Consider the following 262,119-nt stretch of genomic DNA (forward strand, 5'->3'; position numbering starts at 1 on the left):
TAACTAGCGTGTCCATCCACTGAATTTCCCCTTTGTAATACAAATCAAGCTCTTTAAATGACAAGCTAACGCTAGTAAACCTCAACACCCTGCAGGCTACACACATAACTGGACACAAAAACTGTTAACATGGAGGACATATAAAACTGAAGCTGCATACATGCATTAACTATTGTTATTACTAACCCTACTGTGCCTGGGCAACTTGTTTGATTACAAAAGCATCGTCATAAACATTACACCATCAGGAGTAAGCACTAAAGTGAAAATGACAGACTTCTAGCACATATCCTCAACTTGTACCGTAGTGTTAAACTTGTGGAGTGAAGACACGTGTACATGGATACTTACACGGTCATAGAAACAGTTATATCGTTGGTTAGCAGGCGACCTCAGGCTAATGTTGAAGGTAGCCATGGAAGCTAACTAACGTTAGCTGGTGGTATGCAGCGCATCGAGCACTCAACAGTTGGATCTTGCTGGCTCGCTGTTTACACGCTGGTCATAAACGTCGGTCAAGTGCACTTAAATGTCTCAGAAAACATCCCTGGTCAAGAGAAGTCAATGCTTTGCAAGTAGTCTTTCCAAAGGCAGAGTGTTCAGTTGGTTTCAAACTTCCGTGTCCACTCTACCCGTCTTGCGGAGTTTCTTCCCCTGTGGTACCCGGACTAAAGGCACTTCAATCAAGGAGGTGAAGAGAAATCGAGGAAACTCAGCCGGCCGGAGACCGACGTCTCTTCCTGCAAACGCTTTCCTCTGTTTACAGTCGCCGAGCTCTTCGTTACCGAGCCCTCGGTTCGCGTACTTACTCATCGCTTTCACGTGAAAATCTGAGCAATAAACTTTGGCCGAGTAGTAGTGGAGTCGCTGGTGCCGCCATACTTCCATACGCAAGGTGGTTTACAGAAATATGTGGGTGGGGCGACGTGTGACGTCACGTGCGTGCGTGGGCTAGTACATGGGGCCTGAGCAAAGGTTTTATTATGCTGGGAGCGCAGGAGGACAGAGCAACTCCACTGTGAGGACATACCCAGAGAAAAGCTTTCCTTTGACACTTTAACTTTACTTTACTGGTTACGTCTACATTCTGGTGTGTTTCATCGAAGCTATGTAACACACGAGCTGGGACAAAAGCACCCTCCAACTCACATGCATGTTGGGGGAAAACATTTTTTTTAAATACATTAAATATACTATTCAAAAATGAGTTAGGGATATTGGGATATGGGTGCACATATACATGTGCATGGATATGCAATGAAAGCCAAATGAAAGTAGTGTACTAGTAGTTTGAGTAGTGTATGATGATGAGACTGTAAAGTACCTTCAGTGCTTTTTCCATCATGTAGACTGATACCAGTAACAAATCAATGTAATTTAAGTATTATAAAAACCTTTGACATATCAGTTATGCTCTGGGAAAAGTTTGCATACCATTTGAAATAAAACCTCTTTTATTTTTCCCCTTTCTGTTTCATTTTTTTCAACAAGACACCACACTGAGAGGTACTGTAAATTATAGAAAATTTATTGCATACAACACACACATTATAAAAAGTTGTGTTCCACGATACCTCTGTAAACCTTAAGAACAGCTGCTCAAGTGATTCCTGCAGAATTTAAAAAGCGACCCACCCTTTTCATTAGCAGGCAAATAAAAGGAAGGGTGCTTTGAAAAAAGACCAGTTAAGTCCTCTGATACAGGTGGCCAGTCACTGGCATAGCTGCTTGATGTGATCACAGTTTTGTAACGAGGTCACAGTCAGGACTAATGCTCTTTAACCTTCCTGTTCCAACAGCTTCTGTTGCGTCAACATTACTATCTCCTCCATTACTTCTGGTTTCAAGATGTCCTTTACCTACGAAGTCAACATAAAGCAGAGAATTATAGATCAGTCACACAGAAAAATATCTGGTTTAAACATCACGAACATTGTATGGATCCTGGTGACCAATATTTACACACCAAAGCTGCTCAGTAACCCATAAAACAACTGGGTTGGGCTTAGTTAGCTAAAACTTTACAAACGAATGCCCATGTCCACACTGAAGTGTGCCACGTAGATGTGTTAACAACAATATGATGACAGCATATGAGCTAACATGCTGATATTACACAAGCACAGTATTTATGAGAAGCATTACTGATTAAGTCATCATTTGCCCACCCAAAAGAGCAATAAAAATCAACCATGTCACACTGTTTTGAGAACTGCAATGAATCATTGATGATTGTAGATTTCCAATATGGCCACCAGATGGCACAATACATCACAGAAAAGTCCACTTTTTTAAAAAATTGCGATATCTTTTCATCGCCATTGTTTTACATTGTGAGGCAGTGGGTGTAATTCAAAAAGAATCACATGCTGTTAAAGACTGAAATAAGTGACTACAGCGCATCAAACATTTTCTGATGGCTTCCTACCTGGTGCTGAACTGACGATTCGTAGCAATAGAGAACACTGGTGTCATACAAAAGGACCTTGTGTGCAGCCAAAGCCAGTAGGCAGTTTCTCAACCGTGAAATCACCTCTCGATCTGCCAGACTGACGGGCTGAAAGGGCAAGAGACAAGAGATGCACAAACAAATAAGTTCAAAACATGAAAAGAAATATAATTTAGATGCAGTAGATTAGACTAATAAAGTGACTCCTATTTGCAAATTACTTAAGGGTATCTGAATAACACCAGGTACATGGATATCAATCCAATCAGTCATCAACCTCACCTAATTGAAATCTGAGTGTGTATTCAGCAATATAATTACTGGTGAAACTACAAAATACTGCTAGTTGTGGTTTTTCTACTTGGTTTTAGTCCCACCTCCAGGCAGGTGTAGAAGCCCCCAGCCTCCTCCTCCAGATGTTCTGGTGTAGGATACAACCACACAAAGCCGTTATTCCCAAGGATGATCGATGCACCACACGGCAGGTTGTGGAAATGTGTTTTCTGCCTCTTGATCAGAGAAGGAGAAAGCTGAACCAGCACTCCCTGACCCAACTGATGGTTCAAAGAAAGTTGAGGCAGGATATTAGGGTCAACTTGGCAAAGACAAGAAAGCATTACCAGCTTATTTTTTTGTAATGAAGAATGTAACAACATTCATCAAGGAACAAAATCACTATGATAGTCTCTCTGCAAGTCTGTGTGTACATTGGAATAACTTACTTTTCCATACTTTAAACTACGAGTGTGAAGTGATAGCGCTCCATCTGAGAAGACAGACTGCACCTCTGCCTGAAAGCACAGGAAAAGATGAACACGAACATTATAAATGAGAGATATACAAAGGAGGAGCCAATGAAAGGTTATAATGTACTGTGAATTACACTGATGAGATCGCCCTCCTGAAGGTATTCTCTCATGGTGAGCTCATCTTCTGCTGATCGTCTCCTCTAATGGGGAAATCAAATGAACATTTGAAGTAATCAATAAAAGTTGGACTTAAACAGATTTCCCTGTCCCAACCCATTTTCCAATAGGATAGAGTTAGTTCAGCTAACAGTGAAGCACACAGAGCAAGCATCTCACCAGCTCTCCTCCAGGCAGATTGACAGAAGACAGCAAGAGGACAGAGTCCAGCCGGGAGTTGGTCTCCACCTTCCACCGTTTCTGTTGCACCTAAACATATCACAAAAACATAGTCAGACAGCTTGTTGGAGGTATATATTTTAGGGATACATTTAATACATCAGATATCACGTTTGAGAGGAGATGTGTCGGCAGTGCCTCACCTCTGTGACTCTGCCAACCACCACGTCTCCAACCTCACCGTTGAACCTGCAAAACAATAACATACAACAAGATTATAACCACGTAACTTCTGCAAAAACAGCATCACTTAAACAAATAAAAATCAGCGCAAACATCAATTAAACACTACTAGGCCCACTTTGAAACTCTGTAAACGCCTCAAGTCAATCACTTACCTGGTCTTAAGTGGTCTGACACAGATCAGCTTGTCTACTCTCTGCACCTCTCCAGCGACTGACGCTGTCAGCTTGTCCTCATCGACATAGGTACCGTGACCCCTGGGGATAAATGGTGTAAAACAATGATAATCAGTTATACATCTAAACAGCAATGTGGGAAGATAAATCTGGGTTAGATAGTGCTCACTGACAACAGAGCCACGATGTTAAAAGATTAAATAATGATTTGATTAGTGTTCAGAGTCCCTATCGCCTTTTCACTTCCATTATTTACCCTGACAGGTGGGTACACTGACACGGGTACTGTAATCACTGATGATGGCAGAGCACACGGGCTTGATATGAGGTCTAAATCTACATAAACTGTTAAAGAACAATACATATTATTGAGTACAAATTAGCAAAACCTTTTTAGGGAGGCGATTTAAAGTTGGTGCAGCCTGCAGAATAATGATGCTGCTTCCCCATCTTACTGCTATCTCCTGATGATGCTCACTTCAAATATTCTCTATAATAGTTTTTTTTAAGAGTAAATATTGTTAACTGGCGGTCAAGCTTGGCCTATCTTTTTCCAAAATCAGCTTTAAAAAGTAAAGTATTAGTAGAAGAACCAGCACCAAAGATCGTCAAACTCCTCTCAGTTGCTTTCTTTCCATGACAACATGGTGCGGCCCCAGGAGCCGATCACACCACCGCTGAACCAACAGACCCAGTGCCTACCTCATGAAACCAGTATCTGACGTGATAACATCGCCGGGGACCACCAGATCCTTTCGGTCGGAGGCAGAATCAAATAGAGAGACTGCTTTTCGAATAGTTGGTAATCTCATGTCAGCCGCCATGCTTCTTCTTTTGCTGCTGCTTCTTCTTCTTCTTCTCTTCCTGGCAGTTGGCAAACAACGATATGTGTTATACCGCCACCTACTGAAGAATGGGTCTAACTGTTTGTTTTTATTTTGTTGTTTTTCTAAATACAGTCACCAGTAACTTAAAAACACCCAAATAAGCTCATTTAACGTGTAAAAATGTTTAATAAAGTATATATGTAGCATTTAGCCAGCTGACTAAGCTTGCTAAGCTAAAAATTCTTTCTTCTTCTTCTTCTTCTTCTTCTTCTTCTTCTTGCCTTCTGGCGACATTACCGCCTCCTGTTGCACTGATATGTGTACTGAAGTTTATAGAATCGTGCCTTTATGTAATATTTTCCTTATAAAGTAAAAACACAAAAACAACAAAAAAAACATTGTGCGACAATTCCTAATACCCTGTACCGCACTGAATCGTTGATGTGACCTTTAATTATCTTTTCATCTTCTCTTACAGTTGAACACCTCCTCCTCATTGAACCTGTTGAATGCTTCATCAATGACCTCACCTTTTCCTTAACCCTAATAACAGTGTGGTTTGGAGTTGAAGGAACATTGGAAGGTTTTTTTTTTTTTTTATCGAATAGGAAACAGAAAAACATGAGAAAATTCATACATATCTGCTCCAAGTGCTCCAAGTCTTTATTGTCCCTGAGGCACAACATGGTTTGGAACAGTATTCAACACAGCCAGTACACATCATCATAAAGTAATACAAAAAACAGAGACTTAATACATGTAACATACAGGGGGTCATCGAAATAATATTGCAGTGAGAAATTAAAATACATTTTGGACAACTTGTTTTAGTCATTTCGGATATTTAACCAGAAAGTTAGGATTTTTGACAAACTTATTTAAACTCTCACTTAATGGTACCAACTGGTGCAAATGTAATGGCATTTAATAAAGAAATTTGCCCATCCATTTCCTTTATGTCCAACTTAATCATAAGGCTCTCCTTATTAAATAGGATCCTAATTTTATGTTTTGAGATTGTTATTTATAGTTTTTATTCCTGCTATTGCCAGGGATGGGTTTGTGTGTAATCAGGATTATATAATCAGATTACAAAAAATAAGTAACTAGGCCAATAATCAGACAAGATTACATTTTGAAAAAATGGGCACATAGATTAAGGTTATATTATAAATGAGTAGCTGACATCACTCCAGTTGTTAGATCTTTACACTGACTCCCTGTCTGTCAAAGAATAGATTTCAAAATCCTGCTGTTGGTTTATAAAGCACTGGTTTAGGGCCAAAATATATATATGCTATGTGAACCATCCAGACCTCTGAGGTTGTCAGGTACAGGTCAACATTAATATCTTGAACTGCACTCTAACTGTTATTGTCATGTCTCTTTTAAACCTATTCTATTTTAGCTTAGTTTATTAGCTTAGCTTACTAGTTTTAATGTTTTGCTTCTTGATGTCTGTCTATTTGTTTTTGATGACTTTTAAATGCAATTTTTGATGTCTTTTAATGTTATGTTATGGCCTTGTTAAGCACTTTGAGTTGCCTTGTGTCTGAATTGTGCTATACAAATAAACTTGCCTTGCCTTTTTTCTTTACATCTTTAAAACATATACTTATTTAAATTAGGTCACTTTTACCATGAAAATGCTTGATATATGTTATAAAAGTGAAGTAATCCTTTCATGTTTGTATGTTGTCTGTTTTGTTGATGTGACTTAACTAATATATATATATATTTTCTTTTTAATGATGATAACTGAGTGGACCTTTGAAAAAACTCTTATATTCTCTTAAATGAGACAGGTTGCAACCTGACTGGTTAAATCACATTTCTTATCAACAAACTGTTTCACAATTTACAGCTCATGAATATATCGAGACATGACAGTGGATGTGTGTTTTCCCCTGCATGGTTTCATTTACACCACCAGATGTCAGCACTGAGCCACGTTGCCCTCAACGCAACTGTATTTAACCACGGTCTCACATAACGGAGCGGTGACGTCAGATGTCAACACCACGCAAACGTCTCCGTCGTCGCCAATCAGCGTTGAGTCGGGCAGACTCTTGTAAAGATGGCGACGGTGGAGCACAGAGGAGTGAAAACTGGACGCTTTACCGCTATTAAACACCGTTGGTCCAGACACCGTAAGAACTGACACGGCAGCAGGAGCGAAAGTTAATCGACCCATTAGTCTGCCGCAGTTCGCCGTTCGGTGCTGTATGCTGTCCCTTCGGCCCTGGTTGTTTTTGTTTTCGGTCAGCCGTTGCCTTGGACCGCTCATTAGCTTCAACTTGGAAAGCCAATGCTAGCCAAGGGTTAGCCGTGTAGCCTCATCGGCTGCTGGGATCTTTCTCTACGGCGTTCGTGAATCGATAGCTCGACCAGAGTAAACGCTGGACTGCATGCACCCACTTAAAGTTTTTACCTTTACGGAGACAGCACCCATGACTCACTCGGATTAAAAAACACTTTCGGGGGAAAAAGGGGGCACCGACGATCCTGGCATTGCGACACTGTTTGTGGAGTGTCGAAGCGGAGTGAGTTTGCCGTCATGTATTTTCTAACCGGCTGGCCCCGGAGGCTGCTTTGTCCGCTGAGGAGTGAAGAGGAGCCCTTTCACATCCAGCCCAGCTCCCAGAGGTTTTACTTCGCCGTGTTGTCAGAGACCCAGCTCAGCATCTGGTTTAGTCGGGTAAGTTTGAGGCAACCGGCTGCAGCAGCCTCGGCTCGGTCATGAACTCTGCTGTCCCGACAAAAACAGTGCGTGCAGCAGCGCCACAGGCATTTAGGCTAATACGAACATGTTACAATCAGTATACCTGATTGCTCCTGCTTTTCCAACACCTACAACAGCTATCATTTATTTTCAGTCAAAATCTACTGCGTGGCAATCTGGCCGCCTGCCCCTCATGTTTATTAAAAGGATAATTAATATACATGGAGGACGGTGATGACGAGCTACCTGGAGGTTATTTGCTTTGATTCACAGTGCCACCTCCACACCTATTACACAGATGACAGCTGACATTGTTACGCATCATAACAGTATGAATATATATCCGCATACGTGTGACGCATTACGAAAGCATGGTTGTATCTCTTTCACGTGTGTAATGTCACTCATTCATGACAAAGGCTTGGTGGATTTCCATCCTGCCAGCCGCAGGAACTGAAGGATCCACCTGATGAATGTCATGCAGAGTAAACAGACTCGGGTTCTCGGGTACATTCAGTACTTTTCGTGACATTTTCTATTTTTATCACCCTGCCTCCAAAGGCTCCTAGAGTTCAAAGTTTCAGTCATTATCAGCTCGGGATTTTATTTATTTTTTTAGTAGTGCTTAAAACACATTGTCACTACTGTCTGACCGCATGTTGTGGTATGTTCTGTCAGGCAGCAGCTCAGCCCTAATGCCACATCTTTTAGGCTGAGGCCACAGCCGAATGATTCACGTAAACAAACGTCAGCCCTTCATTTAATCCCTTTATTTCCCATGTTTCGCTCCATCAGCATAATACAGAAGGAGCATTTAATAGTGGCATGAAAATAAAATGTTCTTTTCATGCTCTGATGAGTTGTTATTTTCTAAATGGCCTTCGCTGTAGGTGGCGTCCAGTGTGGGCTCGATCTCTTTTTGTATTTATTATGACAGTAATCTTGGGACAAGCTCTTTACCAGTAGAATGCAAGTCATGAATTTAACTGGTATGACTTCAGAAAAAAAGGGTCTAATGCTGAAACTGGTTCCCTCTCTACAAATCCTTACTTTGACGTGGGAATGATTTTATTTTGAAGCCAAATCTAGACTTTACTTAAGTTTATGTCCTGCTGTTTATGATATTGCATATGTCTCCAAAGCTGTGATGGATTTTGCATGAGCTTTATGAGCAATATGCAGCGGCGACACACTCCCAAACTGTGTGTTTGACTTTGTGTGTCAACCCACTATTTAGTCCGCCTAATAATATGTATTGCCTGGCTTCGATATCCTCTACCATCTCTAATACCAGCTCGCTTCCAAAATGTTTCATCTTTTGGTCCATGGCTACTCCAGACTAAACCCTCATTTCTGCTAGCATTAAACAAGGGGGAATTGCAACACACGTGCCATCAGTATAAATTGATTTGAGATTTATAGATCAAATGCGTGTAAGTTACAAATGGGATTCTTATAACATGCCTAAGCAAGGTTTTTTCTATGCTCAGCATCTTTTATGAATCGAACATAAGCACACCGTCACAATTGATCTGAAGGCTGAGTTCAAGTATAATTCTAAGGGCTTCTGTGGCAGCTACCACAGATGAGATCCTTCGCCTTTGTCTTTATTCATTAATTTGTTACGCAATATATTTTAACTTTGAGTCAGAGAATGTTGTCATGATGCCATTTCCAGGGAAACCCCTGTGTTTCCAGGCTCAGCATATCAGCAGCTGATAAAATTGAAAAGTCCAATGAAATTCCAAGTAAGGACCTGTTCTGTGATTACTATGAACTGTACTCCCCTGTCCTCCATGTGTTTGAATATCTCAGATTCACCATGCTGATATGCAGAAGAGCTGTTTGATTTGATAACATGCAGTTGAGGACACTGTTTACAGCAGTCTGCGTTCCACACAGCTTGTATATTATTGAGTTGTAGTAACAATGGATCAGGGTCACTGCTGATTTCCTGAGGCCCACACAGGATGGGACCATGTTTTCCTTCCTCTCGTTCTTAAGAAGTTTGCCTGCCTGCGAGTATCAATGAGGCGTCCAGGAAAAGGATTGTGTCCGGAATGTTGATTGGAGCAGCGTCTTCCTCTTGACATGCACCTTTCACATCTGTTATACCCATTATGTCACTTAAGTTCACTGTCAAGCACAACTCTCTCAAGTACTGCACTTTCTAATTATATCTTTAAAGCAAACATGGCAAATTTGGCTATATATCAATATAATATCAGGATTGTGATATTAGATTGGGTATAGTGTGTGTAATCGTTGATTGCATTATCGTTATGCCATCAATTTTGTCCTCTACAGATCCTTGCTGTGTTTATAGTTATGTGACACACATTTCCTTGTTTATTTGGCTCCCATAGCTGAGTCTAAAGGTTAAAAAAAATGCATAAAAGTTAATAACATAACAAAAATAACTGTCCTTATTCATATATAGCGTGACTTAGTGTATCAACATCATTCATTTGTTCTGCTGCATATTTCCCTTTAGAAACACTTTAACATGTTGTTCAGGTTACTTGGTGAATCATGATGATTGGAAATCTGCCTTTCCCCTCCCCTCCCAGATTGGGAGTGCTCTCAGCCATCATTTTGCCAACAGGTCTATTCTCTTTAATCCCATCTATCCTCGACCTCGGCCAGTGCAGCCTGAGCCAGACTAGCTCATTTGAGGCACTGTTTCTTAATCCGTGTAGCACAGTGGCTTAGCCTTGTAGTCGTTCTGTTATGTCGCCCTGCCACGGCTGTATGGTACTGCTCACGGTGTCTAGGAATAGAGGGATGGAGTTTGTCGGTGTGGTAGTGGTGTTATTATGCAATAGTGGCACCATAGTTAGCTCTGGGTGCCTGTGAAAATGAGCAGGATTGTGTGTGTGTGTATGCGCACATATGGTTGCACATAGTGGTGTGTGTGTGAGTGTAATCCTTTATGCTCCCCTGGGATTTCTTCTGTTACACCAACTAACTGCATGTTATTGTGGAAGAGCATGGGAAATGGCAATGCAGGGGAAATGCACAAGTTGGAGTCAGTAATACCTTATAAACTATTTCAGTTTAAGATCAGTTTAAACCATGTACACCGCTTTTTTTGTTCGGGATGTTGTCATACTCGGGGTCCCTCAGGACCACTTTTTTCTCTTGGCCGTCATTGTGTTAGTGGGCAGTATACCTGCCTGCAGGGCTGGTTTTCCAAACTTGAAAAGTCCAATAACCAAAGTTATTGATGGTTGATTTGAGAAAATCCTGACTTTTTCTAGATTTCCTCATTATTCCCTTTGCTCTTTGTTTGAAGGCATTTTTTGCAACTGGTTGTTTAACCCATAAAATGAAGATGAAAGAAATCAGAAAATATTCACGTGTGAGAAGCTAAAATCCGATATTTTTTTACATTTTTTCAGAAAAATGACTCAAAACAAGTGATTGATGATCGAAATAGTTGCCGATTCATTTTATAGTTGACATCTAATCAATTAATGGACAAATTGTTGCAGCTTTTAATTCTTTTTTTAATGAGTGGTTGTAGAAATAACAACATATTAACATTGTGTAGGAACAGACTGACAGAATGGAGGGAATATCAGTGTTTTTCAGGTAGAGGGCAATGACCAAGGAAGCCAAGATAGACTTTGGTACAGTTAACTTTTAGTGCAGCTGCAGAGAAAGAGTTGAATGGTTTTGTAATATGTAATCCATAAATGAACACAGTATATGAATTAATTTCTGTACCAGAAATACCTTTAAGCTTATTTTTTAATGTTATTCAAACAGATGATTTCTCCAAAGTGCGAATAGGTTAATTTCCAAATTGTTTTGTAATACAAGGAGTTCAAGAGATCAGATGTAATGAGAATGGTAAAAATCAGCACTTTAATTAACCTCATTAATTTTAATCCAGTGCACTACAGTACAGATGCAAACAAAACTAGCGATCTACTTTAGAGACTGCACTATATGTGATTCTATTGAGCTGCCACAATGTTGAACTGTTTTCATTCCTAAATGTAATCACGGGGTACCTCTCGTTTTCCCCCCTCTTTAAATTACAGAACACCTAATGAGTTTATTCTGATTGCAGTCTGATAATATTGCAACATGTAACAAGGAGAGAGGTTTCTCTTTCGGTGTCCCACTGAGCAAGCTTCACCAAGTATCATTGGCACCATAAAGATTTCATGCTACGAAAGAGACACAACCTGCTCTCTCATTACCGTGACTGGGTACAAGGTCTAATGTTGCATAGCTGGAATTACACGAGATATTTACGTGACCATCACCATCAAGTGTACAGTGCCCTGCTAATCTTGTGCAAGAGCTGTTTCATGTCTCACTGACCGTCCTCTAATATCATGTATTATCCACAGCCCAAAGATATTCAGTTCACTGTCACTGAGAAGGAAGGAAACCAGAAAATATCCACATTTAAGAAGCTGGAAAGGAAAATGTCACTTTTATTTTCTTAAAAAAAAGAAAAAATAGTTTACTTTAATAGGTGACAACTAATTGATTGAACGTTGCAGCTCTTATCAACTGAATCAAAAGAGGTCACCAGAATGCTACGAGACCTACTGGCAATGCTGAGTGCTTGCTAAAAAATAAATGAGGAGTCATGCAACTCTTTTAGTTACATTTACAGTATGATTCAGTAGGTATTGATTCAGCCTCAGTATTAATCATTGCTATGAAAGTAGAGCTATACAGGTTTACAACATGAATAAACTGTAAGTTATCGGCCATGGATTTCCACTGGTTCTTAAGATTTAGCTTTGTCGGCTGTTTCTGGTGTTCAGAAACAGACTTTATCACCAGTGCTCATCTTCAACAGCTGTTTTAACACCTGCTGGTGTTGCAATTTGTTGGTTGAAGTTACACAGTCATAAATAACTCATCTGGCTGTAGATAAACATACCGATCTTATTGTTTGTTGTGTTTCATTAGTGGATTGGAATGAACTGGTAGTGATGATTGCTCTGTGATCCAGATAAATATCTGCTGTGGTGATTTAAGGGTAGAGGCATATTAAGGGCAACGGCCTCAGGCAAAGTCTGTCTGTGTACACGCCTGTTCATCTGTCTGTGTTGCGCGGCATGAACAGCATTCTGAATGTGATTTTGTTTGCTTGCTGGGCTGAAATTTCAAGTTAAATGCAACAGCCGGATGTCGTAACCATTTTATTACTTCAGGACTAAATTTGCATCTGTATTCAGGGCACAAATTTCGCACCAGCCAACACCCAAATGCAGGTTGATTTGCTTCACCCACCAGCCAGAAACCCACTGCTCATCTTTTGAGTGGATGGTAAAATTTAAACATTCACTACCCATTTAGTGGGTGAACGTTAATTTTGCACCTTGTCTGCATTGCTTTTTTGCTGAAGCATCAATATTGGAGGTAGTGAAATGATTGGTGAAAAAAAACACTGAAAATGTTATTGTGCTTTCTGCATATTAAAAATATAATTCAGCTGAATAGATGTTTGTGTTGCTCCGTCCAGAGTTTATTTAGTTGCTTTTCAATTGCCCTCATTATTGGAGCAATTAAAAAAAACATTCTGAATTGTATTTGTGTCCGTCCAAAACAACTGATTGCCTTTGTGTATTTTGTTTTTTTACTTACAGTTTAAGTGAGAGCCTAAAGAAAACTGAAAAATTTCCTACAATTCAAGCTACGTCAATACGTCATGTCTTGTCGAAGCCAAACATATTCAATTTGCTACAATGTTTAAAATTATTAATCAAAATAGTTGCAGATTAATTGTCTGTTGATTCACTAACTGTTGCAGCTCCGAGAGAAAACAAAAAGTGATCAATGTTCTCTAAAAGAAAAACACTGGGAATGTCTGATTATAAATCTATGTTTTAGCCATGCTGTCTTTCGTCATGTCTGAACTGGATTATTAAACTGTCTTCACGAAACATTCAGACCTCAAACCTATTTAAATGTAACTGTAGGTCTTTTATTTCAATCTTGAGACATTTTTTGGTAGTCGAAGTACATACTCGGTTGTGTTGTTTTCTTCTTGTTTTTGGTTATCATATGTGGAGAAGGCAGAATGTTAAAAGTGCTAATTTTCTTTCCCATATCTCTCCCCACCCACAGCCCAGTGTTTTGATAGTCAGCTATATCGAGTCTGCAAAGGCGGCGGCCCAGTTTGGCTTCTACCAGAAGGCAGAATGGAAACCAGACGACTCCATGATAGCTGTAGCTGTAAGTACACAACTCCATCTTCTCATCTTATATTTGCAGTTTGATTGATGCCCGTGTCTTGTAAGTACAACATGCTTAAATACATTGCTTACTTCAAAAATAGTATACTTATGACTGGGAAACTGACTGCTAATTTCTGTAATATAAAAAGAGTGTGACTTCGTTGTTCACTCCAGATGAAGTACTGACACATGCACCCAGAAATTATATTCTCACCTTTTACACATCAGTAGAAAATCAACACAATATGTCATAAATAAGCCATGAGAAGTCAACAACACTATGATTGTGTTTCATGTCATTTTCATTATAATGTTATGTATGACAATGTTGGTGGAAAAACTTTACATGACCCACATCCATACAGTCTTCAAACCAGCCACTCATAGTGAAGTTATAATGTAAACAGCTGCGTAACTAGCTGTTTCTGTAAGGTCGGTCGTTAGGTGTTGTATGTGTGGTTGACTGTAATCTGCAGTCACCTCCTTTTCTCTTTCGCTTTCTCACTCTCTTGTCTCACCTGTTTGGTTTTTCTTCCTGCTTTTATTGTCAGTAATTCCCTCTCTTCTCACTATGTTACCATGTTGATTTACTGCATGTGGAGTTGCAGTCAGTGGGTAGAAGAAGCTTCAGCAATTGAACACCAACAATAGGATTTTATCAGGATCCTTCTGTTGTGGAAAACCACAGAAGCAGCTGCAGTTGTAACTGTAGCAGTAGAAACAGCATGACAACTGCTCACAGTAGAAAAAGCATGACAAATGCTAGAAAGAGAAAAATGAAAGTGCGGCTGCAATTCTCTAAACGGCAGCGTTTGTCCTATTTTTTGCTGTTATGCTGAGCTCCAGATACAAGAAAGGTATTCCCGTGGCAATGAGAGCAGAACTGAAAAGCACACCCTGAGCTCACTCTCTGCGGCATGTTGCAACTTCGCTTTCGATTACAAACACACACAGTGAGCAACAGTGTTAGTGTGAAGTTGTGAAGTTACATTTTTAGGCGCCACAAATAACTGTAATGGAAAGTAAAAAGAAAAACCCCAAAATTTGGGGATAAGGGAGAATTGTAACTGATTCAGCATCTCTCTGTAGCAGTGGAGCAATGTTTGCAACTACAAGTAAATACTGGCCAAATGATCTGAATATTCACAAACTACTAATAGCTATACTCAGTTTAAAGCAACAATATGTCACTTCTTGGAGATAGTTGACTGTTGAGCCCAGGTTTTTCGCTCAATCAGCCTAATCTATGGGTTCTGCATTTACAAGTATCTATTTTCTTTTTAGGGAACTGTTGGGAACTCTTGGTTTACTGCAGGTTTCAGTTGTTTAAGAAAAGGAATATTTGTATGATTCCTGAGGCTAGACACCCTTGGACTTTCATGGTCATCAACTCAGGTATAAAGTGTCCGAGAGGACCGCAAGTTGCTTGAGGCTAAATCTGCAGGAATGTAGTGTCCACCTCCAAAACAATTTAAGCTCTAAATGCGGTGCTTAAGGCGAATACTGCGGTGTTTGAAAGTATGCCACTCGCTGTTCAAGTTACTACCAGTTAAAGTTCAACAATGTTTTCCTCCAGGCATAAGAAAAGACGAAAAAAACGACCTTGCGCTGAACTGTGACAGACGAGCCAGTCAAGGTGAAGTTAACTTGGGGGAGGCTCAACACGCTGTCGAGGGTAGGGAATGATGAAGAGCTCACTGTCTCCTTATGTCCCACAGGGGACGAGGAAGATTCAAGTAAAGGGTTCAACAGTAACATCCTGAAATTGCTTAAAGGCAGTAGTCTGTCTATAGTAGATAAAAATCACTGAACAAACTGGCCTTTAAAGTTTTGAGATAATATTTGAATGCTTCAGTTACACTTTGCTCCCTATCTGAAGTATTGTCATACTTTGTCCTGTGACTGAGTGAGTCAACTCAAAGTGAAACAGTTGCTCTCTATCAAAGTGGAACAGTAGTTCTGTTCTGTTCTGTGCTTTATTGATCACAAATGTTTACTGTTCAACTTTAATGTCTTAACTTTACTATCTCAGTAGCCAGAGAATTGGTTATAAGGCGGGTATCAATCACCTTTGCCCTTGATCCTTGATCTCAATCTTAGCTGGTCAGGCTCGTGGGTGAGCTCTATGCTGGAAACAGATTACAACTATCTAAAATGATCTGCCTACCTCAGCTCTTTTGGGAGACGAAGAAGGCCTCATTTTTCGTGGGTTTTGTGAATCAATACAAATGCTGAATGAGATGTAGCGAGGACCAGCCTGTGTCAGCTTGTTTTTTATTCCTGTTGAAATAATCATGAAATATCTCCCTCGGGATCTTTCTTCCCGTCATTATAGTCCTACCTTAGGTAAACTCTGGAGAAGAAGAACCCTCAACCAAAAAACGATATGCAAATTATCAGCCCACGAAGCTTAAAAGACGTGATTTTAAAAATTCATGTTCATTTCCATGGAGATGAAATGACGATCTTCTCGCAGCCAGCATGTTTCTGTATGTAAGCCCACACAAGCTCACTGATGTTGGTTAAGCCAGACCTTTCCTCCTCTGTCACGCCTCCAGTCGGATCATCACATGTTTGAAGTTCAGTTCTCTGAGCATATCTATCAGCCATGAAAATTTGAAAGTATTGTTCATTATTAGGTTTACATATGCCTGCTTCAACATGAAATAAAGAAGTGTTGCAATTTTAATCAGCCATCAGTTTTTATGCCTTTTTTGTAACATTGCATAGGCAGATAATCGACACTTACTTCACAGCAATCCAAGGTATACTCTACTAGTATTACATGCACAGGGTTCGTAGTCTAGAAAGTGCTTGATTTTTAGCTATGGTGTTTTCAAGGTTAGGAATTTACTGTAATTCCAATATACTCCTTGAAAAATGCTGGATTTTTCAGCACAGTCTTGTGTTTTGTCTCCAAAATCACTCATGTACACCAAAAGTATATTTTTACTTGAAGAGAAATTATCCCAATCTCATTTGTTTGTTGTCTCCTGGCGTCTCACACAAGATGCAGAGTGAATATTTTCTCATGTAAATATGTAGATCAGTATTCTTCAATCCTCGTCCTCAGGGACCCCTGGCTGCATGTTTTAGTGGATTCTCTGCTCCAACACACCAGATTCAAATGATCGGCATGTCATCGAGCTCTGCTGAAGCCTGATAACGACCCATTCATTTGAATCAGGTGTGTTGGGGAAGGGAAATGGCTAAACATGCAGGGCAGGGGGCCCCAGGGACCAGGATTGAAGAATACTGATGTAAATAGTTTCTGTGGCTACATGAGCTTCTTGCGATTTGGATATTGCACTTTGCCCTAGTGCGATTTTGATTATATTTCAATTAATTGTGCAGCCTTATTATTTTCTAGTCTAGTTATGTAAATAGACTGAATTAATATGTAAATGTACAAATGTACTGAATTTAAGTAATTTACTGTACCACTAAACAGAGAAATGCTAATATAAACCAGTGACATTAATTATATATCCTATATATCCTCTGTCTGCAATGAAAGTTTTGTTCAGTAATCATTTTCCTTTACCAACACCTCTGGGATAATCGACTTAAAAGGCTGTCTGCTCTTTGACACCTGTGTATTGTGTTGCTGAGATACCTGCTGAAGTTAGCATGCTAACCAGCTAGCCCTGACCAACTCCAACATTTCCCCGGTGTTCCGGGCTCCCAGTCCCGGCTGTTAACCGCATGGCTAGCTGAGCTAACGAGCTAATGGCAGCTACAGTTAACAGCAGTTAGCCGTTACTCTGGTGATATGCTGCCCCCTATTTGTGTAGAGTATGAATTTGACAGTTGGGCAATTCGTATATACACATTATGCACCTTTTAAGTTTGATCTCTTACTCTGGAAATTGGCAAGCATTATTATCTCGATCAAAACATACGATAAGTGTTAATATGAAAAGCTAGTTAAATAAGTGACAATACACATTAATTGTTGTGGGTAAAGACATTTCGTAGATTTTTTATTTCACAGTTGCAGTTACAGTAACAGTTTCGATGTAGATAAAGACAGAAAGAGTCTAAAAGGTTTTGGTTTAGTTACCTTGAAAGTGCTTGGAACATGATTACATTTTTAAAAGCTGTAGGAATCCTGTTTAAACATTATACGGCACAAACAGTGGCCTTGTTCAGAGGACAACATGTTTTCATCCTCAGGGAGCAGAGTGGATTTATTAAGTTGTTATTTATTTACAGGATGGCATGTTATTTATTTCAGGATGGAATGTGAGTCCCTCTCATCAAGTGCAATCCCCGGTAATGAGCCTTGTCTGTGTTGAACTAATGTCTCGATACATACTGTGAATCAGAGACGGAGCAGACGGATGCTGCATCTGCTGTGTCAAACATGTTGAAGCAGACAGAGAAGTCAGAGCAGTTGTAGTGGAATCAAACTGTTTATCTGAGGATGCTCATGTAAATAAACAGGAAGCTTATAAGGATGAGTGTGTGTGATAGAGGCATTTGTTTAGCTGGTAGGCATTGCTTGTGGTCTCATGCCTGTGTTTGACAGAAAACGTTTCTCGTAATGATTATCATCTCGTTTCAGGAAAACAAAAGCAGAGCAGAATTCACAATACACTTGAGCCTTACTGCCTTTATTAAGAATATCTTTGAAAGTATTTTGACACAGAGTGGTTCTGATAATGAGAACTAAATGTGTTTTGATGTAATACAATGAAAGAGCAGCACATGCAGCTTGCAAAACTTGGACGACTGAACTTCAAGATGCATCAGCTTCCATGACATTTTCTGCTCTTGTTGCCGTTACTCATGATTCTGAGCTTAGCGCTTTGCAGCTAAGGTGAGGACTGTGTTGAAGGAAGTGTCTTGTTGAGTAATCTCACACAAGGCAAGCGCCCGAGTCAGCAGATGACTCAATCGGCTTCCAAAGGCCATGTGATCAGCAACATACAAGGACGACCGCCAAGACCCAGACGGCATCAAAACAAACCGCACACAGAGAATTGATTCATCAGAATCATTAGTGCCCGCTGGATAAATGCGCTGCTTTGTCTTTGTGTGTGTGTGTGCTTGCATCCATGAGTGTAAAATGGTTTGCGGTAGAACATTTATTAACTTAGTTTTTATTGAGTCGTCATTTTAACCAATCTACAACTATTGGATTCAATGAATAAACAGAGCTTCCTTAGCATTTACATTTCTATGGGCAATGTCTCTCAAAACAGAAGTTTGTCCATTATTAATAACATAAATAATTCAGGAATTTCCTCATCAAATAATCCTGTCAGTCTAGTAGTGGGACAATCTGTCTGTAGTAATGCTGGATATAGTATTGCAGTTGTCCAAACATGAGAGGACTTGGGTATTTCCTGAACAGATGTTTATATTCTGTGGGTTAGATATTTCAACATAACAAGTCATAATATTTGGATTCTTTTTATTTTATTTCTATACTTAGGATGTGCTGGGTCAGAGTTTCTCATACAAACAGTTGGAGTTTAAAAGGACAGTTCACCCCAAAATCAAATACATGTTTTCCCCTCTACCTGTAGTGCTATTTATCCATCTAGATTGTTTTGGTGTGAGATGCTGAGTTTTGGAGATATTGGCTATAACAATGTCTGCCTTCTCTTGAATATATGGGAACAAAATGGCACTTGGCTTGTGGTGCTCAAAGTGCCAAAAAAATACATTTTAAAAAAACATCATCATGTCTCTTTCCAGAAATCATGACCCAGTTATTCAAGATAATCCACAGACGTTGTTGTGAGCAGTTTCATGCACAAACCATTTTCTTTCTAATGAACTACACCTGCCAACCATGACACTGCACTGAATGAGAGAGTAGGCAAAGTAACCCACCACCACTGAGCCAGCTAACGTTACAGTAAAGTAGCACAGAGTAGATGCACACTTCCTATGTATTTTTGATTTTGGGGTAAGCTGTCCCTTTTTAAGCATATTGCTGCTTTATGTGAAACCAACCAATAAATTGATGTAAATGAGTTTTTGCAGCCTTGTATACCAGGAGTTCAGTGTTTCCCTTTTTCATTTTGTGTTTCAACAATATGTTAGTCCAACTAATCCTACATCTTTAAGTAAACACTGGCAGGAAATACTGTCAAGGCCACAAGAGGCTGTTATGAAGTCAGCATGGAAGAGGGAAGGGCATGTTTCTCCCAAAACACTGCCGCTTGTCCTCAAAGCCAGTCTGAAAATACTGGGTCAGGTGGTAAGGGGGCTACAACAACAACAACAACACACACACACGCACAGTAGTTTATCATCAAATAGAATGTTACATGAGTTCATTTAAAGCAGAAGTGAAATCTTTTGAAATGTCTTCAAAATTCCAGACAGTTGCCAGTGAAAATACAGTTCCCGAGGTCTCTAATGGCGTCATGTAAATGCTTTAACTTGCCAGTTCATGTCAACAAAGATGACAAATTGAATTAAAATATTGGAATACATAACATAACTTATTAGCACGATGACCTCTTTCTCAGAATTTCCTTTTATCCCTGCCTCTTTTAGTGAAGCCAAAGTACACATGAATGAATGCCGTGAATGTGTCTGGGAAAGCACTAAGTCAGGCTCGGTCCCAGGCCCGCCCAGCCAAACACAACAGGGAGCAGGTGGAGGAGTTAAAAATACCAGGGCACACTCGCTCACTCACTTCCTGGGCTCCACAAACACAGGATTTATTTCTGAGTCGTGACTGGTGAAAGTGTTAAATGTCTGTTCAAACAGTTCATTTGTGGCAAAAATGTGTATTGACTGGAACAACCACAGAACCACGAAGTGTACGTAATTTGCAACAGAAATCCCTCATTAATGCCAACAGTGGTGCACTCCAAATGTGAGCTGCTGCTACTTGCTTTGTTTTGTGTTTTTACTTTTCTTTCCTCTTTTCGGGTTTATTCTTGTTGCCAATCACACTTCCTGTCTAACAGGAAATGTATAGGTTAAGAGTTTGTTAACTTTGTGAGCGTCTCCTCGGGTGTCAGTGGAAGTCAAGTCATAGCGAGATGTACTGACTAGAAACTCCTTTCAAACTTCCTGAAAATGCAGTTGAGTTCAGCATCTAGACCAAAAGTAATCTGATGTTCAAAATGTAGACCAAGCTCATTTCGTGTTTGCAGTCCATTTCCATTTTTCAATTATCTGTTAAGAAAACTGCAAAAGAGGGCTTCCAGAAAGGCAACTTGACCGACAAAGCTAACACTGTATTCTATTGAAATAGGATCAAAACAACATTTGATGACTTTGCTTGAAATAAGGAATCTGTGTTATCTGTTGCATGTTTGCACACAAAAGGTTATGATGACCCATACATGTCGTATATTTTAAGTCTATGCAAACATTGCACAGGCTGTACAGTGTTTTGACTAGCTTTTATCTTAAGGAGTCATAACTCTTCTCGCCCTTACTGGCTGTGTAGTTTAATAACAGGGCTAACACTTGGGAGAAGTCAGGGACTGTAGAACAATGAGACCAGCAGTGCTCAGGCAGACAGGTCGGGTACGGTTCACATTTGAATGGTATCGGTTCAGGGACTGTATTGATCAGAAAATGTATACCTATACCAGTATCTAAACCAGTATCAAACCAGTACTGTTAAATCTAAGGGTAGTAGAATCAAGCCAATACTAACCGGCACCAGTACTAAACTGATGTCGAACCAGCACCGAACCCATACCAGAACTGAGACTACCGGCACCAAGCCAATACTGGTTAATCAATTCCAATACTGGTACCCATGCAGATATTGTATCGACCAGTTCTGATTTATACCGTTAACAGATCAAATGTGAAATATACGCAACCCTTCCAGGCTGTAGTCTTTAATGCAACTACCAGCTGTTTCCCAGATGTTTGGCTGCTCACACACCCTGCAGACCTCGAGGCTAACGTAATCACCCTCTAAAACCATGGCTAAGACTATCTTTAGCTGTGTGTGTGTGTGTGTGTGTGTGTGTGTGTGTGTGTGTGTGTGTGTGTGTGTGTGTGTGTGTGTGTGTGTGTGTGTGTGTGTGTGTGTGTGTGTGTGTGTGTGTGTGTGTGTGTGTGTGTGTGACTGAGAGAGAGACTGAGAGAGAAGCAGCTAAAGTAATTGACAGAGCGAGAGGGACGGACTTTTTTCTGTGGCAGGAGTCAAGAAAGGATGAAGTTCTTCAAACAGGGGAAATACTTTTTCGCTCTTCTCGTGTGTGTTTTGGGATCTGTCCGAGACCAAAATGTTCCCTCTCTGTTTTTAGACTCTCAGTAGTCAGGAAAGATTTTTCTGGTGCATTTTTCTACGGCACAGTTTTTGTTATACATGCATTAAACTATATATTATTAGCTGATGTCAATATTCTGATTGTAGGTGAAGAAGAAAAATGTTTGAGGTAAAACATATACATATTTTACTATTTCCTCTGCTTGTACAGGAGAATGCTTAGAAATGTGAAGCAGTCTCATGAAATTGCTCGTTCAACATTCTCTGCAGCATTTTATGTTTTGTAAACAGATGTAACCCTCGGGTTCCCATCTTATCTCTATCATACACACACTGGATTGGGTGTTTTTTTCCCTCCTCGATCACACAGCCGGTGAATTCTGTCTTGTTGGAAAGTAAAGTAAGGTTTTATCTGACATGTTGGTCAGGTTTTGGAAGATTTAAAGTTCTATGCTAATGTCTAAAGTACAAATTATTGGTTTTAAATTAGTCTTCATGTCTAAACGCCAATGAAAGTATTCGTACTATCCTTTGTTATTTTTTCTTATGTAGTACTCATAAATTACTACTAACTTAATTTATGCATACACTTTTACTGCTATGCTCCTGATCACATTGATAGCTGATTTACTCCGCTATCAATTACACACAATCCCTTCCCAGTTAGGAAAGATATAGTGGTAGTAGTAATGGCATACTAGTGAGTGATTTAACTTTAATGTAAAATAGAGTGATACACTGCTGCGTAGATGGATCAGATGTCTCAAGTCTTCTCAAGCTTCAGTCAGGACTATCTGGCAGCTGTGTGTTTTCAAGCCACATTTGGTAAGGCTGCAGTTACAGATGAACGCATATGCCTCTCCCATCACATGCTTTTGCACTGTTTATACTTGTTTAAAGTTGCTACTGTCTCATAGCAAAACAAACCGGTTGTTTGACTTCCTGAAAATAATATCATATGTCTATGATGTGCATGAGTGGTCACATTTTTTTTAAAAAGTGCACTTAAGTTAAAGGAATCACTGCAGAGGAGGACCTCTGTGGACCTCAGGAGCTTGTTTAAACATGCAGAAGAGAGGCCTCGGTGTACACTATTACGTGGTGTACAGTTTTCTGCTGACTTGCCACTTTCTCTGCAAAAACCACCAACTATCATTCGATTTGCGAGCCTGAACTGGATTAGTTTCCGAGTCAGCTTGTTCCTCTTCATTTCTATTTGTTTATGTCTTTACAGCAGCATTAAATCAATCCTGTGTTGTTCCCCTTTTTTTAAAATGTGACATTTTCGCTTCGTCTTAGTTGGTTTGAATAGAGTAAAAGTACCAACTGAAGAAGAGGAAGTGTTACATGACAACATGTAAAGCCTTATCTTCTGTCGCACACCAAACATATTTTTTTCAGTATATCTGTGCCCAAGAGATCTCAATATGTTCAGAGAAACCGGATTAAAGCTGGATGTCATAAACCACATATCACCAACTAACGTTATTGTGAAACCTGAGTTTACATGCACTCATATGATCATATTTGCAGTCCTGTCTCTGCAGCTTGAAATAACATCAATCATTTGAAGATGCATTAGTCTATTCTGCAGGCTCACAGGAGACTTTTGGGAGCACCACCGACTGGTTCACTAGCTGCAGCTTTTTTGTTGCTGCTCCCATTTGTCAAAGGACATAAAGAGAAAACTTTTTACACTTCCCCCACACTGAGCCACTAGGTGCATTTTGCCTTTTGAATGTCTGTGCCTGCACATTTATTGGGCCTTTTAGTTGACAATGACCGACGTCCTGCCTCTTCCTGTATCATTATCTACGCATGTGTGAACGTCCCAAGAGCACCACCAAGTCCCTGGAGACACATCACAGTTGTCGCCTCTCTCTCTTAATCTCCCATCCCTTTCATCCACAGTTTTTCACATATCTGACGAGGCAAGTAAAGCTAATCATTGTCCCGTGAAGAGATGAATGGGTGTGCGAATGCTTTCATGTATCTGGTGTGATCAAACTACAGATGAAAGGGATGAGAAGTGTAGAGTGGGAGACGCTGCTGAAGTTCCTCGCAGGTTGCCAAATAGTTTTCCCGCCCCTCCCCCCTCCCATCATACTTCACTGAGATTCCCTGCCTCCTGTAATTGACATGCTTTTGAAGTACAGTAGCAGGCTAGTCACACTCACATTTCCTCTCTGAGCCCAAATGGGACCCCCTGTGGGAAAGAAGCCTTGTCTGAATTTGTTAATACGTGGGTTCAGTAGGGAGCTCCGGGATCGAAAACTTTATATTGTTATTTTATGTAACTTTATACTTTTCATCCACTATGTTTCAGAGTTAAATATTGTACTTTTTAGTGTATAACATTTATATGAAACATACGGTTTTCCAACCCCTCTTGAAAACTAGTGTCTAGTTAGATGTCTGTGTTGTTAGTGGTTCCGCCAACAATTTCCCCTCTAAACTTCTCTGATGGTTTCATTTAAATAGCTGTTTGAGGCCAAGCGAGGTCAAATTATCCAGTATTTTACCAAAAAAGATTGGGGAATTTTCCAAAAAATGAAAACAGATTTGTGTGGCAGAACCTTGTTTTTTCCTTCTTTTCTCTCCTAAAAAAAAACATTTCACAATCCTTAGGAATGGTCTGATCCCTAGGTTTGGAGTAAACAACCTGACTGTATTCAAAGGGGATAAATTGGCTCCACCCCAACCAGCTACACCATTAAAGCAACTCACACATTTGTTTATTAGTATTAACAATCTCAGAATGCCAAAATATCAGTAATGGGATATTTTCGGAAAACCAGTTTTACTTGTAGTACTCTAGATTTTGCTGAGAATGCTTCTGTACATTTGCCTTAGTAGAAAATTGAATGCAGGACTTTAACTTGTAGTGGAGTAGTTTACATTGCTCTGTCTTTGCTTTTATGTAAGTAAATGATCTGAATATTTCCTCCACCATTGCAATTAAACCATGGAGAAAAACATTCCCCAGTGCAACATATTTTTTTTAGATTCAGCCCTTGAGAGAACTGAGAACACAAACATCGTGTCTCCTATTTGTACTCACTTAAGTGTGTGCCTAAAATGTCACAGTTTCTATTTTTCAATGCAGATCTGGAACTAGATACATAAAAACAATTAAAAAATCAAAATCAAAACATTTCCTGTTGTTTGAATAGCAAATATGCAGAAATGTGCAGCCATGGTGACGGTGCCCGCTCTCTGACTGCTCACTCGTATTCATATGTGGACAGCATGAGCATGTTAGTCTATAATAACTAACTAGGTCATTGTAATGAGACTGAGTCTTCATCTTTAGCTATATTTAGTGCTAACTAAGAATATGATGAAATGGCTGTTTTAACATTGTATCTCCTCTAAGTCCTCTAATCTCACTTACACATGAAATTAAACTCTTCAAAGGCCATGATGGTTTATAATCAATGTTTTTTGTCTCATGTTTAAAGACTATGGTGACTGAAGTCAGTAATGTTGTTCTGAAGATGGTGATTTTGTGCATGTGTGTCGTGTATCGCTTCCATCATGTTTAGCATTTAAATAATAACATGGAAATCTTTTTGTTTTTTAACGTATGGCAACTTCATACAGTTAGCTCACTCGTTCAGTTCACCACATCTGTGTCTGAATGGCTGATGGTTGGCTTGCACAGTATATGTTGTTGACCCTGTCATCACTCTCTGCCTTGCAAATATTTGAACAGTAACATAAATGTGCAGTATGTGAATGATCAAAAGGCCTTTTCTTTTTATTCAATGTTTTCTGGTTTCTTTATTCTATGACAGTAAACTAAATGTCTTTGGGTCATTTTAGACAAAACGTCATTTGAGGACGTCGTCTTGGCCTTTTGGAAACATGGAAACATTTTTTTTTTTGCCATTTTCTGACATTTTATAGACCAAACAAATAATCAATTAGACAGGAAAATAATCGACTTTGACAATCGAATTTGTCATTAATAAGAGTCAAACAGTTTCACAGTGTTTGTTTTCACATTAAGATGTTCAGTATTTGAAGGATCAAAAGGCCATTTAGGCTGCTGTATGATGAAAGTTCACACTTTTCTTTAGAATTATTGACATTTCATTGTCTGAAGTTGATTCATATGTTGGAGTGTTGTTTTTTTGCAGTTTTTGCCATCAGCAGCTTTGTGGACCTCTATTGCTGTTAATGGATTTAGCAGGCCTCAGTTTGGCTCCGTCATTTCTCTATTTTCTAGTCGAGCTTCATGTCACTGCTGGCTTCACCCTCTCTTTGGTTTGGGTCGTCTCATTGCTATGGTAATGTGTTGGCCAGGGACTAACAACACTTTCGCCACACTAGAAAAGTCAAGGGTTACTTCAGTGTGCTGCAACCAACCTTTTAGCAAACCATCACCGTACAGTGTAGCACAAATGAGTAAAACAGTGTCGTAGAGTAGTAGAAGTAGAATGGTGGTTTGTGCAGTGAACTCACTTTGGTTCTAGGGGATTCTGTAGCTGTCTTTTTATCAACCTTACTGCTGACAGTGGAGTTCAGATCAGGTATCGTGTCGTGTTTCAGTCTGCAGGCTCAATTTCAGCAGTTTCCCTGACAGCGCTTTGTGTCGGCGTGTGTGTGTGTGTAAGTGTGGTTGTGGAAAAAGGCACTGTTATAATATTCTACTCACACACAATTATATATAATAATGTTTTGAGATCATAGATAGTGTGAGCTTCTCTACAGAATGGAGCCTGGAGCGTGTGTGTTTGAACTGTTTCAAAATGCTGACAATTTTGTTTTTGAGCCCCATTATCAGTAAGAGCAGCAGTTTAGATCTGCGTATATAATAAATGAGCTGATTTCAGTACACAACAATAAGCTAAATAGACTTATATAAATGCAGTTTAAATTGCAACTAAAATAAAATGCTAATGTAAATTCAGTTGTGTTTTTTTTCAGATGATCAACTTGCAGCTTAGTCTGTTTAGGATTCGGCAGTGCAGAGAACTTCAAGCATCATTTTCTCTCTGCATACAAATATCTTTCTATCTATAACAGTAGTTGTGTTGCAAGTATCATCCATATATAGTTCATACCTAGGAGAAGAAGTTATCCTGTTCTTCCAGTGATTGTTTGTCAAAAGATTCAGATGGACTTAGCCAAGACAGACACATCTACATTAAACAATATAGGAGTGGATTTTGTTTTCTTGAGATAACCAGCAGGATTAGAAGATCCTATTTTAACTAGGATGCACTGTGTACTTGATACTGTATGAGTCCATCTGCCAGTATCATCGAATCAAAGTGACCTCAGTTCTGACCTGTGGATCTGGAACTGCGGCTTTATTCAAACTGCATTATTGATGCAGGGGATTGATGATGCAATGGGATGAACAGCAACTAATGTAACAGCGCCAGTAGTTTAGATCTACATCTAAGTATGTATTTGGTCAAGTTGGCCAAAATTTTTGTGAAAGTGCATATTTAAGTGGCATTTTCAGTCTGATGCAACCTTGATTTGCGGCCATAAGCTCACTCCCCGTCTCCTCTGTCATGACAACAGATGATGTTTTATTGTTAAGTGATAAACCCCTTTCTTTCCTCCTGTCCTTTCATTATTGCATTCTCCTGCTTCCTCAAAAATCCATTGAGTGACATTGCAAATTTGTGATGACATTTAAATAATGAAAAGAAATCTGACTTTTAAATTTGCATCCTCATCCATTTTTACAGCCTTCTCCGCTTTTTCATTCGCACACATTTTTTGGTTATTTGTGTTCTCAGTGTCTGACATACCCCTCACAAAAAAGTCGGTGAGCAGCTTTATATATATATTTTTAATGACAGACCTTCCTCTCTTTTGTCAGACTGCCAAAGGCTACATCCTCCTGTTTGATGTGCTGGGTGGAGGGGATGACAAGTACCTCTATGAGCCTGTCTATCCAAGGTGAGTAAAGCACACAAACTCTTACACAACATTGACATAGACACAGGGAACGGAAACAGAAGGGGCCAAGCTGCTGCAGGGATCATTAATCAATTAAAGAGCCATTTAACCACCATTATTTTGCATGTTATATCAATCTTCAGTGAGACCTGTATCTCCTGTGAAAACACAATATTGCATATGCAAAGCGCTATTTATGTGCAGTTTGAATTGATTAGTAGAAATACTTGTTTGTGCTGAAACACTTACGCTGCATTTCAGCCAAATTTGTTTTTTGGAATTTCCCACTTTGATCTCCAAGTGATCGTCCAGGTGCGCGACGGTAAAAAAAAAAACATGGCTGACTGTGACAAACTGATGTTTCTTTGGCAAGTGTACACAATATTGAACACTCAGCAGTGCAGCCTCCTTGCATATACAGTATAAACTAAACTTTTATACTTGGAAACGTATCTATATACAAATACTGTAGTCTACAAACACACCCTAACCCCTCCCCTGTGCTGCCATTACTGTGTTACATCAGTCTAATGAAGTTGAGGTAGATGTTTTTGCCCCGAGATTACAAGTAGAAACTCCAACTTGAGTGGCGTTCCATTGTACTTTTTCTAGCATGAGGCTGGAGATGTTCAAGGTCCGAGTTGTTTCGAACGCATTGTTAGCTTCACATGCTTTTTTCCCTCTTTGGAATTGCATGCTTGCTGCACTTCATCTTTGAAGAAGAGCATCAAGGCCCTCGTTATAGTGTGAAACCGGCTGAGTCTCGTTAGCAAGTAGCCAGCAGCTGTCTGTCAGTGCAGCTGGCAAGCAATACTAGTAGGAATATAAGAGAGGTTTACAACTAAATCCTCTTATGCAATGTTTTCTTAGCTCATGACCAAATATGCAATAAATAATAAGCAGTGGTTGCACGGTTGTTGGATGCAGGTAGGGAAATTTTCTACCACTGAATTTTCACTGTGACAGGTTCACTACACGGTCAAAAGTCTATTGACGCCCCAACATAACAGCCATACGTGATGAGTGAATATCTCATTCCAAAACTATGGGACTGTGAGGCTTTCCAAAGAGCCCTCGTCCAAAAGCACACTAAAGTATGCACACAGGGGTGTCGCATGTTTTTCTCTCTTCTTTCACTAATCCTTCCGTTTCTGTGCTTTGTATACTCCATGTCTTGCATGTGTGTGTGTGGTGCTTGTAAGGCATTGTGTCTAGTGTGTGTGTGTGTGTGTGTGTGTGTGAGTGTGTAGATGTGTGTGTTTCACATTCTTCACAGCATACCAGCAGAGGTCGGGACAAGTCAGGGCCTATTCAGTGCTCTTTTTCAGCTCTGAGTTAAAACATGTTGCCAGACACATTAGTGAAACTAATATCTGTATTTGTGTTAATGTGTTTATGTGTTTGCACAGAGGAAGCACTCGTGTGAAAGTGACGCCGGGTTATAAGGAGGAGCAATGTGCCCCCGCTCTGTCTTTAGAGATGAAGAAGCCTGTGGATCTGGAGGCCCCCATCACCAGGTAGGATGAAGTCTTATTGTACTTTAATCTCTTTCTCTGTGTCTCTTTATGTTTCTCTCTGTTGTGTCTGCCTGTCTGTCTCTTCTTCGTGCAGATAGCAGCTCATTTTTTACACAGGCAGAGGCACACACACGTGCTGGTTATATGCTTTTTTTATGTTGTTTTTCACCACTGTACATTTTCATGCACAGAAAGTTTCTTCTCATTTCAAAAAACTAATGTAAAGTCTTGTAAATTACACACGGGCAATGTGCCTCTCATTAAGCTTGGAACAGGGTTAAAGCAGGTGCTGGAAATCCTAGAAAATGCTTCATTTTTAATGTGGTCTTTTCAAGGTTTAAAAAAGTGCTTGGATTTTGGATAAAGTGCTTGGAACTACTTGAAATTGTAACTACATTAATTTCATAATAAATGGCTTGTTTGAAAAAAGGTTTGGTGGCTCAGCTGGGCTTTGTTGGATGCCAAGTGTACTTACAGACACTTGACACATTTTCAAACATTAAACTTCTTTTTAACTTCTTTGTTTTACTTTCATTTGTCACCCTTCCAAAGTATTATTTGAGTTCTTTATAGAACAATAACATCTAATTTAGTGTGACAAAGTGAAATAATCATTCATTGTGAATGTATGTGTACTATACTGCTTTTAAGTCATTTTGACTGCCTCGCAGTTTGAGCTGTGAAGGACGTGGTGTCCTTAAAAAAATGTCCCTTTTTCCTCTCATGGAAAGTCAGCATTGGCAGCAATAGATGGCTGAGGTGTGACGAGAAGCTGAGCTCCTCCACTGTTGTCAGTTGTAAACAGAGAGGCCTGCTCAGAGAAATACATGAATCTGCAGAGATGGAGGAGGGTGTTGAGAGAGACGAGTGATGGACAGATTAATAGAGGTGGGTGGAAGGGTTTAGTGATGATTGATGAAAGGAAGGGATGACAGAAGGAACATTTTTGATTTCAGTGTTAGCTTCAGTGTTGCCTGGAGCATTCAAATCAGCCTCATACATTTTGGGGTCAGTATTGAGACCGTGTTCAGATGCTTTCGATGCGTTTTGCCTGTTTGGAATTCCTGACCTCACACGGGAGTCTGTTGGATAAAAGCCACGGTTTACTACAGTGCTGCAACAATTATTTGATTAATCAATGTGTTATCGACTCCCAAATTAATCTTCAACTATTTTGTTAACTGATTTGAGTTCAAACTCTCCGATTTTAGCTTTCTTTCCTCCTCTATGACAACAAACTGAATATCTTTGGATTGTGGACAAAACAACATATTTGAGGACGTCATCTTTGGCTTTGGGAACACGGATCAACCTTTTTCACCATTTCTTGCCATTTTATAGATCAAACAACATTTTCACCTTCCCTGTTATCTCCCTCACATCCTCACATCCAACTTGACGTCTTTGTTTGCTGAGTGATGAGAACCGTCACTCCGCCAGCCTTCTGCTCGACTTTCTTTTTGTTCGTATTTTTGTTTATCTGGTGTTTATATTGTCTCCGTCTTTCATGTCCTTGTGTTTATCCGTCACATCTCCTCCGCTGTCTCGGCTCGATGGAGATTATGGGGTAGTCATCTGAATGAGAGCGCTCTGTTGGCATTTTGCAGGCGCAGCTTGATTGTGCAGGAGATGAGTGGGTGTCTCCTGCTGTGCAACTACAGTAGAAGACTTCGCCTCCTCCACAGCCAAAGTCCTCTGCGCTTAACTTCCTGTTATTTCTCTCTTTCTGACTACTGCTTTCTCTTGGTTGTCCCAGCGTGCTATTGCTCATACTCATAGGAGACAATGAAGCGCTTCACACACACACAAACACACTGTTGTTTGTTCCTTTGTGTATTAGAAGACAGTGAGAGTTGGCACGGGCATCTATGTGGCCTCATCACAGCTGGCCAGTAAAAGTTTCACTCAGAGGGCACAGCTGGATGATGACTAGTTCACTGTTTTCTAACACTCTGCCGTTTGTTATCTCGTTCCCACCCTTCCCTAACCTTCCTACCTACCACCCCTGCCTGTTTTCTTTTACTACCTCCTCCACATTTTTATCCTTTTCTTTTGAACCTCAATGCTCATTCCTGAACTTCTGCTTTTTTCCCACCAGTCTTCAGTCCCTCCAGGAGGACTTATTGGTGTGCACTGCAGACGGCTACCTCCACGTGCTGCACTGGGACGGGCTAGGCAGCAATGGACGCAAGGCCATCTGCCTCACTACAATCCCCTTCTCTCTAGACCTGCAGTCTGCTCGAGGTTAGAGAAGACTTGATCCTAGTTGTGTAAAAAGAAGTTTTCAGTCACCTCCTAATGTTGGGAAATAAATTATAAATAAAAAGTTGGACTCTCTTTTTAAAAAAATCATAAAAAATAAATTTTTTCTCCATGTTTGGCTCGACTTCAGCTCCAGATTGAGTCTTTTTGTTGCATTGAATACTTCAGCCTCTGTATGTGTGTGCATAGGTGGTCCCTCCCTGGACCTGGAAGGAGTGTATATCCGTTGTATGGAGTATTGTGTGACCCTGGACGGCTTTGCTGTGGTACTGAGTGACGGACGCCTGGGCTTTATCACACCGCTCAGCAACACCATCACTGCAGATGTAAGGATATACTCACAGACACACTGCTGAGGTTAAAACACGCACACAGTTAACTAAAGAGCTTACACTCAATCCAAACCCAGATTTAGGTTGTCACAATATCAGATTTTCAAAAACAAAAGAAAACAACAGATCAGACAATTTACACAATATTATCATGTTTATTAATACAGCAATAACAAAATTTCATTCTGAAAATGTCATTGTGATTATCAAAAGTGGTACACCACAACACCCCTGCCCAGATTATGAAAAATGTATAATATATATATAGCATTTAAAGCTGATGACAGTCTACCTTACAAGACTTGCAGACAGCCGTTACACCAGTTTATGTCATCAACATGCACATGAGTGATGACATCAGTTCATTTTAGTTTAAAAACATGAGCAACTGCAGTTTTCCTCACACAGAACCATTTAGAGAGAACAATCATCCAAACCTATGATGCAACTTGTTCAGGTCAACAGGTTTTCAGATTTTATAAATAAGGCACCCCAGTGTTATTTTTTTTATAATTGTCTTTTTTTCATGATAATATGATTCAATACATGGCTTGCAGCTATTGCTAAACTTGGCAGGATTTAAACAGAGTTATAATGACTGCATCGGTAAAAGATCTGTTTTCACATCCAAATGGGCGAGATGAGCTCACCAGTAAGGAGTTGTTCTAAAATTTTGGCGAGAAATCCTGTTATTGAAATCGGAAAGTGGGTGTTGAGGTCACCATCAATATATGAATGTGTCTAGATATAAAATGTTCAATCAAAATCGTGACCAAGCAGTCTGCTGATAACGTGTCTTTAAAATGTTGAACATAAGGGCTGTGTTTTAAGGAAATTGCAGTTAAACAACGCTCTCATGATTTCATACACACATTCAGTTATTTGTGATTAATAAAGGTTACTCTTGTGTGTGTCCGTGTGTGTGTGTGTGTGTGTGTGTTCGCAGCAGCTGCAGGGCGTCTGGGCAGCAGACGTGACTGATGGCACCTGCGTGGCTGTCAACAACAAATACAGACTGATGGCCTTTGGCTGTGCCAGGTAGGCGCCCACAACTCTCTCTCTCTCTCTCTCTCTCGCTCTCTCTCTCTCTCTCTCTCTGCCCGTGTCTTTACATTACAGTGATTGGAAGAAAACTTGGGTATGTGTTTGTTTGCATCTGTGTGTTACAGAGATTGATTGTTGTCCATGTGTGGTTTGTGTGTGTCCAGTGTGAGAATCTGTCAGTTTGTGTTTACGGAGAGCTACCTAGTGTGTGCTTGTGCAATCTACCAGGTTGGCAGGAATTTGTCTTCCTTGTTGCGCCACACTCTCCTTCTTCATTTTTTTTGTACAAGCTTTTCTGTGTTTTGTAGCTCACTGAAACGACATGGACACACACACACACACACACAATGTTAGTGTTCTTTAGGTACTTTAGACTGGTTATGAAATGGGCTCAGTTTAATACTGATGCCTTTTTATAACCTATGTAAGTAAACAAGACCATTAGCGAGAAGATTGGCTATTTCCGTACAACTATTATAGCCATTCTTAATCCCTATCACTGGGTCGGATTCTAACTTCAAGGTCATAAAATTAAACCTTTTGTTTTGAGGAATCTTACATTCTGAGGAAAGAAGCTGCTCTGTCGTCTGGTGGTATGTTACAGCACTGAAACAAAGCAGTGAGTTCCTTGTAGTAGATTAGAGTAAGTATTGCTCAAACAGTCCTTTGCAGAAATTAAAAGCAAGTGGAGCCTAAAATTGTCTTACTGTTGGAAGAGGATACGCAGTGTTGCGTGACCTTGTTAAACATCTCCATCGGAGGCTTTTGAACATTTATTTGTAAAGTGATTGTTACTCTGATGTAGATCACAGAGATATTAAAAGGTTAACTGAAATGTCAGTAGGCAGTATCTGAAGGAAAATAGATTTCCTCTGTGATTAATCAATTGCAACCACACACAACACAATATAATAATAATAATATAATAATAACCTTGATTTTGTTGTTGGTTTAGATGTATTTGCATGTGTATGTTCATGTGAATGTGCAGTCACCTACAAAGTCATGCATACAAAGGAGTAGTTCAAAGCACAGAAGTGTAGCTCAGAGCTATTTGTCCAAAGTTACAACCGCAGGTCACTTACACTAAATTATGTGTGCTACTACACTCCTCATACTTGGCTGTTAAAGTGCGTCTGTTTTCATTCCAGCGGCTCAGTGCTGGTCTACATGATCGACACCACGACAGGATCCATGCAGCTCTCACACAAACTGGAACTCACCCCAAAACACTACCCAGGTATCACCCGCATGCTCACCATCTCTCTCTTCATCTCTCTGTGTCATATCCCCGCACAAATTCCTCGTTGAGATAACTTGCATTCCTTCAGCTGTCTCTCTCTTGGGTGCACATAATTGTGTTTCCCGTCAGTTCACATCTGTTTTAGTCGGACTCCTTTAATCTCTCCTGAAGCCACAGCTCCACCTAGTGGGGAACTGCTATCTAGACCCATCACCACTCTAAGAATCCATCAAAAAATTTTCTTAGGACACATTAAAAAGTCCTCAATTAAATTTATAAAAATCTTAAATATTTTCCATTTTACTGCAATAGGAACTAATATTTGTTATAAAATGTTAAGTATCTGATTTAAGCCTCCTTTAAACTAAAAATGGGATTGTTGTAGCAGTTTTTTATGCCCCGAGTGGCCCTTTTTGTGGAGTTTCAATAAGCACCATCAGACCTATAGCAAGTACTGTCAACACTGCAAGCTAAAGTAGCTATAGGGGGTTCATTGTCTCATGGTGTCCTAGTGATGATTTTAGAAGAAACTTTTAATGGTTGAAATTACTCATTTCATCTGCTTGGAATGTAAGAAAAAATGTGATCGCCTGTAAAGGATTACAGGCCACATCGTCCCTGCTGGTTTTCCATTGTACCTTTTATACTTTGGCCAGAATGATTGTGAAACAGGGATGTTATTGCTTCTCTGTGATATTAAAAATACTAAATTAAAAAACCCTGCAGAAACCAATGTTTCTCTGTTGTCTGTGCAATGAAGATGTTACTACTATTATTAGGACACCTGGCATAGTCTCAAATACACTGAGGCAATACACAAGATTATTTTGTCTCATACAAAAACAAGTGCCGTACTCCAACAGGGATGATATTAGTAATTATTCTTTACTTATTTCTCAGTCCAAAAATAAATCCTGTGTGAATCAAGTTGTTTTTCATCAGGAAGTCATGCCCTAGAAAGTCTTGATTCATGTGAAAAAAAGCAGTTATTTTGTTAGTTGCATGCAGGAGGATGAAGGGTAATGACCGCATGTCAAAACTATTTGCTCATTTGGTTCCCTTCAGAGCTTTTGCTCCTTATTAAGTTTGAAATCAAAGACTAAACATTTAAGAGCTCACTGCATCACTGAAGATGGAAACAGTCAAAAACAGAGTATGTCACGATTTATTCTTTACCCTGAAATGGTTGTTTGATTTTAAAAAAGCGTAGAATATAATGTGACTCATTATCAAATATGAGAATATATCTCAATAATTAGAATACCTCGAATGCACCATTCACAAAACCAACTATAACTACACTCTTCTGAATAACTTTCTTTGCCTTGTCAGACATCTATAACAAGACGGGCCCAGTCAAGCTGATCTGCTGGTCACCTGACTACAGCGTTGCCATGGTTACGTGGGAGTGTGGCGGCCTATCGCTGTGGAGTGTCTTTGGAGCTCACCTCATCTGCACTCTGGGAGAGGACTTTGCGTAGGTGTACACGCACACGAACAAAAATGCACTCACACACGCTTCATTTAATGGACAATCATGTTAACCTTTTTCTTTCTTTTTTATCTTTTTTTTTTTTATGTTTGTATTTTGTGTCCTCCCCTCAGGTATCGTTCTGATGGTACCAAGAAGGAGCCTATTAAAATCAGCTCTATGGTGAGTTACTTTATCCAATTTTGTGCTACTGTAAAAATGTATTTTTGGAGCCATTATACTGACCGACTGGCCTTTTCCAGAGCTGGGGAGCAGAGGGCTACCACCTGTGGGTGCTCCCGAACAAACAGGAGAGGAGAAAGCAGGAGGAGCAGCAGCAAGAAGAGGAGGAGATGGTCCCACCACCTCACTCCTCCCTGCAGGCTGGAATATTACAGTTCCACTTCATCAAGAGTGCCCTCACAGTCAACCCCTGCACGGTGAGATGAAACATAGTCACTTTTATGAATACACAAATTCGCACACACACAAACACACTAATCATTTTATGCTCTGTTTGCTCCTCTCTCCGCTGCACAGAGTAACCAGGAGCAGGTGTTGCTCCACGGTGAAGACCGCCTCTACCTGACCTGTGGTGACACCACGCAGGTCAACAGCACCTCTGACACACACCCGCACACACACTTACACCTGCGCGAAGGCAGCCCACTGCACCATCCCCCCAACCCCGACTCCTCTCTCTCTCAGGGACTCAGCACTTTACTGGGACACAAGCACTGGCACGTGGTCCAGGTAAGGATGCACAGTCATCACAGCTGGTTAGGTGTGCTTCATGTAATGATGAAGGGAGTTTTCAAGTAGTTCTTGGTGGTCACATGTTCAAAATGTTGTCGGTGTGGCACAAAGAGGCTTGCAGTGTCAGGACATCCTTGTAGAAACAGCAACAGAGGCTTAAAGGACTGCAGAAAATCATTGTTTTTATTATTAGTTGATCTGCCAATTTTCTTTATAATTTATTATAAATTAATAATTTGGTTTGTGCAACATACAGTAAAAATACCCTATATATTTCCTACAGGCCAAAGTGATGTCTTCAAAACAAATCAAATGTTGTATATGGTCCAGGAAAAGTCTAAAGCTATACAAAAATATTTGAGAAGCATCAAATGGAAACAGCAAATGTTTGATATTTATGCTAAATAATGACTCAATTATCAGAATAGTATATATAGTAATAGTAGTATTCCTTGTCTCTGCAAACTACTCCACAGGCTTAGTAGTCTTTTCTGGATCATAAAACCTTATGTTGATGCTGACAGATTCAAAGAAGTAGTTGATAGTATTAATGGTCACATCACCAGGGAGCTTTATTCAACAAGTCTCTTGATATTTGCCTGTGTGTGTATATAGTTAAATGGATATTAAGTATAAATGATTATCTTGTATTTCTCACTGTATTTTTGTATTCCTCTAGATTCACAGCACATACCTAGAGAGCAACTGGCCTATACGGGTAAGTGTGGGAATGTGTTTGTTTGTCATTTTTTCCACCTAGTCAAGTTTGAATAGCATTTTAGTCACAGAAATTAAATTGACTTTAATATTCCCTCATTAGTGTTAAACTTCTGAACTTTCTGGTTTGAATGTGATGCTATCTGTATGACACAGATGCTTCCGCTCCACCAGCAGGTTATTTTACCCTTATCATCACATGTGTGCTCAGACACTAGAAGCTGCGATGTGCCTGAGTTTACAAAGCAGTAATGTAGCTCCCGTCCCATTTTTATGACGGACGACTTTGCAAACATACTTGACTTGTCTAGTGTGTCAATTATCATGTCAATAAAACTGCCTTTAGCTTTGTGTTTGTGCTTGTATTCTGTGTCAATACATGATATTATATTGTTTGCCTGATGATCACCTGTGTGTGTTGACAGTTTGCAGCCATAGACACAGCAGGCCAGTGCATGGCTGTAGCAGGGAGGCGGGGCTTTGCACATTACTCCTTATTCACAAGGAAATGGAAGCTGTTTGGAAATATCACTCAGGTATGTGATGTTGTTAACTGAAAGATAAATATCAAAATGTAACACTGTAAATGGCTTCAGCACAAGAGCTGGTGACTGGAAAGTGTTTTTCATTTTCCTTCCCCCCAGGAGCAGAACATGACAGTGACGGGAGGTTTGGCTTGGTGGAACGACTTTGTGGTGGTGGCCTGTTACAATTTCATAGACCAGCAAGAGCAGGTGGGACTGAAGCACCAGTAAATTCACTATTGTTTTGTGTTATTGTTTCTCATCAATCCCACTATTTCTGTTTAATTCTGCCTGATTCTATTTGTGTTAGTCTCTAACAACATTTCCCTCTGTTCTCCCTCTGTTCGGTACCAGTTGAGGCTTTATCAACGCTCAACCAACCTGGACAATGCCTTTGCATCTGTCACCAAGCTGCACTCAGACACTCTGCTGCTCAACGTCTTCAGAGACATGGTCATCCTGTTCAGAGCTGACTGCTCCATCTGCCTCTACAGTATAGAGAGGAGGAGTGACAGGTGGGCTCCCGTGTTACACCTCCAGTCTTGAGTTCAGATCTTCATAGCACTATCACATATTTGACATTAATCTCATCCCGAGGTTATCCTCCTGCATTCTGGCAAACAGGCCTTTATCTGTCCAAATATATCCTTTTTTTATGTGGATGAACCAAGTAAACGTGATCAAAAACATTTAATGGAAGTTGATATGAATGGCTGGTAAATTAAACCAAGTGACAAAAAACATTGTTTGCTGTGGGTGCAGAGTTCTATAAACTTTTTGAAATTGCATTTATAATAACAATTTAGATGTGATGACAAAGGCTTCAAGAGTCTGGTAAGTGTTAATTAAGGTACCTTGAAAGTGCTTGAAAAGTGCTTGAATTTTACTATGAAGAAGCTGTTCAAACCCTGCATTTTCATCCTTTCACACACTCCAGCACAAGGGAAGTCCTTGGCACCAGTAGTCATAATAGTGTTAAGTAATAGAGTTACTCAGCCACATTTTCCCTTGGGAAAAGAGGCTTTGAGTAGAAGCTATTGACCTAAAACCCATCACATGACAGAACTGGGCCTCAGCTTTACGCCTGTCGCGAACTACATGTTGGTTTTAATGAAGAGTGTTAGAACAGCCTCGGGACCTTAAATGTAGTTCAGATTACTTCAATATTTTAGTGACCTTTCTTATTTTTCAATGACTTCCCGATTAAATTTACACTGAGTTGATTTAATCAGGGAACTTTGCCAGCATTTCAGAACATTGGAAGTTTTGCCTCTGATACTAAAAGCTTTTTCAGCAAGTCCTCCAAGTTTTGTCTTTGTTTTTAATGCATTTATTTTCTGTGCATTACTTTTAACCTGAAAGTCATGATTCTGACCAACAATACGTTTATCTCTACTTGATCTTCCAGTCCAAACCCGACAGCCAACGTGGAATTGTTGCAGGAGGTGTCAATGTCTCGCTACATCCCTCACCCTGCCCTCGTGGTCTCTGTCACACTCACCTCAGTGCGCACAGAGACTGGCATCACGTTGAAAGCCCCGCAGCAGGTAACAGGAAGACAACAACAACAACAAGACACGCTGAACTGTACAGTCTCTATAGCAGCATGTGCATTTCTGTTTTCTGTTTTGTGTCCATGTCAGGCTTGCATGGCAGAGAGCATCATGTTGAATCTGGCTGGCCAGTTGATCATGTTGCAGAGGGACCGTTCAGGGCCACAGGTACGAGAGAAGGAGACGCCTGCCAACAACAAGAAGCTGGTAAGTCCGAACAGTAACCAAAACTTTAAGGATGTGACTGTTGGAGTTATAATATTTAAAGTGAGTCTTCTACAGGTCTTAAATAACCAAAGCAGCATGTTAAGTGTATGTTGTGTGTTACATTTTTATGAATAAATCCCTGTAACTCTCTCTCCCCTAGCTACCATTTTGTCCTCCGGTAGTGCTGGCCCAGTGTGTGGAGAATGTGTGGACCACCTGTCGCACCAACAGGAAGAAGCGCCACCTCCTGGAGGCCCTGTGGTTGTCCTGTGGTGAGGCAGGCATGAAAGTCTGGCTGCCGCTGTTTCCACGAGACCACCGCAAGCCCCACTCCTTCCTCTCCAGACGCATCATGCTGCCCTTCCACATCAACATCTACCCTCTGGCCGTGCTGTTCGAGGACGCCCTGGTACTGGGGGCGACCAATGAGACTGTGCTCTATGACGGGCTTCAGGGATCCTCTGAGCCACTGGAGGCGCTGTTCCCCTACTGCACCGTGGAGAGAACCTCCCAGATCTACCTCCATCACATCCTGAGGCAGCTGCTGGTTCGAAACTTAGGCGAACAGGTTTGTGGAGAACCCTGTCTCATCATGCCAGCTTAGTAAAAGAATGCTGTTGATAATTAATAATAATAATAATAACAGAAACTTGAATCTGAATTATATTGTGAGGTCTCTGGTTGTTTGCACACTCACAAAATACGTAAACTGAGTCTGTTCTTTCCGCTCTTCCCACAGGCTTTGATGCTGGCTCAGTCATGTGCCTCCCTCCCCTACTTCCCTCACGTCATGGAGCTGATGGTGCATGTTGTGCTTGAAGAAGAGGCAACGTCCCGGGAGCCCATTCCCGACCCTCTGCTGCCCACCGTGGCCAAGTTTATCACAGAGTTCCCCCTCTTCCTGCAGACCATCGTCCACTGTGCCAGGAAGACAGAGTACGCCCTGTGGAACTACCTGTTCGCTGCCGTGGGAAACCCCAAAGATCTGTTTGAGGAGTGTCTCATGGCTCAAGACCTGGACACAGCAGCTTCCTATCTGATTATATTGCAGGTAGTGACAGACTGAGATTATCAACATAAATATAGAAACCTGTGTGTACCTAACTTAATCTGTTTAGGGTGTCATAATATCACAAAATGCTCACTCGGTCTCCTTCCATCTCTTCTTCTGTTCAATACCTCCTGTAAAGAATATGGAGGTTCCAGCAGTGAGCAGACAACACGCCACTCTGCTCTTCAACACAGCGCTCGAGCAGGGCAAGTGGGACCTCTGTCGGCACATGATCCGATTCCTCAAAGCCATCGGCTCCGGGGAGATGGAGACTCCGCCCCCAACACCCACCACTCAGGTAAAGAGTTTTAGATGATTTCAACACACTTTTTTATTTCCTTTGTTGGCCATTTTTCTTAAGCGCTGTCTATAGATATCAGGAAAAGGGACTTTTTTACATGTTGAATACTAAACCCATTTCTTTAAGGTTTTCATCCATCCACACTGGACAAAAATGTGATTTTCAAATCTGTCACCATTGGAGAGTTTTCTCAGAAAATCTGCTTTGGTTGGCTCAGTGTGAACGAAAAAAAAATCTGTGTGCGCCAATAATATGGTATAAAATTATAAATTAATTTGTTATCCATCTGACGTGAAAATTCCTGCTGGAAGACCAAGAAATGTGTGTAAATTACAAATCTTAAACCCCATCATGCTTTGCACCCACAAACATTAAATTGTCAATATGCAAGAATGAACTGTGTGTCTCTGTCTTTAGGAACCCAGCTCAACAGGGGGTTTTGAGTTCTTCAGAAATCGTAGCATCAGTTTGTCGCAGTCTGCAGACTCCATCACTACGGGCAAGTTCAACCTGCAGAAGACCTTCAGTATGCCCTCTGGACCCTCCGTTAAAGGGTATGCACACACACACACGTATTGTATATACAGTAACTTTGATTGTGAGTTCTTGTGTTATGTTTTGTTCAAATGTTTCCACTTTCTCGGTCTCTCCCTCCTCCTCTCAGTCGGGATGTGGAGTGTGCAGAGAACATGTATATCGACATGATGCTCTGGCGTCACGCCCGCCACCTCCTGGAGCAGGTACGCCTCCGTGACCTGGGATGCTTCTCCGCGCAGCTGGGCTTCGAACTCATCGGCTGGTTGTGTCGCGAACGGAACCGCGTGGCCCGCGTCGAGGATTTTGTTTTGGCGTTGAAGAGACTCCATAAGGATTTTCTCTGGCCCTTCCCTGTAATCCCCGTGGGAAGCCTCAGCTCGCCCCTGAAGAACGGACGGTGTCGCACAGGTGAGTGGCTCTGTTATCTCGAGGTGATGGGGTAACGAAGCAGAACTCATGACCTCGAAATAACGGTATTAAAATATAAAATAATTGCAGCCATTGGCCATTCTCGGCTACCGTGCTATCCCAGTATGTCATGCTCATTTTATTTTTTCTGTTGTTATGCAAAGTGCTGAGTACACGGCTCTTGAAATCGCAGTCAGCTGACAGTCTGTTGAACAGCGACATGGACACAGTGCCCCCTCAGGCAGCTCCCAACAGCCACGCCTGGCTGGACAGGCTTGGGCAGGGCGCCAAAGACATGGACACGGCCTCGTCTGCTCACTCCAACCAACACTCACCGCAGACACATGATGCATTCCTCTCCCTGCTCACCAACAAAGGTAATAAGGCTCAGACAGTTAATCCCGGTCACACTTTTAACATATGTTACCATGGTCTTCTCTTTCTGCTTTCACATTCTGTCATTTCTCACCCCTCTAGTGGAAGAGTACAGTGTCGGCTCGGCCACAGACTTGACAGAGACCAGCTCAGTGGTGGATGGTGATTGGACGATGGTCGACGAGAACTCCTCCACCCTGAGCCTGAGCCAGGCCGAGTTGGAGCACATCTCCATGGAGCTGGCCAACAAAGGCCCGCACAAGTCACAGGTGCAGCTCAGGTGAGATACAGCCTCACTTCCACGATTCCACTGCAGTCGATGTAAAACCAAGGCCGGTATTTAACAGCTGTGGTCTCTGTGCCTTTCAGGTATCTCCTTCATGTGTTCATGGAGGCGGGCTGTCTCGAGTGGTGCGTAGTGATCGGTTTGATCCTGCGGGATGCCAACGTCATAAAGCAGGTGATCAGCTTCCTGGACAGTCCAGAGGTGCCTCAAGAAACTGTGCAGAGTGTACGAAGCGGCTTATTGGCTGTCGACGGATGGGCCTCCACTGACTGGTGGGTGTAGCACATGACCTGAACAGATGTTTTACTGCTCCTGCTTGTCTCTTTCAGTTCTGTTAATTAGCTTTTGATCATTTAAGAAGGATTTATATTACATATTGTGCAAGATGCATGCACATTGTGTCCTCATGCTGAAATCCAAAACTTTTAGCCAAAATCAGGGACCTCAGATACCTCTGTACCTGATAAGAAATGTAGCTGATGAAGAGCCAATTTAGGTTGTAATTAAAAAGAAGTACCAAAGAGGGTGATCAACAGTGTTACCAGTCCATAGTCTACATATATAACTTGTTAAAAACTGCAGTTTTTTTTTAATCAGAATATACTTGATTTTAATTTTATGTGATGGAACATACTCAGCTTTGACTGTAAACTCTTCAAATACTTTAATTTAAAAAATGTAATTATATGTCACGCTAACCTCTTTCTCTCCTCCGCCTCTCATCTTTTTTCCAGCCTGGGATACAAACCATTTCTCAACCTGATCCAGCCGCAGCTGCAGCTGCTGATGGATTCAGCTGCAGGCGAGCAAGTGCAGCCTGAGGCCTTCCAGCCCTCCAGCCAGAGCTCCAAGCTCGGTGCCTCCGAAGGGCTGGGAGGTGCTGCATTGCCTCGGGCAGAGGACAGTAGAGGTGTAGCGGCTCCGCTGGGCCTCGCCCTGCCCTCCCTTGAACCTGCAGGAGGATTTTCCCGTCCCCCCTCTGAGGACTGTCCACCTGAACAGACAGAGGAGCAGTTAGAGGAGGAGGGAGCCTACGACTGCACCTTGTCCTGAAGCCAGGAGCCTCCTCTGAGCTCTAACCTGGATGGAGAGAGAGGAGGAAGCAGCAGCAGCAGTGGCTTGAAATAGACTTTTTTTGTGTGTGTGCGCCTCTGTGTGCGTGTGTGTGCCTGCGTATGTGTGTGTGCACAGAAAGTACCTCTCCTGCAAGTTCTTACTTCAGTCAGTATTATCCACTCTTCAGATTAGCCCGTTGTGTTGACTAGAAGCCCTGTGGATACTGAGTGACAGACGAGCCCGACTGGCACAAAGGCATCGCAGCACAACCAGAGACAGGGTTCGGTCTGATTGGTTCTTAACAGCCTCATTTTACCAAAATGTGCTGTTGGATAAAAGTTGATCTCTATAAACAGATATCTGCACATGAACGCAGAATCTGTAGGTGAGGGACGAGATTTTGTTAGCGGAAGCGTTCTGGTTTCCATTTGTGGTCTAAGTAGTACGGACCGATCACATTTGAGCGAGATGTGGTTGCAGGCAGGTGAACAGTCCGTGTGGAGAGCAAAAGAGGAGGAACGCATTGGCTGAAATGCAATCTCTGAACCCATCAGCTATCGTCTGACAAAGATTTATTAGCCTTTATTGGCCTTTTTACATCCATCTCTATTCTGCTGGCTAAACTGGAAGCCCCGAACATTTGACGTTGTCCCAAGAAGCCAAATCGTCAATAGCAGATGGATTCTTAGATTGTACAAAAGGCCGCATATGTCAGTTTGTGCATTAATCCATCAGGTTGTGGTGTTTGGAAGCTGTAGATCAGCACAGGAAAGCACCAGGCTTTTTTTCCTTTTCTTTTTTCCTATTCCAAGACATTTTATGTGTGTTTAGCTTTTCTTTGGCACTCAATCAAGTGCAACTGGAGACTTTGAATTGTGTGTTCTTTTTTTCACTGTCCAGACAAAAAAAAGCTCCATTGTTTCCTTTGGTTTGATGCAAGCAGCGTAAGAATCAGTTGAAAGACAGAAGACCTGGGTGCGTTTGATCACAGCGTCATGCTACGTCGCTAAGCAAAATGTAGAACAAAGCTCCTGTCATGAACCATTTCAAAGATGCACTGAAGTGTGTCAGTAAGTGTGCAGGTCTGTTTGTGTGCACGAGAGGTGTTTCACACTTTCATACCTCATATGATTTTAAAATATTTTGTGATACCTTTTTCGATAATGTAACAGTGTACAAGATAACATTATTTTTCTATCAATTACACTTTGTCCCTCCCTGTAAAAAAAAAAACAACACTCACGGTATGAATTCTATGTAATTCTTGAGAAGTGACGACCTTAAGATTTCTAAGAAAACGATCTCTGAGAAGAATCCACTGTTGCGAGTGCAGACTAGTTTCTAACCACTGATCAGTACCTCTGTTCATGTATCTTTTATGCACCGTTGCCCCGTGACTACCCAAACGTCGAAGGAGAGCGTGGTCCTCATTTAAGACGTCGAGTCAGATCAGTGAGCAGATTTAAGGCGGTAGTGCAGCGAAGGGTTTGGGCGAAACTATAAATACCAAATCATGTGATGCTTTATCCAGCTTTTAAACACACATTTGTGTTTTACTCTTCTTTATAAAGGGACAGTTCACCCCAAAACCAAATACATGTATTTTTTACTCTTACTTGAAGTGCTATTTATCCATCTAGATTGTTTTGTTGTGAGTTGCAGAGTTGCTCGATGTAATCCGCAGACCTTGTTGTGAGCGGTTTCATGTAGAAACTGTTTTCTTTCTACCGAACTACACTTGGAAAACGTTATCACCATGCAGAAGGAAGTGTGCATCTGCTCATGGATGAGTGCTCGTGACAGCACAGGATGTAAACATTAAAGGCGTCCTTCGTAGCTGAACTATAACCAAAACCCTCAGGAAAAGCGCCAGGCTTTGAAGCCAACTTACATAGTGGCCAAATGTTATTACACCGTCAGCTTACATTGTGAAAGAAGCGGCTGTAAAACGGTGGATATATATATTTATTTTGTTTATCGTAACAACTCCTGCAAAATTAGTTATTTCACTACCCAAATTTGATTGATTCAGTCTAGAAGAGCCGCATGATTATATCACTTTATCCCTATTCAAGTTGACCGGTCGCTAAACTGGAAGTTAGATTCTCCTTCTGCAAGGAGATGCGGATGGCAGGTGTAGTTCAGCAAAAAGAAAGTCGATGAGGTCTTCAAATATATTTTTGTTCGCGTTTTGAACTTTTATTCAAGAGAAGGCAGACATCTCTACAGCTGGTACCTCCAAATCCCAGCAGCTCACACCAAACCTGTCTAGATGGATAAATAGCACTACAGCTAAGAGGAAAAAATATATATAAATGATTTTGGGGTGAACTGTCCCTTTTTTAATAGATTCAAAATGTGTTTCCTATCATCAGCAAAGCCATCCTGCTCTGAAGACTTTGTACCTATCCCTTGTTCAAAGAGCGTCGTTTGACTCCTCCCTCAGTAGTGTTAACGGTGACGCATCAGTATCATTTTAAAAGCGAGGATGAGACGTGTCCTCGGCTGTGGTTGTGTGACGTGTGACGTGACCCTCGTCATCCGATAAGGACTGATATATTTCGTCCAGTTCAATGTTCATATCGCATCCCTGAACCGCTTAACGTGTGCTCCTGTGTGGATTTCTGAGTGCGTGTACCACATTGTATTGACATGTTTGGTGACTTTCATCACGTGCGATTTGTTTTAATTGTATTATTCATCATTATTACAATTATTTATTGGCATTATATATGAGTGGTAATTAGTGAATCGATGCTCGGTTTGTTTTTATGACTGACGACAAACTTTTCTCCCCTTTTAAGTTGATCAAAGAAGCGTATTGGCTCTCTACCACAAGCACTAAAAGGTTCATCGCGGATATGTCAGTATTATATTGTGCAATGTATTGAAATGTTACTCAGCTTTATTTTTAATGTACTTCTTTTGTGTCCCCCCCTCCAGCTGTTTGCTTTGACTTTTCATGATAGACCAAATCATATTTTATAGTTTCTCGCTCCCTCGTCGGTGTGTACAAGATGAGTCGGGTGTGGTTGAAAATTATTCTTCAAGGTTTCTGTTTTACGAATTGCCTGTATGGTCAGAACACTCACTCTTCATAAAAAGGGCAAAATGACTACGCGGCACAGTGTTGCTGTCGCTGATGTACTGTCGTCAACACAAATCCTGTTGCACCATCCACTCTGAACAAGCCTACAGCTACACTACGCTGCTGCGCTGTACGCTTTACTTGACTTGAAAACGGTAACACGATGAACCAAAGACTTTACGTCCAGAGGCCTTCTGTTTTAACTGGTTGCTTCATTTGACTCATTATGCAGAGGGGGAAAAAAGCCTCACACACACAAACAAACACACATCCCTGTACCCCCCCACCCCTCTCATCGGAAACATCGATGCTTCAAAATAATGCTGACGGCATACGAGACAATTTCCTACGGAAATGAATATTGCAGATGTTTTCTGGTTTTCTTCTCTGTTGGCGAGGAGCGGTTGGTTGGTCGGTCGGTCGGTCAGGTGTGTCGGCGCTCCCTCCCTCCCTCCTGTGTACAGTTGTAAAAGTATTGCCTGTTTCCTGACTCAGAGTTACGTTTTATTTCTAAGCCAGGAGCAGCAAACATCCTCAATGCAGTGTAAAGATACTCTCTTGTACATTTGCCTTTTCTACTCATGTTTGGTTTTCTACTTCATTTTTTTCCTTGTACATAAAGACCAATAAATTATTTTTAAAAATGGTTCGTTTGCTTCATTGAGTTCAGCTGCTCTGTCAAGGAGGTTATGTTTTCACCTGTGTCCGTATGTTGGTTGGTTGGTTTGTCAGCAGGATTACACAAAAACTACTGAATGGATTTCCACAAAACCTGGACAGTAGATTGGTCTCAGCCGAGAATAGACCCCACTAACTTTTGATGCAGATCCGAAATTTTTAACGATAACGATATACAGCCCTACTGATAACGATTTGTGTGCTACCGTACCATGAGACAGTTATCGTACTGTGACATCTCGCACCGTTGCAACCATAATCTGCTGACACGGGAAGTAAACAGAGGATAACACACCATACGTTAACGTAATAAGTATTTTAATTGCTGTACAAGTGCTAATTTAATTCAAGCTTTTTGCATAATGTAAAATCATCCCGTCCATTCAATAGATGGATACCCTGTAACCAGATCAATCCCAATAGCAACATGATCAACGTATCAATCACTTAATTCCAACTAACAAACAAATATGCAGTTAAAAAAAAAAAGCAAAACAGCAGTTCAAAAGGAGAAACTGTTACAGTTAATTTAAAAGTGTCAAATCAATCACAGAAAATAAGAAAATGATCAGTCTTGTTTAAAATAAAAAAAAAACAAAACAACTTAATTTAAATTTAAGAACAAAAACTGAACCGTTAGAGAAGAAGGCAAGATGTTTGAGAAAGAGAAAACACAGTTCAGGTAACGATAACAAAACCGTTACAACATTTATAAAAAATAAAAGAACATCCGTCAACAACAGGCATTAAGACATTTCAACGTGTATCCCAGAAGAGGTTAAAATGATATGGACATCTGTGTGAACAATGGTTAGATTTTCATTGACTGACTGTTAGATGTGATGTAAAGCTACATCCAAGTGTGAGTTTACACTGAACGACGACAACAACAACACACACTGTGCAGCGCTTGGTCAGCCTCTCAGTCCAAGCTGAGCCACATTAATACGTTAGATTCTCTCACAAAGTGACTTTAAATTCACTTTGTCCCAACAGGAGGTTTGTTTTCTCTACGTTAAGCTCTCTAGCAGCACTGTGCTTTACTCTGACAGTGGGCGCAGGACGAACCATTGCACAGCGTTTACGCCAAACATCTCCCGGCTCCGTCCCACATTTACAGCAGTTCCTCCCGTGTTTCCTTGCCGTGTATAAAACAAAACACACCTCTTGTTATTCATCATCCCATTTTATGTTAGAGCTATTCACAAAACGTTCAGATTTCTTCCACAACCTGAATCTCTGACGCTGTTGGTGGTCAGAAATATGAGCCAGTTGAATAAACTCACTCACTTCTGTGTCCACGCTTTCCTTTAGCCTTGAACAAAAACATCAAACACCTTTACAACAGAATTTTAGAAAAATATTCTTATAAATTGTTAATAAAGCTTTTTTTTTCTCCCATAGACACAACTTTCATTAAAACAGATTTAAGATCTTCTTCAGCACTGACAGACATCTACACACTGATGAACAAAATGTGTGTTCGCTAGAGGTCTTCTTGGCAAACACATGGCTTATATCAGCTGTAGTATCGGCTTGTTATTTGCAGGTTCTCATCGTTAGACGTTAAGTCAAAAGGACAACATGACAGGATACATTTCAGCAGCCTGGCTCACTTCTCGCTGTCCACAGTAAAAGTAAAAACTCATTTGTGAGAAGAAAAAAAAAAAAAAGCACATTCATGGTTCTGATGTCTGAGCACTGCTGTGCTGATCAGACTGGGTTAACAGTGTGACGTGTCTGAGTCAGCCAGAAAGAAAACCACATCAGTTCCTGCTCCAGTGGTGTGGATTAACCAACAGACGCTACTGAACTTAAAGTAACAGTTCACCCAAAAATAAAACAATTCAGTCATTATCTACTTACCCTTGTGCGAACGAGAAGTCAAGTGAAGCTTTGGTAATCCACAGAACGTCTCTGGAGCTTCACAGCAAAACAGCGTTGCAGCATTCTCCTGAACTGAGGCAGATGGGGACTTGTTTCAAAATGTAAAAAAAAACAACCGAAAAATAAATAAAATGGCTCCATACAGCTTGTCCAGTGTAATCCAAATCTCCAGAAGCCTCGAGATCCCAAATTGATTTTAAAAAAGACATTATTTAACCCTTTTAAGCCAAAATCTTAATTGTAGCTGCTAGGCTAAATACATTAGCACGCTTTTCTGAAGTGGGTGCACGAGCTCCACTGGCCTAGATCAATGAGAAAGTGCGATCTCTGCGTCACACACAACCGAGAGAGCTCCGTCAAATCTAACTTTGCATCTTCAAGCTTCTTTCAACTGTGCTAATATATAAAGTAATGGTTTTAGTGTTTCCTTTTCCTGGATGCTGCAACAGAGAGAAATGTGCGAGTCGTTGTGTGCGTTCATCAACGCAGGATGTATCAGTGACTTTCCACAGACTATCCACTACAAGAAAGACTATAGCTGTGGCGAACTGCTCTTCATCTGCATCGTGAAGTGAACGCTTTTCACCAGGCGATCAGCGTCCAAAGATTCATGGTGCAAATTTATGAGCGTTCAAGCTCACGTGCCAACTTCAGACAGGCTTCTAATCAATTTGGCTTCCAGAGGCTTGGAGAACACAGAGCAAGCTGTATGGAGCCTCTTTCTTCAGTTGTTTTCTTTTTTACGTTTTAAAACAAGTCCCCATCTGAAGCTCCGGAAATGTTTTGTGAACTACGAAACTTCACCCGACTTCCTCTCGGCATGGGGGTGAGTAAATAATGACTGAATTTCCAAGTGTTCCTTGAAACACAATGCAAGTTCAAACCTCAGCGAGGTGATCGTGCTGATCGATCACAGTGCAGGACACACCTGGCCAACTGTGCAGAGTGAAGGACTCCATTACTAAAATGTGCAGAGTTAATGCAGCAGCATCTGTTAAGGACGAAGAAATTATCAAATTTATTAAAGGACCATACTGGTGTTTTCCCCCTCTCGTCTTTTAGCACATTTACAACCAACTACTTTCCATTTATTTTTCCAGCAGCAGGCAGCTGTTGTTCCTCTTTTCGTCTCCTTACGAACAGTGTGGCTGCTTTCACTGTTTGAATAAAGGTTACAGCAGGTGAGCTATGTATGATCTATTGTAAATGGCTATAATTTACAAAAAAAACAAGATTGGTCCTTTAAGATGAACTATAAGTATAAAATCTCTACATTATTTACCAACAACCTCAGCAGCCAAATAAATTCAATGTCTTATTTATAGTCAAAGTCAAATTCATAACAGCAGATGTCTGATTGATTTGCTCCGGAGCTTTCAACTGTATCGCATGGTCTCATGTACCTCATGTTCATGTCTGCTTACACAGATGTCACTCTTGATCTCATAAAAAGGGCTAAAAGAATGAATTTTTAACTTTTAAGCCGACGAGAAGTCAGAACAAACTACTATCTGCTGAGGAAGATCATTTGGTACAATCAAAAGCTCCAGAACAGCTACTGAGACGGCCTTTTGGTGAGATCGTGCATAAACAAAAAGGAGCATAGTGGGACAATCTGTTTTCAACTCGCCAAGTGCTGTTAAAGGCTGCGATGGATTTAAAGTTTCAAACTTTCCAACAGACGACACTTCAGGAACATAAAAACTCTGTACAGTGCAGCACCTGATAGCTTTTTAAGACCACTGAGACGTTTGTGTCCACTACAGTAAACATTTTGTGCGTCTTTGGAAGCAAAATGTTAAGGCCTCCTTCATGTCAGCATTTCTTCATTTTTCGTGTGACTGAAGCTGAACGAGACAACGCGGATCGCGACGACGGCACGTCACCGGGCGCGACGCAAAGTGGACGAGAGACGAGTTTTGCTCAGCCGATCTCCCGAGTGCAAATAAAACGATCTCCTTTAATTCTTAACGCATCGGAAGAGTCAAACCGCCTCTTTCAACAGATTTCATCAGAGAGTGGGACTGAAGGCAGGGAGGGGACGCTCGCTCTGATTCTTTGATAACAAACCTTTTCAGATACATTTCTAAATCTCCACTTTGTTCACAGAAAACAGAGGTAGCCCACAGACAAACACAATAACGCATTATGACCCATCACAACAACGTCTCTCTCTTTAATATTAATTATCTTAACAGTTTAAATCTTTCCAACAACATTCAAGAACGTTAGTAACTGTTATCTTGGCGTTGAACACCAAAGTGTGGTCATTGTGGAGGTAGTGGTGACACTGAAGGGGCCGGTATACTCGGACGGAGGTCCGACATCACATTTCTATGACTTTTAAACCAACAACCCGACATTCACACCCTGACTCACCAGCTGTGTGGAGGTGAGAAAGGAGCAAGGGATCAAACTTCTCTCACTCTTTTTTCAATTTTTGCGCAACCATTTTGATGCAGCTCTATGAATTTCCTGCAGGACAGACTGAAAGTCTGTCTGAAAATGTGAGCTTTTGTCCCCGTATTTAACAACACAGCGACTCCCCAGTTCTAGTATAACCCGGCCACGACTGATGATGGCGCCTGGAGTCTTAGACATGAAAGACCGGTCATATTAACTGGGTCGTGGTTGTGATACTTGGGCTCTAGACAATAAAAGATGCAGTAAAATATTAGCAACACACGCCACAAAAACGAGTGGACAGCAGCTGACACTATGAGCTGTCCGCAGCAGCACCAAAGTTGAGCACGATGCATCCGGTTATCCAGTTGAAAATCAGCTGATGTTTTCATTTACATCTTTTTTTTTGTACTAATTAAAAGGGAAATTTGTCTTTACTTTTAAAAAAAAGTAAAATATTTATTTATTTGTTATTGGAAACCTTTTTCTCCATGTGTTTTGGATTGGATGCCTGCCTGTAGACTAATTTAACATGTGTGCATCAGCAGCTAGAAACTTACTGTTATAGCAACTGAACACGGCCTCTATGTTACATATGATTATTACTAGACTGCAGTTTTTATTTACAGGAAATAACGGACCCATAAAGTAAAGCATTAGGTATTTTGTTTTGTTGTTATATTGATTAGTTTTTTTAAATACATTTGCACAAATGTAGACTCACAAGTCTCGTAAAAGATATTTCCTTTGCTATCACACATAACAAAGAAAAGTGGAAAATCCTCACGTTTGAGGAACTGGAACCAGCGGTTGCTTGAAAAATAATTAAAACAATTAATCCAATATTAAGCAGGCACTACAGCTCTACTTCCTTTTCATTACTAAAAGATTCACTGGTGCTGCTGGAGACAGCTCAGGGCAGAAGTCAAGTCTGAAACCGAGTACAAATGCTATTATAGTAACAGCAAATGTCCATAATCAACACTTCCACGTGAGACATGAAACAAGCTAACTGACACTGATGCTGTTAATCAGTGTGGAGTTGCATTGCTGGTTGTCCACCCAGTCACCCTCAAGGCTCAGGGAGTAATAGGACATTTAGACTGACACAAGTTTCCTGTGAATCTCATCAAGCCCAAAACCTAAAGTACGCCACTGCTTGAACACATCAGGTCGAAAACTAAAAAAACCTCCTCAAAGACGTCAAAGACGAAATCTTCAGGGAAGCTACGTCTGCTAAAGGACACCTTGACATTTTGATTTGAGCCAGCTGTTTTCATTTCACAGGTACAGTTTTCTGCATCTGCATGCCAGATTCTCTGACAACTAAACCAGAGTGTTGGCATTCCTCATTGAAATGCGGAGGTACAATCTGCTGCAAAACAGTGGTGTTTGTGAGCGATAATAATGAGCAATCTCGCCGTTAACTGATTAGCTAAAACAAAAAACTATTTGCTCATATCGAAACCAAGTGCGCGTTAATGAAAAGCGACTTTCAAAGTGTCAAAGTTTCCAGTTCTAGTCAAACAAAAACAGGTCTTTGTTTCCCTTCCCAAACAGACCCGTCCTTATGTTACTACACCTACAGACAGTACAGACAGTGGTTGTGTTGTTTTTGCAGGGGAAGCCAGAGACGCATCTACTCGAGTGGTTTGCCGGTGGAGAGAGAGCAGGGGAGGCAGCCATGCGACGTTATTCATTCAGGAAGAGCATGAGAGACAAAGAACGGGAGGAAGTGAGCAAGAGGGAACATGAGGAGGGGGGTGAGATGGACTGAGTAAAAGCAAAGGCACGACAGATCGAGTAAAAAAAAAAAAAAAAAGATCTTAACCCCTTCGTTTCACTAACCCAGGAGTGAGCACGAGGCTTGCGGTGGCTGGTGCGCCGGAGGGTGAGTTAGTCAGTCTGTAAGCTGACCCATCAGCTTACCTCCGCTACATCTCAGCGTGCCTCTTCCTGCTCGGTTAGCTACTAAACCTACTGACACAGTGATGGGGGTCTCTCAGGCAGGCTGGGAGGGAGCGTGAGCATGTGTTAGAGAGTGTTTGTGTCAGAGTGAAAAGGCGGCAGGGCTGGTCCTCAGTATTGTTCCTTGAAGTCTGTCTCGTCTGTCTCGTGGGCCCCCTGCAGCCCTCGGCTCTAGTCGGCGTCAGCCTCTGTTGATGTTCGGCGTCCTCAGTATCGGTACATGTCGTAGGTGCTGACCCAAGACGAAGGAAAAGCCCACGTGGGGAACCTGCGGAGGATTTCCTCCAGTTGAGCAGTCCTCTGGTCTTGTCCAAAGAAATAGTGGCCGGAGATTGCGACGGAGATCATCCCCTCGGGGCCTGATGGGTCCGGGTCCCTGGGAGGCTGGTAGAGGGAGAGAAAGAAAGAAAACCATGAGCAGAAGAGAACCAGAGCAGCAGTTTTTATCCAAGAAAAACCACCTCATATTTACTACGCCGCATGTGTTTTAGCTTATGCTTACGATTCTTGAGGTCATAGAGTTGGTTTCAACCCATGCAATCGTTAAAGCAATTCAAAAAATGCTGATCTCTAAAATTGGAGTTTAATGGTTTTCACATGACATAGTGCAACTGTGGCCTGTTAAGGAGCTTATCTCCTGCAAACAATCACTGACTGAGGCCCTGAGGTGATGGTTGGCAGAAATCTGGATATGTGAGGAATGAAAAGAATGACATAAAAAAAAACATCAGCAGCATCTGTCTGGATACCAAGATGGACTCCAGGCTGTCAAAGGTGCAGCAGTATCTAAAGATTTATGTTAGATTATGGGCAAGGACAGCACCCTTAAAGGAACAGTTACACATGTTTGGAGATATTTTCTTGCCGACGGTTAGATGTAAAGCTTGATACCACTCTCATATTTATATGCTGAATATGAAGTTGGAGCTAGCTTAGCTTAGCATTAAGACTGGAGACAGGTAAACAGCTAGCCTGGCTCTGTCCAAAGCTCCTCCAAAGCTGACTGATTTACATGTTGGGGAAGTGTTTACCAAAATGAGGAACTATTCCATTAAATTCACACGTTATAACAAATCTACATTACTGGGTGAAACTTAAAGGTATGTAAAGTAATATTTAAAAAAAAAATTCCATCACAATTTCTCGTCAAAACCAAAACTGAATGATACAACTGACAAGCATTGATGATCACAGACCACCTCCCTCGCCGAAAAACATAAAGCAGTTTGAATAATTTATATGAAAAAATATACAACACAGCCAAGATATGAAATGTTAATAAGCATAAAAAGTACTGACTGCCCCTTTAGCTACATGCCGTACCTGTATTTCAAACCAGAAGGTCCATGTTGGGGCGTCGAGGCCGTGGGAGTAGAAGACGAAATATTCCCCGCTCAGGTCAAACTGAGGCGTCCCGTCCCCGAAGGACCAGGTGGAGAGGCTGGCTCCTCGGTGAGGCATCAGGTACAGAGACATGTGGCTGGGACCTGCACGAGAGTTTGTCCAAGTTGTCATGGCATTGCAGATATTCAAATTGCCTTTTTTTTTTTGCCAACACAGCAGCGTCAATGTCCTTACAGTGCTCAGAAACTTGAATATCTACATTCTTGTGACAAAAGGGCAAAGTCCTGCCGAGGAAGATCGTCTGATATGATTGAAAACTTGAGAATGGCTATTAAATGGACATGTGTTGTGAGGTCATCTAATGTTTAGAAGATCAAGAATTAACTCTGAGGGAATCATTTAAAGTTGTTTCAAAATGGCAGCCAGGTCAAAAGTCTCTAAAGTAATAATCTCAGTGCAGTTTACCCAGTCAGCCCAGATGCCTCAAGTCCAACTGAGGTAACGTAGTTAAGATGCATGTCTTTATTTGATTGTGTCTCTTATCTCTGCATGCAACTCAACAATCTATCTAGATTTATCTTCATCTGGCCACATGACGCACTCCTGACCTTTTACACTGAAGGTCATCTTGATCGTCCCCCAGCTGGTCTCCTCTTTGGACAGCAGGCTGAACTCCACTGGAGAGCTGGGAGACACTTCTGGAGCAGGAAGGTACCAGTTCTTCCTGCGAATACACCAAAAAAATTGAGATGAGGAGGACATGAAAAGAATAATATTAATACAGTAAAAATAAAGCTTCAAGGCTGTGGTGCTGACTTGCTGAGGAACTTCACAGGGAGGAACCAGGGGTAACCGCAGAAGGGCCGATCCTCTCGGCAGTCGGTGCGAACGCTGTCATTGATCTCGGGGATGTGAGGAGTGACGTGCTGTATGCCTGTGTAGTCAAAACTGTTGATCCACAGACCCGAGTCCCGGCTCTCCACCTGGCCCTGAAGATTGTGGAAGGTCCGCGTTGTGTGCTGTGGGGAGGGCGGATGAATAAAACGTTTTTTCAAAAATGAAGTCATTTAGTTCTTTAAAGCACATTATGTTCAACTGGTTTAATGCATTATTTTCTACTCTTGATGGAGCTCTTTGTGAGTTACAAGAGCAGGTGGTCCCTTTTTTCCCCAATCACAAAAACGTTGGGGGTGTGTGTGAATGTCATGGTGTGAAGTGCCCCAGTTACAAAAACACATGTACCTGCTCCCGACAAAAGATCGTAATCATGCATGTAAGAGCTGCACTGCAGGCTGGTCAGTCAAGATCGGACACAATTGAACCAATAAATGCAAGAGACTGTAATTCTGCTATTTCTTGTCATCATCATTTTCTTTGTGAGAATTACAATAAATGCTTGTGTTTGTGTACATGGGTCAATGACGTGACGCCATTTTTTTTGTGTTCTTATGGTTCAGTTGAATTTAAAAAGGTTAAAATTTGAAAATAAACGTACAAATTACTTGCATACATTCTCTTTTTGAAGACCTCATCTAAAATTTCTGGATTTAATCAATTTTCAGAGAATATTCAGGGGATAATGGCAAAAATGTCAATGTGGTGTAACCATAAAAACTTTGTACCAAATAGTTTAACTTGTTCAAAAAAGGTGAAATTCTCAATAAAACACCCAATCAACTAGTTTGGCATAATCTTACATTTCTGTTGTTTAATAATGAATAGGAGCCATTTTGTTAATTTGTGCAAGAAGACCATGTGACAGGAAATTATATCACAGAGAAGGACCCCTGATTAGCCTAACTGCTGCATGGCGAGGTTAGTAACTCTCTTTGAAATCTTGATTATTTGACATTTTTAGGGTATGGTCAGGTGTGCTTAGGGTTACATGTCAAATGGTATGACCCCAGGAAAACATTTATCATTCATAATTGTAAAAATAAGTATTTATTTTAAAAGATGTGTTTGAAATCTTCACACCAAGGCCACGTGCTTACATAGGTGTCCATCATAATGCCTGTTAAATTTGAATTTAAATTGAAATGTCAAATGGTGTAACCGGTTACACCATCTGACTTTTATTACATTCCTTTTGGTTAGAGGCAGATTTTGTCAAATATCAGTAGTTTATGATGCTGATTAAAGATGTAATATGAACTAACTTACTATGTGGAACTATTTTCAAGTGTTAAGTGTTATTAAGTGTTATTTCTTATGAAGAAGTGGTGATTTATCCACAACTATATTATTAAAGCTCTGGGAGGTTAGGATAAAATCATTATTTTGCATGGCTTTGATATTTTTTAAATGTTTAGCTTTAATATATATTTGTATTCCATTCACTTACAAGCAAGCAATATATAGTGCAATATATGTAATTTCATAATGTAGCAGAATGAAGTGGGTGAACAGTGACAATGTTGAACATGAACAGCAGCTTTAAAAAGACTTTAAACTCTAATAATATAAGAACTGTCCAACTACGTTGCCTTAAAACAGAAAAATACAACATCTGCCCTGAGACCAGGAGGGATTCACCTGCCCTCAGACAACTTCTGCCCTGAGACCAGGAGAGATTCACCTGCCCTCAGACAACTTCTCCCCTCAGACAACTTCTGCCCTGAGACCAGGAGAGATTCACCTGCCCTCAGACAACTTCTGCCCTGAGACCAGGAGAGATTCACCTGCCCTCAGACAACTTCTCCCCTCAGACAACTTCTGCCCTGAGACCAGGAGGGATTCACCTGCCCTCAGACAACTTCTGCCCTGAGACCAGGAGGGATTCACCTGCCCTCAGACAACTTCTGCCCTGAGACCAGGAGAGATTCACCTGCCCTCAGACACCTTCTGCCCTGAGACCAGGAGAGATTCACCTGCCCTCAGACAACTTCTGCCCTGAGACCAGGAGTGAGTCACCTGCCCTGAGACAACTTCTGCCCTGAGACCAGGAGGGATTCACCTGCCCTCAGACAACTTCTCCCCTCAGACAACTTCTGCCCTGAGACCAGGAGAGATTCACCTGCCCTCAGACAACTTCTGCCCTGAGACCAGGAGGGATTCACCTGCCCTCAGACAACTTCTCCCCTCAGACAACTTCTGCCCTGAGACCAGGAGGGATTCACCTGCCCTCAGACAACTTCTGCCCTCAGACAACTTCTGCCCCTCAGACAACTTCTGCCCTGAGACCAGGAGAGATTCACCTGCCCTCAGACAACTTCTCCCCTCAGACAACTTCTGCCCCTCAGACAACTTCTGCCCTGAGACCAGGAGGGATTCTGCCCCTCAGACAACTTCTGCCCTGAGACCAGGAGAGATTCTGCCCTGAGACCAGGAGAGATTCACCTGCCCTCAGACAACTTCTGCCCTGAGACCAGGAGGGATTCACCTGCCCTCAGACAACTTCTCCCCTCAGACAACTTCTGCCCTGAGACCAGGAGAGATTCACCTGCCCTCAGACAACTTCTGCCCTGAGACCAGGAGGGATTCACCTGCCCTCAGACAACTTCTCCCCTCAGACAACTTCTGCCCTGAGACCAGGAGGGATTCACCTGCCCTCAGACAACTTCTGCCCTGAGACCAGGAGGGATTCACCTGCCCTCAGACAACTTCTCCCCTCAGACAACTTCTGCCCTGAGACCAGGAGGGATTCACCTGCCCTCAGACAACTTCTGCCCTGAGACCAGGAGAGATTCACCTGCCCTCAGACAACTTCTGCCCTGAGACCAGGAGAGATTCACCTGCCCTCAGACAACTTCTGCCCTGAGACCAGGAGGGATTCACCTGCCCTCAGACAACTTCTGCCCTGAGACCAGGAGGGATTCACCTGCCCTCAGACAACTTCTCCCCTCAGACAACTTCTGCCCTGAGACCAGGAGAGATTCACCTGCCCTCAGACAACTTCTGCCCTCAGACAACTTCTGCCCTGAGACCAGGAGAGATTCACCTGCCCTCAGACAACTTCTGCCCTGAGACCAGGAGAGATTCACCTGCCCTCAGACAACTTCTCCCCTCAGACAACTTCTGCCCTGAGACCAGGAGAGATTCACCTGCCCTCAGACAACTTCTGCCCTCAGACAACTTCTGCCCTGAGACCAGGAGAGATTCACCTGCCCTCAGACAACTTCTGCCCTGAGACCAGGAGAGATTCACTTGCCCTCAGACAACTTCTGCCCTGAGACCAGGAGGGATTCACCTGCCCTCAGACAACTTCTGCCCTGAGACCAGGAGAGATTCACCTGCCCTCAGACAACTTCTGCCCTGAGACCAGGAGAGATTCACCTGCCCTCAGACAACTTCTGCCCTGAGACCAGGAGAGATTCACCTGCCCTCAGACAACTTCTGCCCTGAGACCAGGAGGGATTCACCTGCCCTCAGACAACTTCTGCCCTGAGACCAGGAGGGATTCACCTGCCCTCAGACAACTTCTCCCCTCAGACAACTTCTGCCCTGAGACCAGGAGGGATTCACCTGCCCTCAGACAACTTCTGCCCTCAGACAACTTCTGCCCTGAGACCAGGAGAGATTCACCTGCCCTCAGACAACTTCTGCCCTCAGACAACTTCTGCCCTGAGACCAGGAGAGATTCACCTGCCCTCAGACAACTTCTGCCCTGAGACCAGGAGAGATTCACCTGCCCTCAGACAACTTCTGCCCTGAGACCAGGAGGGATTCACCTGCCCTCAGACAACTTCTCCCCTCAGACAACTTCTGCCCTGAGACCAGGAGAGATTCACCTGCCCTCAGACAACTTCTGCCCTCAGACCACTTCTGCCCTGAGACCAGGAGAGATTCACCTGCCCTCAGACAACTTCTGCCCTGAGACCAGGAGAGATTCACCTGCCCTCAAACAACTTCTCCCCTCAGACAACTTCTGCCCTGAGACCAGGAGAGATTCACCTGCCCTCAGACAACTTCTGCCCTCAGACAACTTCTGCCCTGAGACCAGGAGAGATTCACCTGCCCTCAGACAACTTCTGCCCTGAGACCAGGAGAGATTCACCTGCCCTCAGACAACTTCTGCCCTGAGACCAGGAGGGATTCACCTGCCCTCAGACAACTTCTGCCCTGAGACCAGGAGAGATTCACCTGCCCTCAGACAACTTCTGCCCTGAGACCAGGAGGGATTCACCTGCCCTCAGACAACTTCTGCCCTGAGACCAGGAGGGATTCACCTGCCCTCAGACAACTTCTCCCCTCAGACAACTTCTGCCCTGAGACCAGGAGGGATTCACCTGCCCTCAGACAACTTCTGCCCTCAGACAACTTCTGCCCTGAGACCAGGAGAGATTCACCTGCCCTCAGACAACTTCTGCCCTCAGACAACTTCTGCCCTGAGACCAGGAGAGATTCACCTGCCCTCAGACAACTTCTGCCCTGAGACCAGGAGAGATTCACCTGCCCTCAGACAACTTCTGCCCTGAGACCAGGAGGGATTCACCTGCCCTCAGACAACTTCTCCCCTCAGACAACTTCTGCCCTGAGACCAGGAGAGATTCACCTGCCCTCAGACAACTTCTGCCCTCAGACAACTTCTGCCCTGAGACCAGGAGAGATTCACCTGCCCTCAGACAACTTCTGCCCTGAGACCAGGAGAGATTCACCTGCCCTCAGACAACTTCTGCCCTGAGACCAGGAGTGAGTCACCTGCCCTGAGACAACTTCTGCCCTGAGACCAGGAGGGATTCACCTGCCCTCAGACAACTTCTCCCCTCAGACAACTTCTGCCCTGAGACCAGGAGAGATTCACCTGCCCTCAGACAACTTCTGCCCTGAGACCAGGAGGGATTCACCTGCCCTCAGACAACTTCTCCCCTCAGACAACTTCTGCCCTGAGACCAGGAGGGATTCACCTGCCCTCAGACAACTTCTGCCCTCAGACAACTTCTGCCCCTCAGACAACTTCTGCCCTGAGACCAGGAGAGATTCACCTGCCCTCAGACAACTTCTCCCCTCAGACAACTTCTGCCCCTCAGACAACTTCTGCCCTGAGACCAGGAGGGATTCTGCCCCTCAGACAACTTCTGCCCTGAGACCAGGAGAGATTCTGCCCTGAGACCAGGAGAGATTCACCTGCCCTCAGACAACTTCTGCCCTGAGACCAGGAGGGATTCACCTGCCCTCAGACAACTTCTCCCCTCAGACAACTTCTGCCCTGAGACCAGGAGAGATTCACCTGCCCTCAGACAACTTCTGCCCTGAGACCAGGAGGGATTCACCTGCCCTCAGACAACTTCTCCCCTCAGACAACTTCTGCCCTGAGACCAGGAGGGATTCACCTGCCCTCAGACAACTTCTGCCCTGAGACCAGGAGGGATTCACCTGCCCTCAGACAACTTCTCCCCTCAGACAACTTCTGCCCTGAGACCAGGAGGGATTCACCTGCCCTCAGACAACTTCTGCCCTGAGACCAGGAGAGATTCACCTGCCCTCAGACAACTTCTGCCCTGAGACCAGGAGAGATTCACCTGCCCTCAGACAACTTCTGCCCTGAGACCAGGAGGGATTCACCTGCCCTCAGACAACTTCTGCCCTGAGACCAGGAGGGATTCACCTGCCCTCAGACAACTTCTCCCCTCAGACAACTTCTGCCCTGAGACCAGGAGAGATTCACCTGCCCTCAGACAACTTCTGCCCTCAGACAACTTCTGCCCTGAGACCAGGAGAGATTCACCTGCCCTCAGACAACTTCTGCCCTGAGACCAGGAGAGATTCACCTGCCCTCAGACAACTTCTCCCCTCAGACAACTTCTGCCCTGAGACCAGGAGAGATTCACCTGCCCTCAGACAACTTCTGCCCTCAGACAACTTCTGCCCTGAGACCAGGAGAGATTCACCTGCCCTCAGACAACTTCTGCCCTGAGACCAGGAGAGATTCACTTGCCCTCAGACAACTTCTGCCCTGAGACCAGGAGGGATTCACCTGCCCTCAGACAACTTCTGCCCTGAGACCAGGAGAGATTCACCTGCCCTCAGACAACTTCTGCCCTGAGACCAGGAGAGATTCACCTGCCCTCAGACAACTTCTGCCCTGAGACCAGGAGAGATTCACCTGCCCTCAGACAACTTCTGCCCTGAGACCAGGAGGGATTCACCTGCCCTCAGACAACTTCTGCCCTGAGACCAGGAGGGATTCACCTGCCCTCAGACAACTTCTCCCCTCAGACAACTTCTGCCCTGAGACCAGGAGGGATTCACCTGCCCTCAGACAACTTCTGCCCTCAGACAACTTCTGCCCTGAGACCAGGAGAGATTCACCTGCCCTCAGACAACTTCTGCCCTCAGACAACTTCTGCCCTGAGACCAGGAGAGATTCACCTGCCCTCAGACAACTTCTGCCCTGAGACCAGGAGAGATTCACCTGCCCTCAGACAACTTCTGCCCTGAGACCAGGAGGGATTCACCTGCCCTCAGACAACTTCTCCCCTCAGACAACTTCTGCCCTGAGACCAGGAGAGATTCACCTGCCCTCAGACAACTTCTGCCCTCAGACCACTTCTGCCCTGAGACCAGGAGAGATTCACCTGCCCTCAGACAACTTCTGCCCTGAGACCAGGAGAGATTCACCTGCCCTCAAACAACTTCTCCCCTCAGACAACTTCTGCCCTGAGACCAGGAGAGATTCACCTGCCCTCAGACAACTTCTGCCCTCAGACAACTTCTGCCCTGAGACCAGGAGAGATTCACCTGCCCTCAGACAACTTCTGCCCTGAGACCAGGAGAGATTCACCTGCCCTCAGACAACTTCTGCCCTGAGACCAGGAGGGATTCACCTGCCCTCAGACAACTTCTGCCCTGAGACCAGGAGAGATTCACCTGCCCTCAGACAACTTCTGCCCTGAGACCAGGAGGGATTCACCTGCCCTCAGACAACTTCTGCCCTGAGACCAGGAGGGATTCACCTGCCCTCAGACAACTTCTCCCCTCAGACAACTTCTGCCCTGAGACCAGGAGGGATTCACCTGCCCTCAGACAACTTCTGCCCTCAGACAACTTCTGCCCTGAGACCAGGAGAGATTCACCTGCCCTCAGACAACTTCTGCCCTCAGACAACTTCTGCCCTGAGACCAGGAGAGATTCACCTGCCCTCAGACAACTTCTGCCCTGAGACCAGGAGAGATTCACCTGCCCTCAGACAACTTCTGCCCTGAGACCAGGAGGGATTCACCTGCCCTCAGACAACTTCTCCCCTCAGACAACTTCTGCCCTGAGACCAGGAGAGATTCACCTGCCCTCAGACAACTTCTGCCCTCAGACAACTTCTGCCCTGAGACCAGGAGAGATTCACCTGCCCTCAGACAACTTCTGCCCTGAGACCAGGAGAGATTCACCTGCCCTCAAACAACTTCTCCCCTCAGACAACTTCTGCCCTGAGACCAGGAGAGATTCACCTGCCCTCAGACAACTTCTGCCCTCAGACAACTTCTGCCCTGAGACCAGGAGAGATTCACCTGCCCTCAGACAACTTCTGCCCTGAGACCAGGAGAGATTCACCTGCCCTCAGACAACTTCTGCCCTGAGACCAGGAGGGATTCACCTGCCCTCAGACAACTTCTCCCCTCAGACAACTTCTGCCCTGAGACCAGGAGAGATTCACCTGCCCTCAGACAACTTCTGCCCTCAGACAACTTCTGCCCTGAGACCAGGAGAGATTCACCTGCCCTCAGACAACTTCTGCCCTGAGACCAGGAGAGATTCACCTGCCCTCAGACAACTTCTCCCCTCAGACAACTTCTGCCCTGAGACCAGGAGAGATTCACCTGCCCTCAGACAACTTCTGCCCTCAGACAACTTCTGCCCTGAGACCAGGAGAGATTCACCTGCCCTCAGACAACTTCTGCCCTGAGACCAGGAGAGATTCACCTGCCCTCAGACAACTTCTGCCCTGAGACCAGGAGGGATTCACCTGCCCTCAGACAACTTCTGCCCTGAGACCAGGAGAGATTCACCTGCACTCAGACAACTTCTGCCCTGAGACCAGGAGAGATTCACCTGCCCTCAGACAACTTCTGCCCTGAGACCAGGAGGGATTCACCTGCCCTCAGACAACTTCTGCCCTGAGACCAGGAGGGATTCACCTGCCCTCAGACAACTTCTGCCCTGAGACCAGGAGAGATTCACCTGCCCTCAGACAACTTCTCCCCTCAGACAACTTCTGCCCTGAGACCAGGAGGGATTCACCTGCCCTCAGACAACTTCTGCCCTGAGACCAGGAGAGATTCACCTGCCCTCAGACAACTTCTGCCCTGAGACCAGGAGAGATTCACCTGCCCTCAGACAACTTCTGCCCTGAGACCAGGAGGGATTCACCTGCCCTCAGACAACTTCTGCCCTGAGACCAGGAGAGATTCACCTGCCCTCAGACAACTTCTCCCCTCAGACAACTTCTGCCCTGAGACCAGGAGGGATTCACCTGCCCTCAGACAACTTCTCCCCTCAGACAACTTCTGCCCTGAGACCAGGAGGGATTCACCTCATGAGGAAAATCCTACAAAACAACTTCTGCCCTAAGACCAGAGGAGACAGTTGACTCCCTTTTGTCCAACTACGTTGCCTTAAAACATAAAAACATGAATTCTGCCCTGAGACCAGTTTTTTCTTCATTGAAAATAATTTTAAAAAGTTAACTTGACCTTGTTCACCGTCATGCTTGATTTTTAGTGCCAGTTTCTTCAACAAACAATGGCCTTTGACTGCAGAAGCAACATAGTCAGGTGGTGTAACTGGTTTGTGTCAATTGGTGTAACCAGTATTATTCATAAAAATATTATAATGTACAGGAAAATTCATGTGGAATAAGATGTAATCCTCTATTGCAATGTACTAACATGTTTTTCAACAGTTTATACATAATTTGTCAAATATTATTTAGAAAATGGTGTTTTCAGCATTTGTCCTGCTCTATATTACAAAAACGCATACAATTTTAATTTAAAATAATCCTAATAAAATCTATTTTCATGTGATATTTTAAAAATTAAGTAACTGTTTTCATAAGTACACTTGCATACACTCTAGGTGGAAAGAAATATTTAATATTTCTCCTTCTTGTTGTGGTTACACCACTTGACATTTTCAGTCTTACCTTTCGTAAAAAATAGTTCAAATTCTATTTCAAATTACATGAAACCAACATAAATACAAAATATACATTTTAGCAAACCTGATGCAAGCTTTTAAAACATTTTTTTAAAACATTTTTGAATTGCTCATAATGCAAACCCTTATTTGTCACTGATGCACATATTTTTGCTTGTGTGTGTGTTGTGTGTCTTTGAACCTGCAGGAAGACTCGTTTCGGCCGCGGGCTGTCTGGATTGCCTGAATAAGGAAAGAGAAGGCCGCAGGACATCAACAGGAACACGACGACGAAGACTGAGCCCAGACCGGCCAGGATCCACTTGGTGCTCCGTACCAAGTAGATGAAATGCAGCTGAAACAGACAGAGAAATGTGTTGCTTTAGCGGCGGAACAAAAGCACAAAATCTATTTGTGATTTGTGATTTGATGATGTGGGAATACTCACAAAAAAGGAAGAGAGGAAGATGGTTGCCAGGGTGACAAGGGAGGCCAGCACCACCTCGGGGGGTATTTCTGTGCCGCTGCGACCCATGATAGGTGTGAAAATCTCAAACACCACCCAGATGAGGAACATGAAGTGAACATACGGCAACGCCAGGCCGAACAGATAGAGCACGCTGTACTTCACCGATGCTCCTGCAGAAAGATGGAGGGGTTTACAGATTGTTGGATGAAGCTGAGCCCACCCCACAGCAAATAACCAGATCAAACCATTCATCATTTATGGTTTTGAACTTAGTTGTTCACATTAAAATTTACAGAAGCAGCTGCTGTGATTCATTAGAAAAAGAACTTGAACGGGGTTTTCAGAAGCCATTAGAAGAGACAAGCATTTTTTTTAAAGCATGCTGAGGCCTTCAGTCAAGTGAACAGTAGGAGCTAACAAAAGCCAACGGCTGGAGGTTAACTTTAGTTTACACACAGCGATTACTGTAGCTTAAGGACTTCCAAACTACCCCTCTTATACTACAAAGCACCAGTTTACAAAACCAAGAGAGCCATCAGTGAGATCATATTTACTGCTGAAAGGCTTTTCAGAAGGAGCCAACCAAACCAAAGTGTCCACCTACACCAAAGCTGTTACTTTCAAGCGACTTCTGCTTCTCATCAAGTTGGGAGTATCACTGCAAATAAAGTTGAGTTGAGGCTGAGTGTTTACCTCGATTTTTAAACTCCTTGGCCAGCAGTAGTTTAGTGGCCAGGGGGAAGGCCACCATTAGCATGGGCACGTAGGCTGAACACAGGCCCTGCTGGGTCAGCCACACCAGGCTGCAGCACCACAGCAGCAAGCTGACGTCGAAGTAGAGATCACCAAGCTCCACCAGGCGTACACCCTGCAGGGAAAACACACACAATGAGCTCAATATACAAGAAAAACATATGATCACATTAAAGACATTCGTGGAATAACAATTTCTGTGCAGTTGAGGAAAAATCTAATTGTTGCGAGACCATCTGCTAAGTTTACCATGTGAAATGAATACTGAGGACAAACAGACCTCTTCTTGTTTTCCTCCTTTCTACTCAAGTCATCATCCCGAGTATCTGCATACATCGAATCAGACTATTGGGGATTAAAGTCTACTGACATACAGGAATGCTGGAAGTGTGTGCTTTGGCTCCCCACTCATCAGATACGCAGCCTCTGAAATCCTTCATTTTAATTAATAAGTAACAAATAGAGCCGTTGAGGTCGTCTCATTGTCGGCATATGAGGAGATCTGTCGGTCAGTTCATTCTGGTAACTGCAAGACTGTAACCTTGGTTCCTACACACGAAACATTCATCACCAATAATAATACATTTTTATTTAACATCACTGCAAATAAGACAGTCACTAACTGACCAAAATGAATGAAAATGGTTTGGAGAGAAGCTCCACTACTGCAGGGCAAACTCACTGACCTATTTTACACACATTACTGCGGGATTACTGAGAGGCTTGCTGCAATATTTTGTTAGAGAGCACATTTAAACGCACAAGTACACAAGGAAGCATTGTTAGATTAAAACTAACGTCAAGGTCGAGGCTTCACTTAGAGGCGCTCAACCAGCTCTTTTCTCACATTGACCTTTGGTTGAATGAATTGACATTTAGCTGTTACTGTATACTGTACAATGTGTGTACTCTCTTCATGAACTTGTACCCAAGGGAGCGTGTCAGCAACTGCCAGATGTAAATATTAAGGAGTAGTTAATGTGATTAACTAAAATTCCTTATTTAAACAAAAGGAAATATCCACATATTGAGTCAGCTATAACATTTGCTATAACATTTGAAGAGTGTAGTGTTGCACAGAGTGAAAAAACTAGTTAGCAAATGACCAGAGAAGTTGAAACAGTTAGCTAAAAGTAATGGATATAATATATAGTAGTGAATAAATTGATCAAATAGTTTAAAGTGAAGGATAAACTGTTGAAATAGCTTCAGGTAATGGATAACCACTTGAAATAGTTAATACATTGTCAAAACATATAGCTTAAAGTAGTGGATAACGATTGTTAACAAAAACATGGACTACATGGTGAAAATTGTTTGCAAAAAGTACTGAATAAATGGTTGAAATATTAACTAAAAGTAGTGGATAATAGTTGTTAGCCAAAAATGATGGATAAATGCTTGTAATTTAATGCTTGCAATTGCTAAAAGTAGTGGATAAATGGTTAAAACTTTTAGCTTAAAGTAATGGATATATGATTGAAATTGTTATCTTAATGTGGTGGATAATGATAGTTAGCTCAAATGAGGGAATAAATGGTGGAAATGGAAAGCCAAGGTAGTGGATAAATGTTGAAATATTAGCTAAAACTTGTGGATACTGATTATTAGCAAAACACAGGAAATAAATGGAGGAAATGGTTAGCTAAATGTAGTGAAAACATGGTTTAAATATTAGCTTAAAGTAGTAGATAATGATTGTAAGCTAAATGTAGTGGGAAAATGGTTAATTGTTAACTAACAGTTGTGGCTAATGGTTCTTAGCCAACATCACAAGTCAAACATTAGCAGTGCTTGAGTTCATGTTTATCATTTTATCTACTTTGATGATTTCTATCTGCTCTAAACCTGCCAGTCGTGTGTAGCTTCGTGTAAAAGAAAGTACCATTAAAACTGATATATTCTGCTCTTTCAGTGGATGTTTTGTTACACTGGTGATGAAGCTTTATGCGGTCTGGGAGAAAGGCTCATCTGTGTCCTTTCTGAAAGTGGCCTTGAAAAGATGTGGCTCATAATGCGGTTAGCTCCAGATAGAAATCAACTTTCCTTAATGGGTTCGGTCTCAAATGAACACTTGTATTCTCTAAATGTCAGATGTACAATATGTCAATTGAACCTCAAGTTACACTTCCTCAGGAAATGCAAGAATAGGCTTTACTATTAGCAGGCGGATATGTTAATATTTGAAGATGCTCAGTCTTCAAAAAGCGCAGTAGACAGGTAATCTGGCACTATGCAGCAGACAATATCTTGGTGAATGTGCGACACAGATGGCCGACACCTCTAAAATTTCATAATTACACACACAGACACACACAATCATTCACAAATAACTGCTGTGCTGTAATCATCACGGTGGAAGAGGAACTGTCTCGCCTTCTCTCTGCACTTCAGTCCCCATTAAATGTGAGCTCATCACAAGATATTAAGCGTGAGGGATATAATGTGACTTCCTATTTACATAAAACAATATGCACAAATGCATTGAGGAAGAAGAATTGGACCTCACTCTAAAAACGTGTTTTATGTGATAAGGCATTACTGTAAAGATATTAATCTAAGTCAAGCTGGTCAGCATTTTTTCGGCTTCAGCAGACACAACATTTTAACAATCACCTCTGGCCTAGACTGGTGATACACATCAGTTTGTCATTCAACTCTGCAGTACAACTGTATTTTAGAAAGAAGTGGAATCTTACTTAAATTCTTTTACCTATACATGCTGTTTGCCCTTAAAGTTAGTGTTCAAAAATAAAGGAATAGCTTAACATTTTGGGAAATACAATTATTTGCTGAGTTAAATGAAAAGATCGATACCATTCTCAAATCTGTCCTGGAGGCGGAGCAAAAACATAGTTAGCTTAGCTTAGCATAAAGACTGGAAGCAACAGTACCGTCACAGGCAATGAAACAGGCTAGTTAACAAGAAGCAAAGAAACTCTTTTTCCCAAAATGTCCAGCTGCCTGCTTTTAAAAGGAAGCATTAAAACACACAACTTACTCCGAAGTATAAGTTCTTGGCCAGCGTGTGAATGAGGATCATCTTGCCCGTGGCAGCAGTCCCATACAGGCAGATGGAGGCGTAGAAGTGAGTGTACCAGAACATGGAGCGTCCCAGCAGAGTGACGATCAGAGCCACGATCAGCACTGACAGCAGGGTGACAAACCAGCTCAGGACTGCTACACCTGTAGCACAGGCCAGATCTCTGACATAGCGACCACCTGAGAGAGATGCAGATGATTTATTATGAATAGATGAAGCTACATTTAGCGCGATCTGTTGCACTAAATCTTTTATGCAGCACCAAATAACTAAGAAATGATAGAACAATATTGATACCGCACCAAATCAAAATTTGGCTGCAACAGAGTGAAAACTAGTGGAGATATTTTTTTTTTTTTTAAATGAAAGATTGTTTGCGTGGAAAAATGATTGATTGTTTCACATTTGATTACTGTAAACATTCAGCAACAACTATTTACATACTACAATACATGTTGCCAAGTATCCTTTTCGTAGTTTCTTGGATGTTCAGGACATATTTCAACCCAAACCAGTGAAAAATAAGCGATCGTGGGGTGTGTTTGGAGCACAGCTATAGAATTCTGCAAGGACGTTTTTATATGGGAAGGCCTCAGTGAGTTGGTATGTAATGGCCCAATTGTCTTGTGTAAATCCTCTGGCTGCCAATAAAAAGCAACATTTAAAAAAACAATAAGAATGGGCCGCAAAGAGGAAAACAAGCAACACACCCCAAGCACAGGAAATGACATGACATGATATGACACGCATCCACCAAAGGAAACGGCGACCTACCTCCGTTGCCCGGCAGTGAGGCTTTCTTGGCCAGATAGAGGAAGGTGGCTGTGGCTACCATGTAGTTGAGGATGGTGCCAACGCGGGCTGGGTAAGCCACCACGACTACCCCCAACAGGTCAAAAAACACCATGTTGCCATGACGATACTCGGAGGAATCTGCCAACTTCTCTGACATAACGAGGTACCTCAGCACGGCCAGGATGTTGTCGCCTGAAAACAGGAAGTGAGGTGAAGAGGCTCAAACACAAACACGATAAAGCTCGGTGAATTGATTTCTGCAGTAAGAGTACGTCAGGTGGACAGCTGGAGGGCAGGAGCAGGACACGGTCTTAACTTAAAACCACATCAGGGTAGGAGACCGTGTGAATTAACGGACAAACTGCGAAGTGAACGAAGAAGTTTGCTCCATTGTGGTTTTTGGTTTCGACCGTTTGAACATCTGCTCCCATAATCAGAGGAAGTACATCACAGATAAAATGACTGATTATGAAAGTGATAACCTCACTGTCACACGAGGAAATGGATCGTCCTTTACAGAGCTGTCACATCATACGCAGATTTACTGATGACTCGGTATAACCTTCTGACCAGCAGGGACAGACTGTGGCACTGAGCCTGACAGTATTTCCTGCAGCAATAAAAGCGTGTGCACATGACCACCACGTTAATGAGTGAACAAACGGGAGTCTGTCTGTTACTGGAATTATGGAAGAATATTCAGGCTGTAAACATACTAAAAAAGTGGCATCATGATCTCGCACATACACTATACTCTCCCACACGTACAATAATAATAGCACCATTCTCTCAAACACGCAACTATACTCACAATACAGCTTTTCCCATGTCAGGATATGTGAAAAATGTGAAAAAATCTCACCCACACACACTTTTGTTTTATTTTAAACATCTCCATTCTGTCATAGAAACACTACTATGAGTGCGTGATATGGTTTGTGAAAGACGACGGTTGTGTATGTGTGTGATTTATGACCAAACTGCCTCTCGTAGTTATACAACACTCGAGTAGCTGAATATAGGCCACGTAGAGGACTTCCCATGAAACTGGCTCCGATCGTGACCCTGAATGTAGATGAGAAATCTTGCTACGTGAAGGATCAGTAAGAGGTCGCCGTGTTGGTTACGGCTGCCTGAGGCTAAGTTCCTTTTATCTGTGCCTTTCTATGTGCTGCTGCCTGCATGTCTGCACACACACTCGCACACACACACACACACACACACACACACACACACACACACACTCCCTCAGAGGAGACAAAGCTCCATTGTTCTTCCGCCTGGTGGGCTCTCTGTGGCCTGAGAGTGTAAACAAGAGTGTACAACATCTACTTGTTCGCTGCTAAGCGGAACGATTCTGCTTTTTGAGTTGACCACAACGCCCCTCAGTTTCACTATGACAAAACAAAATGATGACGAGATTAATTTGAAGTCATTTTTAATCATTGCCATGCTCTTGTTTATACGTCTACATAACATCCTTACAAACAGATACAAGCAACATTTGATTTTTAACAAAACATTAGAGCGACGCTAACCTTGCAACTTTCCCCACTTTGCCTACAGGCAGATGTGTGAAGTGGGTGCTGAACCTGCTGTTCATCACGGGCATCGACAGAGCGGAGCTGCTGGTGTAGCTTCCTCCGTGCTGTACCTACACTCCACCTAACAAAACTGTTCTCCTCTACGGGACTAAAAATACCTTCTACCTCCCTCTGAAATCTCACTTTCGCTCTCTAATAATTCATGCCTTTCATGGCGAGTTAATGTATACAGAAGAGGAGGAGAGGGATGTCCAGTAGCTGCTGAGAGAGAGAGGCGAGATGCCAACTGTCTCAGGTTTTTAGTGCTGACTGACTGGATTCTCTGCGAAGCACAGCAAAATCATTCGGCAACACGGTTGCACAAGCTAAACGAGGGCAAGTGCAACAGTAAATGTCTGTAGCCGTTTTGTACGTATGCATTTCTTAGTTCTCGGTGAAATAATGAGATCAGCAGAGTGCTGACCGGTCTGCAGCCAGGGGGAAAGAGCACAAATGGACAGCGTGCTTTTGTGTCTGTGACAAAAACAGTGTTGGCAGCAGTTTTTAACCCACACCAGTCGACTGCTGCAGTGACCGCTTTCTCCTTGAGAGAAAGTCAGACACGCCCACCAGCTAACATGCGCTGAATCTATTTGCGATAAGTGTTAAATAAAAGATAGAGGCGTTTAGATTTCAGTACACGTAGGTATAAGTGGAAGCACGCGTGCTTATTTACATACCGGCTCTCTGTATCGAGTCTGTCAGGATCCGGTCAGCAGTGTCGTACTTGGTGTGGTAGATGAAACCGTTTTCAATGAAAGCTAGATCAATGCCTGTAAGAAAAAAAATAGATACACATACACAGAATACGGTAAAACTTTTGAAAAAGTAGGTATCCATTAGCCACCACCTCGACACAGAAAGATTCCATACTTTCACGATTTATTTCTATGCTGTAGTCTGAGGATTGTTCAGCATTACCTGGGATGTTGCCAAAGTCCCTGTAGATGCGGAAGTCAGTGTCTGACGGGATGATGCCACTCTGAAAGACTTCCTGGCCCACCACAGAGGCAAAGGGGTGTTTGGCTGCGTGAACGTAGGCCTGGACCAGCCATGGGTTTTCTGGACCTTTTGTGGAACAACAGGAAGAACAAGATTTAAGGTTATTTGATATATCTTTGGCACAAAGAATAATCATTCTATGGAAAAGGTTTATTACCATGGTTTTATAACCCTGTCCCTTGCTGTCTTTACTATGCTAGCTGTTAGTGTTTGGGGGGTGATTCTTAGATGCATCATGGTTCTCTGAAATCTCTTGAAAGATTACGTGTTGATGCAGAAAAAACAAAAATTTAAAACGTTGTCAACATTATAATTGCCTGTTACAATTTTGTAAGACTGGGCTGTATGTTCTTTACGGCTGAAGCAATTGGATGGTGAAAGGTCTCAGACGTAAGACATGTGTATCATGTTTACTTTCTGAGCTAGGCTACTTTATTAGCCTTGTTGTAAGCCTGTTTTTTAAAAGGTTAGTCCAGTCAAACTAGGTGTGTCACACAGTGAGACGATTTAAATCATGTATAGAGATCAAAAGCCCTTAGACTGAGGGATGTGATGTAGACGATTAAGCTTGTTTAATGTGCAGAGCATGTCAGTTGCACCGAGTAAGTACATCAGATAATGTCTTACATATAAATGCATTGTAACAGGCACCTCAGGAACCATAATCAGGTTAGAAATCCATATAGATACTGAATAGTGGCAGCCTGCCACAAGGTAAATGGCTGCCAACAAGAATACAGCAGTGCTTTCATTTGCAAGCTTTCCTGATGACAAGAGACAGAAATGTTGATGGAGGGCTGCACACGGAAACGTGTGCAAAATAAAACGCAGAGAAAACGCGCAACCGGGCCAATTTGTCGAAAACAAACTGTACAGTACCTGTCTGGAAAACAACCTCCTTGCCCCCGACACCTGCAGCCTCCAAGTTAATAAAGGCTCGCACCTGCTTGGCCCAGGGATGCTGAGTAATGAAACCATGACTGGCCTGAAGTAGCAAAAAAAAAGAGAGACAAAAGAGTTGGTGAAAGAGAAAGTAAGACAAACAAAAGGGAGAGGAGACTTCTTTATATCAAATGACAATCCAAAGTGAAGACTGTCCAAACTGTAAAATATGTGTTGGTGTCACTTCATTTTACCTGCAGGATATTTTCCTCCGCCCCATTAAAGAGGAAGATAACTCCATGATGAAGAGGAGTCGACTGGTTGGCCAGAGAATGGAGGACTTCCAACATCACTGCACAGCTCACTGCATCATCACTGGCACCTAAGACAAGGAAACCAGTGTGTGTGTGTGTGTGTATCAGGCAACAGAAGCTTGGCCTGGCATTTATACACAGACTCATGCAATTGTTCACCCAGATCACCCGGTTTTCCTGACACGGTGGCTCAGTTTGACATGAGGAAACATGCAGATTATTTAAACTCTGAAGAGCATACGATTGAGACAAACTCGCAAACGCATAAGAATAGAAGAGGGCCGGCTCCGTCTGCAAAGTGCAAGCATGAGAAAAATGCGGCAAGCTGGTAAAAATCCAGCTCCCACTGCTCGTCTCCACTACCGTCGAGAGCACAAAGGAATAGGGTTAATAGCGAGAAGAAAAGAAAAGACCATGTGAACAGAGCATGTGACGCGGACAGATTAGAAATGTTAGTGGCGAGGAACACAATTTACTGAGAATAAATGCGAAGAAATGGGGGGAAAAACTGTCCAAAGATCAGAGAGACAAGAGTGAGACATCATGTGCTTCGGATTTCTGGATTTAATTTGCTCATGAGGAAGGGGTGAGAGCCCGTTCACTGTTCGTCTGGGTCCCATTCCTGCTGCTGTCGCTGCCACTTGTGTCACCTACATATTAATCCCCGTGCCCAAAAGGCTCTGTGTGAGCTTAGAAGATGGCAAGTGCAAAGCAAAGCCTGACTAGTTCACCTGTGCAGATAATAGCTTCCAAGGGGAAAAATGTAACACTATATATCAAGTGAGTTTGCTGTCCTGACTGCTTGCGCGAAGATTGAATAATGTGGACACGACTATGTGCACTACGCTCTTTGTCCTTCCCTTTTTTCCTTTATTATTTTTTGCAGGAACAAGAAGTGTTTAGAATTCCAGCGTATCAAAGGCTTGGCAGGCGAGCGGTGGCCGTGAAAACATATGCGTATCTTCCTGCTCCACACCTCTTGGATCAATTTCCTTTTGCCAGTGAAGCTGTGCGTGCATATGTGTGTGTATGTGTGAAGTGGGAAAACGTGTCTCTCCAACAGGCTGAAGGGTGTGGAGTGAAAAACAGTGAAAATTCCTGAGTTCAAACGAGAGAAAGGACGGCTACACTGTGCTGCCGATGAGCAACGAACACTGTTATTACTGTACGGTAGATATGATCCCCTGATTGCTCTGAGCAGCTTCCTGTTAGAAGCACAATATAGCTGTTTATCAGATATACAGGAAGTACTTTGGATCCAAATTTTCTGGTATGGCTTGCTCTGGCTGACGAACTAACACTGTGAAGTCCACATGACCACTGTGCTCAACACTGACACAAATGAGGCTATTATCAATACAAAACACCTCGGGACTTGTGTGCTGGACACCTATGGCTTGAGGAAAACAGCTGCTGGATTTTTCCACAGCCATGCTAGCAGCTCTGTGAGGTTGTACTGTACCAGCTTAATGCCCACAAAGAACAGCTGAGGATTCTGGGACAGTTTGTCTCCTGTCTGTGTTTAGACAAACTGAAATATTGACCCAATGATTAGGGCCGCAACTAAAGATTATGTTCATTATTGATTAATCTGACAAAAATGCGTTCATCACAATCTCGCAGAGCTCAAAGTGACATCTTCGAATTGCTTCTTCTGTCCAACCAACAGTCCAAAATCCAACAAATGTTTGACAAAAATGACAGAAACAATTCATTAATTATCCAAATAGTTGCAGATTCATTTTCTTTGGATTGATTAATCATCTTACGCCTGCAGCTCAATTGATGATGCCACTAGATTAAAAGTGAGGGGATCAAAGTTTACAATTCATCTTCTGGGGACCGTGAATGTCTGAACCAAATTTAACGTCAAACCGCTGACCGGTAGTTATGATATTTCACTGTGAACCACAAATGAGAACCTCGTAGTGGTGCTACAAGAAATATCAGGGGATCACCAAATTCAGTAGGATTAATCCTCTGGTGAACATGACTGTCTTCACAAAACTTCATGGTAATCCTTTAGATAGTAAACACTGTCACCCTTAGAGCCATGCTGCTGAAAATGAAAATACAAACAAAGGAATTTGCTGTAAAGTACTGGTCAGACCCCAGCTCTTCCTTTACAGCCTTGTGAAATGACAGGACACAATGATTAAACCCAAAATGAAACCCTGCAGATTCACCATTCAGTTGGAAAAGCTTGCACATGAGGGCTTGTGCCAGATTTGAGTCCTTTTCTTTCTAGTTTGTTTCTAGTATTTCTAGTTTGCCGCACACTAATGTGCCAATGTTTTCTGCATGTACCTACATGCAAACTGTGTGCTACAACTGCTCATCTTAAGCTCAGTAATGCCTTCAGTGAGAACTCACATTTACCATTTTACTTGAAAATTGGTGAATATACGCAGGTTTTTCAAGCACAGGTAAGTCCACTAAAGATAGGAAATTGTCTCCTTTCCTGTTGCCAGTCGATGTTTGCTTTTCTGTGTTTGTTTTTTTCTGGTGAGTCATGTTCGATGTCACAAACGTACCTGAAAACGGGGAAAAGTAGAAAGCAGCTAGGCTAGCGACAATGTTATGGTGGTACATCTTTATATATTTAACTTTTAAGCTCAAGACCGACTGAACAAGTCTGAGCGCTGCGTGAACGGAAACTGATGAACTTTTTGTCCAATGTGAAAGGGGTACAACAATAGGCAGAAGTCTTCAAGTACCTGGACTGTTGGCCACTGTGTCAAAGTGGCAGTTGGCGAGCATGAGATGCTGCGTCCCGCTCTTAGGCTCCAGCCTGACAGCGATGTTGGTGACACGGTCATAGAAGCTGGTGAAGCCTCCAAGAAAGTCAATGGAGAAAGTGCCAGTGGGACGCTGCACGTCTACCGTGAGCTGATGGGGGCCCGCTGCCGTTTCAACCCGGATCTTCTCGATCTGCTCCAGCAGGTAGCCCACTGTCAGGACTTCATTCTCCGGGCTGCCCACCGGCCGAGGGCCGACGCTGGTGATCTGCTCCAAGTGTCGTCTACATGGTGAGGTGAGGGTTAGAGTGAAGAGAGACAAAGAGAAGTGTGTGAAGGGGCAGTAAACCAGGCCTTTTTTCTTCCTTAACAGCATATCATATTTATTTCCTGCTGTTCACGTTCACTCTTCTCACATTTCACGTCTTTGTACGTGTGTTTGAATGTGAGCCTGTTTCAACAGTGTCTCATTTCAGTCACTTGAAGCTGGTTCATACCAAAATTAAGTTCAGGTTCAAAATAATATACCTCTTATTTTCATTTATGTCACACACACATACTGTTGGTTGAAATTAGGTTATATACAGGTTAGCAGTGCTACAAGATACAATATCAATTATTGAAAGGGGGAAGGGGTATTTCATAGCATAACAACAAACTTGACTTTCTAAAAATCACCCCAAGCATATTTTTCTGCATTATAATCTCTTTTAAAAACATTTAAAATGGAAGATCTTTCCAAAGTGACGACAGACAGGACTAGAACTAAAATCAATTGATTTTTTAAAAAACAAACTGGGTGTAACCCATCTTTGTTACGTTAGCCGAGTCCTGACTTCGGACCACTGTGCTGACTCAGTCAGGTTACTGTATGGCATGCTTCTGAATTACTTTGACCTGATCTTCCTTGTCACTGCACAGACTCCCTTAGGAGATGGAAACAGGAAATTAAGCCAAGCAACCCATACGGCGTAAAAGAAGAAAAGCAGATGTGTTTCCTGATATTTTCTTTTAAGAAGCTGCTGCTGGTGTTTGCTGCAGCTGTTGAAGAAAGGCCGATGTTAGCTTCACTGGCCACACCAGACAAAGTGCTGCTGTGGTAGCTGATGCTCACGGCCACCAAAAACCATTGTCGCTCATCTAACCATGGTGTGTGAGGCCATGTGTTGTTATCCAGCTGTTACAAGCATGGATCAAATACAACAGATGTTTGCTTCTCCTCTGTTTTCTAGTGGCGACAAACTGCTGCTCTCAATCTTTTTAAAGCAGCCTCTCAGGTGCCGCTTCATGCTCGGGCTCATAATTCAAATCTGGATTGGCACGGAATGGACTGTTGAAAGCCATGATTGTGAACAAAGAAGCTCAGAGCCCTAATCAGTTGAAATGCTGCACGCCTGACTCATTCATAGAGCAACCAGCCAGATGACGGCAAATCCCGACGTCCAGCACTTTCAAGGGCTCAACATCAGCCCTGCGGAGCGAACCTCAGGTTCAGAGCCATAATCCCCGTCGCTCCTTCTCACAGGGACTGAAAATCTGATAAAAGCTTTTGCACTGTGATACTCAGGAGCTTGGTTTATCTAACAGGATGTATCATATTTCCATAGTCACGTAGACAGGCTGCATGTTATTATTAATTAATCTGTCTGATTGTTTTGTTCATGATCATGTTGTTTAAAATGTGCCAAAAATGATGCTTAAGATCGCACATCCCAGTGACATTAATATGATGATATTAAACATAAATAAGCCGTATTTCCTCACAAATATTGGGATATTTTTTTTGCTTGATATTAACTTAAAAAACGACTTTATGTATAGGCAACATCAGTTTTATTGTCCACTTTTGTGTCAGTTTACTCCTGTTTTTCTCTCACTTACTGTCCTTTCACTTTGTGTCTCAATCTTTCAGAGCTGCAACTAGCGATCACCTTCACTGTCGATTTCTTTTCACGATCAGGCGATTAGTTGTTTGGTTCGTCTAACATCGACGAACGACGAAAGGTGTCAGCGTTTCTGTTTTCGTGTTTCCGAGGCGACATCTTCAAGTGTCTTGTTTTGTCAACAACCCAAAGATAATCTGTTTACTGTCACAGAGGAGAAACTGGAAGCTGGATTGACCTCATTTCTTTACAAATTACTCAAACAGTAATTGATTAATTTAATAGTAATCGATTAACCGGTCTAAAAGGCCCCTTATTGTCAATAAACTTGTCCTGTGTTACCTGCCATCTACTTCCTGAGCTTCCTACACGTTTGGATTTGTGGTTCCTGGAATGACATCCTTGTTTTCATGTCAACAGGAGGTGTTGACTTTTCTGCTGGCTGCATTTCTCAAAAGATAACACCAAGAGGCTGCTGTACCTCTACTCACCTGAGCCTACCTGCTCTAACCGTTACACACCGTTAAAACACCTGTCTACCTTGGGAAGTGGAGGTGGAGGTGAAGGGGAGGAGACACCCGGTAGTGGTTTCTAGGCGGGTCTGTTGCCAAACTAGAGGAAAGGTTAGCCAAGGCTCTGCTTCTCGAGACAGTTAGCTAACACTTAAAGACAAAACAGGGGAGAAATGTGTCGAGCGAGGGATAAAAACTCACCTAGCTCTCACTGCGTTGAAGTCACCGGTCGGCTTTCCAATGACGAGCTGCTGTAACGACAAATGAACGAGTCCCCACAGCACAAAAATAAACACAGACACCAGGGAAGCTGCCAGCCCTTCCCGCAGCAAGTACAGGCTCACTTCGGGCTTCCTCTTCGGGTCATCGCTGTAGCCGTTATTCCCGCACCGGTCCCGGGAACCGTCGTTATCTTGCGCTACATAATTCTGCGTCCCGAAGGCTTTTATTCTCCTGACAGTGGTGTCGCTCTCCATTTTTGAGCCAGCGGTACATCAGCTGCAAGCGTCGCTCTCAGGCGTCGCTTTTTTTCTGGTCGGCTGACGGATCGCGCTGAGGGACAAACTTGAATGAGAGGGCGGGCGGCGGAGGCGCTTGAAAAATGACAAGCAGGGGAGGATTCATGAGCGTCCTCGTAAAAAGCACGAGACGAAATGAACCGGCTGAGTACTCAGTAGTAGTGTAAGTATCCGCTTTGACGAGAGATCCGTAAATCATCGTTTAACTCTTAGCAAGACAGCAAAAAAATAAAATGCAATCCGGGAAAATGTCGAACTATTCCTTTAACATGAACTGAATGAACTCGCTGTTTAACTAAGCAGGCCTAATCCGATCCAACTGAATGAAGGCAATAATTCTTACACGTGTAAGATTTACAACCAGTGTTCAGATTATCTACTGAGTCAAAAGTAGCAATAGCATGATGAAAAATGTCATTGGCAGATCATTTTAGCATTTGCAGAAAAATGTACTAAAAATGTACAAAATAAAATGTAAATTTTAACAATAGAGAGGCATGTAGACAAAATGTATAGTGCCTTTTATCAAGAAGACTCTTTCATGCAGACAGAATGCCCAACTTGAGAGTGGACTATATATATTACCCTATATTATGGCATTATTATCACTGAAGTATTACCATAGGCTATAAAAAGCATTATTATGTCATTAATGTTAAAGCTGGTCAGGCTGGAGCTAATCTTAATTCGTTTAAAGGTGCAATATGTAAGAATTTGTAAGAAGAAACATTGACCTGTTAAGCCAGAGTGGAGCCCAGTTGGGCTATTTTTTGTGAAAGTGAAATATATAGTTTGGTACCTGAGAAATTTTAAATGGCACAGACGGTGCCAAAAAGGTGCCAAGATTCTGCCCGAGTGCTCTGTACTAAAAGCTCTTCAATTTTGTTCTGATTCACTGTATTAGCATAAAAGTTGGCAGAGGTAATGTTCAGATGTTTTGCTTTGGTTTGCTAGAGATTTGGAGCTGCAGCTGCATCATCCCTCAGTGATATTCATTCTAAAATTGTGATTTTTGAAAAAGATCTTTCATTTATGCTGTGTGCCAACTTAATTTACTTGGACCCAGTGACATAAAAATGTATACTTATGCATCTGAGCAAATATTTCAAGTGCTCCCTTTATTATGATACCTTGACTATTCAAATAGACCTTGTTGTTGCAGAGATACACTCTGTTAATTATCGAGCAGGGACACAAAATACAGGCTACTTTTTAACAGGTTAAAATAATCCACTGAATATGAAGGAATAACAGTTTTGACATTATGACGTCTATGTATTATATTGAAGAGATATTTACTGAAGTAAGCATGCCAACTAGCCAGACTAGACTGCTAGTTGGACGGCTAACTAAGCTAACTAGCTAACGGTAGCGACAGCTGGCAGCAATAGCAGTAGTAGTCACTAGCTGTAAAATAAAATGATTGCCTCTGAAATGTAGTTGAGTGAAAGTGAAGTATCAGAAAATGGAGATATGAAAGAAAAGTCTCTACAAGCAAATGCACGGTATAAATATTTGTTTTTCTAAAAAAGGGACATCCTTAAAGTCTTCCTCCACCTCCATGATGCATTTTTCTTCCTGCTCCTACAGTTGAATGTCTGAGCTCAACTGTGCAGAATGATGTATGTGCAGAGTTGGACACTAGAAGGCTGTTTTCACATTAGTGGAAAGTTTGTCTGAGCTCCATGAACAACACATTTTAAGAGGCGGGCCTACAGCATGATTTGTGACATCACAAATAGTTTGGAAACCGTTCTGATCCAACATTCAACTTAGGAAAATGTGATGTGAAATGCGTAAGTGCATACACTGAATTGACTTTTCAGTAAAGAAGACGACGTCTTGTGTCCAAAGTTTGCATACATATGGGGATGTTAGCTTTACATTCAATAACTCCCTTACTTATATCAGCTACTTAATCGATTGTTATATAAACATACATCCACGTTACTTATTATATAATTGGCTCAGTGGTATTATTGCCAGTTGAACTGAGATTATGATGTGATTTGACACTGGGGGTTTATGCTGCTGCTTTGTCGCCATCGTGTGGACGAGATGGGAATTGCAGCCGAGACACCCAAGGCCATTGAACACTGAATACTCTGTTATCATCATCCTTTTTAAAGTCTAACTCAATTTTTTTTTTTAAATTTTCCCCCCACGTTTGAATCAGTATTACACAAAGAGCTCATTTCAAAAGTTTCGCATTTAAAATATGACTCAAATAAAAGTAAATAAGTCCTTAAATACAACAGGGTATTAATATTAAATGTCATTATTGTTGTTGACTCATACAGAATCAGTGTAAGGTCATTTGTTATGACTTTTATTGATGCAATGACACTGACTTTAATGTTGGAGTGGGTCGAGGGGATGATCGGTTGGATTGCTTCATATACTGATATACAGTAGTTTATTAATTAACCTTCAAAATTAATCTGCAAGGTCACTTTTAACTACAGCTGTCAAATACATGTAGTGGAGGAGTAAACACAGTTGTTTCATTTGAGAAATGTAATGAAGTGAAAGAGGTATTAATACAAATAAGCTACCTGTAAATGTACTTAATGTACTTACTTTCCTCCACTGCATGTACACACAAACCCTTATTAACTCATTAGCTTAACTACCTTTTTATATTTTGTTTTTTTGTGGGGGGTTTTATGAGCAAAGTGTCAAAATGAAGTTGAATCTGAAGACAGTAGTTGTTAAATAACCATAAGGTGATTATACGTCTTTGTTTTTCTCCGTCCTTGGTACTTTTCCATTGGACGGTCTCATGTAAATACACAGCTGCTAGGCTAACGGCTGCTAGCTCAACGTACGTATTTGTTTTCTCGGCTTCATCGACTTGCTAAGTGGATTCATTGTGGAAGGACAGCTTTGACATTAAAATGCATTTAATATATACATGATTGACACATTTTAGTGACCACACTTGAGGTGTTATCTGCTGTTTTAAATTGCTATATTGACTGTGGTCCCGGGTCAAGGCCAGTCGATTCCCCGAGGGGAAGTTACAGTTGTGTTCTTTAGCATCTTTAGCGTTTCTGGTTAGCATTAGCTTGTTAGCATGAGTGTGAAGCTACATCACTGTAGGCGCAGCTATAGTAATGTATTCCGCTTACAAAATAAAAGTCACTGGTTTATTGAAACAAGATTTTGAACAGCCACCCAATCCTTTTCTTTTGGAAGTAAGAAAACACCATGTATTTATTTATGTATGTATTTTACTTTATTGATAGGACAGCTTGAGGGATGACAGGGATTGGGATGAGAGAGAGGAGGGGTGACATGCAGAAAAGGGCCGCAGGTTGGCGTCTAGTGAGGACGGAGCCTCTCTACATAGGTCATATGCCCTATCAACTGAGACACTGGGACACCCCATGTTAATTTTCTGATCTTTCAACATCACCTAGACGTCTTTATAGCAATTTCAAGCCACTGTTGAAGACCATGAAGGAAAGTTTAAAACTGGGAAAAAATTGGATGGGATATATGAGCTAAAATATGAATAACGGATGTGTAATTGGTCATTTACAATCCGACATGTTTTTGACAATATTCCTAATTTGATCAATCTCATATCTGTTGTATTGGAAACACACGAACTTAACCCTGTATGACTAATTAAAAACATTTTCCATTCATTCGACCTTTATTTTGAAATCGAAGAAAAACCTGTAACGGAAGTAACTGATTTTCACTGCGCTGGCTTGACCCCTGTCTTCTTTAGCTGCTCCGACTCTCCCATCGACCACTACCCAGCTGAGCATAGCAGAGAGCAGTCAGCCCGTCGTGTCTCTACCCGAGGCCGGATGGTAAAATCCAACCTCCAGCGGATCCTAAACAGTCATTGCTTTGCTCGCGAGAAAGAAGGAAAACCACAGTCTTTTACTACCATGGCGGACTTGAGTAGTAATATTTGTGACATGATTGGGAAGTAAGTAAACGATGAAAAATACCTCACCTAGCTAGCTAACCGCTAGCCGGGCTGTGGGGGAGGGGTGGCTATGCTAGCAGGCACAGAAAGCGGAAGTGAAACGCGTTTAACTTTAAATGGACACTTATCATGTAAGACCGAGACAACAGCCTTACATCTTGTGACTGAAATGGTTATAATGTCATTTTTAAAGTTTTCATGTGAAAAATATTCGACGTTATAGATATACATAGGCTGGTCGATGGAGACAAGTTGAGCAGCGTTAGCTAGCTAACGTTAGCTGGGAACATCGTCGAACTTATGGTACGTCACTGTAGATGACTGCGCCAGCTAGCTACCTAGTTAGCATAAACATTTCAAACGATAGATATTTTGTTCAGGAGAATGCTAATTATTTTTTTCAGCTGTTTAAATGACAGAAGAGGGTACGCTGTCAACAGATGGAGATTTAAATGGGATTGTATAAGATCTTCTCACGTTTGACTATTTAAAGATCAAACCGACGGCGATGTGTAGGAAAAACACTGTTAGCTTACAGTGAAGAGCTAGAAATGAATGTAGCGTCAAATATTTGACATTGTCAGCAACGATTGCCTATTAAACAATGTACGTATTCACCACTTAATAGGCAGTCCATAAAGAGACAACTCAGTCTCGGCCCATTGTAAACACTTAACGTTAACTTGTACCATTTTAAGCAGATGATTAATGACTCTAGGTTACGTTTTTGCCAGTAAAGTGATCAGGTGATCGCACGTTTGTGGCACGTTGTTCTCGTGAGCTGACAACGGAGTCAGGTTGATCATTACGCAACTGACAGTTTGCTGCAGCAGCCCCGAGAAGGCAGGAAGTGAGTGTACACGGCGGTGCAGTGGTACACACATGAGAAAAACGTTATCAAGATTGGACACAGTATTGTCATGAATGTGGCTCTTTAAGTGGAACATCTTTATTGCCTAGTGGCCCAGTGCCAGACAGCCTTTGCACAACAAAGTGGATGGACTCGCTTTATTGCTTTAAACGTTAACCAGACCATGTTTTATAGATCAAGAGTCATTAAAAATGGATTTGAACTCCTGCTATTGCAAGAACATAACCTGACCCTGACAGCTGTGGAAGTATAGTGATGTGGTTATTGTATATGAGCTAGAGCAAAGGTGATGAGGCCATTATTTGCAAATTAATAATTTTTTTGGTTCTGTAATAATCACTCTTTCATCTCAAACGTGAGGATTTGATGACTTTCCTTTGTTTGAGACGATGGTAGTAGGCTGTTTTATGTTACGAGTGTCAGCTGAAGTAAAAGTACTTGAATTAAAAACAAAATCAGTGACTGCCAGAAAATTATTATGGTCATTTTCACCATTTCCAGACACACAATCATATAATTCAATGATGAAAGTATTTGTTAGCTGCAGTCCCAATTTTGATTATCAGTTAATTTAGTCATTGTTTAATTTAAAAAGAAAATGCCCCTGAAAATTTCTAATTCAAGATTAGTTGTGCAGATTAGCTGCCTTATTTATTTTAAAAATGTATGACATCCCCTTGAATTTCAGGAAAATTAATTATTTTTCACGATGTCATAACAGTTTTTATTAGAGCAGCAACAATTAATCCTTTAGTTGTTAATATTAAATTATTTTTCAAGCATTTTAAATAAGTCAGTTTAAGTATTTGTTATTCTCTGATTTTAGCTTCTTAAATGTAAATATTATTGGTTTCTTTACTCCACAAAACAAGACATTTCAAGGTGTCGTCCTGGGATTTTGGAAATGGGTCGACATTTTTCAACATTTTCTGAGATTTTATGGGGCATCGACTTATTGATTTATTAAGAAAATGATTGACAGATACATCAACAATGAAAACAATCTTCAGTTGCAACCCTCCATTTTTTTTATAACCAACAAATAATCTATTCGTTGAGAAAATAACCGTTAAATGTATCAACAAAAATAAACAGTTGCAGCCCTCATTTATTGTTTAGTTGGAATGAAAATCTGCCCAACTAAACAATACTGCTTTATTCAGTACCTTGTGCGTTCTAGGTCACAAGATGCAGTGTGTTTACCTGGCAGCTTGGTAAACCCTTCGGTGTGGGCTCTGAGTTTAACTAACACTGGCTGTTTCAATTAACCACAATGAGTAAAAGTAGAAGAATGGGTTTGTGCTTTTAGCAGCAAATATTTTTGGTTGGTTGCCTCCCACCGCATCCTGCTGTGTTGGTGCACCGCTCTTAAAAAAGTTATGTTAACAACTCTGTAACACACAGTGCTATTGTTTTGGGCAACACAGACTGTAGGTGGCTTAAAAGAACACCAAGACCTGCTTGTGTAACACATGTTGTGGATTAAGCACTTAAGTGCAGGTATTTGCTTAAATTTACTACTTGAGAAAACTTCGTTTATCAGTATTGGATGTTGCTAAATTTTATTGCTACAAAACCAAAGAGAACACACTTTCAAAAAGCACAGTCAATTTTACATTACACTGGTAAGCACCTCTGTCTGAATGACCACAAGAAGTGTATTCAAACCTGAAAAAGTAAAAACTAGGCCATAATGTGGGAGTGCATCCTACTCAGATAAATGATTTAAAAATGTGTTCAGTGCTGCAGGACAAAGAGCTTGGATTTTTGCTGGGTTAGAGACGAGATGGAAGTGTAGCATGGGTGGCAGACTCGGTTGACAGCTGTTTAAAGGTTGGGGGGGGGGGGAAAGGGAGCATGACTTCAGTCTAGAAAACAGTATTATAATGCTAACATGTTTTGCCCTTTCAGTCTTTTTGCTTGTGATCACTGTGCAGTGCAAAAATCCTCAATAATTTAATTGTAGGAATAAAGGCCTGTAGTGACTTAAGAAGTTGTTGTTATGATTAAATCGCTGCACGGTTGGCAGTCCGTTTTATTTGTCTGTGTTGAGTCCCATGACATGGCAATGAGGTTGTAGTTGCACTAAAGACACTTCAAAAACCATAACCTCACCATAAAACCCTCTCTTTCTTTCCCTCCAGTCTGTCCCTGCACTGTAGTAGTACCCGCGGCCCGGGGCCTCTGTGGTGCTCCTGATGCCCCTCTCCCACCCCTGAAGATCCCAGGTGGGCGAGGGAATGGCACACGGGATCACACTCCTTCAGCTCGGCCACTCTACTCAGTAAGTCTAGAAACACGCGCACAGTCACACAGTTACGGCTAAAATATAGTCGTGGGGTAAGCGTTTGTTGTCACAGGAAGAAGTGTCAAGAATGGGAGCTCCTTCTCAGTGAAACCATTTCCTGTCACATGATGCAGAGTCAGTTTGTTTACACGGCAGAGGAGAACACACCAGGTTTTTAATCCATTCAGTCATCCACGCTCAGCGGTGACAAATCAGATTCTTTTCCCCCCGAGTTCAGTTTATTTACAGGCTCAGTTTCTCTGTTTGACCAGAGTTGCAGGCGGGATAACGAGGCCCATGTGTGCACCAGTTAACTTGTAATTGCTTAAACAGCACCCACCGCTGCATTCAAATGTGTTCCTTACTAGCGTTTGTGCTTCCAGGACCGAAAGCTGACTGTAACGGAGGAGCCAGCCGGGAACGGTCGCCCTAGGATACTCCACTTCCAAAGTCGTCCCACCGTTTCCAAGACAATACAGTGGGATGCTGTCCTGAGCAGCAGCGCACTCTACGTGGAGATACCTCTTGACCCTCTTCCTGAAGGCAGCAAGGAGAGGTGAGGCCAAGTGGAAAATAGTGTCGGTTCTGTACAATCACACACTTGAGCCATGTGACAGGAGAGTAAAGTTAAAGTTGGAATAAAACAAATGATATTATATGAAAGTTGACAAATTCTTTGTAAAGATGAGGTGATTGGACCCTTACTTATTAATCTCGTCGTCAGCCATTTTCTCATCCAGACTCATGTCCTCTGCGTTTGTTTTGTTTTTTTACTGCAAAGTGTTAACGTTACTACAGGAAGTCAGTCTCCATTTTGTTTACATCTGCTTTCCCATGAGATCACTTAAGACCACGTGAGGTGGTGCATCACTTCTCGATATTCTCAATAATGTCCAGTAGTGTGTGACGCTCATTGTTTTCAAATCTTGTAGTGTGTGCATGTTTGAGATTAGACAAAATAACATTGTGTGGTGCAACCTGGTTTTTAAAACTCCTGTAGTCTGAGCCAGTCCTTACTTTGAAACATGAGAGGGGAAAGTATTTTCAAGTGGAGCCTTTTTAAAATAATCAGAAAGCACACCTCGTTTTATAGGATAAACACAAGACTCTTGTGTTTTTGTTCCTGATTGTTACAAAGCAGTTTTCTCTTTTCTAACCCAAGCTGCCATCTTTTCTCTCCCCCAGTTTTGCGTCTCTCCTGGAGTATGCCGAAGAACATCTGAAAGTCGTTAGCGTGTTTGTCTGCTTTTACAAGAACAGAGATGATCGTGGTATGTGCTAACAACCCTGTTTTCCCAGCACACCTTTTTTATTCCAAACAATTTCAATTACTTAATTATTTTGCCTTCTGTGTTCTGACTCATACCGCATCGTAACATCTGTTGACCCTACCTTGTTATTCTTGCAGCTAAACTGGTGCGTACATTCAGTTTCCTGGGCTTTGAGATTGTGAAACCGGGCCATGCCCTCGTCCCGCCGCGACCCGACGTTTTCTTCATGGCCTACAATTTTGACAGGGACTCCTCGGACGAGGAGTAGCCCCCCGGACAGCCCCTCCGCCCTCTGCTTACTTCCCATTGTACGTTTGTCCATCCCGTCCCAGCTGATTCATACACACCACCATCTGTGTTAAACCCTCAGCGGTAGCTCTCTGTATGCAAGTATTCATTTCCCCATGTGTTTTGTGTTCAAGGGAATATGTAAGATGTGCATCTCCTTTTTCCACCATCTATCTTTGTGTGTTTTATTAAACTGTTTTCATTGACGTTTAATTGGTGTCGTCACCTTAAAAGGAGGGAACCTTTTTGTTTTTTGGACTTTAAATCATATTACAGGTGTCGAAGCTATAAGTTAAATTCTGGTATAATTTCCATTTCTTGTCAAGTCTTTGTTTTTATTGATTTTTCCTTTTATGATACATTAAGGTGGAGGATTCTTCATTTCTTGAATGTACAAAAAAAGGTCATCAGGTTTACACTCGGGTACTCCAGCTTTCTTTTGATTGGCTAAATAATGACTTTAAATTTGTCCCATAGTTTCTCTATGACAAATACATTTCAGCGGGACCAGTTTTATTTGTAGCATTAATATCCTCTCAAGAGTATTAGGATTTTGAAACGTAACTTTTGAGCGACAGCCCCAATAATTGGTACTTCGTAGCTGGATAGTGAATCCATTTTAGACTCGAGCCAGAGTGAAAAGATGAATGCACGTCTGATGTGGGCGGTTCAAGTAAAAGATCCTACAGTGAGTGAATTGGTACAAAGTGAAAGGAAAGTGAATAATCCAAAGTGCTTTTGCTTCTTTATGCCATGTATATCTGACAATATTGTAGTATTTTGTTTTGAAGGTTAAAAAAATGCTGTGATATGATTGGATTCGTTTTTCTGGATTAGCATTCCTTTTAACTTTTTTTTCATATGATAGTATTGAGTTTGTTGTTCACCTGCATAGTGGTACCTGTTGTGCTTCTGTGATAATAAAACAAACAAAAACAACCCTTTGTTTACTGCACCTTTTCTCCAACACATTTAAACTAAACTAAGGAGCCCCGTCAGGCCATTAACTTTAAAATTGAACATCCAGACAGTGAATTTATTCAGTATTGGTGTGTAAAGCCTGGGGCGGATCATTTTTCTGCCTGATATAACAGCTGGAGGTTCACTAATACGCTACTGAATGGTGGATTTAAAAGGACATACATTTATTATTAAATCTCATACATAATCAGGGATTGTTGTAATTAACCATTTTTATTTATAGGCATCTTTATTACGTATCACTGTATGCCGAAATGCACATTTAATGGCCCCAGGTCACGCTTCAACTAGTATCCAACATGTAATCTGTGGAAAAAAATCAGGTCAGTTATAAAAGAGCAGCAGGGCAGACATCCAGACCCTGTCCTGTGTCTTCATGCCACCAGGAGGCTCCACAGGATGCTGAACTACACATGACCGTCCAACATCTGATATTAAGGTTACATCTGCAGGGTACATAACTGTTAGATGTGTAGTTACACAAACAAATGTCACGGCCCCAGGAAGCCCGTGAGGTATGAATAATCTCACCGGTCCTCCAATTAGCTGCACATAATGATAATGTGTTGTGCTGGACTGCAGTCATCCGGAACAGTTTACTAACATGATCTTAGGGTCGTAGCACGAACACACAAACACACACACACAGGTGATTTCACATAATTCGAGTAATTAGATCTTTCTGTATGTGTACAGACTGCATGATAGATGTGTACCTACTGTACTCTATTAACTTATGTTTTAATGTTAAGTACAGTAGTCTGGTGATCACATATTAAGTACAAGTACATTTACTCAAGTACTTTACCTGAATACACTTTCATGGTACTTAAGGTACGTAAGTTGAGTAGTTTGAGTATTTCCATTTTCTGTTACTTCATACTTCAACTCTACATTGTGGAGGCAATTATTGTACTTTTACTCCAATTATTTGACAACTTTAGTTACTACAATAGGTACTCTGTAGATTGCACACTGCACCAGAGGATATATGTATAATTTACTTAATTACTTTTGATACTAATACACATTTAATATCAGATACTCTAAGACTTTTACTCAAGTACTATTCATATGGGCGACTTTCACTTCACTAGTACAACTTCTAGTTTTTAGGTTCGGTAGTTAGGTAGATTAGAGGTCTGATCAGGAAGTATAACTCACCAGAATGACAGCTGTGTGGCTGCGCAGATGCAACACCTGGCTCATTCATTTTGTTCATGTCTCTGGTTTTTTCCACACTGCAGCCATTCTGACGGGCCACAACAGGGAAAGCACAGGTGTTACTAATAACGTTAACGATGGTTTTGTTCTATACAAGTGTCCCAGTAAGCCAGCAGCACGCACAACAACCAGGCACCTGAAAATGAAGCAGCTAAATGGAGTTCAGCAATCATTGTTTTGTTTTGTTAATTTTCACAGTGCAATGTGTTAAAATGTCTTCCATTATAAAAAGGGCCACTGCAGTTTAATTGGAACAGATTGAAATGATTTCAATGGCAAAATAAATTGCCAACTATTTTAATAATCGACGATTAAAAAGTTTCAGTCATTTTTCGAACAAAAATGTCAAACATTTCTTGATTCCAGCTACTTAAATTTAAGGATTTGCTGATTGTCTTTGTCATTAATGGTAGTAAACAAAGAACCTTTGGGTTTTGTACTGTTGGTTGGACACAAGAAGCAATGTGAACACGTCACTTGTCAGATTGTAATGGCTATTTTTACCCCTGCCAAGGAGGTTATGTTTTCAGCCGTGTCCATTTGTTGGTTGGTTGGTTTGTGAGCAGGATTACACAAAAACTACTGATTTCCACCGAATTTGGATGAAGGATGTGTCTCGGCCCTGAATAAACCCCATTAACTGTTGGTGCGGATGTGATCTCACTTTCGTTCTTTAACGACATTTTCTCAGGGAATAATGCATGGATCCTGGTGGGAAGAATCGTGTATTTAGGTGGCTGGTGAGTGATGAGTGAGTACAATTTAATGTAAATCCAAATAAAATTCTGGCTCTAGCAGATATAAATGTTTTATTTGATATTGGGTTTGGCTTGACTGAATTAAAGGGGACTTTTTGGCCTTGGCGGACGTATGCCCTCGACTGAGTGCCTTTTTAAAAAAAAATACATTTCATAGATTTAATCGATTGTTGTTTGACAGCACAGCTCAAGCTGCAGTCTAAGTTCTTATGATGCCTGTTCAGCGTTGTGCTTCTTGTATCCTGTTAAAACAGTATTCTGCTGTACCCGATTCATTTGACATGTTATTACCACTACTAACCGACTGAGGATAATAGTGATCAAGTGCTAATTTTAAAGTCTAAAAAGCTTTAAAATTCATCTTTTATTTTAATATGGCAATATGTTTCACTAATCTATGGAAGAAAAATGAAGGAAAAACCCTGCAAAATGAGCAATTACCATTCAGATCAAGAAAAAGAAATAATTCTGAAGTATGATCCCATTCATCAGAGCACAGTATCAACCACCAGCAGTTTGGTGAAAAGAATTCATGAGGTGAGAACACCTGCAAAATCTAAAATAAATCTTATAATGTACGTCTTTAATGGGTTCAGGGGAATTTTATTACACATCTTCTATTTAAAAAGCTATAATTAGTTGGCCTAATGTCAGAGAGCTGTGATTAACATCACTGTAAATTAATTTGAGAGTGGGAGTGGAATGCTCTGCTTGACCACTTTAGATATTCATTTCATGGTGCAGACATTAGCATCACTCAGTATAATTAGTCTTTATAGCGTCATAAATTCTGTCAAATACAGGACAAAAAAAAAAAAAGAGAAAGGAAGCATTTTTTTTCTGGAATCCAAATATTTAATAGGTACATATCAAGTATTATTATGACATGTATAAAATTTCAGATCACAATATGAAGCAATGAAACTCCTCAGACTGGCGTATGCTGCGAATGTTTGAGGTTGCCACATAAAAATGACTAATGATTAAAATAGAAGAGAAGCAACTAAAATGGTAGAAAGATGGCGTACTGACATAGATCATAGTAAGCATTCTAGGAAAAATTAAAAGCGACTTTTCAAACTTTTTTCTTCAATAGAGTGCAATAAAAAAAACAAAAAAAACAAAAAAACAAAACACATCACTGAAGCCAAGCGTCCACAAGACGTCTAAAAACTGTTAGTACTGTAGGTGCACGGAGGGCAGGAGACAGCGGAGAGAGAGGAGAGGGCGCCAAGGTCACAGCAGAGAAAGAAATGAGAGCTATAATTAGCTTGCCAGTCAATGCAGGAAGAAAATAATCTTTGAACAAGATTGAGCAACAGTGGAAGTAATGCACATCACAGTTAGCTTTAAAGACCATAGTAGCATTTGTACTTGCATGTTGTTGAGAAAAAAAATCCTGAATGATTGAACAGAAACAAGGACATCACCACAAACAAACAAACAGCCGGCCAATGAGAGGGGAGGGAGTGACGGTAAGAACCGCGGTGACGGGTCAGACAGACGGTTTTCACTTCTGACCTGAACAGAGCAGTAAGAAACTGGTGTGTGGAGCAGCTCAGCTCTACACCTAACATGGCTGTGCCCAGAAGGCTGTTACAGGTGAACGTGATGCTGTCAGTGAAGGAGGGGGCTACATTTTTCCGACAAAACCAACTCGGATACGTGATCTGAAATTCAGCGCACTCCAGGTCCAGATTACAGATCAGTGCAGAGACTGTGCTGCTGCTCTCCATGACATGTTTTTGTTTTGTAGTTCCTATCAGACCTGCCAACCCTGGACATTTTTAAGTACCATATCAGCACCGGATAAGATGTAATTGTATGGAAGCCTATTTCCGCCAGTTAAAGATGAAGAGTAAGCTTGATGAAAAAAAAAAGATTACCATGGTAAGTCATAATAACGAGATAAAAAAAAAATCTAAATTGTGAGTTAAGGCATAATAAGATATAAAGTTAACATTTATCTCATAAATTTGACTTTTTATCTCATTATTTCGACTTTTTAAATCTCATAATTATGACTTACCATGGGAGTTTTTTTTGTTTTGTTTTTTAAATCAAGGCAAAGTTTTCCTAATTTTATTTTTAACTGGCAGAAATGGGCTTCCATACAATTGCATATCTGCTGCACAGAATAGATTTTTTTTTTTTTAAACTTTCAGAAAATACACTTGCCTGGACGTTAATGTATCTGTGGCGGTGTTTCAGGAACACGTATGGGTGCGGCATATGTCTTTACATTGTAACAATACTAAAAATAATGTCAGGAAAGATTAAAGATTGTCAAACTATTTGGGGGATTATGTACAAAAAAAGATCTTGTAAAAAAATGTAAAGAATAAATGACGTGTAGTCTTTTTCTGTAAGATTATAACAGTTATTGGTCTTCGTTCTTGTGGAGGTATTCTAACAAGGTACTAATTTATGTGAGGCTGAACCAACTGGATTGTAAAATATTAGAAAAGGTTAGCATACAAAAGTAAAAGTTACCTGTTGTAAGAGAATAAAGAAGTTGCTGCATCTAAGGAGAGCACACATCTGTGTATTTTTGCATTGTGTTTATATCTGCCGTTCAATGCTGATTCATATTTTGGACCATGGTGTGTTAGATCTGATGATCTTATGAAGAGTTCCTCATGATTCTGTTTTGTTTTTAGGTTACACACTGAACCCACACAGACCTGCTGTCTCAAACTGACCGGTAATCGGTACGTGAAAACATTCACGTAACTGAATGCAACTAATGTAGCCAGAAAACTTGTGAAAACCATGAACAAAACGTCACCATACCAGACCTACGCTCGCTGCATTACAAGATATTACCCTTGAAAGTCACACATGCTCCTGATCCATATAATCGTGTACTACGTTATCTAACACACCCAAAACAAATGAACCAGTTTCCTCTCACGTCTTTTAAAACCAACAGTCTGTGTCAAGAAATCTGTTTCTGTATTTACCTATTTAAGTTCTGCGTTTTCAGCTCAGTCAGACATCAGACCTGATCAGTAACTGTTTAAACATTTCTGCTTGCTGTCTTTACCGTTCTCGTAATTTTTTTATGACTCTCTTTGCTTTTCGTCTCCTGTGGTGTCACCTCAGACTTCTCTCTCTCAAATACAAACATAAACTGTACGTAAGGATGAAATCCTGGCGGGTCCTTTGCCTCATGTGTCCTAACTGCTGCTGTTAAATGATTAACCTACATCTATCCGTTTCACTCCTCTACTTTTGGGACTCAAACTTCACCATGTACATACACACATTTTATCGAATATTCAATGTATTGTTGTATGCAAAGTGTACTGAAACATGACCTATTGAAACATTCAATAGTCTATTCAAATTACTCAACTCACATATGCACTCTCGAAAACCTACCAACACTGAACTAAACAATTTTGAGGAATATCAACTTATTTCTACAAAACATGTGTGTTAAATGTCTTAACACAAGCAGCCATATGAGAACTTTGCCTCAATAAAACAGTCTAAAAGTAAAATTTTAAATCAGTAAATTTAAAGTTAAATTTCTGATTAAAGAGAACACGATAACAATATTAGGAAGCTGACCGGGGCATCAAATGCCAACTTTCAGTACTTAACAGTTTTTTGTCCTACAAGGCACTCTTATCCATCTCCTGCTGGTCTGAACTAGTGAATAAAAATACATGACAATATCATACTAGTGACTCAGTGCATTTCTATCTAGCTTATATACTGTATATTGAGAAACAATGCACATTTTGATGGTTACGTGGATTTACACCACCAGAGGCTGAGGGACACCATAATGTTGATTAGAAAGCTCTTTGTCAGGGTTGAGTAGAAAACTGACGACTTTTTTCCAGCTCACTGAGACAGATGCATCTCCATTTTCTGGATTTAATGTGACAACAAATAACTCTGCGCATCACACATTAAACTGCTTTTCTACAATGAAGGAGAACCAAATTGTGCTGGATACGCAGAGCGCTGCAGTGAAAATTATACTCAAGTCTAACAAAAACCGACAATAGCGGATGAATATCTGCTGAGCACAATAAATGTTAACCATCTTTGTGTGGTCCTGCTTGATTGTGGTTGCTTAGTAACACCAGGGACAACCACAGCGTGCCCTTCTATGCCGGCAGCGCACCTCACGCTTTTTAAGCATATAAGGGCGCTGCATGAAAATCTTTAATTTTCCACTGCATTGTTACAGTATTTCTCTTGGAGACAAATTAAATGGGAAATACCAGAACATACTCATCTAGAGTACAGTTTAGTTCATCTGATTGAAGAAACATGAATGAGCGAGTGAACTTCAACTTATAGGAGAGATTTATAACTGGCAGTACACGTTTGTTTATCTTGTAATTTATTTTTAGGTGCTTGGAAACTGAAACAAAAAGTGCCTTGCTAAAAAAAAGATGATCAATTGGTACAGTCCAGTTTCATACTTTACAAGTATATATTGCATCTTATTTTTAGGCGTGATTCCTCACTAGAAATTGCGTTTTTTTAAAGCAGATTTCTGAAGATTATTTGTCCCTAACCTGCTCTACAGCCTCTTGTCTTTGGTATGTTTATAAAGTAAATGCCTTTTTTCTTTTGACTCCACATAAAATCTAAGGAGAGAGTTGTGTTCACCATAAGGCTGCTGCTCAGACGTCTCCTGACACTCCAGAAACAAAAAAAACAGCAGACACAGCTGCCAAAAGTTAACTCTCTTAGCTATTCGTATTAGCTCAAGGCTAACAGGCATTATTCCAAGTGAGGTGAGCAGCTAGCAGGATGCTAGCACGTGGTCCTGATTAACCTACAAAATAAGTCTGCTGCACATGTCATTGATAAAGTGCTTCAAGGGCATAAAGCGTTTTGTGTGTGCTTCATTTCCATTTATAAATACATGTTAATTCTTGACTTTTCTAATTTTACCTCGCTGCAACAAGCCAACTCTCCGGGTGCCTTAATGTTATGCAGGAGGTGTTATCTCATCTGTGTGTCTTCAGTAACCTTGTGAAAATGCCGGTCCCGCTGTGCCTACACCGTATTAAACTAGCACCTTTATTTGCCAGCTGAGTAAAATACTAACTGCACATATATGAAGCAGCTCAGCTCAGTGTTTTGGTGTAAAACTGAGAACATGGTACACAAAATGCTACAGGTTGGCAGGAGTCTAACGGATGATTTTGTGATATTGCCGGGAAGAAATTGGCACTCAAACAATGTGCCGTGTGTCAATTTGTGGAACCAGTGGACAACACAGTGGAGGGGGCAAACAAAAAAATGAGCTTATATCTTGAGGTGGCTCGTGGGTGTGAATTGGGGCTCCTTTTGTGCGTTTATCTTTGTGTGGCAGGAGTAGGGAGGTTAAAAAATGTCCTTGGTTTGAATTTCAGGCTGGTGATGTTAATGGAGACAGTCCAAGTTCAGCAGATGAGGTCAGTCCCTACTGAGGTTGTTTGTGTATGAATGATTGTATACATAAATGGCTGTATATGCAATATACATTTGCCCGTGGGTAAGTACAGTATGTGTGCGCAATGCGTTTTTAAAGTGGAGCTCTAGGTACTTGACGGTATACGTGGGTGCACAGAATGGATGCTTATGTGCGTGTATGTACGTATTCTACTTATAAACGTGATTTCGACCTCCTCATCGGCCCTTGCTGTAGCCGGGAAAGAACTGGTCGAGCAGCATCTGAAGCGTCACGTTCTGGGTCATCATGTAGTCTTTGCCCAGGTCGTGGCGGCAGGCGGGGCAGGTGTACACCTTCGCTCGGAACGACCGCTGGAGACACGTCTGGGGAGAGAGGACGGTAGGAGAGATTCACACACGGATGCAAGGACAGGGGTTTTGAGTAGTGGCGATTACAAATGAATGTACCAAGTACGCACCTTGCAAACATTGTGTGTGCAGACTGTGGTGATGGGTTGGAAGGCCAGCTCCTGGCAGCACACACACATGAAGATCTGCTCCATCTTGCGCAGAAAATTCTTTGTATGGATGTAGATAGACACAAGGAAAATTTGTATGTTAACTGTAGAAACAGCTGAAAAATTATCATTACAGTCTTCTGCTTTCGGAAGTAGGTTGCTGATACTGCCATTGTCATAAGATAACATTGAGCTCAGCTTCACAAAAAAAATGACTTCACTGATTCAGGAAGTTAAAGTTCAACTGAAATGTAAAAATGGCACAGTCAATGTTTACAGCCTTGATCAACCAACCGTTATGTTACTAACTGAGTTTGAGTTTACTCTTCAAAATCCCTGCTAACAACAAGCTGTCTGCCCGTTTTGACGACTTTGTCTCTTGTCTTTGCCAGTACTGTGACAGCTGCTGTCAATAAAGCAGACAGACACGCACATCCCTCTAGCCGGCAAAGCGGATTAATTCTGATCTATCTTTTTTCTCCTTTTTAATAATATATATAAAACTATTAACAATACATTTAAAAAAACAAAATTATTCTAGGCTGCAAAAAGGGATGACTAAATGTGATTTCAGTTGGACTCTAAGAGGCGGCTGTGTGAGGTACTTTGTCGACACAGCATGTCAGAGTATATTTGGATTCATACCGGTCCCTCTTTAAGGTTTCCCATGGCTTCATCCCAGAGTTTCTTGTTGGCTGTGTCCTCTCGGATCAGCTGCTGCTGCTGCTCTGACAGCTGGAAGGTCTCCTCTATCTTCACCCGTTTGGAGGGAGGCTCTGGCACTGGTGACGACTCTGGTAGAGACACACATATATAAAAAAGCAGCAGCTACTCTTGGATAATAAAAGACAGTGACAGCAGTGCATGCTTAGGAAAATGTGACGCTGGTGGATATTAAACATTTACAAGCTATCTTGAAAAGACTGGTGACACTGTTCTCACCTGTCCTCTTCTCACAACACCTTGTCTGACCTGCTTTGAGCTTCATCTGTAAAAGCACCCACCACTACCTCTGGTTGTCTTCTGCTCTCCATTACTCTGTGGCTCCTCTTCATCCACGCTGGCCATCAGATGCTCCTCCTCCTCGTCTTCCTCCCCATTCTCCTCCTTCACCTTGATCTTGCGTCTCCGTGGCCTCCCCCTCCCGGGATAGTGCTTACTCCGGCCGCCACGACCAGGTCTGGCACAGGCCTCCTTCTTTGTTTTGTTAGCCATCGCTGCCAAGTAGCCTGGCGGGTACTGCAGACACAGGGGGGAGAGAGACGTGAGTGTCAAATGGACTGCTTTATTAAGAACAATCTGAGCTACATCTATTTTCCTGGAGACAGTGTGCAACATGCAGAAAGTCTAACCTGAACAGCAAGGCCCAGTTTTTTGATCCGCTCCAGTCCTTCAGGTGTCCACGGTGCTGGTTCCATATCGTCCCGTCTCAGCAGGTACCGCCACACAAGGTAACCACACTTTCCGATCTCTGGCCAGTACTTTACCACCTTAAATCACACACAACCAGAATCACATTAAAAGGCATCAAATTCAGAGCCATACTTAGATGTTATGGGTCAAGTCAGCGTCAAGTCAACTAAATGGCGTCTGTACCTTGTAAATACCATCGTAGCGATTTCCTTCCTCGGGAGCATATTTGCTGATGCGTCTGCCTTTGGAGCTGCGAACCACTCTAACCGGCTTTCCTGCCCGCCAGTTCCTCGACTCCGCTCCGTCTTTGTCATTCAGAGGCGCATCGCAGTTTAAGGCCAACGCCCTACAGTAGTCAGGATCATAGAATTAAAGACAGGAAAGAGGGTTGATTATCAAGTCTGAGTGAGGATTATGGATGTTAATAAATAATCAGTTATTGATCACTGCTAAGAAATCTATTGCTCTTGAGAATATATTTAAAGAAATATGTGAGCTTTCCAAATGGATAATTTCTCTTTTTAAAAAGAACCATAATTACTTCTGCCCCTGGTTGAATTACTGCCCTGGGACATAATCGTTCAACTAAAACTTCTTTCATATAAAAACACATCGTATTTTTGAAACGTACAAGTAAACTAACAGAAGAAAAGTCGGCCTGAACTGGGTCCAGAAAGCCATCTACCCTAACTTCAAACTTCTTATACTATGGTAGCACAGATGTCGTACCTGTTCATGTGTGTCAGGGTCTGGTCAAAAGAGTGCTCTCCGATCCGTTTGTTTCCTGAGAGGTCACGACCCCCGCTGCCTGTGTAGGTGAACTCATCGCCCCGGTCCTACAGCAGGTCATAGCAACCATGACAAAGTGAGGGAAAAAGCCCCGCTTTATGCGATGCTTTTATACCTATTTTATCTGCTCGAGTAAAATAACATAAATAAAGATTAATAAACATGTAGTAAAAAATACAAATAACCCACCACTTCATCCTCAAAGCCACCAGCCAACACCAGCGAATAGGAGCCATCATTACTGCGCCCATGGATCCCACCGACATGCGGCCTGTGAACACCTGCCTCACTCACCTGAAGTACGAGTGATTTTTAATTCATAAGAACAGACATACAAAAGAGTAAGGAGGGAAGTTTAGAAATGTACAGTATAAAACAGCTAACCTGAACTCTGAATTTCCAGGTGGTTCCAACAGGGACACCAGGTATGGGTCCATAGTGGTTTGATGGAACAATTGTGCACTCCTTAGTACGCCCCACACAGGCCATACCCTGCAATCACATCAAGAGACAACAAAATGACTAACTCTGAAGAAGCCTCATTAGACAAACAACGTTTAAGGAGAACAGATATTAACGAAAATATTGATACAGCGATGGGAAATGTGTTAAAGCACTTAATGCTTATATTTATAGTTTGTTTAAGTTATCGGCTAATGAGAACATACATAACCCCTGTTGAGCTCAGTAAGATGTCCCCTAACATCCCAGAGTCTTGAGTGAAATGTTCAGATGAAAAGGGAACGCTGTCACATTGTGTTTGGGAATGCTTACAGATTCAATCATTTTTGGGAGGAATAATCTTTCACAGATTGTCAATAAGAATGTCCTGCGCAGTGCCAAACTTTGTAAACTTAGAATTTACCCAGAAGACTTTTCAATAACAGGGAAGGAAACACTTTAATCGACTTTGGGACAGAAAACTAACTGCACCATGCTGCCAGAATCCAACTCCTCCATCATTAAACAGATGGATAAGAAAAAGTTGTCTTGATCTGGAGAAACAGACATATATTACTCAAAAGGAAACAGAAAGACTTTACACATATCTGGACCCCTTTCATGGATTTGTTGGAAAGAAAGAAAGTGAAAGTGGAGGATGGTAATGAAGGACTGGATGTTATTTAAATTGTTGTTAAGTATAACGCTGCCCTTTCTTCTTATTTTCTTTTATCTTAGTAATTCATTTTTCCATCCACTTTCATTTTCTCTTTCTCTATTTACTGTAAAGCTTTTGACAATGAGTGCATGTTCATTTTAAACATTGAAAATAATAAATGGAGATTTATGGAGGAAAAAACAAAAAAATCTAAGCTGCATGCACTGAAAGACCATTAAATGTCTTCATCAGCTCAAATTACTTTAGATCACATTTTTCTCATTACAAATATCGAAGGACAAGGATTGAGAACACTACACAGGTTTTCAAAAGTGAGAAGACAAAGAAAAGTATTTTATTTTAATGGTTATAAAATCACAATTATGTGAAATCCAAGCATAAATGCTGTGTGACTCACAGCACTTAAATCTGCCCAAACACACAGGGCCAGGCTGTTTTCAATTAGTCCTCAGAGAAAGGGAGCATTCTGGTAAAGAAATGAGTTATTTTCCGTTGGCAGTTCCAGGAAAGTGGCTAAGTCATGCTTAATGGCATTGTTCACATTACACCATGGAGCAGAGCGTCAGGGAGACAGCCGGGCCAGGATGGAAACGAGCCACACAATATCTCAAAGTGTTGCCATGAGAAGACTCCGAGGAGATTTTGAGGAAAATATTCAACAGTATGCTTAAAACAGATGCTCCTTTAAAAACTATTTTAAATACATGTCAGCTGTGTTCCTCTATCTCATTTTCTGCCTCGGCAGCTACCGTGAGATAATTTTAGTTCAGTTACAAAGTCTTAATGTAATTTTGCCATGGCGTGAAAAAGCAGGTAATGCAGTGTTAATTATTCGTGTTATGATTGATAATCAATAACGTTAATATTTTTACAAATGTTGGCATTTGCAAATAATTATTAAACCAACATTATGCATGGACTCAGGGAGCCTGATCTACTATTAGATCTTAAGTATTACTGACTGAATCAAAAAATGATATCTGATTTGAGAGACAAAGCTGTGGTGTTCTCAGGAAATGTTTGACAGAGCTTCAAAGAGGTACACACAGAACCTCTCCACTCAAAACAACCTCTTTTTAGATCTGATCAAGCACAACACAACGCAGAGCAGACAATTACATACACAAAAATATCAAACACAAAAGATAAACTGAAGAGTAAACCAGTTTGCAGGGACTAAATGGCTGTCATTTTGTGTGTTTTATTTACATCAGGGCCGTTATTCATCGACAAAATTCGACCTTTTTTTGTCAAATTTGTTACGTGACACGAAAAATGAGACCTTCCCTGTCTCTCTCAGTTGCCTTTACAAGCCTGTAGATGATTTGTTTGGGTAGTTTAAAGCTGCTGGACTGTGGATTTCTTTGTGAAGGACTCAGGTCGGAAATTTCGGCGACATTCCGCGCATTTTCCTTAGGTGATGAATCACATGGCAGATACGTGAATATAAATTAGATGCAACAGTTAAGGCGTTATTAACATTAATAACAAAGCAACATTTGACTAGGAAGACCTGACATTTCAACGCAAATTATGTCAATATTTAATTTAAATGTTACATTAATGAACTAGCTTATCACAGACATCACTGGTCTGGAGGATTTCTTTTTTTTAAAGTAACTTTTGTCTGTAAATATAGTAATTAAACTATAAAACGCAATGAATTTAAACATCAAGTTTGACATAAACTGCTTTTTTTATATCAACTACAGCCTGGCTCCTTCTAGAAACCAAAGAACTCCCCTCTGGCTTATTGTTAAAATTCACTTCAAACACACACACACACACAGCAGCTGTCAGTCCACCTGGTGTGTGTGTGTGTGTGTAACTTGGTGCACTTGAGTCTCACCTTTCCCCAGTCCCTTTGACTCTCTGTTGTTGCCGAAGGCATCTTGGCTTTCTTCTTGCTGGCTTTGAGCTTCTCTCCTGCCTTAACAACCTCGCTGGTGTCATTCTTGCAGGTGGGACAGTACCTGGTAGAATGAGAGGAAATTGTTTCTGTGGATGGAGGCAAGTGTGTGTGTGTTTGTGTTTAATAACATAAGCTCTATATAAAGAGATGAACGGGCCATGTTCCAGCAAACACAAATCACTAAAATGAAGAGAAATGCTTTCCCAAATTAGCCAGAAGGCAAAGACACTGACATTTACTCAAAGTACTCTAAATTGAGATGTTGCACCAACTTAAACATTTAAATTTACACCAGAAAGTTGCAACAAAAGTTGGTTAAGTGATGTTGTCAGCCAATTTCATGTTTAGCTTTTTGTTGTTTCAGCACCATCAAGGGATACGTGCAAAACACAGAAACTAATCACACCCTCATTACTGTTTGTCAGAGACATTTGAAGCCACAGCGTTGGATAAACTCACACCTGTGACTGCATTATGTCCTCATTTTATATTGATTTTAACCTCAATCACAGCCCTAATTACCACTTAAATGCACTTCAGCTCATACCAAACACCAGTAATCAACTATCTCAAACTGACTGTGAAGCGCAGGATGTTGTGGCTAATTGCTGAGCTACCCTCTCTCTCACCAGTCTTCGTCATCCGGGATGGTGGCCAGTGGCGGGTTGAGGCAGTAGATGTGGAACGCCATGTTACACTCGTCGCACAGCAGCTGCATGTGAGCGTCCTGCTTCCCGCCACACACGCAGCAAGAGCAGAAGCGACACTCGGCGTCGGGGTCAGCCTTGCAGTGCTTACACTCCGGCCCGCTCTTCCCTGGATCCAAGAACGAGAAGGACACATATGACCACTTGATCTATACAGGCAAGTTTTGCCACGATTTTCGCTGTGTGTCGATGAGCTTTGACATACGTTTAAATTGTCCATCTGCGGCTGAGAGTGCCCGAGCTCCTGGATTCTCCACCTGGTAGATTTCATCGAGAAACTGAACTTTACAATCTCCGATTATATCTCCAGGACCCCTGGAGGGAGGGCGAGAAACAAGAGAGAGAAAGGGAGGGAGAGAGATTAAAGAACAGAAACAGAAAACCAGAGAGGATGATGAAAAGATGTGTTATTGAAAGAGATATTGAAGGAAGTCACACAGAGAACTGTTACATCCTTGTAAGCAACAAAAACAAAAACAAGACAATAAAACAGTAAATTTCCCCTATGCCCAAAACATCACCCTCCAATCCTTGGAAAGAAGATCCCTACCCCAGGAGGATCTTCACTCGGAGCTCCTTGTTGGTGCGGGTGGTTTGGTTGATGTTCTGAACCTCAGCATCAAACCAGAAGCCCCTCTCGTCTGGCGTCTCCATGTTGTAGTTGACCAACACCTGCATGCCCACCTGAAGCTGGTCAAACCGCAGCAGGGTCCTGGCACGTGGCCGCACGTCCACCGGTCGCATCTCAACCACACCATTCTCTGGGTAACTGGGGGCAGAAATAAGAAGAGGGAGAAGGAAGGGGGTTAAAGGTGCACAATGTAGTTTTCCGTAAGAAATTTTAGTCAGAGGAGAAAGCTCTTTTTTGATGCCTAAACAAACTAAATAAACAAACTCTCTTCATTTTCATGACTGAATAAACTGAATAAACAAACTGACCTTGAAGGACAACACAATTTCATACTATTTTACTTTGTTTATATCTGCCATCTTTCTAGCTTCAGTATTCTGGGGACCTTAATTTCCTCTGAGACCAGCTTGTTTCTTCAGTTATGGAAAAGATTAATATTACTGAGCTTGTTTTATAACCTCATTTATATTGTAAACATAAAAATTCTGCGTTTGAACCTCGTCACCAAAACTACAAAGTGCCCCTTCAAGGTGTATGAAGTCTTTATGCCCGATTATCACACTGCTGTCTTATCTACTAAAATAATGATTGAGCTTAAACTAAGCACTTGACATAAATTGTATCCAAATGGTTGGAAGAGTAAAATCGTATAAAAATCCTCGGCAAAAAGCAGCTACCCAGAGCAGCGTCTTCTCTAAAAACTGATGGATGTGAGCCATTTCCCTGCACCATTGATAAGCGGTATAAGCCTCTCTGTGCGGGAACATGCAAGTCCGTGCAAGTCTGCAGAAGCCCACACAAGCACAGAGGGGCAAAAACTGTAACACAAGTGGATTTTGCACAGAAAGCCAAACGCCGTTTATGAGAAACTGGCAGTTTGACACAGAATAACTGAAACAACTTGAAATTCTGTTGAGATGGTATAACCTGCAGCTCTCCGAATCCAGTCCAAAGGAAATATGGCTAACATGACAGAATATTATTTTCGTTTATCAATTGAATTTGCAACAAGGTTCAAGCACAGGCCCACTTAAAGAAAAGGCCGTAAGAAAAAGAAGCAAGTTAAGCTTTTACCAGCAGCTCCTGCACAGTCTACAGGAGTTTCTGACACAGAAAACTAAAAAAACCCAGAAATGACTTAACTCCACTTTCTTCCATTAAGCAAAATCCATTCTCAGTGACTTGCCTCTACATACCATGAGATATTTGCACTCAGCAACTTTCTGACTGGCTTTAGGGAGTTAAGGATTATGGTGGATTTTCACTACTTTGGCCTCCCTCCACCTCCCCATTACACTACACAGGAAACACATGTCATACAGCAACATTACTGCTATTAGCAAAACACTATTCGTACAAGTTAAAAGTGCACTATGTAGTTTTTGCAAAGAAATTTTAAGCAGAAGAGAAAAATCTAAATATATAATATAAACAAACTGACCAGAAAGGACAACACAATTTAATACTGTTTTACTTTGTTTATATTTGACCCTGCCACCTTTCTAGCTTCTGGGGACCTTATTTTCCTCTGAGAAACGCTGACTCACACAGTTATGGAAATAATAAATATTTCTGAGTTTATATTATATTATTACCCTACCAGTATTGTGGATATTACCTCTCTGAGTTTCAGAATTTCTTTCCCAAAACTACAAAGTGACCCTTTAGGTAAAACTTGGACCCGTCTTTTCCAAGTTATCACGTATGTATAGACAGGAACCAGTCCACATATTTTTCCAAAATAACAGATTATCCTATGCTAATAGGACGGAGCGCAGAACAAAACATGATCATCATTCTCAGTAGCAGCATCTTTACATTCACTGTATAGTGTTTGCACTCAATTAACAAAGTCAAACGCTCCAGAATTTCACAGAACTGCTGCTCCCTCTGCTCCACTCAGAGTGAGGAAAGATGAGGTGACTACAGATTAACAGCCAAGATAAACAAATATGTAGTGATGGCGGGCTTAGGTTCAATAAAATATCCACATAGCTTTACTGGTGCAGTTGCTCCACTGCCACAAAAATCAAAGCAGGTGACCTGAACCCGTTACCTCAAACAAATTGATTGACGGGAATAGCTTAAACTTTCTGGCAGACCTGCTTGTTTGCCTTCTAACAACAATGCTAGTTTTGTCATCTTGCCAGACAGTTACTGCTGGCCAGGAAATAGTCTGGCAGTTAACACCCAGGTAAAACCACAACATGTTGTTTTACACTTCAGTTTTTGGACAGATCAAACAAATAAATGAACTTTAACGATGTTAGCAGGCAGATTTTGTCATATTTGGACAGAGCCAAGCTAGCTGTTTTCCCTCCATCTCCAGTCTGTCATGCTAAGCTAAGCTACACAACTGTAGCTTCTTATTCACTGTCCAGACGTGAGGGTGGCAGCAATCTTCTCATCCAACTCTTGGCATGAAAGTGAAAAAGAATATTTCTCAATATATACGTCTTTAATGTTTTCTGACGATGCAAAAGGTTTGTTTTTTTTAAATAATGTTGAATGTCCAAAACCAGTGCCACATTCCGCAGAACGTGAAATGTTCCTCCTGTGTGAAAAGAAGATCCGAATCGAGTGTAAATTCGTGTCTGGCAAACTTGGATTGGAGGTATTGAGGTTAACTGTGCAGGTTTCCTGCCTGCCAATCATCATTAACTGTAAGGATCAGGCCAGACTCAGAGATGAATTGACAGCCTGCTCGCTTGCCAATAGTTGGAATTATGCTTACAGGCGAACAATGTGTTAGCACTGAAGTTAAACTGCACTACAGCCTGCACGCCCAGGTCCGCTCACACAGTGGGAGGTGAAGGGGGAAGTGGAGAATTGTGTGCATGAGCGAGCAGTGTGTTTCTGAGGGAAAGCGGAGCCTAAACTGGGTACTTTCTCAGACAATCTGCACTGAAACAGAACCAATGAAGGCCTTTAGAGCTGAGGCTAAAAATGACTATAATACCCCTCATTTTAAGATTTTATCCTGTCAGAATATGCACTACTTATGCTTTACCTTCTTACTAAGAAGACAATGGTGCATATTTTAAGCCAGTGTAAATTGACTGTAGAGCATTTACAGAGGCAGACTGTAAGAGTTGTAGCACACAGCTAGTGCATACTCCCAGGAAGAGGAGGCCGGGGCACAGTGGAGGGATTTCCTTTTTTAGGCCCAAGGGATTACTGAGGTTTTGGGTAGGCTGGAGTGGGGGGTGAATACAAGTAACACAAACACACGCAGACACACACCAACATGCACATGCGTACACACACAGGAGAGGAATATCAAACTTGGAGCACAAAAGGGACTCAGCATGAACAGAAGGGGAACACGAAGCGACACAAGGGGAGCAGAAGCACCGGAGTTTAAGACCACACAAGCTCACACTCTGAGCTCTTGCACACCCTACAGAGGCACCAGATTTTAAATAATATAAAATAATAATATCGCAATCTAAACAAAATATCTTACAAAGCCTGATGTGATGTACAATAGACAATTAGATTTTGTTGTGCCAGTGTGGACTTTTAGGGACAGACTCTGACCTATAGGATTTAATACCTCTCATACACATTAAAAAGGCAACAGAATCAAATAATGGATGCACTACAATCATCTTAATGGAGAAACGTGACTGTCTCGGATCAATTTAACAGAGGTAACAGGCTCTGCAATGTGATACACGCATTAGCCCTTGCTGGTTTTATCTCTGTTATTTTCTCCAGCATTTGAAAAAACATGTATGCATTTTATAATCAATATACAATAAATATGATATTATTAGTGGGATACCTGAGATTTTATTTTTACTCATCTAAAGACAGACGTACAAACTGAATCCAATTCAGAAGTCTTTTCAGAACAGATATATACGATGATGAGAAGAACTGAAAACACTGGTCTGTACTGTGTTGGATCATTCTGGTCCTGACAACAGCTGCCAAATATATTTGGCAGGGATTCAACAAGAGACAACAGAAGTTCATGCAACTGCCCATGGTTGTTGGGTAGATGGAGGCTACACTCTTGACGGATTCTGCCTTCAAGTTCATCCCAAATATGTGCTGTGTGGTGACTACTCCATTAATCTCATTTGACCTGGATGTCGCTTAGACCATTTCTGGACAGCTCTAAGATGCTACGTTGTAACCTTTGAATAAAGAAATACCAGATAACTCCTCTTGGAAATTAAAAGTTGTATTACTAAAAAAATAAAATGAACCCTGGCACAATTAATTACCCTCAGAGGTTTGATGCTAAAACCCTCCTTGTTCTGGTGTGACCAGTAGCTGATGTTTGATACATGTTGCCGGATAATGGAATTCACTAAATCAGTTTATCGACTATCTGCCTCCTCTGTACTTGTGCTACAGCTGCACTGCATCAAATGACTTGTAGCAAAATGTCAAACCTGGACTACACTATTTACGAGTAAAATTCATATCATCTGCTCCTTCTTCAGGCCTACAGCTAAACACAAATGCTTTCTTTAGAAAAACAATACAGAGCTTTCCTGAAACACTGCTTGAGTTATTCCACCTGCAGATATCACACTCCCTAAAAAGAACCTGAGCTGTAAGTCTGAAGGCATGAAATACAAGATTTGCAGCATCAGTATTAAATCTCCACACAGAGTTAACTTGACTACGCCTACGCTGTCACAGTGGCTAGACCCAAAGCCTGGTATTAAGTGTAAAATGTATCTTTCCCTTGAGTTGTGGGAGGGAGGAAGAAAGACTTTCAGGCACGAAGGAGGTAAACAAGAAACCAAATTCGCGTCAACACTCTTATCAATGCATAGTGTACCAAAACAAAACAAAGACACATATTTAATCAGTTGTGAAATTGAGACAACATGACTTATCGACAGAAAGGCTCTTACAGTCTGCTCTGTTGTGAAACCGTCATTAGCTCTTTGTGTGCTTAGCTGAAGTCCCTGTAAAGAGGGAGAAAGGCAACAGAGAAAATGAGAAATCCTCAATTTGCTGATAAGCAGCCGAGTCAGAACTTACTCTGACACTAAACAAGCTACATATAATTGCTTCACAGTAGTGAGGGAAAGGGACTGCAGTCTCTTTTAACCTTCGCTTTGTTAGTAATTGAGGCCAAAATGTGAGGCTGCAACTTTTTTAAACAGATGTATCTAAATTACTTTAATGTTGAAATGAGGAATTTTAAAGTTCAGTCATGTGACAGACAGATTAGAAGGCAACTTCAGGTATTAAAGGGCCAATCAGCAGATTTTCAACGTGAAATCCTATGCAGTTCAATTGTGTTCCAATCTCAGTGTCTCCAAAATGTAAGCTGCTGAGCTATGGTTGGGGACATGCTACCTCTGCCTAATTAGTGTGCAAAGGATTGCAACGTGATCATGGTTTGGCCTTAAATGACTTGGTTTCATATCGGAACTGCACCCAAGTCTCCCGTTCCAAAGTCCTGGGTTTGGCCTTTTCATCCACCCCATCCTCATCCCTGAGCAGCCTTTGTTGCTCTTTATACTATGTTGATCATCAGCTTACAAACCATGATATTTTCCTAACCCTCGCCAAGTAGTTTTTCTGTATAAACCTAACCAAATAGTTCTTTTCCTAAACCTAAGCAAGTATTTTGGTGCCTAAACCTAATCAAACAACAACTGTTTGACAACGTTAACGAGACATGAAACAAAGCAAAACTCACTAACGGTGGACAAATCAACAAATCCATTCGTAACATATTCTCAGGTACTGTGCTCTTTTGTATCTGACATACCTCAAGCTAACATAACTCGTAGGCATCACCTAATCGTAGTTTATACTAACATCTAATATGGCATAGCACTAGAGCCTGAACAAATTGGATTTTTGAAGCTTATACAGTAGTCTTGGGCCAATATTTGTTGCAATATGTGCTATATTTCACAATATCAAATATCACAAAGCTGTTTTGTCATCTCTTCTGGCTTTCCTTTTGAAAAGAAAATGCATGTGGAACTGTCGTGGTGGCAGTGTAGATCCTTATTTGGGTGGTTACTAAAGGTTAACAGACCTGTGCTTTAACATACAGACATAGAGGACATAGCTTTGTAAGGACACCAGCTCACCAATCTGGCAATATTCAGGTTTAAAGCAGGAAAAAATGGCGAGCCAAGGGATTTAAAGTAGGCTACGTGTCGTCTTTGCTATAAGCAGGTGTTAACTAATCAGGACAACACCACAAGCAATGATAATATCGTCTATAGCAATATTTGGGTGGGACAATATTGTGAAATCATATTTCATCGCCCAAGCCTATCATACAGATATAAATATTTGACAGCAAAAACAATATGATAACACTAAAGATTAATTTTTTTATGAAAGAATTTCATATAAACTATTTTATTACTATTTATGAAACTCATTTTTTTTAATGCAATCATTCCTCAAATTTGGCTATTAAAGCCATTTTGTGTGAAAACATCCAACTTCGTTGCCCCCCTAGTGGTAGATTCAAAACAACACAGTGCTCTCGAGACACTGACGCGCATCAACACAAAAGCAACACATAGACGGCATCAATTTTCAACTAAATCCTACACAGGATATGCAGGTACAAAAAAAGGAGTGCTGTATTATTTTTCTACGAACAAAAACTCATACCATCAGCATTATTTAAAAGATGTTATAATTGCTTAATGATCACACAGCTGTGGCAGATATGTATGCACTTATCCAAGTGACAAACAGGCCTGTTTCACAGCATTGTGACTTGTGAAAGGAGGAAAAGCACAGGTGTTACTAATAACATGACGATTGCTGAGCCAGCCGCATGCACAGTACCAGGAGCTGCTAAATGGAATGCAGCCATCGTTAATGTTATTAATTACACCTGTGTTTTTGAAACTATGACAGGTCAGAATGTCCTCAGAGGAAAAAGGCCTTTCAAGTACCATGTCAAAAGATTACTGACTCAGTAAACATGTCCCTAAATTCAGGATACTAAACTTAATATCACCAACTTATATAGTCATACCAATATAATTGTAAAAAGCTAGAGTCACCCATCTTTTTTTTTGTACAACAATCAAACAATGACTGCTCTGTGAAGAAAAGGAGATAAGCGAGTGGGCGAGTGAGAGAGAGAAACTAAACTGCAACTGAAATTAAACTTTATCTCATCCTCATTTCATTGTCACTTACTAAATTAGAAACTGCAGCAAATAAAACTCTCGGCGGCTCTCAGGTAGCAGCCGCGCTCAGATAATGGCAGGCCAACCACCACAGCTTTAGATACTGGTAAGATCTCTTCCATTGCATATGTTGATCCTCGCTAATTAGCAGACAGAGCCCATTTAAGAAGTGCTTAAGCCTCTCTTTTAAGCAAAACGTTCCCAAAACACCAATTTAAGTTTAAATAGCTTCATATCAAGAATGATTAAAAAAGAAAACTGGATTTCTCAGGGCTTTTTTTCCACCACAGACATTCTGAATTGTAAGAAAAGCACAGGTGTAACTAATAACATTAACAATGGCTCCATTATATTCAAGTGTCCCAGTAAGCCCTGACAGGGAGACAGTCAGCCAGGATGCACAATACCAGGACCTTGAAACTGAAGCAGCTGAATGAAATTAATTCAGCCTTTATCAATGTTTCTTTTTTTTTTACCTATGCTTTTCTACAGTGAAATGTAAACATTAATGGTCCTAGGAACCCCACTAACATGTAGAGTCTGAAAACTTGTCTGAGTTTTCTCTGGGACCCTTTCTATCGTCTAGTGGTTGCACAAAGGGTCGAGTGATAGGCCAGGTTGTTGACCTGTGGGCCAGGCGTTTAATTATTTGCATATTTAAAGCGTTGAATGTTAATGAGATACATTTATGATGATATATATATATATAATGGCAAAGACACAAAAGTACTTTTTGTTGATTTAAATCAGCCCTAAATTCAGTCCGACATAAATTCGACTTATTGCCGAATCCTACACAAAAAGAATTTTGCCTTAGCATGAATAAATTATTTCATTTTGAGCACATTATGTCACTGGAAATACTTAAATCAGCATGTGCAAATGAATTTGCTTTGAGGTGCTTAAAATGACAACATTATGAGACGCCATCACAAACACGAGATGCCAAACCATTTGCATATTGCAACTATAGCAGTCTATTTGAAAGCTACATAAACATAAAGTATATTTGCCCATTTTATGTCTATATTTGTCGCTCTCTCCACAGAGAATCTTAAACATATGCGAGGCTCAGCCAAGATTTAACCATGAAACCATATCTGAGAGTCACACATTACACACACACACACGCACACGCACTACATCAGTTCCTGGGAGCAGCAGAGAGGAGATTCTCCCAACATATCCCTTTGATTTTGTGGCTCATTACATTCTGTACAGAACAGATTCGTGTAAAACCGTGGCAGTTAATTTTGTAGTGGTTCTTTCTCAGACTATGCAGGCAGGTGTTTAAGGGGGAGTATGTGTCTGTGTGTGTCTGTGTGTGTGTGTGTGTGTGTGTGTGTGTGTGTGCGCATGGGAAGGCAGAGCAATCTTACCCACCCTCCACAAATGATTGAAGAAACCTGGAATGGCGCTCAGGACAGAGACTACGCATTTGGTATCAGGAAAAACCTCACAATTTATATCGTTTGAATTTGTAGCTGTGGATTCTCAGCCGCACACAAAACCGGGGTTGTATTCGTGACTCAATTGGTGAAGACGCAAATCACATATTACTGTGACGTCCTGGATTTAAATCGGGGACGTTTGCTGTCATTTGCTCCGTCTCCCTTCCGCCCTCTTCCCTGCCTTTCTTGACTGTAGGCTATCAAATAAAGCAAATGAGGAGCATGAGGCGAACACAAACAGATAAACAAATAAAAGCAGAATGCTGGGGATTCGGAAGATTGCGAAATGTGAAATGGGAATGATGTCTGCCTAAAAGAAAAATACACATTTACTGCTCAACAATCCTTGATGGAGTTTCTCTGGCATAACATCCCATGACAGAAACAAACACACACACACACACACACACACACACGGGCAGGCACACACTACGAAAGACGCAGCGAGGAGGCTATGTCTCACCGGTGTTATGTTCACAGCAATTACAGACAAAGCTGAAGGAGGCAAGCAAAGAAGTAATGCTCCTGAGAACTCGCGAGTTGCCATGGAAACGTGGGCTTCTGAATGAATTTGCTGGAAAAGGAGAGCGCGAGAGATAGAGTCCAAATTGTAGCATCAACTACACAAACCCCCCACCCCACCCCTCTCTCTCTCTCCATCCCCAGGACTGCCAGGAGGAAGCAGAGGCTGCAATTCCCAACACGTCGAACCAATGCTACCGATGCTTGCAGCCACTGGTACCACAAACATACAGACCATGTATTTATGTGTGGTGGACATTTTTAAGTTAGCGTGCCACACATCAGTAGCATGAGAAAAGACATTTTTAACATTGGCATAATTAGCAAGAACGATTCCCTATTTTCTGCTGTGCTGTAACGCAGAGTATTCTAATCCATAACAGCATTTTACCATCACTGACGCTGTGCAGACGTCTGCTAAAATGCAAAATTCAGATCTCCCCTGTGCACTTCTATCAAAACCCCACGATGATGTGTTTGTTATCACTGCAACCAAAATCAATTTGGATGCAGCAGGAACATTTCCCCAGCAAAACGAGCCATCACTTACTCCTCATATTTAATGTGGTAAATTACGTCCTCTTCTCTCTCCTTGGTCTCTGTAGCTGCTGTAGAGTCTGTCTGAGAGGTGGAGGCTCCATTACTCTCGGAGTTTAACACAACGTTATTCCTGTTACTGTCTGTGGTTTGGCCCTGGCCGTAGGCCTGTCCCTGCTCGGCCTCCAGCTTTCCATTAGTCCTTTTTGGGGGCCGTCCCACCTTGCCCTTGGTGGGCGTAATCTGTCCTTTGGGAGCGCGTGTCACATTTTCAATGCAGGCCTCGAACCAGGCACCGATGCTGACGTCTCTGCAGTCTACCAGCTCGTTGATCTGAGGAGACACAAAGGCAAAAATAACACCTGGTCGCTTTTAAACCCATCCATCTGTTGTTCAAAGACATACTCCATTTTTTTGCCCATTTGCTTCGCATCACATACTTTAAAGTATGTGTAAGATTTAAAAAAATGTTTTTCCTGCCCTGGGTAGAATAATTGTCAGGAAAATCAACTTTCAGGCTCTAAATCCATAAAAGTCAGGACCACATTACCACACAAGTTGCAAGTCACCGCAAATTGATTTGTTTGGCGACTCACATCTATTTGCAAGACTACCAACAGCATCCTGGAACTTAAGAGAAACTCATTAAAACAGAAAAGTAATGCGAGTAATAAAAGTAATAGGCAATTTGTAGTAAATGGTTGAGACATACAAAAAAAACATTAATTTAAACTTTCATTAGTTCTCTGCATGATGATTATTTAAAGGTCACAAAGATTCTCATGTCTTTTTTATTACAAAAAGCAGGCGGGCTTTTAGGAAGGGGGGCCTTGGACAGGAGTGACAGGAGGTAAAACGAGGCTTTAGACAGAGGGTGAATAGAAGTGCTGCAATATGTTTTCTGTGCATTAAAGCATATTATCTAGGACACACTCAAAATAAAATTATGAACCTAAAAATGAGCATTTTACTTTTACAGTCAGTGTCCCAGTGAGTCTCACTCACACTCACACTGACTGTAAAAGGTTAATCTTCAAACTTTTGTACATACAAATGTTCGAGATGCATCGCTGAAACAAATTTCATCCGTGTTACTGTTTGGCCATGTGCTCCTTTATAAAAAACCACATCAAATGAGAGACTTATGCTGCAGTCAAATCTTTCAGCCTGTAAAAGGCATGTGACCTTGAGGTTGCACAATTCATAACTCCTCTACTTAGTTACAGTATTGATCGTCCTGCATGGTGAATTGAACTTTTGGCATCAAAAAGAGTCTAGTAGTCCCACACATATAACTCTCAGACAGGAGGTTCAGCCAGCACGCAAAGCTCAGTAGAACACAGTAGAGGAGACTCACCAACATCATTTTGACTGTAGCCTATTCACAATCTGTAAAATGGTTAGTGACAGCCAGGATTATAAAGGCCTGTTTCTTATGTGTGCCTCCCTGGCAAGGTCAACCACATGCTTGTGTACATCTCATTAGTCCTGATAAATTTAAGGCATTCAGGGTATAAGCCCTAAAGACAGAGCTCTTAAATAGCGCAAATGGACAGCACTAACACATGCGTTCTCACACAAGGACACATAAATACAAGCAGACTCAGGTCATTTTGGCTGGAACACTGTATCTTTGCAGCCTGAGGTGCTACAACACAAGACAGTTGGGAAAGGAAGTGAAGGAAGGATCTGCTATGTGCAAAAAAGCGCAATGTATATACAAATCTAGGGATGGCATATTAAGGTAGAAAACCTAGTGTGCAAAAGCATGCACACTCCTCATTTCATGTAAGCTAACTCATGCCAAATTGTGTCAACATTTAAGGTAGAATTGCCATAGAATTCATATTTACAAGGTCGTTTGGATTTTTACATATAAAGATATAGTAGATACATATAGTTCATAATATAATTTGACATCCAAACAAATAAGAGTACCCTGTGCAAGAATCTCTGGCAGTAACTTGCCGTGTAGTTCTGAACACTCTGTAACGAAGATCTGAGTCAGACCAGCCAGTTTCATGCAAAATCTTGCAAACAGTTCCCAAATATTTAAGCTCCCGTCCTCACCTTGTACACACCAATTCCTGGGTCGGCTAGTGCGTTTCTGCTGGATGTTGGGGGCTGGCTGTCCCGTGCTGGACTGGAGGACTTGAACCCATTTTTGGTGCTGGCTGAGTTACTGGTAGCGCTGGTGTCCGGCTTGGTTTCGTTAACAGTGCTGGTAGTGACACCGCTGCTGTCATTGTCCATATTGGTGGAAGTTTCCATAGCAGCGGGGGAGGCAGGAGCTGGGGAGTTGTGGCCATCCGACCTGGGGTCAGGGGGAGGAGCTGAACTACAGGCAACACCGGAGGAGTCCTTGGTGGCGGGGCTGTCTGGAGCATCGGTCTGAGAGCGAATAAGCAGCTGGACGATGTCATTGAGACCCACATTGTAGTCAAACAGTGTCTGGCCATCTTCCATCTAAAAAAATACAAATTTAACTATTAGAAAGCCACTGTCATGTTTGAATATGCATAAATATACAGATGCAAAAAGTCCTCCTTACATACACAATTATTTATGTCTTCATTAATACAATTTTTAACCAGTCATTAGTCCACATAATTAATAAACATTAAAGGTATTATATTAACACTGATATAAAAAAGTCAATTAATACTTTTGAAAATCGAAAACAAAAACATGTTTCTTTTGTTTGTTTCAGGTTTAAATTTTAGGTTCTCACTAAAATAGCTTATTATCATATTTGCTCAAAGATGGTCTGTTTGAACAATTGCACAAATGCCAATAAACCCACCCTTTATTCAAATTTGCCCCAAATTTCTTCCCTAATAGACAACCATGTCATATGAAATGAACACCGCTGCGCCACGGAGTGCTCTCAGACAAATACACTCGGCCGCTTGTCAAGGACAAACAAAGAACACACAAGACAGAAGACAACATTGAGCAGAGCGAGAGATAACAAGTATGTATTGTTGCTGCTCTCAACAGCACACAGGTGACATTTAAATACACACACAGCACTTCAATAAATCTACATGTCTTTAAATACACCAGCGGTGTTTATGGTTGTTGCTCAGGAGTCCGCAGCAACGACATCTGTTCACAAATGAGTCTATGTTTAGCGAGTGATAAAACACTATTTCAGAAGTATACATCAATGTGAACTGCTGATTCTTAAAAATGTCATTCTTAAAAAGGGGGAAAATACATCTGGAACAATTAGAATGTATGATGGCATTTCTAATTTGGCATATTTGTATTTGTTAACATTTCTAGTCCAATAGAAATGATGCAGAATTGCAGCTCCACTCGTGTCTATCCCGTATATTTCTACAAGAAATAAAAAAATAAAAATAAACAAAAGAAATCAACGCATGAATTAAAGTGATAGGAGATGGAGCTGGGGGAAAGAAATGACTGGGTTGCTATGACAACCAAAAGAGAGAATCCCCCCCACCCACCCCCATGAACCTGAATCATGTATACAATCTCTGTCGACACCAACCCACCACCATCACCACCATGAGCACCAGCACCAGCTACAGCACAACCCTTAAAGGCAGCGCGGCTGATGGGCATCAGAAAATGGTTCTCTCGAAAAATAAAACGATGAGGGCCCATTACAAACACATATTTACTCTTCTACCACAACGGATCTACTGTTATGTATACAGTACAGCTACTGCCCCAGGAATGGAGCTTATAGCAGACACGCAAACTCATTTCAGACATCAGCTATTCATTTCAGCCCTCAACCCCACAAGCCCCATTGTACTGGAGAGACGAGCATGGCCGCCACTCTCACTCGCGCTCCCCTTCTCTTCTTCGTTATTTGACAGCGAGAAGGAGAGCGGTCGGAGGCGTAGCAGGAGAGCGGTGGAGGGAGCGAACGCAATTTCCCCATCCCTCCCTGTTCTTAATAGTCTCATGAAATTTAGATCAGAGGAGCAGTGGCGCAAACACAGCCATACAGTGGTTGCAATACTCACCTCACCTGTCTGTCTATCTAGTATTTCTTTGTATGTGTCCCTGCCTAAACTTGATCTCCGATTTTGGTCTCAGTAATTGTCTAACCCTCCTCTGTCTTGTGCTACCTGAGACTGCATTAAGAAAAGAAAGGCAAACAATCACACTAACAGAAGACATTGTATAGCGGTGGTACTGATGAGAAATACCAGATAGATGGACGGAGAATTACGCAGACAGACCCGAGTATCACAACAACATACAGTAGAATTTCATGCGCCGCACCAAACCTCATAAATAATATCTAAGCTGTACCCGTTTTCCACTGCGACTTCATTGTGTGATCAGCCTCTCACTGTGAGGTGCTACAGCCCTGACATCAGTGACAACCAGCTGAAGAAACCTTAAAACAAAGAACCACCATCTATACAGACAACGTTAGGGAAAAATGCTTCATACATTCATGGAGGTCAAGAGCTCTTTGACAGGAATATTGGCATCTTGATTATCTCGAGCCTGTAGGTCGAATAACATCATCAAAGATGTGACATTTTCTCCTTGCAGAATAATAATAATCGGAAAAAAAATTTAAAAAACGACATTGCTTCTGGTACGCTCATTATGTGACTCAGTGAAATGTTGTTCAGGGTTGCAGAGGGAGAGCTTGGTGCGGAGCACACGTCACAATAAAGCTTTAGATGAACCGGAGACACTTGACTTGAAGATTTCTCAAAAGGCTCGAACGAATCAAAAATCCTTGGCATGGCAACGGTGTGTCTGTGTGTGTGTGTGTGTGTGTGTGTGTGTGTGTGTGTGTGTGTGTGAGGGCTTGCATGTGTATCACATTGCTGAGTAGAATAAAATTAACACCTCTCCACAAGGCCAATTTCTTTGCTGCATTTCGACAGGCAGTCTTTCAAAGACTAATTATTTCTTATTGTAACTGGCACTAAAGTACAACGTCAGAAAGAACCTCAGACAAAGACGAGAGAAAGACCTGTGGCTGCTGAAATACTGTTGAAACATACTGAACGTGTAGACTGAGGTAAAGGTTTATACCTCAATCTGCCTTTTCTATATCAGCAACCATCAGTGATGGAACATACCTGGTAATATTTTGATAAAGCTACAGCTAATTATTACCCATTATAGAGCAGAAACTGCAGGTGGGGAGAGATTTGGCTGTAATATCGTGTTGCGTTTAATTATTGTGCCAACATGCCGTCACAAACTGTAAGGCTTAAAAAGCTCTTAATGCAGAAATCAGTCTGAAACTAAAGTGACTAAGCAACACCTACTTAGTATCTATGCCTGCATAACAATGACAGAATTCATTAAGCTATTAAATAAGGGTGGAACCAAATTGAAAGACTAAGCATGGGCTGTTTAATATCGGTGCCTAGCTCCAAGAAGAGGTTTAAAGGTGTGAAACCCAAGCCGGACTCCCACTGCTGGTGAAAAGGAGATTCATAGCAGAGTGTAAATTAGCCTCTTTTACTCAGGCAGGCCGACCAAACCCCTTCCTCCGACACGGTTTCTTCTTCGCCCTTGTCTCCGCCCGCAGGCCGTCTTAGCAAAGAGCTGAGGAAAAATAGGTCATATTTCCAAAAACAATGACACGGGGTGTGTCTGTGAGCCTGCCATGTGCAGCTTTCATCCTTGATCTTTTATCCCTCGTTTTGCCCACAGCCATACAATCTTTCACCAAAAAAAATCCCCTATTAATTAGCGAAAATTACCTGGAAGGGTGGCAAAGGTCGTCTTTTACTTCCACTTGGAACTCCTTTTTATTACTTTACGTTAGTTCCTAGAGGTAGGGGGTACCGGGGTTAAGAGATGGCTAAATAACATTTCTGCTAGTTTGGGCAAAGTTCCTTAAAATACATCTAGTCTACGCATATTCAGTTCACAGCATTTCCACCTGTTTTTATGTAAGAATGACTCGTGTAATGATTTTTCATTAATAAGGAAGACGTAGAACATACCACTAAATACCATTTACTGTAAGCATGGGTTTGCATTTTTAAGGTATAAGTGACCATGATTCAATTAGTAAATCATTTTGACTTATAAGACGAGTCTTTTTAATCATATAATTTTGACTGAAATTTACAAACAAGACTCAAATCTTTTAATTTTCATAACTGATCATAACTGAATATAGTTTGTATGATATTATGTAAACAACAACCCTGATTATATTAATAACATACTGTACTCTGTACAAACTGTCTGTTATATTGACAGTCTAACCTACGATAACAGGTTGCAATCCTGTGTTTTTCGGGTTATGAGACAACTATTGTATTTATATTTAAGCTTTATTTAAATTTGTATCTATTTAGCAGCTGCACACATGATACCAAAACCTAAGAAACACAAGACAATTAGCAGTTTAACAACCTGGACAGTCCTCTGATAATCTGAGCAAATAAAGAGTTGGGGAAACCCCTGTAAGTATAAGAGCAGGCAGTTAACAGGTAGTACATCTGATCTGACCAATAAGCAAGCTAAAGCTACTAAACGCAGCATTTGAGAAGGAGTGGCACAACTATGAAAACATGTGGGAGTGTAAGAAAGCCTGGAGTTGTAGTCGGGGTTGAGTGCCCCTCTTTGTCTTTGCTCTTTGTCCAGCCTATCTGTCAAAGAAGGGTGTGACTGTTTACATGCATGGCTGCAGTCAACTCTGCTTCCCCTGAAAGTCGCTATGAAATTCTACAGCTTAGCAATACGAGAAGAAAACCCATCAATTGAGGAGCCACAACATTAGTGTATGATATCTAGGTCACAGCAACTGTCTGTGTGAAAGAGGGCAAGCCAATAAAGCTTTCCTACAGCCCAACAATAGGCAACAGCTAACAGTGGACGACAGCCCAACTATTTAAACATGTTGCTGCCTCGGTAGAATAAAAACACACCAGTGAACGACAGCCTGATACGGGGAAGCACACAGACGCAATACAAGCTGAGCTTTAAACCACTTAACAGGCCAAATATTTTTTTAATTAGTCAATGAGAAGTCTGCTGCAAAAGTGAGCGTGGGCGTTGAGCAGAAAGCCTGCATGGACAGTGAAAGGTGTGTGTGTGCGTGTGTGTGTGTGTGTGTGTGTGTGTGTGTGTGACGTTGTTGTTGTTCAAAGTGAAACAGAGACACAATGAGGAGTGCACAGGCAAATTGAAAAACCCATAATACAAAAAAACCCCAACAACACAGAGGCAAAGTTGTCTGGCTGCTGGCTGGCTTGAGACCCTTCCGACTGAAGGGCAAGCATGACTTTGAACTGGCGAGGCAGCGTGCGCAGTGAGCTGGAGGGAAAAACAAGACGCCATTTTGAAAAGGAATTAGACTGAGTTATTCTGCTACAAGTCCAAATCCTAACAGAGCGCAGGCACCACTCCAAGCATGTAAGGGCACTAGCTAGTGTACGCTGCGTGTCACTGGCTCATTCCTTGCATTACTTAACACATGGAAATCCCCTAATCAACCCTCCCCACTTATTTTCCAGTGAAATGGAGGAAGCACAGGGTTTACTACAAGAGCCTCGGCCTAGTGTTTGCAAACCCCTGCTCCAACAGTTCAGGAAAACTCCAGCATAACAGCTAATTAATTGTTAATAAAGCTAATGTATTTCAACTAGATTGTAGCTACTACTGTTGATGAAATCCTTGAACTGAAAGAAGAACGGTCTCTGCTTTGTTATTAAGTTGCATAAAGGTCTTGTTGATTTTAGGGAAAATGAAATTAGCTCACAAAAGTACAGAAAATGCATCTAAAGGCATTGGTGTAACACAGTATCTTCCATCTATTTTTGTAATAATGGTTTGCCACTATTAGGTTGGCCAATTACACCATTGTTTCTGACAAAAAAAGCACATGTGCTGTAGACAACAGGGGTATATATAATTATTCGAGGCATTAAATTCCCTCCTTCACCATTACAAACATTTCTTCAAGTATTTTCTCTCCCTCCGTCCTGCAGTGTACACAGCTTGCAAACGGAGAAGAAAATAACCCATTGTAGCCCCTATGACTCAGAATTAAATGTTCGAGACTTCATTATCATTCAATTACACAACAGGAAGTAGGCTGGACAACTTGGAAATGCAGAGGCCCATGTATAAAGGAATTTCTTGGCTTGTGATGCAGCCTGACACATACACAAGTGTGACTAAATGTAAACAATGTGAGATCAGCACATCATGTAGGCCGACTGCTTCCGCGGGCTTTTCTGGAACTGACTGAGTCATACTGTGTTAATATCAGCTTTGTAATGTTATGCTAAAACACTAAATAAATCATGGCACAAGAGTCCTGCGAGCAATAAGCACCTCCTGCTTTCACTAACCTTTCACACATTATACATCTTAAGATACGGTGGGTCAGTCTGCTACAGTCTGTTATATGCTTATTCTCTTGTATACTGAACAAACAGAGCATAAAAAGCAAAAGATAAAGTTTTCTGTCCAGACTGAACATATTACAGCACTTCATCTAGGGTTATAAATGTTCCCTAATATTGTCTGCATCTCCTATTTTAACAGTCTCAGTTACAAGCTGAGTGTCTGTGTGTGGTGGATCATAAAATATGCCTGTGTGTGTTCAAAAAGTAAACCACAGACTTTGAGGCTGCACGCTGCCTGCACCCATCCGCCATGACACACACAAACTTATGGGCCCATGTCAGGACGGCAGCTTACAGCCTTCATACCATTGTCTTCCCTAACGGCTGCCACTTAGTTACATCAAATTAGCTTCAATCACTACATGGGAGTGTGAAAAGGTACACAAACTTCTTCTGTTCACAGTAATATGTGAATCATCATGTTTCTAACACAAAAAGGGTTAACAGTGTGTTGAACTGCCATCCCACCAGGACAGCAACTAAATATTCCAGCCTGGTTGTAGCCTTAAAACCAAAGACATATATTTTTAGTCTCCATTTGGGCTTGCATAATTATTGTGGTTTTTGCACTAGTTTCCTCCCAAAGAAACTGACATCGTAGTACTGGTCAGAAGAATTTGTCCCATAGCCCTGTTGGTTTTCTTGCAATATGAATAAAGCCTCAATGATTAGCTGATCACAAGAAAATTACTATCCAGCTATTTTCATAATCAAAAGGTCGGAGTAAATGTGTAGATTAGCTGCTTTTCTTAGTCATACATGAGAGTAAATGAAGAGTCTTTGGGTTTTGGGACTGCTGGCTGGACAAAGAAGCAATTTGAAGACGTCACTTTGGACTCCTCTGCCCCCCCTGCCCTGCATGTTTTAGATGTTTGCCGGCCCCCGACGCACCTGATTCAAATAAATGGGTCGTTATCAGGCTTCAGCAGAGCTTGGTGACGAGCTGATTATTTTAATCAGGTATGCTGGAGCAGGGAAGCATCTAAACCCCCCAGGAACAGGACTGACAAACACTGGACTAAACGATTGATAGTGGAAATAATCGGCTTTGATTGATGATGACAATAATAGTCAGTTGGAGTACTAATTACAAATTACCTTGGTAATATTGTAGGCTATAGAATGACATAAATGTTGAAATTAAGTCTACAAATAATGATAATTTGACTGAAAACCACTATTTTACATAATATTATACGCTATTGACAACAATATCCCAAATCATACGCTAAAATTCAGGCTGATTTATTTATATATTTATTTTAAAGAAAATCTTAACTTATCACAAGTAAATCACAAATCAAGCTTTATATGAGACATTTTTCATGATGAGATTAAATGGATAGAAGTGCTTTGGCGCTCAAGTATAAACTCATGAGCTAAATTACTGAGTGTAGTCAGGAGAGCCTGATCGATATGTCAGATAGCTGATATTATCGACTGATATTGGCCTATCACAGATATATTGATATCGGCGTGTTGTCTGCTATGAAATTTTGTGGTTTTACAGAACATAATGGAGAAAAGACGCTGGGGTAGTTATTACTAAATTCCCAGGGGAGTTTACTGTTTCAGTGCACTGCTGTCATTTTAGACAATAAAAGTTTATTGTTTATCTGCCAAACATCCTGCTTCCATTACATATCTTTGTCACAAGTGTTTGATAACCACATTTGAGGGAAAAGTTTGTATAGTATATTACTTACTCCCTAATATTGGTATTGGCATCGCCTCCCCCCCAAAAATTGGGTCTTCGGGTCTTGAATCTCGTTTTCTGGATTTTTCAGGAATGCTACAAATTGAAATCATGTGGGACAGAAGTAAGGCTTCATGTTTGATTAAAACACACTGATCCATCTGAATTTGTGTGTCTGAATCTGTTGCACTACTCAACTGTCAGACAATGAGAAGGACAGGCTTCCATCTTTACAGTAGACAGCCCTGTCAGTCCTCTCTGCACAGTGTGCATACTGTAGTGAAGCCAGGGTGTAAACACAACTACACTTGCTTGCTTTTTTAGATGTCAGGGCACGTGGAGCCACGAGTCCCCTCCTCCTTCAAATTATTATTAACATCATCATAATAACACACGCCTGATGGCTCTCTAGTGGGCTTTCTGAAGCTACTGGTGTCACATGTCTGCAAACACAAAACAGATGATTTTGTGGCGTGCAGATCGAGCTGCTGTTGGTTCAGTTAAACAGGTGTTGATCGGTGGGAGATGCGGGCTGTTGTGTTTCGCGCTGCACTACTTCGGTCTACATGTGGAACAAGAGGGCGATGTTCTCTTTTCTCTCTCGCGGCAATGTAAACAAACATGTCTACGGCGGTGAGACATTTGTTGCATGCGAGTCTCCCCCCCCAGCGCCGACCCAAACAATGTGACACGGCCCCATACATTGACTTTACAATTATGTAATATCGCCGTTTTCTTCTCGGGGGGCTGGCACACCACGTACCCCGGGCTCTTGCGCAAGAACTATTGGCGAATTCCTATCAAAACAGGAAGCTCGCATGGGTCAGAAACGGCTACAACACCAGAGGACCACTCACTCTCCACCAGCACCTACCCCCTTTGCCAAAGCTTTCCAAAAACCGACTGTTGCGAGACGAGGGTGACACAAAAACGAGGCTTACCTGCTTCCCTCTGTAGAACAGACGCTGCTGCTGTGGGCTTACATTGAAGATGTCCTGTATTTTCAACCGTAAAGACTCAATTTTGGTCAATCGAGAAAGATCCTCAACGGTTCGCGTCTCCTTCCCGTCTATAGTACGAACCTGGATCCACATCGTTGCACCGCCCTGTTACGCTTCAAATAAATAGCAGATACAGCCAAATTCGGACGTGAGTGCTGTTTTCCAGGGGTTAAAGGAGATAGAAATGGGGTAAAAAATGTTCAGGGCTCCATTGCGTTTTCCTCTGCAGAGGTAACGTCGGACTGGCTCGCGCAGGAGGTGTCTCACATGAGGTCGCGGCGCCAAGCAAATCTCGCGAAATAACGTTTAAGCGAGCACAGTTTGCAGTTAAAGGCACAGCTCCCTCCTTAATGTAAAAACAGAGCCATGTCTGAAGGCCTCTACAGTACAGTGCTACAGTGCTATTGTTGTAGTGTCACTTGACATAATTTCTTTGTGTCAATTAAGTAAATATATTTTTTGTACCCGAAAGTCAGCAGCGGAAATTACATTCTGTGGTACACTACTTAAAATGAGTTGGGGATATGGGTGCATGTATGCATGTGCATGGATATGCAGTAAAAGTCCAATTAAATGTAGTACCAAAAGTATTCACGATACAAAAATTCAGATATCTCCCAGAATAACCAATAAAGTGACACACTATATTATCCCAATATACCTAACTAAAGTAGTGTACTTATTAATATCAATTTTAAGCTTCTTCATACCTGTACTACACTACATTTCTGAGTGAAGTACTGTTTTATTTTACACCACTACATTTGTCTGACAGTTTGCACATTCACATAGAAAATATGAGCACATGCATATCATTGCCGAAGCTAAAATCAAGTAGAGCCATTTTGCAATGATGTAATTCTGATAGGGCCCTTTCTTTACCTTTTACATCTTAATGTACATTTTGCTGATAATTCTGTAGTTTTACTTAGTTAAATTATCAAATATATGCATTGCATGTACTTTTACTTATAAAGTAGGGGTAGACCAATTATTGGCCCTGGCCGATTATTGGGCCGATATTCGGCATTTTTCCAATTATCGCTATCGGTTATTTTTCTGTCAGATTGGCGATAAAATAAACAAATTTAAAGGGTGCTACTTTGGCTCTGATGCAGCATCCTCTCACACAATGACCCGCCCACAACACTATCTGATTGGTCACAATTAATAGCCTATAAACCCTGAATAATCTAGATCTGCAAAGTAACTAGTAGCCCAACTAAAGTTATCAAATAAATGCAGTGGAGAGGAAGTATGAAGTAGTAGAAAATTGAAACACTCAAGTAAAGTACCTGAAAATTATTCTTAAGAATAGTACTTGAGCTACTTAGGGTTATTCCATCAGTGATTGTTTGTCATTTTGACACAGATAGTTGAATATCTGTCCCAAATCTTGGTTTTCAGTCTCCTTGATTTCTAATAAGTGGTATCAGCCCTGAAAAAGCCTTATCAGTCAACCCCTAATTGAAAGATCTCAATACTTCCATAAATGGTTCAGATTAACCTGTTTGGAGCCAAAGGGCCAAAGATTGTCAACCAGGCCTCTATTAACCTCTTGTTTCTCCACCTGCATTGTGTACAGTATCCCTATAGTGGAATATTACATAGTTTTACACAGGTTTACCGTGTGGCAACTCAGTACTGAAACTGAATAAAAAAAGTGACCTTAAAGGACAACCCAATTTCATGCTGTTTAACTTTGTTTATATTTGGCAGACCCTGCCATCTTTCTAGCTTCAAACAGTGTTCTGGGGACCTTATTTTCCTCTGAGAACAGCTTGTTTATTGGGAGTCTGTGTGCCTGGCCTGTCGGCTGGTGATTCACTTTTGGTTAAATGTAGTGGTATGTTATAATATTAATCTACTAGAGATTAATCTTTTGTCTTCCCCCAAAATACAATTATACAAGTGCAGCACATTCAAAATGTTGCTGCCTTGGTGTGAACAAGAAACAGTCAAACTGAGCCCATTGGCTTACAGTTAGTTATACAACTGATTTTTAAACTGCGGCTGCCCGTTCACAAATCACTTATTGCCCCTGGGCAAAAATACAAGTTGGAAATGCCAGAAACATAAACTTAATAGGCCCTTAAGATCGTTATAGGATGCAGTCAGCTAGTAGTGCCTCGAGTCAGAACCAAACTGGGTGAAGCTGCTTTTAGCTGCTGTTCTGCCCACAGATTGAACCATATTCTTGACTGTCTTCAATGTTCTCAAACTTGAATCACTTTAAAAATTGAAATTAAAATCTCTCCTGTTCTCCAGTGCCTTTGATTATTTATTTACCGCACTAACTGCTGCACTGAAACTCTATTTCTTGTCAGTTATTGTTTGTCGGTTTGTACCTAATTTAATTTCCTCCTGTTTTGATTCATTTTATTCTTCCTCCTAATTGTTTTATTGTATTCCGTTGCCTTATGAAAAGCCTTTTGAAGTCCTGCTGTCTTAATTCTGGGCAGAGCATACAAAAATCTTTCATTTTACGTAGGAATATTGGTCTTTATTACTGAAATATACTGTCTAAGTTAAGCATTTTCGGCGCGAGAAAATCCATATCATATTGTTGCCATGGTGATATAATGATGAATCATGACACGCTAACACACTTTAAACTCTCCCCTAGGGCCGATTATCATTGGCTTTGCCTCTGTCCCTCAAAGTAAAGTGCACACCACTGCAATGCACATCAGGGAATTATTCACCGTTGTGTACCAAATCTATACTGGACTGAAAACCCCTTGCCTGACAATACCTCCTAGCTGAGCTGAAATCACTGTAAAGCACATGCCTCTAGTGGCATAATTGTTTAATTAACAATTGTCCCAGCTGGAGACCTCCTCAATGTGCCACTGGCAAGTCTATAACTGTCAGTGTAAAAGAATAACAGGCCTACATCTGCTTTCCTGATGCTGCATGCTCGTGAGATTTTTTTTTTTTTAAACTTGGCAGTTGTATTAAAACAATGACAGGTGCCAAACACAGTCAGTAACACTGTTTCAACATATCAGTCTGGTGATAAACAACTCTCCCCCTACAGAAACATGTGGCCCTACATGCATCAACCTCAACAACGTAGTGGGCTATCCTGCCCTGAGATTTGTCTGTCAGGTTAATAGTGTACAAATTCCGTCTCCTAGGATTTACACGCTTGTCCCAAACATGAACCCAGCTATAATCACAACAACCATAAGATGCAGGCTTGCATGTGGTAAACAACGTAATGTCAGGAGCTGCCTGAGAGGCTAAACAGAGGGCATAAAAGCCAGAGGTCACCACTCGCGCGTCCGCTGCCTGTTGTACGTGAGTGACCGGCGACATCTAGCGGCCACAAGTGAGCAATGTACACTGCTCAAGTTTACACTGTACACGGAACAGAGCCTACTGTGTCTTCTGTAAATTATTAAATGACACTTCAGGGCTCAAGTTATGAATGAAAGTGTACAATCTGGTGCTGTTGACTCGCGTTGTGCGCACAAACCTGGTCGACAATGTGCTTTTTTGTTTCCCCGAATGACAGCCGTCTCAAGACGCTCCTGTTTCTGTGACAAATAGCTGACACAGTAAGGTTAATAATACAGTGTAAATAGAGAGCGTGTCAGCATTAGCTCCAAAACCAAAATAACAATTTCGGTGTGACACGCGACCTGCCAGCTACGTCAGGGCAGGATGCGCACATTTGCATCGGGCGCACGCAGGGTGGAAGTGAACGGCACAGTAGTCTTCAAGCTAGACAGCAGTCGGTTACTAGCTTTTTGTAAACCCAGCAGGGTCCCGAAGAAATCTGACACATGGCGGATATTTGTCTCTAAAGTCAACCTAGCAATTCCATGTGTCATAAAGTGGCTGTCAACTTGCAGACCTAGCGGGTTAGCTGGCTGGCTAGTGATAATGAACTGTTGTGCATTGTCGGACAATCAGCTAGTGTTACTCCGGCTAACGCTCCTTTAGCCATCTTGCTGTCACTGGCATGACTCCGTGCGCTGACGACACGAGATGTCTGCATAACTTTTTATCTGCCGGACATTTAATTGCTACAACGTTTTCAGCATGGACAGCGAACGCAGCAATTGCAGGCCCCAGATTGGAGACAATAGCAAGCTAACCCAGCTAGCAAGCTGTCGTGGCTGCTAAGCTTGCTAAAAGCGGTCTCGCCTGGTGCGTGTCTGGACGTCGAGGTATGTTGTTTAGCCAACCGAGCTGTGCGTCTGGTCAGTTTGTTTTGGTCTTATTCTGCACGTGATGGGGAGACGGGATGGGTTAAGGGAATGCACTATGGGACTCCCCATGAGCACGCAGAGCAAACTTTGTTTACTTATTGTTGTTTTAACTACTGTTAGCTCGCTCGCTAACAGCTAACTTCAAGCTAGTTAGCCAAAGATCCAGGGAAAAGGAAAAGTTTGCAAAGATCAGGCACTTAGATAAAGTAAGTTTAACTGCTTATAGTTCAGACACAATCACACGAGTTAACATTTCTGTGTATCATTTGGCTGTAATAATGTGAACACCTGCCATGACAAGGAATTATAATGTCAGCAAACTTAGCTTGGCGATCTTAGGTATGTCAGTTATGAACACAATATCTCCCTGCTGTGATTTATTTTGGACCTCGCAATAAAAATGCTCAGTAAGCACTGTTTATTTGTCTCGATCTAGTGTTTAATTGCATAAAAACTAAGTTTGAGTGTTGTTGCAACATAAAAGTTCAACACAGTGACACCTGTTACCCACTTCAGGTGCCTGGACCATGGATCAGGAGGATATAACAGACCAAACCGCAGCAGCTTGTAGCCAACCCTTGTTCCACAACCAAGACTCGGCACCCCATCAGCCCAGCTCAGGCACCATGTCCTCACAATCCAAATGGGGGAACAGCAGCACTGAAGATACTGGCCTGGTCATGAATGAGGATGGGCTCAGCAATGGCGCCTGTGAAGTTGAGACTATGGTAGCATTACACTGTCCTGGCGACAGTGAAGATGTTACTGCTGCACTTAGCAATGATGGCATGTCAGAGTTTTCTAACAGCGACCTCTCTCTACCTGAGGTCTGCATTTCCACTAACAGCAATAGCTTCGAGGAGGACATGAACTATGAGGTCCAGCAAGCTTATAGAATATTCACTGGCTTTCTCTTAGACAAGCACAAAAGCATCACCAGCCCCTTCCTCTATCCCATCGGCCACCAGGAGGCCCTGCACGGTATTGGAGGTGTCCGGGGCTGGGGTCAGGCACAGCTGAGGCAGTCCATGTGCATGCAGAGGATGGAGGAGAAGTTTATCAATCAGGAGTATGAGACCATAACAGAGTTTGTTGCAGACTTCAGGCTGATGTTGGAGAACTGTTACCGCTATCACGGGGTGGACCACTGGATCTCCAAACAGGCTCAAAAGCTGGAAATCATGCTGGAGCAGAAGCTTACGCTGCTATCCAGGTAAACATAAAGTAATTACACTGTTGAACAAATTGCTTTGCTGGCAAATACACTGGCTATCATAGAAGGCCCAAAGGATGTTTTCTACGTCTTGTGATCATGAGTTTATGTTGCTGGGCAGCAAATGTTTTTCTCCCTAACACTAGTATATTTATTATTAGTAGTAGTAGTAATAAGAGAATGAGAGTCAGCAGCATGCTATGCTATCACAATTATTCTGTTATTGATCAAAAATGTACTTACTGTTTTAAATTCTATTTTTGTGCAATCTGAACAATTGTTTGGCCTTTGGATGACATCAGTGGTGTAGATGCACTGTTTGTTTACTTTCCAGGCAGCTGTCATCAAGCAAATTGAATGATATTTACACATCAGTTTTTCCTCTCCCTCTGTCAAACTAGGACGCTGCGAGAGAAGACAACCTTGGCAGTGACTTCTAAAGGGCGTTTTGGTGCAGACGAGGAACGGAGTTCAGGGGGAACCTCAACGAGGAGGAGACTGGCGCCTCGCAGCCTGGCCACCATCACTGTTGGTGGGCATGAGTCAATTATGGTCCAGACTTTACGGCTGGAAGAGCAACAGAGGGCCAAGGATGAGAAGAGGTGAGTGAATATTTGAGAGAAAAGATTAAAATTATGTCACGATGTGAGTTTTTAGGGTTTTTTAATAGTATTACAAGAAAAGTATTAAAACTTGGTCTGACTTTTTAGGCAACGAGAGCTTGAGAAGAAAGAGGCAGAGGAAATGTCAGCCAAAGAGGTCGAAGAGTGGGAGCAGACTTTGCTGTCACAAGCTTCCCCCCACACTGTGGACACACTTTGGGAACTCCCTGCCATAGGACACTTCCTCTGCCTGGCTCAGACTGCCCTTAACCTCCCAGAGATTGTATTTTTTGAGCTGGAGCGTTGTTTGCTGATGCCCCGCTGCAGCAGCCTCCTGTCCAAAATCATGTCTTCCCTACTGTCCCCACCCCAACGGCGGGCCACTCTGCACCGCCGGCCTGCCCTGCCTTACCGCCGCTGGGAGTCAGAGCTCAGGCAGCGGGTCATGGGCTGGTATCGAGCTGTTGGTTCCTCCCATGATCAGCCAGGTCGGGCAGAGCAGCTTGGACTCTGCCAGCAGTTTTTCAGCACCCTTGGGGAGGTGAGTCCTTTGGAGGAGAAGCCCTTTCACTTGCTGCACTTCTACCAGCGAGTATGGCTTCTGAAGGGGCTGTGTGATCATGTGTATGAGACACAGAAAGACGTGCAGGATGCTCTGCTGTCCCAGCCCATCCATGAATGTAGGGAGTCTATCCTGGGCTATGACAGCAAGGAGAATGCCTATATACATTTCCCACATTTCTGTGGGGCAGACCTGAGGATCTACTGCCAGAGCCCCAGCACACCCCCAGCTTTTCCTTTCCCTTCTGTTTGGGTCAAAAGGGTTGAAATGGAGCCAGGGACGGAAGGTGAAGAGTCGGATGGAATGAAGGATGAGGCGGTTAGAAGTGACGGGGGCTGTTATGGAGGCTCCATGGACACAGGAGAGTCTGATGATTTTGGAAATGGGAGAGCAGAGACACTTAGGTTTTTTAAAGGGGAAAACTGGGACGGAGAGGAAGTCAAAAAAAGATTTAAATCGTGGTCACTGAAGAAGGAGGAGGGGTCTGAATCAGGGTCCTCTGATGGAGAGTCCTGCGATGACTCTAAATTGGACTTGAAAACACACACTAACTCCTTATCCCCTTCACACACTAGTCCTATTGGAGGAAGAGTAGTGGAAATGAACTTGAAGGAAGAGACTGTAAAGTTGGAGCATGAATCCAAGCGGCTCATGATAAAACAGGAGCCGGGCTTCTCATTGGGTTCAATGCGCACCATTAAAGCAGAGACACAGGAGCCCTGTCTGAGCGTAGGGGAGCACAGCTACACAGGCCGGTCACCTGCTCGCTCAGTGAGTCAGGCCTCGCCAAGCAAATCGGTGGGGCTCAAAATGGAGGTAGGAGGTCCCTGTCAGGAAAACCAAAGATCCTCCTGTTTGGATTGTTGTAAAAGCAAAACTAGTAATATTAAATCAGAGGAGCACGAGTGCTGCTGTGGCACTTCTGGGTTAACAACACAGTTGTCTTCTGAGAGTGCTCAAAACTCAAGTGAAGAGAGGGTGAATGACAAAATCTGGACTAAAAAGAAAAAGCGGAAGAAAAAGCGAGGGAGGGAACAGCTGCCGAGGGTGAAAGGAGAGCACAAGCAGCTGCAGCACGTGGACAGGATGAGGCTGTCCCCAGCTGAGGCTGCCAAGTCTGCAGTGCAGAGAGTTGCTCCAACAATTAAAAGAAAAGACAAGAAGAAAAAACATAAAACAGGTGAGAAAAAGTCAGTGTTGATGTTAAATATTAAGCGCGCGCTCATAGCTGCAAAACGATATGGAATATGATCTGAATTTGACACAATATTCAGTTCATTTTTTCCAATAATAACTTGTTGGTTCAGTGACTTTATTTGTTATCTCGTTGACAGGAAAAAAACTTGAAACATCAAAGAAAATTAAAGATGAACCTCCAGCTGAGCCATCATTTAAGGTAGTCACACTCATGTTAAAACGCATATTCCCATTTCCTAATCAGTGTATTATTATTGCCGTTTTGATTGAGTAATCTTCATCATTTTTATACAATTGTGTAATTTCCAAATATTTTGTAAGCCTCGCCATTCTCCTTCCCCTCTTTCTGTCATAAATACATTTTATTTATATAGCCCAAAAATCACAATCACATTGCCTTAATGTTATTTATGTGATTTACTAGAATGTTTTTCACCAACTTTTGAAGCCCAGGGCATGGGCTAATAGTATTATTATAATTATTGAGATTTTCTTACTCAGTATGTTATTTGTTCTCTCTAGTTGGTATGCACCAGTCTTGAGCAGTTGCGTGAGCTGATCAGTAAGACAGAAGATGAGCTCGATGACCTGGAGAGCACCAAAAAGAGATTGGTAGGTTATAATCATAGTTCATGCTCCAGAGCCTTCTGAATTTGGTGGTGAAGTCAGTGTGCGCACACATTTTCTTACATTTAAATGTTGATGAATTGACCAAGGTTTCTTTTGCTTGTTTGAATGACAGGGTCGGTGGTATTATAGGAGAGAAGCAGTGAAAGACCTCCACAGCACTCTAATCAGACTACTGAATGAGCTCTCTCCCTGGGAACCTAAACTTGTCAAGGCCTTTCAAAGGAACAGGTAAAACTCATAACTAAGTCTTCATGTATACTTTATTTTTTTTGTCAAAGCTTTGTTCTGATAATGATTTTTGGTTTTGTGCAATTTGACATTAGTTGGCCAGCACAAGCATAATGACCACAATTAAATAGTTATTTATTTTCTTCTACATCAGGCTTCGTTTGAAGAAGGAATCTGACGATTTCAAAAAGCATCCAGAGTACAATAACTTTGTGCGTGAGGAGTGTATTTCTTCATCATCATCGTCATCAGACGATGAAGATGAAGAGAGGGATTTTGGAAAGGAGGCTTGTTCGCTCTCGGATCATTTTAGAAGATTGGAAGAGGAAGATATGGTTCCCAGAGGTCTTTGGAGTGGAGGTAAAGTAATAAAACTAGAATCTAGGCTAATATTGGATTTTTTATTATGCTAATGTAATGATAGAGATTTAATTTATTATTGTATTTTTAATTTCTGGTCCTAATGGCTGCAGCGCCGTTCAAACACACAGTTCTGAGCTTATTTAACTGTCCTAGAGGAAATTAAATGAATGTTACAACCTGTCTATTGTTAGATGTCTAATCAATCGGCGCATCCCTAATAGACATCTCCATTATGTTCTCAGCAAGCTCCAAGGAATTTGCTGCAGAGTCTGCTGGAGGTAGAACGGTGACCTACGTACCTTCCAACCACCTAAAACACCCTCTGGCCAGCCCAGAGAAAGGCTTCAGTCTGAGTTCAAGAGTTCAAACTGGCAGCAGTACCATTACATCTACTGCTGACTCTGGGACACAGTCTAGATCTGAACTGATCCCATCAAATCAATCCAGGGATTCAAACTCGGCATGGGCAGCAAGGGTGCCAGCTCAGACTTCACTCTCACCAAGACCACCCATTCTCCATCCCACCACTGGACTACCTAAGGGCTACACGCCCATCCCCACCCTGCTGGCTAAGAGTGTGGGAAACAAAGTGACCTTAATGAAACGGCCTGCTGATTACCCAGGGGTCAACAACGTAGATAGACAGAGCAAAAGGTCTTTGGTCTCCCTGCCTACCTCTGCAGTGACTACCACAAAACTCTCAAAAGCACAAAGTTCTCCATCCAGTTCCCAGCAAAAAGTACAACAAATGCAGGCACAAGGACGACAACAGACTGAAGTTGTTAGACAGCCACGAATGGCCACAGTGACGGCAGCTCTTCCTAAATCACCACAGACCAAACCAACCCAGAGTGAACCAAAAAATCCTGTCCAAGTGGTGTACAAGGTACCTGAGAGTCTTGGTCACCTTGTAAGGAAAGACAGCAGCAGCCCAGTCAAGATCTCTGTTCATCCTGTTGTGGACCAGAACACTGGGGAGAAGATCCTGCAGCAAGTGGTGATCCTGCCTTCTAACCTTCTCATTCACAAAACTGAAGAAAAAGCCCCTTCTTTACATCAACACCAATCTAAGGGCATTCAGGTCCCAATTTCTAAAGTGGCCAGTCCCTTATGTATGTCCACCAATGTGCCTGGGTTCACCATTCCTGAGAACAGAATCCCTGTTCAGCAAGTGGCTCCCCTAAAAGATGCCAGGACAGTGAGGACCCCATCTCCATCTGTTTCCCCTCTTTTGCAGCAGGGGGGCATGAGCACAGCAGGGTTCAAGGGGGCACAAGTCTGCAGTACCCAAGCAAGCAAAACACAAGGTGTCGTGCCAGTCTCCTCATCCATCACAACTCCTTCTAGTGCTGTTTCTACTGAGCCTATAAAATCCATAGACCCTAAACAGGAGCTCAAGACTGTGTGTATCCGTGACTCTCAGTCCATCCTGGTAACAACTAGAGGAGGCAACACAGGCATTGTCAAAGTTCAGACATCCTCTGATCAGAATGCGCTTGGTTCTTTGGGCGCCAGTCCAGTCATCACCATCTCACCTCAGTTTAAAGCCTTCCTTGTATCCAAGACGTCACCAACTATTTCTCCTTCTGTTCCCCCTCAGACTTCCCCTTGCACGATACCAGCAGTAACGAGTATCTCAGTGGCTCAACCTCAGAAGCAGGTTTCTTCAGTATTAAAGTCCCCCTCTGCTGTCACGACTCCCATGCTCACTGCAGTCACTAGTAGCATTCCCGTTACAGGCCCTGGAAACCAGGCTGCAAGCACTACTGTTGCTTTAAGTCAAGGCCCCAACACCTCGGCTAGTTCTGCATTTGCAACAAAGATTGGCCAGCTATCACAGACGGCTGCACCTGGTTCTCATATACAACCTTCATTAGTAAGAAACACTGTTGTTGTCCCATCACTGAGTAGTTCTGGGGTTCCCCAAGTTCTTACGAAAGCAGAGCTCATCAGCAAGCCTGCCGTCAAACGGGCCAGTACAGATGAGAGATCCCAAGTTACTAAATTCATCCTGGTTACTCCCTCTTCTTCCTCCGCCTCAAATGTAGCCTTATCGAAAGGTACACCCTCTTCCATGAAATCACTTCCTAGTTCAAGAGTCATGTTCATCAGCCAGCCCACAGCGACATCATCCACCACCTCCGTGGGAAGCATTCCAAAGCAGGCGATGGCAACTGGGGCTAGTGGACAGCTGCTTACCCCTTCATTATCAGGTCAGACTCCAAAAATGGGATTAAGCCCAGGCCAATCTGTTGGTGGTGTCAACACAGAAATGTTGTCCAAGGTCAAGAACATCACTCTGCCCTCAGGTGGGTTTGTTTAATGTGATGTTAAATGGGATTCTCATAATGTCTGCTGTATTTTGTGCTTGATTTGGTCTCTAAATGTTGTTATGATTGGAAATTTGTATATGAAGAATTGGAAGCTTTTTTAATATGTAGTAGGTTAAATATTGCATTAAAAAGGTAATCAATAATATTGTTCTCTCTGTGTCTCCAGGCATTCAAATCCATTTGTCAGGGAAGACAACAACCATTGGACAGACCATTGGAGCTCTGTCACGTTCTCCTTCCAAGAGCACACCAGTGTCTGTCTTGGATACAGGCCGTCCAACAGCCAGCACACCTATAATGGTCCCGGTTACCAGTTCAAATACCATCACAAGCCCTTCTCCCCAGCTTGCATCACACGCTTCCCTGACCACCAGCTCTCGGCTCCAGGGTATCCCTTCCTTAACTATGATCTCCCACCCGGGCTCTTCAACATCATCTACTGCTGCCACTCTGACTGCAGGAAACATGGTCAAGAGGGACCTTGGTATGCCTCCAAATATATTGTCCAGCAACTCTCCTGCTCAGGTAACCACTACCACGCAGAGTAGCCCTGCCCAGTCCTCCACACCTGCTCATGTCTGTCAGCCTTCAAATATCCAAAGTAGCATTGGTGAAGAAACCACCTCCTACCTATCTTCCTCTCAGCTTGCGCTCAATAAACCTCAAACACCCATTTCCTCTGCAAAAACCACCAATTCCCAATTCACCACCTCTGCGACTGGCACAATCCAGCAGAGGATAGTCATCAACACTTCTACACCTCTTGCTGCTGGCACACAGATCCTGCTTAATAATGCACGTTTTGTAGTTCCTCCCCAGGGTTTGAGTCCAGGCAGCCACGTCCTCATCATCTCTAGCCCTGCACCACAACAAGTGCCTACAGCCAGTGCCAGCACTGGAGCATCAGTACCTCCCCAAGGGGCAAGCCATGTCACTGTTGCCCCTCGAGCACCAGTTTTGCCCCAGTCCCCAGTGAGGTTGCCTGGTGTGCCAGCCGTAAGTTGTCCTTTTGTAGCATGCACACCTGCTGTTGGTCCATCAATGCTAGCAACCACTCCCAATGTTACGCCAGTCCAACTAACAGGAACACCTGGCCTGGGCTCAACGTGGTTACACAGTAAAACGAGTGTAGTTTCTGCTCTGCCTAGGTTGCCAGCTGCACAGGTTGGTAATTTTGCATCACCTCCTGTAGGTACACCCACTCTTGTCTCAATCCCACCAAGATTAGGCAGTGTACCAGCTGCCCCAGTGGCAACCAGTGCCCCTGCTCTCGGCTCAGCACTGGCCACAATCAGGTTGTCTGCTGGTACACCTGCACGAGCTGAATGTCCATCCACCATTTCGCCTGCAGTTGCACTCCCCTTATCCAGATTGTCAGCACCTCTATCATCCTTGCCTGTTTTACACAGCCAGTCAGTTCCTGCACCCCTCTCCTCAGCTGCTGCTCCTGTGGTAGCAGGCACACGAGCTTTGCACTCTTCTCTTCCTGCCCAACAGGTGGTTTCAGTGACAACCCCGGGCCCAGTCATACAGCCCCAGCAAACAGCAATTGGAATTGCAACACCCTCAACGGCTCAATCGCAGGCATTAGCACATACAGGACTAGACAACACATCAATCAAAAAAACGGGGCCTGGAATCACGCAACCAGTGCTTGCTGGCACACGAACACAAGTAATACCCACAGTGGCTGTCCCACCAATTGTTAGTGCGGTGTCTAGGATGCAGACGCTGCCCGTTGCTACGGTTACACCAATCGGAAACACTGTCAACACCTTTGAAACGGTGCCTGTGGTGAACGCACCTTCATCCAGCAGCACGGTAATAATCACTCAAGCTCAACCAATCGCATCACTGAAGACAAACAACACCATCCACCCACCTGTGGTTCTGACCAATCAAGCACTTGGGAAGCACTCTCTGCAGACCTCATCCTTAGGTATGCATACCAATGTAGCATCCAAGCTACTCATTAGTCCTGATGGCGCTGTTTTGAATACAGTTCAGTGCCAGATCAATCCAGCAGAGCTGACTGCCTGCCCCAGACCACTGGATGCGCTGGTGGCTTCCCCTAACAGTTCCACTGGAGCACTACACACACATGATTCCTCTTTTCAGCCTTCACAGGCAGACAGAAAGTGCACCAATTAACTGAGACTGTGCCAGCTCTGTGAGGACTCAGACACCACTTTTCAGCTGCTTTGTTTTCGCAGGTCTCATTTCCATTGCTTGTAGTAATCTTTGGGTTAGTTAAAGAACTGCTTTCCAGCTGTAGTTTGACTCGTAACTTACTTTTAGGATATAGTAGGTTACACCCTTTGGTTAAATTATCTTAGAGATTAACTGTATGCTCAATCAGACATACAGGAAATGTATACTGTGATGGGTTTCTTAAGTGAAAAGCTGTAGAGGCCGCTCTCAGATGAATGTTCTAGACTCTTAACTGTCCTTTTTTTTTTTTTTTTTTTTACTTCATGGCCAGTAATGACAACTGTTATAACAATTCAGTAGAATGGGAAAGTCGATAAAATGAATTACAACTCCAGCTTTTGTAATACTTTTCAGTGCCATTAGATACTGCTTCAAGAAGTAATATTTGGGATACTGTTCGGAGGCACAACTTGCTCTACTTTATCCATCAATTTGAACAATAATAACTGTCTGTATTCGGATTCTGTCACGCTGTCCTATTCAACTAGTAACTGATGACTACATTTTACTTTTTAGAAATATAAATATACTAATAGATGAATTTGTACTACATGTTTGAGCCCATATAAAAAGTTTTGAAGTCACATTTATTTATTTTTACCATATAGATTTTTCAAAAATATTTACTAGGTACATTTTCATTGAACAAATGTGGGCGTTACTGCATGGAAATAAACAATGCGACTGTCCCCAACAAGTGTGATTGACCTTCCTTATAAACAGACTCTTGTGAAATCATTTTTTATTGTTTATTGAAACAACCGACTGTATATACATTGTGTTCATTCATGTGAATAATTTTACAAAGTGAGGGATACATCATTTCCACCTATTGGTATATTTGGCTACAAAGAACCATATTGACATTGACATCAGATTATATATCATCAGACAACAGATGAATTTTGGAGTTTATCCTCCAGTTATTTCCTTTCTTCTTCAGACATCTGTCCATCTTGTCCGAAAGTCCTTTTAGGGGGAATAGGGAGGAGGCAGCGGCCCTGAGGAAATCTTTTCATAGGCTGGAGGAGCATTAGGAATCTGGAGAAGAGTGGAACAAATACAAAATTAAACAACTGAAACTTAAGATAAAAGTAACCGCACTCTGACAGGGTCATACATTTTAACTGAACCTTGATTATGTTTGACTTTTTTATGGCTATAATCGTTACATCAAAAGCTTCAGTTTACACACATTTGAGGCACTCTCTTGGGTTTTAAACAATTCCAGTCGTTGTATTAATGGACTCCACTGAGGGTCCTGCATAGTTAAAATGCTATTTGCTTTTTCAATAGAAAATGGTAAGAATTGCTAAAGGACACTGTGCTCTTTGTAACTCCAGCTCATATGAGAGGCTGCTGATCTGATACTTTTCCCCACACACATGTACACACACATACCTCCCTTGGGAATGAAACATTTTTAATACCTACCCCTAGTCTGGTGACAGAATAATCTCTCCTTCAGGCATCCATTACATCACGTTCACGTGTTCTACACTGTTCAGAGCCTGAGGCTTTGTACTAAACAACCACCCTCTGTTGCGGACTTCAGGTGGTGTCGAGTTAAATTAAGTCTGCCCACTAGTTAACGGTTGATTGGTGATGTATTCAAAATAATAGATATACTTTAAACAGGCCAAAAACAACAATAATTTGACTTTTCATGTCCAGCTCTTGTTTTTGTTAAAAATAATTTGTAGACAGTAAAAATGTTGGACTTGGGGACAGGGAGACGTAGTGATACAACCAGTAAAGTCAGTCATGCGGTAACCGCCTATCCCTCACCGCAGGTCGGAAGCTGCCAAAGTCAGTTAGAGCCATCTTGTTCTCTGCTGAAGGTCCTGCCTCTGAGTACTGGCCCCCTGTGAAACCTGGTGACCCTGACCTGGGGGTCTGCAGAGCAGAGAAAGAGATGAGGACAGAGTGATAAATTGGGGGGGAAAGACATACAAGAAGGAACAGACCATTGAAAGAGATTATAAATAGGATTAGATTTATGTGAATATGCTTTATTATATCAATTGATTGACCCATTAAAGGTACCAAAAATTAGTATGAAATTTCTCAGAAACATTACAAACCTGATTTTATTGGTTAGAACTCACTTTTACTATAAGTGAAAGCAGATTCTTCATTGAGGGGAAGTATGATTGTCTCACCCTGATTAATTTATAGCCATTCCTCTTCTTGAAAAACCAGCAGCCCAGGATGAGGAGAGCTGCCAGGATGACCACCAGCAGAACTATGCCAACTGCCCTGCGGTGCACAACAAAATCAATACAGAACATTTAGTTCATGGCTTTATCTATTACTTAAGCATATCATATATCATATTTTATAATATTCACCAAAACATAGCTGTCTACAATAGATGCATATAAGAAAGACCTGTTTCAGAGCCCTAGAGTACAACCCAGGCCTTCCCTGATTTCAAAATAAAATAGATACACATACTCCTCAGCTCTGACGTATCCTCGTCTGCTGCTGGCAAAATAAATGTTGAAGTCTCCACGAGGCATCCCGTCTGTACAATTACGCGGCATTCAACTGAAAGTCAACAGAAAATCAGTTTATAAATTGAGCAAGCACAATGTAGTAAACAGCTTCAGATCATACTCCTTAAAGGCCAAATCAAGGTTATAAATGGCCTATAGATTAATTAAAAGTAGACAATCAACACTCATTCCCATACCAGGATGCAAATGCAGAAAGCCTACATGGTTATCAGTAACCAAATGCAGCACATAGTCAGTCATGACACACTTAACCACCATCAAGCTGTGAACTGTTAAATTGATTTGTCGTCCTTTATTATCTAATCAATTTTCTTTGGTTTATAATAGGCCCATCTCATTAAAATAGAGATGAGATAGAGAGAGATATTATGAAAATGTATCATAATCACTATTGAATCCTAGTCACTACTATTTATATATTTTTTTAAATGTAAAGCCACAGCTATTCTGTTTGAAATACATCTGGCTTATCTCTGACTGCTTTCTCCATCCAGTGCTCGGACTACAACATCTTCCAAAAGAAGAAAAAGTAATTATTTTTTTGGGAAACACTTTGTTCAGCTAGTCAAACGTTGATGCTGAACTGTCCACTGACGTTGGTCATGATGTTGCAATGGCTTTTTGGTGACACATGCAACAATTATGGGTAAATTGCACACTGACATTGGCTACTTCATGGATCCCAGAGCCCTATCCTGTTGCGCTTCATCCTCTCTCTCTTTATCTCTCTCGCATCTGTTATAATGCTCTCTCTACCACTTCTGAGGCATTAGAGTAGGCTGAGAAAAATAATGAAAAACGAAAATGTAAAGCCGTACATCATGTTTGTCACAACTATAGGATTTATACAATATGTAACATCTGGGCAGTTAAGGTATAAAGTCGATCGATTATATAAAAGGAGCTGCTCTACTTGATAACACGCTCATCGTCATACAGTACTTGACAGCATCACCTGTTGTAGGCTGGTGGATGTTAAAGTATTGCAGCATCTATTTGTCCTGTTTGATCAGGTAATAACAGGCTAATAGGAAATTAAAAATGAAAAGTACTCTTTGCACAATCCAAAATATTCTACAGTAAACCAACAATAGAGCTCCCTCTGCTATGAATAATACATGAAACAAGCAAACCACCATCTTACCAAATTGGATAATTAGATTGCAGAGAACAGTTCCTCTGGTCAGGGTGCCTTCTGAGAGAGACTGGGTCCTCGGAGCTCTGTGTTGTTTCACTGCTCAAAAATCTCGCCTGACTCGGTGTGTGCCGTAGAGCAGAGAGGGGCAGAAAACCCTCATGACCGTCACGGGTTAGAGGCTCATGGTTAAACCTATTGAAGCAGAGTAATTACCGTGAAACCCCGCGGTCCTGAACGCAACACTATTATCCACTCGTGAAACTACAGGCGTCAGCTGCTGGCTTTTCGTATAGGTGTGTGTGTGTGTGTGTGTGTGTGTGTGTGTGTGTGTGTGTGTGTGTGTGTGTGTGTAATCTATTGTTATACACAAATATCATAATCCAAAAGCTACAGTAGGCCTGGTAACGAGTTCAACACAGTTAATAGCTAAAGATAGGGAGAACAAATAAAGTTTCCCCAAACACCCAATTCAATACCATAACAAGCTACAAGTGCCTTGGAAATATTTTTATTTTATCATATGATAATATATATATAAATACCAAAAGAAATTCTATCTAAATATTGTTTTTTTTTCATTAAGTATTGCAAAGTTAAAGAACACGTACCAATATTTAAGTTATTCTCTTCTGAAAGACTAACAGAAAACATGTTAGATTATGATTTATGGGACTTTACAAAAGATTGCCATGATATCTGAGTGATAATCTCATTTTGTGTCTGCACACAAAAAGCAAAACAGGAGTCAAATAATAATCATCATAAAAACTTTATTTAAATCGCACCTTTAACAGTTTACAGTTTACAGTGCTTGCACAGGCAAAGCTAAATGTTGGAAACTCAGGAGGTCAATATAACTGAATGAACACCAAACATGCAAGCCAGACAGACACAAGCCCAGACTAAGAAGTTAAAAGAGGGCAAAACACAAACTAACAATATGAATACTTACAAATAAAAGAATAAAAGCAATGAAATGACAATAAAACGACATCTCATAAGATGAATTAGATGCAGATAAATTGAATAATGAAAGGATAGAAAGACTAAAGGGAATCAAAAAAGGATGACCTCACATTTAAAAGCCAGTCTATAAAAGTGTGACTTAAAAAGAAGTTAATAAATATCCAAAAATGAATGCGTATCATAATCCTTGTCACTGCCGAGCCATCAGTCTACTGGCATATTAGAGAGAGAGAGAGAACAGTGCTATTTTTGTTATTATGTGTAATAACCACAAGTTAATGATTCAACAATAAAACTTGCTTCACTTCACTAAACTTGCTGTTACATAAAAAAAGCCCTGAAGCCATCATTTTTAGTCACATATGACTCACATGCCCCTATGCTGCCTCTGGTCCTGTGTGATCCTCTGAGTCATGTCGAGCATGTGTTTTCTTTTATATAAATCCCCCAGTTGATCTCTGATGATAGTCCTTATCCAGAGTTAATGTTTAGTAGTGTATTATATCATTGTTTAAGAGTGCATTTTCTTACAGCTGCTCATTCCCAGTACTTTAAAATGGCGCTTATTGATTTTGTTTGTTTTCCCAGGCCTGAACTATTCTCCTCAGATGGAATAATCATGGAAATGTCCCAGTGTGAGGAGGGTAAGCTTGGGAGTCAGGAAAGCAGGCAAGGGACAGCAAAAAAGTTTGCTTTAGTCTGCAAAAAAAGAAAAAGAAAAACACATTTAATTTTCCTCCACAAGAGGGAGACCAAAACCTGATTATGAAGTCGAGTCAGTCTTGATTTGTCTCAGGCTGAGACTCACTTCTTGATCTCAGTGGGTCTACATGTTGGCCCATTTAATGCTATTAATTAGTGATCTTCTTTTCCGACTGGCCCGAGGGGTTTCTACACTCCTACATTCCTGAATAGTTTGGAGCATGTGAGAAAACTTTGAAGAGGAGGCAGACTTTTTTTTTTCTTTTTTCTTTTGCAGCTTTGGGGTTAAGTTTGTTTAGGGAAGCAGCCAGCTGATTGGCTGGCTGTGTGATGTGTTTGCGTTGTAGTGATGAGAAGCCTGCATACATAATCCTCAGGTAAATACAAGGGAGATTTTTTTTAATTTTTAATTTTTTTAAAAAATCTGATCAGAAAATAACTGAACTTTTTGTGATGGGATTGCAGCATAATGTGGGGAAGATTTTACTCAGCTGGTCAGAAAATGTAAACATTACAAATCAATACCATGCACAAAGAAGACTCGAAGATTTAACTAGCCTATTTCAAAATAAAATCACAATAAAAAACAAAAAAAACAAAACACAACTGTGATAGCAATAGAGTCTCCCAGGATGTTTCCTTATCAATAGACGGTGATATGTGACTCCAGTCTGTTACAAGGTAATTAACGTTAGTTTGCCTGGCTTCCCACCGGTTGAGGGAGTTATTCCTTTTATCGGTTCTTCCGGTCGGCATTTTGAAAGAGAGAGAGCGAGCGAGCGAGAGGGGTAGGGGGGTAGACAGTGCTGCTAGATCCCCCCCTTTTCTCTGTTGTCCGATTGTTTTTATATCCGGAAATTAACCGGTACGCGCACAGCTAACCCCCAGCGCCTGATCCAAAACGTCGTCCGTTAAGGCCGGTGCCTTCGAGGAGGATGCTCTCCCACTCCCAGCAGCTATGCTCGCCGTGAGAAAGAAGAAAATCCCCCAGTCCTCCCGACGGGAATCACTGCCGCTGTGTTAGCTGTTACTCGGAAGAGCTGTTTGAACGGTGGGACGGAGAGGGAGCTAGAGACTCTTCTCCAGCTCCAGCTGCCATCCTACTCCTGCTCCTCCCCCTCCTCCTCCTCCTCCTCCTCCACCACCACCACCACCACCTCCTCCTCCACCAGAACCACTTCTCTTTCTCATCACATCCAGAGGTAAATAAGCCGGATTCCACAATAACAACCTCTTTGCCGACAAATTGTTTACCTTCCCGAGTGTTTCCGCGTTGCCGGACCCGCCGGGCGGCCGTTGGGAGCCGTTAACGGGATCAACCAAGGGGATAATTGTGATCTGTGATGGGGTCTTTGCTTTGTACCCCTGCCTCCCTGGCGTCGGGTCGGGGTTACGCTTCCTCAGGCAAGTCCGTGGTCTACTAGGGAGCTAGGGATGCGTCGATGAAGGCCATTGCGAGTGCGAGGTGGAAATCTAAAGCCGTACTCGGTCTGTGTGGGGAAAAGAGCGTCACGGAGTCGGCAACCCACGGCTAACTGGGTCCGATGCACTCCCGGTGATGCTAGCTAAGGCAACTTACAGATCTACCTTGCCAGTTAGCTAGCATACGTTAGCTACATCTCCAGTTGTTGCTAGCCGGCTAGCCCCGAGTTGATTTTAAGTCACTTTCACAGGCGTCGTATCGCTTCTCGTCCTCTTACCAAGTGTCTACATCGTCAAAATAGTCACAAGCGAGTAATAATACAGTCATATCTGGTGTGAGGATGAGCTAATTCGGCTGTTATGTGTTTGGGTAGCCCCGGAAACCTTTTCTGACACTGTAACAAAAGAAAGAATTCAAGATGTGTACTAATTACAAGCTTCTTTGTATCAGCGTCGGGATTTATTTGGTAGGTTTCAGCTGCGAAAATGTATATAACGGATAAACTCAGACATGCTGACGTTTGAGGTTAGTTATGGATATAACGCTAGCTAGAGAAACACACACACACACACACACACACACACTGAGAGAATGGTTGTAACTTTTGTATCATTAGCTAGCTTGAGATAGATTTGTCACCACCAGAATCTGTGTCCATTGCACGACCTCCTGCATTCACATGAGAGCTACAATGATTGATTGTGTGTGTCTGCAGCCATCTGCATACATGTTAGACTTGACACAGTTGAGGAAAAAAAAAAAAAGCACACAGAGGAGGTGTGTGTTTATTAAGGGGAAACGAACCAGGAAACAAGATGTCCCGGACACCAGAAGCTTATATAAATCAATAACTTATAAAGACATGCCCAGGCTTGCTAAAGGGTATTAACTATCTACGTCAGAGGTGCAGCTATATTGGCAGTGTAATAATGCACACTCATGAGCTGACACTCTTTTCAATCCTCACCCCAGAGGACGTGCACTGTAGTTATAAGGAAAACACCTAACTGTTTCTTAATACTCGTAATCCTAATAAAAACACTGCTGCATGTAATGGCATCCATCCTTGTTGACAGTACATCCTGTGAGACTGTCTGTTATTATTATTTTTTTTGTTTTGTTTTTTTGTTGTCTCTGCAGCGTTTTGGAGATGTGAGGATTAGGAAGAGATTGGTGATATCGAGCAGCCTGTGCATTGACACGACCTCTTGACCTCATCTTCAGCATGAATGGTGATATGCCTCATGTTCCCATCACTACTCTTGCTGGAATTGCTAGCCTGACAGACTGTAAGTGAAACACCGTCTCCCTAATGCTGTTCGCACCGACCTAACACTAACATTCAAACCAAGATGTGGAAGGGCTCAGGAATACTGCTTGACAACTGGTGACTTCAGGGCAGACGGAAGTGAAGGGGTTCATATTGCTCAAGATGGGAAGTTAAAAGCTCAGATACCCCAAACTAGTTCTGATTATTGACTAATGAATAACTGTTAAAATAAGGGAACATTATACTACTACACTATTGGATTTTAAGGGCTTTTTATGCATGATATGTTTAATATATTGTTACAGCATATTTTATATTTCATCACGAATGAGTATGGCAGTATGTGTATTCTGATTAGAAATGTTGTAAACACGAGAGTGAAAACTAATGAATGTATTCTGATTTTGGATCCATTCATTTCCTCAAAAGTAAAGGAAGATATTTCAAGCTCAGGTTAACATATTAACAGTGTGGAATGGGTAATTTGTATTTTTCAGACTTTAAAGGAGACCTATTATGCTTTTTTCTTTTGTCTATCTCTTAAGTGTTTTAAATAGGTTCCTGTGCAGGTCTTGAAAATTAAAAAGGTCAAAGTCTGCACCAACAGAAACTCCTCTCTCCCACAGAAAACACTGCACTTGCAGTGTCTGAAATGCCTCCTCAGTAATTCCGTGACTTTGTGACATCACACTATGTCACCATGTCACACATTTGCATGATTTAATGCTTAGCAGCTCGTTTGGAACCCATTTAGTTCATTTAGCACAGCTGCTCTGTTGTTGTTAGCAGTGCTGACTCAGGCATGTGCAAGCTGACCAATCAGAGCAGACTGGCTATCGAGGAGAGGGGGGGCCTTAAAGAGACAGGAGCTAAAATGCAGGCTGCAGCACTGGACAGTGTGAGAACACTGATGTGTTTTTTGAGCACTAAAGCATGTAAACATATACTAGTAGTAACCCAAAATAAAATGATAAACCTGAAAATGAGCATATGTCTCCTTTAAATGCCTACACACTGACATTATCACACACTAATCTCTTTCCAAAACAGTTTTATTTTGTATTTTTTTTTAAAGCTTTCTTCATTTTCCACCCAACCATACTTGTCCATCATCCTCTTAGTGTTGAACCAGCTGCCCCTGCCTTCTCCTCTCCCTGCCACCACTGCTAAGAGTCTGCTCTACAATGGAAGGATCTCCGAAGAGGTCGGCAGCCTACTGGTGTGTCGGGATGAGAATCTGGTGACTCAGCTGGCACAAAGCCTTAACCAGGTCTCCACTGAACACATGTAAGTACCACTCACCCATCCTTCACACATTAGCATTTAAGCCAGTGGGCAACTATTGCCTGCAATATGAGTGTGACTGACTATACCTTTGCTCGCTTTCCAGAGAGTTGAAGGACAACTTGGGGAACGATGAACCCGAGGGTGACATGCCAATGCTTCTCCAAACTCTGCTGTCCAGGAACCCCAAAATCTTCAGGGACAAAAGTAGGCCAACCCAGTACAAGGTTTTGGGTGGTAAGGAGGAGGCATTGAGTCATTGCTGTTGACTTTGCAGTCGAGCTTAGTGCATGCGCTGTCACCGGCTGTACTCTTGGTTTTCCACTAAGTATTCACCTGAGCATTTCCTTGGTCAGATGCACTACCTGCGACTAGTTAAGCAGCAATAGTTGTTTCCAAACTGAGGACAGAGCCATTGCTGGACGAAAAACATGAAAGAAACTTAAGTTAATAAGGCTATTTCATAACAAGTCAAAGGGGTTACTTTAGTGACAAAAAAGATAAAAAGTCAATATTTAATCACAAATTAAAGTATGAAGTGGAGACAATCTGACAATAACATAGACAAGTGTAGGTAAGCAGAACTATAAATAGCGCCCTAAAAATGTAAAAGCTCAGAGGTTTGATTGGCTGTAATGTTAGGTGAATTTATTTGTGAATGTAGTCTAAATTGGCCAGCATTGGCAGTTATTTTGTTTCATCACAAGATGTAAGGAGTAGGTAGTCTGCCTGTATTTAGCGTAGCTTAGCTCAAAGACTGTAAACAGGCAAAAAACAATAAGTATAGCTCTGTAAACATTGAAAAAAATATCTCCTCCATTGTCAAGAAAGCTATTTCTTAACAACAACTAGACTCTCAAAGTCCTGTCTTTATTGATGTTTGGGTGACTAGCATGCTAGCTTACAACATATAACATCTATGTAAGACAGCTGTAGAATTGTGGCAAGGCGCATTTTTCAGAGAGACTCACTGTTTTTCCTGTTCTTCCAGTTTTTGACTTATGATAGGTAAAAGAATAATTTTTTTTGCAACAAGTTTGTGGACCATTCAGAGTAACTGGGACACTGTTTCTGTAAGACATATTGCTGCTTGTTTTTTTTCTTCTTTTTCTGAATGATCTTTTGGCTATTTTATCTCTTTATTAGAGAACACCAGTAGAGAGATAACAGGAAATGACGGGAGAGAGATTCCACAAAGGTCCCCAGCCGGACACAAACTGGGATATTGTGGGTCATGGTTGGCATCTGAATGAAATTCCATTCAACTCCGTCACATTGAGGAGGCAAAATAAATTTGACAGACAGAATTCTGGCCAGTTCCATGGCTAGATAGCATTAGAAATCTGCATAAAAAAACTAAAAAAAACAACTTTTTATTAGTTATTTTGGGTGAATCAATCCTTGTGTCTTCACTTGACAGACAAAGATGAAATCTTCTCTTAATCTCTTTGTCTCTTTGTCTCCATGGGTGGGAATAAAGCCGCTTGTACGGTTCCACCTCGTAAAGTGAGATAACTTTTCATTGGAATTTTAAAGTAATACATTACAGTGTGTTGACAAGTACTCTTGTAATTGAACTCCTGTTCATAGCACATGTGATATTTAGCAACAGTAAAATATTTAAAAAGATATTTTGAATCCCACACACATTTCTTAAAGGCATCGCTGTGTTTGTTTTAGGTGTCGTCAGTGATATCGCTAATTGCCATAAACAGCTCAAAATTTGTGTTTTAACCTTTGTTCAGGAAAGCCTTCTAGTTTTATGAGCAGCTTCACTACCCTGCAATTACTGGTAATTATAAGTGTATGGCTTGCATACACACTTTCATAGAATCATTATTTGTGCCAAAGAGGGAAAAATAAGAGAAAAGCTCTGCACACTGCGTGTACTGCAGAGCTGGAGGTGCTGCTAACTGCAAGATGAACATTAGTGAGAAAAAACAAACCACAAGCATCTGTGGTTGTGAACACACACTCGGACCTCAAAAATATATATTTCATTAACACTGATGCATCGGTCTGTTGAGGCACTGGGTGAAACGTGTTGTGGTTCACTGATTGTGCCATTTTAGCCAGTAGTGGGAACTTAGTGCTTCTGACCCCGTGAAATGATAAGCGTGTACTTATCACCTGACAGGATGCACATAACCTTGCACCTTGCTAAAACATCACGTTTTTCCTGCAACTATAACCTCCTCCTTCATACTCTGAACTCTAAATGATGTTTTGTGGTGATGCATTTTTTTTTTCAGAATGTTTAACAAGTCTATACAGTCAAGTTTTCAATACAGAAAAAGTAGTTTAGCCATTGTGATGGATCTGAATAATATGATATGATTGTCATTTAATTGGTTCTATTGTCATACATTATACTATTATATGTGCATTACATTACATTACTGACTATATACATATATGACTGAAATTTTGAGTAGTTTTTACAAATACACAGAGTTATCAGACAATGAATGTCGGCCAAAGGCGTAATATGGTGCTGAGGCATTCACCTACATCTGGCCTCCTTGCCCAGAGCATGCCCATCTTCAAACTCGGCCTTCATCTAATCTACACACCTGTAAAAAAAATCCATGACTGGCATGTTTCATGGTTGTGATACTATTGCGTTGCTAAAGTCTGTCCACAGACAGAACTAGGAACGATTTTGCGATGGGATCACGCCAGCCTTGATGCCCGTCAACATGTTCCCGTTCTGACCCATGACTACTCAGTAGTCATTACTACATTATTACATGAGAACCCAGTACTAAAGGGTCAGCCAACACCCCTCTTTGAACTGGTTGCTTATTTTTGATCCCAATGATAAAGTCACATGACTGTGTCTTGCACGGTTGCCTGACCACAGACAGGCAGACATCTAAAATCCTGGCAAAGTACTCAAAACTGCTTCTATGTTAGTTCCTTGTATAAAAGGTGTCTCTAGCACCACATTTTACCATGATGATTACCAGCCAATTCAGTCACGGCTGATAATAATGCAATCCAGTACAGTAGAATTGAAGCAACACCTCTCTGACACACTGTTAATGAAAAAAAGGAAGGTAGGATTTATAAGATTGTAACTTTGTAGTAGTTTTCAGTATTGCTATTGAGAATATGTTGTTTGGTTTAGGTGGATAGTCTTGTTACACTGCGGATGCTATTACATTTCACTTTCACTTATGAATATTGTGTTTAACCTGAGATATCGTATTTGTAAACCCGAATACCTGTATTACCAAGTTTCTATTCCATAGGTACATAAGAGAGTTTTGGTGCAGCAGAATTTAGTATGTTCAGCTCCTTGTTTGTATGCTCTTAATTGTAGATTTATTTTTTCTTTATCTTTTAGGTGTAATGCAGCAGCCATTGATGCAACAGTATAAGATTTCTCAGAATCAGGTGCATGGGAGTCCAGGATCAAACTATCAGCAAACCACAGTTCCTCAAAGCCCCTCTGGGTAAGGCAGTACCAGCATACTGATGATGATGAAAAAGCAGAAGTATCCACTTCTACTAACACTACTTATTCCTCCCTCACAGATGCTTTACATCCCAGCAGACTGGATCAGGTACTCGGTTCGCACCCCAGCAGAACAGCCCTATACCTAGTCCCTATACCCCTCAGAGTCCTGCAGACTACATGCAGTATAATCCACCCAGTTATTCTCAACACCAACAGACTCAGCAAGGTGAGTATACACTAAAACCAGGGAAAAATGAGGTAGCTGTCTTTTTTACACACTCATTGGGTGAGGAGTACATTGATGAGCAGACACTATCTTAATGTAATGTAGTAAAACTGCAGCTGTAGCTCTGTAATAAGTTATCTGTCTCTCTGTTAGATAGACATTGCAAATACTTCATTGGGTAATTCATTTCGCTCTCTGTTTTAGTTGCTGGTGGTGTGAGAAATATCCATGACAACAAGGTCTCTGGACAGCTATCAAGCAATTCATCGAACCATAATGTGAGACTAGGCTCCAACGTAGACTACATAAACCTGGCTCACAGACTAGGAAATGAGGTAATGCAGAGAATCAAGATATCTTGAACTGGACCTCAGCAGATGCTGACCGTTGAAAATGCTGACAAATGTCTTGTGTTCAAACAGGAGAATGACCCCTCCATGAGGGCTGCCGCTTTTCCAGTTAAATCACCAGAGTCTGTGTGTTCCCCTGCAGGGAGTGAAGAGACTGCAAAAAGTATGGCGCCTTTGCAACAAGTCAATGGATTGTACAATTAATTTTTTGCCAAATCTTCTTCTCTGGTGCTCACCTTTCCTTGAATTTATTTGTGTTTTAGGAGAGTCCAGGCCTCCTCTTATCATGCAGTCACATCCACCAGATGTGCCACCAGGTGCAGCACCTGACCTTCTCCTCACCTCTGCTGACCGCAAAAAGAAGCAGAAAGAAAGGAGTAGAGAAGAAAATGAAGAGATGGACAAAAGCGCCTTGTATGGCATTGTTAGTTCTCCATCAAAAGACTCTGCCAGGCTGACTTTAAAACTGTCACGCGTGAGAAGTTCAGACATGGATCAACCTGGAGAACTTCCTCCTAAGGCGCACGGCGACTTAAATCATGAAACTGATTTGGTGAATAACAAAAATCAGTTGTCAAGGACTGCACAGGATGTGTTGCACAAGTTTGGTGCTGAGGAGCAAGCAAACTGTCAGCAGGCTCCTGCTCGGCCAAATACCAAGGACTCTGGAGTCATCAGCGGGGTTGTGTTCGATGATGCTGAGATGGATACAATTGCAGAGATCGAGAGAATAGAACGGGAGTCGGCCAGTGAGAGAGAACGGTGGTCTAAAGAAGTCCAGGATAAAGGTATAGTTTTAGGCCTTCTTGCATTTATTTCATGACCTAGGTTGGTTTGAATTATTAGAAGATCTAAGCTACATTTGTCTTTATTGCAGATAAGCCACTGAAGAAACGGAAGCAAGACTCATATCCTCAGGAATCCGGAGCTGATTCAAGTGACGGGCCTATCTTACAAGGGGGCAACACTGAAAGCAGGTTGACACCCAAGAAGACAAATGCTGCAAGTAACGGTGCCAGTCGGCCTGCTTTGATGGTCAGTATTGATCTGCAGCAAGCCGGCCGAGTGATTGGACAGCCTGTAGTGGTCTTGGAAGCACAGAAGTTGTGTGAGGAACACCTACAGCGCATAAAGTCAAAGACTGACGTAAAGGTAGATAAAGTTGTTGAAAACCGACCTGGGATCATCAAACAGCACGCAGATATTCCCAGGAAGTCTGGCTCAGATGGGCAACCAGAGACCACTAAAGAGAAGCAGGAAAGGCGGCGCGAAAAACACAGACATGACGGCAAATCTGAGAGCGTCAAGGGACACTCGGATGACAAACGGCTAGACACTACCCGGCAGAAACATGACAGGAATTCAGACTCAAGCCACAAAGAGGAAAAGAACCATAACAGTCACCAGCCGGATGTCAGCCAACCTAAGACTCCAAAAACCATGAGCAAGGCAGACCGCATCTCCAAACATGGAGAGGAAAAGGTTAGGGATCGAAATAAAGTTAAGGACAGAGACAAAGACAGAGTCAGAGACAGAGATAGAGACGTGGACAGAAATAAAGATAAAGACAAAGACATAGATAGGGGCAGAGACAAGGACGGAGATAAAGATACAGACAAAGATAGAGATAAAGACGGGGACAGAGATAAAGACAAGGACGGAGAAGGAGACAAAGACAGAGACAAAGATAAGGAAAGAGACAAGGTCAGAGATAGAGACAAAATTAGAGATAAAAACAAAATTAGAGATAGAGTGAGGGACAGAGATAAAGACAAGAATGGAGACAGAGATAAAGACAGGGAGAGAGATAAAGACAAGGACGGAGTCAGAGATAAAGACAAGGACGGAGTCAGAGATAAAGATAAAGACAAGGACGGAGTCAGAGATAAAGATAAAGACATGGACGGAGTCAGAGATAAAGATAAGGACAAGGACGGGGTCAGAGATAAAGATAAAGACAGGGACGGAGTCAGAGATAGAGATAAAGACAAGGACGGAGTCAGAGATAAAGATAAAGACAGGGACGGAGTCAGAGATAGAGATAAAGACAAGGACGGAGTCAGAGATAAAGATAAAGACAGGGATGGAGTCAGAGATAGAGATAAAAATAGAGATAAAGACAGGGACAGAAAAAGAGATAGAGATAAAGACAGAGAAAGGAAACACAAGACTTTGCGGGAAAACTGCAACAGACACTCACCTGACGGGAACACTAGACCTGACAGCCCAAAGGTAAAGCGAGATGGAAGCAGAAAATCTACTGACGTCAACGGTCGACAGAGGACAGAGAATTCCAACCATCAAAACGCCCAAAATAAGGAAGAGAGGAGGAGTGGGGACGGCAGCCTTAACTGCCAAGCTAGAAACAAACAGCAGTCTTTCGAGACAAAACCCAGCGAGTTCCCCTCGTACCTGCTGGGTGGAACGTCAGGAAGTCTGAAGAACTTTGTGATTCCTAAATTGAAAGGGGACGGGAAAGAGAAAGATCCTCAACCTCTGAACAAACTCAAAGACGCCCTGAACGAACCCATTGTCAGGCTGAAGCGAGTGTCATTGATAGAGAACTTAAACAAACGAGCTAAACCTGTTGTTGTGCTTCGGAGACTGAGTATTGACGAGGTCAAGAGGATCATTCGGGAAAGCAGAGATGCACAAATCTCCAGATCCAGGAAGTGGTCCTCCTGTGACAAATCAGAGAGAGGTATGATTTAATTTGTTTAGTAAACATTTGCACAAAGCTGTTTCTGGATTAATTATTTACTTTGAACCACAGTCTCAAGAATAATGTTGAGTCATTAATCGGAGTAGATTGCTGTGGATTAAGTTCCTGAATTGATCTAAGTGTAAATTATTCTGTCCTGAAAACTCACTTACCTCTTGTGCTTACAGGGATGTCGATTAAGAGAAAGCACAGTATGATCAGTAAGAAATCCAAGTACGCCGAGGTGGACTCAGATGAAGACCAAAGCAATCAAGATGACTCAGACAATGAGTGTCAGTATTAAACCTAAAATATTTCACAGTTACCGTCAGAATACTGTTTTTACATTTCGTAATGCAGCAATCCTTAAGATGTAAAAAGATACTTGCAAATGCTTTATATTACAATTATTATCCATTTAATAGATCCATAAATTATGCTTTATGTTCTGTTACTGACTTATCCTTTTTATGTTATTGTTATAGCTGCAAGGAAAAAGTCCAAGAAAGGTCAAGACAAGACATGGAAGACCAATGCTCGTCGTGGGTCCGGTGGCCGTCATCGCGATCGGAGCCCTAATGGTTCAGATGGCGGCTCTCCACCACCAAGCATGAAAGATGGTAAGGCTTTTTTGCATGGGATTACCAGTGGGCGTAGCCAACAGCTTTAAGCCAATCAGATCACACCTGGCAAATGGATACGTTTTTTTACACAAAGATAGAAATATCTTCATGTGTAACATTTGCCAAATTAACAAAAAGGCCCAAATAGTTAATGTGTTGTAGAGAGCGTTTCACAAAGTTTATAAAGTTTCTTTTTATGCAACAACTCTCAAAATTGAGCGATTTTCAAAGGGAGCCTGGGGACTTTCTCCATGGGTGTCTGAGACGTTGCCTTCATTGGTTAATATATTCGTAAAATTTGCCATGTTTACCATTAATAAAATGTCAAACAAATTTACAAGAAGGCACCAATGATTTAGAATTTGCCGTAGCCATTTTGCAGTTTGCTAAGAAGGACGTCATTTTAGTAGGGTCCTTCAGTGTGGCCAAACACACATGTGCATGCACACAGCTAAAGAGTGTGGTCACATGCAGCCCAGACCACCTCTGAAGGTCTAAGTAATCAGATCTCACATGTCCTCAATGAGGGGTGTTCAAACCTGTACTCAGAGCTGTCCACTTGTGATCGGATCCCTCAGGGTGGACGTTGATACCAAGCGTAAACAAGGCCTTTATTTTGTTAATTATTTCAAAGATGGCAAAATGATTGTATCTCAATTATAACTTTAGACAACAGACAAAATTATGCTTTCTGATGGCTGTCACTCAAATTATTGCAGTTTGAAACCAGTGATCAGCCAGGCCAATTCCCTGGATAGCTGTATTAGTACACACAAGTCTTTCTCTATTAAACATTCAGTACTTGGGGGTTAGTTGCTGCTGTCAAAGATTTTACTAATGTTGTTATTGTTTTCTTTTTGCTGTTCAGTTGCCAGAAAATTAAAGAAAAAGGAGCAACAGAAAAAGAGGAAGGCGTACGAGTCCAGCCTGACACTAGAGGGTATTGTTAAACCACTCTGTTTAAAACATTTTTTTCATAATAATGATCGATTGCAATTGTTTCAAACTGCATATTTGTATTAATCAATTTGTTTACATTTGTTTAACAGAAAAGATGGACACATCCTCAGTGAAGAGATTCACAGCCAGTGTTGACAACATTCTTGAGAGCCTTGAGGACGTGGACCTTGCTGCTGCAGGTAAACATCAAGTGCTGCACAGTTTCCAAAGTTCTTGGCTTGCTGAAGTGTTGAACTGAAAAACTTGACAGTATTATAACTTTGTGCCCACAAACAGATGATGATGAGATACCCGAAGAGCTCTTGCTTGGAAAACACCAGTTGAGCGAGCTAGGCAATGATTCCGCTAAGATTAAAGATATGGGCGTCTTTAACAAGGTAAGAGTACTCACATACTAACAGTCAGGTTCACAGTTGATTTATAGCTGTTGAAGACCATCAGTTCTCAGCTGTGTTGTGGTGAAACTAACCAATCTTTTGTTCTTTCCACAGTTTTCATCTAGTAAACTGGTGAAGATTTTGAATATCCTGGAGAAGAACATTCAGGACAGCGTCAAACTTTCCACATTAATGAACCATGTAAGTTGATATTACTTTGAAGCCATAGGAGTTTTAATGTTTTTTTTTTACCCAATTTTCAGCGAGTTTTGTCCTTTGTTTTATTTATTTATTGTATTTATTGTTTTTGACATCTGTAGGATGATGATTCCATGGAGGAGGAGCGGCTGTGGCGTGACCTTATCATGGAGAGGGTGACCAAGTCCGCTGATGCCTGTCTGACTGCACTCAACATCATGACATCTCCACACATGCCCAAGGCTGTTTATATAGAGGATGTGATCGAGAGGGTGTTGCAGTACACCAAGTTCCATCTGCAAAACTCTTTGTACCCTCAGTATGACTCCGCCTTCAGAGTGGATTCCCATGGAGGTCAGCACAGTTTTCTTCTGTTCTTCTAAGTTGTTCTACAAAAAGATTGCAAAAATCTTGATTTCCAGGAGCTACCTTTGTGTATGCGAAGTTGATATATTACTACCCCAATTAAAAAACGATGCTGTGTATCACATTGATAAAAACAGATTACGGGGATTTGCAAATCTTGTTCAGCCTATATTAAGTTACATACAAAGAAAAGATATTTCATCTCAAAATATTCAACTTAATTTAACGATGTATTTATTATTTATGATGCCTGCAACTCACAACATGAGAAGAACCACAGCGTCCCAACTTTTTTTCATGATCCATGTTGGGGTTTTTGGGTTTTTGGAACGGGTTGTGGCTTAAATTGTCTTTGTGCCTTTTATTTAAAAAAAAAAAATCTAGTTTCAAAACTGGAAGCAGTTACATTATTATAAGGGATTTACTATTTAACAAAATGCAAATACCTAACCTCTAGACAACTTTTCAACACCCGACACCCCTTTGTATTTCCCTGTGGTGTTACTGCAGCTGTCGCAAAGACGTTTTCAACCTGGCTACTGCCCAAAACAAGAAAACAACCGAAACCCCGATGTCAGGGCTATGAAAAGTTAAAGTTAAACACCTGGTTCTTTGAAAAAGTAGGCCGGTTTTGTGTTTAATGATCTCATCAGAAGAATGCCAGTTTTGAACCGTCTCCAGTGCTGGTGGTAAGGGTAAACACATATCTACGGAGGAACAAGACTTTGACCCAACTACGGAGCTCTCCATCGAGCGACTGCCTGCCCATTCACTCTTCTCAGTTTCTATCACTTTCCCTCTTTGCCTTCTTTGCGCAGACACACATCCTTTGTGCTGCATTTCAATCTTAATTTTTCGGTGGAAAATCCAGCCCAGTGGCAGACAGAAATACCGTAGTGAAAGTGAGGGTTATAGGGAATCAATCTATACGCAGATGGTGCCATTTTTTCCTCAGCCATTATACTGTGCAATCAGTATTTACTTCAAAATGATAAGTTAAAGCAAAAAAGTGGTCTATTGCAAGTTTAAATTCATGAAGTAATTGCTTATCAGCTGAAGTTAAGGACTATTTAACTTTTTAAAAAAAATAAAAGTCGATGAATAGAAAGATAAAATAATATTCTTGTAGTTATATTTCCTGATGTGAAACCCTGTAGTTGAATCGAAAAATTTCTACCATGTCTGACACATTATAACACTTTTTTTTTTTATCAAAAAGAATACTTCAATATCCTGCAGCCTTGGTACTTTTCTGCTGCTGTTTGAAGTAGCTTACTTATCTTTTATTCAACTCTTTTTTTTTCTCTTTATCTTCCTCACCTAAGGTGGAATGCATACTTCAAAGTCCAAGAGAGCAAAGAGTTCTGGCCACAAACAGAAGGTGGTGGTCGTGCTCTACAGCAAAGTGTGTGATATCATCAGCAACATCTCAGAGCTCCTGGAGATCCAACTGCTAACTGACACCACTATTCTCCAGGTGAGACTCTTGATCTGGTTTCCACATAATTCAAATTCATGACCCCATTTAACTTTTGATTCTCAGGCTTTAACACCTGATTGCTTTTGTGCCTTTATCATTTTTTAGGTGTCCACCCTGGGTATTACACCGTTTTTTGTGGAGAATGTCAATGATCTGCAGTTGTGTGCCATCACACTGGTGACAGCAGTAAGTCTGCCATGGCGTGCAATTTTCATGTTATTCTAGCAGTACATCACGCTTCAGATTGTTTTTTCATGACATCTCTATTGTTATGTTTTGATTTTGTGTTTTGCATTTCACTCTTCCCTCAGGTGTTCTCTCGTTACGAGAAGCACAGGCAGCTCATCCTCGAAGAGATCTTCACCTCCCTGGCAAGACTGCCTACCAATAAACGCAGCCTCAGGAACTTTAGGTGACAACATCTTGTCCAGTGAATATTTGCTCAACAAATTAAATGAATGAAGAAATTGTTCACTGACCTTCTCTGTATTGCTCTGTATCCCTATACTTCATGTCATGCTTCCCCAGGCTAAACAGCTGTGACACAAATGGAGAGCCCGTGTATATCCAGATGGTCACAGCGCTGGTTTTTCAGCTCATCCAGTGTGTGGTACACTTTCCCTCAGAGAGGGACCCAGAGGATGATCACAATAAGAAGGTAACTAGCAACGATTTAACTGAAACTTATCCGTACTATATTTTGTTTCATAAATTGTTTTTACATATTAAAGTAATTATTTTTGTAGGTGGATAAGGATGTCTTCATCACAAACTCTTATGAAACCGCCATGAGGACAGCTCAGAACTTCCTGTCAGTGTTTCTAAAGAAGTAAGTCATTGGTCCAACACTTGCTGCACAGCACAATGCGTGTTCTTGATCTCACCCACACCCACCGCAAGCCAAAATCTATAGCACTGTCAGCTTTGTCTATGGATTTTTAAAGGGGGACTTTTACACTGCATACCGCAGTGTACCTGCTTCTGCCATGGAACAAGCTGCAATATTGACTAGCTTAATGTTTAAAAATCTAACTATGAAGCCTACGAATTTGGTGCAATTTGGACAAACAGCACTTTCAATATTAAGACAGTTTATATAAACCAGGAATTCCAACTCAAGACTGACTCACTGACTTATCCGAGATCAATCAAATCAATCAAACAGGGGCATTTTGAATGGGCATTGCACTCGTATACTAAAATAAAAGATTGTATTTTGTATGTTTCAGGTGTGGCAGTAAGCAGGGAGAAGAGGACTACAGGCCTCTGTTCGAGAACTTTGTTCATGATCTGCTGTCTTCAGTCAACAAGCCTGAATGGCCGGCAGCTGAACTGCTGCTCAGTTTACTGGGCCGGCTGTTGGTGAGTAGCATCGTTCACTTCAAAGTTGACATCAATCAACACCTGTCCGGTGTTGTTGATTTTTGTTTGTTATTGTGACACTTCTCCTCCACTTCTCGCATTCCAGGTGCACCAGTTCAGTAACAAGCAGACAGAAATGGCACTCAGGGTGGCGTCGCTGGACTACCTCGGCACCGTGGCTTCTCGCCTGCGCAAAGATGCTGTCAACACCAAGATGGACCAAAAGGCTATTGACCGCATCCTCAGAGAGGTAGACTGCATAGTTACAGAATCATTTTATCAGATGTAAATGAACAGTGTCATTGATGCTCCTTTTGCTTATTGATCTCCTTACAGACTCCAGGCAGCGATGAAGTTCAGCAGCTCCAGAAGGCCTTGCTACACTACCTAGATGGGAACATTGAGACGGATCCATCTCTGGTGGTGAGTGTTTAATCTTCATACACTCAGCTGTGTACTTACAGAAATCATTATGGTCACATTTATGATACCCTGAGGACTGGAGTAATACCCTCTTGAAGCCTGTACTCATGTTACTTGAAGCTCTCAAATGACTTGACATAAGGATATTGAGAGTTTCTACATTTAACGTGAAAGAGGCATGGGTTAAACAGGGTTGCTTGGTGTCAAAGTGATAAACTCTTTAGCATTTTTCATCACATATGTATGCATTTGTTTTCCTCTAGTTTTCCAGGAAGTTTTATGTTGCCCAGTGGTACAGGGACACTGCAAGTGAGGCAGAGAAAGCGATGAAGTCCCAAAATGAGAGCGATGAAGACTTGAAAGGTGGACGTCATTCCAAAGAATTTGACTCAACTGACGAGATTATGCAGAGGGCCGAGGCACGAAAGAAATTCCTCCGCAAGGTCATCAGGGCATCACATTCTAGTTCTTTGAGGTAAATATTACTTTACTTTGGATGATTGCACTAATTGGCTGTTTGACTTGTCCACCTATCCCAGTGTTAAATGGTCTTCTGGATTTTTCTTTCAGGGAAATCTCTGACACAATAGATTATGAGGACTCCTGTCTGATTGTCAGATATCTGGCCTCTATGAGGCCGTTTGCACAGAGCTTTGATATTTATTTATCACAGGTAAGATGATTTATTTTAAATGAATGTGAGTGAGAGATTGTTTTGTGTTGGCTGTCACTAACCCTTTCCTCCTCTTACTGTTCCCCTTGTATAGATTCTGAGAGTGCTGGGTGAGAGTGCCATCGCAGTCAGAACTAAAGCCATGAAGTGTCTGTCTGAAGTAGTAGCTGTGGATCCAAGTATTCTGGCACGGGTGAGTGCAAGGTTCTTGGTTTTTACCTGTGGTGTCCTGTAACATTACATGAAGAAATGCAAATTGCAGTCCCCTTATGCTACATAAGAAAAAACATTTTTATGGTGTAGTATGTAGGATGAGCTGAGGAATTTCAAAGCCTGAGAAAAGAAGCTGCTCTTTAGTCTGCTGGTCCAGTAGCGGACACTTCTGTATTCCTTGCCAGACAGCAGATGGGTGTACAGGCTGTCGCTGGGATGGCTCTTGTCTTTTAGTATCCTGTGGGCTCCATGCAGGCGCCCACTTCACTAACACCACTGATGCTCAGTAGATGTGTACCAGTGATGTTCTGAACTGTTTTAATCACCCACTGTAAAGCTTTCCAGTCCTGGGCCGTGCACGAACCATGCCAATTTGTACTGTTTCTGGTCAGGATGCTTTCTATCGCTTGTCATTTATAGTTAACAAGAACTTGCAGAATTCTCCTAAACAACTGAAGTAGTTTCCTTAAACATATAGCCATTTCTGAGCTTAGAATACTGGATTGATGGCCCTAAATGTTTTTTGAAATCTTTTTTTTATTTTCCCAGATAAAAGCCGTCTTTTACATTTGATTCATCTTTTCAGAAACAGGGGGATTCTGTTTTGAGCTTGGGGGTTTTGTTTTGGCACTAACAGGCAAATTATGCCAGTTTAACACAGTCAATCTAGCAGCTGTAACATTCATTAATGTCTATTTATGCTTGACTAATCTCCCCTATTTGTTTCCAGTTGGATATGCAGCGTGGGGTTCATTGTCGCCTCATGGACAACTCCACCAGTGTGCGAGAGGCAGCTGTGGAGCTCCTCGGCCGTTTTGTGCTCAGTCGACCAGAGCTCATTGAGCAGTACTATGACATGCTCATTGAAAGGATACTGGTAATTTCTTAAGCTTCCCTTTTTATTTAACAGCTCAGTGTGAGGTTCTGTATAGCACACGAGTTCTAGTGGTAAAGTTTAAATTGATTTGGTCACATCATATGCACCTTCAAGGAATGGACCAAGTCAATCATGAGACAGGTTCAAGTGGAACTTTGCCCTTGAATATAGAAAACTCTAACAAGAAGTTCATTTAAAGTGCAAAAGTTCAGCTAAGGTGAAATCATCTTTTTTCCCACACTGCCCCCTACAGATCAAAAAAAAGAACTGCAACCATTTGACAGTGCAACAATTTGAGAAATATTGATTTTTTTCACAGGCTCCTGTTTGTCCATCATGTATCTGTTTATTTTACATATTTAATTTTCACATTTGAACAGGATACTTGATATTTTCCTAATCAGTTTCAAATTGAATTTTCAAATCAATCAATGACAAAAAGGCACTGTACATTAAATCCAAATTGAGCTGTCTTGCACCCATTTTGTCTTTATACAGGACACAGGCATCAGTGTGCGGAAGAGGGTCATTAAGATCTTGAGGGATATTTGCCTGGAGCAGCCTGACTTCCACAAGATCACTGAGATGTGTGTCAGGATGATCCGAAGGGTCAACGATGAAGAGGGGATCAAGGTTTGTGTTTCTTTTTATGCAAATTTCACTTTCAAGTGGTGAAAGGTTTTATATTTTAGTATACAGTTTGTATACATATGACATCTTTTCTTGCAGAAACTGGTGAATGAGACATTCCAGAAACTGTGGTTCACTCCCACACCCAGCCATGACAAAGATGCACTGACCCGGAAGATCTTGAACATCACAGATGTGGTACGTACGATCTGGGCTTGTGACAAAAATGTTGGTGCAATCATTTAAATAAGAAACATTTTTGTTTTCGTTTCTGACTCATGCTTTGTTGCGATTGTTTCATCCCAGGTATTGGCATGTAAAGATTCTGGCTACGACTGGTTTGAGCAGCTTCTCCAAAATGTGAGTTGTTTAACTCCTGCAGCTGCTTTGATTTCTCAACAGCAGCTTGGGTGTCTATATAAATAGCTGCTGTTTGCATATTTTGTCTAGCATCTTATCTAATATCTGTATGCCAACTGTTTAGCTACTGAAGTCAGAGGAGCAAGCTTCGTACAAACCTGCCAAGAAGGCCTGTGTACAGCTGGTGGACAATCTGGTCGAACACATACTGAAATATGAGGAGTCTCTTGCAGGTAAAAATTGAAACGTAATAGTACGTTTGACTATACAATTCTTTATTGTGTTAAAACAACAGGCTTCGATGTGCCAAGTTTCAATGTTTTCTGTGTTTGTGTTTCAGACTGTGAAGACAAAGGGGTCAACTCAGGTCGTCTGGTATCATGCGTCACAACTCTCTACCTGTTCAGCAAGATCAGGGCACAGTTAATGGTCAAACATGCAATGACTATGCAGCCCTACCTGACCACCAAGTGCAATGTAAGTATATTCATTTTGTTCAGTATTGCTTGAAAGTATGAGAGATCATTTGTTGACACTGGTGGCCACTGTACGCAAATGAGCACATTTTTATGTTGTACTACAGCGCCATCTAGTGGCAGCCAAATGAAAGCACAAGTGTTCAACACAGAGTCCATCCCAGTGCCCACATTTGTGGTACCTACTTGTGTGCAATATTTCCAGTAATTGCCCATTAAGACCACAAACATGTGGCGGTTTATCAGAGCTGACTGAAACCCACTTGTTTAAGAAGGACATCCCGTCAGTCATGCAAATGCGTACTCTAAGTGGTACAAATGAGCTCATATGTTTTGCTGGAACAAATAAGTAGGGTCAACTGTACAGTATTACAAGTAAGTCATACGTCAGGTGCTGAGAAAGAATCCACTTAATAAAGCAATTAAATTGAGCTTTCTAGAAGCACTTAGGTGTACTATACATTTAAGAAACATAACATGATATTGTATTTAATGGTTTCTGCTGATAACATTCTTAAGGACAGAACAATTTTGAAAATTAAATCGTTTTATATTTCATATTTGGCTCGACAGTATCGGATAAGCGATAGTATTCTTATCAGTCCTACCAAGAAGAACATGAACTGTTGAAATGTCTTAATTGAATTCAGTTTATCCGTCTCTTAATATCTTTTTGTAAAAATTAGTCCAATTCTTCTGTGTGACAGTCCAAATTTCTGATGTTACCTTAAAACCTACCTCTGCATGCAACCACATATATACTACATACCTTTATATTTACCTGCAATGGTTAAATAAGAAAAAGATGATTTTTCCAACAATCTGTCGTAAATTTAATTCAAAATCACCCTGAAACGGTCCCAAAAAGCTTTCAATTGAACTACCTGATACCTGTAGACACCCTGTAATATTCCATGATAACCGACTGTGGAGGTTCTGCAATAACTAATTGAATATTATGATAAATGATATGAAAGCCTATTCATGTCTGCTGATTATAGTCAATCCAAAAACCAGCCTAAAGGTGCATTACTGCCAACAACAAAAAGTTATTTTCCAGCTCAGCTTTGAACTGTGCAGCTCTCCTTTTATTGACATTTCAGACTCAGAACGACTTCATGGTGATATGTAACGTGGCAAAGATCCTGGAGCTGGTCATCCCTCTGATGGACAGCCCGAGTGAGACCTTCCTCACTACCATAGAAGAAGACCTGATGAAGCTCATCATCAAATATGGCATGACGGTCAGTGTGGTTTATAGCGTACAGCTTTCACAGTTAGCTCTCGAAGAGGGTGGTGTTGAAACTACTGCTCCGAGATGTAAGCATGACGTCATTTGTTGTGTCTGCTTCCCAGGTTGTCCAACACTGTGTAAGCTGTCTTGGTGCTGTTGTCAACAAGGTCACACACAACTACAAGTTTGTTTGGGCTTGTTTCAACCGCTACTATGGTAAGACTTACATACTGTGACATAAAAAAGGCCAGAAAAAGAATAAAAAATATACAAATATTCTTAAAACATGTACACAGAGCTTGTAATTGTTAAACTGTTCATTAATCTTCAAATTTAAGGTTTCATTTAAGCCCATACTCAGTCTTACCTCAATTATACAGGAGCCCTGGCCAAACTGAAGACACAGCACCAGGAGGACCCCAACAGCTCCACTCTGGCTGCTAACAAACCCACTCTCCTGCGGTCACTGTTCACTGTGGGAGCTCTCTGTCGACACTTTGATTTTGACCAGGAGGAGTTCAAGGGTGCTAACAAGGTAAACACCAGCAATCTGCTTCAAAATATGTGTTAAAGCAGAATCTGTTTCGATGACTGACTTGCTGTCCCCCCCCCTTTGTCCCTTAGATTGTCATTAAGGACAAAGTGTTGGACCTTCTGTTGTACTTCACCACTCACGAAGATGAGGAGGTCCAAATCAAGGCCATCATAGGTCTAGGTATGTTGCACCTCATCTCAGATTGTATTAATACCTCTTTCAATCTTTTAAATTGCCTGTTTAATTGTTTTTGACTACTGTTCCCTCAATAATTGTGTCTGTGTATGAATTATTCTTTTTGTCTCAAGGCTTCCAGTTCATCATGCACCCAGAGCTGATGTTTGTTCAGGATGTGAAGGTTCTGTATAACAGTATCCTGTCAGATGAAAGCAGTTTGGTCAGTCTGAAGATACAGGTGCTTAAAAACCTGCAGACGTACCTACAGGAGGAGGACAATCGGATGCAGGAGGCTGATCGCGAATGTGAGTTTAACAACTGGTGTGCTCTGTTATGCCATGGGTTATCAATGTCATGTAGAACATCCTTTGATTAATCAAGTTGATGTTTTCTTTGTTTATTCAGGGAAGAAGCAAGCAAAGCAAGAGGATCTGAAGGAAATGGGAGACATCTCATCGGGCATGAGCAGCTCAATAATGCAGATTTACCTGAAGCAGGTGCTGGAGTCTTTCTTCCACTCCCAGTCCACCGTTCGACACTTTGCCCTGAGTGTCATCACACTGACTCTCAGCCAGGGCCTCGTCCATCCTGTACAGGTACGCTCACAGTCTCACTAACCCTAACCCAAACTCGAGACAAGACAGATATTCACACTACCTCTTACAAGCAAGATCTGTGTGAGATTGCCTTTTCTGCTGCTTTGAATGCATCGTGAGCTGTTCACAGACTAGGAAAAATGTGTGTGTTTTTTTTAGTGTGTGCCCTACTTGATCGCCATGGGAACAGACCCAGAGCCAACCATGAAGAACAAGGCCGATCAACAGCTGGCGGAGATCGACAAGAAATATATAGGCTTCATCCACGTGAGCGACCTTCTGGTTTATGATCAGTCTGTGTAAATCGAAGTGTGAATAAGATCGTTTGATTTAACTGTATCTGTGGGGAATCGTGTGTATGTTTCGTCATGGCTGGAGAATTTCAAACAGCTGAGGCTACAGTGAACGCTCAGTGCTGCGAGGAAGGAAAACATGGCTTTACGCTCCAGATTTAATGTTGGGATTCTCAGAACCCACTTAAGCAAAGTTTTTTATGCTGAGTATCTGTTATAGACTTTGTCTTTTGTAAAATCATCATTTTATCTATGCACTTTCTGAGTTGTATCTCTCTGTGAATTCACAGATGAAGGCTGTCGCAGGGCTGAAGATGTCTTACCAGGTACAACAGGCCATAAAGGGATCCAAAGGTGCTGTGATTCGAGGCTTTCGTCACGATGACTCAGACTCCGCTCTCTGCGCTCATCTCTACACTTTGGTCCGTGGGAACCGACAGCACAGACGAGCTTTCCTCATTTCCCTGCTCAACCTGTTCGATGACAGCTCCGTAAGTTTTCCTCTCTCCTTCAGACTGATTCTCTTCTCGGCTTACGGTTTTTCAGGTTTGCCCATCCAGTTAGTTCCTGTAGTGATGTTTTGACACTCTGTCCTCTACAGAAAACGGAGGTGACCATGTTGTTGTTCGTAGCAGACAGCTTGGCGTGCTTCCCCTACCAGACCCAGGATGAGCCTCTTTTCATTATGCACCATATAGATATCACTCTGTCTGTCTCTGGCAGCAACCTGCTCCAGTCTTTCAAGGAGGTGAGAGGCTTCGTCTCATTTTGCTTTTGCCTTATTGATCTTAGTTGTTTTATTTAGCATGAGCTTATATATTTGGTCTTTTATTGAGTAACTTTCTTTTCTGCGCAGTCTTTGCGGAAAGAGCCTGTACAGCGGGAAAAGAAGACAAAGAAGCCAAAAAAGAAAAAGAAGAAGAAGAAGAAGAAGAAGCAGCCTCGGAGGAAGAAATACAGCTCTGATGAGGACGAGGAGGACGAGGAGAATGATGATGACGAAGACAGCAGTAGCACATCCAGTAGCAGTGATGAGGAGGAGGAGGTGGTCCACAGGCGAAAGAAATCAGCCGGTTCCGACTCTGACTCTGAAGACGAGGATGCACTGATAGATCGTCTGCCTGAAAACCCTGACCCTCTGCTGGACTTTGCCAGCGCCTCACAGGGTATTCTGCTGCTGCTGGTGCTAAAACAACACCTGAAGAATCTGTATGGCTTCTCAGACAGGTAGGCCGCATCAAAAATGCCAATCGACAATTCTTTTATTAACTCTGCCTCAGCAGTGCAGCTGTTTACATGACTGAACGGAACTTTTTGTTTGCAGCAAAATCCAGAAATACTCACCCACGGAGGCAGCCAAAGTGTACGACAAGGCTGTGAACAGGAAGTCGAAGGTGCACTTCAACCCTCGTCAGACACTGACTTACCTGAAGAATGACACGGCCAACATGGATCTGAGCTACGAAACCAAGAAGAATATTGTGAAACAGTTTTTGGACGTAAGCATTCAGTGCTATGTTTTAAGTTTATTTCAGTCTCAGGAACATGTAGAAGACAAAAGGTATGTCTGTGAGAAGGAGAGTGCAGAGTATTGTTTGTCTCTGATTATCAGGTAGATCAAATTCATTCATTCAAGTCATGTTCAACAACTGAAGGAAACCTTTGTGCGTTAATTAATAAACTATGTCCAAGGTTATTGTTCTGTATTTATCCACATTAATTGTAAGAAATAATCATATCAACTGAAGTGTCACCTGCTTTTATCTCTCAGTTCAAGGTACTGATGGAGCACTTGGATCGTGACGAAGAGGACCAGGAGGGTGAAGCGAGTGCCAATGCCAGAAACAAAGCAATTACGTCGCTGCTCAAGGGCTCAAAGCCCTCAAACCACAACCACAATAATCACACTGCTCCAGTGGAGACCGATGAGGAGGATAGTGAGGATGAAGATCCTCCCGCGGTAATAATTTTAAAACTCCTGAGAGCAGAGATTACTCAGAGGATTTACATGTTAACTTTCCTGTGATATAACTATTTCTGCATAGACTCTGGGCATTAGTGAGGTCGTGTGGATTTGACACAACAGAAGTCATGGATTTTTAAGTTTTTACTCCTTGTTCTGCAGCTACCGTTGACACATTACGAAAATGTGGAGAATCTGTGTGATGCTCCCGCTATAAAAAAATGAAGACTAATAAACAACTGCATGTTCTTTCCACAGCGGAAACCAAGGAAAGGTGATTCCGCAGAGGATTCAGGTCACAAGAACGAGACGGTGGAGGCCATGGACGTCGTCGCCATCCTCCGTCCCAAATACAAAGACAGACCACAGATTGCCAGGGTCGTTCAGAAGATCAAAAATGGCTACAGCATACACTGGATGACTGGATCTTACTCCGGGCCCTGGGTTGTGGCAAAGAAACGGGACGGTCGCAAAAAGGTGCCTTGGGTCGACACTATCAAGGAGTCAGACATTATTTACAAGAAGATCTCCTTGACAAGTGGACAAAAGCTGTCGAACAAAGTGGCACAGACGTTACGGGCGCTATACGCTGCCAAGGAGGGGGGTAAGACTTAATCAACTGACAGACACCCCTCGCAGCCCAAATCTACGTGGATCCAATATGTTACAGAGAGAAGACGGACCTGGTGGAGGAACAAGCATTGAGAACACTGGTCTGTTTGAAAACAGAGAAAAACATAAGAAGGAAATGTTTGGGAAAACATTGTGTGGGAGTTCCTTCGCTGTTGTGCAGCAGCTTCGTTGTATGATTTTTACTCCCACTGTACCATAGTTTAACTCAACACATGTTTATATCTGAACATAATTCTGTAAAAAAAAAAGAAACTGAATGTTGGAAATTAGTGTATTGATGATGTTCTTAATAAAGTGTTTTTGGAGTTTAAACTAGCACCAGATGGATTTATTCACTTGACCAGAGCTCCAACAACTTTTAACTTTCTTCTTCTTTTCCTGTTTGTTTACCCACACTGTGTAACGGAGTATCTTTGATATAATTTATTTTACGTTAAAAGCAGTGCAGTATCTGTGCCTATATGCAGGGGAAGTTATATTGTTTTTAATATAGATTTTGATGTTAGAGAACACAGAGCAAGAAAAAAGTGATCCCCTGCTCTTCTGGTGGAACAAATACTGCAATAAATTTTTCTTACGTCTTTGTTACTTGTTTGTGTTTTTTTCCCCACATCAGAGTATGCATTGCATCATTTTCAAAGTCATGAGGCTCATCTTTTTTGCCTGAACGGTGCCTCTGAAGAAATAATACCACATCTCACTCACTGCTACCTTTCAAAGATCATCTTGTCATGGTGATTTTGACTGAGGATCAGCAGCTGGCAGGTAACTTGATGACATCTCTCAGACTTTGGCCCACATAGTTGTTTATGTACTTTGCACAATTTCTCTATTGTTAAGATTTTGTGCATTTTGGTAGAAGATGTTAAACATAAAATACTCCTGTTCTAACTGCTGCTGTATGGTATCAAGCAGATCAGAACTAGTTTTTAACAGCAGTGCAGCTATAAACCTGTGCATCTTTTCTGTCTCAACTATATGAAGGCTATAAAATCTAAAATAAGTGTGTTTTCTAGAGTCTGACTGATATATCAGTGGGCCAATATTGGCCTATCACAGACAAAGCAGTATCGGCGTAAATGTTCCCAATATGCACTGATACAAAAACTTTAGAGATTATAATGCAGGAAAAGATGTTTAGAGTAATTTCTTCTTAATAAATTCCCAGTAGGTGTGCTGGGTCATTTGAGACAGTAAAGTTGATTATTAAATTGTAACATCCTGCCTCCATTACATATTGGCCAATATATCGATGCCTGAATTTTTTTTCTTCCTAATATTTATACCAGTATCTGCCCCATACATATCAGTCAGCTCCAGCATTCACAGTTGAGAAGCTGCAACTGGTGATAACATGATCTGATAATATGTCACATGATTTGTCAAATTAAATAATGTTTTTTAATATTTACAAAAAGATTAAAAGGGATGTAAGGTGTAACAAAATACCATAGGTCTTATATACATATATACAATTTGGCTCATCTGTCAGTCTGTATGTTTGTGGTGAGTACTCACACTGACCGGTGGGCGGCAGCATAGTTTTCCACCTCGCCCAGTCTGCGGGAAATTAAGGAGACGAAGAAGAAGATGAATCACCGGAAAAAAACCTTTCACCTCAGCCGCTGTGCATGAGGTTGGCGGGCTGATACTTGTATGTGTGTAGGGTGTATTTGTTTAAATTTTGCTGAAGAACTGATGAACAAAACCTTTTAGACAAATAACTCAGCACTACGCGGAATCTTTTCAGTCAGGTAAACCAACGAGTTCACTTTGAAACACTTTGCTAGATAACTAAGCTAGCTTTTAGCTTACATGCTACATAATAAGGGTTTGATGCTAGCAGTCAGCTAACTAACCGGCGTTCTTACTTACTGGAGCTTGCTAACATCAGCTGCACTGGAAACATTCAACTTGTTGTAAGTGTTAGCAGTTGCACTCATTGTTGTGTATGGCTAACTTTGCTAACCGTCTCATGTGTAGATAAGTTGCCGGTGGTAGCCCAGCCATGCCGTCCAGCGCTGGACCCAGTAGCCCCGCCGCTGCACTCGCTGAAGCGCTGGAAAACTCAGCCCGGCTGATTGACAGACATCTGCAGGATGATCGCTGCTTTCCCGACCTGTCGGAGCTGCTCGGCGTCCCCTCTCACAGTAAGTCATGTGTGGCTACACCAGACAGTGGCGATCAAACTCAAATGCTTCTGTTTACATTCAGTCTGCCGTGATGAAAGTAAATGTAAATAGGTGTTGACTGCTGTTTTTGGCTTTAAAGGTTGTTTACACTCAGAAATAAGCACAATCCAAGAAATATTAGAGATATGAGACACTGACAGTGACAAAGCTTGTGCATTCCCTTGTCATTATACAAAACAGTAGCTTCAGAGTTATATGCCCCATGTCAGCTCATAACAAGACACTGATATTATATCAATCCTACAATCTGTAACTGTGCAAGTAGGACAGCCAAAGTCTAGCCAGATTTATTTACAGAAAGGAGATATCTATTCTTTACACATGTCATGCAGCATCTCTTATGTCTGTGAGAATCTGTTTTCCTCTTGAACATAAATTGCAGCAAACTCTCGCACATGTCCAACTTGCAAAAACAAATACTTGATGATTCTCGACTTTCATGAGGTAAATCGTTAATGTGTGTTTTTGCAAGTTGGGCAGTGCGCAGGAGTTAATTTGCATTTTTTGTCAACCCATCCCTCTCCTTTGTTTGTGTACAAGAGAAATGTATTATGATCAGGATTTGAAATTTGTTCAGGGAATGTTGCATAATCAGGCTTGTTGTTGATTGTGTTGATAGATATGCCATGTCTCTCTGGAGTGTCGGACATGGACTACCCCCTCCAGGGACCGGGTTTACTTAGTGTGCCAAACCTCCCGGAGCTCAGTGCAGTCCGTCGAGTCCCTCTGCCGCCTGAGCTGGTGGAGCAGTTCAGCCGTATCCTTTCAGTCATACAGAAAAAGAAGGACACTGAGGTTTCTGTCTGACATATAGCAAAAATGTTTAGCTGATTGCTTTTGGGATAAATGTCAGTTTCAACTTAACCGTTTTACAGATATGCAATGTAACTGCATGATGGGAGTTTTTCCTGAGATCTCTCGGGCGTGGCTCACTATTGACAATGACATCTTCATGTGGAATTATGAAGATGGGTAAGTTCATTTAGCTTATCTTTATTACTATGATTGTTTTTTGTGAACTTCCATTGATGATAAACCTGGAGTGATATGAAGAAAGTTATTTGTTTGTTTCTGCTGTATTCTTTGCAGAGGAGATGTGGCCTATTTTGATGGACTTATTGAAACCATTCTGGCAGTTGGCCTTGTAAAACCAAAACAAGGTATGTGAACTTAAACTTGTATTAATCGTGATTATTTTATTTGATCAATCTTAATGAGTTTTGTGTTTTCTTCGCAGGGATTTTGCAGCCACACATTCACTACCTCTTAGTTTTGGCCACTTCTGTGGATGTAGTGATTCTCGGGCTGAGCTTCCCCAAGAGCCAGGCTGGTGAGTCCTTCCTACAACTCTACCACGTTGACATGGCATTAGTGGTTTCCCTGTAGCCTGTGATTTAGAGCTGTAACTAGTGATTATTACTACTGTCAATTAATACAGATATCTTGTTTTGTAAAGAAATGAGAAAATATTCATATTTAAGAAGCCGAAATCAGACAATTATCATTATTTCTTTTAATTGATTATCAAAATAGTTGATATCAAATCGATTAATCGCTGCAGCTCTTATATGATTATTTAGATGCCAGAGAGGAAAATCTCTGTTTCGAAATTAAGATATTAGTGTTAAGAGTTTAACTTCTTATCCTGAATCCTCTGTAGAGTCCTGTAGTAAGATAATCACATTTTTCTGCAGTACCGTAAAAGATGCCAATCTGCTTTAAAGCTGCAAGGGGGCATGCAAGACATGGCTGCTCTCAGGCATAATCTAAATATGTTGCCACTTATGTAGTCAAATATGTACAAACAAGAGCCAGATATTCATAAGATAGGCAAATGTGGAGAGTAAGTATGGCTGATTTTTCCAAACAGTGGCATATTGAAACTGTGTTTCACTTTAGACCTGATCTGTTACTTGCATAGAAAAGTGAGATATTGAGGTGTCATATCCCACATTCTTGCTATGGCTTGTTTTTTACAGTGCTATTATCAGTGCCCTCATGTGTTTTAGTTTATCTGGGTCATCTTTGTGTTTCTCTCGCTTTGTCATAGGGTTGAACGACAGCATGTCTGGTGGGATGCAGCTGCTACCAGACCCCCTCTTCTCAATCCCCACGGACAACACCTACATCCTCTCCATCACCTCCACAGACCTGGGACGCATCTTTATGGCAGGAAAGGACGGCTGCCTCTATGAGATAGCTTACCAGGCTGAGGCCGGGTGGCTGAGCCAGCGCTGCAGAAAAATCAACCACTCCAAAAGCTCTCTGTCCTTCCTCGTCCCCTCTGTGCTGCAGTTCTCGTTCTCTGAAGACGGTAAGGAGAAGGATACATTTCTACATGCGAAAGACGTTTATGAACTATTTAAACGCCACTTTAACCTTTGGTTGCCCATGTCTCCACAGACCCCATCGTGCAGATTGCTATCGACAACTCCCGCAACACATTGTTCACACGCTCTGAGAAAGGTGTCCTGCAGGTAAGACGTTTAGTGAATTTCATGTTCCTGATCAGCTGACAACTATCAAATCTGTTGGCTAAAATAACTTACAATTTGTCTGTTTTTTAGGTGTATGACCTGGGTGCTGATGGGCAGGGAATGAGTCGTGTGGGAACTATGTCACAGAGCTCTATTGTTGCAGCTGCTGGAAACATAGCCAGGTATATCCGGGTTTGTTGAACCTCAAACTGTTTCACATCCTCTGTCAGTAATTTTCCTCATAGCAAGTAAGAACTCTCCTCTCTTTTCAGGACAATTGATCGTTCTGTCTTCAAACCGATTGTCCAGATCTCTGTGATTGACAGAGCAGAGTCCTCAGACTGTCACCTACTCGCTGTTACTCATGCAGGTAAAGATTTAAGGACAGTAGATAAGCAGAAAAAATAGGATATGTGTATAATGTAATGCAAAATGTTTATACTGATATCTTCTCTTTTCACAGGTGTTCGTCTCTACTTCAGCACCGCACCTTTTGCCCCTCTGCACCAGAAGCAGGTAGCAGTTCGACCTAGCCTGCTAGCTTTGGTCCATGTCCGTTTGCCACCAGGGTTTTCTGCATCTTCGACCCTGCAGAAGCCTGCAAAGGTCCATAAGGCACTACACAGCAAAGGTAAAACTATTTTTTCATGTTATTCTTTTCACATTTTAGTGCTCAATGTTCAGCTCACTGGTGTATAGGCCCAGATCTGCCTGTAATGCCACTTTATCTTTGTTTAAATCTCGCAGGCGTTCTGTTAATGGCTGCTTCTGAGACGGAGGACAGCGATATTCTGTGGTGCATCAACCATGACTCCTTCCCCTTCAAGAAACCCTTGATGGAGACTCAGGTTCGTACATAAACAAATAATGAATTCATAGAAAACCTTAGTTGTATCATCATTACTTGCTCCTCTGTACTACTGCTTGTTTATATAGGAAACACTGGTTTTATAGAAACCCTACAATGTGCCTGTCTTTTCTCTGTACTTTATTGCAGATGATGTCTAATGTAGATGGACACTCTTGGGCTCTATGTGCTCTTAATGAAGAGAGGCCAATCAAGATTTGTAGTCCTCTGAACAGGGAGCAGATCCCCATCACTGACTCACCTGTGGTGGTCCAGCAGCACAATATCCCTCCTCAGAAGTTTGTCCTTCTCTCTGCAAAGGTAAAAACTTCTGTTATGACTCGTTATGTCACATACTTAGTGCTCAGTCATTTTTTATTGTGACAAAATTTTAATTTGATTTTGCGCACTAAGTAGACTCCTTTCTGTCCTGTAGGGGAGTCATATCTTCCAAAAATTGCGTCCAGTAGACCAGCTCCGTCACCTGTTGGTGAGCTGCGCTGGAGGAGAAAGCGAAGACGTTGAACGCTTCTTCAAGCTGCACAGGGTACACAGCACGATATTCACTGTCTTCATATTTTATAATACCCTTAAACCTGTTAATGCCACAATAAAGCATATGTACACATATACAGTATATATTTGAGTTGTTAATCTGTTCTGTACAGGAGGAGCAGGCTTGTGCCACAGCACTCATCCTGGCTTGTTCTGGTGCTGCTTGTGACAGAGAGGTTTCACAGTGGGCCACCAGAGCCTTCTTCAGGTAACAGATTAAATTGTTTATACACACACACACACACACACACACACACACACACACACAGATACTTACACTTACTCACATTGTACACAAACTGAAAGCAGTTGCTCTTTGTTATGGGGCAGCTCTGGCCCAGGTGGTAGCACCACTAACTCTAAGGTTGTTGTTTGATTGCTCCTGATGAGCGGGTCGGCCCCTTTCATGTAGGCCTCTGCCATCAGTGAATGAATGTGTGTGTTGTAAAGTGCTCTGTGGAGTCGGTAATTTACCAATTACCATTCCTTGTCATAATCAGATATGGAGGAGAGGCACAGATGAGATTTCCCGCAGCCATGAACTCTCCCAGCACTGTTGGACCTGTGATGAGCTCTCCAGCACCAGGTAAATAATTAAATACTGAACGTGAAAACACTTTGCAGCTTAAGCTCCGGGGACATTGTGCATAGCCTCATGCACACGTTACATCTAAATGTTTGCAAATATTTGACTGATCGACTGAATAGGATATACAGACAAAAAACAATTCAAACATCACATTTGATAATAATATCCTAAAATTTACCTGTACATCTTTTTTAAATTTTTGTTTCTCTCCTCTCAGGCATCATGCCCCCAGCTTTGGCCACACCTTTTGCATCAATGCAAACTGGAACTGTCCCCATCACACCCATGTCAGCTGGCCCAGAAGTGATTTTCTCAGGGAAACACAACGGCATCTGTGTCTACTTTGCTCGCATTCTTGGGTAAATAAATTCACTTGTTGCATTGACACATATTGAATCAATTTTCTTGGTGCGAGCCTCAACATGTGTCTTTGGTCAGAGGTGTGGAAGCTAATGTGTCCGTCCTGAACATGTCATTCTCTCGTGCTCCTTGCTGACCTCGCTCTAACAGAAACATTTGGGATGGCAGTCTTGCTGTTGAGAAAACCATGAGCAAAGGAAATCAAACTGTTAGTATTGTAAGTATCACAATTCTAACAGGCATTTATTTGACTGTAAAATAGTGATTTTAAGTTTTTAGAATGATGCTAGCAGTGCCTAGTTAACTCTCAAGTGTTATCTGTTGTCTCCACAGTTGGAAAGCAGTGTTGGTTTGTTTGATCTGGAGTCAATAATTCTGGAGCTCAGCGGTTTGCGGGAGTTTCTTGACAAAAACTCTCAGTTCAGTCCATCCTCTCTAGGTGCTGCAAGGTAGGTTCTCCTTCTCAGCTTGCTTATTTCTTCTATTGAACTCATCAGGCTCTCACTGGCTACAAATGAAAAAATATGAATAAATGTATTTTCTCATTTTATGTCAGTATTGCTTGCATGAAAGTGCAAAAACAGGATCCAGATCTGCAAAAACTCTTGTTCCACATTCTTCCTGAACAACATCTGTTCTGCTCCCCCGTTAGTTTTACCTCCCCTGCCAACTTGCAGCAAAGGCTGCTGGGATTTATGCGTCCTGACGGTGCCAACTCTCAGCAGGTCCAGCAGGAGCTCCAGAGGAAATATCACAGTGAGTTATGAGTGCAGGTGTCCACGTTTTCCTGAATATTGTCATGAGAATCAATATTTTAAATATCAATGATGTTGTAAATCTTATTCAACATGAACAGAGTAGATGTGAAAAAAGAGATTAACTGTATGTTTCACTGAAGTCTTTAATCCTTCAAATTCCTGAAACCCTTGTCTCTTTGTGTATCCAGCAAAGGCTCAGGTCTATGAGAAGGTGTCCCTGCAGGGCATCCAGCAGTTAGTGCATCGCTCCTATCAGACTCTGGCCCTTTGGAAGCTTCTCTGTGATCATCAGTTCAGCCTCATTATGTCTGAGCTGCCAAAGGTACATGTGTGCACAAACGCTTCTGCTGTAGGACAGCTGCAGACGCCCATACGTCATCACTGCAGCATTCACCCACACGCCTTCCTGAATGTAGAACCTTTTTGTTTTCAACTAAACACCCGGTGTACAATCTGAGCCCTCCGTTCTCGGTGCATTCGTTGCTCACTCTGCCGCTTTTTCCTGTGTTTGTAGGAGTTTCAAGAGCAGATGAAAGGAGCAAGTTTTAAGGATGTAGTGATCCGGGGCAAGGAGCTGTCTGGAGCGCTCATCACAGCACTCATTAATGTCTACATCAAAGATAATGCCTCCGTGGATGCCGTCAGCAATCACCTGCGGGACATCTGTCCCCTGCTGTACAGCAGTGATGACAGCGTTTGCTCCAAGGTACACAAACATGATGGTGTGTCTGGGTTACTTTAAGGTGCTAGATTTAGTTAAATGTGTCAGCCTTTATTGCGATGACATAATTCTGCAGTTTTTGTGTTATTGGTGTCTTAGATGCCTCCATTTCTTGCAATCATCAGGATAATTTTCAGGCTCATCAGACCCATAAAAGGTATCGATTCACCCACATTGATTCATGTGTCCTAATAATGAATTTGTTGCTTTTGTGTCCCACTTAGGCTAATGAGTTGCTGCAGAGCTCCAAGCAGATTCAGAATAAAGTAGATAAAGAGAGAACACTGAGAGAGTCTCTACGGCTCTATCAGCAGATCAGCCAACACACCGACTTGCCGTTGGTCTGCTCCCAGTACAGGCAAGGTAGGAACACACAAGATTTTCCTCCTTTTTCTGTATTTGTGTACTTGTATTAGGTTAAATCACGTTGTTATTTGTTTTTTGGCACTAATACCAATGCTGTTGACTTAGTGCGTTTCTACGAGGGAGTCCTTGAGTTGTGCCTCACAGCGGCAGACAAGAAGGATCCACAGAGACTGGGGCCGCACTTCTACAAGAATGGAGAGCCTGAGGACGACAGAGTGGGACAGCAGGCCTTCCAGGAGAGGTAACACAACGGACCAGTAGCACATGAATCTGCGCAATTTTTGGCTTTGTTTGTCACCAACATTTTTCCCCCTCCTCTCTCTTCTCCAGACTTTCATCTTACAAGTGCATCACAGACACCATGCAGGAGCTTGTGAACCAAAGCAAAGCAGCCCCTCAGTCCCCCAGCGTCCCCAAGCAGCCTGGGCCTCCTGTCATGACCTCCGACCCTAACATGCTCAGTAACGAAGAAGCTACAGCTCACGTGAGTAAGAAGGGCACAGTTAAGTCTCTTTTCTTGTCACAGCAGAGAACATGGTCTGCATTATTAATGAAATGATACTGTTCTCTTGCAGTTTGAGCAGATACTCGGCCTGGCCCAGAGGTCTCAGGACGAGCTGTTTCACATCGCTCTGTACAACTGGCTGATTCAGGCCGATCTGACTGACAAGCTGCTAGAGGTAGTGAGTTTGTTTATCTGTGTTTTTTTCCCCCTGTTTGTACTTGAAACTTGCAACTTAATGCAGTTTTTGTTTGTGAATAATGTATATCCAGGATTTATGTTTCCTTTTTTATTCCTATTTAAATGAAAAATACCCAGATTAGAGTACATCAGACTGATTTCCATCCAGATATGAATGATACAACCGAACTTTGTTGTGTTTTCTGATGAATTAAGACACTTCACAGGTGTTTGGAGTAAGTGTTGGCAAAAGAAGGAAAACGTGCAAATGAAAAAAGTTGAAACAAAGTGCACGTTTTTTATCTGGAAACTTGTAGTATTGATTTTGTCATCCCTAATAGCCCTTTGTTGATCCAAAATAAGCATGTGTGATTATATTCCATCAGTCTGATGGATATTCCTTTTTATTTGTCCTCTGTTGTCCAGGTGAATTCTCCCTACCTGGAAGAACATCTGATGCATATGATCAAGCAGGACCAGAGTAAAGTGCACAATATGGACCTGTTGTGGCGCTACTACGAGAAGAACCGTAACTTTGGCAAGGCAGCTCATGTACTGGCGCGTCTTGCTGACATGCACAGGTTTGGACACACAAAAACTGGATAAAAGGGTTCATTCTGGTAGACTATCATCACTTAACATGAAGAAAAACTCTTCAGAGAAAACACATTTACTGTGTATACACTATAGGGACTCTTTGTAATTGTTAGCTTTTCTTATTGTTCAAAATTCCGTGTTGTCGTCCTCTGATCATGCAGCACTGAAATCTCATTGAAGCAGCGTTTGGAGTATATCGCTCGTGCCATCCTGTCTGCTAAGAGTTCCTCCTGCATCTCAGCTCAGGCCTCTGATGGAGAGTTCCTTCATGAGCTGGAAGAGAAGATGGAGGTATGCATGCGGTGTCGATGACAGTAAAAGAAATCAATCAACCAATGAAATTTAGCGTTGTAACCACTCTGTTTTTGTGTTTTGGTTCTCATCCTAGCTGGTGCGCATCCAAGTACAGATTCAGGAGACCCTGATCAGACAGTACTCCCATCATCCCTCAGTGAAAAATGTCATCTCTCAGTTGGACTCGGAGCTCATGGACATCACCAAGGTAACACGAGCAGAATACTGATGATCAGAGTTGGGGTGTATGGAGAATTTCCATTCCGAATAATGTTCTCTCTTGTAGCTCTACGGGGAGTTTGCTGACCATTTCAAATTGTCTGAGTGCAAGCTGGCCATCATTCACTGCGCGGGACACTCCGACCCGATCCTGGTGCACTCACTGTGGCAGGAGATCATGGAGAAAGGCAAGTGACATGTCAGCACCTCGCAAAAATATAGCCTTGAACCTTTTTTTAAAAAAAGCCCTTCAAATGTTGTATGTGATGTGTCAGTGATTGTTTTTGTCTTGTGCAGAACTGGGAGACAGTGTGGCCATGAGTCCAGTGGACAGGATGAGGTCCCTCAGTTTGAAACTGGTGTCACTGGGGAAGATTTATGCTGCAACTCCAAGATATTTCCCTCTGGGTAAGCAATCCTATCCCTGTGTCATTATGTTCACGTTTCCTCTTTTAGAATTTTCCAGCTTGCTGTTGACTGTTTTGTGAACAGTAATGTAATTAGTCTTCCCCTTTGCATCATTTATGTCAGCATGTCTCAGTGGTACAGGTCTGCAGGGTCACCCTGGTGCTCTAGGTGGTAGTTTAATTATCCTCTGATTACAGCCAGCCTGTTCAAACGTGTCCTCTCTGTGGAGACAATGATTTATTTTCTGTAAATCGCATGCATGCACAGAATCAATTTTGTCTGACACCCATTTGAATTGACAAATTGATGAGTTTGCCGTGCTAACAAGTGCCAATGTATCCTGTGCTTGTAGAGTTCCTTGTGAAGTTTCTAGAGCAGGAAGTGTGTCGGCTGAACTGGGACGTTGGCTTCGTCACCTCCACCATGCAGGAGATCGGAGTACAGTTGCCGCGTCTTCTGGAGGTCTATGACCAACTCTTCAAAACACGGGTACAGATAAAAGATCATGTTCAATTCATCACTTTAGTTTTGTTAAAATGAATATACATGATTATATATATCAGCTGTAGCTTTTGCGTATTGAGGATTAAATTTTCTCTTGCCTGTAGGATCCCTGTTGGCAGCGGCTGAGGAAACCTCTCCATTTGGTGGAGTGTATCCACGTGCTGCTGTCAGGATACGTGGATGATCCCAGCAGAGTGCCAACCTATGACAGGTAAGCACCGTCTGAGGAGCTGTTCAGCTGCTGGCCTGTGGTGGGCGCTGTAGTGTCGATTGTGCTTTAGAGGCAGCATGCACTATCATAGACGACGAGACAAGAACCCCTCCTACTTGCTCACTTTATTGTCATCTGCTCTAAACCGTGGTTGTAACCTTCCTCTGTCTGAACAGGAGGAGAAATGCTTTAAAACATTTTTATTTTGATAACACAGAAGAATTGAAATAACTGTGTCTCCAGTGAGAGCAGCAAAATTCAACAAGAGGCATTTTTGCTGTTTCTAGGCAACACATCATTTCTGTCAATCACTTTTGTGCTGCCAGCAGCAGATACACTCAGGCAGTCAAAGACACTGTAGACAGACTGATATAAAACACCAAAAGCCCGCTGGTGTTTGCCCAAGCTTGATGCTTATTGTTTGTGACATTGTAATTTCTCTGATTTCTCTCTAAGGTCAGATAGCTTTGCACCAAAAATACTTATTGCAGGGGTTTTGGTTTAAGGGATATAACTTCACATTTATTGAAGTTTGTCTTAAAACAGTTGAAAGGTTTATTGGTCTCTGACTGTAATTGTTCCTCCTGTCCATGCTGGTCATACTGACATCCACATTCTGTGTAAAAAAAAAATACACATCTGAAAATGAGGCTTCAGCATTCTGAGCCAAATCTAGTGGGATATCCACTATTTAACATGTACAATATATATTGAATTATTGGTTGGATAGTGGGAAATTTATATTTTTTGGCAAATTACTTTCGCTGACTTAACAAGACCAGAGTCTTACACTTTGATACAGTAGTGTACATTTAAAGAAAGACATCACGTTTGCATTCTGCATTACATGTGCTGCAAGGGTTCAGAGAGGAGGGGGAAAAGTCTACGAGTTTCAACAGCGTAAATCTTACTGGAGCTTTGCTCGGTACATCCACACGTACACGGGTATTTCTCAAAACAAATGCTTTTTCTATGCGCTTTGGCCTGTCATACACACATAAATAGCTTTTTAGGTCACTGAAAACTGAGCTTTTGGAAAGCTCCAGTCAGGCTGAAGATATTCAGAAACTCCATTTTCAATTTTTGTGTGTGGACAGCCAGAAACTGAGACTTTTGGAAAGGATGACACAGGCAGCAACATTTAGGCCATCAGTGTTTGTGGCATGATCTCGGAGAGTGTTATGAGTGTCTGAGTTTGTATAGTGACAGAATGGAAGTTATGTTGTTGAACGTTATATTTAGAAATACACAAACTTAGATCGATAACACAATACTGGAAAAAAGAGACAAAAGTTAGCACTTACAATTTATATGTTCCCCTGCCTCGTTCGTACAGTATATTTTCTGTAGCTAAGCAACCAGAGTACACAATCTGCTTCCTTTTTACAACGGCACGTGCATGCCCAGTGGAGGATATGAGTTATGCATTTTCAGTTGTGTTGTGTGAATGGAGATTATATCTGAAACGATGCTAAAATGCTCATCTGGGCAGATATTTGTTTTATTTATTCATTTATTTTTAAATACCTGTGTTCGTGTGGACTAGGCCTTAGTTTGTCTTACCCTCTGGTGTGAATAAACTACCAGTTATTGACTCTTAAATACAAAAAAGTGAACTGCTCGGTTATCTTATCTGTATTGGCTGTGAAAAACAGGCAATTATTTGGTTATTGCATCTCCTGGAAAAGATCAAACATTTATGCATCCCTGGATATCTTTGAAATACAAATTTCCCCCTTTTGTGTTACCCTCCCTCCATCACAGCACAGCCAGTAAACACTATCTGGGAAATACAAAGAGGGATTTTTGCACTAAAAAGACCAACTTTAGTTCATTCCCTCTTGATTTGATCGAACTGCTGAAGCCTCATTAGCTTCATTAAGGTTCCTAGTGTGTTACTGAAACTGTCACAACCTGAAATAAACCTGCAGTAAACTCAGATTAACAGCTTGTTTTCCCTCCATTTCAGGCGCCGTTTCACTAACGTGTGTCTTGACAACATCTGCGGATACCTGGTGGAGCTGCAGTCTCTGAGCCCAAACTCGGCCCTTCAGCAAACCATCGGCAACTTCAAGTCGCTGCAGGCGAAGCTTGAGAAGCTCCACTGACGTTACTAAGAACGTTCCTCGCAGGACAAAGGACAGGCGACCTCTGGATCGTACACTGCTGGCCTTAATGAAACAGCTGATTAAAAGTGAGATGAGATGATCAGCACACCTCTTTCTCTTCAGTCTGATGTGTTTCAGCTTCTTGCTGTTCTGATAAAGATGAGACCGAAGAGACAAGTTTTATAACTTATTTAATACATTTTGTTATACGTCTAAACATTATGCTGAACGCAACTTTAGAAAGCAAGACATTGTTGGTTATTTGCATTGTGAGCAAATAACAGTGTGTTTAGAAAAACATTAAATCAGTCTGAATTTGCAGGTCGGTTTTCATATATTGAAATTGCACTTATTGACGATTGATTTTGGATATTTTTTTATGAATCCACTTAGTGAACATACCTGACTAAAGCCTTTTGATCACATGGGAATCATTTTGATTGTCATAAATTTGCCTCCAAACATACAGTTCAGTGTTGGATGTTGTAATTATGTACATAACTTGGCCATAAAGTTTTCCTTTTGCCAAAGGTCATACACACCTAAACATTTTTTTTTTTTCTGCTTGTGTATTATTTACAGTGAGCATTTGGTCTACGTGTCTCATAAGTTTAACAGAGCTTGTTGTGTATGAGTTGAGTGCTTTTGTGTTTGTTTGGAATGTAGAACAAGTTTTTTAACATGCTGCAGTTCACAGCGCTGCGCTGAAAACTTCAGCCTGCTCTGAAGGAGAAAAAAATCATAAAACATTTTTATAAAGAAATAAAACTTGTCATCGCTTTTGTGTTTGAGCATGTTTTGAAAACACTATACAGACACTAGTTTTTACCTCTGAACCAACAAACGGGTTCTCTGGCACACATTGTGTTAAAATTAACAAAGCAGAAAGATGGATTAAATCGCTGACACCGCAGAGGGCATTCAATAATGGACTTAACCTCGTCACTGTTTGTTTTCGTAATTATCTTTAATTGAAATTGGCACTCAGGGTTTCTTAGAGTCACCACCAACAGGACAGTAATTGCTGAAGGTCTTTTTCACCAATTAGCTGTGCACTCTACTACACAATTATGTTTATTTGTAGCCGGATGGAAAATAAAATAATTTTTCCTTAATGCTGTGCTTATTTCACTCAACGATCCACAGGGTCAGTACATTTACACATGCTTATATAGAGTATACCATACACAACGTTAACCTGGTGAGATGTCAACTGAGATGTCCATTAAATCAATCTAACGTATGTATCGTCATAATTTTAAGTTTTCAGACTTCTGAATTATTCCATCACACATTTTGTTCTTGCTAAACGCACTGTCAAGAAGAAATACATTAAAATTCACAAAATGTGTTTCTTAAAATGTTTATTGTGGCACATGTAGCTAGAGTAAAGTTAGATTTCGAATCTCCAGTGTGAGCAGCAACATTATTGTGGTGCCTATTCTACAAACTTTTTACATCTGTTTGCTTTAGAGTATATAATAACCTTTGTTTCACGTAGCTTTTCAAAATAAAGTTATAAGGTGCTTCATTTTGATGTAAAAGACTTATATATCATATATGATGTACTCAGGTTCATTGTTATCCTGGACTATATTAACCAATTTTACACATTGGTGGGTGTACAGGTCATACTGCATATGTGGAAAAAGTAGTACAAAGCTTTTTGTGGCTCCATAGGAAGCGGAGTGTAATCTGATTAACTACCTGCAGTGAATTGGATACGGCTAAATTGGATTATGGGTAATGTAGACCCATGTAGATTAACAAACATAAAAAAAGTTAAATAGACAATGTGTTGCACGATTCATTTAAAAAAAAGAGGAAAAAAAAGCAGTACAATGAGGATCGTTCTAAGCCACGTTTACATAACTGCATTTTGAGTCCAAACAAACACTGGATGTGCTTGTCACGTCTCTACCTTTTGCAAGAGCAAGAAAGCTTCTTCACTCCGTGCAGGAATATGTAGGGGATGATGCAGGTGTAGGAGGCTGCGATATAGCTGGCCACCTCCACCACTATCGACGAGGTGTGGATGCTGTTAGTGATGCGCAGGAGCAGATGAGTCAGCCAGCAGACCAGGAACACGCTGGCTACAGCAACCACACTCTTGGCTGCCCTCACCTGAGAGCTCGAGCTTGGGTTGGGCTTAGCTGGCCTCTGGCTGGGCTTTGAAAGATTTGGTGGAGGTCCAGCTCTGCTGTCTGTGTTTGTCTGGCTGTTGAGGGGAGAGCAATTGGAGTTCGGACAGGAAGAAGCAGGCACGCCTGTATAAATGTCGGTTGGGGATGCAGAATCCTTGAGATCTTTTGAGGGGCCTGTACTGGAACCAGCACCATCTTGTCTGTTTTCAGTACTCTTCTTTTCATCCTCACCCATTTCCTTGGTAGTGTCAGAATTGTGACTCTGTATGCGTCGCTGGTTCTGGAGCAGAGTGATAACAATCTGGACACTGAAAAACACCATCCCCGCAACAGGGAGGGCGTTAGCCAAGGTTAAATAAAAGATCTCATAGGTTTGCTGGGCAATCGCATTAGGAAAGACGTCTATACAGTCTTCTTTGCTGTCGTTTCCTCCCTCCACTGTGATAAAGAAGAAGTGTGGGATGCTGAAGACCAAAGCCACCGTCCAGCTCCCAGCCAGCAGGCACCCCACCAAACACAGGCTGTCCAGCTGCACCGGTGCACCTCCCCGTTTCAGGGAGCCAACCAGCTTCTGGTACCAGAAGGCGCTGATGAAGAAGGTGGTGAAGATGCTGCTGGTCTCAGAGAGGTCGGCAGAAAAGCGAAACACGCCGCAGAAGGTTTCTCCCAGGAACCAGCGCCCAGCGAAGTCTGCCATGGTGTCTGGCAGGTCCACCAGGCAGTTGGTGATGAGGTTGGACGCGGCCAGGTTGATGAAGAGGACCTCATTGGTGCGGAGGCCAGATTTCTGCGCGGGCAGGGAGCGTATAGCCAGCCAGTTGTTCCCCAGGATCCCCGCCAGAAACATGAACGCTCTGATGATGGATTCAATCAGCTCTTCTGCATCCATCATTTTACAAGATCAGGTGGCAGCTTGTCTTTATCTTCACTGTGCAGCCGACTGGTCTCACAGTTTCAAAGCTCGTCATGTGGGATGCTTTATAGAGGAGGCTAAGAAGCCCGACCCCATCACACCGTAGAGTTCAAACACCTTGCAGTTTTGTTTTCCATTGAGGAGCTTCATCATGTAATCCCACTGAGAGGTGTACTTTTCGCATGATAGGCCCTCCCAAGGAGCTGAGAACAAACAGCAGAATCTGAATATTAACTGAACAACTGTGGCAATCCCCGATGAGCCACCAGTTGAAGCTCTGAGTCTGTGATAAATTGCCGACAAAATTAGTCTCCCTCGTTGTTTCTGTGCTGTGGCGCAGCTCAGTTTATGCTTCTTTGCTAAATCTGAGGAAACCGACTGAGCGGGGCACAGAGTGTTTGTCGGATTCTTGTTTATATTCCTGCGTGCAAATGGGATCAACTCTCCCAAAAAGCAACTCGTCTTCGCCCCATTATTTCTCCATGCAGCAGCACTTGACTTACACCACGGTGGCAAGACAAATTGTAATGTGCTCACTGATTCTTTACTGTTGAGAAAGAAGCAAATACTAAATGAACTGGAGCACACTGTCTGTATGCAATTTCTGAACATTGTGCCGGCATAACCTTTGGTACCGGCTTCTTCTTCCTTTATAAAAGATTATACAGTTAGAAACTGAAGGTTAATAAGGTGACTGGTTAATAAGTAATTTAACAATGCTTTATACATTTTGGTAATAAATGTAAGTATAATCAGGAAAATGTACCTCAACTATTACTCAGTGCACAAAATGGCCCCTGTGACTGTCAGGTATTATTTTATGAGATTATCGTGTATTAATGTGAGTTTGTTGAGGTGGATCTGGTTTGTATAGGACTGCAACTAATGATTATTAACTCCACCAAGGAGGTTAACTTTTGTCCATTTGTTGGTTGGTTGGTTGGTTGGTTTGTCAGCCGGTTTACACAAAAACTACGCAACGGATTTCCACAAAACTTAGATGGAGGATGTGTCTCATACCAACAATAGACCCCTTTTGGCGTGGATCTGTATGAAGGGACAGATCCATGATTTTTTTTCTCACTTCCTTTAAAATTACGAGATAGGACGATTTTCGACATTCTCATTATTTTTCAGGGAATAATTCATGGATTGTGACGATACAAAGGCTTCGCAAACCTCTTCCAGAAGTGAAGTGGTCCATTGATCTTCCTGATGAATTAAAAACGGTTTAAAATGTCAAAGCAAAAGTCATGCTGGAGGAGCGAGTTTCCACAACCTGGCAACCAAAATATGGCCTTATTAATGATTCATAACATTAATATGAATCATTTATTAAAAGCCACTAACTTATACAGGAAGTACTTGGCTTTCTTTTAACCCAGATTTGGAAGACGACATTTAATAAAACAGGTCGTCTGACTTTCTGATGATCAAGTTTAGCGCGATATTAAAGGTGCAATCTGAAGACATCACAAGAGAAAGATTTTCACTGACTCATTTTTTTTATGGCTAAACAAACTCTTCATTTTCATGACTGAGTGAACTGAATAAACAAACTGACCCTAAAAGGACAACACAATGTCATACTTTGTTTATATGTGGCGGACCCTGCCGCCCTCAAACAGCGCTCTGGGGACCTTATTTTCCTCTGAGAACAGCTTGATTATTAAATTATGGAAACAATAAATATTCCTCAGTTTGTATTATTACCTCGTTAGTATTGAAAATCAAAAAAAAATCTCAGTTTGGATTTCTTCTCCAAAACTACATAGTGCCCCTTTAATAACTTCCTACCAACAAGGACGATAGTGGATACGACTGACACTTTTAACGTGGTGGCAGGATATAACAGTACATTTCATTCCACCCTATAAGAGAAATAAGCTGTTCACCAGCTCACAGCGTGGGGTCTGTAGTGATTCACGTGATTCGTGAGTAAAAAGCTCCACCTTTGGGATAAACCGGAGGCGGCATCTGTGCGCTGCTGCCTGGCTGCCGGGACACACAGGACGGGATGCAGGAGTGAGCAGAGCCGCTGCCGCTGCCGGCTTTGTCTTCTTCTCTCCTTTTTTATTTTTGTGACTATGATTTTCATCCTCCATCGCTCAGAGGTTAATGAGGGGCTTTGTCCGGACAGATACACCAACAAACAGGCACTTTGCACGGCGCGTTCGCCGTCGCTTTCGTCGGTAATGAGACTCGGATGAGCGTGGAGAGGACAGGATGCCCGCCAGCGGCGCCGACTCCCTGAAGCCCAGCGCCTTCATCCCGGTGTGCACGGCCGCCTGCCTCCTGGTCGGCTCGACCTCCCTCTTCTTCGTCTTTACGTAAGTGCGACCCTGCAAATGGAAAAAAAAGTTGGTGACATGCACTGTTGCTCCACAGAAAATTCATCCATCCATCCAGACATCCATCATCCACCATGCATCAGGTATTGTTTTCATCAATATGTCTTTTTTATTTATGAGGAAGTGAATTTTGAGACTGTAAAATGGGAAAATGTTGGCTTTTATTTTCATCTGTTCAGTGTCATTAAGATTAATATGCCCATTTTTTATTTTTATTTCATCTTGAATATCTTAAAAGTTGCTGAAATCTATTTAAATGCACGCCATGTCTTCTTCTTCTTCTTCTTCTTCTTCTTCTACTTCTTCTTCTTCTTCACTTTGGCTCACATCTGACCTGGTTGGCTCACAGTGTGGGCTAGTCTGGGTGCCTGCCCAGTGCACCCTGAGGACTCGGAGTAAGCACACTTTAGGAGATAAGCCACCCACTATCAAACATGTATCAGCGTGTCATTATGACCCACATGTGTCATAAATTTAGGTGCAGGAAGTCGAACGCACGCCCCGCAGAAGGTTTTCAAACCTCACGCTGCAGTTTGTATCAAGATCAGACAACCTGATTGAAGGTTTTAAAGCAAAATTTGACGAAAGTGTTAAAAAAATAGTTAATTTTAGCCTCCTGGTTTTGACCTACTTGTGAGGGAAGGCAGAAGTAGTGGGAGGAAAGACTCAACTCAAGCCAACGCTGGCACGCAGGAAAAAATGAAATATTATATCACATAAAACCCTGGAATCCAATTTAAACAATGGCTATAAGTTGAGCAGGTTTATCTATATGTACCAAAGCCTCTTCTTTTTTGCTTTAAGAACCAGAAAGGAAACAAAACAAGCAGACCAGTGTCAGTGTCAGAAAGTGAAGGCTCCCACCTCATCAGCTCTGTGCCAGTCGACTGACCCTTGACCTCCGTAGCCATATCTGTCCTAGATTCTCCTGTGTTCCACCGTTTCCACTGGAATCTGACACCAGATTGGGAGTATGGGATTAGGATCCTGCCATGTGATCCCCCATCTGGGAAAAATGTGGGGATCTTTGAGTTTCCTATCAGCAGATATTTACTGCAAGCTCTTTGGATGGGGTGACTTTTACTAGAACACACATTTATTTAGTAGATTTGCGTGGCGGTGAATCTTTCTTTCACACACCACTCCATTATGTTTTCTTTATTTCCTTTACCTCTTTTTTGTTGGAAATCCCTAAATAAGACATATTATGCTCATTTTCAGGCTGATCATTTTATTTTGGGTTACTACTAGAATAGGTTTACATGCTTTAGTACTCAAAAAACATACTGTTTTCTCATACTGTCCAGAGCTGCAGCTCTGTATTCCCCCTCTGACTGAAACGCTCTGTTTTAGCTCCTGTCTCTTAAAGGCCTCATGAATACCTGACTGCTCTGATTGGTCAGCTCACACATGCCTGAGCCAGCACGGCTGAAAACAACAGAGCAGCTGTGCTACATCAATTCTTGTTTGCCAGACTAGCTGCTAGGCACATTTTTGACTCTGTGATGTCACAAAGTCACGGAATTAAAGGCGGGACTTCTGCCGAGTCGTTTCAGGAGCAGTGTTTTCTGTGGGAGAGAGGAGTTTCTCCTAGTGCGGACTTTGGTCTTGTTAATTTTCAAGACTTTTTACGTGAACATGTTACAAGAACCTGTATGACACACTGTAGGAAAGGAAAAGAAAAAAAAACAAAAGAGCAGAATATGTCTCCTATAAATGAAATTGCCTTGTATTCATGATTATACGTGACTCGCAAGATGTATATCCAACACTTTTAAAGACTTCAGATGGGGCATTTTCCAGTGGCACTTCTGGTTGTGCTGAGTCAAACTGAGCCGCGGCGATTTGCATTTCCATTACCAGTTTCAACGCACCGAGACATGGCGAGCAGCGCCCGGGATGGACCCTCTCTGAAGTTGGGTCAAAGTGCGCCCGCCCCACCTTCGAGCAGGCTTTTTACGATTTAATACAAAAATGTGTGGCACTCAAACTCACACATTAACTTGACAGCTGTCTAATCGCTGAAGTCAAGAGACATTTGGACGTAGAGACAGACTTCGAAACCCTGATGAACTCCATCTATACTCTGTGAGAGCAAAAGAAGAAAAAAATCAATGTCCTGCTGACGTGATAGATTGAAAAGAGACTGCTTAATTGGGGCTGCATTGCTAAACCAGCAAAAACCAGGACACTGCAAATGACTGAACGAAGAAGTGATGAATCTGCTTCTTATGGGACGAGGGTTGCGTTTGAGCTGAAGTGACCTTAAAACCTAAAAATGTTTTTTGATTAACAGAGCCAGGCGGAAGAGAGCTTAAAAATGTTCTGACCTCGTGACTGCTGTGTGTCAGCCTTTAAAGACAGCAGTTGAAATACTCACTGTGTGGCCAAAAAGCAGCGTTTCGTGTCTTCAATACCCTTCTCAGCTTTTTGTTTGCCCTTATAGTCTTAAAGACCGTCCTTTTCAGCGTTCGGAAAGAAGATGGAAACAATCTCTTTCTGGAGACAATCAGTGTCTTGTTCACTGCCAATTAAAATCTCAGTTTTCTGATATGAGCAATAACTTCCTGTGAATCTGCCAAGACAGACACTGCAGCTGGAGTGACTCCCTTCCTCCGAAAGCAGAGATAGACAGGTGCTACGCTCTGTTCAGCCCTGCCGTGGTAACACTGAGTCAAAGGGACATCACTTGTCATCTGCCATAACATCACCCTGGCCTTTACCCCGGCTGCTGTGAATCATGGGAACATACGTGGATGCCTTTCGTCACTTATTATACCGCCGAACACTTTTAACCCCAATTTTAATTCTGGACCCTGCAGTCATGTTATATATAAAGTCTCAGCCCTTTCATGTGCTAATGCTCATGCAATTATCAGTGTGTGTGCATTAGCACTGTGAGCACGCTCCCATTTCTGTTTCCACTGCAGGTTTGGTGGAGCTAGAAAAAAACGACCTTTAAGATTGCGGAGGCTCTTTTGTCTTCCTTCGGCAGAAAAACTTAATCAGTCGCCGGCTTCCTGCTTTTGTTCGTCTGACCGTGAACTTTTGTTTGGGTTAGCGCTTATGGTTTTGTGCATTGTTACACTCGGGCAGGTCGCCTACGCCCAACAAAGGCCACAGACATCAGAAAGAGCAAGAAGAATGTCCCCTGCTAATTAAGTTATGTTTCACTCAGTCTGGACTCAGGATACCTTATTTATCTTCTGAGCGTGTTTAGAATACTGAAATATATTGAAACTAGAGAGAAAAGGTGAAGACTGCTGGTGCAAAACTGTAGATAGTTTGAAATGTCATAAAATGTAAATTCTTTGCACGTGAAATTTTGACAGGGAGTAGCAGTTTAAGTTACAGTCCAGTGTGTAGGATTAATCAGGGGGTACTGGCAGAATGGGATAAAGATATTAATAAATATATTATTATTACTGTATAATCACCTGAAACTAAGAATTGTTCATCACAGGGAGCAAGTAGCGTTTTTTTTTCGTTTTTTTTTAGACATGTCCGTCTAGTTCCTCCCATATATTTAATTTATATTTCATACTTTTTGCATTTTTAGCTGCCACTGTTGGCGATGATGAAGCGAGGGCTATTTAGTCAGCGGCGATCTTCAACCTAACAGCCAGATGCCACTAAATCCTTCTAGCTAGACCTTTAAAGCAAGACCATGTAGGCTTTGCTGAAAGGCAGCCAATGAATGGTAATTACAATATGCTAAATTCTAATATGTACGCAGTGTATACACAGGTTAACGGTAGCACAGAGGGAGAAGAGTCATTAAGTCAGCAAACTGACTCAGTAATGCTAGTGACACTGTGTTATCTGTCCAAAGTAACATTAGCTTACATTAACCTCCATTAACTACTGGTCATACCAGGCTAAGTAAGGCTAGTTACACTGCCTTACTGTATCTCCTAAAGTTAGCTTTTTATGTTTAATTCAACTTTTCATTTGTAAGAAAAGGAATGTCTAATATTTTTTTAATATACACATACTGTATATTCCTGCTTGCTCTGTACTGGTTTAAAACTTTACATGTTTACACATATGTACACCGCCACGATCACAAAGAGTGATGAAATGTGGATGACACGAGTCACAGATAACATCGAAGCCATGACAGTGTGAGCCCAGGCTGTATGGAGATTTATTGTCCAGTCTGCAGGAATCGCTCCCAGGTGTTTCCTATACTGATGTCGGTGTCCAGCGCAGTCTGACAGATTACATGACGGTGAAGTCATTCATGTAACCGTGACAGTATATCACAAAAGGAGCCCTGGCTGCCAGCACTAGTGAACTCGCCGCTTGACCAACTGTGCGTCGTCTGCTGGGCCACTGACCCACTGCGGGGATGAGGGCAGCGTGCAGATTGGAGAGCAGCTTACTGTTCTGTGTGATTTAATACAGCTCTGCCCGGGCTGTTTCATTAGGTGGGGCTTGTCTTTGCCACGCTGCGGTGTAATGAACTGTCTCTCCCTGCGGTCCAGATGGTCTCAGAGCGATGATGGAGGCTTGGCCGTCCATGCAGTGGCGTCCACACTGTAATCTCGTCCACGAGAAATCAGCCAGATGAACCGGGCTCACCTTCGTCTGCAGCGCCGCGATTGATGTGGAACAGGCTGTAATCGTCATATTAAGCCAATTTGATGAACGTAATCAAATAACGTTTCTATCTATCTATCTATCTATCTATCTATCTGTCTATCTGTCTATGACCTATAATGAAAATCATATCAAAGCCGTCATATTGTTGTAACTAACCAGCTCGAGTTACACAGCTTAATGTAACTGATCAGCTATGACGGTTTAAGCACATGTCAAACATGACTGTATTTAGTGAGAAGAACTTGGACGCACATCCTGAACAGCAGCTTTGGGGGTGGTGGGGTCACATTATGCTCCTTAATCTTTCTGTCACATATTCACTGCTTCTTCTCATAATTTCATTCTGCTAAATGTGTTGAAATCCACAAAGAAATTTTTGTCCCGTTTCCATTTTTTTCCTCATCTTCTGTTGTAAGAGGGAGTCTCCTGCAGGTATCGACCACCAGTTTTGGAGTTATTGCATGGTAGATCCGGTGAATAGTGTGAGATATGGTGAGCCGTGACGGCACGCTCCGTTTTTTATCTAATGTTAGGAATACACAATGCACTGGACTGGCAGGAATGGTCTGTAATCCAGAGTTCATAATCCAGGGATTACTGTGTTTGCAGCTGGCATGGCATCAGCAGGCGCTCCTCTCGGGGGTTGGGGAGACCCCTCCCCCACAGCCTTAAACCAGCCGGGGGGGTTTGGGGATTGGAGATGCAGTGGGATGAAACGCATAATTGAGCTGGATGACTCTTAATTTTTTTTGTCAGTGTTTTCACTTTCACAAGCGTGTTTGTGTTAACCGCTCATGCGTGTTACTTGTAACCAGCTTGACACGTTTTTTTCTGGTCCAGACACTGGTTACACTGGTAAAACACTTTCCATTAGACAGTCCTAACTGGTACATGATTATTATTTTTCTCTACATGAAGCGATACCATAGAAAACTGTAACGTTCAACTAGAAAATTCCCATGCAGCATACTGTATATGTAGGTTAAACACGTGACGTTCAATCAAACACTGTTAATATAATCCAGTGAATCTTTTCCTCTCTGTCTACCACTGTAACCTGATTACACTGCCCCTCCCTCTAATCTCACACAGTAGAGATATAATCATACTCCCATTCTGTATAATTCTACACACACACACACACACACACACACACACACACACACGCACACGATGGTTCTCTAAGATTTTAGTACACATATACACAGAGGGATGTTACACTGGTTAAAGTGTATAGGACAGGACAGTCAGCTCGATACTGAGATCATTTATCAGTGTAGATGCACCTATAGTTCAGTTTATTGAGGCAATTTTTTAAATCAATTTTATATGATTCAAAACACTAAAAATTAATTTTAACAACAATTTGAATTCATCTTCTTTCATCTTTCGTCTTCTTGCTCATTCACTCGACCCCTTCTGTAGCTGGCCAGCTTTAATAATGACTGTTTGATCGCTTATCATGGTCAGTGCGATTACAATGCTTGCTTTGTGCAGTAATGTTTGTGCAACGTGAACACGAGGCTGCAGCTGAAAGTTATTTTCATTATTGATTTATCAGCTGATTACTTGTCAGAAAATAACAAAAGATGCCCATCAAGAGACCACGGTGACATCTTACAATATCTTTTGTCCGGCCTACAGATATTTTTTTTCTTTTCAGGACGCAGTAATGTGACAGACCAACATGTTGAGGTGGGGTCACTAGGCTGTAATCCTAAACCACCAGGTTTCAGCAGACTCTTTTTGCATTTTTGCCAAATTGAGAATTTCATGAAGGATTTTCTTAAAGATATATGAAGTTGAAGATCAGTCATGTTTTATTCATTTATTAAGTAAATTCTGGATATTTGCTGCTTCTGAAAGGATTTGCGTGTTTTGTATGTTTCATATTAATTGCAGCTTTTTAAAAAGAGCAATTTGACATCACGTTGGGATCAGTACACTTGTGAACAGCGTCTTCCTCTCTTTCAAAGACTGAGCGACTAATTGAAAAAATATGAATCTGTAATGAAAATAATTATTAGTTGCAGCCCTTGCCTGCTTCGCCGTGTAACACAGATACAGTGAGTGTCTTGCCTTCTCTGCAGGGTACCCCGTCATTTAATCCCTTGTTGTGAGCACTGGTGAACAAACACTAATACATGCTTATCTTTCACTGTAAACAATTACTTTTGGGATCCACTGCTCCCATCAGAATAAATGGGATGAAGATTATCCTTTAAAATCTTTGTTGTAGCCTCTGATTTGTGTTAACCTTAACCTGTGAGGGATGGATACTTGCTGGGGCTCAAAAACACTGTCAGACCCTCGATTGACAAGATGAATTCAAGTACAAGTACAGTAAGCAGTGTTTTTTTTCTTCTCCCGTGTTTGTATATTCAGATGCCCGTGGCTGGCTGTGACCATCTGCCCTGCTGTGCCACCATGTTGTGCCGTCCTCTTCCTTTTTGTGCTGGCCAACTTCACCATGGCAACCTTTATGGATGCTGGAGTGCTGCCAATGGGTTGGTAATCAAAGTGATGTTGTAATGCTTACAGTAGGGAATAAAAAAAAAAAAAAACCTCAACAGTTTTGCATATTTTTTTCCCAGCAAACGAGGACGAGGACAAGGATGACGAGTTCCGCGCTCCGCTGTACAAGAACGTGGACGTGAAGGGCGTCCAAGTGCGGATGAAGTGGTGCGCCTCGTGTCACTTCTACAGGCCTCCACGCTGCTCGCACTGCAGCGTCTGTGATCACTGCGTGGAGGTTAGTGCACGGGCACATTTAAAGACGGGATAAGGGACGGTATCGGCATCGATACCGTGGGGTAGGGTCAGAACTAATGTGGGGGAGCATTTAAATCCGGAAATTAAGTGATAAGGGTTAGAACATAGAAGGCACGGATGGACAGATCGGGGGGGAGAAGTGAGTAGCGCTTATGAGCGAGTGTAGCAGTGTGTGTGGGGGGAAAAGTCAATAAAGGGGATTCTGCAGAGTGAATGATGGACGGGGTGTGATGGAGGGAGGGAGAGATCTCATTAATCAGGTTAATCCTTTTCTCAGATCCCTTGTAGTCTCAGTAGAAATGCAATTTGAAAAAGGGTTCAGACCTCCTGTATTAAACAAAGTGTATTCAGAAACAACAGTGGATATTCCACAGGTTTTCTATGAATGCTTGATTTTTCAGTGCTGCAGATTATTCAATATAAACGGTTCATTTGATTTTTTTCCCCCCACACTCTCCTCTCAGGACTTTGACCACCACTGTCCCTGGGTGAACAACTGCATCGGGCGGCGGAACTACCGCTACTTCTTTCTATTCCTGCTGTCGCTGACGTTTCACATGATCAACGTCTTCACCTTTGGCCTCATATACGTCCTGCACCACATGGACGAACTGTGGAAGCTGCACTGCACTGTCACGTATCCTTATACAACCTCAACATGTTTATCTGTTTAGTTGTTCGTGTAGATGTACAACCCCGATTCCATTGTGACGCTGTGTTAAACTGAATGTGGTAATTTGCTAATTTTTTTGACATATGCTCAATTGAAAACAGCACAAAGGCAATATATTTCATGTTTTCATCAACTTCACCTATTCTATCCTATACTTCGAAAGTTTTCGGTCATCAACAAGCAAAGATGATGGATTGTTCACCGCTTTGTGAAACACAAGATCGAATAAAGGATATGACTACAGGGGCATCCCAGCTTTTTGGGAGTTTAAAAATGTGTAATTGAGACAACTATGAAACAATATTCCTTTACAAATACGTACAGTTTGGTAGTGATCAGTATATCAGGGCTGTTTCTCATCCCGGTCCTGGGTCTCACAGGATTCCACCTGTACCTGGTGTCCAGAGGACGCACCACCAATGAACAAGTCAGTTTATCTATTAGGAAAATATCTCTACAACATGATTTATTTACATCTGACAAAATGATACAAATGTACTTCTCTCTCTTTGTGATCCTACAGGTAACTGGGAAGTTTCAAGGAGGAGTAAATCCTTTCACACGTGGTTGCTGTAACAACCTGGAGTATCTGGTTTGCAGTCCCATCTCTCCACAGTAAGAGACATTTTTCAACTTAATCTTTAGTTTTTCACAGACAGTATAAATTGTGGACGGAGCTCCTGGGTCTAAAAATTGAACGTAATGTGGATGCACATCGGATGCATTCTTTCTAATGGCCAGCAAGGGTCTACTCCACTAAAAGAAGTCCGGTTGTGTGTGCGCTTATGAGAAAATTACCCTACTTCTCACTTTATTTATTACCTCAGTAAACAGTTTCCTGATGAGTTTATCGTCCAAATTGGTCATTTCAAGTCTTTTTCAATACAGCATGATGTTATTTTGTAAATTATGGTCCCATTTAGTGTAAATTAGACGATAAAGCAGGGAATGCTGGAGGGCATTGCTACCTGGTGATGGACAAGTCGCTATGAAGACTAGTCCACAGGTTCTCACTCAGATCCAATCAGGATATCCTCCCCAGCTCCACCCTCTTAAATCGGGTCACTTCTGGGCCCAAAAACCAAGACAGCGACAGCCCAAACACCACATTCAAAACTTCAAACCAATGGTTGACATCATGGTGGCTCCATTCTCTATTTATTTCACGTTGTATGCTGATAATTCACTGGCTGACACCTTTTTTGTCATGTGACACCAGGTACACAGCGAGGCCCTGCAAGAAATCAGTCATCCATATTCAGCCTCCGTTCCTGAGACCAGAGATTGACAGGCAGATACCAGCAAAAGTCAGGGACAACGGGATACAGAGTCAGGATCTCCAAAATAAAGTATGTATGAACAAATTACACACCAAAGCCAAACCACGCACAGTCAAATATTTTCCCGCATACCATCTAAGCATTGTAACCTCATCTGTCAAGGGATCAGATCTCTCATGTTTCTGTTTTTTTCTCCTGCCAGCGAACCTCAGCCGGAGCTGTCGAGCTGTCAGACATCAAACAGGGGAAAACTCCGCCACCGCTGCCACCGAAACCAGACCACGGCCTGCTGAAAAGTCACGTCTCTGCCATGGACGGTACTGTAGAATGACACTTGTATACTTTCATTACCAGATACAGCAACAAACTCATAAAGTCATAAAGTATTGAGAGGCAAATTAACTCAATGTTGGTTTTATGATATCCCCAGCCTTATCTTTTAAACGGTCCTGTAACAATTAGCAGTAATTCACATGTATTAATTGTTTTTTATTTGCCATACGTGACCAGATTGTAATGTGAGCCCTGTCTGTGGGTTTTTCAGAAGGGTTTCTGTACACTATAATTAATCACAAAGTGTTTTATTATTCCAGAGATGGGACACCACACCAAATCCATCATTCCTGTATCCATTCCCACTGTGCCGCAGCTACGGCCCGTCCTGGAAGCCATATCCAGAGGATCGTCACCCATTCCTCCAGAGCAGGTGCTTCTCAGTCTGATACTAATTTGCTATCGTAGGTAGGAGCGTAATCCTCATCGTCCAAGTCCTCGTCTGACACACTGCTTTTTCCCCTGTTGTTTAGTTGCTGAAGACATCGGAGCAGCAAGGGTACAACAGAAGTCCTGACCGCCGCTCTGAGCCGAAAGCAAGCCCTGTGAGAGGCAGCCAACAGGCCGGCCTGCCCGTCCAGACCAACAGCACGTCCAGCTCGCTGCAGCTCAACTCTCTGACGCTCAACTCCCGCTCTCTCACTCTCAAACACAGCAGTCGCCACGGCAGCAAATCCCACCTGCCTGCCATGCATGGTGACAGTTTGGGATCCAATCCTCCACCGGGCATCATCAACTCTTCCAGCCTGCTGGCCAACCACAGCAGCAGCAGCCTCTCCTACGATAACCTCATTAACCCTGCAGATCCTCAGTACCTGGCTCAGAGAGGGGCTCCTCCAGTCGGCTACCACACTCACTATATGACTCTGGGAACAGATGGTACTGTGCTGCAGCGGCCCCCTCCTCACGGCTACAGTCCCGTGTTTATGGGCGTTGCCAGACAGTCTCCTCAGCCTCGAGACTCCTCACCTTTGCAGGGCCTCGCCTCAAGGGATCCCTCACCTTCCTTCCAAGGTTTCATCCAAAGAGACCCTTCTCCTGCTTTTCAAGGGCTGATGGCAAGAGACCTCGCATCCCAAAGCGTGACATCACGAGACCTCACCCCTCCAGGTCTGGTGATGCGAGATATGACGTCTCAAAGTCTCCGAGACAGCCTTCGGGATCTGGGTCCACAGGGCTTGACACCTCCGAAGTCTGCCGCCGCGCGCTATGATAACTTCTCAAAAACCATCATGGCGTCCATCCACGAGAGACGGGAAATGGAGGAGAGGGAGAGGATGCTGCGCCTCCAAGCCAGATCCCAGGCGCTCTACGGCCCAGATGTGGGGATCTACGACATCCCCTGCAGAAGGAGCCTACCACCAGATAACATCCGGCCACCAGGCTCCCGTGGACCGACTCCTCCGGCCTACGGCTCCAGGGAGTTTCTCATGAGCACAGGCATCCTCGGTTATGGCATGAGGACCTCGCCTCTCTCCAGCTCCTCCACGTCGTCTCTGACTCGAGGCCCGAAAACGTCCAGCTCCCCTCTGCAGAGCAGCAGCAGCAGCAGCCTCCAAAGCAAGGGCAGGTCTTCCTCTCCAGCTTACTGCACTACTGACAGACAGACTCAACCCCTCCCTTCCTCTACATCCACTCTGCCCCGTTTAACGTCCTCCTCCACCTCCTCTGCCCCCTCGTACGCCTCCTATGCCACCGCAAAACGATCCTCACTCACATACTCCTCTGAGGGGAAGGACTCAGTCACCCTGGGAGCCCTGAAATAAAAAAAAAAAAATTACTCTATGTTTCTGATGGTGTGAATGAATCATCTATGCAGTGTTAGTCTCAGTCTTCACAGCTCTGAAAATACTTTGTAAATAAGAGGCCATTTGGGACTCTCCTGTGTGGGAGGGTGTGTGAGAAACAAACACACACTGAAAGATAAACTTAGAAATATTCTTGCAATGTCATGTCAAGTTTGACCAAAATGAAAAAAAAACGGTGAATCTCAGGACAGCTGTGCCTCCTCTGCGAAACAGAGCGAGCTCCTTACACTCAGTCAAAGCAGAAGGGCTTTGTGAAGAACACAGATTAACTTATTATCTGTTTGTATGTGTTTTGATATTGCTTTTGTGAAACAATGTAATACCACCTCATCTAATTTGTCTCCCGCTGCAAGACACCCGATTTAATAGAATTTTGTAGTTGTTTATATAAATAAAGTTATTTTGTAATTTTCATTTCCTGTTTTGTTCTCTCGTGGGAATAGCTGTCTGTAGACCATATTCACACGGCGGCCATATTCCTCTGACATCATGCTCAGGGTGGGAAGCTCAGATTTTGTGTTGCAGTGTTCCCGGTGTCTGGGCCATATTTCAAGGTAAAACAACATATTTGTCATCAAAAATGTTGTTTTACCTTGAATCACAGCCTGATGTCCCTCCAGATTTTCACTACCCATCATCTTTTTAGTTTTCTGATCAATTGGCAAGTGCTAAATTGGTAACAATTTGTCAGAATTCCCCCACCTGTGTGTGACATGACACCTGGAACACAGCAGCTGTTGGTTATCTATCTTGCTTCAAAGATATTGTGCTACATCCTTTTTTTACCAAATCACAAGATAATTCCAGCTCATATCTCACAACAGATAACATTTTATGGAGATGGATGCAGTTTTTCCCATTAAAACTGCTCAATTCATAAATTTGTACTGCAATCATGATAGGACTGCTGGGAAAAATGAAATTATGGCATGTAATGGGGAGTATAATGAAATATAACACTGGTGGGGATATTTACTGCCAGTTTCTCCACTAAGTTTGTGTATTGCACCCTCTAGTGAACAGTTTCAGAAGGGGATGTCAGTAGTCAGTCAGATCCAGCAGATGATGCTATTGTGTGTAAAAGAAACGCCAGAAAGCAGCATGCTGTCGATGCAGAGCGCTACAAGTAATGGGAAGGACCCGAGGAGGCTCTGTACTGTGCACTTTATTCGAAAAGGTCAATTTTACACAGCAGTTTATTATCACCACCGATTGTTCACATCAAAATAATAAGAAAAATCTGAAATAATACAAAAACTTCACAAGGCCGAAATCTTGTTTTGGCTTTTTTCATTTAATCTGCAGAGATAAAGAGCGTCTGTGTGAGGTTGTTTTCAAGTTTCAGAGGTCAGATGAGGAATTCACCGACAAGTGTTGCATTTTCTGACAGCTTTCAAAGTCTTTAAGGACACAAAAAGTTCTTCTTGCTGTCCTTCAGTCTCAAGACAGGCTCATAAGTCTTTCAGTCTTTGTGACAAGAATGTTCCTAACGACACTTTTATCACCTTGAGCCGCGATCGACAATCGACAATCACGCTTTTGTTGTTTGGGCAATAAATGACGAGACGTGACACTTTGAGGTCGGCGCTTTTCATGTGAGCTATTGTTGCGCTTGACCTCGTAGCAGGTGGAAGTGCAGATATGACGGCAAAGAAGCTTGAAAGCCCCGACTGATTTAAACTGCTGGCACGGATTTACAACGCAGCCAAATAACTGACAGATCTCTCACGAGACAGCAACAACAAAACAACTCACTCTCACAGGCAAAGTTAAAGACCTGACTACAAAAAAAAGAAGCGGGGTATAAAACAAAGAAACCTGTCAGTTAGTGTGCCAGAGAGCAATAAGTTAAGTGTAAACAACGGTGTTCGGTAGTCATATTTCTTGCCAAAATTTTGAACAAGGTTGCACATTGTATTTCAGTCTTTTATGTGTTGTGGAAACAACAGGAAGGAACTCAAAGTGGAAAGTTGTGGACAAAGTCAGGGCCTTCAAAGCTTCTCGAGAACCAGAGAGGGATGTGAACGAGCTGCAATTTGGCTGAGTCATTGCTATCCTCTCATCGAGTGTCAGCAAAACAGAGCTAAACAAACTCTTTTTGATGTTATTTTATTTTTAACCTGTCATTTTTCAGATCTCCATCCGCACTAAAACCACGTCTTTCTTCTCCCTTTTCTCACCGTCTTCAAAGTGGATAAATCTTCAAACACTGTCTTGGTGTACGAGACTGTCCGTATCAAGCTACATGAATTTAAATTCGAGTTTCTCTCTGTTTCAGCCCTCTGTCCAAACTAAAACAGTGCTTTTCTCGACCAAAAATGTAGCTTTTCCAAAATGGTTTCCAAAGTGGATAAATCTTAGTGTTTTAGCTGTGCTTTTTCCAAAATGATGACCTAAGCCAGCCCACTGATTTGTGGCTGTAAAGCTTCTGTAAAGAGCTTTCTGTCACCTCAAACCTTTTCTGTAATCGATCATTTTAAAAGTCACTTTAGCCACAGTCCCACTGCTGTTGTATTTATGATAATTCGGGCTGTGTCTGTCCCACTTCTTACCAGGGATTTAGCTGTTTATTTTTTTTTTTTCCGTGCTTGTGATCAGGAAGTTTTTTATGGGCAGATGCATTTTAAGAAGTAGATAGTTTACTGTAGATGTCAGGGGTTTATACGACTTCAGCCATAGGTGGTGAAAGACATACAAATATGAGTAAGAAAGACAATTTTGAATGTCCGTGCCAATGAATTAAAAACTAAACACAAATAGAAAGGCACATATAGAGTGCATACCTCATTCTCATACCTCGCCACAGTTTTTCATCCATGCATCATTCATGGAGAAATGCCGGAGAAGGTGTAAATCTAAATCTATCCAAATCTGCACCAAAAGTTAATGGGGTCTATTCTGGGCCGGGACCCATCTCCCATCCAGTTTTATGGAAATCCGTTTTGCAGATTTTGCATAATCCTGCTCACAAACCAACCAAACAACCAGCGGACAAAGGTGAAAACGTAACCTCTCTGGCAGAGGTAACAAAAATCAATTACACAAAAAGGCATCACTGTACTGCTATGGCCCTCGTTCCTGTCAAGAAGAATACATCATGTTTCCCCTTCACATTTAAATGTTTTGTTACATGTATTTTTCCAGGTCCTGAAATCTTTATTATTCTCCCGCAATGGTAAAGTAAGTTATTGTTTGAAATTTTGAAATTACTCTCCCATTTGATGTACAACACAATCAAACCTGTCACGATTCAGCGTTCACGTCCATATTTTTGACTACTGCTTGACTAATATTGTAGAAAAATTACTGTATGTCAAGAAATACATTTGTCTTTTCTGCTGTTTTTCTCCATCGCTCTCTTCTCTGTTGTTTTCCTGCTGTTTTGTTCCCCCCCCTCCTCCCTCCCACCCATCCCACTTTCTGTAGCCGGGGGTAAAATGGTAATGACGGTAATGACAAGGCTGCTGTGCAAAAGAGGGATTGCAAGTCGTTGACTTAGAGGAGCGGATCAAAAGTGTTTTATGCAGACTGTGGTGTCTGAGAAGCCCTCTGTCTTACATCATGCTATTTTTACAATGTGAACCCATAACAAATATGTCTTAGAAGAAACTCATACTCTGCATTTGCTTCAAATAAGTCTCAAGCAAGGAAGTATGATACTATAGCAGCCCAATGAAATCACAACTCATTTCTTTTTGCAGTGAAATTTTTTATTAAATGTATGGTTTGAAAAGTCTGTGGGGAAAATAGCAGAAATGCTCCTTTTCGTCTCAGCCGGCTGGAGGGCGATGTTGGTATCTGTGCTTGATTGACAGCAGCTGGCAGGCTGAGCCCCTGTAAGGAACAAGAGACGAGGGAAACCAATTGGCTCCAGCTTAAAAGTCATGGGCAGACTGTTCAGTGAGTAGTAGAACTAAAGATTAGACCACGCTAGCATGCAAATATAGAGGTAAGCTGCAAACTGACATTAACAGTGCGCTTTTTCTCGGTGTTTGTCAGGTGGTTCTTTCAACAGGCTAAGGTGTGTGTTCTTGTGTGTAAAAAACTGACGACCTGAGACTTGTGCAGGGAAGCTGATGTGGTTGTTCAGAGTGTGCAGATCTTGTGAAGCAGGTGCCATGTTATTGCTTTACTCAGGCGAAAATCTAATATCCACTTTGGAGGGACAACTATATGAAATTTTCTCGGAGCAATTCCTATAGGGGACACCAAAAGTAGTGCGTTATCTCTGCTCACGAACACTCTGTTACCCTGTCAGCTGAGGAAAACTACACTGCCACTGGTTAATGTTACTGTGGCTCGCAAGCTGAGTTCAGCTAACAGGAAGAGTGAGCTGTAATTCAGTGAAGACAAAATGAAGCTGGTGACGATTATAAAATGTGTTTTATTGTATTCAAAGTTACAAGGTAACAAGGTTCATTTAGTTATCATTTAACAGCACCAGGGTTGCAAAAAGAAATTGAGTTTGAGTCCTTTTTGGCTTCATCACAGAAAAAGAAACAAAAAAACCCAAACTATTGTATTAGGTGGAGTGTTGAGGATGAGTTGAGGAGTCTCACAGCCTGGAAGAAGCTGCTCCGTCGTCTGGTGGTACAGCAGCAGACACTTCTGTATCTTTTGCCAGATGACGGGGTGAACAGACTGTGGCTGGGGTGGGTGTTGTCTTTTAGTATCCTTTGGCCTCCGTCCCCCTGGGATTTAATTACTGCTTTATGCAAGATTTAATTAAGAGCATTGAAATAAGTTCTCGTCTACAACCAAAAAATGTAATATAAAATAGATATTTATAAAGGAATCCAGAGCAGAGCAGCATGCTGTATCAGACAAACAAAAGAATGAAAATTCCTTTCAGTCAGACTTTAAAGTGTGTTAACCTTAACTACAAAAAAAGTCATTCGGTGAAAAAATGCATTCTAGCCAAAGCTTTTACAAGATTTAATCAATCTGAGTTTGACTAACTTTTAAGTGCAAAATTCCTCTCTTTGTATTTCCAAGAACAGTGTTTCCTTGCACACATACTCTTTAAGATATTTCCAAGACAGATGCCCCAGAACATTGGCGAATAAATCTATCTGCATGTTTATGTACCACTGCGGTAAAGTAAGTTTAATTTCTTTAACCCTTTAAATCCACCTATGACATCACAAAAAAAGTAAAAAAACTTAACCTTTTTCCTTTATTGCTACCTTAAAATAATTTGTATGTATTCATTCATAAGTACTTAATGATTACAACGTTCTGATCACAGGAGCCCGCAGTCAAGACCATTAAAAGGCCTCAAAGGGTAGTAAAAACAAACCAATTAATAATAATAATAATAATAATAATAATAATAATAATAATAACAACAACAGTGTGGTAACCAGTGATTACTGTTCAGGAGTTTAATCACATTCAGCTTTCTCTGCCTCTGGATCACATACTGCTCTGCGTTGCCATGGTTCTTTGTGCCTCTAGATGCATGAAATTGTGACAAACAGCAATAAAAAAACAGAGCAAATAATCGCGAGGCTTCATTTGAGGAATATGGACTTATGATAACCTCTTGACACGAGTTCATTTCATTCTCATCAATCCCCGAGTCACCTAAATCTTTTATGATACTTCTAGAGATGCTGCGGACTGACCTACATTTGTGCGGCTGACTCTCTCTCTCTGTAGCAGCGGGTGTTTCTCTCTCTCTCTCTCAGTCTCTTTCTCTCAGCTCATTGATATGCCTGATCATCAGAGGCATCGCTGAACTGGCTGATTGTCATTTTCAGCTGCAGTGGCACTGATGCATTTCATTTCCTCTCCGGGCTCTCTCTTGGTGTGATTAAGCACTTGCTGCAGTGACACTTGACAAAGAGGAGTTGGATTGATAGCACCCTGGCTTGTTTTCTCCCTCGGAGGGGGGCATATTTTATAATATTTACATTATTTATCAAATCACAGGGAAGGGAGGCATTGTAGTGCTGCCACAGGGGACGTTGTTTTCTATATGGGTGATCCTGACTGGCAGCTATTGCTGTTCCCACAGCTCACCAAGGGGTTGCAGCAGTAAGTCGATGTGAGAGTCAGGACGTCAGGTGTTGCTTTGGCATTCATAGTCTGACGGCAAACTCTCAGTCTGACTGGATTATTTCCAGAAGCAGCAGAATTTGCACAGATTTCATGTCCGCCCTCTGCAAATAGAGCAGTTTGTCTGTGCTTAACTTAAATGTTTAGATCCTCTGTGGATATTTGAATATGAAAATCAAAGGTGACCTTTCTCCCCTGAAGCCAAATTGTTGACCTTTTCTGGTATTTCCAGTGTTATTATGCACTCTGTGTGTGACAGCGCCATCCCAAGCAGCATTAGCAATAGCTGCTGGCACGTATTTGCTATTTTTTTTTGTAAAGTCCTCATAGACGTTTTGTCTCCGCGTTAAATTGAATTAGCCTCAGCTGCACATGCCAGCCTGAACAGAGCAGAGGTGGGCAGTGCGGGGGTTTAATTAGGACAAAAATCTGCACTGACTGTGCCTCTGTGTGGCAGAGTCCACAGGAAAAGGATGTGAAATGCCCTGCTGAGCAACAAAGACTGTGTGGGCATTTCATTGCAATTAATACACGACCACACACACCATAATGTCATATGTATTTTTCATACGTGGCTTCTTGTTGTCAGATCCTGTGTTTTACACTGCGTTGTTCCTCCGCTGTTTATCCCAGTGTGTATAGATAATAGGCAGCAATAATTACATTCATCTCTGTCCCGCGGTAGAGGCAATTTACCATCCAGTTACTGTGGCGATGACAAAGAGCTTCATCATCTGTACGACAAAACAGCATTTATACATAAAACTGTGGCGCGTGGTTGCAGAAGTGTGTGCCTGTTTTAACACTTTCAAATTTGCAGATACACACAGCAGAACAGGATATATTGTTGCTATTTACAGATAGAAAAAATGTTTCCTGTGTGTGTGTGTATGTGTGAATAGTATCAGGTCAGACAACAGAAGCTGAGAATAAATCACAGAATGTGGAAAAATGACTAAATGAAAGCCTTTTCTGGTATAACAGAGGTCCTCGAATTGAAAAAAGCACTTTTGGGGGTGAAACATTTTAATCCGCACGCAGAAAGTCCTTGGCGGCATCCACAGAGCATGAAGGTATCTGCTGCTGTGGATTCCTTTAATGCATTTTTGGGAGGTGATAACATTCAAAGTAGTTGCAACCATATGAATACATAATGCACAATATGCGCCTTAGACTACAGAGCTGGAGATTTTACAAAGAAAGCTTGCAATTTATCTGTTTGTGCAGAATTAAGTAGACAAATATCTCTTCTTCTTTTTAGTGAATACACAGCACTGGTTTGTCTTCATGCCCGATTGGAAAAAGACAAATCTTTTATCTTTGAAATCTTTCAGGCATTTGCTTCTCACAATAAGGAGTTATTGTTAGTTGTTTGATTATAAAGCAGCTAGGTGCTATATAAATGCTGTGTAAGTATCAAAATGCTGAATCCACAGAGAAATGCACACAGCCTGTGTTCAGAAACTGTGCCTTCAAACGAGCCGGCAGGACTTCTATAAGGTTGTGATGTCATAACGTCACAACTACAGTCACCACCCTCAGCCACGCCCCCAGCACAAGTCATGGCCCCCATTCATACCAATGAGGATTGCTTGCCTAGCGCTAACGGCAAAAAGTTTTTCTGGCTTCCACGTTTACTTCCTGGTTATGTGGCCCATTGAATATGTGCTGTAGCGTTTCCCATCCTGGCCACGGCTGTGAGTTCCCGCTTGGCCCATAGGCTTTACATTGTAATGACGTCACATTGCTTTTCTCAGCTTATTAAAAGTAAAAGAAAATCTGGATCTGGATCACAAATGCATAATAGAAAGAGTCATAATCGACTTGTTTGTAGTTCTTGGTGTCCTGTCAACAATTTTACAGACATCTTTTTTATAAAGGCGGTCTATAACCCTAACCCTACCCTGAAAATTAACACAAAATGGGCGAATACTTGGCTTTCCTGTCTTTATACCTTGAACTCTTTCAGATATTTACTTCTTATTACAACAATGTCCCTTGTTGGTTGCTTAGATTTCAGCCTTAATGTCTTTTTAAAGCCACCACATGTCCATTTACTGGACTTGAGTACACAGAATAATCAACAGAAAATAACACAGACTGCACAGAAGTATCATTTTTCCATCACCAAAAACAATAATCACATGACATTTCTACACACAGTTGCTTTAAAGGGACTGTTCACCCTAAAATCAAATATAGATATTTATCCTCTTGCCTTGTTGTAGTGTGAGTTGCTGAGTCCTCGTGTCGTCAGCAAGTAAACAAAAGTACATTTCACTTGTGACAAATGTTAAGCTTGATTCAAATCTTCCATTTCCTGCCTGTGTTGTATTTTTCTTAGGGACATTTCTTTGTATGCTATTATGCACATGGAGACAAACAAAGCAATAACCTGACAGTACCACTTCTTTGAGAATCTCTGTGTAGCTGTGTTTGAACAGCACCTCGCAACGGTTAAGGAGAAGGAGAGATACATGGGAAAAGGAGGAAGAGAGAGCAAGGACGGGGAACAATACATGTCCTCCAACTACAACTTTTGATTAAGTTCACATGAACTATGAAGACTGTGTGCAGATCCACTCTGTTCAGCATCTCCTACATGTGTCAAATACACATACGGCATGCACACAATAATGTCTGCGAATGCTGGGATAATGTTATGCTGCTATGTTCCAGGTTGCAAGCCGTATAAACAAAGGAAACTTCACCACTTACTTATTGATCAGCAATGGAAAAGATGATGGATAGTGAAATCTGGAGGGACATCGGGCAATCCTTCAAGGTAAAACAACGTGTTTGATAGTCCATTAGCTAACATTAGCGTTCAACCACTTCCTAGCTAATGTTACTGTTCGACTACATCCAGTGTGTTTCACTTCCAGGCCTACAGTAAATAAATGCGTTCAAGATTTGTGTTATCATTTCATTGCTTCCTGATTGAGACGACTCCAACAACAGCTAACGTTAGCATTCAGCCCCTAACTTGTTAATGTTACCGTTTGATACTACATGTTACACAATACCATAAGGTCTAAATTGACTCTAAAATAACATGTTTGTAAGCAAACAGTAATGTTAGCTAGGAAGTGGTTGAATGCTAACTGTAGCTAAGTTATCAAATACATTGTTTCACCTGGAAATATAGCCTGATGTCCCTCTAACATTTCGCTTTCCATCATCTTTTCAGTTGCTGATTGATCGGGACGTTTGTAGGTACGTTCATAGGACTTGCAATCTGGACCACAGCAGTACCACAGTTGAGCACCCTGAGTGTGATGTCAGAGAAAAATGGCCACCGTGTGACTATGGTGAGTGTAAAGGGATCTCAGTGAATATAAAGCCTATGATGAGTCCTTTCCTGCTCTGGTACATGCTTTCCACCTCCAGGGGATACTAGACAGCTGATGAGAATGGGATTCTTGTGGCTGCTGCGCCATTCAGCAGATGTATATGTAGCTGAACAAATATGTACGATTCTGGTGTGACAGGTGGTAAAATTTGTTACTGAATGCTGAACTAATTGAATTCAAGCCCCGAAGTTACCACAGGATCTATGTAAACAAACATATATTAGTCTGAATCTTTTCCCGTGGGCTCACGCAAATACCTACAAGTTACAAGCGGATTCAGTGAAAACGACTAAACCTGCAGGCAACTCGCCGCTGACACACAGGAAGATGTGTTTGTATCAGGTGAATACAGACTCTTTGTGTCACAGCAGCTCCCGCTCTTGTTCCAACAATGAATCCATTCCTCTATTGAGCCGGCGGAGATGATGCAGAAGGAAGTCCTTGAAGCAAAAGTAGTGGTTTGGTCTTGTGTAACGTGTCTGTGTGCGTAATCTGTTGCAATAGAGGAGCATGCGAGTGGGGTGGTATCAGGTGAAGTCGAGCAGATCAAGGGAGGAAAGAGGCTCGTAATGAATTAAATATTAATTTTGGCTCACAGATCTGTAGAGATGATATTTTCCAACATTAAGTGTAATAAAGTCAAAGCAATTTCCGAAGATTTACACCCCGAGGAAATGTCAATAATTCCGGTTTAATTTATTTTTAGTATAGAAAGGTCTCATCCATCATGAGTGGCATTTTCAGCTCCTGCGCTAAGGTGTCATTCACCGCTCTCTCACGCTGACTCCCAATCACCTGCGTGGGTTTGTGTTTAATTTTTACCTTCACTTTTTGTTTGTTTTGATGGAACCACACAAAGCTGTGAGGGAGCTGGTAATATACACGACTGTTCATAGGTTTGGATTCACCGAAATTCTGCAGTCTACACAGTGGTTAGACCAAATAGCCTACGTTTAAAGGTGCAATGTGTAAGAATTTTAGTTGAAAACAATCAAAAATGAACTAAAATTATCAACAGAATGTGAAGAAATAACAGTTTGGACGTTATGGCATCTGTGTTGTAAGTTTTAACACCAACACTGCCCCTGTGCTTCAAGCTCCCGGTCTGAGTTGCTAACTGCACTGCTAACTATGCTAACAGCAGCTACAAATAGCAGCAGTTAGGGGTTACTGCAGTGATATGCTGCCCCCTTCTGGTTTTGAGTATGAATTTTGGTGAGTGGCCAGTTCTTAAAATTGCACCTTTGGATTGTGACCTGTCTGTCTAAGTATGTTCAGCTGATATTCCAGTAGTGCTAACCCAAGGCTAACCTTCTAATATTTCTATTTTATTTTTAATAAATAAATGTATAAATAATAAATTTAATTATTAATATCAACTTATCTATATTGTGAAGTTATAAGAATAGCTTTGCAACATGCCTGTAAATTCTAGCTGTTATAGGCAAGCTTCCAATTTCTTTCCCCAATGGCCGGGGAACCATTCAACCATTGCACAGAGTTTTGTTCCTAATGCAAAAACCCCTAATTCAAAATCACATCTATTTGTTAAGACTTTTTACAACCTTATCCATTCAAATATAAAAAATTGTCCTCTTAGCCATCTGACTGTGTTGAATCAAACTTTTGTTGCCGGTGATTCCAAACTTCTGAATGGAAGAAACGTATGAGGTTAATTTGTATGAATAGCTTATAACAGCCAACACCAAATGCCAAAAGGTGAATGTTTTCATATGCTTAATGAAAAATCCACATTTTAATCCTTGAAGTTAAAAAGTAATCTTGGAGTTCTCGTCCCGTCTGTGAACGGCTCCAAATCAGAGCAGAGCTCTGAGTGTTTGTTCCTCCAGAAGGTCTGGCTTTGCACCCCACCCTTAGCACCCTTATGCCACCGTACCCGCTCCAACGCAACGTTCTGCAAACATCTTTTGTTTTGTTTTGTTAAAGAGTACCCTAGCAGCAGTGTGTAGGATTAAGTGGCATGTAGTTGTCGTGAGGTTTCAGAATGCAACCGGCTGAAGACCCCTTGTCTCACTCTCCCCTATGGTGGCGGCTAAAAATGTGAAAAACCAGAGCCAGTGTTTGGTTTGTCCGTTCTTGGTTACTATAGAAACATGGAGATGCAACACAGTGAATTTCATGTTAGAGGACCCAGATATAGAGGGCTCATTCAAAGGTAATGGAAACACATCGATTCTTCGTTTCTGGAGATTATATACTAATATAAACCGTATTATGAATATTATATTCCATTTCTGCCAACAGATCCTCCTTAGTCCTACACACTGGACCCTTAATAGCAGGAGTGCTGACGAGAGGCTTGTGTGCTTTTTAAAAATGAATTCTTGTCCAATTCAAAATGGTCCATGTCGTCTGCTACCTGGCTCATAATAATGCTTTTATTTGTGATAGACATGCTCGTGATAGTGCAGTTTTGAATGTGTTTTTAAAGAGCCGTGTTGCAGATAAAAGCACGAGTGGAGAGACTTCTTGTCGAAAGCCTCGTCTCTTTAAGATAAAAAATACTTGTATTGCTTTATGTCTGCATCGGAGGGATTCATGAATGTTTCTTCTGTATCTCTGCTGGATATTCTGTTTTCTAAATTGATTTCAATGATAATAAAAAAAAAAATCCTCCATCAGAACATCAAGCAGTTAAAAAAAAAAAAAATACCAATTGTGATGGAGCCACTCTGGTGTCTGTCAGTGACCCCAAACCATTAAGACACTTAATGCTGGTATTTTCGTTTTGATGGAACTTGTCGAGTGTGGAGATGGAACAGTGGGAGAGCAGTGAACAGCAGCAATCATTTCTGGAACAAATGGATCCGTTTTCGCATGTCAGTAAATCTTTTTTAATGGGAAAACATGCTGTTACATGAATGTTGCTTTGATTTCGCGAAGGAGTGATCAAAGAAATCTTTTTTTTTATTAGAGGAAGATGTCTCAAATGTTAACTCTTCACTTTGGGGGAGCTTTTAAGTGATTCACTGGTGAAATGTATCTTGTTTATCTTTTGATGCTGAAACAAAGAATTCAAAGCTCTTTTTTAAATTGATTTTTTTAGGTTTTTCGTCATCGATTTCTGCTACTGCTGTGCTGATGGATGATATTATCAAGGAGGTACAGATATGCCTAATGAAAATGAGAAAATGAGAAATGGCTGAATGAGCCGAGGGGTTAAATGAAACAAACCTTAAAGGGGCACTATGTAGTTTTACAGAAGAAATTTAAACTAATATTTACAATATTAATGAGGTAGTAATACAAGCTTTTTTCCATAACTGAATAAACAAGCTGTTCTCAGAGGAAAACAAGGTCTCCAGAACACTGTTTGAAGCAAGAAAGGTGGCAGGGTCCGCCAAATATAAACAAAGTAAGACAGTATGAAATTGTGTTGTCCTTTAAGGTCAGTTTGTTTATTCAATTCATGCATTCATGAAATGAAGAGAGTTCGTTTAAAAAAAATCAATCAAATCAAAACTTCTTCCCCAAAACTACATAGTGCACCTTTAAAAATGCAAAGGCTTTAGCTTCAAATGCCAAAAACTGCCTTCTATTAGCAAAGTTCAGACAAACCGAGATGAAATAAATACCGCAGAGGCAGATGAGGATTTTTCTAAATGCTCTAAGATCAATGATATTGAGGGGTGCTCTTAAATCAATAAGAAAGACAGCTGATAGAGAGCACTGCTCAGTGGATGATAGCAGATCATTTTTTACTTGGATTATTGCTGTCTCAGGGAAAGTGGATTGGAAGATGTCCTGGACTGAGCAAGTAAGTGAGACATGGGCTTCTATTAGTCATGTGGAGCAGCAGATTTTGTGATCATTTCAGACCACTTCAGCAGATCTCAGCCTCACTTAGAAATGATGTAATACCTGCTCAAAACATCTCCTTTGTTTCAGTGTTATTTCTGTGCCTCTTCTAACGAAAAAAAGACTCGAGCAGGTGTTGCATAAAGATTCCTGGCCAGACAGTGATAGGTGGTGAAAAGGAGGTTTGATTTGTTTGATACAGTTTGCAGGACAAAGCTGCTGGTTTCACAACGGTGTGTGTCTCTCTGCCCGGTGCTGCATGCAGGGTTTATGCACCTTCCCCATCCTTCGCCCTTTATTATGCTGCACATGGGTGACATAGGACTGAACTAGTGCGGGCTGCTCTATGCTCCAGCTGCATCTGCTTGCGAGCCCACAGGGAATGGATGATGTGTGTGTGTGTGTGTGTGTGTGTGTGTGTGTGTGCATGCATGTATGTGTGTTCTCTGCCTGTGCGCCAAGGCTGCCAGAAAATATGGGTAGAGCACAGGGATTGCGGGGCTCTGCACTTACCTAAGCCATTCACAGGCTCAGCATCACACAGTTGATTCAGCACCTTGCTAATAGCGCACACATTAACTGCAGCACAGAACAGAGGAGGAGTGCAGTAATGAGAGAGAGAGAGAGAGAGAGCCTGGCGTTTATTGCCTCTCAGTGCCTGCCCGCGTGTGTGTGTGTGTGTTTGTGTGAGAGGACGTCTGTGTTGAGCAAATGTGTGCACGGTGCGTCTAGTGTGTGTTTGTGGGAGAAAGAGAAATAGAGTGAGAGAGGGAGAGAGGGAGGGAGAGAGGGAGAGAGCGGACGTGTGTTAGTGAGAGCTGGGAGGAAGGATGGCTGCTCACGTTTGAACTGCCTCAAATGCTCAAAGGAAGAGTCAAGGCAAAAAATTCAGCAGAGGCAGAGAGAGACAGGCGTCTCACTGGGGGACACATCTTGTTCATCATTTGTGGGGAAGCAGAAAAGATTTGGCAATGCCTGCTGAAGTGAAAGAGGTAAGTGTGTGGTGGAATGGCTCTATTTGCTCTGTACCCTCCCTCTTTTTTTGCAGTTTTTTTTTTTTCCTCCCTTCCTTCCTGCAGAGAACTGTAGCCCTCCACAGCTTTGCATTCTGCCTCTGTCATGATGAATGAAGGAGGCATCAGTCGCTTCACCTCCTTGCCTCCTCGCTGCTTGTTTCGGTGCAGTCTCCTTGTGTGCACGGGGACATGATGCTAACATCTTCATCAAGTGTGTGTGCGTGTGTGTGTGTGTGTGTGTGTGTGCACGCGCACTTGGCTGTGCGTGTGTGCAGATGCATAGGCAAGCTCATAAGGGGGATAATCGTTGATTGCATTATGAGGAGAGGTTGTCCCTCCAGGGGGAAAATGCTGCACACACTCTGGTAAGTGTATTGCCATGATGTATCAGAGAGACATTAAATCTGACCATGCAGCATTTAACTCTTTGAGGATCAGAGCACAACCAGATTCCCAGATACAAACTTTGGAAATGACAATCTGTCCCTCCTTCCTTCATTTTTCACAGAGCAGCTTGGTGGAGTTATGGCTAAACAAGATGTGTTGCATAAATAATGATGGTGTTTGTGCAGAGTCTGTCATTTCAGTGCCATTTTTTGATTCACAATCTGTAAAATTTACAGTGACCAACATGAGCAGCACTGATTCAACAGATAGTGGAGGGCAGATGAGTTGTGACAAAGTTGTGACTAATGTCTTCTGACATCAGTGGGCTGATGTCATGTTTTATTATCCAGTGGAGGCATTACTCTTTCAATCCAGCAGTTTGATAAAGACAAACTGCCAGCTGAGCCCGATCTGTTCTCAAGTTTGATCACTGAAAAATGACTTTTCCCGCGCTGATTTAATTGCGGCCGAGAGTGCCCATTTTTCAAAATTGTCTTTTTTCCCCCCTCAGCTGGATTTGTGACAAGTTTGAATCATGGCTTGTGGTTGTTGTGCCCTTGAGCTGGTCACCAAAATCTGAACTCACTCAGCATTAGATCAGACTCTGTGTCTCCCAAAATAATACCCTGGCTGCAGCTGGCCTCAATACTGAGAGTTGACGGGAACAAGATGCTAATCATGTCATTCTGTCTCCTGCATCGCTGCACCTAACATCTATATACCATACCTCGTTTTTATTTTTTCAGAGCTAAGTCGGATTCAGAACCGTCATCTCGACCTATTTGGCTCTGTGAGCACACTTAGTTAGTGATGGTGCAGTGAGTTATTTAAATGAGCTTTGACTCACAGAGGCCTGGCCTTCCCTAGAGCTTGAATCAGACGGGGACAGCACACAGGCCCCTGTCCAGCCTATTATCGTCCTCCAAATCCTTAATCAAGCTGTCTGTAGAGGACAGTAGTACCCCTTCTATCTTTTGGCCAGGCATTCTTTTAAAGCTGCCTAACAATGTCCAAACCAACGTCCCCCAGGGGTGTTCGTGTCCCCGCTGCCAATTTCTCCTGTGTGCCCCTTTCATCTCCTCGTCCCTTTTGACACATTTTGCACATGCATATGAGGGGGCTCTTGTGTTTGGTGAGGTGTTTGAAAAGCGAATCAAGCCTCTCTCTCCCTCCACATTCAGTCAGCTGCTCACTGCAGCCTGATTTAATGCAGTGGAGTTGAGTTCTCAGCACTTGTTCGGTTTAATGCCGCAGCCTCAGAAAAGAAGAGAGTTTGGGGAGATTTCACAGCTTATTTGGTGTTTATATATCTCGGCACGTCCTTCAGCGCTTTGTGTCCGTGCTATCAGGTGAGATTATATGCATTTGCGTCACATTTCTTGAGATGAAAATGGATTCAGAAAGTGAATAAGAAATAGTGGAAAAGGAGCCATAAATGATGCAGGGATTGATTTTTACCAACACAACCTTTTAATTATACTCTTTAATGTTTTGATGGGTTGTTTTGTGCGATTGCTTGTCCTAGATTTTGAGAGAACTGCTGCAATCAGAGGGCCTTTGAGACTGAAAGAGGTGTATCAGATAACCAGATATTGATTGAGATCGTTGGAGCGGCGAAGCAAATATTTTGTAGACACACCGAATGTGAAGTTTGCGAGAAAATGGGCATAAAATGTGTTTACAGTCAAATACTGCCTCCAGTCCTTTCTCAGACCAAGATGCTGAATAATTAATCCACTGTGGTTAATGAAACCCATTTTGTTGAAAAGAACAGAGAGTTTAAGTTGTGCTTGAAATAAACAAACGTAAATTGCAGAACTATTCAGAGGTTGTAGGGGAGGAACAGCTGGGTTACCGATTCAGGACTCAAATAACTTAAAGGGGCTCTGTGTTGTGCTGGAAACCTGTTGTTTGTTTATGTTAGTGGACTCACATTTCTAAACCAACGCTAGCCACTGTTGCATTCTGTTAGCAGAACAGACACTGAGGCACTGAGACGAGCATAAAGTCACATCCTTTGGACTGTCTGGACAAGTCATCTACAGGCCTGTATAGGCAACCGAGAGAGACTGGGAAGGTCTCATTTGCTCACATATGACCAGTAAAAAGTTCACCAACAGTCCCATTGCAATGTTGTAAAGGAGCCCTTCTTATATACACTATACAGAATGTCAACATCTGTACAGAGGCATAACAAGGTCTGTTCTTGGTAACATTGAAAAAAGCAGATATAACGAATACTTTCAAAGGTAATTTTGGCCGATACACAGATAATGAAACAGATATTCATAAAGAATCTTTATAATCAGCAAAAGAAGTACAGTCGTTTCAGTCTTCATCTTGTTTTTTTTTTGTTTTTTTTCCTCTTTGCTTTAAAGCTACTTTAAAACAAATATTGTAGGAAGGCTACAAATATGAGCAGCACCAGATGAAACACACATTTATACTGTTATTGTTTACATTTGGAGGAGCTGCCACCTTTCTATCTTTAACAGTTTTCTGGGGACCGTATTCTCCTTTAAGGATGGCTTGTTTATTCAGTTATGGAAATACGTATTCATGAGTTTATATTATTATCTTATTAATACTATAAATATAAAAATGTGGAGTTTGAACTTCTTTAAAAAACTACATAGTGCACCTTTAAAGTAAATGTGTACCATCTTGCATCATTACAAGGACAAATAAAAAAAGGAAACAGCCATTGTTTCATCTCATGTATGATGTTCCCACCTGTGGACTTGACCTACTAAATTGTAACCGAGACGCCTGGTGTGGATGCAAGTATTCCTCTGACAAACACTGCTTCACCTCCTCCTGACTTAGTACCAAACACTCCACCGCTTGTGTTTACCTTTTGTCACTTCTTCCTCTTCTTTATCTCCTGATCCGTAAAAGAGCGAGCCTCCCCGCAGTATGCTGCCTGTCAGTTTTTCTACATATCAAACCAAAGTAAATCAGCTCACGGAAATCATTAAAGAAGTTGGACTAAGAGTGCCCTGAAAGTTGGTCGATAACTTTATCCGTTTAAAATTGGCCTGTAGTGAATTTAAAAGGGAATTGAGCCTGAATTGCCAATTACAGCTAGAATAAATGAAACACCACTCCAGTGAGTGAGTAATTAATGAGCCAATCATGCATGCATATATCAAATGATTCTGATATATCAGGAATAAGTTCTGCTGGTTTTACCAATAACACACTTTAAAGTAATTATAAGCTCACTGATATATTATGAATCCGGCAATCCTGGTAGCTAATTAAATAAGTGGTCTCACATCCATTTATTATATATATCTCTGTATTTTTGCCATCTGCAACTGATCACTGGCAGAGCTGCGTTGAGCCAGCATGAGTAGATAGCCCAATTAGATTACAGAGAAAAAAACCAAGACAGATATCAGTCTAATTTAAAAATAAGCGTGTCTACTTGCATTTTTCAGCATGAATTCAACCGTTCATGTTTCAAATTATGCAAATGATACAATAATGGAGTGGAAACGAGTTGAGCTCTCATCACCGACCGAAGTGTTGCTCCTTCTATCTTTCGATGACAGCCTTAATGACATGGTGCGCTATCATGGTGTTGTGTAATGTAAACATTATGTGCATAACACACACAAATGATGCCGGAGTGGTGCTTAGCAGTGACAGCGCCTTACTCATTTCTGTCTGTGGGGTTTAGGAGCAGAGTTCAGAGGGGCCTCCTCCTCCGCTATCTCTGTCCCAGGAGGCCAAAGAGGCGACTCTGGATAACCCATGCACCACCGATGAACTGGACACGCCAACCTCCATCGCCTCCGTGATGACCTCGACCAATGAGAGCTCCACGGAGACCGACACCCCGCAGCAGACAGACACAGAGGTTCATGACTTTATGTTTGGTCACATTTTGTCACCACCTATTGAACTCCCACAGTGTGTTATAACAGAGTTTTTGATTGATTTGCAAAAGAGCACAAAAAATTCTGAAGGCCCCTCAAGACAATTTTTGTGGCCATTTTTCTCAAAAAATTCTCAACGATCATAACTTTTTAAACTTTGGAAGATATAGCCAAATTTGGTATTCTGATTTTTGTATTGTAAAGAGAACTCAAAAATCATATTTGAGTAAAAGTAAAGACACCGTGTGAAAATGTAAAAGTGAAAGTCACTGTAAAATCTGACAGAGTGACTTTACTTAAACAAATTGGGGTAACTGATTACCTCAAAATTATCAAGTAAGGTAGCTCGTACAACTTCAATTTGATAGTCTACTTTACTTGGTAAGTCAAGTAGGCTGTTAAATTCAAGTTGTAAGAGCTAAAACGTTTGAACAGCCTAAAATTATTAGTCAACTTGGTAATTTTGAGGTAATAGTTCTGGTTATTGGAATCAGTGTTTTTGTTTTGATCTCATTGCTGATAAAATTAAGTAATTCAAGCATGCAATCAGTAATTAACAACTAAAATGATCAGATAAATGTAGTGGAGTAAAAAGTAATGCATCTAAAATGTTGTGGAGTTGAAGTATAAAGTAGAGGAAATATTTAAGTAAAGTACAAGTACCTCAAAATTGTACTTAAGTACAATACTTGAGTAAATGCAATAGGCCCTGAGACAGTGTATGAAACTATGTGAAAATAAAGGCAGGGTGTTGCGGTAAGCAGTGTTATTTACTAACAAATTGAAGGCCGACATTTCATTCAGTGCCTAAATGTTACTACATGTTGATTCATGATGACATCAGATATCATACAGAGGAAAATTACAAGAATTACACGTATAGTAAATATGTTTTATTGACTAACTGAAGGATTTAGAAATGTAAACAAATCCTCAAGCAAAGACTGTAACTGCATAGTGCAGCTCTAGTGCTCCTCTTGAAAACCCCTCTTTTCTAAATCCATTATGACTTTTAAGTAATATAAAAATATGTGCCTCTAACAAGCTCTTACACCTCTTAGATATAAGGTACTTGGGTACCTGAAATTTCTGTGTGAATCATCCATTAAAGACACTGTGAAGTTCTCTTCTACAGAGACGACTACAACACTGAGTTTCAGTTACGCTGACTGGCAGAGGAGGAAATTACCCTCTGGGGCAGTGATACCATGAAATTTAATGCAATTAGGTTCTGTTTCATCGAGTCACTACATATTTACATGTTTTTGTGATTAAAATAGCGGGTTTTGCTGAGCCTCTGCTAGGAAGGAGGGGTTAAAATCAACACCAATTTACTAAATTAAATTTCCCACATTTTACTTAATTTGCTTCTAAACAGTGGCTGGACCTCGAGTTGTTTCATCAGACTCCAATCTAAACTCATTTTCAACAAGGGGAATTCATTATTCTTTGGCAGGAAAGAAGAATTCATTATTTACTGGTGGCTCGGAAAGCCAGGGAAGTGCTGAAACGATGATGATTGATCATCTCTATGAGAAATGAGCCGGGGTGGACTGTACAGTTTAGATGAGCAATAAACACGCACTGTAGCTTACAGAAACATGTTCGGTCTATTCCAAGTAAATTAAGACCAAATAGTTCCTGCTCTGACTCTTAATTCACCACTTTGGTGGCATTTAATTGGATAGAGGGAAGCTGGGACCTTTCAGACAAATGGTATTTTTAAGACCAACAGAGATTCAGATTAGACTTTTGTAGAGATAATAGCTGTGGTGCATCCTTGTAGGAGTCCAAAGCTGTGGAACAAGAGAGCGAACAGGCCCCGAGTGACATCCAAGAATCCTCGGAGACACAGCAGGAGAACGTCCAGGCATCAGACACAACTGATCTCGCGTTGACCCCTGAGGATCAAGATAACACTCCCACTGAGCAACCTATTCTTGAAGCGAACACCGAACCCTCTGAGTCCGTCACACCGACAGCAACAACCACAGCACCACCCCAACCTGAAGTGCTCCCGCAGCCTGGCGAGCCTCAACCAGTGAACCCAGACAGGCAGAGCAGAGTGTACACCCTCCCCGACAGCTACAGAGGCATCGGGGGTGACATATGTGCAGGGTATGGAAGTCTGTCCCGCGCCACCCTCCACAGCTACTGGCCCGCCAAGAATTTCCAGCCGGGGGCTCACTACACCTTACCATTCCTCAGAGACAGCTACGCTCCCGCTGGACTCAGCAGTCAGACAGAGGAGGATGGATTGAGCGAGCGGGGAGAAAACCCTTTGGACATGAAGTCTGACCACCCAGCTGCCAGTTACCCGACCCTGGGGGGAATCCACCAGTTCAGGCCAATTACCACCATGGAGCTCCTCAGGGAGCCCTCCAGAACCAGGTAAGAGGACGGTACATTAGATCAAACTTTATTGATCCCACAGGGGAGACTTGTGGAACTGTTGTTTCCATGGTGCTTAAATGCAGGGTCAAATACAGAACAGTCCCCACACGTACTCAGACACTTGGGAAAGTGAATCAGGTGAAGATTTCTGCATTAAAATGTCTTAAAATGACGAGAACTTTGTTTTATTTTGGTTGACATGCGTACTTACATTATATCAAATGTTTCCAACAGTGTTCAAAACCAGAGAAATCCTCAAGTTTACTCGAAGCAACAGTGTGTTTCATTTGGCCGCCTGTTGCTGTAACTTTCGGGAGAGAGTGAGGAAGGAAGTCAGTGAACGGGACTCGACATATCGTGAACATTTGTGCCTGAGTCATGAGTTTGACTAACCCTAACCCGCATAATTTTTTTGGTTTGTTTTTTTTTGGTTAAGGTCAACTCTCACCTAACTCAGCACTCACCAAAGTCTCTGGTTATCGCCCTTATTTCCCCCCCTCTCCTCTCTGTGACTTCACGTTCATGTAGTAGAAGTACATTTCCCCTCCAGCCCCAGTCAGCGGTCGACATTACAGTACATAAACACCCGACATTAGAGGTCAGCTGCATGGATTGCTGCTGCGGTCAGGCTGATAAACAAGAATGAAGATAAATCCCCTTTTTAATCTAAGAAAATAATCTCTAAACTCTTCTCCAGTCAGTAAATGGCTCCGTATCAGAGCATAATCAGATGGCTCCGGGTGTTTATTCCTCCAAAAGGTCTGACTCTGCATCCAAATGTATGGGTTACTTTGTCACTGAAGTACACTAAAAAAAATATTATTTTTAAAATGTATCTTCATGCAACATTAATGCTTGTACTAATCTTGTGGCAGGTTTGGGATGGAGGCGTTTTTTTTATTTTTTAAGGTTTTTATCCAATTAAACTTTTTTGGCAGGAAATCAGACGAGGAAGGTAAAGGATACTCAGTCTGTGTCACTAAAATATCAATATGCTCCGTGATAATGAGCTTACCTTTAACAAAGGCTGCTAGACAGTCACTAGAAATCAATTCACCTTTGACATTTATAGCAAGAATGAACAACAATTTGGTGTACATGATGAGCAGAAACACATTGTGCCCCTAGTGGTCAAAAACACTACAGGGCACCTTTAAAGCTTTGAAAGCTGCATAATGTAATGCAAAAACATCCAAACATCAATGATTCTTTCTAAGTAATTTAGCAGATAGTCCAACTGAATTGCCTTTTTATCTGAGCTTCAGAGGTCTGGCATCAGTCTAATCACAATTAAACAAGAAAAGTGTAGATAAAGCCAGAGAATGTGCGTGTACTGCCACAGGAACAAACACATCCAAACATTCAAATCAACACTTTGGCTAATTTTATCCCAGGAGGACCTGCTGTGATAATAATATGTATTACACTCTGTAGCTGCACACCTAGAAGTCACCTCATCCTGTTCCTGTAAGTCAGCCTGGACAAAAGAAAGACAGATGGACAGCAGTTAAGCAGCAGCTGGTATCAATCAGGAATGGCAGCCTGCCGCAAAAAGTCGATAAATAAGGAGGTTTCACCTGTTATTGCCTGCCAGAAGCTTTTCCTCGGCCCATATAGGTGACAGAGCTGTTTACAAAAAGATAAAAGCAACTCACTTATGCTGTTAAACTCACCGGAGCCCAGTTTATTAGATTCACAAATGACACTCAACGTGTTGAATACAAAAGGAATAGTTCGGCTTATTCGCTCTCTCGCTGATAGTTGGATGAGAAAATCAATACCGCACTCACATCTGTCTGTTAAATATAAGATACAGCCATGAGGCAGTTAGCATAGCTTAGCATGAAGCCTGGACATATAGGGAAACAGCTAGCCTGCCTCAGTCTTTTTTTTGTTAGTGTGAGATTTAGAGGTGCTGGTAGGTATATTCTGGGATTTAAGTGGAGCCAGGCTCACATTTTCCTCTTGTTTACAGTCTTTATGTAAACTAGCTAATCAGCTAATGGCTGTAGCTTCATAGTTTGCAGATAGTATCGTTTCTATGGAGGACTGAACCTGCCCAAATCAGAAATAAATATATCAATAGCCCCAGTTACAAAGTATAATTTAAAATATATTGTTTAAGTACAATTTAAAATAAATACATTTATGAAATGTGACTTAAATACAGATTTCTGCTATAGTTTGCATTTATATTTATTTCCATTTGTACTAATTCAACTACTCCCATTAAAATTTTCCATTTGATTTATTAGTTCATTCTATTTTAAATGTGTTTTATTTTTTCCCCCTATTTATTTTTAAATACATTTAGAAATAAACAAATTATTACATAACATAAAAAATAAGAATAATATAATATAATATAATACAAAGGTAAATAAATACTAGGCAAATTAAAGCAGAAATATCTATTTATGTCACATTTAATAGATAAATGAATGCCAACATTTATTGTCAAATTTATTTTTAATCCATTTTGGCCATTTATAAATGTCTTTACTTATTTCAGATTTTGGCAAGTTCAGTCCTCTGTATTCAATCTTTTTTTTCTAACCCTCTAAAGCAAATGAGTTCGTTTCCCAAAAATCCTAAAATTTAAGATTGATGGATGTGTATGTTTCTTCCTGACCCCGGCATGCATGACTTTCTGTGTCTCTTTAGAGGCGGCTACGACGACGCCTTCATGGCCCAGCTCGAGGGGAACCTGAACCCTTTCTTCCAGGCCATGTGCCGAGCTCAGACCCTGCAGTTCCCCCACAAACGCAGCAGCATGGTCAGCCTGGACAGCGTCCGCAGAGACCCGCGCTGGAGAGACCCCAACCTGCACGAGGTGATCTCAATGCTCAGCCACCCAATGGACCCAGTCAAGTCCAATGCTGCCGCCTATTTGCAGCACCTGTGTTATGAGAACGACCGCATCAAGCAGGAGGTGCGCCAGCTGAACGGGGTGCCGATGCTGGTGGAATTACTGGACCACCCCAAACCTGAGGTCCACCGCAAGGCCTGTGGTGCTTTGCGCAACATATCCTACGGAAAAGACCACAATAACAAAATGGCCATCAAGAACTGTGATGGCATCCAAGCTTTAGTCAGGCTACTGAGGAAGTGTAGCAGCATGGAGGTCAAAGAGTTGGTCACAGGTACTCCTCAATTCCTGACTCTTCCTGGAGCCATTACCTGCAGTCCTTCATTTTATTTTGACAGCTTTTATATTATTTCCCCTGCAGGCACTCTGTGGAACCTCTCCTCACATGAGCCACTGAAGATGATGGTCATCAACAACGGGCTGCAAACACTGACTGATGAGATTATCATCCCACACTCGGGCTGGAGGAAAGACTCTGTCGACCCCTCCAAACTGCTGAGTGCTGAGTGGACCACAGTCTTCAAGAACACCAGTGGATGTCTGAGGTAACTCTGGCTGCTGTCATGGAACAAATGAACAAACAGCTACTAAAAGCTCACTTTGTGGTGGACTGAGTTTTCGCAACTTTTCTAACAAAGTTGTGTCCGCAGGAACGTGAGCTCAGATGGGGCGGAGGCTCGACAGAGGCTGAGGGAGTGTGAGGGGCTGGTGGACGCGCTCCTTCATGCCCTTCAATCAGCTGTTATCAACAAAGACACCGACAATAAGGTCACTGAAGTCATCGCATTCACTTGAATTTATGGACATGTTGAAATCCTATTCATAGTGGCTTTAAGTCAGCAAATATTACTTTTGTTTGCATAAGTAAACAAAGAATTTCATGAGGAAAAGTCACCAATACATTTTATTCTGAAAAAAGGAAGTTAGTGCAGACACTTGTATAACATCTCTGATTGAATCCTCATGTCATTCTCCTCCATTTAGCCAGTGGAGAACTGCGTCTGCATCCTGCGAAACCTGTCCTACCATGTTCACAAAGAAATACCAGGAGCGGAGCGATTTCAGGAACCCCATGCCAATCACCTGATGAGGTCAGTGGGGCACCAGAAGAAGAAGAACGAGCCCGACTGTTTTGGAGGGAAGAAACCCAAAGGTTGGTCGGCCATCTTACGTCATGACATCAGAGTAATAATAGCTGGTTGAGCTATTTCAGTTATACAGTATACTGTATAATATAGGTCAACTGATTGTTGGCCTAGCTGATTATCAAATATGATACTCAGCAATTTTCAGATTATAGGAATTGTTTATTAAAAAAATACGATCGCTGATAAGATAATTTTTTTTCAAAATATGCTACTTTGGCTCTGATTCAGCACGCAGTCTGCAAACTAACAAATAAATCTAGTGGAGTTAAAAGCACATTTTTTTTAACCTCCAAAATGTTGTGGAGTGAAGGAATGAAGTAGCAGAAAACCTCCAAAATGTTGTGGAGTGAAGGAATGAAGTAGCAGAAAATACCAAGAAAAACTAATAAGTTAAGAACAAGTACCTCAAAAATGTACTTAAGTACAGTACTTGATGTATTACAAAGTGAGAAGTTACAAAATGAAAAGAGCCGGAAAAAACCCCACATGGGAATGTATCTGAGATATATTTTTCAGTTTGATTTAGATTAAAAGAATGATTTATAACTTTTTTGATATTATATTAATACATTTATTTTACCCTTATTTTACTTATCACTTCAGTTAAACTTAATAATTGTCCACTGAGAAGACCCATCTGTCACTTCTGTGACTTCATAGATCGTCCTGATACTCTCTTCAAGAGGTGTTTTTACTTTTTAAAAATCCATTTTAACCCAAAGTTGTTATTGTTTGTTTGTTATTTATTTAAGGTAATGCAAAAATATATGCATCTTACAGGAAATTCTCAACACACTCACAAAAAAATGGAAATACTCAAGTAAAGTAGAAGTACCTCAATATTATATGAACTGCAGTACCTGAGTAGCTATGCATCCCCACACTGCTGTCTTCTCTGATAGTAAGGAGTCATTTTTTTAAAGATTGACGGTTTTTGAATGAAAACTATTTTATTAGTTGTTTTTCTTCATTGATCCTCATTTTTGTTGTTTAATAGGATACATTTTCTTGGTTTACATTTGCTTACAGTATATAATCCACAAGTCTCTCTTTAAATCTACCATTTTCTCTCAGTTGGACATTTTTTAATTTAATTCCAGCGTGTCTTGGCTTCGAGCGTGGGTTTCACATTTCTTGCCCCCTTTTCATTACAATGAGAACCTGAATATTTCATAACATGCAGGAGCTGATATATTTCACTGTGTGGGATGACTGCCAGGTTCCAAAATTGAAAGAGCTTGTTTGTACTTTGTTACATCGGTTTGGGGATTTTTACGCCATGAAACTGATGTAACAGGCATGACGGTTTTCAAACAGTGAAAAAACTTTTGGCTGATGTACAGTAATTAATAGACTGCGGCAGTTTGCGCTGCAGAAAACAACTTAATGGAGGAACTGTAGGGTTAGTTAATTGTGATTTCAGGTTTTTATAGCTTTTCACTGATGCTAACCTTTCAGCTAGTTGCACAAAATTGACATATGCCTCTCTGAGCCAAACATTATATAATATGAAGGAGCTGTGTGTCTTCTGATGCCCTGTCATTTTCCAGCATGATCTAATCCTTGACGTTGTCATTTCTTCTTTTCCCCTCGGCCGTATCCATCAGAGGAGTGGTTTAATCAAGGTCAGTCTGCTCGTTACAGCTAAATATTTTCCCGGCAGCAATACTGGGATTCGATACCACATTTAATTTGCTGACATTATCTGTTGGTGAACTGATATAATGAGAAGTGGTGTTTGTGTTTGTGTGCATGTACATGTCTGTGATGTACAGGTTGGAAAAATGGATTTTTGGACAGAAAATACGGTACATTGGATTTACCGAAACGTTCAGAACATATGAAAGGTATATATATTTGAAAAATGTGATATCAGCTTCACATAAAACACAAACACTGACTGCAGTATGTGACATCTGGAAACAATATACATTAGGCTCATTACTAATAGCTCAAAGATGCATTATGAAGAGCTTCTATTTTATATCATCATCACACAGCACCATAATCAAGCATCGGTGTCACTGTTCTTTGTTATTTGCTTTGTATGCATGACATTGGCATGGCCTGAGAGCTAATTAATTTAAATGCAAAGCCACACATCAGCACCTGCACCACTTGACGAGAAATTCATTACTAAAACAAAATGACCCGCCAGCTGAGAAACTGATTCTTATCAGGCAAAATCTAAAGGAGGAAAAATTTCCTGGAAAGTCCTCAAGATTCTTCATGATGAGATATCTTGATTTTATACCTTTTGAGTAGCATTATGGGTGTTTTTGCTCGTGGATTCTGTCTAAAGAAACGGTGGGGAATAAGATGTCACAATACTACTGTAGGGCTGAATACAGTATATGCTGCTGTTTGAGCAGAGATCAGAGCTAAGCTGATGCCTCCCACACACCAGCCAGTGAATGCAAATCAGAATGACAAGCATGTTATGGTCCCAGGTCAGCTTTATACTACTTGTCAGCCATCCAGCAGCCTCCACTGGCTCGGCACAGAAAAACCTCTGCAGGAGTCTGACAGCGCTGTAATTTTCCTGCGTAGACAGTTTAATTAAATTCATCTATATATTTTTTCCACTGACCCAGTGACCTAAACTAACATAGATAGAAAAAATATGTGGAACAGTGACAACATATTTGCATTTATACAAGCTGGTGACTTAAAGCTAATTACAAAGTCTTAAGACAGCGACGTTAATGCAGTTGTTTTCCCCGCTGCTCACCCTGTCTTTGTTTTCTTTCGTGTTCAAGGGTTGGAGCTGCTGTATCAGCCAGAGGTGGTGAGGCTCTACCTCTCTCTTCTCACCTGCAGTCACAACCACAACACGCTGGAGGCGGCAGCAGGAGCGCTGCAGAACCTCGCTGCAGGACACTGGGCTGTGAGTGGATGGAAGAGCTGCTTGTTGTTTCTCACATTCATGACTTTACACAGGGGCTGTGATTGCGGAGTGTTTTCCAAACCTAACGGGAATCACTGCCTCGTTTGTATCGGTTGTGTGCCTCTGCGCACCAGGTAATAAAAAGGTAGTAAGTGTAGATGCTCCACAAAAATCTTCAACAAGGCGGCACAGAAAATCTCTACAGTCACCACAGTTTTCCAAGATTAGTGTCAGCATATGTTCACATATGTTCACAATATATTGTGTGTACTAATTTGAGGTAATTTCTTCAAGGCAATCCTGAGATATCACATTCACACGACATAGGGACGGACAACTCGTAAACACGGTGCTTCAAGTCGGCGCAGAGGCATAAAAATGTTCTCTATAAGGCAGGAAATCAGAGCATAACACTTTAAATCGATGTAGTTCAAATGACACTTTGTTGGCCCATTCATAGAGTACTCATGTGTATTCATACTACACCTTCATGGCTGCTGTCGTAGTGTCCGAGTACCCCTATGGATCAGATCCAGGCTTTATCAGTAAATGACATCATCCCCGTCTCTCTCTGCTGTTCAGCTTTAGGACAGACTTAGAAAAGCTGAAAATGGCTGCATTTATCAGTGCAGTCGCCTGAATAAAAAAGGTTGGCAAATAACATTCCTGCAAACCAGAGAAATGTTCACATTTGTACATGTCATAGGCTATGTACCATATTGGTATTTCTTCAATACGTGTCATATCATATTCACATTGCATGTTTATGACCTGACCTGGTGGAGTTACAGGCAAGAAGGTTGCCAAGCGAGTGACCGCAGTTCAAGACTGTGTTCGAACATTTAAGTGTGAAACTGCTGGAAATTTTTTCCATAGTGTCCAGACTAATGTGGCAACAAAAACCAGATATTTTTGACAGGACATTGGGTCATTTCCTGCCATGTTTGTGCAAACAACGCTGGTATTTAAGCCAAAATAAGAACAGACTGTCACAACATACCAAACCTAAAGAACCGTAAAGTTGCAACATACGTGGATTTGCAGAAATGTACACTGCTAACAACAATTTTTTGTGATGGGTTAGTGTTTATATAGCACTTCTAATCTTTTATAACTTTTTTGCCTCCCATTCACCTATCCACACTAATACTCACACACCGATGGCAACAAGCTACCGTGCAAGGTGCTGGCCTGACCAAGAACACTTCGCACCATCAACCCTGTGATCAGTGGATAACCCGCTCTACCTCCTGAGCCACAGCCGTTACAAGTATATGTTCAATCTGAGGGTGGATCTGCCTTCTTATAATCAGTCTGCAGTCTTAAATGAGGGCCTCTACGTTCCTGAGGTGCTGCATCAGTGTTCCCGTGTGCTGAAGGAGGGAGGTTTGGGGTTGATCATCTTAATCCAACTCGACTTTCCTGATTAACTTTGTCAGCAGCCTGCATGATCAAAAATCACTTTTACTGCTATGTGTCCCAAGTGGATCCACAGGCCTGTCAAATAATGTGCTTTGCTAAGATATACTGTGCAATGAATGTCACTTTAATTTAAGATCAAGGCTGAGGCAGCGATCAGATTAAAGGACTTTTAAAATCCTTACGTTTTAGTTGCATCACACACAAGAGAGCGTTTGAGCAGGTATAACTTTCTTAATATATATCTGCATTAGCAATTTATTCTCATGGTGCACTTGTGGTGTTGTGAATAGTTTGGTGAAGGTGGAGATGTGAAGCAAAATCTCACGTATGCTTTCAAAAACATCACTCAGCTGTCCCCTGCTTGCTGTTGTAGTGGTCCAGCTACATCCGCGCCACGGTGAGGAAAGAAAAAGGGCTGCCCATCCTGGTGGAGCTGCTGCGCTCAGATGTGGACAAAGTGGTGCGAGCTGTCGCTATTGCTCTTCGCAACCTGGCAATGGACCGAAGGAATAAAGACCTAATAGGTACAGGCTTTTAACTCATCTCACATGGCTCTACACCTGCACACTCAAACTAATTTGCTTTATTGTTCCAGGGAGCTATGCTTTGAGGGACCTTGTTGGTAACCTGCCATGTGGGCAGCAGCACCCGGCGAAGAATCTTGAGGGAGATACGGTGGTGTCTATTCTGAACACCATCCATGAGATCATCACAGACAGCCCCGAGAACGCCCGAGCGCTCATACAGGGTCACGCTGTGCAGAAGCTGGTGGCCATCAACAAGTCAAGGTGCTTAAAAGCAAAAAAATTGATCAAATCATAATAGGACAGCCAGAGTCTCAAAAAAGTGTCCTTTTGTCAAAATAAGATGACAAAAAGATAAGAGGAAACTGCACTGCTTTTATCGGATTTCATGCTGCGACTGCTTGATATCTGTTTATACTGATACCGCCTCCATGCAATCGCACATGATATTATAAGCATCACATCCCAGGGCAATCAGAGATGGATTTTAATCATCGGGACAGTACTGTCTCAGAGCTATCCTCTGTTGTTTACCACAATGCCTGATGATTTGTTGTCAGCCAATCAGCCCGGGAGACCAAGGCGGCTTCCCATGTGCTCCAGACAATATGGGCCTACAAGGACCTGAGAAACACTCTGAGCAAGGCAGGCTGGACCAAAAGTCACTTTAAGGTGTGTTTTACTATTTACTGGCCAAGAAAATAGACTCACCATGCATGACAAAATGAAGAGTTTTAAGAGTAACAGATCTTTGTTGTATGTACATCGAGAAGTAACAGTTGTCAAAGGTAGATAAAGAAAAAAAAACTACATAGGTTCAACTGTGAAATCCGTGTTTTGTCAGATAACAAGAAAAGTAAGGACAGAGAATTTGGACTTGATTTGAATCCAGGAGATTGTGGCCACTGAGCTCCTTAAGGGGATCAATAAATTTAAGCTCATAGTCCCCAGTTGCATCCAAGCTTAAGGAAAAATAAAAGGTGTGTTACTGTCCAAGACTGAGAATAAATCAGTCCAATCAAAACAAATATAACACCCTTTTTATAAAATTAGAACAGCAGGACAGCATCAAAATTCTGGTTGTCATCCAGTAACATAATCCCTTTTGTCTTTCAAAGCCAACAACTACGGGAGTGACTAAAAAATCCAAGAGTGGGAAGCAAGGCGGCGATGACATCACCTTGCCTCTCATGGACAAAAACCAAGGTCAGCAAATCGTTGCACGCGTTCCGTCAGCAAAATGTTATTAAACCCTCATCTAAATGAGAAAAGTGTCCTCTAGCTCAGGGAACAAAAACTACAAAAATGCTCTTTAAATATGCCGTGGTTCTTGTCATGTCAGGGACAAAGAAAGGGGCATTTTCAGTCCCAGTCTACATTCTTCTGAATCATAGCCTTAAACCAATGATGTGCTGCCAAGGTTATCAGTGCACAGACTTGGCTTATTAGCCTGAACAGTCTCTCCCACAGGCAGGGCAGGCTCACGCATCACCAGTCACATTTCATTTAAACGTTATTCCAAAAGGGCACCGACTTTCCCACGTCATGAGCGACCCCTAGCTTCAGCACTAAGACAGGGATCTTCTCTAAAGGCTTCCTTATGAATTATGAACACAAGTAAAACTCCCTTTGAAATATGAATTCAGGGGAATTGGGTATAAACTACTTTCGATGAATTGCTCCACTGTTTTTGCCAATTTCTATATCGGGTTTTGCAGTCTAAATATATATATTTGCCCCTTTGGAAATGTTTTTTACTTTAAAGGGTTATAGGTGCTCATCCTATGTGTGCATGAGTTAGAGCTGCAGTGTACACTCTAAAAATACATTGGTTTACTGCAAATAAATTGACATTAAATGAAATATGTTCAGTGATTCAGTGAGGTGGTCTATTTAAGGGGAATCATTATATAGACCACCTCATTTGAACAGCACAGGAACTCCACCTGTAGCTATAGAGGGGCTGCATTCCTCTGGTAATCTAATAAAGGACACAGAGGACAAAGAAAAGACATTTAGGCTAAACATTGTTACACATTTATTGATTGAAAAGATACAGTTTATTTTTCTGCAATGAAAAAATCTCCTACGTAAAGTTAAAGAAGGCATAATCCTGTACTTACCTTATGCTTGTTATTACAGGGAACTTTTAGAAAGCTCGAGTTGATGGTTACATGGTTAACGAGTTGACTGGCTAACACCTTGCCTTACACTAAAATTTTTAATAAACATTAAAATGTACTGAAAGTGCCAAAAGTGAAAGTTCTCATAATGTAGAATATCCCATTTGCTAATATGTTTTATTATATTTTATTACTGCATCAATAATTATTAATTATTGATGTGATGATCAATCAGTCAATTTGATTATAATGTTTTAATGTTGCAGTCTGTAGGCCTAAAGCTGGAGCTAATTTAAGAGGCTACTGCTCGGTAGTGAATTTCCCCCCTCAGGTTGTATCTTATCTGAACATACATGTATGGGCCAAATAATATTATAGTTTATTCGTTGGTTTTATTTTGTGTCCTAATCTGATTTAAGTAACCAGTAACTAAGGGGCATTTTTGTAGTGGAGTTAGGAGTAAATATTAATATAATTATGTACTAGCAGAAAATGGAAATAGCCCACTCAAGTAAAGTACATGTACCTTAAAATAGAAGTACAGTACTTGAGTAAATGTACCTAGTTATTTTTAGCCTCTTTATTTAACTGACATTTTGCTAGCTGATGCTCTAACAATGACTTTTTTTTGTGGCTAAAGGACAGAACCATGGAGTTCATTATTGAACCGCTTAACAAGAAAAGTAGTTTCGTCCTAAAATGATTGAACTCATAATTTCCAGAGGCAGCCTTCTTAGAGGTGACTGGTTAACAAAGGTTTCCCCACAAACCGATTTACAACCGTTGCTTTGCTCTCTTCATGTATGCTACGTCTTTGTCATATTCTCTTCTGCTAATACCAATGTCATTCTCCCTTTGCAGACGTATATTCCACTTTAGAGCCAAATGATAGGGTTGGAGATGGAAAAGGGCCTGTTGTGGAACGAGACGCTCTCCAGGTAATCTGACATTTGAATGTACTGATTACATCTAAACAACTTCTTGACAGAATTTGTTTTGCATACGGCCTTATTTACCTAAAAATGAATTCATTACCAATCACATGGATGAGGCGGGAAGGTAAGGTTTGTTTGTCAGGACTGCTTTTTTTGTGACTTGTAACTGTCGTGTGTTTTTCATGCAAATGAACCAACACCAGTGGTGTGCATATTTCTTGACCTAGGCGATAAGTGAGAGGAAACACTTCATCCGAGCTGGCAGGCCTGCAGTGGGCCTCATGGATAACAAACCTCCACCGCTGGACTCCTGGGTGTAAACATGACAACACGGCCAGTCGAGCCAGTTTAATCCTGTAGAGACACTTTCCATTGGTGAAATACGGATCCGTGCCATTTAATCATTCTTGTACAGACAGAGAAAACACGTTCAACTAAAAATAATTTCCTTTGTTTACAGGAAATGATGTGCCAAACATTTACATGTATTTATTATGGCGGTTATTTGGAAATAGATTTGATGGGTTTTGTCATTTAGGATGATATACTGTCTGTCTGACTCTCATGATGGATTATGTATGACATCTGAAATAGCCTAAATATGCAAGAATCGTGACTCCAAAGAATATATGACATATAGAGTTTGAATTTTACTGCTACACAAGTATGAGATCATTTATAATACTTCTAGTTTGTCGAGCTATCGAGGCCTAAAGTGACATGTGGATCTGTTGTTGTCCATCCCCATGGTTTCTCGGCTGAAGAGGATTCTGATATAAAATCATTTTAAAGATATTTTTGGTCAGTGTTTGAGATAATTAGGATTAGGGCTATCGTCGGCCTCGTCATCAGAACATCTGAATTATTTAGAATTCCGTTTAATGTTGACGAACCTGCCATCAGACTAGACTGTGCGGTCTTTAGCAAACCCTCTCTATTCCATTTGTTTTCACGATAGGCAAAATGGGATTGTAAATGTGTAACAAAGGACTGTTAATATTCTAAATGAAGGTATTTATATTGTAATATTTATTGTAATACCCATGTTATTAATTAAAGGTTATTGATGTGTATTAGCTAATACCAGTAAGTGATCCTACATTCAATAAAACTCTGCTTTGCAGTGGTCCTTTTTGCAATGCGATGTTGAATGAAAAATGAAAATAAATGATGTGCATTATTTCTCATTTTTATTTGTATTCTGTTTTTGTGTTACAGACTGATTTTTATTCCTCCTTCCATTTTTTATCAGCAGGTACCTGCTACATTAAACAACAACAACAACCTCACTTTTATTTGTTCTGAACTGGCTTAAATTAAAGGAACAGTCCATCCAAAAATGAAAATTCTGTCATTCACTCTACTTTGTAATCTACAAAACATTTTTGGAGATTCATAGTAAAACAGCATTGCACTCTTATAGACAGTGACTTGAGGATATTCATCTTTTTTCTCAATTTCTCTATGTCACGGTCAAACTAAAACTATTAAGCATTCGTGTTGTAGTCTGATGTAAAGGTGTTTGCAGACAGGGCTAATTTGTGTTGACTAGTCACCATACACAGGCTAAAAAATGATAAACCTCTAATTTATAAGGACCTGAACTCTAAAGTGGCTTAATCACAGCTACAAACACAGCTAGACAGGTGGGTCATGTTAGGCTGAATGCCAGTTCGCAGCATTTGTCAGCTTGAGAAGAGGTCTGGCACTCAGTACAATGATATGCAAGCTTTCAAACCACAAGCCTAACAGAGGCCACGTCTGTGCCAAGTTGCAGGTGCATTGGCCAAAAACCACTGAGAAATGTCATCAGTTATTCAGGGGGAACAGTCTGGAAAACATGCTCAACTTCCAGCAGTCACAAGTTGAGATTAACAAACAGTTAACAATATGTTGGACATCCGGGACAGATTGAACAGATAAGTAGTTATTCGGCATGCAAAACAATGCAATATGACATCATACAGCAGTAGTCCTAAAATATTACTTTGTCTATCCCCAGTATATGCCCATTTTTTTTTTTTTTTTACAAAAATTATATTATATTATTATAAACGCACATAAAACTGTAGAAAAAAACCCTTAAACGTAATTAAATGTACCTTTTATTTAATGACTGAATTTCTCATTAATCACAGAGTTGGTAAAAAGTGATTAAAACAATATTTTTGGTCTACACATACATAATTAATGTATGTTATACCTGTAATATAATTCATCTAGTGACTCAGCAATGGATTATCATGAATTAAAGGGGCACTATGTAGTTTTAGAGAAGAAATTCAAACAATATTTACAATATTAATAAAGAAATAATATATACTGAGAAAAGTCCCCAGAACACTGTTTGAAGCTAGAAAGGTGGCAGGGTCCGCCAAATATAAACAAAGTAAAAGAGTCTGAAGTTGTGTTGTCCTTTAAGGTCAGTAAAAAAAAGAAAGCATTTTTTATTTAGTTTGTTTAGGCATAAAAAAGTCAGCCAATGAAGATCTTTCTCATCTGATTAAAATGTATTCCCCAAAACTACATAGTGCACCTTTAACTTCCACATAATAGAGATAAATACAAAAGACTAAAGGCATCAAATGGAGTCATTTCTTTCTCTGAACATCTTACGTTGTATATATTCACATTTTCTCCCCAAAAGACAAAATTAATATGTTTAATGCATTTTCTACATCATGTATGCCCAAAAAAACTGTCAAGACAATCACACAACCTCATATCTGCACTACCCAGAAGAAGAAGAAGAAGAAGAAGAAGAAGAAGAAGAATGATTATGAACTTATGAACTTGCATGCTGCACACTGAGAGAGACTGAGAGGGCTAATGTGTTGGCATTAGTCACGCTTCCTCCTGCGGGCTACTGCGCTCGCTTGCATAAGTGGTGGCATTTTAAAACCATGTGTGCACTGTGGGTTCATACAGTATATCTACATCTTAACATAGATTCATTGACATTTACTGCATATTTCTCACATACATTGACGGTGTATTCTGACTGAAATGTCACAAAGTCACAATAAGCTATAATTACGGATCTTTGAAATCACTTTTGATTACTTTTAATTTGTTGTCATGCATTTGTTGAAGTGGGTGTACATTGAAGTGATGGCAGCCGTTGCATATGCGAGCACTCAGACAGCTGCTATTCAAAAAAACAAAGCCAGTAATTACTTAAAAGTAAATGCAAATGAGATCAAATCAGCCTCCTCACAACCTAATAATGAGGTTTAATTAGATTAAAGATGAGGAGGCAGATGTACAGACTCTGAGTCTACACTGGCCTCTTGTGGAGATTGCGCAACATAAACGAACAATATTGTTAATTGGTAATGGATTTCCTGCATTAGAGAGGAAAACACAACACACGACATCATTACCATGTTTAATTTGTCCCACACTTTTGGTGAACTTAATTGCAAAAAACTTCTAAATTCTCTAAATTTGTCATAAAGCAGCTAAATCATGTCATGTTAATCTAAGGTGAGTTTTGTCTGTGGTTGGTCAACAGAAAATCGACGTCAAAATGAGATAGATTATCAGAGGAAATTATGGATAGTCATGAAGTCCTGGCAGGGGGAGAGAGAGGAGGGCCGAGCAGGGCCTTGGTGACATCTCCAAACATGTCAGCACAGCACATTGGACAGCACAGCCCTGCCCTCAGATCCAGACCACAAGATCAACAAGGGCAAATCCCTCAACAGCAACCTGTTGTCCTTTAACGAAGGAGAGTCCTTCTCGAAAAGGTTGAACGGTTTGCAGGTGTCCACTCCAAAGGATCCACCACATCTTCATCATTTGATACTCTTTGGATTTAAACCTTTGCTCCACTCAATCATGACCGTTTCAGTCTTCTCCAACCTTGGGCTTATCCTCTCTCCGAATGTCCTACTTCTGACGTTGACTGGTTTGAGCTTGAGCAGTCCCATCAGGTCTCCTGAGGACCATCACAGGGGTGATAACCCGCTACTTGATGCACAGGACTTTCTGAGCCACTTTCTGTCCACAATGAACCTGACAGAGCTGAGGCCCCAGCCCAGGCCTCTCGCTGCCCGTAAGGAGCCACCAGAGTACATGCTGGAGCTGTACAACCGCTTCGCCCACGACCACACTGCTGTGCCCTCAGCCGGCATTGTGCGCAGTTTCAAGAACGAAGGTACAAACTTGGTTTTGTTTAACACCACATTGCAAAATGTATATATTGCGTATGATTTTTTATTTTTTTTTTACCATGTGTTACATTTAAAAAAGTAAAACGGATTTGTAATAAATAAAATCAAATCTGGAGGTGCTGATTGCTTTAACTGAAACAATTAACGAGATTAATGATTCAAACAAACCAAAACTGTATTTGATAACACAAGTGTGTATTTACAAATGCTTACATTTTAATATCTAACATAGTTTAACTTGAGTTTTGAACACAGAGGCATACAAAATGCACTGAGGCACACTTGTTGATATTTTGATTTCAGATCCGTCCCCGAGCAGTCTAACAGCCAGGGGTGTGAAGATACATCCGCTGCTGTTCAACATCTCAATGCGCCACCATGAGCACGTGACAATAGCCGAGCTTCGTCTTTTCACCCTGGTCTGGAAGGCCCGGAGACCATATGCTGGCACTGACTGCAAGGTGACCATCTACAAAATACACGAGGGCGTTGTTTGGACCAAAGAGGTGGGGAAAGCGGGGAGAAGGAGGGATAAAGGGGAGGTGGTGGAGATGAAGGATCTGGAGGAACTGGTGACAAAGCATATCCATGCCAAAGATAACAGCTGGGTGTCATTTGACCTGACTCATGTGGTTGCACTCTGGCTGAAGTCAGGGTGTGCAACTCACAAACTGGAGGTACACATTGCAAGCGTGGGGTCAGAGGAGGAAGGGGCCACAGAGGAGGAGGAGGAGGAGGACGGGAGGGTGGCTGAGATTGATATCGACAGGAGCTTGGAGGGGAAACACAACGCAGCGATGATTGTGTTCTCAAATGATCAGAGCAGAGACAACAAACTGGATAAACAAGAGCTCAACCAGATGATTGAACATGAGAATGACCTTCCTGACAACGTGGGCCGGAGCCAACAGGCTTTGTGGGAGCACGTTAATCACAACCAGGACGAGCTGGACAAGCAGTCCGTCACGCAGCTGCGGTCCAACCTTATCTATGACACGCCTCCCCGAATCCGTCGCAATGTTAAGAGCGAGCCATGCAAGAGGACCCCACTCTTTGTGGATTTTAAAGACATTGGCTGGGATTCGTGGATCATCCAGCCACTGGGCTACGAGGCGTACGAGTGCAACGGTGTGTGCAACCCACCCATGACCTCCGAGGTCTCGCCTACCAAACACGCCATAGTGCAGACACTGCTGAGTGTTAAGAGTCCAGAGAGGGCATCGCGTGCCTGCTGTGTACCCACTAAGTTGGAGCCCATCTCACTCCTTTATCACGATAACGGGGTGATCACGTTCAACCACAAGTATGAGGGAATGGTGGTGGCAGAGTGCGGCTGCAGATAGTCCTTACACAGAGATAGAGACTGTGCACTGAAGGAGCGAAATAAATGATCATCATCTCACATCTATCTATCTATCTATCTATCTATCTATCTATCTATCTATCTATCTATCTATCTATCTATCTATCTATCTATCTATCCACAGTATCTAAGATCTCATACAGTGGTGTGAAAGTTTAGACTTAGTTGTAAATTAGGGAAGAACACAAATCTGTGCTACATGATGTAAATTATTCATTGTATAAAGTTACAGTAGGGTCAAAAAGTCTGAGACCACGAGTAAACAATACTTTTATTTTGCATTTGTCTCGAATCTAATAATATTTAGTTGATTAGAAATGATAATACCAACTTAAAGGTGCAATATGTAGTAACTGGCATCCTGTCAAATTCATACTCACACTGTAGCTGCCCTTAGCTAGTTAGCTCAGTTAGCCGTGCAGCTAGCTCGGAGCATCAGGGCAGTTTCAGTGTTTGCACAGCTAGCACAGCAGCTTTGGACCAGAACAGGACAGGGCTAGCTGGTTAGCATGCTAACTTCAATAGATATCTCTGCAACTAAAAACATAAACACCATAATGTCATAATGTAAACTGTCGTTTATTCACATTCTGTTGTAAATGTCATTTAATTTTGGAATGTTTTTAACTAAAAGTCTTACATATTGCACCTTTAACAATTTGAGTGAAATGAGCGGCATGCACTCGACCTGGCATGGACTCCACAAGTTGGTGCGAAATCTGATGACTCATGTCATCTTGACAAAGCTTTTTATAATCTCACAGAAAGCTTGGCCCCATACATATTCAGTGGGGTTGAGGCCAGGTGACTGGAGAAAAAGTCCATGACAGTCAGGACTCTTATCATTTACAATAAAAAATTAACATTTGAAACAAATGCAAAAAAGAAATATTCTTAATTGGGGTCTCAGACTTTTTGAGCCTACTGTAATTCAGCTATTATTATATTATTGTAGAATACAAAGCTTATAAATCAGTCTGTCCTGAGTTATTATAATAATTTGCTGATTTTTGTACATCAGAATGTTTTCGGATACAACCACAATTCATTGTAAAGGACAGTAACAGGCCCTCTCTGCAAATATAGCATCTCTACCATGCACCACAGTAGGCTCACAGACAAATAGAGTGATATGTCTGATATGCTTGAACGTCCTGGTAAAAAAAAAAAAAGTCTCTTCCACCTGGTTCAGATGAACGTCTTTAGGAGCAAGTCTGAGCACTGATATCAGTTACAACAACAGCCTTCTGAATAATTAGGAAAAATGTTTTTGAGATCCATATGAGGACAAAAGATTTAACTTTAGTGCTTCAAAGCACACAAGCTGACAAAAACTGAAGTTTGCGCTTTGGGTTATTTCACTGGCGGATTTTCATCACAGAACTTTCTCAAAACTTCCTTTGATCCATCTACATTTTGTTTTGGCAGAAGAGACTCCTAATGCAGAAGCTGAGTTGATCCAAACTGACATGTTCTTTAAAAAGGGGTAGGCCACCAGATCACAATGATTTGCACTACTGGTAGTTTGCTGTATGTTTTTGTTCAACTATGAAAAGCCTCTTAAATCAGCTGTAAGTGATTCATAGTCTTGCCAAGACGGTTTATGCGTAAGTATACATGCTGCAGATTTGTAAGTGGCATAATTTGTTTCCGTGCCCTATGGCCCCTCGAAGCCACTGAAATGATTTAAAGAATGTGACATTTTCCCTCTTATTTGCTTGCCAAAGTCGCAGAAAATATATTTTCGTTGGCTTTTGACCAGGAGAGGATTTTCACGCTGTCTTGAAGCTCTTCGGGGCTTCTTGTTTGATAAATGTACAATTTCTCTTACCTAACATTTCTGTCAACTGCTGTGAAATCTTTCTTTACGCTACCCGCCATTCATATTCTGCTTTTGGCTCTCGCACAAACATTAATCTTATTATGGTTGTTAAAATAAAAAAAATAAAAAAATCTGAAAACGAATACATTCATTGAGCAATTTTTGATCTCTTGTGCACCCTGTCTCATTGTCAGGTAATCACAGCACTTCCCAACTAACAACCTTAATCCCCATCCCTCTAGCGTCACATGCCTGGCGGGCCTCTCTCTGCCCGCGTCCATGCCATGGTGATAACGAGGTGTCAGAGCCTGGAGTCTTGTAGACCGTCACTCAGGATGAGACGCCACTCCAAGTGGCAGCATTTGTGAGAAGGTGGTGTCAGATTCCTGGTCTCCAACGCCAACATGCTCTATTGACAATCCTGCCATCAGGTTGCTCGGTGCCCTCTGAACCCTCCCACTTCCTTTTTCTGACACGGGCATGCTGACGGCCTTATCAAGGCCTCAGGAACAGTACAAATGGAAAAAATACACGTCACATCATCACCTAGCTTCTGCTGTTAACAGTCGGAAGCAGATAACAATAATGGAATAACACTGTGGAACTTTCTAACTTAATAGGATCCTCAGCCAGCACACAGATTTAGAGAGGCCAAGTGTGCAGGGCAGAGATATCGACTGGCAGCGAACAAATTGATTTCCTGTGCGGGGCTTATTTAAAACTAGAATAAAGTTTCAATATGTAGGATATAAAAACAGCAATATGCATTGACTTCTTTGTTTATAATGACTTGTTGTTTTAGTTTAAAATGAACAGGGGACGGGGGAGACTCTTATGTTTAATTGAATTGAATTAAAAAGCCAAGACTTGTGTCATTAATATTTTCCTCTGAAGCTCCCTATGAAAAATAACCTCTCCTCAATATTTGAAAAATATATATGTATATTTAAAGCAAATGATAAAAAAGTCACATAAAAGTGCAGAACGTGGGAGCTGCTGTGGGACAGTTAGCAGTGACGCAGTGTATCACAGATCGGTATCACGTTATAACACGAAAAGTTTATTGTTTGTCACAAGATATTTTCACGTTACTATGAGATACAAATTGATTCATCATGTAATAATGAGAAACTTTTCTTAGCCCTGCAGAAACTTTGCTGTCCCCAAGGGGAAATTTGACTTGAACGCTACAGAGCTAGACTCTATAATGTGATAAGTTTGCATGTCATTGTAATGTGAAGATGTTTCACACTATGACAAGACAAAGAGGATGTTTTTTATAACAACAAAACGTTCTTATTTTGTAATAATGTGAAAATATCTTCACATTATAATGTGATACTGATCTGTTTTTCTTTTTCTGGAGAGGCAGCAATAAGCTTCCGTAGGAGGGAAATGTTTAATTACCACTAACGATACATTTTTGCCCCTAATCTGGTTTTAAAAGATGACATATTGTTTCCGCAATTGGATTTTGGTGGGGAAAATGAAGCTTGGAGAGAGAGAAATTTTGTCCTGCACGTGGTTAAATGCACCTTTTTTTTATCTGTGTCTAATGTTCTTTTTTTTAAATTGGAATTTTCCAATTTAAAAAAAATTTAAAGAGACTTCCCTGCTGTCCAAAAATATTTTAGACTACCGTCCTTTCATCATAAGAAGGACAAACTTGAGGATTTTGCGAAACATTTGGTCCCTTTCATATCAATTCAAATGACAACTCTCACGTCATCAGACAGCTCTTAGAGGATAGGCTTAAAGTACTGGATAGGTTTTTTTCCCCTTTGAACACTCTTAATTACATTCATTATGTGTTTCGGGGGGTTGTCAGGCTCTGTGCTCTATTCTGTTATTTTTTGTAAGACAGAAGCACGCAGCCCTACTAACTGTTTGAACATTAATAGAGCTTCAATAAATTAGAAAATATTACATTATTCCTCAACAATAATTACTTACATTACAGATATTTACATTTATTTTCTTACTGTTAAAACAATAAGTGTGGCTATCATTTGATTTGTAGTTGCACAAACCATAGAATATATTTGAATATGTCACACCTAAACATCTGGCACTGAACTGGTGCTAAATATCTGTGTATTATGTTCATTTGGTCAACACACATGTGCTTTTATAACATTGATGGCAGCCTAGTTCATCACTCTTTAGCAACAAAGCTATTGTTGTTCATGGGGAGCCAACACTAAATCATAAACACGTGGTTAATGTCATCTAGAGATATGGAGGAGATAGTGGAAGAGAGAGTGGTCAGCCACAAGGGGGAGTCTTTATATTACAGTAAAAAATCATCACACCATAAAAGGAGGAGGTTTGCAGGCCTGCTTTAGTTCACCTGGTGATGTGTTTTGAGAACATCATCTTGGGGTTAAAGGGGCACTACGTAGTTCTGGAGAAGAAATTCAAACAGAATTGAAATATTTGCAACATTAATGAGGAAATGATACAAACTCAGAAGTATGTATTTTGTCCATGTCTGAATAAACAAGCTGTCCTCAGAAGAAAATAAGCTCCCCAGAACACTGTTTGAGGGTGGAACGGTGGCAGGGTCCGCCACATGTAAACAAAGTAAAACAGCATGTGACTGGACATTGTTTACTGGAATTTAGAGATGCATATTCTTTGACACTTAACTGTTAAGTAGTCAAATCATTAAAGCCACGGCTCATTTTATTAACTTGAGAAACAGGACATAGGCCTTCATGTTCAGGAGTACAGGAACATCTGGTGCAGTGCAGCCTCTGCAGCCCAGAGCACGGTGACACAAACTTCATTTAACTGGTTCATGATAGGAAAAAAAACCAGCTTCCACTCACTCTAAAACGTCTTTCTGGTGTGTGATAGACTGTCATGGGCTTGTAAACAGTGGAAGTTTTTCATTTTTTTAAGAAATACGATCAGCAGCGCCACGCCTGTCGCATTTTACGCGTGCACGCTCTGTAGCAGAGGTGGGTGGAGAGGAATTTTTTGTTTATTTTCGTGGCCAGCTAACCAGCAAACGTGTTGTTGTTAGCTTTTTTAAAATACATATATATATATATATATATTTAGTTTAAAAAGACGAACAGATAAACGAGGGCCCGTTTATAGCATTTCACGAGTTAGCGTATTCGTACAATCATAGGAAGAGGTTAGCGAGCTAGCGTGAAGTTGATGTTTTATTTTTTTTTTAGCATTAGCTGTTAGCCAGCGAGCTAGCCAGGATATCATTAACGCTGGATAGCGTATCGAAATCTAGGTAGTTAAAGCCACTCACTTATCATCTTCTACCGCTGGGACGGACGCGACTGCGCTGAGAAATCACTGTAAGTCCGCAAATCAGCTTGTGTTTGATTCACGCAGCGATAAGAGGAACGTTTTCTAAATTAGCGTCGGCTAACTAGCGCTAACGGTATTTACGGTAACTCCAGTGATGGCTAACGCTAACGGAACCAGCCAACGTTGCCAGGGCAATGTCAGCTAACTTCAGCTCTTCAGCGACAACACTTGAATTAAACATTTGCTTTTATTTTGTCGTCATAACTAAGCGGTGTGATTTCGGTCCTATTGAGGTTTTGTTAAGAGGATACCTGTGTTTATTAGCCGTGGTACCCGGCAGGGCTAACGTTAGCTTAGCTACGTTTGCTGTGAAAACGCTGTGGTAAAAAATAACCCAGTGTTTATGTTACCCAAACCATAATACAATGAGCCCACTCGAGGCTTCCGTGCCGCAAAATATGTTGGTTTGCATTGAAGATAAGATAAACTAGAGGCTGTATTTGCAGAGGAGGAGACTCTGCATGTGTGACTGTACGCTTTAAAGCAGTGGTTGTCAGATTGACAATGTACGCCTTTAAGTTTTCTTGGTTGTAAACAGTATTGCATGGCTGATACCCATGCAGCCTTAAATATATCATGAAAGGTTTGAAAGTTGTCTGAACATCCATTTCTCCACCAACTGTCACTAGTAGCTGATGCATTATTTTGCTGTCATCCTTAAAAAAGCACATTACATTGACTTTACATATAACCCTTACTGATCTTACAGCTGACTTGAAGTTAATGCGACGTTAAGATTGTATATTCAGTATGTTGTATATATTGCTGCTTTAAATAATGCAATGTGAAATTCTGAGCTGTCAGTCATCAGTCACTGCCCTTCCTGTTTTAGGTTGCTAATCTTGGCCACCCTTGGATCAACAGTACTCTAACGTTGACACCTGCGCTGGTAAAGCCATAGAGGACGCAACTGGAAAGCCTCCCCAAGGTTGAAACCTAAGGAGCAAGATGTCAATCACGAACACTCCCACGAGTAACGATGCCTGCCTGAGCATTGTACACAGCCTGATGTGCCACCGACAGGGAGGAGAGAGCGAAAGCTTTGCCAAGCGAGCCATTGAGAGTCTTGTCAAGAAGCTGAAGGAGAAGAAAGATGAGCTGGATTCCCTAATCACAGCCATCACTACGAACGGGGCTCATCCAAGCAAGTGTGTAACCATACAGCGAACTTTGGATGGACGCCTACAGGTATAGCGGCAGAAATACAGCACCAGAAAATTTGGTTTAGTGTTACACTAAAGAGAAAGTTGCCACAGAAACGCTACTTATCTCATTAGATCTTCCTCTCTGTGCTTTAGGTTGCAGGACGTAAAGGTTTTCCCCACGTTGTTTATGCCCGACTGTGGCGATGGCCCGATCTACACAAGAATGAATTAAAACACGTGAAATATTGCCAGTATGCCTTTGACCTGAAATGTGACAATGTTTGTGTCAACCCATACCACTACGAGAGGGTTGTCTCTCCGGGCATTGGTAAGTAAGGGTCACAGGTGTGTTAGTCTTAATTAGATCTCGTTGTTTTCGATTAGTCTTGATTAATCGGTGTATTTTTAATATGATTTAGCCTCTTCAAATCTGGTTGAACAAAGTACAGCCCATTTTCTCATTCTTTTTCAGAATATAGACCTACATAAACTGATTGAGCGACATATCTCTTTTGTGTATTGTTATTACAGATTTATCAGGACTGACCCTTTCAACTTCAGGTAAGGAAGTGCCAAAGTTTTCCTGTTTCCTTGCGTGAGATTTTGTGGCTGTCCATAAGTCTTACCTATGTCTGTTGTCTTCGTGTAGGTCCACTTATGGTAAAGGATGAGTATGACTATGACAACCAGCAATCTCACTCAAGCTCGGAAAGCCACCTGCAGACTATTCAGCATCCGCCGTCGAGGCCCGGTCCACAGGAGACGTTCAGCAGCCCCGCTCTACTCCCCCCATCGGAGGGCAGCAGTTCAGCTTCAACCTCTGCTTTCTCTACCATCAGTGCTGGACCCTCAAGTAAGACACCACATGAGGACAACACGTATACGCATAACATGATGGAACATGCACTCAGCTTTTTTTAAGATTTACTTTATTTTAGTAAGTTTGGACTTTATGCCGATGAAGTTAAGATGAACTTTACGTCTCTGCAACTTTAATATCAAACAGACTAGCTTAAACTGATCATTTAGTTTGGACTTACTCGAACTTAAGAGAGAAGTTGTTTATAGCTGCTGCAACAGACTAAAGATCTACTGCACAGACTTCAAGCAGCACAAACTTGGCAACATATCTGTTTTCGATTTGTTTTTTCAGATCCAAACTCCAACTGGAGCAGAAACAGCAGCTTCACCCCTGCAGTGCCTCAACATCAGAACGGGCATCTACAGCATCATCCACCCATGCCTCACACGGGGCATTACTGTGAGTGAACGGAAAACCTTTCTGCTTTAAGAATAGTCCATATCCTTTCAAACAGCTTACAGACATGGGCATCTGTTTATTTCCTCTTGTGGTATTTGCATAATGGGCTGTTAATTAGTTATTAAGCTTAACATTGTCTGCTTTGGCGAGAGGACGTTATTTACTTCGAGGAGGGCATGTAGTTGTTAGTTCGCCACTGATTTTAAGAAAGGGCTTTTCAGACGAAGGCTGATTTGTTAAAGGCATCAGTATTACATATTTTATGTGATAACTCCTCCAAGCAGATTTCCTTATTAAGGCAATTCACCATAATGTAAAAGTGGATATTAGAAAAGTTGTAGAAGTAACAGCAGTGGCACCATCAGTGATTCTAGCCATGGGTGTTAAGGTCAGCCTTCACTCTTGACATTTTATGAAATCTGGCTATTTTAAGCACCATCACTGTGCCGTCTGTGCACATTTCTGAATAATATGTCACATCATCAGAACTGGTGTGATTCCAGAATTGCCTTTTCAAAAGTAATATCCACATGTGCTTGCAGGGCCTGTTACCAATGAAATTGCGTTCCAGCCGCCCATATCCAATCACCCTGGTGAGTATCTAGCTGCAGATGGAAGAAAATCCTTGTATTTAACATAATCATGAAATCTGCTGGACCTGAGGCTGCTTGTTGGTTTGTTCCAGCTCCAGAATACTGGTGCTCCATCGCATACTTTGAGATGGATGTCCAGGTCGGGGAGACGTTTAAGGTGCCTTCCACATGTCCGATAGTGACCGTGGACGGCTACGTGGATCCATCGGGAGGGGATCGCTTCTGCTTGGGCCAGCTGAGCAATGTCCACAGGACAGAGAACATAGAGAGAGCCAGGTAGTGTTCCGCATACTTATAGATATATTATCAAATAGTATATTGAATCAATTAATGTTTAATATATGTCTCTAGGTATGATAAGTGATACCTCTTTCCATCCTCAGGCTCCACATTGGCAAAGGCGTCCAGCTGGAGTGTAAAGGTGAAGGAGATGTCTGGGTGCGCTGTTTGAGCGATCATGCAGTGTTTGTGCAGAGTTATTACCTGGATCGAGAGGCTGGACGTGCCCCTGGAGACGCAGTTCACAAGATCTACCCCAGTGCTTACATCAAGGTGAGATTGCAGTACAATGGTCATTCAAAGAAACGCTATGTTAATCAAAGGATCTTTGACCATGTATACATCCGGATATGAACCATGTCCAGTTAACATTACCCTTATGATATTAATATTCAGTGTTAATCAATTTCTCGTCCCCTGCCAGGTGTTTGACTTGCGTCAGTGCCACAGGCAGATGCAGCAGCAGGCAGCGACAGCTCAGGCAGCAGCTGCAGCCCAGGCGGCAGCAGTGGCCGGCAACATTCCCGGGCCAGGCTCTGTGGGAGGCATCGCCCCCGCCATCAGTGAGTGTTCTTACTGCTACACTTAGCCTTCAACAAGTGTATTTTTATGAACCAAAGACTGGATCCAGAACCGAAAGTATAAATTGGCTGTTGCACAGTATTTTTTCTTTGGTTTGAGAAAGTTAACATTTCTTGGCATTGTGAGATGTGATTAATAAGATATTGTTAAGACAAAAATAAATGTTAGAATTACTTAAGATTCAACAAGTAAAAACAGGAAAGCACACAAAGAGCGTTTGAGTTTAAGAACATTAGAGGGGGAAAGTGTGCTCAAAAACCCAGAGCATTGAAAAGTCTCGAGTTCAAAATGGGTTGATATCTGATAACAACTACAGCTGAGGTGGAAGGATTCTCATTTGCTCTAAAACAAACTTTGTACAGCCGCAGTGAGTCCATACCACTGCCTTGCTTTATCTGTAACTAAACCTCAAAATCCATTAGCATGCTTAACAATGACAATGTAAGCTAAAGATAATGAAATTAATTACCACAGATCTAACATCGTTCACACAGTCTGTACGCTCTGTGTGCTTTAGTTCAAATGCAGTAAAACCTTTGGCTGATCATAGTGAGAAATGTGCATATGGCAGTTCTCCTTTTTCTACTTAAACTGTCTCTACACTGTATATGTCCCAACTTTTACCACAACTTAGCTAACATATCTCTGCAAGGTTTGGCCTATAGTGCCACATCGATCTAAACGTTGCTGCCTGTAATTCCTCTGCAGGTTTGTCCGCTGCTGCAGGCATTGGGGTTGATGACCTGCGCAGGCTGTGCATCCTGCGGATGAGCTTCGTGAAGGGCTGGGGCCCCGACTACCCACGGCAGAGCATCAAAGAGACACCCTGCTGGATTGAGATCCATTTACACCGAGCTCTACAGCTACTGGACGAAGTTCTCCACACCATGCCCATAGCTGACCCTCAACCTCTTGACTGAGATAAAAGACATGAACTGTACAAACAATTTAAAAAAAAAAAACAGACTGTACTTTAAACAGACCACTTCACCTGTAGGCCTGGAGTGCCGGAGGACGACTGCGGCGACCGGGATGCTGAGTAGGTAGTGGACCAAGGACATAAAGGCTGGCAGTATACTCCAAATGCAATGATCTCAAATCCAGTGCTGCAAGCAGTTGGCAGTGAGACTGTAAGTTCAGTGACTTCCAAACAGCTGGAGGAAAATGTGAGTCACACTCGGAGGAATCGTACTTCACATGCTGCCAAGAGGATGCGCATGAAAAAGCAATACAGTATTCTGACATTGTTCACCAATGTGAACTGCAAAACGGCATGAAGTGAAAAAAGCTGTGTGTCTCTTTAATCTCAAGTAATAAAAAGATACAGACACACTGATGAATTTAAGAATGTGTCCACACGGATGTTAGATTAGCCTTTGGCCACAGCACAGCATCATCGTACTCAGCTGTCATGTTTTTCAGTGTGAACATTTCAATATTTAGGATTTTAAGATGCATACAGCCCTCATACCTGACTGAAAAAAAATCCTTTGTTGGATTATTTAATAAGAGGGCAAACTATTTGACTGAAAACAAATCAAGCTCAGCACAATCTGGCGCCTTGCATTCGATGTTATTTACCTGTGTGAACACACTAAATCTGATTTCAGTTGGAGTATACTGTCAGTCCAGCCCTCGCTCGTCGGTTCTCTGGTGCTTATATGGCTTCATGTAAGTGGACCCCCCCAACAGATCACAACATTTATGTAAAATCATGTTATTCATTACTCATGTTTTTGTAAGATGTAGTCTTAAATATTTTTCAATGCTGACAGTCCTTGTTTTACGTTTTTTGATTTATACTCCCCCTTTTCCGAATAGCTGTTTTTAAATGATGTAAAGAGCATTTGAAAAGCCCATTTTAGCTGACCTCAGCTGCTATTCCGACACCGGGAAACTGTTGCATTATTCTATGACCAGTCGAGGCTGATGTTTTCTACCGACGTTTTTTGAACCTGAAATTTAATTGAAATCCTAAAATACTTTCAAAAGGAAAAGACATTATAACACATCAACGTAATCTTATTTGTAATCGTCATTCTTATGATTAGATGCCCTCATAGTGTCCATTAGCACTTTATTCATTTGAAAAATAAGTATTTTGTCTTGTTTCATAGCATGTGTGGTTACTTGTTGTATCCATATGATTTCTTAGCATAGTTGAAAAAGTTTTTCTTGCTAATGACTTTTGGTGAGATCCATGAAAAACGTGTTGTCCCAAATCTATGTTTTCAGTGTCAAACACAGCAGGTTTGAAAGGTGCATTTTTCAGCAAAATGACGACTGTTTACAACATACTGAGTCGTGGTTCATGAAATTCCCACTGAATGTGAAACCACCCCCTTTCAAACCCTACAGCCGTGAATTTTGATACTCAAAAGACAGATTTTGGATGGAGCATCACTTAAAGATAGCTCACCGCCACCTTTTTTAATTAGAGTATTACTGGGTTGACACTTCACCTAACGTATTCTAGACAACAGCTGAGTAAAGGAAGCCAAGAACGAACTGTGAGAGGAAGTTTAAGCCATATTGATGCCAAATATACCCTATGAAAAGTGAAACAGTTATCAGACTGCAGTCATTTCAGTATTAAGTCCCTTGTAAAAACCTGGTTTTGATTATGAGCTGAATGATTTAAGTTTGTGCTCTGCACTATTATTCAAACAGTATTTTGGTATTTGGAGCTCTGTTTACCTACAGCTGTTGCAGTATTTTATACTCTTTTGCTACCTTTACAGTGAAGAACCACTGTGGTCATCATTAAAAATGATTTAAAAAAAAAATAAATCAAGAAGAATGCTGTACAATTTTGAGAAAATGCAAGCTCATGCTCATCTTGATCTTTACAGTTGTCATACATTCTGAATACATATGGAGTTTGAATGATATTGGTGTTTATATGTATGAATATGGTTAAATAAAATTTAACTGGCTAACGTAGTTCTGGAGATGTGAAATCGTCTTTATCTGAAATTTGAGTTAACTGTGTAAAAGTTAAGATTATGAGAGAGGACACTGGTTTTCAACAAGAAAACGTTTATTTACTGCAAAGACAAGTCACAAATTTTAAGAAAACAACACTAAGAAGCTAGCCTGAGCTGAGATCTGAAATATTCAGAAAACCAAACTACATGTGTCTTTAATAATTTCTATATTCATCAATACGACACACTAAATGATAATGTCTTTATAAATATAAAAGTCCCCCAATTGTCCTTGTTTTTTATGTAAAATACACAATACAAATCACCCTACACGCATTGGTTTGCTTGCCAATTTGAGAAGAGAAAACTTAATGGCACACAAAAGGAAAGTCACATGAAATTTGTGTGTATATATTATATCAGATACTATACATCATCCAAAAAAGAGGAAAAAAAAAAGAAATCACAAAAGCACTTTAGCCAACATATCTGTTAAAATGTTCACCAAAAAGAACAAATCAAATAATTAGGACACAAATAAATATACCTTTTTTCAGTTTTTGATATATATACATATTTTTTATCTAGGGTGAATCAAAATAAAAACCTTCCCCAAATGCCACTGCCAAATGCTTGTGCTTGCATTAGAGCGTGCTACAGATGGCCACGACTCACTAGACTGTCAAATGGCACTTGAAAACATCCAAATACAAATCTCAAACGGGTCACAGCATTCAGAAAATATCATTTGACAAAGAAAAGAAATCACGATCATGAAGAAAACAAGTCAGAAGAGAGCATTTTACTTACAGTAACTCTCCTTGTTCATTAACCAGTTCTGTACAATAAAAAGCCGTCTGCAGGTAATCTACCATGTGTAAACTACTAAGTATGACCGTGTGTGTGTGTATGTGTGGTGTCACATCCAGTAAATAATAAATAGTCGAGTCTGAGGACAGGTCTTTATGCTTCCTCAACCCTGGTGTCTTCTCAGTGGCAGCACCTGTGCAATGAAATGTCTGCTCTCGATAGCCTCGATCTGGAGCCCACCAGAGACCCAATAGTCACCCAGGCCATCTGCTCTGGCCGGGGCGAAATTAAAGGCACTGGAGTCTGCTATGGGTCAGTGAAGCTGCCGTTTAGTCCAGGTGAAGAGGCATCTCTTAGCTTCAGCTCCTATGACAAGTTAAGGAGTAGCTTATGTCTTTTTTTTTTTTTTTTTTTCTGGGTGGAACCGGGCTCATTTTGCAAACAGCTGTTACAAAAACAATCTTCTCAATTTAAAAGACACCGAAATAAAGTACAATTGTGTTGGCAGCATTAGCATCAGTCCAGTGTTGCCCAGGCAGGCTTTGAGATGCAGAAAGCTAGATCACTGTCTGGCACCTAAGTTTAACGTAAAAAAAAAACAAAAACAAAAACCCAAAACTAAATGGGGGATAAAAGGAAATCAACAAAACAACAGTTTCTAGCAGCACATGGTAGGCGTGCAAGACCAGAAAGCACTTATGATCCTAAAGCACACAATTAAGATTTAAAGAAAAACATTTTTATAAGCCATTTTCACTTCAGGCACAAAATAATACAAGTTTACATCTACAATGTTGTAGTCAATTTATATGACAAGGGAGCTGAGATTCATGTTTACAAAAAAAAAAAAAAAAAATCAGTGAGAGAAAAGAAAGCCAAAGGCAAGAAAAGATGTTCTGCAAAACCTTCACTCCTACCCAGATTTACACCGTGATTAAAAAATTTAAATCAAACAGAACATTGTCACTTTTTACAACTTCGTTCCCAAGAGTGTTGGAGTCAGTCAGGTAGTTATTATGAGAGCACAGATTTGTGGGCAGCTGTGGAGAAAGTGTAAGAGATGATCTGAGTTTTTGTATCCATTCATTTGCTATTGGACATTTTCATTACTTTCCCTCTCTGCTCCCTCCTTGCAGGCAGCTGTTCAATACCAAGAGTCAGGGAGCAATCTATCATGCAAGTTCATTAAAGGTTACAAACTGATGTAAACAAAATGCCTCAGGCCTTCAACTTCCAGCTACTTCAAGTTCATTGACCTTTTCTCGCAGACTTTTCAAAGTGTCCTTGAATAACATAATAAGAAAGCCAGGTTTGTGTGCGCTCCATTCCTAGATCTGGTAAGCCACACATTTCAAGCCAGCAGGATGAGGGTAAGGCTACAGTATGAGATGCGTACCGAGGGTTTAATCAACGAGGAATGTGTTTTTCGGGGTTGCCAGAATTCACTCTGCAGATTCCCCAAAGTGCCGTGGAAATAATTTAACAAAATTTCTGCGAGTCCACTGACCCAGTAACTTAAAATGACATGCAGTACTTTTTTATCCTCCTTCACTGCTAAGTGTTTTCGACACAAGCACGACCAAAACAAATGGCAATGATCCGGTCTACGTCGAGTAGCTAACGGAAAATCTTTTACTAGTGATAGAACGTTACGGAAGCCTCGTTCTGCCATGCAAGAAAAAGAAAAATGGATCAGTTTAACGTTATAACGTTTATTGTTATAACAATGATGATGATTTCAAGTCATCACAATCAACTTTGATGTTATTAGGAAATACAAACGTATTACTTGATAATAAGAAACTATGTCAAAACAATATGCTACCTGTCTCATCATTGATTGTTATGACATTTTTTTATTTGACCAATTGTTGTTCATTTCTTTTTTTTTTATTTAACCAATTGTTATGGCATCTTTTAATTTATTTTAACTAAATGTTCTGACATTTTTTATGTTATTTGACCAAATGTTATGACATCTTTTAGAGAGAGAAACCCTTTTTGTTATAACAATATTAGTAATCACGGATAATGTGAAACATTTCATGCTTTACAAGATATAGTATAACAAGAAAAGTTTCTCTTTAAAATAAACACCTTGTTATAACAACAAACTTTTCACTTTATTACCTGATACTGATCTTTTTTTTTTTGCATGGCAGCAATATGTTTCCGTAGAACATAAAGGACTGCGAATACAGCAAATACAGTGCCATCCCTTTTTAAAATCCTTAATCAACCTTCATACATAGAAAGAAAAAAATAAACAATACAACAAAAAAACCTTCTGGTCCTCCTGTACAGTAGGTCTGCGCTTTATAGTGGTATAATTCGTGATTCATCAACAGTACCCATTGTAATTATGGTGTAACGGGTAAGCATCTAAACCAAAACAAACATACAATAAATATCAATAAATAAACATTTCTGCAGGGATATGGTGCAGACCATTTCAACAAGCCTGGAAAAAAAACAAAAAAACAAAACAAAATCATTTTAGTAACAAAATGTTCCTATTAAGAGGATTAATCTCAATATTCTCCATGACATAGAAGGCTATAACAGTTCAAGTATAGATGTAGTCTAATGAATCAGAAGTTAGTCCCCATGCCTTTCCCATTTCACAGTCTATGAACTAATTACAGAGAAGCTACCAAAAAGAAACAATCACATATAAACAATCAGATCAACCACATAAAAAGCAACAAATATATGTAGTGTATCATCATTATATATACTATACATATATATATCTATATATCTCTTTGAATATCACAAAATATCTACTTTTGGTCCACTGTACAAAGATGATCTTCAAACAGGGAACAAAGGATGAAAGCATTTTTTAATGGGCTAAAAACTGAAGTGAAAATGTATCAGAGGTGAGAGAAAGCAATGCAGCTTTTCTCTATCGCGTTGAGATTTGTGCAGTACAGTGGTGTGTGTGCAATAAGGTTTGGTGACTGTGCTGCACGCGTCAAAAGGGCTGGCACCACTGGTTTGAGGTAGGGTGACTGATGGATGTGTTCCAACACACACACACACACAAGCACGCCGACAAACAGGTCTATATACACACACATGCACATAAAAACACAGCGCAGACCTGTGTTCACACATACACACTTCACCCAATAACAAAGGCTAATGCAACAATAGGCCTCAAGAGGGCAGAGTGAGGGCAGGAGCAAGGCTAAAGACCACAATTCAGATAAGTAGTGAGCTTAGTAGAGCTGATCCAGAGAAAAACAACAGGTGTGTGTCTGTGCCTGCATCCCTTGGTCTCAACACTGATGAGCCAGCCCAAATCCAGCCACGAGTCACCAGAAAAAAGCCAAAATCTGTGGCTGGGACAATGCAGAGGGGCTGTGGGGCTCTCTACAGCACACCGGCAGGACTACAAGGACAGCTGCATTTAAAGGATAAGGCACTATGATAAAGCCGAGGTACATTAAATCCCTGACATTCCTTCTGCTCTGCAACATGGCACTGTGGGACAGGAAACAGCTCTTGGGTGGGCCCGAATGGCTCACTCTCAGCTTCCTCTTGTTAGTTTGGTTTTGGTCCTTCGTGAACTGAAGAAATTTCATTAAGACAGAAACTGCAAAAAACAGGGGAACATGTCCGGTAAAGTTGCGTTCAAGATTACAGCTCATCACGACACTACAGAGCATCTAAAATGAACAAAGGCAAGCGTTATGCACAGAGTGCATAGAAAAGCTAGCATTGAGGAAGTGGTTTTGTACAGCCGGTCTTCTCAATCTCGTTTCTATATACACAAGTAGCAGCACAGATATTTCTTCAGGGGTTCCTTTCTCTGTGGCTAAAATCTATAAGCGGTTATCAGTGGGTGGCTACCATATAATTTTAAACAGAACAGACAAAAACGCCCCATGATCCTTTTTCAGATAGGATATGTAGGTCATACATAGAAAATCATCCCTTTGTTTTTTAGCTACATACAATACTCAAAATATTTTGTTCAGCCAAACTTGTGTCGGCAGTTGGAATGCATGTTTATATAAACTGTACTAAAATTAGGAGGGAGAAGTGGAGATTAAAACAAAACCAAACACAGTGATAGCACCATGAGTTTTGGGTAATACCAATTGAAAGTACAGCAAAACTATTTACAATAGGCAAAGGTCTTGAGTCGATGACTTTGCTCCACTGGGACTAGTGACATGGATTTGAGCTCTGAGACATCAGTAGTTTGAAGGACTTCAATTTTCCTCCAAGATCAAAGCCGTCTGTATAGACAGAGGCGTTAAGTCATGCCTAGGCAGGAAACATTTAACGGGTCAAATTAGTCCTCCTCCAGCTGCTGCATCGTGATAGAGCACAGACTTATGGGACGACGACACATCCAGAATCTAAGCAGTCAGACACGGACAGCACATCTCGGCCAGAGTATCATCATTTCAGCACTCCCCCACACAGACCCGGAGAGGAGACCGTTGTCCACACAAGTGCAGACAGAGACAATGCATGAAAAAGACGGAAACATCTAGACTCACAGAGAGAAAGATATGTGGAGAGTGAGATAGCAAAAATAGGCCAGACAAGGTTAGCCGTGCCCTCAGACCCTCAAACGGAGGCGTAGGTGTTGCCTGTGGCGCTGCAGTGGCGGATGGTGGGAGTACCAGCAGAGGGGGTTAGAATGTGCTCAGTGTGGTCTTGTGGGGGTTGGGGGAGCGAGTGGAGGACGCCTGGCTGGACGACCCCTACCACAGGGTGGGACCCGTCCTCTAGCGCTCCAACCTGGATCACCTGGATCACCTCATGCTCAGACTTCTCTCGCTTGGCAAGAGGTTCCCCGGACTCCTCCGTGTCATCTTCTAAGTCACTGTCCATCCCACTGGTTTCATCTAGAAGGGAGAATGCAACACATATATAAACACACTATTAAAAACTTAAATCACATAAAGGAAGATTCACACAGCTGGAGAAGAAGTAAAAAAAACTTGTTTAATTGAAAACATTTGTTTATGAACCTCATGTTGGCTGCACTGCTGCTACAGATGATCATGCTGTAATTTTGTCTTTTTCCATGATTAAGGATTTTCCAATTTTACATTAAAAAACGCCCAAAACAAAACACGTAACAAAAGCAACACAAATACATGAGTGTAATCATATTAAAAAGGCACAGTATGCCAGTGTGTGCAATCACATTTTATTGTCTTGAGGCCAAAAATGTCTGTGCGGGTGCACAGAAAGTCTCATCAGTCTCAGCTCATTAACCACACATTCAACTGACTGCTACCGACCTAAATGACCGCTGAATTTAACTGGTTATAAAAATAGTCTTTTGAGTTGGAAAATATAACTATTGCTCAAAAGCCGCAACAGTAATTAACACCAGGATCTCTTTTCTAAAGTACTGGTCGAGTTTTTAGGCGATATTCCTTTTTTTGCCACATACCTTTGTCAATGTTAGAGAGGGAGAGGGTGTTGAGGCTGTCGAACTGAAAACAGAGAGACAAACATCATGATTAGATGGGCCATTAGTTCAAATAGTTTTAATGTTGAAGTTGCAGTTTTGCTGTGAAGCTCCAGAAATCTTTGGTGGACTACAAAATATCACCCGCACTTACCCGCATGACGGTGAGTAGATAATGACCAAATTTTCACTTCTGGGTGAACTTATAATATTTTAAAGTTTATCTGATCTTAAAGAGCTACTACATTGTAATAATGCAAAACATCCTATCTGGAGTAATTTTATGAACCAATATAAAACAATCAAACAGAGGTAATTACACAGTATATCAGTCATTTATTGTAGTGAATCACGATTGCATTATAAAACACTATGAAGATAAGATGCCACTGTTGTACCTCCCCCATGACACCAATCGGTGTTTCTCCAGTTGCTTGGGCCACACGATGCTCCACTAGGTAAAACATGTACTCATCGTACAGCAGGCGAATCAGGTGGAAGGAACCGAAGCTGGCAGCACTACGCAGGGTCAGGTCCCTGATCACCATAGAACTGCGGAGACATGAAGACACTGTGAGTGTTTTGTCTTTTCAAAATAATGCTGTGCACTCACAGGTGTGTCTCAGTACATTTGTTTTTTTTGCAGACCTGTAGAAGGACCACTTGAGCAGGAACTGTCGAGCTGCTCTGGGGAAGCTGGGCCGGTGCTCATAAGGCTTGAGCACCTGAGTGACCACGTTCTCCAGCCAGGCCGCCCACTGCTCCAGAGAGCTTTGCTGCTGTAGTGTGGCCTTGAAGTCCTGCTCCAAGTGCTGAACCACTCCCTCCTCACACTGACACACCCATGATGCCTGCTCCTATACAGCAACATGGAGAAAGAACTTTATATGCACATAACTACAGTGAATTTTAAAAAAGTATTCTTTTGGAAGGAACAACAAAAGCACCACAACTGCATATCCAGACACAGAGAGCTGTTCTGACCTGTACGTTGGCAAAGTCAACACGGTTGAGATCACTCAGCATCTGGTTGATCTGTGACGTGTTTTGCAACACAGCACGTGCCGCTTGAGCCAGGTGGTTCAGAGATGTGTATCTGCGCAGTGTTTGCGCAAAGGCACTAACAGCGGCAATCTGTGAGAGGAGTGCACACAAATGTCCAGGTGTTACCTAGTGTAAGTATACATGCCTTTTAAAACTAATAGTAGAGGACTACTACTCTCAGATATTAAAGGTCCAGTGTGTCGGATTCAGTGGCCTCTAGGTTGCAGATCATGTGATCACATAAATCTATCTTGCCAAGCTTCAAGCTATGTGCTAGCACATGGTGGTGACTGTTCATTTGAAAACAATGGCGATCCTCCAGAGGTTAGCATAGATGCTGCTAGCATCAGTTATATCAGAACTGGAGAGTATTTAATTGAAAGAAGAGCAAAGAACAGCACTTAAGGCTTTTCTCAATCTCTTATGTTTTTGAAAGTGCCTGCCCTTTTCCAAACAGTGTCTGGCAACTCCTGGCTAGGTTAGCTGATTGCAACCAACTGAATACCCCTCACCTCACCCTCCCATATGTTGGCTGCTAAAAATGCAAAACATGCGAAAGGCACTACCTAGAGTCAGTGTTTAGTTTCTGTCCACTCTGGCCTACTGTAGAAACATGGCTGTGCAACATGACAGACTCCATGGAAGAGGATCTGCTCCCTCTGTAAATATTAAACGCCCAATCTAAAGTAAAGATTCTTAGTTTCAGTTGATTATACACAAATGAAAACATACTTATGAATATTATGTTACATTTCTGCTAATAGATCCCTTTAAATTCGACACAGTAGACCTTTAATTGTATATTTTAGGAACCGTAACAGATGACTATGCAGCATTTTCACTAGGCATGAAGTCTGTAAGTGTACCTTGGTCTGGATCATTCTCTGTGGAATGGCATTCATGGCATTATTGAGCCAACCTTCCAGGCTTTTGGCAAAGTTGCGAATGGCTTGAGTCAAGGCACCTGAAAAACAAAGACATTAAAACAACATCAGTGAGTTAACAATTGTGATGTTACAAATAATATGAGAATTGACACAGCAACATGTAAACGTGAAAGGTGGTGTGACTGTGGCTCACTGGGTATGGGTCTCAGGACATCAGGGATGAGGATCTCCACAAGGGCCTGGTACATTAGATGGTCACAGGTGCTCATCCATTTGAGTACAGCCTCGTTTCTGCACAGCACCAGTAGCTGTGAACGGGGGAGTCGTGCTTCAATCTCACTTACGCTGCTGAGGGGGGAACAAACCAGACTTAGAAAGATGCCTTGGAATTTTTTGAGATGACATTGAAATTAATTGAGTTCAAATATGTTCTGGAGGCTGGTGATTCTCTTCAGCAACAGGCTGACAGACTTCATTGGAGATAAACATCAAACATTGTATATTATAATCAGCTTGACCTCACCTGTTTTCTGTTACAGTGGCACCCTCTACAGAGTCAGGGGGAGAATAACGCCAGAATGTCTGCCACAACTTCTCAATTAGGCTGAACTGGAGGTTGACGACCACATCCAGGATAGCCTGGAACAAAAGCAGAAAATAAACAAAAATGGTGAATAGTTGTCACTGGAAGAAGAAGATATAGTGCTTTTGAAAGCTGTCTACAGACATGTAAGCTGAAACCCCAAACTATCTACATGGCTAATCACCACTAGGGGCATGTGAGGAAATGCTTTTGTTTTTAACGTACTTTCGGTGAGCCGACTTTAATCATGAGAAGAAGCTGAACAGCTGTCTGTCAGACCATAAGGCCTTGGCCGTCACTTGAGGATGACCCGATCTCTAGTTTCCCACACATTAAGAGAGCTGTGATTGAAGACTTCACAAGATGAAGAAGAAAATTCTGTTCCAAAATGCCAACCGATGGCATTTAAAAATCTCCGCCACTATAAGCACACATGACCTTTTCCGAAGTTTCGCAAAGTTTCCACACACTGTTGTGAAACCTGAGTCAGTATTGTCAGTTTCACTCGCCTTTTCTAATAAGATAGCTCAAATAAGATTAAACTAGTAAATTGCTGTCATGATAGACACTCCTTATATGTAAGGAGGGGAAAAAGATGAACTTGATTCTAGGAGAGAATGAGAATCTTAATAGAAAATAAGTGGTATAGATTTAGCGGGTAGTGACTGAAATGCAGCTAGTCCAGGCAGATCAATAGATGAGTGTACAGTCACAATGCCTGCATGGTCATATTGATGATGTTTTATCAATTAATTCTACAATATCGAAGGGATTACTTAGTGACCAGACCCCCTGTTCCTCCTGTGAATTACATGTATGTGCCATATTGAGCTGTGAACAGAATGCACTTCATCTAACCTCACAGTGCTCTCTGTAAAGGGACTGGAGAGCTTTCACATCCTCTGGGCTGATGTTCTCCGTATTGCTCTGTCCCAAGTCCAGCTCCACAAAGTCAGGGAGTGCCCGCGATGCATCTGTTGGGGTGACATTCAGCATATTTCAGTACACGTTACAGGTTTTTGGCTTTTCAAATTAAGAGAAAAGCAGCTGACCTAGGAACTGCTGGTGGTGTTGGCTCTGTGCAATGACTGTCTGCTCTGCTGCACCAGGAATAGGCTGGCCTCCACCTGAGTAATTCTCCCCAGAGCAGGAATCAAACTTTTGCACCGGTTTGAACCTGGAATCAAATGTTTCACCTCAGTATCCAGAAAAACTGCAACTTTTGTCACACTGCATGTCTGTATGCATGCGTAGTTGCCTGTGTTACCTCTGTTTCTGCTGAACAGGTTGCTGTCTGAGGGCCATATACTGCATGTCTTCTTGGAGTCTATTGAGCGGGGAGTCTGGTTTCACACGGATACCATAGTAATGATATTTGGAGTTCCCTCTGCAAGACAAAAAGAAAAAGTTAACACACATCGACTCAGAGTCTCAATGTTAGTTTTACAGGAAAGTTCAGATGGATGGGAAGAGAGTGACTGAAGAGAAGAACCAACAAAGCTTTTGGTGTTTGGGGATAGGGGTAAGAAGAGACAGGCAAGCATACTGCCATCTGATTAAAATCTTCTCGCCAAAGTGAAAAATTTACGTAAGAAAAATAAAACAAAAAAGGTAACCTTGTCCCAAGGCGCCTTGTACGGAGTCCCATGAAGATGGAGCGGATGAGTTTTCCAAAAGAGGCTGCATTTACAGGGTCCAGTTTCTGCTCCTGGCAGTGGCGCAGGTAATGATTATAGAGGGTGGATCGTGGTAGACTTACGCCCTCTGCTGTCTCATAGTTGTCCAACAGCCACTGGAGCTACAAGGGAATACATGTTTTTTACACGAGAGTCGCACACTGGTCCACGCAAAGTGTTTGCAAAGACTTCAGACTGTAATCTTGATGCTGCAGCGTCACACCTCCGCAAAGCATTTCTATAGCAGGCAGTGAATTTAAAGAAATAGTAACAATTAAAACTGGCAACAAAAACGGCAAGCTCCAAATCAAACTCAAATATATAAAAGAGTTGAGGCAGAACAGCAAGAGAGTGAGTCAAGCAAAAGTCAAGGTAAAGTGAGGGGAAGCATTCGTAAAAAGCAACTTACATGGCTGTTGAGCAGCGAGCTTCTCTGACTGGATAAACCCTCAGATTTTTGGAGCGTCTCAATCGCCATTTCAATCTGATAAACCATGAAGCACAGGACAACAAAATGTAAGAGGGGGGGAAATAAAAACAAAAAGAAAGAAAAATAAAGAGTTGACACATTAGTGGCCACTAGCAAAAAATAAAGAGAATCTAGAAAGGATCCCAAAGCAAGCACCACTACACCCAAGCAGAGCAGGACTATCAGTTATTTCGGGAAAATCTTTTCCGAGTTGAGAAACGGGGACATCGGCTCAATAGGATCAACTCAGTACATCAATCATGGATATCTGGCAGACAGACAAGTCTCCAAGATTCCGCCAGCACACATCCACTTATAACAACTATCATGTGCAGAGGAAAAGCCAGACTCCATTACAGAAACAAAAGACCAGGGCAGCGTGCCAAGATGATTTAGTAACACCTGCGCAGCAACCTCAAGAGCTGTGCCGAAAAAGCTGGTTTATCCTCATGGGGAAAACTTTAATTAGGTATTTTTTGTTACTTGTGAACACCAAACTTTTTTTGTATATTTTTTGCCAAATTAGCATTGTGTTTCAGTTTAATTTAATCAGAGTTGTTAATCAACACCAATTCTTACCAGTTTAAACTTTAGAAACTTGTGCGATTATTGAGCAGATAACCACCATGATAATTCCCTCAGAGGTAAATACTGCCCATTTTCTGGACCTTCTGACGAGTACAAAGCTGGCGTTTTGCATAAGAAGATAAAATGCCCCTGGACACTTTTTGAAGACAAAAATATTTCTCCTTTGCATAGACATTATTTGAAGGTTTTTAACTATCTGCCATGACTCACATCCATACATAACTGATGTCCGTCAACAAGCAGCAATCGCTACGTTCCTGCCAGAAATGGTCATTATGACGGACTTTATGAGTCAGATTCAGAGATGTCCTGGCCTAAAAATTGTCGTTCTCCAGATGTAAGAAAACATGTTTATTTCCTATAGACCAACAAATACCACATTATCATGATTTTATCATAGTTACTGGTGAAAATTAAAATTAGATGCAAAAATAATCATTCCTACTAATTGTGATCATATCCGTCATATGAGCTGTCAAAATAATCACAATACGCTGCCAAAAGCACATTCCCAAAATCCCTACACCCGTCTCTCAGATTTTAGCCCCTCCACCAAAGCATGGGAATTACAGACAGTTAAAATCAGGGATGGAGACAAAGCACTGCTTTGGTTGAACACTAAAAATTAAGGGTTACAATGTGAACATTGCTGGCAGTAGTTAGATCACTAGAGAGACTCGGGCCCAGCCCACGCAGCACACCACCAAAGATAAAACAGACCATACACAATCATGTTTCTTCATAATGTGAAACAATGTGTGTTGTATGTGCACAAACAGAACATTTGAAACCATGACACAAACATTAAAAACAGAGCCCGACATTTCGGATCAATGAAGTATGATAGAAGAAACAGAGCATACAGTATATGCTAAGGGAGCTCTAGACAAACTAATAGCTGTGTCCAAACAGCTGTGTCTAAACAGAGAAAAGGAGGAAGTTACTATACATATCGATTCTGAATATTTGAAACAGTTTCAACACTCCTTTTCTGCAGGATTAATACACCAGTAAATTTGTGTTTTGTTTTTTTCCACTGTCAACTCAACAGCGAGTTGACACATGCACTGCTACGGTGCCCACCTCCTCCAGAAATACATCAACTTAAATGCTGTTGTTCTTAACACACAGTACACAAGCCATGTTATATTCATTTTTTTTAAAATATTACGAACATGGAAACGAATATGGATATTGTTCAAGGCTGTATCGATGGTCACCAAACACACAAAAGCAGGC

The 262,119-nt window shown here is 41.6% G+C and overlaps 15 protein-coding genes and 2 long non-coding RNA genes across 25 annotated transcripts; 9 read left to right on the forward strand and 8 right to left on the reverse strand.

Annotated features, from left to right (window-relative positions):
* Positions 1–1,507: 1,507 nt before the first annotated feature.
* exosc2 (exosome component 2) lies at positions 1,508–4,872 on the reverse strand. Its single transcript, XM_084382694.1, has 9 exons — positions 4,656–4,872; positions 3,933–4,034; positions 3,738–3,783; positions 3,535–3,624; positions 3,333–3,398; positions 3,172–3,240; positions 2,827–3,003; positions 2,429–2,557; positions 1,508–1,859 (listed from the first exon to the last, which is right to left on the reverse strand). The coding sequence occupies exons 1-9, from the start codon at positions 4,775–4,777 to the stop codon at positions 1,779–1,781; spliced, it is 882 nt and encodes a 293-aa protein (XP_084238820.1). The 5' UTR covers positions 4,778–4,872; the 3' UTR covers positions 1,508–1,778.
* A 1,975-nt stretch (positions 4,873–6,847) lies between these two features.
* On the forward strand, positions 6,848–47,210 carry ric1 (RIC1 homolog, RAB6A GEF complex partner 1). 2 transcript variants are annotated; one of them, XM_084383007.1, is made up of 27 exons: positions 6,848–7,478; positions 13,602–13,709; positions 27,757–27,836; positions 29,246–29,353; positions 31,452–31,597; positions 31,805–31,941; positions 32,894–32,985; positions 34,143–34,231; positions 35,567–35,711; positions 35,840–35,888; positions 35,969–36,145; positions 36,246–36,458; positions 37,141–37,179; positions 37,604–37,714; positions 37,823–37,912; positions 38,057–38,217; positions 39,111–39,249; positions 39,346–39,462; positions 39,623–40,030; positions 40,202–40,513; positions 40,653–40,811; positions 41,232–41,368; positions 41,479–41,759; positions 41,924–42,136; positions 42,237–42,414; positions 42,504–42,692; positions 43,155–47,210. In XM_084383007.1, the coding sequence occupies exons 1-27, from the start codon at positions 7,338–7,340 to the stop codon at positions 43,471–43,473; spliced, it is 4,338 nt and encodes a 1,445-aa protein (XP_084239133.1). In that variant the 5' UTR covers positions 6,848–7,337; the 3' UTR covers positions 43,474–47,210. The 2 variants fall into 2 exon arrangements, with proteins under 2 accessions (XP_084239133.1, XP_084239134.1); XM_084383008.1 differs by having other exon boundaries at positions 32,897–32,985.
* Positions 47,211–47,543: 333 nt separating this feature from the next.
* ermp1 (endoplasmic reticulum metallopeptidase 1) lies at positions 47,544–79,428 on the reverse strand. Its single transcript, XM_084383559.1, has 15 exons — positions 79,091–79,428; positions 76,474–76,778; positions 73,697–73,824; positions 73,440–73,545; positions 72,480–72,626; positions 72,239–72,331; positions 69,955–70,167; positions 69,139–69,359; positions 66,078–66,252; positions 65,364–65,554; positions 65,118–65,270; positions 55,661–55,863; positions 55,453–55,568; positions 54,824–54,987; positions 47,544–53,884 (listed from the first exon to the last, which is right to left on the reverse strand). The coding sequence occupies exons 1-15, from the start codon at positions 79,363–79,365 to the stop codon at positions 53,708–53,710; spliced, it is 2,667 nt and encodes an 888-aa protein (XP_084239685.1). The 5' UTR covers positions 79,366–79,428; the 3' UTR covers positions 47,544–53,707.
* Positions 58,007–59,600, reverse strand: LOC311275217. The gene is made up of 3 exons (XR_014624837.1): positions 59,249–59,600; positions 58,330–58,827; positions 58,007–58,041 (listed from the first exon to the last, which is right to left on the reverse strand). It is a non-coding gene; the product is annotated as an uncharacterized lncRNA (long non-coding RNA).
* LOC311275216 lies at positions 59,711–62,327 on the reverse strand. Of its 3 annotated transcripts, XR_014624834.1 has the most exons (4): positions 61,976–62,327; positions 60,954–61,554; positions 60,279–60,690; positions 59,711–60,072 (listed from the first exon to the last, which is right to left on the reverse strand). It is a non-coding gene; the product is annotated as an uncharacterized lncRNA (long non-coding RNA). The 3 variants fall into 3 exon arrangements; XR_014624835.1 differs by having other exon boundaries at positions 59,711–60,690; XR_014624836.1 differs by lacking the exon at positions 61,976–62,327 and adding an exon at positions 61,555–61,732 and having other exon boundaries at positions 59,711–60,690; positions 60,954–61,451.
* Positions 79,429–83,151: 3,723 nt separating the features above from the next.
* Positions 83,152–89,009, forward strand: oaz1b (ornithine decarboxylase antizyme 1b). The gene is given in 6 exon segments (XM_084384123.1): positions 83,152–83,353; positions 86,369–86,420; positions 86,422–86,508; positions 86,895–87,067; positions 87,697–87,782; positions 87,920–89,009. Coding segments are annotated over 6 exon segments (654 nt in total). The 5' UTR covers positions 83,152–83,228; the 3' UTR covers positions 88,051–89,009.
* Positions 89,010–91,872: 2,863 nt separating this feature from the next.
* On the reverse strand, positions 91,873–124,539 carry uhrf2 (ubiquitin like with PHD and ring finger domains 2). 2 transcript variants are annotated; one of them, XM_084382420.1, is made up of 16 exons: positions 124,203–124,539; positions 115,255–115,650; positions 113,198–113,517; positions 103,449–103,667; positions 103,104–103,213; positions 102,821–103,007; positions 102,129–102,252; positions 99,544–99,651; positions 99,349–99,453; positions 99,100–99,206; positions 98,554–98,716; positions 98,310–98,447; positions 97,968–98,196; positions 97,603–97,751; positions 96,919–97,017; positions 91,873–96,823 (listed from the first exon to the last, which is right to left on the reverse strand). In XM_084382420.1, exons 1-16 carry the CDS (start codon positions 124,353–124,355, stop codon positions 96,677–96,679), a joined length of 2,754 nt encoding a protein of 917 aa, XP_084238546.1. In that variant the 5' UTR covers positions 124,356–124,539; the 3' UTR covers positions 91,873–96,676. The 2 variants fall into 2 exon arrangements, with proteins under 2 accessions (XP_084238546.1, XP_084238545.1); XM_084382419.1 differs by having other exon boundaries at positions 97,962–98,196.
* Positions 124,540–127,967: 3,428 nt separating this feature from the next.
* brd10 (bromodomain containing 10) lies at positions 127,968–138,510 on the forward strand. Its single transcript, XM_084382464.1, has 10 exons — positions 127,968–128,440; positions 128,999–129,695; positions 130,097–130,297; positions 130,406–132,039; positions 132,194–132,255; positions 132,579–132,668; positions 132,799–132,914; positions 133,069–133,274; positions 133,520–135,586; positions 135,777–138,510. The coding sequence occupies exons 2-10, from the start codon at positions 129,010–129,012 to the stop codon at positions 137,759–137,761; spliced, it is 7,047 nt and encodes a 2,348-aa protein (XP_084238590.1). The 5' UTR covers positions 127,968–128,440; positions 128,999–129,009; the 3' UTR covers positions 137,762–138,510.
* A 36-nt stretch (positions 138,511–138,546) lies between these two features.
* On the reverse strand, positions 138,547–141,729 carry mlana (melan-A). The gene is made up of 5 exons (XM_084382465.1): positions 141,485–141,729; positions 140,279–140,371; positions 139,984–140,080; positions 139,610–139,717; positions 138,547–138,862 (listed from the first exon to the last, which is right to left on the reverse strand). Exons 2-5 carry the CDS (start codon positions 140,365–140,367, stop codon positions 138,794–138,796), a joined length of 363 nt encoding a protein of 120 aa, XP_084238591.1. The 5' UTR covers positions 140,368–140,371; positions 141,485–141,729; the 3' UTR covers positions 138,547–138,793.
* A 1,931-nt stretch (positions 141,730–143,660) lies between these two features.
* On the forward strand, positions 143,661–168,900 carry LOC311274558 (nipped-B-like protein B). Of its 2 annotated transcripts, none has more exons than XM_084382328.1 (47): positions 143,661–144,348; positions 145,710–145,858; positions 146,961–147,126; positions 147,230–147,360; positions 150,473–150,581; positions 150,664–150,812; positions 151,017–151,147; positions 151,235–151,325; positions 151,426–151,950; positions 152,040–153,863; positions 154,052–154,156; positions 154,349–154,483; positions 155,355–155,426; positions 155,536–155,625; positions 155,723–155,823; positions 155,938–156,024; positions 156,144–156,375; positions 157,713–157,864; positions 157,973–158,053; positions 158,179–158,279; positions 158,396–158,525; positions 158,614–158,696; positions 159,097–159,229; positions 159,336–159,479; positions 159,566–159,652; positions 159,916–160,127; positions 160,223–160,325; positions 160,420–160,518; positions 161,269–161,415; positions 161,914–162,048; positions 162,145–162,243; positions 162,352–162,405; positions 162,530–162,638; positions 162,746–162,882; positions 163,985–164,125; positions 164,238–164,331; positions 164,496–164,650; positions 164,740–164,830; positions 164,959–165,132; positions 165,233–165,423; positions 165,583–165,690; positions 166,007–166,207; positions 166,318–166,464; positions 166,573–166,943; positions 167,041–167,215; positions 167,488–167,676; positions 167,938–168,900. In XM_084382328.1, exons 2-47 carry the CDS (start codon positions 145,795–145,797, stop codon positions 168,292–168,294), a joined length of 8,412 nt encoding a protein of 2,803 aa, XP_084238454.1. In that variant the 5' UTR covers positions 143,661–144,348; positions 145,710–145,794; the 3' UTR covers positions 168,295–168,900. The 2 variants fall into 2 exon arrangements, with proteins under 2 accessions (XP_084238454.1, XP_084238455.1); XM_084382329.1 differs by having other exon boundaries at positions 143,662–144,348; positions 147,230–147,330.
* Positions 168,901–169,923: 1,023 nt separating this feature from the next.
* Positions 169,924–182,982, forward strand: nup155 (nucleoporin 155). The gene is made up of 34 exons (XM_084382369.1): positions 169,924–170,066; positions 170,296–170,462; positions 171,124–171,261; positions 171,380–171,476; positions 171,594–171,664; positions 171,742–171,834; positions 172,555–172,818; positions 172,908–172,981; positions 173,072–173,163; positions 173,254–173,351; positions 173,445–173,612; positions 173,729–173,829; positions 173,979–174,149; positions 174,265–174,375; positions 174,497–174,591; positions 174,884–174,969; positions 175,190–175,331; positions 175,483–175,549; positions 175,666–175,781; positions 175,985–176,088; positions 176,279–176,412; positions 176,605–176,796; positions 177,036–177,174; positions 177,283–177,418; positions 177,508–177,661; positions 177,753–177,857; positions 178,286–178,440; positions 178,618–178,747; positions 178,845–178,958; positions 179,037–179,157; positions 179,267–179,377; positions 179,730–179,866; positions 179,986–180,092; positions 182,062–182,982. The coding sequence occupies exons 2-34, from the start codon at positions 170,321–170,323 to the stop codon at positions 182,198–182,200; spliced, it is 4,104 nt and encodes a 1,367-aa protein (XP_084238495.1). The 5' UTR covers positions 169,924–170,066; positions 170,296–170,320; the 3' UTR covers positions 182,201–182,982.
* Positions 182,983–184,117: 1,135 nt separating this feature from the next.
* On the reverse strand, positions 184,118–185,233 carry ora5 (olfactory receptor class A related 5; the record flags this gene model as incomplete). Its single annotated transcript, XM_084382847.1, has 1 exon — positions 184,118–185,233. One exon carries the CDS (start codon positions 185,231–185,233, stop codon positions 184,118–184,120), a length of 1,116 nt encoding a protein of 371 aa, XP_084238973.1.
* Positions 185,234–187,278: 2,045 nt separating this feature from the next.
* zdhhc8a (zDHHC palmitoyltransferase 8a) lies at positions 187,279–199,493 on the forward strand. Of its 2 annotated transcripts, none has more exons than XM_084382697.1 (10): positions 187,279–187,587; positions 194,599–194,720; positions 194,808–194,965; positions 195,450–195,622; positions 195,983–196,085; positions 196,182–196,273; positions 196,878–197,007; positions 197,141–197,255; positions 197,532–197,644; positions 197,745–199,493. In XM_084382697.1, exons 1-10 carry the CDS (start codon positions 187,484–187,486, stop codon positions 199,035–199,037), a joined length of 2,403 nt encoding a protein of 800 aa, XP_084238823.1. In that variant the 5' UTR covers positions 187,279–187,483; the 3' UTR covers positions 199,038–199,493. The 2 variants fall into 2 exon arrangements, with proteins under 2 accessions (XP_084238823.1, XP_084238824.1); XM_084382698.1 differs by lacking the exon at positions 187,279–187,587 and adding an exon at positions 187,618–187,691.
* A 13,439-nt stretch (positions 199,494–212,932) lies between these two features.
* Positions 212,933–233,087, forward strand: arvcfa (ARVCF delta catenin family member a). 2 transcript variants are annotated; one of them, XM_084383680.1, is made up of 16 exons: positions 212,933–213,303; positions 217,400–217,579; positions 219,385–219,989; positions 222,657–223,135; positions 223,223–223,406; positions 223,512–223,629; positions 223,846–224,014; positions 225,617–225,634; positions 225,785–225,856; positions 226,769–226,896; positions 228,692–228,842; positions 228,914–229,106; positions 229,403–229,514; positions 229,961–230,048; positions 231,827–231,903; positions 232,128–233,087. In XM_084383680.1, the coding sequence occupies exons 1-16, from the start codon at positions 213,283–213,285 to the stop codon at positions 232,218–232,220; spliced, it is 2,688 nt and encodes an 895-aa protein (XP_084239806.1). In that variant the 5' UTR covers positions 212,933–213,282; the 3' UTR covers positions 232,221–233,087. The 2 variants fall into 2 exon arrangements, with proteins under 2 accessions (XP_084239806.1, XP_084239807.1); XM_084383681.1 differs by lacking the exon at positions 225,785–225,856.
* A 2,523-nt stretch (positions 233,088–235,610) lies between these two features.
* bmp10l (bone morphogenetic protein 10, like) lies at positions 235,611–237,418 on the forward strand (the record flags this gene model as incomplete). The annotated part of the gene is made up of 2 exons (XM_084384041.1): positions 235,611–236,059; positions 236,379–237,418. The coding sequence occupies exons 1-2, from the start codon at positions 235,741–235,743 to the stop codon at positions 237,416–237,418; spliced, it is 1,359 nt and encodes a 452-aa protein (XP_084240167.1). The 5' UTR covers positions 235,611–235,740.
* Positions 237,419–242,286: 4,868 nt separating this feature from the next.
* Positions 242,287–249,404, forward strand: smad4a (SMAD family member 4a). The gene is made up of 11 exons (XM_084383686.1): positions 242,287–242,580; positions 243,426–243,781; positions 243,892–244,066; positions 244,270–244,299; positions 244,388–244,591; positions 244,892–244,999; positions 245,542–245,592; positions 245,685–245,868; positions 245,976–246,144; positions 246,296–246,434; positions 247,162–249,404. The coding sequence occupies exons 2-11, from the start codon at positions 243,542–243,544 to the stop codon at positions 247,371–247,373; spliced, it is 1,512 nt and encodes a 503-aa protein (XP_084239812.1). The 5' UTR covers positions 242,287–242,580; positions 243,426–243,541; the 3' UTR covers positions 247,374–249,404.
* Positions 249,405–253,016: 3,612 nt separating this feature from the next.
* rfx3 (regulatory factor X, 3 (influences HLA class II expression)) lies at positions 253,017–260,334 on the reverse strand. Of its 2 annotated transcripts, none has more exons than XM_084383685.1 (13): positions 260,233–260,334; positions 259,764–259,945; positions 259,415–259,534; positions 259,200–259,324; positions 259,006–259,121; positions 258,088–258,203; positions 257,758–257,909; positions 257,544–257,641; positions 256,618–256,767; positions 256,282–256,490; positions 256,032–256,185; positions 255,616–255,658; positions 253,017–255,058 (listed from the first exon to the last, which is right to left on the reverse strand). In XM_084383685.1, exons 1-13 carry the CDS (start codon positions 260,317–260,319, stop codon positions 254,778–254,780), a joined length of 1,833 nt encoding a protein of 610 aa, XP_084239811.1. In that variant the 5' UTR covers positions 260,320–260,334; the 3' UTR covers positions 253,017–254,777. The 2 variants fall into 2 exon arrangements, with proteins under 2 accessions (XP_084239811.1, XP_084239810.1); XM_084383684.1 differs by having other exon boundaries at positions 257,758–257,912.
* Between the last annotated feature and the right edge of the window lie 1,785 nt (positions 260,335–262,119).

This window comes from Pagrus pagrus, assembly GCF_965226575.1.
Source record: "Pagrus pagrus genome assembly, chromosome: 19".
Lineage (NCBI taxonomy): Eukaryota > Metazoa > Chordata > Actinopteri > Spariformes > Sparidae > Pagrus > Pagrus pagrus.

Excerpts from the sequence above, each read along its gene's own strand:
- exosc2 (XM_084382694.1), bottom strand. The coding sequence starts at position 4,777 with ATGGCGGCTGACATGAGATTACCAACTATTCGAAAAGCAGTCTCTCTA. Across the intron at positions 4,035-4,655 it reads TCAGATACTGGTTTCATGAG|GGGTCACGGTACCTATGTCG; the intron begins GTAGGCACTGGG and ends ATTTATCCCCAG. Across the intron at positions 2,558-2,826 it reads GCTTCTACACCTGCCTGGAG|CCCGTCAGTCTGGCAGATCG; the intron begins GTGGGACTAAAA and ends TTGCCCTTTCAG.
- ric1 (XM_084383007.1), top strand. The coding sequence starts at position 7,338 with ATGTATTTTCTAACCGGCTGGCCCCGGAGGCTGCTTTGTCCGCTGAGG. Across the intron at positions 32,986-34,142 it reads ATGGCCTTTGGCTGTGCCAG|CGGCTCAGTGCTGGTCTACA; the intron begins GTAGGCGCCCAC and ends TTTTCATTCCAG. Across the intron at positions 41,760-41,923 it reads GAACGGACGGTGTCGCACAG|TGCTGAGTACACGGCTCTTG; the intron begins GTGAGTGGCTCT and ends TGTTATGCAAAG.
- ermp1 (XM_084383559.1), bottom strand. The coding sequence starts at position 79,365 with ATGGAGAGCGACACCACTGTCAGGAGAATAAAAGCCTTCGGGACGCAG. Across the intron at positions 76,779-79,090 it reads TTCAACGCAGTGAGAGCTAG|ACGACACTTGGAGCAGATCA; the intron begins GTGAGTTTTTAT and ends CTCACCATGTAG. Across the intron at positions 69,360-69,954 it reads CTCACTGCCGGGCAACGGAG|GTGGTCGCTATGTCAGAGAT; the intron begins GTAGGTCGCCGT and ends CATCTCTCTCAG.
- uhrf2 (XM_084382419.1), bottom strand. The coding sequence starts at position 124,355 with ATGTGGATCCAGGTTCGTACTATAGACGGGAAGGAGACGCGAACCGTT. Across the intron at positions 103,008-103,103 it reads CGCAGATGGACAATTTAAAC|GGAAGAGCGGGCCGGAGTGT; the intron begins GTATGTCAAAGC and ends TCTTGGATCCAG. Across the intron at positions 98,448-98,553 it reads GCTACGATGGTATTTACAAG|GTGGTAAAGTACTGGCCAGA; the intron begins GTACAGACGCCA and ends GTGTGATTTAAG.
- brd10 (XM_084382464.1), top strand. The coding sequence starts at position 129,010 with ATGGATCAGGAGGATATAACAGACCAAACCGCAGCAGCTTGTAGCCAA. Across the intron at positions 132,040-132,193 it reads GAAGAAAAAACATAAAACAG|GAAAAAAACTTGAAACATCA; the intron begins GTGAGAAAAAGT and ends TCTCGTTGACAG. Across the intron at positions 135,587-135,776 it reads GAACATCACTCTGCCCTCAG|GCATTCAAATCCATTTGTCA; the intron begins GTGGGTTTGTTT and ends CTGTGTCTCCAG.
- mlana (XM_084382465.1), bottom strand. The coding sequence starts at position 140,367 with ATGCCGCGTAATTGTACAGACGGGATGCCTCGTGGAGACTTCAACATT. Across the intron at positions 140,081-140,278 it reads GGATACGTCAGAGCTGAGGA|GGCAGTTGGCATAGTTCTGC; the intron begins GTATGTGTATCT and ends TGTGCACCGCAG. Across the intron at positions 138,863-139,609 it reads TTGGCAGCTTCCGACCTGCG|ATTCCTAATGCTCCTCCAGC; the intron begins GTGAGGGATAGG and ends ACTCTTCTCCAG.
- LOC311274558 (XM_084382328.1), top strand. The coding sequence starts at position 145,795 with ATGAATGGTGATATGCCTCATGTTCCCATCACTACTCTTGCTGGAATT. Across the intron at positions 154,484-155,354 it reads ACCACCAAGCATGAAAGATG|TTGCCAGAAAATTAAAGAAA; the intron begins GTAAGGCTTTTT and ends TTTGCTGTTCAG. Across the intron at positions 160,128-160,222 it reads TCACATTCTAGTTCTTTGAG|GGAAATCTCTGACACAATAG; the intron begins GTAAATATTACT and ends TTTTTCTTTCAG.
- nup155 (XM_084382369.1), top strand. The coding sequence starts at position 170,321 with ATGCCGTCCAGCGCTGGACCCAGTAGCCCCGCCGCTGCACTCGCTGAA. Across the intron at positions 174,376-174,496 it reads GCTTCTTCAAGCTGCACAGG|GAGGAGCAGGCTTGTGCCAC; the intron begins GTACACAGCACG and ends TGTTCTGTACAG. Across the intron at positions 176,797-177,035 it reads ATGACAGCGTTTGCTCCAAG|GCTAATGAGTTGCTGCAGAG; the intron begins GTACACAAACAT and ends TGTCCCACTTAG.
- zdhhc8a (XM_084382697.1), top strand. The coding sequence starts at position 187,484 with ATGCCCGCCAGCGGCGCCGACTCCCTGAAGCCCAGCGCCTTCATCCCG. Across the intron at positions 187,588-194,598 it reads TCCCTCTTCTTCGTCTTTAC|ATGCCCGTGGCTGGCTGTGA; the intron begins GTAAGTGCGACC and ends TTGTATATTCAG. Across the intron at positions 196,086-196,181 it reads GACGCACCACCAATGAACAA|GTAACTGGGAAGTTTCAAGG; the intron begins GTCAGTTTATCT and ends GTGATCCTACAG.
- arvcfa (XM_084383680.1), top strand. The coding sequence starts at position 213,283 with ATGCCTGCTGAAGTGAAAGAG. Across the intron at positions 225,857-226,768 it reads ACGTTCAGAACATATGAAAG|GGTTGGAGCTGCTGTATCAG; the intron begins GTATATATATTT and ends TTCGTGTTCAAG. Across the intron at positions 231,904-232,127 it reads TGGAACGAGACGCTCTCCAG|GCGATAAGTGAGAGGAAACA; the intron begins GTAATCTGACAT and ends TTCTTGACCTAG.
- smad4a (XM_084383686.1), top strand. The coding sequence starts at position 243,542 with ATGTCAATCACGAACACTCCCACGAGTAACGATGCCTGCCTGAGCATT. Across the intron at positions 244,592-244,891 it reads CATCAGTGCTGGACCCTCAA|ATCCAAACTCCAACTGGAGC; the intron begins GTAAGACACCAC and ends TTGTTTTTTCAG. Across the intron at positions 246,145-246,295 it reads ACCCCAGTGCTTACATCAAG|GTGTTTGACTTGCGTCAGTG; the intron begins GTGAGATTGCAG and ends GTCCCCTGCCAG.
- rfx3 (XM_084383684.1), bottom strand. The coding sequence starts at position 260,319 with ATGGTTTATCAGATTGAAATGGCGATTGAGACGCTCCAAAAATCTGAG. Across the intron at positions 259,122-259,199 it reads ACACCACCAGCAGTTCCTAG|ATGCATCGCGGGCACTCCCT; the intron begins GTCAGCTGCTTT and ends TCACCCCAACAG. Across the intron at positions 255,059-255,615 it reads CCTCTCTAACATTGACAAAG|ATGAAACCAGTGGGATGGAC; the intron begins GTATGTGGCAAA and ends TCTCCCTTCTAG.